At 32.1% G+C, this 223,748-nt stretch overlaps 22 protein-coding genes, 1 long non-coding RNA gene and 1 other non-coding gene across 44 annotated transcripts; 3 read left to right on the top strand and 21 right to left on the bottom strand.

Moving 5' to 3' along the window:
• Window positions 1-5,639: 5,639 nt before the first annotated feature.
• On the bottom strand, window positions 5,640-7,175 carry LOC105761651 (uncharacterized). Its single transcript, XM_012579518.2, has one exon. The coding sequence runs from the start codon at window positions 7,097-7,099 to the stop codon at window positions 5,684-5,686; it is 1,416 nt and encodes a 471-aa protein (XP_012434972.1). The 5' UTR covers window positions 7,100-7,175; the 3' UTR covers window positions 5,640-5,683.
• Window positions 7,176-8,620: 1,445 nt separating this feature from the next.
• Window positions 8,621-8,692, bottom strand: TRNAE-UUC (transfer RNA glutamic acid (anticodon UUC)). The gene has a single exon. It is a non-coding gene; the product is annotated as a tRNA-Glu (tRNA).
• Window positions 8,693-10,445: 1,753 nt separating this feature from the next.
• On the top strand, window positions 10,446-20,633 carry LOC105761652 (uncharacterized). The gene is made up of 18 exons (XM_012579519.2): window positions 10,446-11,062; window positions 11,805-12,348; window positions 13,222-13,455; window positions 14,330-14,421; window positions 15,111-15,321; window positions 15,846-16,027; window positions 16,171-16,398; window positions 16,612-16,793; window positions 17,314-17,407; window positions 17,486-17,542; window positions 17,641-17,775; window positions 18,218-18,286; window positions 18,387-18,500; window positions 18,938-19,099; window positions 19,201-19,329; window positions 19,409-19,510; window positions 19,784-19,863; window positions 19,966-20,633. The coding sequence occupies exons 1-18, from the start codon at window positions 10,517-10,519 to the stop codon at window positions 20,342-20,344; spliced, it is 3,540 nt and encodes a 1,179-aa protein (XP_012434973.1). The 5' UTR covers window positions 10,446-10,516; the 3' UTR covers window positions 20,345-20,633.
• A 1,363-nt stretch (window positions 20,634-21,996) lies between these two features.
• LOC105761657 (agamous-like MADS-box protein AGL18) lies at window positions 21,997-26,687 on the bottom strand. The gene is made up of 8 exons (XM_052624606.1): window positions 26,358-26,687; window positions 25,336-25,420; window positions 25,137-25,201; window positions 24,655-24,754; window positions 23,906-23,947; window positions 23,747-23,788; window positions 22,801-23,036; window positions 21,997-22,084 (listed from the first exon to the last, which is right to left on the bottom strand). Exons 1-8 carry the CDS (start codon window positions 26,537-26,539, stop codon window positions 21,997-21,999), a joined length of 840 nt encoding a protein of 279 aa, XP_052480566.1. The 5' UTR covers window positions 26,540-26,687.
• A 1,449-nt stretch (window positions 26,688-28,136) lies between these two features.
• On the bottom strand, window positions 28,137-31,243 carry LOC105761655 (putative disease resistance protein At3g14460). Of its 2 annotated transcripts, XR_008190850.1 has the most exons (3): window positions 28,835-31,243; window positions 28,639-28,712; window positions 28,137-28,448 (listed from the first exon to the last, which is right to left on the bottom strand). XR_008190850.1 is itself a non-coding variant. In XM_052623506.1 (2 exons), exon 1 carries the CDS (start codon window positions 30,743-30,745, stop codon window positions 28,877-28,879), a length of 1,869 nt encoding a protein of 622 aa, XP_052479466.1. In that variant the 5' UTR covers window positions 30,746-31,243; the 3' UTR covers window positions 28,137-28,712; window positions 28,835-28,876. The 2 variants fall into 2 exon arrangements, 1 of the variants encoding a protein (XP_052479466.1); XM_052623506.1 differs by having other exon boundaries at window positions 28,137-28,712.
• Window positions 31,244-34,843: 3,600 nt separating this feature from the next.
• On the bottom strand, window positions 34,844-35,509 carry LOC128034977 (uncharacterized). The gene has a single exon (XM_052624605.1). It carries the CDS (start codon window positions 35,507-35,509, stop codon window positions 34,844-34,846), a length of 666 nt encoding a protein of 221 aa, XP_052480565.1.
• Window positions 35,510-35,701: 192 nt separating this feature from the next.
• Window positions 35,702-38,363, bottom strand: LOC128032046 (putative disease resistance RPP13-like protein 1). The gene has a single exon (XM_052623505.1). The coding sequence runs from the start codon at window positions 38,121-38,123 to the stop codon at window positions 36,072-36,074; it is 2,052 nt and encodes a 683-aa protein (XP_052479465.1). The 5' UTR covers window positions 38,124-38,363; the 3' UTR covers window positions 35,702-36,071.
• An 8,264-nt stretch (window positions 38,364-46,627) lies between these two features.
• Window positions 46,628-54,051, bottom strand: LOC105761654 (disease resistance protein RGA2-like). 4 transcript variants are annotated; one of them, XM_052623491.1, is made up of 5 exons: window positions 49,537-54,051; window positions 49,337-49,413; window positions 48,877-49,134; window positions 48,397-48,576; window positions 48,015-48,220 (listed from the first exon to the last, which is right to left on the bottom strand). In XM_052623491.1, the coding sequence occupies exon 1, from the start codon at window positions 53,819-53,821 to the stop codon at window positions 49,586-49,588; it is 4,236 nt and encodes a 1,411-aa protein (XP_052479451.1). In that variant the 5' UTR covers window positions 53,822-54,051; the 3' UTR covers window positions 48,015-48,220; window positions 48,397-48,576; window positions 48,877-49,134; window positions 49,337-49,413; window positions 49,537-49,585. The 4 variants fall into 4 exon arrangements, with proteins under 4 accessions (XP_052479450.1, XP_052479451.1, XP_052479449.1 ...); XM_052623489.1 differs by having other exon boundaries at window positions 48,877-49,055; XM_052623490.1 differs by lacking the exons at window positions 48,015-48,220; window positions 48,397-48,576 and adding an exon at window positions 46,628-46,704 and having other exon boundaries at window positions 48,877-49,055.
• A 1,637-nt stretch (window positions 54,052-55,688) lies between these two features.
• LOC105761661 (uncharacterized) lies at window positions 55,689-61,451 on the bottom strand. Of its 6 annotated transcripts, none has more exons than XR_008190856.1 (6): window positions 61,094-61,451; window positions 60,410-60,508; window positions 58,786-60,259; window positions 57,902-57,983; window positions 55,804-56,175; window positions 55,689-55,728 (listed from the first exon to the last, which is right to left on the bottom strand). It is a non-coding gene; the product is annotated as an uncharacterized LOC105761661 (long non-coding RNA). The 6 variants fall into 6 exon arrangements; XR_008190855.1 differs by having other exon boundaries at window positions 58,786-59,627; window positions 60,214-60,505; window positions 61,094-61,450; XR_008190853.1 differs by having other exon boundaries at window positions 60,393-60,505; window positions 61,094-61,450.
• A 3,870-nt stretch (window positions 61,452-65,321) lies between these two features.
• On the bottom strand, window positions 65,322-71,115 carry LOC105761659 (putative disease resistance RPP13-like protein 1). 3 transcript variants are annotated; one of them, XM_052623504.1, is made up of 3 exons: window positions 66,633-71,115; window positions 65,973-66,509; window positions 65,322-65,814 (listed from the first exon to the last, which is right to left on the bottom strand). In XM_052623504.1, exon 1 carries the CDS (start codon window positions 70,926-70,928, stop codon window positions 68,070-68,072), a length of 2,859 nt encoding a protein of 952 aa, XP_052479464.1. In that variant the 5' UTR covers window positions 70,929-71,115; the 3' UTR covers window positions 65,322-65,814; window positions 65,973-66,509; window positions 66,633-68,069. The 3 variants fall into 3 exon arrangements, with proteins under 3 accessions (XP_052479464.1, XP_052479463.1, XP_052479462.1); XM_052623503.1 differs by having other exon boundaries at window positions 65,322-66,151; window positions 66,433-66,509; XM_052623502.1 differs by having other exon boundaries at window positions 65,322-66,509.
• Window positions 65,322-140,721, bottom strand: LOC128034697 (putative disease resistance RPP13-like protein 1). Of its 5 annotated transcripts, XM_052623499.1 has the most exons (6): window positions 136,162-140,721; window positions 135,966-136,039; window positions 106,957-107,027; window positions 76,967-77,075; window positions 76,490-76,673; window positions 65,322-65,494 (listed from the first exon to the last, which is right to left on the bottom strand). In XM_052623499.1, the coding sequence occupies exon 1, from the start codon at window positions 140,560-140,562 to the stop codon at window positions 137,176-137,178; it is 3,387 nt and encodes a 1,128-aa protein (XP_052479459.1). In that variant the 5' UTR covers window positions 140,563-140,721; the 3' UTR covers window positions 65,322-65,494; window positions 76,490-76,673; window positions 76,967-77,075; window positions 106,957-107,027; window positions 135,966-136,039; window positions 136,162-137,175. The 5 variants fall into 5 exon arrangements, with proteins under 5 accessions (XP_052479459.1, XP_052479460.1, XP_052479458.1 ...); XM_052623500.1 differs by lacking the exon at window positions 65,322-65,494 and having other exon boundaries at window positions 76,114-76,808; XM_052623498.1 differs by lacking the exon at window positions 65,322-65,494 and having other exon boundaries at window positions 76,114-76,673.
• On the bottom strand, window positions 79,726-81,598 carry LOC128034974 (putative disease resistance RPP13-like protein 1). Its single transcript, XM_052624588.1, has one exon. The coding sequence runs from the start codon at window positions 81,532-81,534 to the stop codon at window positions 79,726-79,728; it is 1,809 nt and encodes a 602-aa protein (XP_052480548.1). The 5' UTR covers window positions 81,535-81,598.
• Window positions 93,552-111,861, bottom strand: LOC105761653 (putative disease resistance RPP13-like protein 1). 5 transcript variants are annotated; one of them, XM_052623496.1, is made up of 4 exons: window positions 109,704-111,861; window positions 94,240-97,929; window positions 94,043-94,116; window positions 93,552-93,914 (listed from the first exon to the last, which is right to left on the bottom strand). In XM_052623496.1, exons 1-2 carry the CDS (start codon window positions 111,793-111,795, stop codon window positions 96,263-96,265), a joined length of 3,759 nt encoding a protein of 1,252 aa, XP_052479456.1. In that variant the 5' UTR covers window positions 111,796-111,861; the 3' UTR covers window positions 93,552-93,914; window positions 94,043-94,116; window positions 94,240-96,262. The 5 variants fall into 5 exon arrangements, with proteins under 5 accessions (XP_052479456.1, XP_052479453.1, XP_052479452.1 ...); XM_052623493.1 differs by lacking the exon at window positions 109,704-111,861 and having other exon boundaries at window positions 94,240-94,932; window positions 95,999-100,227; XM_052623492.1 differs by lacking the exon at window positions 109,704-111,861 and having other exon boundaries at window positions 94,240-100,227.
• LOC105761660 (uncharacterized) lies at window positions 118,277-130,787 on the bottom strand. The gene is made up of 6 exons (XM_052624573.1): window positions 129,921-130,787; window positions 127,469-127,510; window positions 126,619-126,776; window positions 124,092-124,143; window positions 123,979-124,007; window positions 118,277-119,168 (listed from the first exon to the last, which is right to left on the bottom strand). Exons 1-6 carry the CDS (start codon window positions 130,785-130,787, stop codon window positions 118,277-118,279), a joined length of 2,040 nt encoding a protein of 679 aa, XP_052480533.1.
• LOC128034698 (putative disease resistance RPP13-like protein 1) lies at window positions 131,021-132,381 on the bottom strand. The gene has a single exon (XM_052623507.1). It carries the CDS (start codon window positions 132,368-132,370, stop codon window positions 131,021-131,023), a length of 1,350 nt encoding a protein of 449 aa, XP_052479467.1. The 5' UTR covers window positions 132,371-132,381.
• Window positions 140,722-148,118: 7,397 nt separating the features above from the next.
• Window positions 148,119-149,179, bottom strand: LOC105801396 (putative disease resistance RPP13-like protein 1). Its single transcript, XM_052624554.1, has 4 exons — window positions 149,129-149,179; window positions 148,867-149,064; window positions 148,560-148,782; window positions 148,119-148,390 (listed from the first exon to the last, which is right to left on the bottom strand). Exons 1-4 carry the CDS (start codon window positions 149,177-149,179, stop codon window positions 148,119-148,121), a joined length of 744 nt encoding a protein of 247 aa, XP_052480514.1.
• Window positions 149,180-150,943: 1,764 nt separating this feature from the next.
• On the bottom strand, window positions 150,944-151,580 carry LOC105761663 (uncharacterized). The gene has a single exon (XM_012579537.2). It carries the CDS (start codon window positions 151,512-151,514, stop codon window positions 151,200-151,202), a length of 315 nt encoding a protein of 104 aa, XP_012434991.1. The 5' UTR covers window positions 151,515-151,580; the 3' UTR covers window positions 150,944-151,199.
• Window positions 151,581-154,106: 2,526 nt separating this feature from the next.
• LOC105761662 (uncharacterized) lies at window positions 154,107-154,757 on the bottom strand. The gene has a single exon (XM_012579536.2). The coding sequence runs from the start codon at window positions 154,683-154,685 to the stop codon at window positions 154,371-154,373; it is 315 nt and encodes a 104-aa protein (XP_012434990.1). The 5' UTR covers window positions 154,686-154,757; the 3' UTR covers window positions 154,107-154,370.
• Window positions 154,758-157,504: 2,747 nt separating this feature from the next.
• LOC105761664 (transcription factor bHLH48) lies at window positions 157,505-162,293 on the bottom strand. The gene is given in 8 exon segments (XM_012579538.2): window positions 157,505-157,922; window positions 158,409-158,500; window positions 158,502-158,569; window positions 159,173-159,244; window positions 159,762-159,830; window positions 161,138-161,203; window positions 161,286-161,414; window positions 161,499-162,293. Coding segments are annotated over 8 exon segments (1,020 nt in total). The 5' UTR covers window positions 161,985-162,293; the 3' UTR covers window positions 157,505-157,884.
• Window positions 162,294-175,420: 13,127 nt separating this feature from the next.
• On the top strand, window positions 175,421-177,910 carry LOC105761665 (protein POLYCHOME). Its single transcript, XM_012579539.2, has 3 exons — window positions 175,421-175,565; window positions 175,678-176,066; window positions 177,088-177,910. Exons 2-3 carry the CDS (start codon window positions 175,680-175,682, stop codon window positions 177,472-177,474), a joined length of 774 nt encoding a protein of 257 aa, XP_012434993.1. The 5' UTR covers window positions 175,421-175,565; window positions 175,678-175,679; the 3' UTR covers window positions 177,475-177,910.
• A 1,817-nt stretch (window positions 177,911-179,727) lies between these two features.
• On the bottom strand, window positions 179,728-181,727 carry LOC105761668 (60S ribosomal protein L6-1). Its single transcript, XM_012579541.2, has 4 exons — window positions 181,406-181,727; window positions 181,215-181,321; window positions 180,125-180,306; window positions 179,728-180,034 (listed from the first exon to the last, which is right to left on the bottom strand). The coding sequence occupies exons 1-4, from the start codon at window positions 181,660-181,662 to the stop codon at window positions 179,879-179,881; spliced, it is 702 nt and encodes a 233-aa protein (XP_012434995.1). The 5' UTR covers window positions 181,663-181,727; the 3' UTR covers window positions 179,728-179,878.
• A 413-nt stretch (window positions 181,728-182,140) lies between these two features.
• On the bottom strand, window positions 182,141-184,961 carry LOC105761667 (squamosa promoter-binding-like protein 14). Its single transcript, XM_012579540.2, has 3 exons — window positions 184,476-184,961; window positions 183,103-183,242; window positions 182,141-183,012 (listed from the first exon to the last, which is right to left on the bottom strand). Exons 1-3 carry the CDS (start codon window positions 184,838-184,840, stop codon window positions 182,474-182,476), a joined length of 1,044 nt encoding a protein of 347 aa, XP_012434994.1. The 5' UTR covers window positions 184,841-184,961; the 3' UTR covers window positions 182,141-182,473.
• A 2,307-nt stretch (window positions 184,962-187,268) lies between these two features.
• LOC105761669 (uncharacterized) lies at window positions 187,269-189,885 on the bottom strand. 2 transcript variants are annotated; one of them, XM_052622974.1, is made up of 3 exons: window positions 189,543-189,885; window positions 189,136-189,254; window positions 187,269-188,201 (listed from the first exon to the last, which is right to left on the bottom strand). In XM_052622974.1, exon 3 carries the CDS (start codon window positions 188,148-188,150, stop codon window positions 187,809-187,811), a length of 342 nt encoding a protein of 113 aa, XP_052478934.1. In that variant the 5' UTR covers window positions 188,151-188,201; window positions 189,136-189,254; window positions 189,543-189,885; the 3' UTR covers window positions 187,269-187,808. The 2 variants fall into 2 exon arrangements, with proteins under 2 accessions (XP_052478934.1, XP_012434996.1); XM_012579542.2 differs by lacking the exon at window positions 189,136-189,254 and having other exon boundaries at window positions 189,543-189,884.
• Window positions 189,886-202,226: 12,341 nt separating this feature from the next.
• Window positions 202,227-205,087, top strand: LOC105761670 (transcription factor MYB92). Its single transcript, XM_052624553.1, has 4 exons — window positions 202,227-202,254; window positions 202,862-203,096; window positions 204,446-205,006; window positions 205,084-205,087. Exons 1-4 carry the CDS (start codon window positions 202,227-202,229, stop codon window positions 205,085-205,087), a joined length of 828 nt encoding a protein of 275 aa, XP_052480513.1.
• The last annotated feature ends 18,661 nt before the right edge of the window (window positions 205,088-223,748 follow it).

Below are 223,748 nucleotides of genomic sequence, written 5' to 3'. Positions count from 1 at the left end.
ACTTCTAATATAGGAACATATATAGGGCCAAAACTTTTTTCAAGTGAAAAATTTGTATAAATTTTAATTATAAACTATTTGTTAGTTATTTTTTAAGTAGTTTTCATATACATTTTTATGTATAAGTGTCACGGAGCTAGATCTTTGTCTCGCGATCTATGCGGTCTTAGGCAATCCGTTCGTTCAAACTCACCTAAGTCGACTTTTACTCAAGTGAGACTTCCATAATAACCCTCAATACACCAATTTGTAGGCGGAAGTGATTTATGCCAAAAGTATCTTATAAAAAAGCAGAAAGAGCACACACAAGGTGTTTGCATTATTTCTTTGGCTTTATGTTGTTTATTTGTAGCTTCTTTTGGCAATCGCTTCATTCATCTGATTGGTGCTTAGAGAATTCTAAAGGAATCCTCACTTTTGGAGTAAAAGTTGACTTAGCGAATTTGGGCGAACAGATGCCAAATGCATGAATGCAAGACAAAATATCTAGCCCGTGACATAAGGGTGAAGATAAAAAGACTTGAGTAGCCTTGCTTCCAAAAAAAGGGTAAATTATTCATTTAACCCCTTCAAATTTTATGAAATTATACAAGTTAATTAGTGATAAAATTACGTTTTCTCCCGTCAAATTATGATTCATCTCCCATGCTTAAAAGTAATTTCTATTTATAAATTAGATTTTTTAAGAGTTAGTATGGAAAATAAATGTTGCAAAAATATTAAATACATGTAAATGCCAAAATCCTAAATTTCTCCCACTCTTTGCTCTTTATTGTCTTGCACCAACCAGACAATTTCTTCTTTTAAACGACAAAAAACTCTTCCACATATATTATTTCAATATATATAGTGGCCAATATATATATTGTTATTTTGCTAAGAATTCTTATAAAATTCAGATTCTACTTCACATGAATTTATTTTTATGATCATGGAACAATATCTTTTTAATCTAAAATATTTAGTATATATTAAAAACAATAATTTTATTCTAAAAAACTTAATATGTTTACATTTTTTATTTCTAAAAATGGCTGTGTTTAGGGCTAATTTTTTTAGATAAGTTTTGGAAGTATTGTTTATTGAGCGGATGATGAACCCTTAATAATGGTTTATATTTCTTTGAGTCGAGCTTAGGTTTTTGTTTTCGACTTTGATGAGAATTGAGATAAGGTTTATAGAGTAAGAACACTTCATCGAGCCAAAACTACTTACCAAGGGACAAACATGTCATGTGTCGATGGGTTTCAAACCATCGACTTATAACATATAGGTCATTGTCGGGGAGAGGTGGTATCACTTGATCTAAAATGGTCTGATTTGATGAATCGTTTCACCTTATGAACCTCACCTCGGCTCATGCTTTCATCGATTTTAGGAGACAAAACCCTAACTCAATTTAGGAACAATATTGATCATTGTTAGGGGTTAAACGACCAAAGATGAAGACAAAGGCCCAAATGGTAGATTTTTCATTTAATCCCTTAATTTTTATATGAATCATGTTCAAAACCTATGAACTTCCATAACCTGCACTTAATTTCAACAAAACTTTATTTTAAAGCTTCTAAAATATCAAAATTAAGAGAAAAGGCTAAATTTAGCTTACCAATTAAACTTGAAGCTTTAAAATCCCAATTTTTCCCTTTTCTTTTCTTTCCCTTTTTCTTCCCCTGTTTTCGTTTTGTTCTCTGTTTCTTTTCTGTTCTTCTTTTGTTTCTTTTTCTTTTTATTCTTTTTCTATTAACTTTCAAAATTTCAACTTAAATCTAAGAGTATTTCACTCTAGGATTCCAAAAACATTAAATTTTGAAGAAAAGAGACTAATTTGACTTACCAAATTAAGCTTGAAACTTCAAAACCCCAATTTCCCTTTTCTTTCTTTCCTTCTTTCCTTCTCTGTTTCGTTTTAAGCTTTCTGTTTCTTTCTTATTTCTTTTCTATTTCATATATATATATATATATTATTCTAAATATCTATTAAATATTTAATCATATATTCACATTTGTACTCCATCAATGCCATACAATTGTCACTACTTAATTTGTTTATCAAATAAAAATCTCATAATATAATTATTTAATTAATAATTATCTTTTACTTAATTTCTAAGTAAATAAATATAATACACTTGTATCTTATGTTTACCATACACTTGGCAAAATCATAATTTATTATTAAATATCTTTTAATTTAATAATAACTAATAATAAATATCTTATACTTAATTAATAAGCAAATTAAATCTATAAACTAAAAATATGTACATATTTTAATTAAACATGTATTATTTTATCACCATCCATTTGTCAAAATCATAACTTATTTATCATATAAAAATCTTATAATATAGTTATTTTGAATTAATTTAATATAATTTATAACTTAACAAAAATCTTAGATTTTTGTTTTAATGTTTGCCGCCTCATATTCCAAATATGGCTTAATTCTCATTTTGATCCTTTATACTTTCTTTTAATCTATAATTAAACTTTTACCCTTTACTCTATTTAATCTTTGTTCTTAATTATTCTTAATTAGACTAAATTCACCTAATTAATACCTAATTAAGTACTCAACTGAACTCATAATTACTTCTAATAATTATTTATGACTCGGTTTACTAAGATGGAGGTCCGATAATGTACTTTTTGGTGCCCACGTATTTTGGATCATTACATTTGGCCGTTCAAGAATGAGAAAAAATTGATTTAATCTTTTAAAAGTTATAAAGATATAAGTTATTAAAATGGTGAAATTTCACTTTTACTATCACAAAAAAAAACACAACTTTATTTCAACATCCTCAAAAATTTTACGACTCCCCCTTATTGCAGTTCAATTTAAAAGAAATAATTTCATTTATAAAACCATAAAACTTTAAAATACTAATTTTATTCCAATCTGATATTATTTAATTCTTGTTAACTGTAGAAGAATTAACTTTGATCTATTTAATAATAAAGAGAACAATTCAATAAATCTGTACAATGTGCATTTACCATAATTTGTATCATCCATTTTCATATATAAAATGAAAATAATAATAAATTATTAAAGTCAAATAAGTTTAGTTTATTAATTTAATTGATTCAAAGGAACAATAAAGGCATTACTTAGTGGGAATTCCAACATTAACTGCCACCGTTGCATACACTACACGTTGACGGTGTTATAATAAAGTCTACTTTTTTATTTAAATAATTAAATGAAATGCACCTTTATTTATTTATTATTTATTGTACATATTTATTTAAAGAAGGGGCGCCTAAATTTTGCTTTTGGTATGCACTTACTTGCCTAATTGTGACCAAATTAAAAGCAGAAGAGGATTTTCCATTGAGATCTTTTTAAATTTGTATATTTGTGATGTATTTGTACATTATGATTATATATTAATATATTAAATATTTATATTATATTTATATATATTTAACCTAAAATTAAAAAATCAAAATTTAATGGTTGAATTACATTTTAAATATCTGAAAATGCAATAGTTTTTTCTTCATTAAACTAAAGCAAAATAAATAAATGTGGGTAAGCATTTCAAGAAAATCTGTGCAGACTTGTGTCCTTAAAATAAGCAAAAATAAAATTTCGCGTGTTGATATAATGGTGAGGGCGTTCATCGCCCTAAGTTGGCCTAAGTTTAAGTCGTGCTAGTTGTATTGATGTTAAGACTTTGTCCTTTTTTTTGTAATTCACCAAAAAATATTTAGATAAAAGTATTAACTAAAACTTATTCATGCAAAAAAAAAAATGGAACTACTTTGTCTATTTTATAAGTAGAAGGGACAAAATACAATTTAACTTCTAATATAGGAACATATATAGGGCCAAAACTTTTTTTTCAAGTGAAAAAATTTGTATAAATTTTTAATTATAAACTATTTGTTAGTTATTTTTTTAAGTAGTTTTCATGTCTGTTTTATGTATAAGTGTCACGGAGCTAGATCTTTCGTCTCGCGATCTATGCGGTCTTAGGCAATCCGTTCGTTCAAACTCACCTAAGTCAGCTTTTACTCAAGTGAGACTTCCATAATAACCCCTCCAATACACCAATTTGTAGAGCGGAAGTGATTTATGCCAAAAGTATCTTATAAAAAAAAACAGAAAGAGCACACACAAGGTGTTTGCATTATTTCTTTGGCTTTATGTTGTTTATTTGTAGCTTCTTTTGGCACAATCGCTTCCGCTATACAGATTGGTGCCTTAGAGGAATTCTAAAGGAATCCTCACTTTTGGGAGTAAAAGTTGACTTAGGCGAATTTGGAGCGAACAGATCGCCCAAGACTGCATGAATCGCAAGACAAAATATCTAGCCCCGTGACATAAGGGTGAAGATAAAAAGACTTGAGTAGCCTTGCTTCCAAAAAAAAGGGTAAATTATTCATTTAACCCCCTTCAAATTTTATGAAATTATACAAGTTAATTAGTGATAAAATTACGTTTTCTCCCGTCAAATTATGATTCATCTCCCATGCTTAAAAGTAATTTCTATTTATAAATTAGATTTTTTAAGAGTTAGTATGGAAAATAAATGTTGCAAAAATATTAAATACATGTAAATGCCAAAATCCTAAATTTCTCCCACTCTTTGCTCTTTATTGTCTTGCACCAACCAGACAATTTCTTCTTTTAAACGACAAAAAACTCTTCCACATATATTATTTCAATATATATAGTGGCCAATATATATATTGTTATTTTGCTAAGAATTCTTATAAAATTCAGATTCTACTTCACATGAATTTATTTTTATGATCATGGAACAATATCTTTTTAATCTAAAATATTTAGTATATATTAAAAAACAATAATTTTTATTCTAAAAAAACTTAATATGTTTACATTTTTTTTATTTCTAAAAAATGGCTGTGTTTAGGGGCTAATTTTTTTTAGATAAGTTTTGGAAGTATTGTTTATTGAGCAGATGACTGAACCCTTAATAATGGTTTATATTTCTTTGAGTCGAGCTTAGGTTTTTGTTTTCTGACTTTGATGAGAATTCGAGATAAGGTTTATAGAGTAAGAACACTTCATCAGGCCAAAACTACTTACCAAGGGGACAAACATGTCATGTGTCTGATGGGTTTCAAACCATCGACTTATAACATATAGGTCATTGTCAGGGAGAGGTGGTATCACTTGATCTAAAAATGGTCTGATTTGATGAATCAGTTTCACCTTATGAACCTCACCTCAGGCTCATGCTTTCATCGATTTTAGGAGACAAAACCCTAACTCAATTTAGGAACAATATTGATCATTGTTAGGGGTTCGTACGACCAAAGATGAAGACAAAGGCCCAAATGGTAGATTTTTCATTTAATCCCTTAATTTTTTATGAAGTTACATGATATAATTGTAAAATTACACTTTAATCCCTTCAATAATTTACAATTCATTTTTGACCCTTTAAAATAATTTTTTGACTTCGTCCCTGAGACTAACTACCTGATAAGACTAACTACCAGATAGACAATATTTTCAAGACTTCATTTGAAGGAATCGACTCAAATAGTTAATTTTTTTTATGTTAATCAAAATTGATGATGAATGTGGAATATTAATAAACATTCTATACCCTTATATATTTAATTTTTAATTTTAAATGTGTATGTGAACACAAATATTAAATATAAATTATAAATATTTGAAAAATAAATAATGTACTAATTAACAATCCCTATAAACAGAAGAATCTGCTTCACATAAACATATTAGATTCGTAATCATGGAACTACTATCACGATTACCATTACCACGTTGGATTATTGAATAACCTTCAACTGAGTCAGAACTCAACCCACTGAGTGAACCCGCTTCTTGAAATGACTCGGTCAATGTTGTCAACTCTACATTCTTCATTATATAGCCATTGCCGACAAGTTGACTGAAAATTCCCGACTCAGATACCGGGTTCTTATTCTTATGCTGCCGTATTGTAGCTCTAACAACCTGAGTCAACATTGCATTGGCTAACCTCCGTGTTCCCCTAACTCCACCCATCAAAATCGCCGAGTTTACCCGACAATGAGACTGAGTTTTCTCCGAGTTACTTTTACTGTTGTTGCTGCAGCTGCTAAATAAATAAATGGACTCGGAACTCCGACTCCTAACACGGCCGAGCGGATCACTGAGTAACAGTAAACTCTTAACATCTAATAACATTACATAATTGAAATTTCGCCTCAATTTTCCTAATAACATTGGATAACAAGCCCATCTTCTTAAACTTAGTGGAATATAATCCAAAAACCCACCCAACGAGTTCTCAGGATCCAACTCATTCACATCAAACCCCACAACTGAGCCATAAATCAACCGAGTTGACTCACTTTCATCTTCATTTGAACTACTATAATTCCCTCTCCCCTTCTTTCCCCAAATCGGTTCTCCCATATCTTTCTTCCCAGATTTCCAAAACTGGGTCGAGTTGAAACGAAAGACTGAGTCACGGGAACTCGTAGTATTCAACTCGTTGTAATATCGAATGAGTTTCGAGAATGACTCGTTCTCTTCATGAATCAAAAAGCTGAATTTAGAAGATAATAAAGAAGACCCAAAAAGGAAAACAATGTCAGCTCTTGAAGTGATACCGGATCTATGTAAGACTCTTAAGAAAAGCTTGAGTTCATCTTCGGCTATATCTTCAACAACATGGCAAATGATAAGCTCGTCCATGGCGGTTGTTCCACGTCTATACAAAGTACCCATCCCATGTAAAGCGAACGAAGAAGAAGACGAAATGACATTGGGTTTTTTCTTGAGTACATGCAGAGGTTTAAAATCCCACATAGAAGAAGAGGAAGGTTCAAGAGTTGAGAGAGTGAAGAAGAGAAGAGTGAGGGAAACTAAAATAGCGCACATGGAAATGGTGAATCGAGCTTTGGTGAAAAGGAGATTGGGATTTGTTCTTTTAATGAATCTTGATGATGATGTTTTATTATTGGTGGTGGTATTATTAATGGAGTTGCCGATAATTTTGTTGTGGATGGCTTCGGGGAAGAAGACGAGAAGAAAACCCATTGCCTTGTTTTCATTGTTTCCGCCGTTGACGGTGTTTGTGACGGCAGCTCCGGCGGAACACATGGCTATTTCTTCCCCCCTTGACCCTTCCTTTTTTAAAGAGTCTGCTTTTTTAGGTCTCTGCTCACGAAGGACGTTTCATCACTTTCTGTTGAAGGGGAACGCTGTGCTTCTATTTAATTGTCTTACAAACTATCTAGGGTAAATTGCATAAATAGTCCCCAATATATTGTAAACAGTGAAATGTGACCTTTGGGTGAATATGGCTTAGGCTGAGCAACGATTTGAAAAAATTATTGGAATTGTACTTCACTTGACCTGTGTACATCTCTAATAACAAGTCATAATTTCACTTAATTTAGTGGATAATTAAAGGATTAATATGTCATTCGGCATTTGAACTTACTTTTAATATTTAATTTGGTATATAAATTTTCTTTTGTCTCAATTTAATTTTTAAGTTTGGCTTTAATGTTAAATTTGATACATAAGTCAAATGGTATCATGTGGCCCAAATATTTGACACGTGTACTACGATACTTTAAAATAACGTAGATAATTGGGATAAAAAACTTAAGTACTAAATTAAAATTAAAAATTAAAACCAAACTCAAGTGCTTAACTGAAAAAATTTAAGTATCAATTTGGAAAAACACATACCAATTTGAATATTGAAGCGAAACTTAAGCATTAATTTTGGACAGAAAAATCAAATTACCAAACTAAACACTACAGCCAAAATAAGGTACCAAATCGTATATTAACCCATAATTAAATTTCTCATTGAATATAAAAGGTTAAATTCTACTATTAGTCACTCTACTTTATGGGAATTGTAGATTTAGTCTCTAATATTTAATTTGATTAAATTTAATCCATTTACTTTTCAAATTAGTCAAATTTGGTCCCTATACTTTTTCTAGTTTTGAACTTTTACTCTTGAATAAAAATTAATAGTTAATTTTGGTTGGTTAAATTTAATTACTAGTATTATATTATGCGTAGATTTGTATACTCGATCCATATTCCCCAATTGAATTATTCTAAGTCCCCATACTTTTTAATTTTAAAATTTCAGTCTCGATGCAAATAACAATTGTTAATCTATTAACTATATTTTTAATGAGTAATATGTGGAAATAATAAATTGACATGGTATTACACATATGATAATATGTTCGGTGCATCAATTTTAGAAATAACAAAACTTGGCCAAATGAATTTAACAACTATCATTTTGCGATGATTGAAAATTTAAAATTTGAAAAGTATAGGAACTAAAATCAACCAAATTAAAGTATAGTGATTAAATTCACAGATTTTGCAAAGTAAATTAAAGTATATGGATTAAATTCACAACTAAAATTTTGAAAAGTGTAAGGACTAAAACTAATCAAATTAAATTATATGGATCAAATTCACAACTTTTGCAAAGCGCAAGGACTAATAATAAATTTTAACAAATTTAAAATGAAATAAACAAAATTTATTTCCATCACTGGGGATTAAATCCATAACTTTCGTAAAAGTGCAAGGACTAGTAGCATAATTTAATCAATGTAAAATGAAATAAACAAAATATAATTCCATTGCCGGGAATTGAACCCGGGTCTCCTGGGTGAAAGCCAGATATCCTAACCACTGGACGACAATGGATTTGTTGGTGGGTTGTATACATATTTTAATATCAATAATTTCAAAAGAAAAGAAATCCAATTAATTGCAATAAACGTACAAATCGTAACCGCGTGTACGGAGTAGTGACTGAACGGCATTGTCCTAAGAGTCTAAAACTGCAAGGACAAGCCTTACCATTGGATTCTAACACCATAAATCAATTATCTTACCTTACTCTAATTATATCTCTGTCCCCACGTAATCCCCTCTCATTAAACACACTATTTATAGGGCCTTGGGACCTATGCCAAAACATAATTTTCACTAAAATATTTAATAATATTTATAATTCGTGAGTAATCGATGACAATAGAGTGAGGCGGGGCAAATGTTGCTAAATTTACTGGCACTCTATAGTTGGCATGCTCTATTTCACAATCTGTCTTGCTCTACTATGGATGTATAATCTTAACCCATAGACGTTGAATGCATCTATCCTCGTCCCATCCTACTTCACTTCAATTTAATTTTTGCTACTCATGTTTAATTTCTTAATTTTTTTAAATTCAAGTAAATATTTAATCATATTTTTTTAAAAAAAATTAAGCATAAAACATATGAACTTTTTTTTATAAGACATTATTATATTTTTACCATTCCAATAATTATATATACAATGATAAAATGATAATTTCATATGGTGCAGTGGGGCAAGAGAAAACAAGTAATTATTATAACCGTTCTATACCTTTGTCCAAAAAAATCCAACCCGCCGTACCCTACATTAACATTTTTTTAAAAAGAAAATCCACTTTAAGGAGCAGTTCAGGTTTTGCCATTAATAATTATTTCATATTCATATTTCAAACCTTGCAAATTAATCACGACTCATGAGGCTCCTTGCCTTTTTAATAAAATAATAATAATCTTTATGTATCAATAAAGTTATTATTTATTTTTTGTCATTAATTATATGTTTAGTTATTTATTTTTAATTTAATTTAATTTATTGTTTTATTTAATTTTCATACAATGTTTTATTATCCAAGTAGAGTTATAAACTTGATGATTTGAGAAAAAAATCTACATATTGAATTTTTATTGGCTGCTTTAGTAATTCACTATCAATACTAACACCAATTATCATAATAAAATGGTTAATGTATCGAGAGGTTCTCGTATTATAAGGACTTGATCAAATTAGTCCCTCTATTATTAAGTAAATCGATTAATTCTCTATACTATTAAATAGAATCAAATAAGGCCAAATTGTAAAGAAGTTAACATTTACTATTTAGAAAATATCATTCACTATTTAACAAATTTAACATTTTCAAAGTTTTAATGGTTTAGTAAATGAAATCTTTTGTTTGGAATTGAACTACAATTAAAAGAAAAATAATTTTCACTACATATTTTATACAACAATTATTAACTTTGTTACAATTTGGACTTATTTAAAAATTTTTATAGTATAGAGATTAAATTGATCTATTTAATTATAAAGAGACTAATTTGATCCATCACTATAATATAGGGACCTCCCAAGTACATTAACTATGATCAAACAAATTGATTGTTGAATTACCACATTGGATATTTTTAAAACACAGGTACCACATTAGAAAATTTATGAAAGTATAGGTACCAAATGTAACATTTTCACAATGTTAATATTTTAGAGATTAAATTAGAATATTTCAAAGTTCAGGGAAATTTTAAAATATTAGATTATAGTCTGAGGACATCTATGCAATAACTTATTTTTGGGAAAAACAGGAAAAACCCTGTTAAACCCTTCTTCACCATCACCCCCCTGTTAAACCCTAAATCCGCCCCCAAAATCTGAACGAAATCGCCACCATGAAGAAAAAACAGACCCCAAATTCCCCGTTAGACGATAAAGAAACCCCGAAGGAATTCGACAACGAAAACGAAATCCCTTTGAAAGATGGGTCCGATATCTGTCAGCAACTCATGGATCGTTATTCAAAATCATCAGCCCCACAGCACCGCCACCTAATCGCCACTGCTGCCGCCATGCGTTCCATCCTTTCATCTGAGTCGCTTCCTTTATCTCCGCCGGCTTACTTTGCTGCCTCCATTTCTGCCCTCGATGATGATTCAGCAGCCACCCTTGATTCGACAGCTATCGGTGCGCTTCTGACGTTCTTGTCGCTTGTGGTTCCGGCGGTGCCGAAAGGAGGGATTGCCAGTGGGAAGGCAAAGGAGGCGGTGGAAGTTGTGGTGACAGTATTGGGGAAGGAGGGATTGGGAGTTGCGAGTTTGAGAAGTGGGGTGAAGTGTTTGGGGTTGTTGCTTGTCGGGTTTTCTGATTTGCAGGATTGGCACTCGGTTCAGTTTGGTCTAGAGTCATTGCTTGGATTCGCCATTGATAAACGACCCAAGGTATCGAGGCATTGTTTACTTCTTCTTGTTGTTTTCTTAAGCTTAAGTGACCTTTTGGATATGATACTCAAGAATATAATAATGCATGGTTTTATTTTTATACCGGTCTATTGTGTTTAAAATTCAATCTTTTACAACCATTGCATATTTATTTTATTGCTCAGTCTGTATATCTGATGAATGTTATGGTCTGTTTGCATTATGTCCTGTTATTGTCCTCAGCATCATTTTATTGTTTTCTGGTCTTCAATGAATAATCATGCTTTAGAAGGAAAGCTTCTAAATTCACATATGGGATTTGACAAGAGGTAGTTCCTGTCAATTAATGCTATGAACCAAGGGTTCAAGCAACTAGCTTTTCCATTTGTGTTGGAGATTGTATGTTCTTGCATTAGTGCACTATGTTACTCGAGTGTCAGATATGCATGTTTCTGGCACTGGTATGGATAGATTAACCTAAGTTTTTCTATGCATTTAGAGGATCCTTGGAGGTTATATCCCCATATCTAAATGTCAAGAGAAGTGAAGAGCCGAAGTGTGTAATTGTGTAAAGTGCATTCAGAGCAACACACATCTCCAATCCAGTGTACTTGAGACTGACCCTTAAATTAATACTGAAATTGAATAAACCCTTAAAAGAACTACTCTTTGTGGAATAAAGCTAGCACCTTGCTAGCCATAGTTATTAAATGGGGGAAAAAAGTAAAGTAATTTGATAAGTTGATTTAATATTGTGTTGCAGGTTCGGAGATGTGCTCAAGAATATCTTGAGAAGTTTTTTAAGTCTTTCCAGTCCTCAGATGTTATGAAGGAGGCAAGTAAATTGGTACTTTCCTTGCTAAAAAGGCATATGCGTGTTGCACTGACCTTAAACACCATAAAAAGTGCAGATGATTCTAAGGATGAAACATTATCGAATCCTGAACATTTGGAGGTCCTTCATATGTTAAATGTGCTGAAGCTTACTGTTCCATATCTCTCTGCCACAATCCGTTTGAAAATTTTATCAGAACTATGTAAACTTACTAGTTCTGAGTTCTCTATTCTTACACGGAACATTCATAAAACCATTGAAGTATTTTTTGGGAGCTCAAATGCTGAAGCGATTATACCAGTGACGGAGAACATTATAGTTTCTCTTTCTTCTTATGTCTCTGGGGAGAAGAATCCTGTTGACACTCTTATATCTGCCGCAACTTTGTTAAAATGTGCTGTAGATAAACTTTATGCTGTAGACTCAAACTCCTGGACGAAGCACACTCCTTTAGTTTGTGATTCGTTAGCAGGTATTTTTTTGATATGTTTATTTTGACATGTTTATTTATTTATTATTGTTATTATTTGACAAGTGTATTTATTATTATTTTCGCTGATATGAAGATATTGGAGAATTATTATTGTCTTCACAATTAGTAATGGACTTTGGCATCAGTAAACTTTGTTTTGCTTGTCTGACAAGCAATTGTTAGGTATAGTGGATTATCATTGCCTTCTGTTCTGTCTTTCCTGTAAACAGCACTAGAATATAGTTGATTGGAACTGCTTTTTTGAATGAACAATTTCATTACTGCTTGTGATGAATCTGTGGAGATTTATGTATAGTGTTGTTGTTTGTAATATCAGCTCCTGAACTCATTAATGTAAATTGGTTTTTCTACCATGCACAATTGCTCACGGAGTTCAAACTTTTTTTAGATATGGAAGTTCTTGGACTTAAGATTTTTAATTGTAACATTCCTAGAAAATCATCTGTGCCAATTTTCCTACATGTCATTGCTTTTCTGCTACATATTAAAACTCATCTTAAAAGTTCCGGAATATTTTGACATGTTGTTCACTAGGTTGATGTTTTACAATTACTACCCTTATTCCGTGTCTAATATAGCCAAGTTTCAATTAAAGCATTAATTCTTAGCAATTTACCATATTATAGCACATGCATTCTTAGTTGATTGATCTAGGTGCAATAAAGAAATAAATTTCTTTCTGTGGATGTTTAGTTTTGTTTCTCATGTGAGGTGTAGAGTTTTTCTCTATCCTTTAATGCAGTGGAATACGCATTGTTACTGCTAATTTTAATGCTTTCTATGGATATTTTGATAGCAAACTTGAAATTTAAAAGTTCTTGTTCTTCTGATAATGTTGTAGTTTTGATGTAGCTCTTTTGTCTTCTGAGGCTAGCGTGGCATCACATGCATCAGATATTATGAAGGAGTTGATTAGCCACCATATAGATCTGAAGTCTCTTTCATCCGATAACAATGGCCTTGGTAGTGAGGAAGCCGATGCAATAAAATCTATATGTTCAATCTTTGAGAATACCCTAAGTTCAAGTGATGGAATTCCAAACGAGCATGTTTTGGCTGTCTTGACTGTTTTGTTTCAGAAACTTGGTATGCTGGATTATTATTTTTTATTTGCTGCATATGAGTCACAACTGTTTTTTCATTGCTATGTCCTTGAACTGCTATAAGGAAGAGCTTGGCTGCGTTGTGTCTTTACTACTATTGTTCATCTCATATATCTCCTGAGTTATTATTGCTAATCATATTAAACATGTGATTAGGAGGAATCTTCTCGAGATAAATGTGCTAAAGGCATAATGGTCTGGTGTGTTTTATGCGTCCTTATGTTTTGGGACTGTTTTAGGTGAGTGTTTACATTAGCTAGTACTTCAAATTGAGATGGCTCAGCACCCTTAACCTTTATCACCAAAATTAATGGGCACAAACGTGATAATTGGCTTGCAGTGAAAAAATGTTGCAGGCATGGTATATTAAATAATTAGAGATGATATGGTCAACTGCTTGAACTGATTGAGTTAAAACCCCCTTAGGAGGAAGCATAGTTAAAAAGGCAAGGGAAACAAATCTGAGAATTATTTAATTCAAAATTGGTGGTCTTCGTTTTTAAGTTAGTATATAGCCTAATACAGGCACACTTTGTGAACCCTAAAGTAGAAACCCCTCAGTAATAGTAAGAGCTTAAATTACATAAATTACCTTTTAGAAATAAGCCTAATTTATAAAAAAGATATTGTATCAATGATAAAAAATAAAAACAAATGAGCAGCAATCTGACAAGTTTGATCTCTGGTGTACTATGGAGAGACTTATAGTTTCGTCAAGAACCTAGGACTGAAGAATCTGTGGAATCGTAGTTGGGACCTATATGTTTGTTAGGCTTGTATTCTTCATACTCAGACAAAAATATGCACGTTTATTGTGCATCAATTTCTGCTTAATTTTGTGATTCAATTGATTGTAGGAGAATCCTCATATATATTTATGAAGGGCATTGTACATAAACTTGCTGACTTAATGAATCGCACTAGTGGGAACACATCTAACACAAACCATGTAAGTCTTCACTCAACCATTTTTGCTTGTTCCCTTTTTGAGAAGTATTGTGGTTTTAAATTTATCAAAATGCTGTTTGTGTTATGATGTTTTACTGAATTTAAGTTATTATTTCATCAAGTTCTTTGTTTCTCTACTAAAATTTACTCTTGCATGCTCCTGTTGATATATCTTCCTTGTACTTTTTGATACATTGTTCATCTGACATGTACTTGAATAAACTCGCAAAGAGTGGCTAAGGTTTAGTAAAATGAAGAGATTGCTAATTCAAAAATATAGATGATAAGTGTAAAAATTGAGTAATTGGTCTGGAACAATGAAGGCTTTGTTGTTTTTCTTGTCTTTTATTTATGTTCTGGCAAACTTGTTCTGTTTAGTTGGCATGATTGGCATTATAAGATGGTCAAGTAAGATGAAGCCTGCATATTCCTCTCTTTCTGCACGATTAATTTTAATACCAATTTTTAATGCATTTAGTTTGAAAAGTATGCTATGTTTGCCACATTTTATACGTCCATGTTGCATCCAAATAATTTATCTGATTATGGTTTAACATCATGACAACAAAATGTCATATTATGTTTTACTAATCCTATGTTTAAGGTTCACTACTTCAGCTTGTGATTGCTGTATCTTCCATGGTGATCACTGGAAAACTACTGATATCCTTTTTCTGTTATAATTTGCAGCTTCAGAATTGTGTAGGATCAGTGGTTACTGTTATCGGGCCAGAGAGGATGCTGACTCTTTTGCCTATAACCCTTGCTGTTGATAACTTAATGCATTCAAACATGTGGTTGGTACCCATATTGAAAGACTATGTCGTTGGAGCATCTCTTAGCTATTATATGGAGCATATAGTGCCACTTGCAAAATCCTTTCAGCAAGCAAGTTGTAAAGGTATTTTTCTTACTCTGAAATTTTCTTCACATCATGATTATGACTAGATTTAATAGTTGAAAGATAATGACGCACATAAAATGGCACCTTGAAAGGTTTTAGGTTAAATTGTTGTGAATCTATCAGATTATTATTCTTTCTGGGTATTTTGTAGGCCAAGGATTCAGTCAACATTATGATCCTGAGGTTAGAGAGCTTATTTAGGGATTAGGACCTGTCATTCTTATTATTTTAATGAATGCTGAAATTTTATATCTCATTATCATTTCTAGTCAGTAGTTGCAAAACTGTTAGCTGTGCGAAGCGACTTAAATATTGTTTCACTTTATTTGGCTTCTCTAAGTGGCTCCATTGTTTTTAATTTTGCATTATGGCTTAACATCCTGTTGGCTGATTTAAAATGTTGGAGCCATCTAGCTTAACATTCGGTGCTTTTACTCTGTGTGTTTAGTCCTAAGAGTTTTTGCCATTTTCTAATATTTTTCTGTTTTGACTTTTGTCTTTTCCTTTTCCACTTTATTCAGTAAAAAAGTCTGTAATTCGTCAAGATCTGCAAGCTCACGGTCATAGCCTCTGGGGATTACTACCTGCCTTTTGTCATTATCCTATTGATACGCACAAGAGGTTTAAAGCTTTGGCTGCACTTTTAATTGATATTCTTAAGGAGGACTCGCTTATGCATGAAAATATTGCTTTTGCCATACAGGTAACTTTTGTTTTGTTTTCATTGTTGTTACCATTAGTTTTGTAATTCCTAGAACCTTACGTTGATCCTTTTTCCAAATAACTTTTGTCGGTTGTTTTCTTTTCTCTTGTATAATATCTATAGTGGTGTTATTTTTTCTGTAGATTCTTGTCAACCAAAACAAAAATATACTTAGATCTGGGGAGGATGCTGATGAATCAAACAATACTGTAATGGGAGACTCTAAATTAGAGCTCAGAATTCCAGCCACTTATTCAAAGAAAACTGCAACCAAAAATATCAAGGCATTATCATCATGTGCTCCGGAGATTCTTCAGGCTCTGACTGATGTATTTATTCATTCCATTCCAGCAAAGCGTTTATATCTTAAGGTAAACATTCTCATTCTTTCATCTTAGTGTCTGGTTTGAAATTTGATAGACTTATTCAAATTACTTTGATGAAATGAAAAGTTCTTCCTTGACAGAACAAATTGTCCGACTTTGATATATAAAACACGCATATTCGCTTACTGGTAATATGAAACACCTATTGATGTCTTCTTAATGTAAAACACCAAATTTCTTCTGATCATGTGTTGTCAGGATGCCATTGGATGCTTGGCTTCAATAACAGACTTTTCTATTACCAAAAGGATTTTTGTGTCATTGGTTGAGAAGCTGCAGTCCATTGATGGTGAAGGTGAATTTGTAAAGCAAGCTGGTAATGCAGATGAGGTGGTGGAAAAAGAAAAAAACATTAATACTATGGGTAAAGATGCAAGCAGGTATGTTCCAGACTTCACTTCTGGAATTTAAAATTCAATTTATTGTTATTACTTACTTTATTACAAATTTTGATTTTGGTGGGCAAAACACCGCCCCACCCTGCCTTGTTGCCATCTCTAAGCAGCTGGCTATTTCAGTTGTCATTATTAGCCATCTTCACTTTAATGTGAAGTTGACATAAAATGTGCTTGTTTACTTTGTTTTTTCTTTTAAAGTACTTGTTTACTTTGTTACTTTGTTTATTTAATGGTCATGTATGGCACCTTGTAGGCAGATCAGCCTATATTGTAGCTGTTTGCCCTCCCTTGCTAGAGTTCTTTTTTATCTGCTCCATTTGCATCGAACGATATGCATATTTGCTATAAGCTAAGAGGAAATGTTTTGGGAGTGTTGAATGGGTGAATCTAGTTGACTTTTGTTGGATTGACAAAATAATGAGAGCTGAAAATCTCATTTTCTGTGGAGAGCAATAGAGATTGACCATGGTGCTAAGACTTTCTTTTTTTTTTTTTAACACAGGTGTATCATAATGGAGCTGGCATCTTCTCTTATTTCAGGGGCAGAAGAGGACCTTATTGATTTTATCTATGTCTTAATAAAGCAAACTTTTCAGGTATATAATATTCCCATTTCTCTTATTGTGTTATTTTACTAAATTAGCCTTAAAATGCTCACTAACCTCCTTTTTTAGGAAACAAATGAGATCGGTCATCATGAAGCATATTATGCTTTAAGCAGAATTTTGGAGGTGTGGTTCCAATAGTATATTTGGTTCATCATTTTTTTAATAATTTTCATCCTATGTTATGGGATATAACTTTCCTGTTTTCTCATATGATAATGTAGGAGCATGCTTGGTTTTGTTCTTCTAAATCGGAGGAGTTGATTGATCTATTACTTGGCCTAAAATCTCCTGCTAATATTCCATCTCTTAGAAACCGGCTTGATTGCTTCAACACGCTAATGGTTCATACCTTGAAGGTTAACTCTCATCTAAGTTCATCCTGTTTAAGAATTGTAGATTCCTTTTCTATTGTGCTGTTTGATTGTAACGCATGCTTTTAAATTAAGGTGACAGTCTACATCATTAATGTGGTCAAACAGATTTTGGTATTATTGTGGATTTATCCCTCCGCAAATTTGTTTTAAACAAACCAGTTTCATCTTTAGTTGCTGTTGCTGTAATGGAGAATCGAGCCTTTAGCGACGCATTGATGCCTAACACGATGGAAATAGCATCTGAACTTAATTTGTATCTTGTGAAGTTATGCAAATTTTATCTTTTCATCTAGCTTGTTTAAAACATATATGCTGGCAGCAAGTTGCTGACTGGCTTTTGTACATATGGGGGATGATACCGTGCCCTCTCTTAAGAATTAGATGTGATGCCAACTGAATTTTTAACTGTAAAAAATTCTTGCAGGTGAGCTCATTGGAGGAAAATACGAAGCCATTCCTTATTCTTAATGAGATTATAGTCACATTGAAGGATGTAAGAGCCGCCTAAGAAGTTCAATTATTTACTGTTTTTCTCCTCGTACTTCATGGGGTAATGCAGTTCATTGCGTTTTTAATCTGAACTTAATATGCAGGGAAAGGAAGAAACAAGGAAAACAACTTACGATATATTACTAAAGATGAGTTCTACCTTAAGAAAGTCATCAGATCTCGAATCTGATCCACCCTATCACAAACTGATTAGCATGGTGAGGAATTCGTAATTATTTTTTTAATGTGTTAAGACTTCATTACCCTGACATTAAGTTTTGTAAAGAGTTATGTCATAAATCTATATAATGAATCATTTAAGATTGTCTAGAAGTTGTAGTCTTGAAGCAGTAGCTTTTTCAGGTAATCGAGTTTTAGAGTGCTATGAGAATTCCAGGATAAAAGTAGGGAAGTTAGAAACTATCCCTAGAGGCCAAAATGTTGATGTCTAACCCTTTGAGTTGGACATATATTTGTTGTTTTTTAAGTTCATCATTTATGTTTAGGACATACGTGACTGTCTAAATTTTATGCTGCTTTTAACTTGTCCCAAATTCCTTCGATAGTTGCATTTGTAAACAATTACTGTCAACTTGTTGCCCCAACAGATGATTATCAGTGATGCTAATGACCAAATATGTTGCTTACTTTTCAGATTATGGGATATCTTTCTGGTTCATCACCTCACATTAAGAGTGGAGCAGTGGCTGCCCTGTCTGTTCTCGTATATGATGATCCTGAGATATGTATCTCAGTGCCTGATCTTGTTTCTTCTATTTTATCCTTGTTGCAAACCAAAGCTGTGGAAGTTATAAAAGTGAGTTTCTGTTGTGCCAACATATGATTTTGTCTTTCATTTTGTCTCACTGAAAAATATTTTGCTTCTCATTAATGAGGTTTTTTGTATGCCGTTGACAGGCTGTTTTGGGTTTTGTAAAAGTCTTGGTTTCCACCTTGCAAGCTAAAGACCTGCAGAATTTTCTTTCCGACATTATCAATGGAGTTCTCAAGTGGTCATCTATCTCGAGAAATCATTTCAGATCAAAGGTAGATAGATATTCACTTTATATAAAAACTGACATATAGAGCTGCAGACTTTTCATCCTGTGCATTCATGTTTCGACAGGTCACTATAATATTGGAAATTTTGACAAGAAAGTGTGGTATTGCTGCTGTTCAATCTGTTGCTCCGGAAAAGCACAAGGGTTTTCTGAATACCGTTATAGAGGTATTCATTTCTTATTCTTAGTCATCCTAGTTTTATTTCGGTTTAAGAAAATTGAAATGTATTCATGTTGAGGAATATCTTGAACATTCCCCTAAGAATTTCGGTAGTAGGGGAAATTAGCTTCATTTTTCATGGCAAGGCTTTGTATCCTTCTCTTTCTCTCATTTCCTTCCCTCGTTCATGCCAACATACTCGATATTGGTTCCTGATTCGAATATGCTATCTAAAATCCATTTGCTCCTAAGAATAATGTGTAATGTTATATTATTGCAGAACCGACGTGGCAAAACGACTTCTGAAGAAACTGACGTCAATGATGCAGACAAAGTACCCGTGGGTTCATCAACCGAAGGGTCTGATCTCTTTCTGCTGCAGCTTTTATTATTATTATTATTATTTATTGGTAGCTTGCATTTGAATGTTATACCAATTAATTACTTGTTGAATCTTACTAGGTCTCGAAAGAGGAGAGATAAGGGATTCGGTGCTTTTAAAAGTAAAAACGACATGATCGAACACCGAAAGAGAAAAAGGGACAAAAGGGATGGTGGCAGCAAGCACGCCGAATCAAGTGAACATGTTGGCCATGGTGGTGGAATGAAAATGGCTAAAAGAGCTAAGCACTTTGGAAAACCAATGAACGGTCATTCAGAAGGAAATGGTAAAAAGAAGAATTTCGACAAAGGGTCCAGCACCGGCAGAGGTCAGAAGAGAAAGATAAATCAGGCAACTACGAGCCAAAAGGGTGTGGCAGCTGGTGATAAACGACATTCTTTCAAGGTACAAACTCGACCCAAGAAATTTAGAGGGGTAAATAAGAAAGGTGACAAGTAAAAATATACACCCTGGCTTGGTTCAGCAAAGCTGGACAAGATTTTGTACTCTCTTATTTATATGAAGGTTGAGTGATTCAGTAATCTATCCAAATCTGATCTCATTTTTTATTAATCGAGCTTTAACCCTAGTAAGCAACCATTTAGTATGCCAAGGGTAAAATTGTCATTTTAGACCTTTCAGTTTTTGTGAAATTACAAGTTGGTATATGGTAAAAATGTTTTTTGGCCTCCCAAAAAATTTGTAATTTATTTCTAGACCTATATAGCAAATTTCCAATTTTGCCTTCGGTTCTACTTTTAATGACATTATTAGTTGTACTTGTTGACATTGCGGTGATGAGGTGGATTTTTTTATTTTTAAATTAATAATCAATTTACGGTTAAATTTAGTAGATTTTTTTAAAAAAAAGAAGAAGAAATTTTACAATAGTAACTAATTTTATCGATTTGGAACTATTAATAATATTAAAAATATAAAATTGAATTATGTCAAATGTAATTAAATTTTAAATCTCAGGAAGATAGAGGACTAAATCACAAATATACATGCCTGATTTCCATTCTGAGCATGCATGTACTAATTTTGTATTATTTATTGGTGATTAATTCTCAATGTAAATGAATTTTCTTCAAAATTCAAATGCTCAAAAAAATAAAAATACTCGTATAAACTAATTAATTGAAGGGTTGGTCAATAATTTTCTTTTAAAATTTTCACTATTATTAATTCTAGTAAAATTTTCATCTTGCTTTAAAAAAAGTTTACAACAATATTATATCAATGGTTAAAATGTGCTTCCAAGTTTTATATATTTTAAATTTAAATTTTTACTTTTAGGTTTCAATTTTAAAAATACAAATACTTACAATTCTTTTTCGGTTAAATTCATATTTATTATATTATTAAGTAACTTTTTATTTCAAAATATCATACTAGCACATGAATTTAATGGTGTTAATAGTTTAATTTGGAATTTTAAATTCAAAATATAAAAGAAATAAACTTTTAGAAGTAACAAAATTAAATTCAAAGGTAAGAGTTTAAGGATTTGGAGCATATTTTAATATACATAATTGACGTATTTGTACATGATGTTTATTTATTATTTTATTAATATATCATTTAGTTATTTTTCTTTCATAAAAAATTTACTTATATTTTTCGCACTATTCTTATTTTATTTCATGGCACTGTATTATTTGCATGTAAAATAGATTAAGTGGCAATAATGTAAGAATTGGATTAAAATATTTTCGATTGAACTTGTTGAATCCCTAAATTGATGATAATTTAAAATTTAAAAGAAAATAATCATAAATAGAAAAATCAAGAAAAAATATATTAACAAAATTCAAAGATGAATAAATACAAATATAATGAAAAGTTTTCAAAACTCACCTTTAGTTATATCATATGTAATCAGTTGGATCTATCAAAGTTTACGTATTTAATTTAACCAAATGGATGGATTAATCTAGGTCGATTTTAACAATCAAGGTGAAATTTTGAGAATATTAGATATGTGGAATCAGAGCATTGATATGTAATTTAATTGCCTAAAAAGAAAATTGAGGGATATTTTGATATTTGCAAAAGAGCTTAAATTTACCAAAATAAGTGTTGATACAAAATAAATTAACAAATAAAAATCACTCTGAAGCCACTTGGCTTCCTGAATCATTGGTCGTGGATTCAATCTCTGTTGCTTTTCTTTTACGTCTGACGTTTGACGTTAACCTGATAAATTAACAATGCATATTAGTAAGTCTCTTCACTCTGACTCAAGTAAATATTTGATATAGATATGTAAAATAGTTTATAAAATTTTGCATGTATTTGAAAGATCATATCTTTTATACTCGTCAAGGTGAAACTAAGAGACATAATTTAAATAGTTAACTCGCACCCACTTTTAAAGGTGGATTCTTGAGGTTTTAGCTAAAGTTAAAAAAAGCTTGAGTTCAATTTAACAACTAGGACTCGAAGCTTGACTCAAGTTAGATCGAGTTTCAGTTTTAATGTAGAGCTTGATTTTGATATAAAAATTTACTTAAGTATGTTATATTAGATTCATTTACCAAATAAAATGAAAAAAAGGTCAAATTCTATTATTAATTCTTACACTATGTATAAGTCGTGGATTTAGTTTATGTATTTTAAATTGGTTATTTTTAGTCACTATACTTTTCAAAATTTAAAACTTCAATCTTCATCAAACAACAACCGTTAAATTTATTAAGTTAAATTATACCATTTTCAAAAATATGATATAAAAATATATTATCATATTATATTGTTATTTTCATATAATACTCATAAAAAAGTCACATTATTTTAGTTAATGAATTTAACTGCTATCATTTGAGTCAAGATTGAAATATCAAATTTGAAAAGCATAAAGACTAAAAACGATCAAATTGACGACCAAATTAAAGTACATGAACTAAACTTACAACTTACGCGTAATATAAGGAGTAATAGTGAAATTTGACCAAAAGAAACCATGAAATGAAACATGCATACATACATACCCTAAGTGCAAGGAAGTGTCTGAGAGATGGTTGTCATCATCTGATGCACTATTATTATCATCAGCCTTTGAATTATTTGGTGAATGATCAAGTCTTCTTTCCAGCAATGGATTCAATTCTATTATACTCGAGCTCCTTTTTTGTCTCATTTCCTCAACCTTAAAACCACATTCAATAATCAACAAAATGCAATATTACAAACTCCAAAATCTTAATATTATATATAAGCTAAACTACGCGGCTAATCACCCAATTATCGGTAAGTTTATTTTTTGATTACCCAATTATAAAAAGTTACAAAATTGTCATGATTTTGTCCTTTTTGTCATCCGTTATTAAATGGCTAATGGAAAGATTACGTGGCAGGTTTTAAAATTGGCACTATAACAATTTTAACCCTCAACATTTATACATTGTGTCAATTTAGTCCTGACTCTAAAAAGTTTATCTCTCAACATTTACATGTAGTGTGCAATTTTGCTTTTTTTTTTGTGTGACCTTTTAACAGCTTAAAAAGCTAAAAAAATAAATTTATCAGCTAAATTTTATCGAAAATATATTAAATTAACACTCAATGTCACAAAGAAAAGCAAAAGCTGTAAAAAAAGACTAAATTATAGAATGTGTAAATGTTGAGGGTTACATTTTTGGAATGAAGACTAAATTGATACAGTATAAATGTTAAGAGTTAAAATTACTATTATACCAATTTTACCATCAAATTACCTTTCTGTCAGTGATTTAACTGTTGGTGACAAAAAAATTGAATAATTGGGTGATTAACAATATAGTTTACTCTTATATATATATATATGTAAATACATGTGTGTATGTGTGTAGCAGTTGATTATACGTATGACCTACTTACCTGTTTGCGTAGATCTTCATTCTCCATTATAGTCTTCTGTTCCTGAAAATATACAAATATTAAACCGGAAATCATTAGTATTAAATGTTAATTACAATTATTTGATTGCTACACATATATGATTCCTTATTCTCTTTCAAATAGGGATATAAAATGTACCTGTAATCGAGATCTTTTAAGCTGCTCCATTAGAATTTGCTCCTACAACAATAAAACTTCAGTTTCTAGTGCTCACAATTAGGCTCCTAATGAAATTAATTTAAGTTTGTGTTTGTAGGAGTGTTACTAAATATACTAAAATTATGTTTGTTTGGAGTTAATATTGATTAAAATTAGAGATAATTTATGGATGAAAATATTAATTTATTTTAAATGATGAAGCATAGCAGCTTTAATAATGTTGAGGGATTGGACCGGCGCGTCCGAGGATGATACTTCAAAGATTTCCCTCGGAGGAACTGATCTGTAGCCAAGTGGTACCATATACCCTAACATTTGACCTAAATTCAATAAGTTAGGGGTTCAAATCTCACCAAGGGTGAGATGTTCAAGTCGTCTATTGGTGGGTGGTTGTACGTCCATGTACGGTGAAGGCGTCCCTCTTCATGAACCATAAAGGCTCTTCGTAAAGTGGGGGGCAAAACCCTCTCCTGAGGGACAAAACCTTCCGTTGTTGAGAGATTGGATCGATATCCCTAAAGACGATTTTTCGAAGACTTCTCTTGGAGAAGCCAATCCCCCTCAACAAATAAATTACTCTACACAACCCTATTCCGTCTTTTAAAATTATTATTTTGTCCCTTGGGATATCCATTAATCTTTTCTGTATTTCTAATATACATGCTAGATATATAATATGAGAAGATTATATATATAAATAAGATTTGTAGTAATATTAATGCCAGTACCTTTTGTTGCTCAACTGATGCTATGCCTTCGTTTAATTGATTCTCCAGCTGTTTTAATTCTTTGAAACTCAAATCATCTAGTTCTTTTCCATTAAGCCTCCTGCAAATCACACCTCAAATTTTTCCTAATCAAATACTTTTCTAACTCATTAGTTATTATTTGTAATTTCTTTCATTTTCCTTACCATTTTTTTATTGCCAATGCTTAGTTGAAATGACAAAATTAAGGTTTTGAAGAGAATGGTATCCTAATGATTTATTTTGAATTATTTAAACTATTTTTTATAGATTTTATATAAATACATAAATGAAAAGACAAAAAACAAACTCATAATATTAATTATTTATTATCTTTTAAATAAAAACCCTTTTTTAAAGTTATTTTTCAACTAAATTGATCTTTAGTTAAACTCGTGGCTTCAACTCAGCTAGATAACTATATATGGTAAAACTAACAAACAATGAAATTGAAATTGACATACATGTATGCTGTGTGTAGCCTTAAATACTCCTGTTTCATGGTGTTCACCTCAATTCCTTGCAACTGCTGTTTTTTTAACAAAAAAAGAAAAACACGCACACACGATATTAGAAATGTAATTATTATTATCGATCGAGTCTTAATTCAATTGGCACTGATATTATTATTTATGCAAAGAGGATATCAATATATATATACACCTCAACTTGTTGCTCATCAAAAGGGTGTTCTTGAGAATGATCTTCTTCCATTCCTTTGTTGTACCTTGAAAGAGTGTGTTCCATGCTACATCCATAAAATGCCATGTTTAAAAAAATAACAATAAATTAAAAATAAAATTCTAACTCATTAGTAGGGTTTAGGCTTTTTTTTTGACCTAAATTAATTGGACTTGAGCCGATCAAATTTATGACAAGTTATTCTTAGTTTATCGTAATTATTTATGTATCATTTTGTTTTGATATGAGTATGTGTTGTTGTGTTTTAGTATATAGTTTCGTAATCATTTTTAAAAATATTATATATATGATATACTTGCAAATATTTCTTAATTATAATATGTAAATATAAATTTTAAAATTATTAATTAAGTTCAATAATTTAATGAATAGTTATATATTATTTTTAAAAGCAATTATATAAAAAGTAGTTAAGAAAGAAAAGGAAATATTAAAATCCTTTATAGGAATTAATATTCAGCGATACAAGCATATAATATTAATTGAAATGAGTCAAAACTCAATGAAATTTTAATTGAAGTGAAACTTAAACTATTTTATTCTAGTTCAATATCGAGACGATTCGTAACGATTGATATAACCAGATGTCGAAACTTCGACTACCATGCTACAAAGCGAAAATAAAATAATGAAAACCAATCAAATTACAACTCAACTTACTTTCATGCTTAAAAAACAAAACAAGACAAAAAAAAAACAATTCTAAAAATAATCATCCAAGAAAATAAATATATATAAGTTTTATAGACAGTTACAAACTAATATACACTCATATAAGTCGATATTAACTAAAACAAATCAAAACACAATAAAATAAACTTAAACTACTTTATATTAATTAAATATTGAGACGATAGCCAATTATTAAGAAAAGAAAAATAATGGAAATCAATCAAATTATAGGTCAACTTACTTTCATGCTTACAAAAAAAATTGCTAAAATTAAAAATTGAAAAAAACCCAGATTTCGATTATTAAAATACCTAGTGCTGGACCATTGGTAGACCTTGCCGGTGCTTGAAAAAATAATAACCCCAACCTCTGCATCACATAAAATGGACAATTCTTTAGCTTTCTTCAACAACCCATTTCGCCTCTTTGAAAACGTCACTTGCCTGCTATTCAAATTTTCAATCTTTTTTATTTCAATTTTCCCTCTACCCATCTGGAAATTTTCTTCTTTCCTCTACTTTTTCCCGGAAATTTTTAAAAGAAAAGATAAACCCTAGATATTTTTTTTCTTAAATTTTGAAAAAACCAAAGGTTTTATAACAACAAACAGATCAAAGAAAAGAAGGCAAAAATTTAGGGGATTGTAAAAGGATTCTTATTTTAAGAGAAAAGAAAATAAGTAAGTAATGTTTATATATAACAATTGTTTTCTTAAATGGAAATGGAAAATGATATGGAAAAGAAAATATGTGACCAAAATTAGGGTGAAATCTTGAAAGGTGACAGATTTGATACTATATCTAGCAATTATCCAACTATGGAAACTCTATTTATTATAGCTTTAGTTTTTTTTTCTTTCTATTTTCTTAATTTCTCTACCTTTTACTCTGCTGTTTTTGGCATTTCAACTCAAAATGGATTTTATTTTGCTTTGGGTTTCTTTTTTTAAATATAAAAAGTGGTTTTTAATTATTTATATATTATTAATGTGTTTTAACAATTTTTGTTAGTGAATATTGATGTTTTTTTTGTGAATTACAATAGGAGGGCAAAGCCCAATTAATAACACGACTAGAGCAATTCGAATTTAAGCCACACTTGAGACGTTGAACACAAGTATTTTACGAGGACATATAACACATGTTTTTTTTTTTAAATTCATGGCTAAAATAATAATAAAAAAAACCTCTTTATTTTATTGTATTCAAATAAAAAAAACCATGGTTTTAGTCGTACCGGCCGGTGCCGCCGTTCTACTGTTATAGCACAACAAGCAACACCCTTTTTCATACTAATGAAAATTTTGGTTTGTACAGTTTGTATTGGCCGGAACATAGTACACCTGCTGCTGCATGAATAATGTTAAAAAATATAAACTTTTAACTATTTTCTATTAGACTAAATATTTAATTGAAATGTATTGACCAATAAAAAAATATTACACTAGAAAGTAAAGTTTAACATTTAAAATTTTTTTAGAGCATACTTTTTCATTTAAAATATAAAATTAAAATATAATAAAAAAACTCACTCACCTCGTTATCATAGAAAAATATTCACTTGCCCTTCACTTTTTTTATTGAAAAACCCCTCATCCTTCGATTTAATTTTTCTTCTTAATTTTGAATTTATTGAATGATGAGTTTTTACTTGTGGAGTTTATTAATCAATGTTTTATATAATTGATGAATAGTTTTATATTAAAATTTATTTATAATAATTTATTTGATATTTTTATATTTATTTATATAAATATATTAAATATTTTAAAAAATATCGATAAATTCAAAATGGTACATAAAATAGACTAGTACCAATACATACCGATTCTCGTAGAAAAGTGGTGCCTACACCAATGTGGCAATGGCTACCTTGAAAGCAAGTATGTGGGTGGCTATAATGTTTGATGCTTTGTTTTCTTTGAATATTTTGCTTTGATGCTTTTGATCTGTGCTGATCTTTGAGTGTAACCATTAGGATATATATGGCTATCTGAATTTTTATGATTTGCTATGCATTGATTGTGGTTGTTTTATTAATAAATTTATGTTTTGGATTGAGGAAAAAAAAAGAAATTCGGAACACAAAAATGAAAGTAGAGAAAGTGAACACAATAATATACGTGATTCGGGAATATTCCTTACATCCACGGGCAGAACCAAAAACGAAATTCACTACTAAAAATTGAAGATTACAATGGAATTACATCATAAAAATAAAATACCTTGCCAATAACTATCCACAAACTTTGAATGGATTCATGGTCTGAGAAATTCGGAAAACTAAGATGGACATCTTTGAGATTGGACAGAACAATATTTTGGGAACTCTGTCGTCTTACATGTGTTAAATAGAGCTCTCTAATGCCATGTTGTAACGTTTACTGTATCCCTCCATTAATCCTGGAAGAATCAAACTATCACGTAAAAGACTTGTTCTTCTGAAAAACCATTAGTTAATAGTACTACGAAATGTCAAATATTTTTAACTAAAATCCCATTCTCATATACCAAAATAGCTTAGAAATTAGAAGATGCAAATGAAAATAGAAAATTCAATTTGCTGAATAAATGTTGCAAAGAATTGACTAACCGCTTTACTAAATCAAATAAGCTGAAGCAGATGAGTTGAAGTTCACAATTTTTCGCCAATTTAGCCTTCAATACCTGCAAAAATTGAATACAAAATATATAAGACTCATTTCTGTTATCATGTTGTTCATGAGGTCAATCAGATATATAAAAAATAAAGCTATGAAATTTATAAATGTTTAAAATGCGTTTCACACCTGTGGTTTGAGTGTGGAGAAATCGATACCAGATTTTGCTGCTTAAATTTCAATACCTATGACTGTTTTATAATCAATTTGAACAAAAGGTATGTGGGAAATTTTGGACCACTCTAGTCCATTACCCCTACTGCACCCTTCTTCTAGCAACGGGCAACGCTGACTTTCAAGACGCTCAAGCGAGAGAAGCATATCTTTTTCTGGAAGAGAGGCGAGCTTAGGACAACAATAGATGCCCAATTGTTGAAGAGAGGTGAGGTGTTGTAAGCCCTTAGAGCACATGAATTCCAAATTTTCAAATCTACCGATGCTGATTTCGGTGAGAGAAGGAGGCAGCATCATTCCTATCGCTTCTTCTGGAAATGACACCACACGCGAGCATCCTTCACCGCTGATGTGGAGTTTTTGAAGAGATGTGAGTCTGTTAAATCCCCATTGAACAAGTGATGTATAAATTTTGGGTGCGTTTGAGATTGTAAGTGATGTGAGGTTGGTAGGGAAACCCTCTTCTGGAAAGGATATGTCAGCCGAACACTTCCACACCGATAATGCTCGAACGGAGGTGAAGTTGTTGATGCACTTGGGAAGGGCTCTAAAATTTTCACAATCCACAATTGAGAGAACTCTGAGATTTGTGGTGGGCAACCCACTTTCTTCAAATGAAACCAGATTTGGACACGTAGATAATTTAATATCCTGAAGATGGCTGAGCTTGTCTAATCCCCGCGGTAATGATTTAAATTTTCCAGCATCCGAAATACGAATGCTTTCGAGATCAGTGGTTTCAAGGAAGTCTTGGGCTATGCATTCCAACACTGGGCAAACCTCAATATTGAGATATTTAAGCATTACAGGTAACTTGGCGTTTAAAAATACGCTACTTAGCTTTGGACAATGGAAAATATAGAGACTTTGAAGCCGATTGCATATATCGCCCCTTGATGATAACCATATTAGAGATGGACAGTAGCCTATTGCCAAGTACTCAAGCAGACAAGTGTTGCTACTCATACTCTTATTATTATTTTCTTTTTCATCAACCAAATACTGCAAATTCATGCAATTCAGAATACACAGCTCTTTTAAAGCAGGAGGAAAGTTACTCTCTGCAAAACAAACCAAGCCTGGACAGTTTTCAAGTTGTATTCTTGTAATCAATGGGAAAGCATGTAAGGCTTCTGGTAGTCTATTGAGCCTTTCACAATCTCTTATAAACAGAGATTCAACACTTGGAATCTTGTCAAGTTGCAATCTCTCCTCCTCTGTTTCCAAAGAGACCAACTGGGGACAACCCGCAATCTTAATAAAACGATGCCCGCCTAATCTTAACCCAATTTGCGATAAAGATCCCAACTCCTTCCAACCAGAGATGTCGAATGTTTCGGAGTTTGCAAATCTCAACATTATCCTCTCTGCTGAAATATTAAAATTTGAAATATTTGAAACAGACACATCTTTCAAGGAGGTAACCTTCTGTACAGACAAAGAACCTTCATCCACCAATTCTTCACACCCTTCAACCCTTAATTCACACAGCAAGGGAAAACTTGAAATTGAAACTACCAGTCTCTTACACTCATAGATTTCAAGTGTCTGCAAGGATTGAAGGATGGTTGGCAACCTTCCCAGCAATAAAGGACATTTTCTGATTGAAAGAAAACGAAGGCTGGGGAATTTCGATACTTGCTCATCATCTTCACATAGGTCCCACTCCTCCCAATTCAGCATATTGCCAAAACGCAGAGACTCTAATGATGCAAAAGCATTTGATTGATTTTCTCCAAACAACTCAGCACCAATCTTGTGTACTTGATCCAAACCACTAATTGAAAGATCTTTTAACAACAACAACCTTCCAATCGATGGTAGAGATTTGCAATTTTTACAGTCGTGAAGCTCCAATGACAACATATTCTTGAAGGAAGGATCTGCAATCCAAGTAGAGAATTTTGCACCACCATAATTCTGAATGACGAGTTGCTCAAGCTTTTTTGGAGGTCGAAGAGAGTCCAACACCCATTCTTCAACTTCTTTATTCCTTGAAGCCTTTTCAAACTTTTCACTCCAATGCAATACCAATCGATGAATCCCCTGCTTCTCATTTAACTTGGCTTCCCCTGCATCTTCACCATTAACATTCTCCAACCCAGAAAGATGGAAATCACCTTCGAGGTTTGACAAATATTTCAAATATCTAATATGACAATCATCACCTTCCGCTATGATAAAATCAGATAACCTTTTGTTGGTGCAAAGAGGCAGCAACAGACTGTTTTGGTCTTGCTTGGATAGCAAGCCTCGAGCCTTGCTGAAGAAACAAACTCAGAAAACAATGCAGAAAATGAAACTAGCTAGTGAAGAACAAAAAATAGAGAAAGATTGAATGAAAGTGAGCTGATATTTTTCATTAACATTCAAACAAGGCTTTAAGCCATTACATATATTAGTCAACAAGTAAAACAAACAAGTAATCACCTAATCAATTACCTAACACCACTAATTTGCATTGAAACGTACAAGATTAGCTTGTACAACTTGCATTGCTGATTTTTCAATCAATCAATACCAAAACATTTACCTACTTAGTTCAACATGAACTAAATTACAAAATAATCAAAAAACAACCAAAATCACCAAGTGGATCGGCAACATTAAGCTTCAGTTCCTGCAGACCAAGGCTCGAATGCCTGCAACGTATTCTTCTGCATGGCCACCTTTGCATGGGAAGCTGGTTGCATGGAAACTAACTTTAACACTCCTCCTTAGTTTCTATGCTGGTTACGCCTAGCTTCCCTTTTAATTTCATAAACCTTGACACATTGAGTGCCTTGGTAAAAATGTCTGCAATTTGCTCCTCCGAATTGCAATGAACCAGCTCGATTTCACGAGCTTGTTCCATCTCCCTTATAACATGTAATTTGATATTGAAGTGCTTGGTTCTGCCATGGAAGATGGGATTCTTTGCAATTGCAACAATGATTTGTTGTCACAATAAATCTCTTTGCTTCATCTTGGTTTTGGTTTAAATCACCAAGATTTTCTAAGCCATATGGCTTGATTCACGCGAATCTGCAAGACAACATATTCAACCTTCTGCATTGTTGATTGTGCTACCGGACTTTGTTTCTTTGAACTCCAGCAAAACATGCACGAGCCAAGACTAAATGAGTATCCGGATGTGCTTCTCATGTCATCACTCGATCCACCCAATCACTATCGACATATCCTACTAACTTCATGTTTTCAACCCTTTTGAACATTACACCATGATTAGTGGTGCCTTTGATGTATCTTAGCACCCTTTTTGCTGCTTGAAAGTGCAGATCTTTGCAGCAATTCATGTATCTGGAAAGCACACTAACTGCAAACATAATGTCGGGCCTTGTTGCAGTCAAATACAATAGACTACCAATGAGACTCTTGTACATAGTCTCACAAACCCCAGTTCACCGATTTCATACCTTGATAGCTTCATTCCAACGACCATTGGTGTGCTTGTTGGCTTGCAATTCTTCATTGAGAACTTGTTTAAGACCTTCATAGCAAAAGAACTCTGGCTGAGAAAGATTCCAGTTGAATTTTGTCTTACTTCCATTCCTAGAAAGTAATTCATTTTGCATAGATCAGACATCTCAAACATTTTCATCATTTTCTTCTTGAAATCATGCAGCATATTTTTGTCTCCTCCAGTTACTAACATATCATCAACATAGAGTGACAAGATAAGCTGAGTCTCAGCTTGATTTTTCTTCACATACAAAGTTGGTTCACTGGCACTTCTTTCGAATTCCAAACTGAGCAAGTAGGAATCGATTCGAGCATACCAGGCTCGAGGAGCTTGTTTCAGGCCATACAAGGCCTTTTTTAACCTGTAGACCATGTGTTCTTTACCAGTGACTACAAACCCTTGAGGCTGCTCGATGTAGATTTCTTCTTCCAGGAAACCATTGAGAAATGCAGACTTAACATCAAGCTGATGAATGGTCCACTGATTTTGAGCAGCCAAAGCAACTATCATTCTGACAGTGTCAAGTCTGGCTACTGGTGCAAAGGTCTCCAAGTAGTCCAAACCATACCTTTGGCTAAAACCTTTGACAACAAGCCTAACTTTCAGCTTGTTAAGACTGCCATCTGCATTTTGTTTAGCTCGATAGACCCACTTCACTCCAATGGCCTTCTTTCCAGCAGGCTTATCAACCAACTCCCATGTTTGGTTCTTCTGTATCATGTTGATTTCATCAACCATAGCCTGCTTCCAGCCTTCATCAGACTCGGCCTCTTCAAAAGCTGGTTGGTTACGCTATAGCAATCTGTGCTCTTTCATAAATTTCATCCAAGGGCCTTGTTCCTCTCACAGGCACATCATCAACATCCATTTCAGGTCCTAGCTGCTCAAACTCAGCTTGATTAGGCACCAGGTCTTCTGAAACTACTTCTGGTTCATTTTTCTCCCAATTCCAGCAGGCTTTTTCATCAAAGATGACATCTCTACTCACCTGAACTTTGTTTGTCAAGGGATCCAGAACCCTGTAGCCCTTCTTGAATGAGTTATAGCCTATTAGAACACCTGGTTGAGCCCTTTCAGAGAGCTTGTCTCTCTTTGCTGCTGGTATTTGTGCATAGCACAGGCAACCAAACACCTTCAGGTGTGCCAAAGAAGGCTTGAAACCGAACCAAGCCTCGAAAGGTGTCTTGGATGCAAGGACTTTGGTAGGGAGCCTATTCGAAGGTAAGCAAGGTGTTCTTGCCTCATTTCACATGGTCTTGGCGCGTTTCTTCTCAAGCAGAAGACATCTTGCCATATCCATCGACTTACATTCTTTCTTTCGGCTACCCCATTCTGCGAGGTGTGTAGACATTTGTAAGTGGTGTTTGATACGGCATCATTGCAAATGGCTTGAAATCGAATCAAGTGTACTCGGTGCCATTATGCATCCTTATTGATTTGACTTGCAACTTTGTTTCATCTCTTGACAGCTTTTAAACTTCACAAACACTTGAGCTACCTCGGACTTGTGTTTGAAAGAAAATCCAGCAAAACCTTGTAAAATCATCAATGAATAGGATGAAATACCTATTATTCTTGAGTGATTCGATCCTCATAGGTCCACATACATCAGAGTGCACCAGCTGTAATTTTTCAGTGGCTCTCCATGCTGAGTTTGCTGGGAATGGTAATCTTGCCTGTTTTCCTATCTGGCACACTTCACACACATCATCATGCTCCACTGAATTGGTGAAGTTCTCTGCCAGGCCTTCTTTGGCCATTTGAGCCATTGATCTGAAGTTGGCATGCCCGAGCCTTTGATGCCAGAGCTTGGAATCATCTGTAGAGGCTGTGTATGCTGACTTTGAGTCATTGACCAATGGACCTCAAAGCATTTATCAATCATTGTGGTCGTCATAAGGCTTGATCCACTTGGATCGGCTATGTGGCGATGTTTATCCTGAACACAATGAATAGCCTTTCTCAAGCGGTTGAGCAATGCTAAGGAGATTTCTGTCAATCTCGGTACCAATGAGAACATTTGAAATGACTTTGTTGCTGGAGGAGTACATATCGAGACTTCTCCTCTTCCTTGACTTTTATAAACTGACCATTTCCAACCTTAACCTTAGTTTTACGACTTACATCCAAGGTTTTGAACAAAGATGCATCTGGTGACATGTGGTTGGTGCGACCACCGTCCGATAGCCACCCTTTGAGCATTTCTTCTCGGCTGACTAAGTAAGAAACAAAGACACGCTCTTCTTGGTCATTCTTGTCCTCACTACTCGAGCTTCAACCTTTGGTTGTTGAAATTGGCTCTGCCTTGGCTTGGTTTTGCTTTTGCAAACCCTCTCAACATGGCCTTTCTTCTTGCAGTATTGACATCACGCATCCGCCTAAACCAAGATCTATCTTCGGATGTCGGTGTCTTTTACAATATCTGCGAGGTGATCATTACTCCTTGCGACATCGGGCTTAGGCACCTTTTCCAAGGCTTTTGCCTCTTGGAGCATTGGTGCTCAAGGCCTCTCTTGTCTTGGCTTGAAATGCACCTTCTGGTGTTCTTCAGCTCTGCTAGCTCTCCTTTGTTCCTGAGCATAGAAGGTGTTGATAAGCTCAGTCAAAGAGATGCTAGCAAGGTCTCTTGAGTCCTCTAAGGAGGATATCTTTGCCTCATATCTCTCAGGCAAAGTGGAGAGGACTTTCTCCACTATTCTTGCCTCATCAAAGTGCTCACCAAGGAGCCTTATGCTGTTAACCACTGCCATGATTCTATCTGCATACTGCTTCACTGTTTCTTCTTCCCTCATCTTCAGATTCTCGAAATCCCTTCTTAAATTCAACAGCTGCTGTTGCCTTGTCCTTTCAGTGCCTTGAAACTCCTCCTTAAGCTTATCCCATGCCTGTTTTGGAGTCTCACAGGCCATAATTCTGGTGAAGATGACATCTGACACACAGTTTTGGATGCAAGACATGGCTTTGTGCCTTTTGGTCCTTTCATCGGCATGTTGCCTGATCTGAGCTACTGTGGGATTGGCCCTCAGTGGTGCTGGCTCAGCATCTGTGTTGACAACTTCCCACAGATCAAAGGCCTGCAGGTAAGTCTTCATCTTTACCAGCCATATGTGGAAGCCTTCCCCATTGAAGACTGGTGGGGCTGCTGGTGAAAATCCTGAAGAAGCCATCAGGTTCCTTGATTTGAAGCAACGGGTCCACTAAGACAAAAGCTCTAGATACCAATTGTTGGTGCAAAGAGGTAGCAACAGACTGTTTTGGTCTTGCTTGGATAGCAAGCCTCGAGCCTTGCTGAAGAAACAAACTCAGAAAACAATGCAGAAAATGAAACTAGCTAGTGAAGAACAAAAAATAGAGAAAGATTGAATGAAAGTGAGCTGATATTTTTCATTAACATTCAAACAAGGCTTTAAGCCATTACATATATTAGTCAACAAGTAAAACAAACAAGTAATCACCTAATCAATTACCTAACACCACTAATTTGCATTGAAACTTACAAGATTAGCTTGTACAACTTGCATTGCTGATTTTTCAATCAATCAATACCAAAACATTTACCTACTTAGTTCAACATGAACTAAATTACAAAATAATCAAAAAACAACCAAAATCACCAAGTGGATCGGCAACATTAAGCTTCAGTTCCTGCAGACCAAGGCTCGAATGCCTGCAACGTATTCTTCTGCATGGCCACCTTTGCATGGGAAGCTGGTTGCATGGAAACTAACTTTAACACCTTTGAAGATTTGTTAGCTTATCAATTCTAAAAGGAATCCTTTCTATTGAGTTCGCACCTCTGATATCAAGATAATGCAAGTTGACAAGATTTTCCATCTTTGAAGGTAACCTTTGAAGCTGCCGACACCGTCTCAATAATAAAGTTTCCAAATGATAAAGAGTGCACAAAGAATCAGGTAGGCATTCGATAAGGGTGTTGGAAAAATTTAAGTAGCGAAGATGTTTTGAATTTTCAAAAACATCAGGCAACTCAGTGATCCAATACCCACTCAAAGAAAGCATCCTTAAGTAGCCAAGTCTTGGTAACAAATCAACCAAAACAAAATTAGTTAAAAAAGGCAGCGGATAATCACTAGCAAACTTGAAGGGTAAAAAAGTACGTAAAGAATTCACTTGATCAAATGCTTCAAACTTCTTCGCTGTGTCATATGTTCCAACAATATAAGAAGAATGTCGAGTGCGATTTGAGAACTTCCATTTCTTATCACCCTCTAATTTTGAGCATATTTCCCCTGCAACTACTTGAGCTAAATCATTGATAAGGTCATGCATTACGAATCGGGACTTATCTTTACTGGATGTCAGAAAAAATGACCTCGACACTAGATCTTGAAAATATTGATTTCCGAGATCTTTAATTTGAGGCATAGCTTTTTGTTGCAAGAGACCTTCTGCTCTCCACAACAAGATAATTTCTTCTTCCTCAAATGCATATTCTTTAGGAAGTATGGAGCAATATGCAAAACATCGTTTCAAGTATGACGGAAGATGATGGTAGCTTAATCGCAAAGCTGGAATTATGCCACACTGCTCTTCTGGTAAGTTCCATATCTCACTCTCATATATTCTTTCCCATTTTCCAGGATACGTAACAGTGCGAAGCAAGCTTCCAATGGCCTTTGCAGCCAAAGGTAAGCCATTGCACCTTCTAACAATTTTCTCTCCAATTTCTTTAAACTGGAGATATCCATCGAAATTTCTTGCTTTTAATGCATGCTGTGCAAATATGGATAAACAATCATCTTCCGGTAGTTTATCCAAATGAAAAGCTTTGAGCGGATCCACAATAGATGAAACAATTTGAAGACGAGTGGTTACAATGATATGGGTCCCTGCTCCAAACGGAGACCGTAAGATGGTCCAATCATTATAATTCTCGTTCCAAATGTCATCTAAAACAAGCAAGAATCTTTTCCCAAACAACTTCTCCTTCAACTTAACTTGAAGTAAATCCAAGTTACTGTAATCACATGACTCAGAAGTGATGGACTGTAAAATTGCCTTTGTTATAGCAATTGCATCAAAATTATCAGAAACGCATACCCAGGCCTTGTGGTGAAAACACTGGTTGATGGTGGCATCATTGTAAACAAGCTGAGCAAGAGTTGTTTTACCCATCCCTCCCATGCCCACGATGGAAAGGACTGAAACTCCATTGGAGTTATCACCTTTGAGAAACTCAATCATTTCTGTCTTCTCCTTGTGTCTGCCAACATACTCCACAACTCCATCCAGTACGGAAGTTGATTGCAGCCTAGGTTGCTTTCCCTTGGAGGTTGGAGCTTGAGACAAGATCTCACTCAACCCCAAACTACTTCTTCGAGTAGTCAAACTATTCAGTCTAGCAGTGATCTCTTTCACCTTCGGAATCATGGAATTCTTAAACAGGAAAAAAGTGGGAGTGAAATTACTACTGGTACAGCAGGTAGGAATGAGTTTCCGTACCTTGCTAGTGCTGGCTTCAGCTTGCGATTTCTTGAGCTTGAGACGTAACTCTTCATAAGCGAACTCATCCAAGATGTCATCCACATCGTATGCCAAGTCCTGGAGATCCTCCAACCATTTCTTCACGCCCTCGTTCTTGATCTGCTTCTCCTCTGCATCGTCCAACACTGCTTGGATATCGGGCAATATGGACTGCCACTGCTTGAGCTGTGGGCGGAGTTGCTTATGATCAGCAACGAAGTTGAGCGCAGAGTCGAGCAACTTGCCCCCCAACAGCTCCAGAAACACAGACAGAGCAGCCTCTCCAATGACAGACATGGTGAAATTGTGAGAAGGAAGCAGAAGAGAGAAATGAAGAAGCCAAATGGAAGTTCAGGAACGGAGTGGAGATTGTGTATAATCAGTGAAAGTTGAAAAAATCAGAGGAGGAGGCAGTGAGCTGATAGTCTGATAAATAAAATAAAGCCCAATTGGCTTTTTGGGCAGTGAAACGAATAAAGAAGGCGGAAAAGACAATGGCTGAGCCACCCACCCACATTGTTTATGAATTTTGATGCTTTTCTCTTGCTTTTCTCCATTATCCCAATTTCCAAGTAAATGAATGTTCAGTTCCATGGCAATGGCATCCAATGCCCATATTTGTACTTTAATTAACAGCCAATATAGCAAGCACATGTCAGTCTTTGTTTTTGGGAATGAAAAAAAAAATTCATCCCATTTTTTTTAAAATTTCCAAAATTTCATCCCTTTTTAATTGAATATTTTCTTTTATTTTGTTGGTGAATTTTTTTATTAGAATTTAAATATATCTTTTAATGTTACATTATAATATTATATATTTAATTTTATTTTATATAAATTACATTCTATACATATATGATAAAGTAGAAAATGAGTTGGACTTAGCCATTTTAATTTTAGAGTCCAAGCATGGCTCATTTTAAACAAGTTTAATTTTTTTGTCTAAACTTATATTTCAAGCCTCATTCTTTTTATCTAAACCCTTTTATATTTTAAGCTCATTTAGAACGAGTCTATCTACAAAAGAAAAGCTTGTGAAAAGCGCATAATTAATAATTAGAAATTGTCACGCATGTAAAAATATAATATATTATATATAAATTTAAATTTTAAAATAATATTTAGTATATAAATTTTATATTTTGAGAAATAATAATATTTTAAAAAGATGGATAAATTTTTTCCTAATAATTAGAAATTAGTGAATAATAATGAGTAGTTTAGTTTTTGAAGGAAAAAGAAAGAAATAGTTTTAATTGAGAAAATGATTTTTAAGAAGTTAGTTTAAGAGTAGTGAAATAATTTATTTTATTTTATAAAATGTTGAAATGATATAATCATCTCTATATTTAACAAAATAATAACATTAGTTTTTCATGCTTTTACCAATTGAGTTTGTGTTGCTCGATTTGATGTACCAAATTTAATAAGACATTTTATCATAGTATAAATAATTATCTTGTAATTATATGTATTCAAATGAACTTAATTTTTAAATCCGTCACCAATCTTTATATTTTTCTCTCTTATAATTATATTTTTACATAATGTTTTTATAATATATGATATGATCATAAATTAAACCCTTAATTATAGTTATTAAGCTTTCATTTTTCCACTAAAGTCAATAAATTAATTTTTATTGGGAAACATTTTTATATTAGTTAATCATGAGAAAACATTTTTATGTGAAAGTGTGTTTAACTAATTATATTATAGAAAAGTATATTTGATAATAGGCTCAATTTACATGTTTATTGTGCTTAAATTTGACAAATTCTTTAATGAGATATCATTAATTTTAGGTTTATTATTTGATTTTTGATTAGGTGAAAAAGGCAAACTTAAAAAGTAAAAAAGAGTCGGAAATGCAAGTTGTCGCAAAAGTTTTAGGCCATGATCTATCTTTTTCTTCCTTTTGGTATAATAACGTGACTCAAACTCAAACTACACATACGATAGCAATTCAATTGCTTTCTTTTCTTCTCTATTTCTAATTCTGTTCTTTCTTTCTCTTGCACAATATTGTGCCGCCACGCCACCCTCCCCTTTTTTTTCCTTTCTTTTATTTGTTTATTTCTTTTATTTAATATTTGTTGAACCCTTTAAACTAGTATGCTTAATTTCATGAGTAATTAAACTTCCCATCTAGCTTTTAAGTCAAGAGTCAATTTGGGAGAGAGTTGTACTATTCGAAATCGTACTTTAAAACTTTTATTTCAGTATTTGTTATTTCTCTGATTTAGGAGATACATATTATCGTCTCATAAAGTTGTTTTGGCACCAAATGAGTTCATTGCTTTGGTTTAATAAAGAATCAATACTATTGATTATCGTATTCGATCTACCGAAAAATAATTTGGCGTGTCCAATTAAGTGGTTGATGTAAATAGTACTTAAACAAATAACTAGATGGATGGTGAGGATGAGTAAAAACTTTTAATATCATCCATATCTTTTATAGGTGGTGTAGTACTCTGTAATATACACTTAATGGTTTGTCCTATATGAGTGTGTAGGCGGGCCGCTTCTATGAGATCTTTGGCAATTTTTAGAGCACTCATAAAAACCAGGCACGCGCATAACCTATTAGCGCTCTATAGTAAATCATGTCTCATTTGTTAAAAATTCTGGTTCACAGTCCAAATGACAATATGATTATTGCAATATATTGAAACACTCACTTAAAATTATAACTTAAATCTTTGAAATATGTGGGAGATTATTGGAAGTTTTCATGTATTTCAAAGAACTACAAAAATCTCACATTGCTAAAAAAAGATCTTGAGTCATTATTTATAAGTCATTATACTTCTTTGAACTTAATAAGTACCAAATTGAGAGTATAGACTCGTGCACATTTGAGCCTTTTTGTTTTTGGACTTATTTTTTATTGAAGTTTTGAAAGTCAAAGAAAAGTGAACTTGTAACACTTATATTTAGTCACGCTAAATATAATTTAATCGATTGAAGCTATTTTTAATTAAGTCCAAATTCATTGAACCTTTTTCAAACTAGTTTTAGCTAATTCAATCAACCTACCTTTGCTATATTAAGCCAATCAAATCCCTATAAATACCATGCATGGTAGTTTTAAAAGTTACCCATTAGCTTTCAAGTTCTCATCTAAATTTCTTCTGTATTCTCTTTAGAAAAACCTTCCTCCTACAATCTCAATTGAGTGTTTAATTGGTCGGCTCTTTAGAAAAGCCTTCAAGGATAATGATATTCACGCCCCAAGTCGTGATTCTAATTTTCTAAACCTCCGATTTCTTAAGAGAAAGTCAAGGGCAACAACCAGTCAAATTTTAAGTTCAATTAAATGAATTCACAAACTTATAGAGTTTATTGTTATTATTTTAATTAGTATCAAAAGTTTTCAATTCAAGCTTGAATTATAATCGAGCTTGAATTATAAGTCAAATTTTAATTTTGTTATTCAAGCTTTATCTCAAATCAAGCTCAAGCTTTAAAAGTGAAATTTGATTGAGCTTGAGCTAAATTTTGAGTATCGAATTTTAAGTTAACTCAAAATTTTCAAGTTAAGCTTTGACTTGATTACACGGTTAGTGTAAATCGTACAAATGTAAAGTATAATATAATTATATAAATTTTGATACTATAATAATTTCAATTTTAAAATTTTAACACAACTATGGTCTAAAATGCTCCGTTATCAAGAAGCTTAGAAATTAGAAGATGCAGAGGAAAACAGAGCATTCAATTTGCTAAATAAATGTTGCAGAGAATTAAGCTATAGCAAATCAGTTGAATATATACACGTTAGAGGTGCTCATGGGCCGGGCCGGGCCCATAAAAAATTTCAGCCCGGATCCTAGGCCCGGGCCCGGCCCGAAATATGGGCCTAAGATTTTGCCTAGGCCCGGCCCGGGAAAAAAATCATAAGCCCGGGCCCGGCCCGGCCCATTTTTATTTTAAAAATTTTAAAAAATTAAAAAAGTATTTTAAAATATTTTAAAATATTTTAAAATTAAAAAATTAAAAATTATTTTAAAATTATTTTAAAATTAGTAAAAATTAAAAAAGTATTTTAAAATATTTTAAAATTTAAAAAATTAAAAAGTATGTAAAAATATTTTAAAATTAAAAAATAAATATATTTAATATATCGGGCGGGCAGGGCCGAAAAAGTGGTGCCGAGGTCTGCCCGCTTTCTAAACGGGCCTCGTTTTTTTGCCCAAGCCCATATTTCGGGCCTATATTTTTACCCAAACCCTCCCATATTACGGCCCGCCCGGCCCATGAGCACCTGTAATACACGTACATATTTTTATAATTTATTTATATAAATATATACATACTTATATATTTTTTATATTTTATAATTTTCATATACATACATACATACATACATACATACATACATACATACATACATACATACATACATATCTTTTAGCATTTTTTATAATTTTATTCATTTTCTTTATTGTTATTATTATTTATTTATTTATTTATTTACGTGTTCGTTATTATTTTAAAGGAACGTTTTAGTTCTATTCGTTTATTTACTTGTTATTGTATATATAATTGATTCATCTTTTATTTATTTATTTATTTATTTTTTGCTCGTAGTATTTTTACTTGCATTATCATAATTGTTATTACATCACATATAATTTTTTATCCAAATTCAAAAAGAAAATTGTAAATTAAGGCAACATTTCACGTTTGGAAATTCGAGAAAACGTGTTCGAACGTGCTGGATTTCGATTTCTCGTTTAACCAAATAGCCAAATATCCTTGTAAAATTTCAAAGTATGGGTTTTGGAAACCATAAGGTGATCTTGGTTTCGAGGGTTTAAAGTATCGTATCCTAACGTGCTGGATGTGATATTCTTTCGGAACAAGAGAATCCTAAATTTCAGCCCATATTATTCGAAAATTTTTAGGATTGTATTTTTAAAACTTTCAAAGTTTTCAATCTTCGACACTAAGACACTAATTAATCAACTAGGTACCAATTTTGGGCGTTGCGAGGGTGCTAATCCCTCCTTGTACGTAACTGGCTCCCGAACTTGTTTTTTCTGAATTTCGCAGACCAAAAGCATTGTTTTAATCAATCCAAACTGTTTATTAAAAACAAACGTTTTACTAGGTGACCCGATCACACCTCATCAAAAAAGATTTGTGGTGACTCCTATATTCGTTTTCATTTTCAAAATCCAAGTCGACTCCGTCTTGTCAAAAAAAATGGTGTCAACAATTAGGTGCAAAAACAAACTTAGAAAGTAAAAAGGAGTTGAAAATGCAAGTCGTTGTAAAAGTTTTGGGCCATGAGCTTTTTTTTTTGGGTACAATAACATGACAAAACCCGAACAACAAACATGACTAATGTGACTCAAACCCAAAACACCTGGGACACTGAATACCCTTGACCATTAGGCCATCATATAGGGTTCGAAAAAGAAAGAGAGTACTTTTAATTTTTTATTAGGATAATATTTTAATTTTCTAGTATTTTATTTTTTGATATATTTTTAGATAACAATCTAATATTGGATTAGATTAAAGAATTTAAGTAGGATTAGGTATATTCTAAAAGGGACAGCAATTCAATTGCTTTCTTTTCTTCTCTGTTTCTAATTCTGTTCTTTCTTTCTCTTGCACAATATTGTGCCGCCACGCCACCCTCCCTTTTTTTTTCCTTTCTTTTATTTGTTTATTTGTTGAACCCTTTAAACTAGTATGCTTAATTTCATGAGTAATTAAACTTCCCATCTAGCTTTTAAGTCAAGAGTCAATTTGGGAGAGAGTCGTACCATTCGAAATTGTACTTCAAAACCTTTATTTCAGTATTTGTTATTTCTCTGGTTTAGGAGACCGTCTCATAAAGTTTTTTTGGCACCAAATGAGTTAATTGCTTTGGTTTTAATAAAGAATTAATACTATCGATTATCATATTCAATCTACCAAAAAACACATTGGCGTGTCCAATTAAGTGGTTGATATAAATAGTACTTAAACAAATAACTACATGGATGGTGAGGATGAGTAAAAACTTTTAATATCATCCATATCTTTTATAGGTGGTGTATTGCTCTGTAGTATACACTTAATGGGTTGGCCTGTATGAGTGTGTAGTGGGGCCGCTTCTATGAGATCTTTGGTAATCTTTAGAGTACTCATAAAAACTAGACACGCGCATGACCTATTAGCACACAATCGCATTGAAGAATGAATCATAAATATAATGTGGTAAGTGAGAAAGTTAATTTGGAAATTAAATAATTAGTTCAAAAACTTATTTCATCAATTATTTAAGTAAATCATATCTCATTTGTTAAAAATTTTGGTTCACAGTCCAAATGACAATATGATTATTGCAGTATATTGAAACTCTCACTTAAAATTATAACTGAAATCTTTGAAATATGTGGGAGATTATTGGAAGTTTTCATGTATTTCAAAGAACTGCAAAAATCTCACATTGCTAAAAAAAGATCTTGTGTCATTATTTATAAGTCATTATACTTCTCTGAACTTAATAAGAACCAAATTGAGAGAGTAGACTCGTCTACATTCAAGCCTTTTTGTTTTTGGACTTATATTTTATTGAAGTTTTGAGAGTCAAAGAAAAGCGAACTTGTAACACCTATATTTAGTCACGCTAAATATAATTTAATCGATTGAAGCTATATTTAATTAAGTCCAAATTCATTGAACCATTTTCAAACTAGTTTTAGCTAATTCAATCAACTTACCTTTGCTATATTAAGCCAATGAAATCCCTATAAGTACCATGCATGGCAGTTTTCAAAGTTCCTCATTAGCTTTCACATTCTCATCTAAATTTCTTCTGTATTCTCTTCAGAAAAACCTTTCTCCTACAATCTCAATTGAGTGTTTTCATTGGTCGGCTCTTTAGAAAAGCCTTCAAGGATAATGATATTCACGCCTCAAGGCATGATTCTAAGTTTCTAAACCTCCGATTTCTTAAGAGAACGTCAAGGGCAACAACCAATCAAATTTTAAGTTCAATTAAATGAATTCACAAACTTATAGAGCTTATTATTATTATTTTAATTAGTATCAAAAGTTTTTAATTCAAGCTTGAATTATATGTCAAATTTTAATTTTGTTATTCAAGATTTATCTCAAATCAAGCTCAAGCTTTAAAAGTGAAATTTGATTGAGCTTGAGCTAAATTTTGAGTATCGAATTTTAAGTTAGCTCAAAATTTTCAAGTTAAGCTTTGACTTGATTACACGGTTAGTGTAAATCATACAAATGTAAAGTATAATATAATTATATAAATTTTGATACTATAATAATTTCAATTTTAAAATTTTAACACAACTATGGTCTAAAATGTCCCGTTATCAAGAAGCTTAGAAATTAGAAGACGCAGATGAAAACAGAGCATTCAATTTGCTAAATAAATGTTGCAGAGAATTAAGCTATAGCAAATCAGTTGAATATAGCTTTCAGTGCCTGCAAAATTAAATACAAAATATATACAAAATGTTACTTTTTAGTTGATGTTTTGTTGCTTAGTTAAATTAGAACTAAGTTAGTAACATACTTGATAGATTTGATAAATCAGCTTAACCAAGTGTGGAAGCAAAGTTTTTTAAGTTTCAAGACTTTGTTAGTGGAGGTAATATTTTCATCTTTTGACAAGCTGATTGCTTGATATATGTAATGGTTTTAGTTCTCAATGAATGATGATGAATCTTTCAGCAAATTCTTCTCCTTCTTTTGGTTTTTTATCAAGCATTCTGTTTATATAGCTTAAGCTTAGCTCCTTTGTTTGTTCAGCAAGATATCGAAGCTTAGTTTCAGCTAAAATTTCTTATTCTGTTTTCTATGTTCCTACACAACTACAACCGTATCATAATATTTCAGCTAATCTATGCCTTGCACGAAATCTTAAAAAACCTCCAATGGCAGTCAAGGAAGAGTCCAACATGGGAAGTTAATAGAATCTTCAGCTAATCATCATTTTATTCCAAAAGAAGTAACCTTTCACTTTCAGCAATCAATTAATAAGCATTTGCATATCAAATTTATATTTTTATTCTATTAAATATTTTTTAAAAAGAATTTCCATGTCATGCCTATCTATATCGTGTTGTACTTGTATTGTGTCTGAGCTTTTTTTTGGCCCTGTTTTTGAAGAATCATGTTGGTGCTTCCTAATCTTTTAAGTAATGGGTGGAGACAGAAAAATATAAGTGGAGTAGTAAATTGGAAGAAGCCATGTTAGCCGGACCAGTTTTTTTTTTTTTCTTTATTCACTCATATTTTAACATTTTGAAAATATTTCTTTAATGGCTTGGATTATATGGAATTCATTTTACAAGTAGTTGAGCTTTTTTTAATGGGAAGCAACCATGGTGGTTGGTTCCGCACCATGGTTTCAGCTGTACCTGCCAGTGTCACTGTTCCAGTGATACAGCACAACAATAAGGAATACCTCTTTTCCACATCGGTGAAAATTTCAGACTGTTCTGTTTACATTGGCTCATTTAAAACAATTCAAGTTGCACCGGCCGAAACATGATGCATCGGCTGTTACATGAATAATTTAAAAAATATAATTTTTTTAATACCTAGCAATAATAATTAACTAGAGACCAACATTTGTTTTTTCAATCTCGAAATGTCAAAAACAATACTATATACAAAACATCCTTTTGTCAACTTATATTAAAAGCATTAGAAAAAGAACTTACCACTCCATTCCTTTGTCAACATCTGTCGACCAACGAAGTTGTGCTGTTTGTTGTGCGTATAAGCAGGTATTCTCCTCTTTGGATACCCACCATTCAAGATTTATCACCCAAAGGTACGTACACCTCCCCAGTGGTACCATTTTGCCTTTTATCTGCCACCAATTTCATGGTTCCCAAAGCTGAATGAAAGGACGAGGCTAAATAAATAACATATTTGACTCCTCAACCACAACTATGCACCAAGCACCAAAATATGCTCCAACACAGGAAAGGAATCGATCTACTCCCTATACTGCCATTTTTTTATCATTTCACAAAATAAATAGCGAAATGTCAAATATTTGAAGTAATGGGTGGAGATATAGAAAAATTGAAATGGAGTCTTAACTTGGAAGAGGCCATGTTGGCTGGACCTGTTTTTTTTTTTTTTTCTCCACTCATATTTTAACATTTTACAAATATTTCTTTAATGGCTTAGATTATATGAAATTTATTTTACAAAGAGATGAATTTTTTTAATGAGAAGCAACCATGGTGATCTGTTCCGCACCATGGTTTCAGTCGTACCGATCGGTGCCACCATTTTAGTGCTATAGCGCATCCAGCAACACCCTCTTCCGTATCGGTGAAAAATTCAATCTGTACCATTCACATTGGTTCGTTTCAGTCAATTTCAACCACACTGATTGAGACATGGTGCACCAGCTGCTATATGAATAATATTAAAAAATGTAAAACTTTTAACTAATTTTTATTAGACTAATGACTTAATTTGAATGTATTGACCAATAAAAATATTACACTAAAAAGTAAAGTTTAACATTTAAATTTTGTTCTGGAACATATTTTTACATTAAAAATTTAAAATTAAAATATAATAAAAAATCCACTCACTTCATTATCATAGAAAAATCTTCGCCCATCCTTCAACTTCTTTTATTGAAAAAATCCTTCTTTTTCTTGTTATTTTTAATTTATTAAATGATGAGTTTTTATTTGTAGAGTTTATTAATCAATATTTTATATAATTTATGAATATTTTACATTTGAAATTTATTCAGTATCATTTATTTGGTATTTGTTTATTTATTTATATAGATATAAAATATCGATAAATTCAAAACGATATATCGAAATAAACTGATACCTGTTTATACCAATTCCGGTAGAAAAGTGGCGCATCTACCAGTGTGGTGCAGACTACCTTGAAAGCAATTATGTGGCAGACTTGTTTGAAAGAAAATGAGTAAAAGCGTGTTGAAATATTATTTCGTGTGGCTGTAATATTTGATGCTTTGTTTTCTTTTGAGTATTTTGGTTTGATGCTTTTGATTTGTGTTGATATTTGAGTGTAATCATTGAGATGTATATGGCTATCTCATTTTTTTTTATGATTTGTTTTGTATTTACTGTAGTTGTTTTATTAATAAAATTATGTTTTGGATTCATAAAAAAAAATTAAGAAATTCAAAACACAAAAACGAAAGTAGAGAAAGTGAACACAATGATTTACGTGGTTCGGAATATTTCCTACATCCACGGGCAAAACCAAAAATGAAATTCACTACTAAAAAATGAAGATTACAATAGAATTACATAATAAAATAAAATAACTCACCACAATAACTATCCACAAACTTTGAGCAATCTTCTAAATAAGCATCAACTATAAACTTTCCACAAACTGAAAAATACCTGGCAATAATAAATAACAAGTGGCCAACAATCTCAAAATGTCAAAAACAATAATTTATTTAAAACATCCTAACCTTTTATCAATCATCAATGGAGACCTAAGATAGGTTGATGATTTGCGTAGATAGAAATAGATGATGCTAAAAGCATTACAAATAAAAAAAAAAAAAACTTACCACTCCATTCCTTTTGTCAACATCTGTCGACCAACGAAGTTGTGCTGTTGTTGTGCCCATAAGCAGGTATTGCCCTCTTTGGATGCCCACCATTCCAGGGTTTATCACCCAAAGGTATGTACACCTCCTCAGTGGTACCTTTTGGCCTTTTATCTGCCACCAATTTCATGGTTCCCAAAGCTGAATGAAAGTATAAGGCTAAATAAGTAGCATATTTGGCTCCTCAACTACAACTTTGTACCAAGCACCAAAATATGATCCAGCACATATTCTCCATATAACCTATACTTGCCCTATCATAAACATTGATAACATCACAGTTGAAGCCTTTCAAAGCAGGGGAAATTCATATAAAGATTGGTAGAAAATATGCCAATCTACCGGACCGGAAAGCTGAAAAGCAACATTAAAAGAGAGCTGCAATAAAACTAGTTCCAAACTGCTGCAGTATATATATCATTTGATTCATTTAACTCATACCTCAAAGTCAAAAGCAAGAGAGTCGATATATAGTGAGTCACTTAGTCACTGCTATTTTTGGGAACACTGAGGCTGGAAGTGAAAACCCCAAATTGCAGCTCAGTGAACTCTGTTGTGTTTATGTTAAATTGAGCTCTTTAATGCCATGTTGTAACGTGTACCGCATCCCTCCATTCATCCTGCAAGGATCAATACCATGTCTACAGTGATGACGAAATCTGTTGGCACTGATATCCTTATGCAATAACAGAAATCTATCTACAAAGATCAACAAACTATCACGTAAAAGACTTGTTCTTCTGAAACACCATTGGTTAATAGTACAACGAAATCTCAAATACTTTTAACTAAAATCCCATTCCCATATCCCAATTTCATAGCAACTGCTTAGAAATTAGAAGATGCAGATGAAAACAGAACATTCAATTTGCTGAATAAATGATGCAGAGAATTGACTAACCGCTTTACAACATCAAATAAGCTGAAGCAAACCAGTTGAAGGTCTCCTCTATTTTTCGCCAGTTTAGCCTTCAATGCCTGCAAAAAAGTAAATACAAAATATATAACACCGATTTCTATTATCGTGTTGTTCATGAGGACAATCAGATATATATAAAGAAAAGGTATGAAATTGATAAATGTTTAAAATGCGTTTCGCACCTGTGGTTTGAGTGTGGAGAAATCGATGCTAGATTTTGCTGCTTAAATTTCAATGTAATTCCCTCGGGTTGACTATTTCACCATCAATTTGAGCAAAAGGTATGTGGGCAATCTTGGACCACTCTCGTCCTTTACCCCTACTGCACCCTTTTTCTAGCAACGGGCAATCATGAATTGATAGACGCTCAAGCGAGAGAAGCATATCTTTTTCCGGAAGAGATTTGAGCTTAGGACAATCATCGACTCGCAATTTTTGAAGAGAGGTCAGGTATTGAAAGCCCTTGGAGCACATGAATTCCAAATTCTCAAAATTGTCAATGGAAATAGATGTGAGAGAAGGAGGCAGCGTCATTCCTATCCCTTCTTCTGGAAACGACACCACATTTGAGCATCCTTCACCGTTGATTTTGAGTTTCTGAAGAGAGGTGAGTCTGTTAAATCCCCATTGAACAAGTGATGTATAAATTTTGGGTGCGTTTGAGATTGCAAGTGATGTGAGGTTGGCAGGGAAACCCTCTTCTGGAAAGAAGTCAACCGAACAATAAGACACCTTTAATTCTCGAAGGGAGGTGAAGTTGTTGATCCACTTGGGAAGGACTCCAAAATTTTCACAATCCTCAATTGCGAAAACTCTGAGATTTGTGGTGGGCAACCCACTTTCTTCAAATGAAACCAGATTTGGACACCAACATAATTGAATCTCCTGAAGATGGCTGAGCTTGTCCAATCCCCGCGATAATGATTTAATTTTTCCAGCACCATTAATACGAATGATTTCGAGATCAGTGGTTTCAAGGAAGTCTTGGGCTATGCATTCCAACACTGGACAATCCCAAATTAATAGCTGTTTAAGCATTACGGGTAACTTGGCGTTTAAAAATAACCTACTTAGCTTTGAACAACGGTAAATATTAAGACGTTGAAGCCGATTGCATATATCGCCCCTTGATGATAACCATATTAGAGATGGACAGCACCTTATTTCCAAACGCTCAAGAAGACAAGTGTTGCTACTCATACTCTTATTATTATTTTCTTTTTCATCAACCAAATATTGCAAATTCCTGCAATTCCGAATCCACAGCTCTTTTAAAGCAGGCGGAAAGTTACTCTCTGCAAAACAAACCAAGCCTGGACATTTTTGAAGTTGCATTCTTGTAATCAATGGGAAAGCATGTAAGGCTTCTGGTAGTCTGAGCCTTTCACAATTATATATTAGAAGAGATTCAACACCTGGAATCTTGTCAAGTTGCAATCTCTCCTCTGTTTCCAAACAGACCAATTGGGGACAACCCGCAATCGTAATAAAACGATGCCCGACTAATCTTAACCCAATTTGCGATAAAGATCCCAGCTCCTTCCAACCAGATATCTTGAATGTTTCGGAGTTTGCAAATCTCAACATTATCCTCTCTGCTGAAATATTAAAATTTGAAATATTTGAAACAAACACATCTTTCAAGGAGGTAACCTTCTGTACAGACAAAGAACCTTCATCCACCAATTCTTCACACCCTTCAACCCATATTTTACGCAGCAAGGGAAAACAAGAAATTGAAACTACCAGTCTCTTACACTCATAGATTTCAAGTGTCTGCAAGGATTGAAGGATGGTTGGCAACCTTCCCAACAATAGAGGACATCTTTTAATTGAAAGCTTACGAAGGCTGGGAAATTTCGAAACTTGCTCATCGTCTTCACATAGGTTCCACTCCTCCCAATTCAGCATATTGTCAAAACACAGAGACTCTAGTGATGCAAAAGCATTTGATTGATTTTCTCCAAACAACTCAGCACCAATCTTGTGTACTTGATCCAAACCACTAATTGAAAGATCTTTTAACCACAACAACCTTCCAATCGATGGTAGAGATTTGCAATTTTTACAATTGCGAAGCTCCAATGACAACATATTTTCGAAGGAAGAATCTGCAATCCAAGTAGAGAATTTCGCACCACCATAATTCTGAATGACGAGTTGCTCAAGCTTTTTTGGAGGACGAAGAGAGTCCAACACCCATTCTTCAACTTCTTTATTCCTTGAAGCCTTTTCAAATTTTTCACTCCAATGCAATACCAATCGACGAATTCCCCGCTTCTCATTTAACTTGGTTTCCCCTGCATCTTCACCATTAACATTCTCCAACCCAGAAAGACGGAAATCACCTTTGAGGTTTGACAAATATTTCAAACCTCTAATATAACAACCATCACCTTCCCCTATTATAAAATCAGTTAACCTTTGAAGTTTCGTTAGCTTATCAATTCTAAAAGGAATCCTTTCTATTGAGTCCGCACCTCTGATATCAAGATAATGCAAGTTGACAAGATTTCCCATCTTTGAAGGTAACCTTTGAAGCCAGTAACACCCTCTTAATAATAAAGTTTCCAAATGGTAAAGAGTGCACAAAGAATCAGGTAAGCATTTGATATGGGTGTTGGAAAAATTTAAGTAGCGAAGATGTTTTAAATTTTCAAAAACATCAGGCAACTCAGTGATCCAATACCCACTCAAAGAAAGCATCCTTAAGTAGCCAAGTCTTGGTAGCAAATCAACCAAAACAACATTAGTTAAAAAAGGCCCCCGATAATCACTAGAAAACATTAAGGGTAAAAAAGTACGTAAAGAATTCACTTGATCAAATGCTTCAAACTTCTTCACTGTGTCATATGTTCCAGCAATATAAGAAGAATGTCGAGTGCGATTTGAGAACTTCCATTTCTTATCACCCTCTAATTTTGAGCATATTTCCCCTGCAACTACTTGAGCTAAATCATTGATTAGGTCATGCATTACGAATCGGGACTTATCTTTACTGGATGTCTGAAAAAATGACCTGGACACTAGATCTTGAAAATATTGATTTCCGAGATCTTTAATTTGAGGCATAGCTTTTTGTTGCAAGAGACCTTCTGCTCCCCATAACAAGATAATTTCTTCTTCCTCAAATTCATAACCTTTAGGAAGTATGGAGCAATATGCAAAACATCGTTTCAAGTATGACGGAAGATGATGGTAGCTTAATCGCAAAGCTGGAATTATGCCACACTGCTCTTCTGGTAAGTTCCATATCTCACTCTCGTATATTCTTTCCCATCCTGCATAGTCTTTAACTGTGCGTAGCAAGCTTCCGATGGCTTTTGCAGCCAAAGGTAAGCCACTGCACCTTCTAACAATTTTCTCCCCAATTTCTTTAAACTGGAGATCTCTATCGAAATTTCTTTCTTTTAATGCATGCTGTGTAAATATGGATAAACAATCATCATCCGAGAGTTTATCCAAATGAAAAGCTTTGAGCGGATCCACAATAGATGAAACAATTTGAAGACGAGTGGTTACAATGATATGGGTCCCTGCTCCAAACGGAGACCGTAAGATGGTCCAATCATTATAATTCTCGTTCCAAATGTCATCTAAAACAAGCAAGAATCTTTTCCCAGACAACTTCTCCTTCAACTTAACTTGAAGTAAATTCAAGTCATTCTCGTCACGAGAGTCAGGATCGATGGATTTTAAAATTGTCCTGGTTATATTAACTGCGTTAAATTTATCAGAAACGCATACCCAGGCCTTGTGGTGAAAAGACTGGTTGATGGTGGCATCATTGTAAACAAGCTGAGCAAGAGTTGTTTTACCCATCCCTCCCATGCCGACGATGGAAAGGACTGAAACTCCGTTGGAGTTATCACCTTTGAGAAACTCAATCATTTCTGTCTTCTCCTTGTGTCTGCCAACATAATCCACAACTCCATCCAGTACGGAAGTTGGTTGCAGCCTAGGTTGCTTTCCCTTGGGGGTTGGAGCTTGAGACAAGATCTCACTCAACCCCAAACTACTTCTTCGAGTAGTCAAACTATTCAGTCTAGCAGTGATCTCTTTCACCTTTGGAATCATGGAATTCTGAAACAGGAAAGAAGTGGGAGGGAAAATACTACGAATAATCCTTTCAGGAATGAATTTCCGTATCTTACTAGGTCTGGCTTGAGCTTGAGTGTCTTGGAGATTGAGGCGTAACTCTTCATAAGCGAACTCGTCCAAGATGTCATCCACATCGTATGCCAAGTCCTGGAGATCCTCCAACCATTTCTTCACACCCATGTTCTTGATCTGCTTCCCCTCTGCATCGTCCAACACTGCTTGGATATCAGGCAATATGGACTGCCACTGCTTGAGCTGCTGGTGGAGTTGGTAGTGATCAGCAACAAAGTTGAGTGCAGAGTCAAGCGATTTGCCCACCAACAGGTCCAGGAACCCAGAAAGAGCAGCCTCTCCAATGACAGACATGGTGGAATTGTGAGAAATAAGGGGACAAGAGAAATGAGCAAAGCCAAAATGGAAAGTCAGGGAACAAAAAAGAAAGAAAGGGAAATGGAATCTGCAAAATTAGAGAAAGTTGAAGAAATTGGCACAGTATCCTTGAAGCATGTCATTTAATAATTCAGACTCTGAAGCAATGAGTTGGAAGTCTTTTCGTGTTAATGGGGAAGGAAAAATGGAAATGATGGGACCTTTGCATTTGAATTTTGATGCTCTTCTTTTCTCTTGCTTTTGGTCATTATCCTAAATATGTAATTTAATTAAACATCAAAATATTATATTTCTCACAACTATATCGCCAAAATATAGCAAACACCAAGACCATATTTGGTTCGCTGTAATAGAATAGAGGCGTAATGGAATAGAGACGTAATAGGTAATTCTTTTGTTTGGTTGAGTGGAATGGAATAGAGGCATAATGGTATTCTTGTGTTTGGTTGAATGGAATAGAGGTGTAATAGCATAAGGAAAAAAGCTAAAATGACTAGAATACCCTTAACAGAATTTTTGTAAGTAAATGATTATTGTTATTGTTATTAAATTTTAATAAGATTATTAATATAAATAATAAATAATTTAATCATATTTTAACATGGTTGTTATTAAATATAATTTAATAAAATATATAATTTAATAAAATTGTTAATAAATATTCTTATATGAATTTACTAAAATCATAATATATAATATTATAAAATATAATTTAAAATAATTATTAGTAAATATCATTTAATAATAATATATAATTTAATAAAATTCTTATTTTTATATGAATTTACTAAAATCATAATATATAATACTATAAAATATAATTTAAAATAATTATTAGTAAATATAATTTAATAATAATATATAATTTAATAAAATTCTTATTCTTATATGAATTTATTAAAATCATAATATATAATACTATAAAATATAATTTAAATAATTATTATTAAATATAATTTATAATCTACTTTATTATTTTTAAACTGCAATACATATTTAATGTGGTAAAATATCATTTGTGGAACAAATAATTTAATTATTCTACAATAAAAAATATTAGCAGAATAAATAACTTTAGAATTATATTTTGCATAAACATAATTTTCACATATTAACAAACTGTTAAATGAAATTCATGAAATTCTATATCACAATCCATATGTTATACAGTTTTGCCACATCAAAAAGTTAAAACATTGTAATAACATATCATCCCAAATATTACAAACAGAAAAAGTTACGAAAATGTCATCAACAAAACCATAATTTTTAATGGTCAGCAAGAATTCTTCTGACCCATTCCAACCGTACATTCAGAAGGTAAACTAAAGAAAACGAGCATTTGAGTTGGATGATCTGTAATTTTACTCAATGCTCGAAACCGCTCATCCACAGTTAAACCTTCTATTTCACATAAGGTTGGATATAAATTTGTAGCTTTTTCTTGGATGGTATGGAATTCTTCTGACCTTTGTTGAACTACCACATCAGAGGCAATACTCCTACTGATTTGTTCGCCAATGGCCCGCATGTTATCAGTCAATAAAGTGGCAGCTTCATTAACTGAAGAAGAAAAATGACCACTTGCATCAGAATTATTTTTTTTCCTCTTTGAAGATGAAGAACCCCTTTGGTTTCTATCTGGTTGCGGCTCCGTAGCAGAAACATCCATGTCCTCCAAAGAGACATTATCATCGCAGTCATAGTATTCGTTTCTTTCTTCATTAATATCTGCAGTAGGTACATCCTTAGCATTTATTTCTTCAAGAACGTCGGTATTGTTTGAGCGTCTTTCCCGATCGCCGATCTTTTATGATATATGGCGATCGGTTGGTCGTAGTAAGGAAACTACGATGTCCGAACTGACCGGCTTCTTTATGACTCTATAAAAAAGAGGAAATCATATTAGTTATAAGTTTGGTAAAAATAAGATAATAAAGACTTGAACTCATTCTTACCTTTAAATAAGAGTCCCAAACCGCATCCTCAGCAACAACGACCTGCCTATGGTCGTCCCAACCAAAACCGCTATTGTTTTGGCCATTAAACATGTCATACACGATTGACCAATCCCTTTTTAGTAACCTAATCCTTGACTCGATATTAGGTCTAGCCTTCAACATTGCATTAGGTAAAGTCTTTTCTAACATTTTTTCCAACTCGTTTAAGTAACCGGCTTTGAACCCCGTATCAGTGTTAAATGTTCCAACATTGTGCAAGTCCACCATGCAGGAAACCAATGCTGCAGCTTCTTCTGAAACCCATTTTCTTTTGGTTCCTCGAGATGATTGGGAAGGAACATTTGATTCTGAAACACCTGACATAATTATCTTAAGAAAAAAAATTAAAATTAAGTTTAATATCATGAATCAAAAGGTGAACACTTTATAAAATTAAAATTGAGTTCAATATCATGAATCAAAAACTCAACACTGTATAAAATTATAACACATGATGAATGAAAAGAAATCAAACTATAATTCAACAAGTTTAGTACAATACAAAAAACACAAAAACACCACCAAAGTTCCATCCTCCATAAATCTAACTAATTTCTAGATGCTTGCCATTCATCAAACATTTGGTTGGCTAGTTCCATCTCCAAGTAGCCCAAGCATCCGATGGATGAATATTGACGATATGAGGTTTATCGTCATCTACCACATCACTAGGTAATCCTTCTCCCACCTCCGCTTCAATAGGATCAATACTCATATAGGTTCGAATAAAATTATGGAGCAAACAACATGCATTAATGATTCTATTGTGCACCCTTACAGGATAGAATGATGGACTCCTAAGTATTCCCCATCTAAGTTTTAATAACCCAAAGCATCTTTCAATAACATTACGTCTTTGAGGCATGTTTCATATTAAAAATTCTTGCAGTACTTGGTCGATAACCCCGACGCCACTCATTCAAATGATATCATTGTCCTCTAAAAGGTGCAAGAAATCCCTCACAATTTGTGTATCCAGCATCAACTAGATAATAACAACCTATTAAAAAAATTTAAAAATGATTAATTCCCCAAAAAAAATTGATCTTAATGAATAATTCAAAGTCCTCTAACTATCCACTTTACCATGAGGAACTTTTAGTCCATGTCTCCTACTAATGGCATCTCGAAGAACTCGCCCATCAGCAACAGAACCTTCCCAACCAGGAAGAACATAAACAAATTGTATTTTAGGTGTACAAACACCTAGAACATTTGTTGCTATGTCACCTTTTCGCGTTCGATATCTAGGTTTATCAACCCTTGGAACCCTAATCTTGATGTGGGTTCCATCAAGAGAACCTAAGCAATTCTATATGACATGTTATAAAACCTTGAGTTAGGATACTAAATTTAAATCTAAATCAACTAAATTATGTACAAGCTATATATAAAACTCAGTCCAATACCTTAAACCATTTCCACCTTCTGTCTGAAGAATTAGCTGTAATTGGCTCCGCTTTTTAAATAACACATCTTGTAAGCGTATGACAGCATTTAAAACACTATGAAATGATCTGCTAACAGTTTCCCCGGACCTATTGAAGTGATGCTTGATAACTCGATTTTTAAGGTGATAGGAAATGATATGTAAAAACATTGCTACTTGCTCATCAACAAGCATGTGCCTTGACGACTTCAATCCCCCTAACGTTTGTAATATCTCACATAGTTTGAAAAAGGAAAATCTATTCATCCTAACTTGTTCAATACAGGTCTCATCACTAGCATATACAAGCCTTTTCACATAATCCCGTTGTGCATAAAAATCTAAAATATAGGACCTAATCATTGGTCTATAAGTATGTAGGCTATTGATGGCACCCAATGTAAGTAAAAACCAACTCGCAATTTTACATATTTCCAACCATATTGTCAATGCAATTCCAATTCTTTTACGCCTCACACTTTGTGCAATTAAAGGCAGACGAGCCATTACTGCAAGATATTAATGTGTTCCATATTGTCAAATCGTAGTAAAATGGTCACATTTCTCCAATCATAATTTCAATAACAGTAAACTAAAATTAAATAATTTAATTGCCAAAGAACTTACAGTGATTGTGTGAAAAGAAGACGCTGAATTGTAGGTGGAGGAAGCAATCAAACAAGCCGCTTCAATAGGAAGCAATATCACACTATCAAAGAAAAATGAACAATACTAGTTTAAAATCTTAACCGTATTTTTTGACAACAATGTTACAAATTTAACATTAACAAACCACATTTTTCTTTAAAGAATTTTTAGAAGCACTTTCAATCATAATAACAATGAATACTTGTTTTCTTTAAACAATTTTTACAAGCACTTTCAATCATAATAACAATGAATATTTGTTTTTAATCAAGTTGTTTACTTGATTATATCTAATGATCAAATTTTAATATATCCAATAATTGTTTTTTAATCAAGTTGTTTACTTGATTATATCTAATGATCCAATTTTAATATGTTATAAATATTTGTTTTTAATCAAGTTGTTTACTTGATTATATCTAATGATCCAATTTTTATTTTATTTTATTTACTCATGATTGGATTAGGTTTAATTTATAATGGTTGAAAAGTCGATATATATGTAATATTATTAAAATAATATTTTTAATTTTGTTGGATATAAAAATATTTTTAATTAATGCGTTGTATATGAATATACACATTTAATTAATGTGTTGTATATGAATATACATTAGTGCAAGAAATCCTATAATTTCGTACAGGTCTCGTAATTGCTCGATTAAAATTTTCGAACTACCTCAACTTAAGAAATTCGATCCCAAATTCAAATTTTTCAATACCAATAAAAATCAACTTATTACATCACCACTTGCAAAATATAATTATAAAAACATTACTATGGAGTAAGCCATAAAAAAAAACAGTCCAATTTACTGGAATTGCAACTATAAAAAACCTCTTGAATTGCAACTATAAAATACCTCTTGAATTGCAACTAGAGCTTCAGCTTGCCAACGATTTATGTCTGGAGCAAATCGGTAGCTAACAGTCCAATACGTACAAAAGTTCACATAGAACATCAATTTATTGGAACAACAGTGGTCAGATACACCAGGCGCAAGAAATTTAACAAGGGTGCTAATATACAAAAGAATTTACACTTCTAAGCATTAGAAATCAAATTAAAATCAACTAGTATTAAAATAATTATCACAATATTTGTAAAATTTATAATTATAACAAGTGGCAAATTATTATTTTGTCAATTAAAGGAGCACAATCCTTAACTGTCAGCCTCCTGGTCACTAAAGGAACACCAAGGTACCTAATAGGCAGCCTTCCCATGTTAATCCCAATAATTCTAAGAATATCCTCCATTTCCTCTCAAGAATCCCAGAAGCAAAAATTTCAGTCTTTGCAGGGTTAGGCTTTAAACTAGAAAAACAAATTTAGCATCACATCAGGTAAGTGCTTTGTAAGTCATTTAACCAAAATCCTAGTGATACACTCACAAAAAAGCAGAGCAGTATGAGATTGGCCGAAACTTCCTCATATGACCAGGATTTTTAACCTTGGGAACTAATACAATTGTGGTTGTATTAAAAGCAGGCAACAACTTAGAGTAATTAAAAAAACAACACTGCTCTAATCACATCAGCGCCTACGATATGCCATGCAACTTTGAAAAAATCCCAGGCCAATGTTTGCATAGTTGGGTGTTGTGAAGGTTCCGGCAATGCGGTTAGATGCAAAACTCCACATGCTGATAGGATGAACACAGATGATTACATAGACAACATCATTCTTGTAGCAGACACAGAACCTAAATAATTACAACATGTCATATAAAATAGCGCAGTTACCAAAAGGCAACCTAGGCACTTGAGGTAGACATACTTCAGGAAGCATTTCCATGTTTGGTATGCAGCTAATGTTTGTTTACCAATCTAGCAGTCCATTTTGAATTAACCCTACCATTAATACACATGTATATTACACACTAAAAGTCAAAAGGAGAAGAGTAATAAGATTTCCTCATGTATATATTACACACTAAAACCATGTCGGATATATGCTTATATCAAAGCACTCACACAAAGTAACATAGAAGAAGGTTACTTGACATAAATAGAATGTCCTAAAAACCCTCTGATTGATGCAAACTTACCTCTTTTCAACTTTCAAGGTATTGACACTAGGTTTATGAAAATTTCCCTTGACAGACGATTTGATTTCAATTTCAACATATTCCAAGCCAAGACAAGCTAAAATAAGTTATCATACAATTTCGTTTCATATCAATGTTATAAATAAATACCCTATCCTTAAGAATGACAAAGCATCTTAAATCAGAAAATTTCATTCTAAAACTGCTATTGATAATTTATATATAAAAGAGCCAAAATCACCTAGAAGTTGAATCACTAGTAGATATAAGGAAGAAAATGAAAGTACCTAGAAAAGAAAGCACAAACATAAATCCCAGAAAGAAACAAAAATTGAAACGAAAAGAAAAGGTAAACAATTCGGAAACAAACCAGCAATGAACTGAAACAAAACTTAACCAATTAGAGGGTATGATCTTTACAATTAAAAGCATCTTACAGAGCATCGGGAAGAAGAAGACGAAGAGTTCTCCTTGTCTCTTTTCTATACGCTTTTAACTGTATTTTCCCCGACTCTGGGATTTTTTTGATTTGTCTGCTGAAATTGAAAAAAAAGGATCAAGAATCAAGCATGTTGGTCATGGGAACAAATTTAATAACACTAATCTATTTGAGAGAATTGTTAAAACCCCTTACATTCCAAAAAAGGATTAACTAAATCTTCTTCCAGTTCACATTGAACAATCTGTTCCAATTCACATTCATCATTCAATATCTCAAACCTATTTTCAGAACCAGAAATAACAGCTTTCCCTTTACCCTTCGAAGATTTCCTCTTAACCATACTTGAAGCACTCCCCTGTAACTCATTCGCAGCCATTACAACTTCTAATTTTTTATCAAATGAATTAAAGTTTCATTTTAGGAATATATTAAATCTTTGATCACGAAAATTGGGATTCATGATTCAATTCAACTAGTTTAAGCCCTAGTTTTCAGAAACCTTAGATGCCAATTTTTAACGATAGTTACATGATTCAACTAATTTGATGAATCAAGTCTTACTAAAACCTCATTTTAAAGGTGAATGCATGATTCAATTTCTAGAAATGTTGAATCTTTCATCATAGACATAAAAGGGAAAACACGTTGAAAGAAAAATGTTAGGGCAGACAATGTTTACCTTGATTGAATTGGAAAGGTTTTCTTGAGGGTTTCTTTGGAGATACTTGTTGGGATTTGAAGAACAGAAGTCTATTTTTGGACTTCCCTACTCACTGCATTTGAAGAACAGAATGGTGCGTTTGGTTCGACAAAACAATCAAATGAAAGTGAACCGGGAGCGGTGGAGGTCACTTTGCTGGCAGCTTCTATTTGATGTTGGGAGGGAGAGTTCTGGAGGTGGATTTTGGCTTGGGAAGATGAGGGTAAAACAGGGCATAGAAATTCTAAGAATGCTAAACGGAAGCTAAACTGAACTTTGGGCAGGGAATAGAAATTGGTGAGTAAGGAGGAATACGTACGCAATGTAATAGGCGCGTAATGGGCATTAGAGCGAACCAAATGCTGGAATAAGTGGGGCCCACCGATTCGGCGCGTAATGGTATACCCATTACGTCGAACCAAACAAAGTGCAATACTCAAAATTTTTGAATCACAAATATTTACAGTATTTAGCATATAGAAAACAAAATTCTGAAATTAAATAATAATTTTTATGATTTTACAATTTTAATAGTTTATATCTTTATAAAATTTAAAAGATTAAATTAGATTTTTATCATATTTAAGGGAGTAAAGTGTAATTTTATATTTATTAATTTAAAATTTTAAAATATTTAAAGAGCTTAAATGAAAAATTTTTTATTTTAGAGGACCATGCCAACCCCTAGCTACGCCCGAGATTGATTGTAGCTATATTGTTAATTGATTTACTATTTTACTATTTATACTATTATTTAAGCTTATGACTAGTTGATGTCACGAGTTAATCAAGTACCAACTTGGTTAAAGAAAATATGAAAATGTCACTCTAGTCTTTTATTATAAAAAATAAAATATGTGCATATAATGGGATTTTGAACCCATATCAATTACATTAATAAAATTATTAATTTACCACTCAACTAAAACTTTAATATTTTTATACATTTTTATTTTATTGTGCACACTTTATTGTTAATTAATTTCAAACATTATGCTTTAATTATTTATTGTATGTTATATTCAAACGCACACTTATATTCTAAATATATGATTCCCAAACATACGTGTGTGATAAGTATACTAATTGTAACCTATCTTACTAATTGTTGTACTAATTTATGATTTGCTTTCTTACTAGCTAGATCTGTTAGCCAAACTCAAATTACCTTCCTTTTAGATCAATTAATTGACTTAAACCTAACTCAATTACATTTCTTTCTAGAGTGATTAACCAAAATAATCGACCGAACCAATTAAACGAGATTGTTTCTATTATTATATTTATGAAATCATGATCGTTTAGTTATTGGTATTTTTGTTGGGGTTAGGTTAATTTAATTTTCAATATTTCTAAACTAAAATTTACATCTAGATTTGATGATGATTGCTTGTCCACAGTTCATGGGTTTCAATTATACCAACCTATTCAATCTTCTTTTTCCCTAATGCATGTGAGATCTCTTTTCTTTTCCTTAGCAAAGTATTTAGGGTCTCTCTTTTGGTCAAAGTAATCTTTAAATTTAATAAAATAATTTAAAACCCTAATCACTTCTCCATAATTGATGGAACTTACAAGTATAATTAACAAAAAAAATACTGTTATAAATAATTTATGTCTCACCAATTATAACTATAGAATCAACTTAGTATAGAATACAAAAAGACTAAAATCTAATTAAATACAAACAAATAACATTAAGAGTGAAATATAGGAAAGAACCCACACATGATATTTACGTATTATGAAACTCAAACTTGGGCTCTCGAGTCCCAACAAATCTCATTGGCTCATAAGCAAATATTTTAATGTATAACTAAATTCATTACTGAATCAGTACTCTAGAAATTAGTTATTCTTAAGTTGAAAGATTTGTATGTATAACAAATTTATATAGTTTTAGAGAAGAAGATGGAAGATGGCCAAATAGAAAGGACCATTGGAAGGATGATAGTGAAGTTCCAGTTCCTACTCAGTTTCTGGTATTAAAGATGATGGACAATGTGGAAGGGAAACTATTGAACAGGTCATATTGAAGAAATAGTAGGGTGATTATAACCAAAGTGTATTAAGGGTCGGACCTTGGCTTTTGAATTTTGATGAAATCTCTCTGCCATTTCTGAAATTCCAATTTTCCTTTAAGGAAAACGATGACGACGATGCCAATCTAATTCCCATTCAATTAAACCCTGATCTCGATCACAATGCCATCTACTGCCCATATATCAAGTTATTATTTCCATTCACTTTAAAGCCTGTTGTAGTTTTGGTTCAATTTAATATTGCCATTAAACATCATGATTAATTGACACAATATAGCAACCACACACATGTCCTACTTTCTTTTGGGGTTGAAAACATCACTGTAAATGCAAAAGGAGAGAAGGTGAAGCCTTTCAAATTCTCCACATGCGAAATGGTGCTGACATGTCAGATGGGCTGATGTGGCATACTATGTTAGAAAAATTATAAAAATATTTTAAAATTAATAAAACATATATATACATTTAGAATAAATCTGGACAATGGTTATCCAAATTCAAATGAATTTGGACAAAACAAATATAGCCTTTATACCAAAGCAATTAGTTTTATATTAGAGGTATTAGAGTTTAGGTTCTATTTTGTTAATCTACTTATACATGTTATCTAATATGTTAATTTTGTCTCAAATTCAAAAATAATTGGTGCTCAAAATGATTCAAACCTAAGATGACATAAGTTTGAGATGACCCTATTTGAAAAACTTAAATGGTGGTAATCCAAAATGGCTCAAACATGAAACAACTTAAACCCAAAATTGACCCGAACCATAATGACTCTCTATTTATAGCAGTAACAGAAAGGCAAAATAGTAAATATGAAAGGGAAAAAGAGTAAAAATCGTAGGGTTACCATTTCCGTGCAATAGTAAAAAATATATTTTGTTGCCAAAATTTTCGCAACCGTCAAAAATCGAAAAATGTTTTAAAGAAATTATTTTTTGAAAAATAATATTGATTAAAATTAGAGATAAATTATGGATGAAAATATTGAATTATTTCAAATGATGAAGAGCAACTTTAATAATGTAGAGGGACTGGGTCGGTGTACCGAGGATGATACTTCGAAGGCTACTCTCAGAAGAGTCGATCTGTAGCTCAAGTGGTACCATATACCTCAACAATTGACCTATATTCAATAGGTTAAGGGTTCGAATCTCATCAAGGGTGAGACTCTCATGTCGCCTCTTAGTGGTGATTGCAAGTCCACATACGGTCAAGGCACCCCTTTTTGTGAGTAGTACATGGCTCTCCACGGAGTGGGGGACAAAACCCTCTCACAGGGGATAATACCTTCTGTTGTTGAGACACTGGATCGGCATCCTCAAAGACGGCACTTCAAAAACTTCTCTCGAATAAGCCGTCCCCATTAACAAATAAATAATTACTCTACACAACCGTATTCTATCTTTTAAAATTATTATTTTGTCCCTTAAGATATCCATTAATCTTTTTATGTATTTCTAATATACATGCTATATATATAGTAAAATGATATATATATATAATCTACACTAAATATGAGAAGATTATAAATATAATAATCTATAATTACTAATGAAAATTTTGGTTTGTACCGCTCACATTGGTCAAACATGGTACACCTACTATCACTGATTAATAATGTTAAAAATATAAATATTTTAACTATTTTCTATTAGACTAAATATTTAATTGAAATGTATTGACCAATAAAAAAATATTACACTAGAAAGTAAAATTTAACATTTAAAATTTTTTTGGAGCATACTTTTCATGTAAAATATAAAAATTAAAATATAATAGAAAAAACCCACTCACCTCATTATCATACAGCTTTTCTTATTGAAAAACCCCACATCCTTCAATTTCTTTTTTCTTCTTAATTTTGAATTTTTGAATGATGAGTTTTGTATTTACTGTGGTTGTTTTATTAATAAAATTATGTTTTGGATTGAGAAAAAATTAAGAAATTCAAAACACAAAAACGAAAGTAGAGAAAGTGAACACAATAATTTATGTGATTCGAATATTTCCTACATCCACGGATAGAACCAAAATAAAATTCACTACTAAAAATGGAGATTACAAAGGAATTACATAATAAAATAAAATAACTCACCACAATAACTATCCACAAACTTTGAGCAATCTTCTAAATAAGCATCAACTATACACTTTCCACAAATTGAAAAATACTGGCAATAATAAATAACAAGTGACCAACAATCTCAAAATGTCAAAAACAATACTTTATTTCAAACATCCTAACCTCTTATCAATCATCAATGGAGGCCTAAGATAAGTTGATTTGTGTAGATAGAAATAGATGATGCTAAAAGCATTACAAAAAAAAAAACTTACCACTCCATTCCTTTTGTCAACATCTGTTGACCAACGACGTTGTGCTGTTGTTGTGCCCATAAGCAGGTATTGCCCTCTTTGGATGCCCACCATTCAAGGGTTTAACACCCAAAGATACGTACACCTCCCCAGTGGTACCATTTGGCCTTTTATCTGCCACCAATTTCATGGTTCCCAAAGTTGAAAGAAAGTACAAGGCTAAATAAATAGCATATTTGGCTCCTCAACTACAACTTTGTACCAAGCACCAAAATATGATCCAACACCGGAAAGGAATGTCAGAAGAACAAATTCTCCATATAACCTATACTTGCCCTATCATAAACATTAATAACATCACAGTTGAAGCCCTTCAAAGCAGGGGAAATTCATATAAAGATTGGTAGAAAATATGCCAATCTACTGGACCGAAAAGCTGAAAAACAACATTAAAAGAGAGTGGATATATATCATTTGATTCATTTAACTCATACCTCAAAGTCAAAAGCAAGAGAGTCGATATATAGTGAGTCACTTAGTCACTGCTATTTTTGGGAACACTCAGGCTGGAAGTGAAAACCCCAAATTGCACCTCAGTGAACTCTGTTGTGTTTATGTTAAATTGAGCTCTCTAATGCCATGTTGTAACGTGTACTGTATCCCTCCATTCATCCTGAAAGGATCAATACCATGTCTACAGTGATGACGAAATCTGTTGGCACTGATATCCTTATGCAATAACAGAAATCTATCCACAAAGATCAACAAACTACCACGTAAAAGACTTGTTCTTCTGAAACACCATTGGTTAATAGTACAATGAAATCTCAAATATTTTTAACTAAAATCCCATTCCCATATACCAATTTCATAGCAACTGCTTAGAAATTAGAAGATGCAGATGAAAACAGAACATTCAATTTGCAGAATAAATGTTGCAGAGATTTGACAAACCGCTTTACTAAATCAAATAAGCTGAAGCAGACCAGTTGAAGGTCTCCTCTATGTTTCGCCAGTTTAGCCTTCAATGCCTGCAAAAAGTAAATACAAAATATATAACACCGATTTCTATTATCGTGTTGTTGATGAGGACAGTCAGATATATATAAAGAAAAGGTAATGAAATTGATAAATGTTTAAAATGCGTTTCGCACCTGTGGTTTGAGTGTGGAGAAATCGATGCTAGATTTTGCTGCTTAAATTTCAATATAATTCCCTCGGGTTGACTATTTCACCATCAATTCGAACATAAGGTATGTGGGCAATCTTGGACCACTCTCGTCCTTTACCCCTACTGCACCCTTTTTCTAGCAACGGGCAATCATAAATAGATAGACGCTCAAGCGAGAGAAGCATATCTTTTTCCGGAAGAGATGTGAGCTTAGGACAATCATCGATTCGCAATTTTTGAAGAGAGGTCAGGTATTGAAAGCCCTTGGAGCACATGAATTCCAAATTCTCAAAAATTTCAATGGAAATAGATGTGAGAGAAGAAGGCAGCGTCATTCCTATCCCTTCTTCTGGAAACGACACCACATTTGAGCATCCTTCACCGCTGATGTTGAGTTGCTGAAGAGAGGTGAGTCTGTTAAATCCCCATTGAACAAGTGATGTATAAATTTTGGGTGCGTTTGAGATTGCAAGTGATGTGAGGTTGGCAGGGAAACCCTCTTCTGGAAAGGATATGTCAGCCGAACAATAAGACACCTTTAATTCTCGAAGGGAGGTGAAGTTGTTGATGCACTTGGGAAGGACTCCAAAATTTTCACAATTCTTAATTGCGAAAACTCTGAGATTTGTGGTGGGCAACCCACTTTCTTCAAATGAAACCAGATTTGGACACAATTTTAATCGAATCTCTTGAAGATGGCTGAGCTTGTCTAATCCCCGCGGTAATGATTTAAATTTTCCAGCACCCGAAATACGAATGCTTTCGAGATCAGTGGTTTCAAGGAAGTCTTGGGATATGCATTCCAACACTGGACAATCCCGAATAAATAGCTTTTTAAGCATTACGGGTAACTTGGCGTTTAAAAATAACCTACTTAGCTTTGAACACTCCATAATTTGGAGATGTTGAAGCCGATTGCATATATCGCCCCTTGATGATAACCATATTAGAGATGGACAGTAGGTTATTTGCAAGCGCTCAAGAAGACAAGTGTTGCTACTCATACTCATACTCTTATTATTATTTTCTTTTTCATCAACCAAATATTGCAAATTCTCGCAATTCCCAATCCACAGCTCTTTAAAGCAGGAGGAAAGTTACTCTCTGCAAAAGAAACCAAGCGTGGACAGCTTTCAAGTTGCATGGTTGTAATGAATGGGAAAGCATGTAAGGCTTCTGGTAGTCTATTGAGCCTTTCACAATTATTTATTACCAGAGATTCAACACCCGGAATCTTATCAAGTTGCAATCTCTCCTCTCTGTTTCCAAAGAGACCAATTGCGGACAATTCTCAATCGTGATGAAACGATGCCCGCCTAATCTTAACCCAATTTCCGATAAAGATCCCAACTCTTTCCAACCAGGGATGTAGAATGTTTCGGAGTTTGCAAATCTCAACATTATCCTCTCTGCTGAAATATTAACATTTGAAATATTTGACAAACACATCTTTCAAGGAGGTAACCTTCTGTACAGACAAAGAACCTTCATCCACCAATTCTTCACACCCTCCAACCGATAATTCACACAGCAAGGGAAAACTTGAAATTGAAACTACCAGTCTCTTACACTCGTAGATTTCAATTGTCTGCAAGGATTGAAGGATGGTTGGCAACCTTCCCAGCAATAGAGGACATTCTCTGACTGAAAGAAAACGAAGGCTGGGGAATTTCGATACTTGCTCATCATCTTCACATAGGTCCCACTCCTCCCAATTCAGCATATTGTCAAAACGCAGAGACTCTAATGATGCAAAAGCATTTGATTGATTTTCTCCAAACAGCTCAGCACCAATCTTGTGTACTTGATCCAAACGACTAATTGAAAGATCTTTTAACAACAACAACCTTCCAATCGATGGTAGAGATTTGCAGTTTTTACAGTCGTGAAGCTTCAATGACAACATATTTTTGAAGGAAGGATCTGCAATCCAAGTAGAGAATTTTGTACCACCATAATTCTCAATGACGAGTTGCTCAAGCTTTTTTGGAGGACAAAGAGAGTCCAACACCCGTTCTTCAACTTCTTTATTCCTTGAAGCATTTTCAAACTTTTTCCTCCAATGCAATACCAGTCGATCAATCCCCTGCTTCTCATATAACTTGCTTTCCCCTGCATCTTCACCATTAACATTCTCCAACCCAGAAAGACGGAAATCACCTTCGAGGTTTGACAAATATTTCAAATATCTAATATGACAACCATCACCTTCCGCTATGATAAAATCAGATAACCTTTGAAGATTCTTTAGCTTATCAATTCTAAAAGGAATCCTTTCTATTGAGTTCGCACCTCTGATATCAAGATAATGCAAGTTGACAAGATTTCCCATCTTTGAAGGTAACCTTTGAAGCTTGTAACACCACCTTAATAATAAGGTTTCTAAATGGTAAAGAGTGCACAAAGAATCTGGTAGGCATTCGATTTCTGTGCCCGAAAAATTTAAGTAACGAAGATGTTTTAAATTTTCAAAAACATCAGGCAACTCAGTGATGGCATACCCACTCAAAGAAAGCACCCTTAAGTAGCCAAGTCTTGGCAATAAATCAACCAAAACAACATTAGTTAAATAATGCCGCCAATAATCACTAGAAAACGTTAAGGGTAAAAAAGTACGTAAAGAATTCACTTGATCAAATGCTTCAAACTTCTTCACTGTGTCATATGTTCCAACAATATAAGAAGAATGTCGAGTGCAATGTGAGAACTTCCATTTCTTATCACCCTCTAATTTTGAGCATATTTCCCCTGCAACTACTTGAGCTAAATCATTGATAAGGTCATGCATTACGAATCGGGACTTATCTTTACTGGATGTCTCAAAAAATGACCTGGACACTAGATCTTGAAAATATTGATTTCCGAGATCTTTAATTTGAGGCATAGCTTTTTGTTGCAAGAGACCTTCTGCTCTCCATAACAAGATAATTTCTTCTTCCTCAAATTCATAATCTTTAGGAAGTATGGAGCAATATGCAAAACATCGTTTCAAGTCTGACGGAAGATGATGGTAGCTTAATCGCAAAGCTGGAATTATGCCACACTGCTCTTCTGGTAAGTTCCATATCTCACTCTCATATATTCTTTCCCATCCTGCATAGTCTTTAACTGTGCGTAGCAAGCTTCCAATGGCTTTTGCAGCCAAAGGTAAGCCATTGCACCTTCTAACAATTTTCTCTCCAATTTCTTTAAACTGGAGATGTCCATCGAAATTTCTTGCTTTTAATGCATGCTGTGTAAATATGGATAAACAATCATCATCCGATAGTTTATCCAAATGAAAAGCTTTGAGCGGATCCACAATAGATGAAACAATTCGAAGACGAGTGGTTACAATGATATGGGTCCCTGTTCCAAACGGAGACCGTAAGATGGTCCAATCATCATAATTCTCGTTCCAAATGTCATCTAAAACAAGCAAGAATCTTTTCCCAGACAACTTCTCCTTCAACTTAACTTGAAGTAAATTCAAGTCATTCTCGTCACGAGAGTCAGGATCGATGGATTTTAAAATTGTCCTGGTTATATTAACTGCGTCAAAATGATCAGAAACGCATACCCAGGCCTTGTGGTGAAAAGACTGGTTGATGGTGGCATCATTGTAAACAAGCTGAGCAAGAGTTGTTTTACCCATCCCTCCCATGCCGACGATGGAAAGGACTGAAACTCCGTTGGAGTTATCACCTTCGAGAAACTCAATCATTTCTGTCTTCTCCTTGTGTCTGCCAACATACTCCACAACTCCATCCAGTACGGAAGTTGGTTGCAGCCTAGGTTGCTTTCCCTTGGAGGTTGGAGCTTGAGACAAGATCTCACTCAACCCCAAACTACTTCTTCGAGTAGTCAAACTATTCAGTCTAGCAGTGATCTCTTTCACCTTCGGAATCATGGAATTCTTAAACAGGAAAGAAGTGGGACTGAAATTACTACTGGTACAGCAGGTAGGAATGAGTTTCCGTACCTTGCTAGTGCTGGCTAGAGCTTGCGATTTGTTGAGCTTGAGACGTAACTCTTCATAAGCGAACTCATCCAAGATGTCATCCACATCGTAAGCCAAGTCCTGGAGATCCTCCAACCATTTCTTCACACCCATATTCTTGATCTGCTTCTCCTCTGCATCGTCCAACACTGCTTGGATATCAGGCAATATGGACTGCCACTGCTTGAGCTGCTGGTGGAGTTGGTTGTGATTAGCAACAAATTTGAGTGCAGAGTCGAGCGATTTGCCCAACAACAGGTCCAGGAACCCAGAAAGAGCAGCCTCTCCAATGACAGACATGGTGGAATTATGAGAAAGAAGATGAAGAGAGAAATGAACAAAGCCAAAATGGAAAGTCAGGGAACAAAAAAAAGAAAGAAAGGGAAATGGAATCTGCAAAATTAGAGAAAGTTGAAGAAGTTGGCACTATTTTTTAAGCATCCAATAATTCAGACTACGAGTTGGGAAGGCAGTGGATTGTGAAAAAGAGGGACCCCAAGTGGTTGTTGATCGGGAAAAGACAACGAAAGTGGAAATTTTTCATCTATTTTAATCATTAAATTTATATATTTTTTAAATCACTTTAAAATATATAGAAAACTTTTATACAAGATCAGTTAAAAACATTAATTTTTTATTTATTTTGAGGTGATATAATAAAAAAATACAAATTTAACAGATAAGTATTTTTCATAAAGTTAGATAGCTAAATCTTTATGTATTTTTTTACGAGACCAAAGTGAATTAAAGGGTTTGTAACTCTAAAATAGATGTACGTTCTTATAGCTTCATGCACTATTAGTTAGAATGCATCCAACACAAATCTTAAGATTGAATTAAATTCTGGAAAAATACTAATACAAATAAAAATATTAAAATTTAGAATAAAAATATTGATGTGACATTAAATTATTAAAACGGATACAAATGTCATTGTATCTCAATTTTATACTATCATTCCTCCAAAATAATTATATTTTTACATCATGTTTTTATAATATATGATGTGATCATAAATTAAACTCTTAATTATAGTGATTAATGTTCCATTTTGCAACTAAAATCAATAAAAATGAAATTAATAAATTGTATTTTTATTGGAAAACATCTTTATATTAATTAATTATGAGAAAACCTTTTTATGGAGAAGTGTGTTTATACTAATTATATTATAGAAAAGTATGTTTGATAATAGGCCCAATTGATATATTTATTGGGCTTAATTTTAATAAGTTCTTTAATAAGATGTGATTAATTTTAGATTTATTATTTGATTTTTGATTCGGTATAAAATAAACTCAAAAAGTGAAAAAGAGTCGAAATACGAGTTATCGTAAAAGTTTTGGATTGAAGAACTAGATGGACCATGATCTATCTTTTGAAAACTTTATTTTGGGAATTTATTAGTAAGAAATAACAGTACTTTTATTTTTTATTAGGATAATGTTTTAATATTTTAGTATTATTTAGATAACCCTAGATTAAAGAGTTTAAGTAGGATGAGGCATTTTGAGTTTTAATAATATTTTTATGTATATTATACTTTTTTGTTTTGGGCAGAAATCGATTGCAAATGGAATTTCTTTTCTTCTATATTTCTAATTATGTTCTTTCTTTTCTATTGTAAAATATTTCGCCGCCACGCCACCTTCCCATTTTTTCCCTTATTTGTTTGTTTCTTTTATTTAATTCTTGTTGAATTATTAGATGTATGTAAATTTCAGGTAAAACCGAATTAATTTGGTTAACGGACTGAATTCAATTAATCAAACGGTTAATCGAATTAATTCAGTCAGAAATTAATTAATAATTTTTTGAAAGTTTAGTTAACGGTTAATTAGATAATTATTGAAGTGAACAAAGACAAAATGGAAACCCAGGGACTATAATAGAAAGAAAGAGAGATGGATTCTGTGTAATTAGTGAAAGTTGAAGAAGTTGGCACAAAGGTTTTTTTTAGCATCCAATAATTCAGGCTATCACTTGGAAGACATTGGATTATGATAAAGAAGATGGACCCCAAGTGGCTGTTGATGGGAAAAGACAATGAAAGTGGAAATTAAAGAGGTCCCAGTCCATTAAATTATTGCACCCTCCCATTTTTTCTGTCCCCGCAGTTAATTTGTATAGCTTTTCTTTTAGGCATAATGATCACTCCTAATTTGCATAAAAAATAATTTTAACTCTTAAATTTATTTTACTACCAAACCACTCTAAAATAGACCCACATACATGTGAATTATCATCTAGAAGATACATCAACATCTAATTGATTTTGAATTTTTTTAAAATTTATTTTTAACAATAAATTTTAATTTTAAAAAAGTTTTGTAGTTTTTTATTTTTAAAATTTTTAAAAAATAATTAAGTGAACGTTAGTAAAGTTAAAAAGTTACAAATTTAAGGGCTAAAAATAAAAATTTAAATAGAGAACTAAAATAATTTTTTTAGTTGAAAAGTTAAATAAACTATTATGTCTTTCTTTTATTGGACCAAAATGAATTAAAGTGTCTGTAATTCTGAAATGGATGGACTTAGTATTTGGATACATTATTATTTTTACTGGAGATCAGGAATAGATGGATTTTTCATGGGCCCATTTAACTGATAGGTTTTATTACCACTTTAGCAACTTTGGTGATTTAGTCAGTTACTCGAGATTCGTAATTATTTTATTTATTGATGCTAGCAATGTACAGTGGTCAAATAGGATCATTTCTTCTTAAAACCTTTTATTTTTTTCATCATGTGGGAGTTTGAATTAATTCTCATTTATCTACTTCTATCCATGATGGGGAAGAAACGTCTATACTCGGCTACAAAATTTATTTTGTACACTGCAGGCGGTTCGGTTTTTCTATTAATAGAAGTTTTGTGTCCCGGTTTATACGGTTCTAATGAACCAACATTAAATTTTGAAATATTAAATAATCAATCATATCCTATATTGAATTTCTTATTACTTTTGCTCTCAAATCGTTGATTATATACTCTTACATACATGGTACTATATAAAAAAATTCAATAAATAAAAAATGAATAAAATTATTAAATATTAAAATAATATAATATAAATATTTAAAAAAATTAAAAATAATATGGACATGGCTAAAATAGGTTTGGATTAATATTTTGTAAATATAGGCAGGCTTGAGCAACATTTTAGGATCAAATTTCGGGCTGGGTCGGGCTTAGATAAACATAAAGTATATTAATATCATATTTAGACCCAACCAGCCCATGAATATATCTAGTAACAGGGACCTTTGTTTTTGAATTTTGTCATAGCTTTTGTCCATTGTCCCTATTTCCAAGTAAAATGAACGTTGAGCTCCATGTCAATGGCATCAAAATAATTATTTCCATTAACATCAAAAATTTCCATGTCATGCCTATCTATATCGTGTTGTGCATGTATTGTGTGTGAGCTTTTTTTTCGCCCTGTTTTTGAAGAATCATGTTGGTGCTTCCTAGTATTTTAAGTAATGGGTGGAGACAGAAAAATTGAAGTGGAGTAGTAACTTGGAAGAAGCCATGTTAGTTGGACCAGTTTTTTTTCTTTAATGGCTTGGATTATATGGAATTCATTTTACAAAGAGTTGAGCTTTTATTAATGGGAAGCAACCATGGTGGTTGGTTCCGCACCATGGTTTCAGTTGTACCTGCCAGTGCCACTGTTCCAGTGATACAGCACAATAACAAGGAATACATTTTTCCACATCAGTGAAAATTTCAGTCTGTTCTATTTACATTGGCTCATCTCCATCAATTCAAGTTGCACCGGCCGAAACATGATGCATCGGCTGTTACATGAATAATTTAAAAAATGTAATTTTTTAATACCTAGCAATAATAATTAACTAGAGACCAACATTTGTTTTTACAATCTCGAAATGTCAAAAACAATACTCTATACAAAACATCATCAATGGAGGACTAAGACAGGTTCATGATTTGTGTAGATAGAAATAGATTATACTAAAAGCATTAGAAAAAGAACTTACCACTCCATTCCTTTTGTCAACATCTGTCGATCAACGAAGTTGTGCTGTTGTTGTGCTCATAAGCAGGTATTCTCCTCTTTGGATACCCACCATTCAAGGTTTATCACCCAAAGGTACGTACACCTCCCCAGTGGTACCATTTGGCCTTTTATCTGTCACCAATTTCATGGTTCCCAAAGCTGAATGAAAATACAAGGCTAAATAAATAACATATTTGACTCCTCAACCACAACTATGTACCAAGCACCAAAATATGCTCCAACACAGGAAAGGAATCGATCTACTCCCTATACTGCCATTTTTTTTATCGTTTCACAAAAGAAATAGTGAAATGTCAAATATTTGAAGTAATGGGTGGAGATATAGAAAAATTGAAATGGAGTCTTAACTTGGAAGAGGCCATGTTGGCTAGACCTCTTTTTTTTTTTTTCAATCATATTTTAACGTTTTACAAATATTTCTTTAATGGCTTGGATAATATGCAATTTATTTTACAAAGAGTTGAGTTTTTTTAATGAGAAGCAACCATGGTGATCTGTTCCACACCATGGTTTTAATCGTACCGATCGGTGCCACCATTTTAGTGCTATAGCGCATCCAACAACACCCTCTTTCGTATCGGTAAAAAATCCAGTCCGTACCGTTCGCACTGGTTCATTTCGGTCAATTTCAATAACACCGACTGGAACATGGTGCACCAGCTGCTATATGAATAATATTAAAAAATATAAAACTTTTAGCTATTTTCTATTAGACTAATAACTTAATTCGAATGTATTGACCAATAAAAAAAATATCACACTAAAAAGTAAAGTTTAACATTTAAATTTTGTTATGGAATATATTTTATATTAAAAAATAAAAATAAAATATAATAAAAAACTCACTCACTTTATTATCATAGAAAATCTTCGCTCATCCTTCAACTTCTTTTATTGAAAAAATCCTTCTTTTTCTTGTTATTTTTAATTTATTGAATGATGAGTTTTTATTTGTAGAGTTTATTAATCAATATTTTATATAATTGATGAATATTTTACATTTGAAATTTATTCAGAATCATTTATTTAGTATTTGTATATTTATTTATATAGATATAAAATATCGATAAATTCGAAACCATATATCAAAATAAACTAATACCAATATGTATCAATTCTAGTAGAAAAGTGGTGCATCTACCAGTATGGTGTTGACTACCTTGAAAGCAATTTTGCGGCAGAGTTGTTTGAAAAGAAATGAGTAAAAGCATGTTGAGATATTATTTTGAGTGGCTGTAATATTTGATGCTTTGTTTTCTTTTGAGTATTTTAGTTTGATGCTTTTAATTTGTGTTGATATTTGAGTGTAATCATTGAGATATATATATGGCTATCTCATTTTTTTTATGATTTGTTTTGTATTTACTGTGGTTGTTTTATTAATAAAATTATGTTTTGGATTGAGGAAAAAATTAAGAAATTCAAAACACAAAACGAAAGTAGAGAAAGTGAACACAATAATTTACGTGATTCGGAATATTTCCTACATCCACGGGTAGAACCAAAAATAAAATTCACTACTAAAAAATAGAGATTACAATGGAATTACATAATAAAATAAAATAACTCACCACAATAACTATCCACAAACTTTGAGCAATCTTCTAAATAAGCATCAACTATACACTTTCCACAAATTGAAAAATACTGGCAATAATAAATAACAAGTGGCCAACAATCACAAAATGTCAAAAACAATACTTTATTTCAAACATCCTAACCTCTTATCAATCATCAATGCAGGCCTAAGATAAGTTGATGATTTGTGTAGATAGAAATAGATGATGCTAAAAGCATTACAAAAAAAAAAAAAAACTTACCACTCCATTCCTTTTGTCAACATCTGTTGACCAACGACGTTGTGCTGTTGTTGTGCCCATAAGCAGGTATTGCCCTCTTTGGATGCCCACCATTCAAGGGTTTAACACCCAAAGATACGTACACCTCCCCAGTGGTACCATTTGGCCTTTTATCTGCCACCAATTTCATGGTTCCCAAAGCTGAAAGAAAGTACAAGGTTAAATAAATAGCATATTTGGCTCCTCAACTACAACTTTGTACCAAGCACCAAAATATGATCCAACACCGGAAAGGAATGTCAGAAGAACAAATTCTCCATATAACCTATACTTGCCCTATCAAAAACATTAATAACATCACAGTTGAAGCCCTTCAAAGCAGGGGAAATTCATATAAAGATTGGTAGAAAATATGCCAATCTACTGGACCGAAAAGCTGAAAAACAACATTAAAAGAGAGTGGATATATATCATTTGATTCATTTAACTCATACCTCAAAGTCAAAAGCAAGAGAGTCGATATATAGTGAGTCACTTAGTCACTGCTATTTTTGGGAACACTCAGGCTGGAAGTGAAAACCCCAAATTGCAGCTCAGTGAACTCTGTTGTGTTTATGTTAAATTGAGCTCTCTAATGCCATGTTGTAACGTGTACTGTATCCCTCCATTCATCCTGCAAGGATCAATACCATGTCTACAGTGATGACGAAATCTGTTGGCACTGATATCCTTATGCAATAACAGAAATCTATCCACAAAGATCAACAAACTATCACGTAAAAGACTTGTTCTTCTGAAACACCATTGGTTAATAGTACAATGAAATCTCAAATATTTTTAACTAAAATCCCATTCCCATATACCAATTTCATAGCAACTGCTTAGAAATTAGAAGATGCAGATGAAAACAGAACATTCAATTTGCAGAATAAATGTTGCAGAGATTTGACTAACCGCTTTACTAAATCAAATAAGCTGAAGCAGACCAGTTGAAGGTCTCCTCTATGTTTCGCCAGTTTAGCCTTCAATGCCTGCAAAAAGTAAATACAAAATATATAACACCGATTTCTATTATCGTGTTGTTGATGAGGACAGTCAGATATATATAAAGAAAAGGTAATGAAATTGATAAATGTTTAAAATGCGTTTCGCACCTATGGTTTGAGTGTGGAGAAATCGATGCTAGATTTTGCTGCTTAAATTTCAATATAATTCCCTCGGGTTGACTATTTCACCATCAATTCGAACATAAGGTATGTGGGCAATCTTGGACCACTCTCGTCCTTTACCCCTACTGCACCCTTTTTCTAGCAACGGGCAATCATAAATAGATAGAGGCTCAAGCGAGAGAAGCATATCTTTTTCCGAAAGAGATGTGAGCTTAGGACAATCATCGATTCGCAATTTTTGAAGAGAGGTCAGGTATTGAAAGCCCTTGGAGCACATGAATTCCAAATTCTCAAAATTTTTAATGGAAATAGATGTGAGAGAAGGAGGCAGCGTCATTCCTATCCCTTCTTCTGGAAACGACACCACATTTGAGCATCCTTCACCGCTGATGTTGAGTTGCTGAAGAGAGGTGAGTCTGTTAAATCCCCATTGAACAAGTGATGTATAAATTTTGGGTGCGTTTGAGATTGCAAGTGATGTGAGGTTGGCAGGGAAACCGTCTTCTGGAAAGGATATGTCAGCCGAACAATAAGACACCTTTAATTCTCGAAGGGAGGTGAAGTTGTTGATGCACTTGGGAAGGACTCCAAAATTTTCACAATTCTTAATTGCGAAAACTCTGAGATTTGTGGTGGGCAACCCACTTTCTTCAAATGAAACCAGATTTGGACACAATTTTAATCGAATCTCTTGAAGATGGCTGAGCTTGTCTAATCCCCGCGGTAATGATTTAAATTTTCCAGCACCCGAAATACGAATGCTTTCGAGATCAGTGGTTTCAAGGAAGTCTTGGGATATGCATTCCAACACTGGACAATCCCGAATAAATAGCTTTTTAAGCATTACGGGTAACTTGGCGTTTAAAAATAACCTACTTAGCTTTGAACACTCCATAATTTGGAGATGTTGAAGCCGATTGCATATATCGCCCCTTGATGATAACCATATTAGAGATGGACAGTAGGTTATTTACAAGCGCTCAAGAAGACAAGTGTTGCTACTCATACTCATACTCTTATTATTATTTTCTTTTTCATCAACCAAATATTGCAAATTCTCGCAATTCCCAATCCACAGCTCTTTTAAAGCAGGAGGAAAGTTACTCTCTGCAAAAGAAACCAAGCGTGGACAGCTTTCAAGTTGCATGGTTGTAATGAATGGGAAAGCATGTAAGGCTTCTGGTAGTCTATTGAGCCTTTCACAATTATTTATTACCAGAGATTCAACACCCGGAATCTTATCAAGTTGCAATCTCTCCTCTTCTGTTTCCAAAGAGACCAATTGCGGACAATTCTCAATCGTGATGAAACGATGCCCGCCTAATCTTAACCCAATTTCCGATAAAGATCCCAACTCTTTCCAACCAGGGATGTAGAATGTTTCGGAGTTTGCAAATCTCAACATTATCCTCTCTGCTGAAATATTAACATTTGAAATATTTGAAACAAACACATCTTTCAAGGAGGTAACCTTCTGTACAGACAAAGAACCTTCATCCACCAATTCTTCACACCCTCCAACCGATAATTCACACAGCAAGGGAAAACTTGAAATTGAAACTACCAGTCTCTTACACTCGTAGATTTCAATTGTCTGCAAGGATTGAAGGATGGTTGGCAACCTTCCCAGCAATAGAGGACATTCTCTGACTGAAAGAAAACGAAGGCTGGGGAATTTCGATACTTGCTCATCATCTTCACATAGGTCCCACTCCTCCCAATTCAGCATATTGTCAAAACGCAGAGACTCTAATGATGCAAAAGCATTTGATTGATTTTCTCCAAACAGCTCAGCACCAATCTTGTGTACTTGATCCAAACGACTAATTGAAAGATCTTTTAACAACAACAACCTTCCAATCGATGGTAGAGATTTGCAGTTTTTACAGTCGTGAAGCTTCAATGACAACATATTTTTGAAGGAAGGATCTGCAATCCAAGTAGAGAATTTTGTACCACCATAATTCTCAATGACGAGTTGCTCAAGCTTTTTTGGAGGACAAAGAGAGTCCAACACCCGTTCTTCAACTTCTTTATTCCTTGAAGCATTTTCAAACTTTTTCCTCCAATGCAATACCAGTCGATCAATCCCTGCTTCTCATATAACTTGCTTTCCCTGCATCTTCACCATTAACATTCTCCAACCCAGAAAGACGGAAATCACCTTCGAGGTTTGACAAATATTTCAAATATCTAATATGACAACCATCACCTTCCGCTATGATAAAATCAGATAACCTTTGAAGATTCTTTAGCTTATCAATTCTAAAAGGAATCCTTTCTATTGAGTTCGCACCTCTGATATCAAGATAATGCAAGTTGACAAGATTTCCCATCTTTGAAGGTAACCTTTGAAGCTTGTAACACCACCTTAATAATAAGGTTTCTAAATGGTAAAGAGTGCACAAAGAATCTGGTAGGCATTCGATTTCTGTGCCCGAAAAATTTAAGTAACGAAGATGTTTTAAATTTTCAAAAACATCAGGCAACTCAGTGATGGCATACCCACTCAAAGAAAGCACCCTTAAGTAGCCAAGTCTTGGCAATAAATCAACCAAAACAACATTAGTTAAATAATGCCGCCAATAATCACTAGAAAACGTTAAGGGTAAAAAAGTACGTAAAGAATTCACTTGATCAAATGCTTCAAACTTCTTCACTGTGTCATATGTTCCAACAATATAAGAAGAATGTCGAGTGCGATTTGAGAACTTCCATTTCTTATCACCCTCTAATTTTGAGCATATTTCCCCTGCAACTACTTGAGCTAAATCATTGATAAGGTCATGCATTACGAATCGGGACTTATCTTTACTGGATGTCTGAAAAAATGACCTGGACACTAGATCTTGAAAATATTGATTTCCGAGATCTTTAATTTGAGGCATAGCTTTTTGTTGCAAGAGACCTTCTGCTCTCCATAACAAGATAATTTCTTCTTCCTCAAATTCATAATCTTTAGGAAGTATGGAGCAATATGCAAAACATCGTTTCAAGTATGACGGAAGATGATGGTAGCTTAATCGCAAAGCTGGAATTATGCCACACTGCTCTTCTGGTAAGTTCCATATCTCACTCTCATATATTCTTTCCCATTTTCCATGATATTCAACAGTGCGAAGCAAGCTTCCAATGGCTTTTGCAGCCAAAGGTAAGCCATTGCACCTTCTAACAATTTTCTCTCCAATTTCTTTAAACTGGAGATGTCCATCGAAATTTCTTGCTTTTAATGCATGCTGTGTAAATATGGATAAACAATCATCATCCGATAGTTTATCCAAATGAAAAGCTTTGAGCGGATCCACAATAGATGAAACAATTCGAAGACGAGTGGTTACAATGATATGGGTCCCTGTTCCAAACGGAGACCGTAAGATGGTCCAATCATCATAATTCTCGTTCCAAATGTCATCTAAAACAAGCAAGAATCTTTTCCCAGACAACTTCTCCTTCAACTTAACTTGAAGTAAATTCAAGTCATTCTCGTCACGAGAGTCAGGATCGATGGATTTTAAAATTGTCCTGGTTATATTAACTGCGTCAAAATGATCAGAAACGCATACCCAGGCCTTGTGGTGAAAAGACTGGTTGATGGTGGCATCATTGTAAACAAGCTGAGCAAGAGTTGTTTTACCCATCCCTCCCATGCCGACGATGGAAAGGACTGAAACTCCGTTGGAGTTATCACCTTCGAGAAACTCAATCATTTCTGTCTTCTCCTTGTGTCTGCCAACATACTCCACAACTCCATCCAGTACGGAAGTTGGTTGCAGCCTAGGTTGCTTTCCCTTGGAGGTTGGAGCTTGAGACAAGATCTCACTCAACCCCAAACTACTTCTTCGAGTAGTCAAACTATTCAGTCTAGCAGTGATCTCTTTCACCTTCGGAATCATGGAATTCTTAAACAGGAAAGAAGTGGGACTGAAATTACTACTGGAACAGCAGGTAGGAATGAGTTTCCGTACCTTGCTAGTGCTGGCTAGAGCTTGCGATTTGTTGAGCTTGAGACGTAACTCTTCATAAGCGAACTCATCCAAGATGTCATCCACATCGTAAGCCAAGTCCTGGAGATCCTCCAACCATTTCTTCACACCCATGTTCTTGATCTGCTTCTCCTCTGCATCGTCCAACACTGCTTGGATATCAGGCAATATGGACTGCCACTGCTTGAGCTGCTGGTGGAGTTGGTTGTGATTAGCAACAAATTTGAGTGCAGAGTCGAGCGATTTGCCCAACAACAGGTCCAGGAACCCAGAAAGAGCAGCCTCTCCAATGACAGACATGGTGGAATTATGAGAAAGAAGATGAAGAGAGAAATGAACAAAGCCAAAATGGAAAGTCAGGGAACAAAAAAAAAGAAAGAAAGGGAAATGGAATCTGCAAAATTAGAGAACGTTGAAGAAGTTGGCACTATTTTTTAAGCATCCAATAATTCAGACTACGAGTTGGGAAGGCAGTGGATTGTGAAAAAGAGGGACCCCAAGTGGTTGTTGATGGGGAAAAGACAACGGAAGTGGAAATTAAAGAGGTCAATTTAATTTTTCTTCTATTTTAATCATTAAATTTATATATATTTTTTAAATCATTTCAAAATATATAGAAAACTTAAAGTATATACAATATCAGATAAAAACATTAATTTTTTATTTATTTTGAGGTGATATAATAAAAAAATATAAATTTAAAAGCTAATTATTTTTCATAAAGTTAGATAGCTAAATCTTTATGTATTTCTTTTACGAGACCAAAGTAGATTAAAGTGTCTGTAACTCTAAAATGGATGTACCTTCTTATAGCTTCATGCACTGTTAGTTAGAATGCATCCAACACAAATCTTAAGATTAAATTAAATTTTGGAAAAATACTAATACAAATAAAAATATTAAAATTCAGAATAAAAATATTGATGTGAAATTAAATTATTAAAATGAATACAAATGTCATTGTATCTCAATTTTATACTATCATTCCTCCAAAATAATTATATTTTTACATCATGTTTTTATAATATATGATGTGATCATAAATTAAACTCTTAATTATAGTGATTAATGTTCCATTTTTTAACTAAAATCAATAAAAATGAAATTTAATAAATTGTATTTTTATTGGAAAACATCTTTATATTAATTAATTATGAGAAAACCTTTTTCTATGGAGAAGTGTGTTTATACTAATTATATTATAGAAAAGTATGTTTGATAATAGGCCTAATTGATATATTTATTGGGCTTAATTTTGATAAGTTCTTTAATAAGATGTGGTGAATTTTTGATTTATTATTTGATTTCTGATTCGGTATAAAATAAACTTAAAAAGTGAAAAAGAGTCTGAAATACGAGTTATCGTAAAAGTTTTGGATTGAATAACTAGATGGACCATGATCTATCTTTTGAAAACTTTATTTTGGGAATTTATTTGTAAGAAATAACAGTTTGTAAATTTCTTTCTTTTATTTCTTTTATTTAATTCTTGTTAAATTATTAGGGGTGTGTAAATTTCGGGTAAAATCGAATTAATTCGGTTAACCGACTGAATTCGATTAATCAAACGGTTAATCGAATTAATTCAGTTAGGAGTCAATTAATATTTTTTTGAAAGTTTAGTTAACTGTTAATTAGATAATTATTGAACTGAACAAAGACAAAATCGAAACCCAGGGACCAAAATAGAAAGAAAGAGAGATGGATTCTGTGTAATTAGTGAAAGTTGAAGAAGTTGGCACAAAGGTTTTTTTTAGCATCCAATAATTCAGGCTATCACTTGGAAGACATTGGATTATGGTAAAGAAGGTGGACCCCAAGTGGTTGTTGCTGGGAAAAGACAATGAAAGTGGAAATTAAAGAGGTCCGAGTCCATGAAATTATTGCACCCTCCCATTTTTTCCGTCCCCCCAGTTATTTGTATAGCTTTTCTTTTTAGGCATAATGATCGCTCCTAATTTGCATAAAAAATAATTTTAACTCTTAAATTTATCTTACTATCAAACCACTCTAAAATAGACCCGACATACATGTGAACGTTAAATTTAAAATAGCTTTTAAATTTTAATTTTAAAATAGTTTTATAGTTTTTATTTTAAAATTTAAAAATTAATTAAGTGAACGTTAATAAAGTAAAAAAGTTACAAATTTAAGGGCTAAAAATAAAAATTTAAATAGAGAACTAAAATGATTTTTTTAAAGTTAAAAAAGTCAAATAAACTGTTATGTCTTTCTTTTATTGGACCAAAATGAATTAAAGTGTCTGTAATTCTGAAATGGATGGACTTAGTATTTAGATGCATTATCATTTTTAGAGGAGATCGGGAATAGATGGACTTTTTATGGGTCCATTTAATTGATAGGTTTTATTACCACTTTAGCAACTTTGGCGATTTAGTCAGTTACTCGAGATTCGCAATTATTTTATTTCTTGATGCTAACAATGTGCAGTGGTCAAATAGGATCATTTCTTCTTAAGACCTTTTATTTTTTTCATCATGTGGGAGTTTGAATTAATTCTCATTTATCTACTTCTATCCATGATGGGGAAGAAACGTCTATACTCGGCTACAAATTTTATTTTGTACACTGCAGGCGGTTCCGTTTTTCTATTAATAGGAGTTTTGCGTCCCAGTTTATACGGTTCTAATGAACCAACATTAAATTTTGATATATTAAATAATCAATCATATCCTGTCATACCGGAAATAATATTTTATATTGAATTTCTTATTACTTTTACTGTCAAATCGTTGATTATACTCTTACATATATGGTACTATATAAAAAATTTCAATAAATAAAAAATATATAAAATTATTAAATATTAAAATAATATAAGACAAATATTTTTTAAAAAAATTAAAAAAATATGGACAGAGCTAATATGGATTTGGATTAATCTTTTATAAATATAGGCAAGCTTGAGCAATATTTTGGGCTCAAATTTCAGGCTTAGATAAATATAAAGTATCATGAATATATCACCTTTGTTTTTGAATTTTGTCATACCTTTTGTCCATTGTCTCGATTTCCATGCCAATGGCATCAAAATAATTATTTCCATTAACATCAAAAATGAATCGTGTTGTACATGTATTGTATGTGAGCTTTTTTTTTTTTAAATTCAAGTCATTCTCGTCACGAGAGTCAGGATCGATGGATTTTAAAATTGTCCTGGTTATATTAACTGCGTCAAAATTATCAGAAACACATACCCAGGTCTTGTGGTGAAAAGACTGGTTGATGGTGGCATCATTGTAAACAAGCTGAGCAAGAGTTGTTTTACCCATCCCTCCCATGCCGACGAATGAAAGGACTGAAACTCCGTTGGAGTTATCACCTTTGAGAAACTCAATCTTTTCTGTCTTCTCCTTGTGTCTGCCAACATACTCCACAACTCCATCCAGTACGGAAGTTGGTTGCAGCCTGGGTTGCTTTCCCTTGGAGGTTGGAGCTTGAGACAAGATCTCACTCAACCCCAAACTACTTCTTCTTGTAGTCAAACTATTCAGTGTATCAGTGATGTCTTTCACCTTCGTGATCATGGAATTCTTAAACTGAAAAGAAGTGGGAGGGAAAATACTACGAATAATCCTTTCAGGAATGAATTTCCGTATCTTACTAGGTCTGGCTTGAGCTTGAGTGTCTTGGAGATTGAGGCGTAACTCTTCATAAGCGAACTCGTCCAAGATGTCATCCACATCGTAAGCCAAGTCCTGGAGATCCTCCAACCATTTCTTCACACCCATGTTCTTGATCTGCTTCTCCTCTGCATCGTCCAACACTGCTTGGATATCAGGCAATATGGACTGCCACTGCTTGAGCTGCTGGTGGAGTTGGTTGTGATTAGCAACAAATTTGAGTGCAGAGTCGAGCGATTTGCCCACCAACACGTCCAGGAACCCAGAAAGAGCAGCCTCTCCAATGACAGACATGGTGGAATTATGAGAAAGAAGATGAAGAGAAATGAACAAAGCCAAAATGGAAAGTCAGGGAACAAAAAAGAAAGAAAGGGAAATGGATCTGCAAAATTAGAGAAAGTTGAAGAAGTTGGCACTATTTTTTAAGCATCCAATAATTCAGACTACGAGTTGGGAAGGCAGTGGACTGTGAAAAAGAGGGACCCCAAGTGGTTGTTGATGCGGAAAAGACAACGAAAGTGGAAATTAAAGAGGTCCAGGAATCCCGAAAGAAAGGGAAATGGAATCTGCAAAATTAGAGAAAGTTGAAGAAATTGGCACAATATCCTTGAAGCATGTAATATAATAATTCAGACTATGAGGCAATGAGTTGGAAGTCACTGGGTACAGATAAAGAAGCTGATTTTCGTGTTAATGGGAAAGGAAAAATGGAAATGATGGGACCTTTGCTTTGAGTTTTGATGCTCTTCTTTTCTCTTGCTTTTGGTCATTATCCTAAATTGACCTTCACCGTATATGTAATTTAATTAAACATCAAAATATTATATTTCTCACAACTTTATCGCCAAAACATAGCAAACACCAATACTCTAAATTTTTGAATCACAAATATTTACAGTATTTAGCATATAGAAAAAAAAATCCGAAATTAAATGAAAATTTTTACGATTTTACAATTTTAATACTCTATATTTTTATAAAATTTAATAGATTAAATCAGATTTTTATCATTTTTAGGAGAGTAAAGTGTAATTTTATACTTACTAATTTAAAATTTTAAAATATTTAAAGAGCCTAAATGAAAAATTTTTCATTTTAGAGGACCATGCCAACCCCCTAGCTACGCCCGAGATTGATTGTAGCTATATTGTTAATTGACTTACTATTTTACCATTTATACAATTATTTAAGCTTATGACTAGTTGATGTCACGAGTTAATTGGGTACCAACTTGGTTAAAGAAAATATGAAATTGTCACTCTAGTCTTTTTATTATAAAAATAAAATAAAAATAAGTGCATATAATGGGATTTTGAACCCATACCAATTACATTAATAAAATTATTAATTTACCACTCAACTAAAACTTTAACATTTTTTATATATTTTAGTTTTATTGTGCAAACTTTATTGTTAATTAATTTCAAACCTTATGCTTTAATTATTTATTGCATGTTATATTCAAACGCACACTTATATTCTAAATATATGATTCCCGAACATACATGTGTGATAAGTATACTAATTGTAACCTATCTTCCTAATTGTTGTACTAATTTATTATTTGCTTTCTTACTAGATCTGTTAGCCAAACTCAAATTACCTTCCTTTTAGATCAATTAATTGACTTAAACCTAACTCAATTACATTTCTTTCTAGAGTGATTAACTAAAATAATCAACCGAACCGATTAAATGAGATTGTTTCTATTATTATATTTATGAAATCATGATGGTTTAGTTATTGGTATTTTTTGTTGGGGTTAGCTTAATTTAATTTTCAATTTTTCTAAACTAAAATTTACATCTAGATTTGATGATGATTGCTTGTCCACAGTCCATGGGTTTCAATTATACCAACCTATTCAATCTTCTTTTTTCCCTAATGCATGTGAGGTCTCTTTTTCTTTTCCTTAGCAAAGTATTTAGGGTCTCTCTTTTTTTTGTCAAAGTAATCTTTATCTTTAATAAAATAATTTAAAAACCCTAATCACTTTCCCATAATTGATGGAACTTACAAGTATATAATTAAAAAAAAAGAAAATACAATATCTGACCAACTATAACTAGAATCAACTTAGTATAGAATACAAAAATACTAAAATCTAATCAAATACAAACAAATAACATTAAGAGTGAAATATAGGAAAGAACCCACACATGATATTTACATATTATGAAACTCAAACTTGGGCTCTCGAGGCCCAACTTTGCCAACACCAACAAACCTCATTGGCTCATAAGTAAATATTTTAATGTATAACAAATTCATTATTGAATTAGTACTCTAGAAATTAGTTATTCTTAAGTTGAAAGATTTGTATGTATAACAAATTTATATAGTTTTAAAGAAGAAGATGGAAGACGGCCAAATAGAAAGGACCATTGCAAGGATGATAGTGAAGTTCCAGTTCCTACTCAATTTCTGGTATTAAAGATGATAGACAATGTGGAAGGGAAACTATTGAACAGGTCATGTTGAAGAAATATTAGGGTGATTAACTTTCACTCCGGTATAACCAAAGTGTATTAAGGGTGAGACCTTGGCTTTTGAATTTTGATGAAATCTCTCTGCCATTTCTGAAATTCCAATTTTACTTTAAGGAAAACGATGACGACGATGCCAATCTAAGTCCTAATCAATTAAACCCTGATCTAGATCATGTTAAACTATAAGCAAAACAACAGAGAAGCTAAGAAGAATAATATTTTCACTTATTGAATATGCAGACTTTGCATGCATTTATATACAGGTGTAGAGTAACTGACGTAACTAAATAACTGCTGACTACCTAATATCAGCTTAACAAACTAACAGCTTTTGCAGTTATAAACTAACAACTGTATTACTCTTAACATTCCCCTAATTAGTTCATTTCTGAATTTTAAGTTCATCGAGTGACAAGACTCCAAGCGCATGTCGAAATGAAGAAAACAGCTTAGGAGTAATTGGTTTAGTTAGAACGTCAGCAATCTGTTGATCGGATGGTATGAAATTGACTTGTAAAAGCCCTGCAAAGATTTTTTCCCCAACAAAGTGATGATCTATTTCAACATGCTTCATCCTGGCATGCTGTGTGGGATTCTCCGCTACAGACACTGCAGAAGAATTATTGCACCAAACCACCGGTAACTTGGATGACGAGATGCCCACTTTAGTTAGCAGTTGTTGAAGCCACAGAAGCTCAGAAACGCAATTTGCTAGGTTACGATATTCTGCTTCAGCAGATGACCTTGATACAACTGGCTGCTTCTTTGAACTCCAAGCAATCGGATTGGGACCTAGGAACACCACATACCTTGAAGTTGATCGTCGATCTTCAACAGATGAGGCTCAGTCCGCATCAGAATCACATATCAGTTCTGGCTGACCTGGTGTAAGCCATAGTCCATAATCTATTGTGCCAGCTAGATACCTTAAGACTCGTTTGATGGCCCTCCAATGAGTTTCACTTGGGGAGTTCATGAACTGACTTAGTTTATTAACACTGAATGACAGATCAGGTCGTGTGATACATACATATTGCAGCATTCCTACAACACTTCTATACAAGTGAGCATCAGTCAACTGAGGACTGCCATCCGATGCCAGTAACTTTGGGGTGCTTACCATGGGTGTTGGTGTGGGAGTCGCCCCGACCATTCCAGTTTTTTGAAGTAGTTCAGCAACATACTTCTTTTGGCTAAGAAGTACTCCCTGTGTAGTGCGCTTGACATCAATTCCCAAGAAAAAGTTAAGCTCTCCCATATCCTTGAGGGCAAATTTATTATGAAGATGAAGTATTACAGCTGCTATTTCTTGATTCGAACTGCCTGTGAGAACAATGTCATCAACATAGACCATTAGTAGTATATACTTTCCTGTAGAACCTCGAATAAACAGAGACGAGTCAGCTTTGGATGCTCGAAAATCAAGCTGATCAACAAGATACTGCTTCAGAGTTTGAAACCATGCACGGGGAGCTTGTCGCAGACCATAGAGAGCTTTGTGTAGCTTACAAACGAGCTTCTGACCAGAGGCATCACAAACTTCAAAACCAGGGGGTTGTTCCATGTACAACTCTTCAGTAAGCTCCCCATTAAGGAAATTATTATTAATGTTGACTTGTCTCAACGACCACCCTTTCATAACAGCAAGAGTAAGAATAGTACGAATAGTGGATGCTCGAACCACCGAACTGAACGTGTCACGAAAATCAAGTCCTGCATGTTGAGAGAAGCCTTTTGCTACCAGCCGAGCTTTGTACCTATCTACCGATCCATCGGCCTTCTTTTTTTATCTTAAACAACCATTTGCATCCGACTGTCCTCCGATTGTTTAGTAGTGAGCAGAGTGTCCAAGTGTTATTGCGAGTCAACGCCTGTAACTCATCACAAACGGCTGTCTGCCAACACTTAAATGCCATTACAGTATGAATATCAGAAGGAACCTCAAATGACACAGACAAAAGATTATTAGTAATACCAGGAACAAGCAACAAGGATCTCATGTACAATGGTCGAGATCGAGTAATTAGTGACGATTGCCCCGTAGACAGAACAGGAAGAGCTGAACCATTGCCAACAAAACCTTACCTGGTCCTTTGTACGATCCACTGTCACCAAGTGCAGGAGCTGAATTTGTAAGATGATATGTGGCACCTGAGTCCGGGTACCAGGAGTTATCAGCCACTGTATCAGGAGTGGCCACATAAGCCTGAGATTGTGTTACGCCAGAGGGAGGCATGCTGACCTATTGAGAAGGGCTACCAACAAACGAGTTAGGCCAGATAGACGAAGGATGAGTTGGAAAACACCAACCTGGTGGACACCACTAAACATTTTGCTGAGGAGGTGGTGACCAAGGTACTGTTGTGGGACTGGAACTGACCATACAAAAGTTTGCTTGAGGGGGAGGTCGATAGTTATTACTTTTGTAGGAGGAGTCAAAACGATGATAGCATCGGTCGACTAGATGCCCAGGTTTTCCACATAACTGGCATTGAATCTTTGAGCTAGAGAAACGCCCTCGACCACGCCCCCGAGAAGTAGAAGATGGTCTATAAGCAGGTATTGAACCATTATCAACAATAGTAGGCTCTGGACTTTGATGAGACACCGTGTTTGCCGAGCTTGAGATATTACAATTCACAACCTGCTGCCGAGTTTCAGTATCAAGAAGCATGGACGTGACTCCTTGAACTGTGTAAGGCACCTGACTTGCTGTAACAATGGAGGTAACAGATTCGTATTCAACAGAAAGACCATTGAGAATTGCTGTAACATGCTCGCGCTCGCTGATAACTTCACCGCAACTGGCCAAAATATCACAGCAGCTTTTAACTTTCATCAAGAACTCCTTCATACTCAAATCACCTTTGCGTTGAGAGTGCAGGGACCTTTGGTAGAACATCAATTTGGAGGTAGTTTGACTGCCATATAAAGCAAGAACAGCATTCCAGATCTTAGCATTGGTGTCTATACCAATGAGATAAAGAAGAACAGTTTGACTAATCGAAGACAACAACCACGATGCAAGCGCACTGTCTTGCTGTTCAAAACGCTCAAACTCTGGATTTGCCTGAAGACCACCATTACCATTAGAAATAAACTGATCAGGAGGAGGTTGCTGCGAGTCCAAGAAACCTTGAAGCTTATGTGCTTTTAGTGCCAAAAGTACCTGTTGCCTCCACAACAAATAGGTATTATCATCAAGAAGAACACTGATCTTCTTTGTAGAAAACAATCTATTGTCAACAACGCCATCAGTAGCAGCGCAATCCATTCCAACGAAACTAGAAACGCACAGTAGATAGACGAGAAAGACGACCCAGGAACAGCCTTAATCTGATACCATGTTAAACTATAAGCAAAACAACAGAGAAGCTAAGAAAAATAATATTTTTCACTTATTGAATATGCAGACTTTGGATGCATTTATATACAGGTGTAGAGTAACTGATGTAACCAAATAACTGCTGACTAACTAATATCAGCTTAACAAACTAACAGCTTTTGCAGTTACAAACTGTTACAAGCTAACAACTGTATTACTCTTAACAGATCACAATGCCATCTAATGCCCATATATCAAGTTATTATTTCCATTCACTTTAAAGCCTATTGTAGTTTTGGTTCAATTTAATATTGCCATTAAACATCATGATTAATTGACACAATATAGGAATCACACACATGCCCTACTTTCTCTTTGGGCTGAAAACATCACTGTAAATACAAAAAGAGAGAAGGTGAAGCCTTTCAAATTCTCTACATGGCAAATGGTGCTGACATGTCAGATGGGCTGATGTGGCATACTATGTTAGAAAACTTATAAAAATATTTTAAAATTAATAAAATATATATACATCTACAATGAATCTGTACAAATGGTTATCCAAATTCAAATTAATTTGGACAAAAGAATATAGCCTTTATACCAAAGCAATTAGTTTTATATTAGAGGTATTAGGGTTTAGGTCCTATTTTGTTAGTCTACTTATACATGTTATCTAATATGTTAATTTTGTCTCAAATTCGAAAATAATTGGTGCTTAAAATGATTCAAACCCAAGATGACATAAATTTGAGATGACCCTATTTGAAAAACTTAAATAGTCGTAATCCAAAATGGCTAAAACATGAAACAACTTAAACCCAAAATTGACCCGAACCATAATGACTCTCTATTTATAGCAGTAACAGAAAGGCAAAATAGTAAATATGCAAGGGCAAAAGAGTAAAAATCGTAGGGTTACCATTTCCGTGCAACAGTAAAAAATATATTTTGTTGCCAAAATTTTCGCAACCGTCAAAAATTGAAAAATGTTTTAAAGAAATTATTTTCTGAAAAATAATATTGATTAAAATTAGAGATAAATTATGGACGAAAATATTGAATTATTTCAAATGATGAAGAGCAACTTTAATAATGTAGAGGGACTGGATCAGTGTACCGAGGATGATACTTCGAAGGCTACTCTCAGAAGAGTCGATCTGTAGCTCAAGTGGTACCATATACCTCAACCATTGACCTATATTCAATAGGTTAAGGGTTTGAATCTCATCAAGGGTGAGACTCACATGTCGCCTCTTAGTGGTGATTGCAAGTCCACATACGGTCAAGGCACCCCTTTTTGTGAGTAGTACATGGCTCTCCACGGAGTGGGGGACAAAACCCTCTCACAGGGGATAATACCTTCTGTTGTTGAGAGACTGGATCGACATCCTCAAAGACGACACTTCAAAAACTTCTCTCGAATAAGCCGTCCCCATTAACAAATAAATAATTACTCTACACAACCCTATTCTATCTTTTAAAATTATTATTTTGTATACATGCTATATATACATGCTATAATCTTTTTATGTATTTCTAATATACATGCTATATATATAGTAAAATGATATATATATATATCCATTAATCTTTTTATGTATTTCTAATATACATGCTATATATATAGTAAAATGATATATATAATCTACACTAAATATGAGAAGATTATAAATATAATAATCTATAATTACTAATGAAAATTTTGGTTTGTACCGTTCGCATTGGCCGGAACATGGTACACCTGCTACTGCTGCATGAATAATGTTAAAAAATATAAAAATTTTAATTATTTTCTATTAGACTAAATATTTAATTGAAATGTATTGACCAATAAAAAAATATTACACTAGAAAGTAAAATTTAACATTTAAAATTTTTTTGGAGCATACTTTTCATTTAAAATATAAAATTAAAATATAATAGAAAAAACCCACTCACCTTATTATCATACAGCTTTTCTTATTGAAAAACCCCACATCCTTCAATTTCTTTTTTTCTTCTTAATTTTGAATTTTTGAATGATGAGTTTTACTTGTGGAGTTTATTAATCAATATTTTATGTAATTGATGAATAGTTTTATATTATAAATTTATTTATAATAGTTTATTTGACATTTGTATATTTATTTATATAAATATATTAAACATTTTAGAAAATATCAATAAATTCAAAATGGTATATAAAATAGACCAGTACCAATACATACCAGTTCTCATAGAAAAGTGGTGCTTCCACCAATGTGGTAATGGCTACCTTGAAAGCAACTATGTGGCATAGTTATTTGCAAAGAAATGGGTTAAAGCATGTTGAATTAGTATTGTGCTGATATTTGAGTGTAACCATTGGGATATATATGGCTATCTGAATTTTTATGATTTGCTATGCATTGATTGTGGTTGTTTTATTAATAAATTTATGTTTTGGATTGAAAAAAAAATAAAAAATTCGAAACACAAAAAAGAAAGTAGAGAAGGTAAACACAATGATATACGTGGTTCGGGAATATTCCATACATCGGCAGAACTAAAAACGAAATTGACTACTAAAAATTAGAGATTACAATGAAATTACATCATACAATAAAATACCTCGCCAATAACTATCCACAAACTTTGAATGGATTCATGGTCTGAGAAATTCGGAAAACTAAGATGGACATCTTTGAGATTGGACAGAACAATATTTTGGGAACTCTGTCGTCTTACATGTGTTAAATTGAGATTTCTAATGCCATGTTGTAATGTGTACTGTATCCCTCCATTAATCCTGGAAGGATCAAACTATCACGTAAAAGACTTGTTCTTCTGAAAAACCATTGGTTAATAGTACTGCAAAATGTCAAATATTTTTAACTAAAATCCCATTCTCATATACCAAAATAGCTTAGAAATTAGAAGATGCAAATGAAAACAGAACATTCAATTTGCTGAATAAATGTTGCAGAGAATTGACTAACCGCTTTACTAAATCAAATAAGCTGAAGCAGATGAGTTGAAGTTCACTATTTTTCGCCAATTTAGCCTTCAATGCCTGCAAAAATTGAATACAATATATCTAAGACTCATTTCTGTTACCATGTATTTCATGAGGACAATCAGATATATATAAAAAAAAGTTATGAAATTTATAAATGTTTAAAATGCGGTTTCACACCTGTGGTTTGAGTGTAGAGAAATCGATACCAGATTTTGCTGCTTAAATTTCAAAACCTCGGGATGACTGTTTCAATATCAATTAGAACACAAGGTATGCGGGAAATCTTGGACCACTCTCGTCCTTTACCCCTACTGCACCCTTCTAGCAACGGGCAACGGTGAATATCAAGACGCTCAAGCGAGAGAAGCATATCTTTTTCTGGAAGAGAGGCGAGCTTAGGACAATCATAGATGCCCAATTGTTGAAGAGAGGTGAGGTGTTGTAAGCCCTTGGAGCACATGAATTCCAAATTTTCAAATCTACGGATACTGATATTGGTGAGAGAAGGAGGCAGCATCATTCCCATCGCTTCTTCTGGAAATGACACCACACGTGAGCATCCTTCACCGCTGATGTTGAGTTGCTGAAGAGAGGTGAGTCTGTTAAATCCCCATTCAACAAGTGATGTATAAATTCTGGGTGCGTTTGAGATTTCAAGTGATGTGAGTTTGGCAGGAAAACCCTCTTCTGGAAAGGATACGTCAGCCGAACACTTGTTGGAACAATGGCAGCAGCAAGGAGGAAGAAACAAAAACAATTTACTTGCTCACAAACGTGCAGCAAGGAAGCAATCTGCCTTACAACTGATATGCTTAATTTTTCAATAAGAAAAACAATACATTTATAGCTAACTACATCAGTTATTACTACCTAATACCACTAAGTAGCCTAGTAACTTTAAAAACATTGCTTGTACACATGGATAAGCTGACTTATCAGCTCAACCAACCCATCAAAACATCAACATCAAAGTTCATTCTCAACCAAACTAAATTACATTGCAACTAAAACAGAAAATATGTTGCTGCAACATGCACAAATGCTGCAACATGCATACAAGCAGTATGCATTCAACAGAATCATCATAGTACCATGCATTTTAACAAAAACATAATAGCAGCATGGTTGGCCATTTTCAACACTCCTCCTTGGACTCCATGCTGCAAATACCAGTCATTCATCAAGTTTTTTGAACTTGGCAGCTCTTAGATGCTTTGATTCAAGCTGACCAATTCATTTTCAACCTTGGCCTCATTCACAAACAACAAATCTGACTTACACACTTGACTATCCCAGTCTTTTGTGTCAAAGATTTGTTCACCAAATGGAGTCTTCTCCTCCTTCACAGCCTTGGTTGACAACACATCTTGCCTTGTTTCTTTGCTTCTTCTTGCACAAACAGTTCGTGAGTATAGTTTGCTTGCCTTCATTCTGCCATTTTGGCTTGCAATTCGACAGGCTCACACTTTGCTTACTGTCTTCAATAGGCTTGCAACTATTCAACACACATTGAGCTTCCACATGTTGCTGAACTCACACCTTTGACAGACTCACATCTTTGCATATTGTCTTCAACAGGTGTCTTCAACAGGCTCGCACTTTGCTAAGCTTGCAGCTTTGACATCTTGCTAAGCTTGCACATTTGGAAAGCTCACACCTTTCCTTGAAACTCCTCCTTTAGCTTATTCAAGCTTGTTTGGAGGTCTCATAAGTTTGAGCCGATGTTGAGCAGGGGAAGCAAAATCAATGGTCCCTTAAGACTTAGGCTCATGATACCATTTGTTGGAACAATGGCAGCAGCAAGGAGGAAGAAACAAAAACAATTTACTTGCTCACAAACGTGCAGCAAGGAAGCAATCTGCCTTACAACTGATATGCTTAATTTTTCAATAAGAAAAACAATACATTTATAGCCAACTACATCAGTTATTACTACCTAATACCACTAAGTAGCCTAGTAACTTTAAAAACATTGCTTGTACACATGGATAAGCTGACTTATCAGCTCAACCAACCCATCAAAACATCAACATCAAAGTTCATTCTCAACCAAACTAAATTAAATTGCAACTAAAACAGAAAATATGTTGCTGCAACATGCACAAATGCTGCAACATGCATACAAGCAGTATGCATTCAACAGAATCATCATAGTACCATGCATTTTAACAAAACATAATAGCAGCATGGTTGGCCATTTTCAACAACACTCCCACACCGATAATTCTTGAAGGGAGGTGAAGTTGTTGATGCACTTGGGAAGGGCTCTAAAATTTTCACAAACCATAATTGAGAGAACTCTGAGATTTGTGGTGGGCAACCCACTTTCTTCAAATGAAACCAGATTTGGACACAAATTTAATTGAATCTCCTGAAGATGGCTGAGCTTGTCTAATCCCCGCGGTAATGATTTAAAATTTCCAGTACCCCAAATACGAATGCTTTCGAGATCAGTGGTTTCAAGGAAGTCTTGGGCTATGCATTCCAACACTGGACACTCCCCAATAAATAGCTGTTTAAGCATTACGGGTAACTTGGCGTTTAAAAATAACCTACTTAGCTTTGAACAACTTTCAATTTCGAGATGTTGAAGCCGATTGCATATATCGCCCCTTGATGATAACCATATTAGAGATGGACAGTTGCTTATTTCCAAGCGCTCAAGAAGACAAGTGTTGCTACTCATACTCTTATTATTATTTTCTTTTTCATCAACCAAATATTGCAAATTCACGCAATTCCCAATCCTCAGCTCTTTTAAAGCAGGAGGAAAGTTACTCTCTGCAAAACAAACCAAGCCTGGACAGATTTCAAGTTGTATTCTTGTAATCAAAGGGAAAGCATGTAAGGCTTCTGGCAGTTTATTGAGCCTTTCACAATTATCTATTATCAGAGAATCAACACCTGGAATCTTGTCAAGTTGCAATCCCTCCTCCTCTGTTTCCAAAGAGACCAACTGGGGACAACCCGCAATCCAAATAAAACGATGCCCGACTAATCTTAACCCAATTTGCGATAAAGATCCCAACTCCTTCCAATCAGAGATGTAGAATGTTTCGGAGTTTCCAAATCTCAACATTATCTTCTCTGCTGAAATATTAAAATTTGAAATATTTGAAAGAGACACATCTTTCAAGGAGGTAACCTTCTGTACAGACAAAGAACCTCCATCCACCAATTCTTCACACCCTTTAACCCTTAATTTACACAGCAAGGGAAAACTTGAAATTGAAGCTACCAACCTTGAGCACTCAGAGATTACAAGTTTCTTCAAGGATTGAAGGATGGTTGGCAACCTTCCCAACAATACAGGACATCTTTTAATTGAAAGCTTACGAAGGCTTGGAAATTTCGATACTTGCTCATCATCTTCACATAGGTCCCACTCCTCCCAATTCAGCATATTGTCAAAACACAGAGACTCTAATGATGCAAAAGCATTTGATTGATTTTCTCCATACAACTCAGCACCAATCTTGTGTACTTGATCCAAACCACTAATTGAAAGATCTTTTAACAACAACAGCCTTCCAATCGATGGTAGAGATTTGCAATTTTTACAATTGCGAAGCTCCAATGACAACATATTTTCGAAGGAAGAATCTGCAATCCAAGTGGAGAATTTTGCACCACCATAATTCTCAATGACGAGTTGCTCAAGCTTTTTTGGAGGACGAAGAGAGTCCAACACCCATTCTTCAACTTCCTTATTCCTTGAAGCCTTTTCAAAATTTTCACTCCAATGCAATACCAATCGCTGAATCCCCTGCTTCTCATTTAACTTGGCTTCCCCTGCATCTTCACCATTAACATTCTCCAACCCAGAAAGACGGAAATCACCTTTGAGGTTTGACAAATATTTCAAACCTCTAATATAACAACCATCACCTTCCCCTATTATAAAATCAGTTAACCTTTGAAGTTTCGTTAGCTTATCAATTCTAAAAGGAATCCTTTCTATTGAGTCCGCGCCTCTGATATCAAGATAATGCAAGTTGACAAGATTTTCCATCTTTGAAGGTAACCTTTGAAGCTCCCGACACCGTCTCAATAATAAAGTTTCCAAATGATAAAGAGTGCACAAAGAGTCATGTAGCCATTTGATATGGGTGTAAGAAAAATTTAAGTACCGAAGATGTTTTAAATTTTCAAAAACATCAGGCAACTCAGTGATGGTATACCTACTCAAAGAAAGCACCCTTAAGTAGCCTAGTCTTGGCAACAAATCAACCAAAACAACATTAGTTAAATAAGGCCCCGGATAATAATTACTAGAAAACATTAAGGGTAAAAAAGTACGTAAAGATTTCACTTGATCAAATGCTTCAAACTTCTTCACTGTGTCATATCTTCCAGCAATATAAGAAGAATGTCGAGTGCGATTTGAGAACTTCCATTTCTTATCACCCTCTAATTTTGAGCATATTTCCCCTGCAACTACTTGAGCTAAATCATTGATAAGGTCATGCATTACGAATCGGGACTTATCTTTACCGGATGTCTGAAAAAATGACCTCGACACTAGATCTTGAAAATATTGATTTCCGAGATCTTTAATTTGAGGCATAACTTTTTGTTGCAAGAGACCTTCTGCTCTCCATAACAAGATAATTTCTTCTTCCTCAAATTCATAATCTTTAGGAAGTATGGAGCAATATGCAAAACATCGTTTCAAGTACGACGGAAGATGATGGTAGCTTAATCGCAAAGCTGGAATTATGCCACACTGCTCTTCTGGTAAGTTCCATATCTCACTCTCATATATCCTTTCCCATTTTCCATGATATTCAACCGTGCGAAGCAAGCTTCCAATGGCTTTTGCAGCCAAAGGTAAGCCATTGCACCTTCTAACAATTTTCTCTCCAATTTCTTTAAACTGGAGATGTCCATCGAAATTTCTTGCTTTTAATGCATGCTGTGTAAATATGGATAAACAATCATCATCCGATAGTTTATCCAAATGAAAAGCTTTGAGCGGATCCACAATAGATGAAACAATTTGAAGACGAGTGGTTACAATGATATGGGTCCCTGCTCCAAACGGAGACCGTAAGATGGTCCAATCATTATAATTCTCGTTCCAAATGTCATCTAAAACAAGCAAGAATCTTTTCCCAGACAATTTCTCCTTCAACTTAACTTGAAGTAAATCCAAGTTACTGTAATCACATGACTCAGAAGTGATGGACTGTAAAATTGCCTTTGTTATAGCAATTGCATCAAAATTATCAGAAACGCATACCCAGGCCCTGTGGTGAAAAGACTGGTTGATGGTGGCATCATTGTAAACAAGCTGGGCAAGAGTTGTTTTACCCATCCCTCCGATGCCGACGATGGAAAGGACTGAAACTCCGTTGGAGTTATCACCTTTGAGAAACTCAATCATTTCTGTCTTCTCCTTGTGTCTGCCAACATACTCCACAACTCCATCCAGTACGGAAGTTGGTTGCAGCCTAGGTTGCTTTCCCTTGGAGGTTGGAGCTTGAGACAAGATCTCACTCAACCCCAAACTACTTCTTCGAGTAGTCAAACTATTCAGTCTAGCAGTGATCTCTTTCACCTTCGGAATCATGGAATTCTTAAACAGGAAAGAAGTGGGAGCGAAACTAGTACCAGTAAAGCAGGTAGGAATGAGTTTCCGTACCTTGCTAGTGCTGGCTTGAGCTTGCGATTTCTTGAGCTTCAGACGTAACTCTTCATAAGCGAACTCATCCAAGATGTCATCCACGTCGTAAGCCAAGTCCTGGAGATCCTCCAACCATTTCTTCACACCCATGTTCTTGATCTGCTTCTCCTCTGCATCGTCCAACACTGCTTGGATATCAGGCAATATGGACTGCCACTGCTTGAGCTGCTGGTGGAGTTGGTTGTGATTAGCAACAAATTTGAGTGCAGAGTCGAGCGAGTTGCTCAACAACAGGTCCAGGAACCCAGAAAGAGCAGCCTCTCCAATGACAGACATGGTGGAATTATGAGGAAGAAGACGAGGAGAGAAATGAACAAAGCCAAAATGGAAAGTCAGGGAACAAAAAAGGAAAGAAAGGGAAATGGAATCTGCAAAATTAGAGAAAGTTGAAGAAGTAGGCACTATTTTTTAAGCATCCAATAATTCAGACTATGAGTTGGGAAGGCAGTGGAATGTGAAAAAGGATCTCAAGTGGTTGTTGATGATGGGGAAAAGACAACGAAAGTGGAAATTAAAGAGGTCCCAGTCCATGAAATTATTGCACCCTCTCATTTCTTATCTCCCTGCAATTATTTGAATAGCTTTTCTTTAATTTTTCATCTATTTTAATCATTCAATTTGTATTTATTTTTATTAAATCACTTCAAAATAAATATAAAACTTAAAGTGTATACAATCTTAGCAAAGTTAAAAATATTAAAATTTTTATTTATTTTGAGATAATTTGACAAGAAAACATAAGTTCAAAAGCTAATTCTTTTTGTAAAGTTAGATAACCAAATCTTTATGTATTTCTTTTATGAGACTAAAGTGGATTAAAGTGTTTGCAACTCTAAAATGGATGGAGCTACTTATGACTTCGTGCACTATTTGTTAGAATGCATCAAACACAAATCTTAAGATTAAATTAAATTCTGAAAAAAATACTAATACAAATAAAAATATTAAAATTTAGGATAAAAATATTGATGTGACATTAAATTATTAAAATAGATTCCAATTTTATACTATCATTCCTCCAAAATAATTATATTTTTACATCATGTTTTTATAATATATGATGTGATCATAAATTAAACCCTTAATTATAGTGATTAATGTTCCATTTTTGGGAAACACTTCTATATTAATTAATTATGAGAAAAACTTTTTATGGAGAAGTGTGTTTATACTAATTATATTATAGAAAAGTATGTTTGATAATAGACCTAATTGATATCTTTATTGGGCCTAATTTTGATAAATTAATTAATGAGATGTGATTAATTTTGGATTTATTATTTGATTTTTGATTCGTGTAAAAATAAACTCAAAAATGAAAAGAGTCGAAAATACGAGTTATTATAAAAGTTTTGGATTGAAGAACTAGTTGGACCATGATCTACCTTTTGAGAACTTTATTTTGGGAATTTATTTGTAAGAAATAACAGTATTTTTTTATTAGGATAATATTTTAATATTTTAGTATTTTTAGATAACTCCTAGATTAAAGAGTTTAAGTAGGACGAGGCATTTTGAGTTTTAATATTTTTTTAATGTAAATTATACCTTTTGGTTTTGGGCAGAAATCGATTGCAAATGGAATTTCTTTTCTTCTATATTTCTAATTATGTTCTTTCTTTTCTCTTGTAAAATATTTCGCCGCCACGCCACCTTCCCATTTTTTCCTTATTTGTTTATTTCTTTTATTTAATTCTTGTTGAATTATTAGGGGTGTGTAAATTTCGGATAAAATCAAATTAATTCAGTTAATCAAACGGTTAATCAAATTAATTCAGTCAGAAATCAATTAATAATTTTTTGAAAATTTAGTTAACAGTTAATTAGATAATTATTGAACTGAACAAAGACAAAATGAAAACCCAGGGACCAAAATAGAAAGAAAGAGAGATGGATTCTGTGTAATTAGTGAAAGCTGAAGAAGTTGGCACAAAGGTTTTTTTTAGCACCAACAATTCAGGCTATCACTTGGAAGACATTGGATTATGATAAAGAAGATGGACCCCAAGTGGTTGTTGCTGGGAAAAGACTAGAGGTGTCCATGGGCCGGGCCGGGCCGGGCCCAACAAAAAATTTCAACCCGCTTCCTAGGCCCGGCCCGAAATATGGGCCTGAGATTTTGCCCAGGCCCGGCCCGAGAAAAAAATATGGAACCCGAGCCCGGCCCGGCCCGGCCCATTTTTTAATTAAAATTAAAATTATATTTTTATTAAAATTAAAACTAATTGTTATTAAAATTAATTGTTATCAAAATTAATTATTATTAAAATTGTATCAAATTATATATTTTTTGTACCAATCAACATTTTGTAAAATCTAACATTTTGTTAGTAAAATTATTAATTGTATTAATTGTTACTAAAATTATCAAATTATATCAAATTATTAATTATTAATTGTTACTAACATTTTGTTAGTAAAATTATTAATTGTTAATTGTATTAATTATTAGTAAAATTATCAAATTACATCAAATTATTAATTGTTAATTGTATTAATTGTTGTAACAAAATCTAAAATTTTGTAACTTAAAATAAAACTAAAACTAGTATATTTTAAAAATAAAAAATATATATTTAATATATTTTCGGGCGGGCGGGCAGGCAGGGCGGGACAAAAATCTTGCCGAGGCCTGCCCGCTTTCTAAACGGGCCTCGTTTTTTGCCCAAGCCCATATTTCGGCCTATATTTTACCCAAACCTCCCATATTTCGGGCGGGCCGTCGGGCCGGGCCAGGCCGCCCGGCCCATGGACAGGTCTAGAAAAGACAATGAAAGTGGAAATTAAAGAGGTCCCAGTCCATGAAATTATTGCACCCTCCCATTTTTTCCGTCCCCCAGTTATTTGTATAGCTTTTCTTTTTAGGCATAATGATCACTCCTAATTTGCATAAAAAATAATTTTAACTCTTAAATTTATCTCACTAACAAATCACTCTAAAATAGACCCGACATACATGTGAATTATCATCTAGAAGATACATCAACATCTAATTAATTTTAAAATTTTTTAAAAAATTATTTTTAACAATAAATTTAAATTTTTAAAATAGTTTTATAGTTTTTATTTTTAAAATTTAAAAATTAATTAAGTGAACGTTAATAAAGTTAAAAAAGTTACAAGTTTAAGGGCTAAAAAATAAAATTTAAATAGAGAACTAAAATGATTTTTTTAAAGTTAAAAAGTCAAATAAACTATTATGTCTTTCTTTTATTGGACCAAAATGAATTAACGTGTCTGCAATTCTGAAATGGATGGACTTAGTATTTGGATGCATTATTATTTTTACTGGAGATCGGGAATAGATGGCCTTTCTATGGGCCCATTTAACTGATAGGTTTTATTACCACTTTAACAACTTTGGCGATTTAGTCAGTTACTCGAGATTCGCGATTATTTTATTTCTTGATGCTAGCAATCTACAGTGGTCAAATAGGATCATTTCTTCTTAAGACCTTTTATTTTTTTTCATCATGTGGGAGTTTGAATTAATTCTCATTTATCTACTTCTATCCATGATGGGGAAGAAATGTCTATACTCGGCTACAAAATTTATTTTGTACACTGTAGGCAGTTCCATTTTTCTATTAATAGGAGTTTTGCATCCCAGTTTATACGGTTCTAATGAACCAACATTAAATTTTGAAATATTAAATAATCAATCATATCCTATCGCACTGAAATAATATTCTATATTGAATTTCTTATTACTTTTGCTATCAAGTTGTTGATTATACTCTTACATACATGGTACTATATAAAAATTTCAATAAATAAAAATGAATAAAATTATTAAATATTAAAATAATATAATATAAATATTTTTAAAAAATTAAAAATAATATGGACAGGGCTAAAATGGGTTTGGATTAATATTTTGTAAATATAGGAGGGCTTGAGTAACATTTTAGGACCAAATTTCGGGCTTAGATAAACATAAAGTATATTAATATCATATTTAGATCCAACCAACTCATAAATATATCTAGTAACAGGGACCTCTGTTTTTGAATTTTGTCGTAGCTTTTGTCCATTGTCCCTATTTCCAAGTAAAATGAACGTTGAGCTCCATGCCAATGGCATCAAAATAATTATTTCCATTAACATCAAAAATTTCCATGTCATGCCTATCTATATCGTGTTGTACATGTATTGTGTGTGAGCTTTTTTTTCGCCCTGTTTTTGAAGAATCATGTTGGTGCTTCCTAGTATTTTAAGTAATGGGTGGAGACAGAAAAATTGAAGTGGAGTAGTAACTTGGAAGAAGCCATATTAGCTGGTCCAGTTTTTTTTCTTTACTCACTTATATTTTAACATTTTGAAAATATTTCTTTAATGGCTTGGATTATATGGAATTCATTTTACAAAGAGTTGAGCTTTTATTAATGGGAAGCAACCATGGTGCTTGGTTCCGCACCATGGTTTCAGTTGTACCTGTCAGTGCCACTGTTCCAGTGTTACAGCACAACAACAAGGAATACATTTTTCCACATCGGTGAAAATTTCAGTCTGTTCTGTTTACATTGGCTCATTTCGATCAATTCAAGTTGCACCGACCGAAACATGATGCATTGGCTGTTACATGAATAATTTAAAAAATGTAAGTTTTTAATACCTAGCAATAATAATTAACTAGAGACCAACATTTGTTTTTTCAATCTCGAAATGTCAAAAACAATACTCTATACAAAACATCCTAGCCTCTTATCAATCATCAATGGGGACCTAAGACAGGTTCATGATTTGTGTAGATAGAAATAGATTACACTAAAAGCATTAGAAAAAGAACTTATCACTCCATTCCTTTTGTCAACATCTGTCGACCAAAGAAGTGCTGTTGTTGTGCCCATAAGCAGGTATTCTCCTCTTTGGATACCCACCATTCAAGGTTTTTCACCCAAAGGTACGTACACCTCCCCAGTGGTACCATTTGGCCTTTTTTATCTGCCACCAATTTCATGGTTCCCAAAGCTGAATGAAAGTACAAGGCTAAATAAATAACATATTTGACTCCTCAACCACAACTATGTACCAAGCACCAAAATATGCTCCAACATAGGAATTGAATCGACTTACTCCCTATACTGCCATTTTTTTTTATCCTTTCACAAAATAAATAGTGAAATGTCAAATATTTGAGGTAATGGGTGGAGATATAGAAAAATTGAAATGGAGACTTAACTTGGAAGAGGCCATGTTGGCTGGACCTGTTTTTTTTTTTTCAATCATATTTTAACATTTTACAAATATTTCTTTAATGGCTTGGATTATATGAAATTTGTTTTTACAAAGAGTTGAGTTTTTTTAATGAGAAGCAACCATGGTGATCTGTTCCGCACCATGGTTTCAGTCGTACCGATTGGTGACACCATTTTAGTGCTATAGCGCATCCAGCAACACCCTCTTTCATATCGGTGAAAAATTCAGTCCATACCGTTCGCACTGGTTCGTTTCAGTCAATTTCAATCACACCGGCTGGAACATGGTACACCAGCTGCTATATGAATAATATTAAAAAAATATAAAACTTTTAACTATTTTCTATTAGACTAATAACTTAATTCGAATGTATTGACCAATAAAAAAAATATTACACTAAAAAGTAAAGTTTAATATTTAAATTTTGTTCTGGAATATATTTTTACATTAAAATGCAAAAATTAAAATATAATAAAAATCCACTCACTTCATTATCATAGAAAATCTTAGCTCATCCTTCAACTTCTTTTATTGAAAAAATCCTTCTTTTTCTTGTTATTTTTAATTTATTGAATGATGAGTTTTTATTTGTAGAGTTTATTAATCAATATTTTATATAATTGATGAATATTTTACATTGGAAATGTATTCAGAATCATTTATTTGGTATTTGTATATTTATTTATATAGATATAAAATATCGATAAATTCAAAACCATATATCAAAATAGACTAATACCAGTATGTACCAATTCCAGTAGAAAAGTGGTACATTTACCGGTTTGGTGTTGACTACCTTGAAAGCAATTATGTGGCAGAGTTGTTTGAAAGGAAATGAGTAAAAGCGTGTTGAGATATTATTTTAGGTGGCTGAAATGTTTGATACTTTGTTTTCTTTTGAGTATTTTGGTTTGATGCTTTTGATTTGTGTTGATATTTGAGTGTAATCATTGAGATATATATGATTATCTCTTTTTTTTTTTATGATTTGTTTTGTATTTACTGTAGTTATTTTATTAATAAAATTATGTTTCGAGTTGAGAAAAAAACTAAGAAATTCAAAACACAAAAATAAAAGTAGAGAAAGTGAACACAATAATTTACGTGGTTCGGAATATTTCCTACATCCACAGGTAAAACCAAAATAAAATTCACTATTAAAAATAGAGATTACAATGGAATTACATAATAAAATAAAATAACTCACCACAATAACTATCCACAAACTTTGAGCAATCTTCTAAATAAGCATCAACTATACACTTTTCACAAATTGAAAAATACCTGGCAATAATAAATAACAAGTGGCCAACAATCACAAAATGTCAAAAACAATACTTTATTTAAAACATCCTAACCTCTTATCAATCATCAATGGAGACCTAAGATAGGTTGATGATTTGCGTAGATAGAAATAGATGATGCTAAAAGCATTACAAAAAAAAAACTTACCACTCCATTCCTTTTGTCAACATCTGTCGACCAACGACGTTGTGCTGTTGTTGTGCCCATAAGCAGGTATTGCCCTCTTTGGATGCCCTCCATTCAAGGGTTTATCACCCAAAGATACGTACACCTCCCCAGTGGTACCATTTGGCCTTTTATCTGCCACCATATTTGGCTCCTCAACTACAACTTTGTACCAAGCACCAAAATATGATCCAACACAGGAAAGGAATGTCAGAAGAACAAATTCTCCATATAACCTATACTTGTCCTATCATAAACATTGATAACATCACAGTTGAAGCCTTTCAAAGCAGGGAAATTCATATAAAGATTGGTAGAAAATATGCCAATCTACCGGACCGGAAAGCTGAAAAGCAACATTAAAAGAGAGCTGCAATGAAACTAGTTCCAAACTGCTGCAGTATATATATCATTTGGTTCATTTAACTCATACCTCAAAGCCAAAAGCAAGAGTCGATATATAGTGAGTCACTTAGTCACTGCTATTTTTGGGAACACTCAGGCTGGAAGTGAAAACCCCATATTGCAGCTCAGTGAACTCTGTTGTGTTTATGTTAAATTGAGCTCTCTAATGCCATGTTGTAACGTGTACTGTATCCCTCCATTCATCCTGCAAGGATCAATACCATGTCTACAGTGATGACGAAATCTGTTGGCACTGATATCCTTATGCAATAACAGAAATCTATTCACAAAGATCAACAAACTATCACGTAGAAGACTTGTTCTTCTGAAACACCATTGGTTAATAGTACAATGAAATCTCAAATACTCTTAAATAAAATCCCATTCCCATATACCAATTTCATAGCAACTGCTTAGAAATTAGAAGATGCAGATGAAAACAGAACATTCAATTTGCTGAATAAATGTTGCAGAGAATTGACTAACCGCTTTATTAAATCAAATAAGCTGAAGCAGACCAGTTGAAGGTCTCCTCTATTTTTTGCCAGTTTAGTCTTCAATGCCTGCAAAAAGTAAATACAAAATATATAACACTGATTTTCATTATCGTGTTGTTCATGAGGACAATCAGATATATATAAAGAAAAGGTATGAAATTGATAAATGTTTAAAATGCGTTTCACACCTGTGGTTTGACTGTAGAGAAATCGATGTTAGATTTTGCTGCTTAAATTTCAATTTAATTCCCTCGGGATGACTGTTTTAAAATCAATTTGAACATAAGGTATGTGGGCAATCTTGGACCACTCTCGTCCTTTTCCCCTACTGCACCCTTCTTCTACCAACGGGCAATTGGAAATATATAGCCACTCTAGCGAGAGAAGCATATCTTTTTCCGGAAGAGATGTGAGCTTAGGACAATCACAGATTCGCAATTCTTGAAGAGAGGTCAGGTATTGAAAGCCCTTGGAGCACATGAATTCCAAATTCTCAAAATTTTCAATGGAAATAGATGTGAGAGAAGGAGGCAGCCTCATTCCTATCCCTTCTTCTGGAAACGACACCACATTTGAGCGTCCTTCACCGCTGATTTTGAGTTTTTGAAGAAATGTGAGTCTGTTAAATCCCCATTCAACAAGTGATGTATAAATTTTGGGTGCGTTTGAGATTGCAAGTGATGTGAGGTTGGTAGGGAAACCCTCTTCTGGAAAGGATATGTCAGCCGAACACTCCCACACCTTTAATTCTCGAAGGGAGGTGAAGTTGTTGATGCACTTGGGAAGGGCACTAAAATTTTCACAATCCTCAATTGAGAGAACTCTGAGATTTGTGGTGGGCAACCCACTTTCTTCAAATGAAACCATATTCGGACACCCAGATAATTGAATCTCCTGAAGATGGTTGAGCTTGTCTAATCCCCGCGGTAATGCTTTAATTTTTTCAGCACCACGAATGCCAATGCTTTCGAGATCAATGGTTTCAAGGAAGTCTTGGGCTATGCATTCCAACACTGGACAATCCCGAATAAATAGCTGTTTAAGCATTACGGGTAACTTGGCGTTTAAAAATAACCTACTTAGCTTTGGACAATGGAAAATATTGAGACGTTGAAGCCGATTGCATATATAGCCCCTTGATGAAAACCATATTAGAGATGGACAGTAGCTTATTTCCAAGCGCTCAAGAAGACAAGTGTTGCTCCTCATACTCTTATTATTATTTTCTTTTTCATCAACCAAATATTGCAAATTCACGCAAGTCCAAATCCTCAGCTCTTTTAAAGCAGGAGGAAAGTTACTCTCTGCAAAACAAACCAAGCCTGGACAGTTTTGAAGTTGTATTCTTGTAATCAATGGGAAGGCATGTAAGGCTTCTGGTAGTCTGAGCCTTTCACAATTATATATTAGAAGAGATTCAACACCTGGAATCTTGTCAAGTTGCAATCTCTCCTCTGTTTCCAAAGAGACCAATTCGGGACAACCCGCAATCGTAATAAAACGATGCCCGACTAATCTGAACCCAATTTGCGATAAAGATCCCAACTCCTTCCAACCAGAGATGTAGAATGTTTCGGAGTTTGCAAATCTCAACATTATCCTCTCTGCTGAAATATTAAAATTTGAAATATTTGAAACAGACACACCTTTCAAGGAGGTAACCTTCTGTACAGACAAAGAACCTTCATCCACCAATTCTTCACACCCTTCAACCCTTAATTCACACAGCAAGGGAAAACTTGAAATTGTAACTACCAGTCTCTTACACTCATAGATTTCAAGTGTCTGCAAGGATTGAAGGATGGTTGGCAACCTTCCCAGCAATAGAGGACATTTTCCGATTTTAAGAAAACGAAGACTGGGGAATTTCGATACTTGCTCATCATCTTCACATAGGTCCCACTCCTCCCAATTCAGCATATTGTCAAAACACAAAGACTCTAATGATGCAAAAGCATTTGATTGATTTTCTCCAAACAACTCAGCACCAATCTTGTGTATTTGATCCAAACCACTAATTGAAAGATCTTTTAACAACAACAACCTTCCAATCGATGGTAGAGATTTGCAATTTTTACAATTGCGAAGCTCCAATGACAACATATTTTCGAAGGAAGAATCTGCAATCCAAGTAGAGAATTTTGCACCACCATAATTCTGAATGACGAGTTTCTTAAGCTTTTTTGGAGGACGAAGAGAGTCCAACACCCATTCTTCAACTTCTTTATTCCTTGAAGCCTTTTCAAACTTTTCACTCCAATGAAATACCAATCGATGAATCCCCTGCTTCTCATTTAACTTGGCTTCCCCTGCATCTTCACCATTAACATTCTCCAACCCAGAAAGACGGAAATGACCTCTGAGGTTTGACAAATATTTCAAACCTCTAATATAACTACCATCACCTTCCCCTATTATAAAATCAGTTAACCTTTGAAGTTTCGTTAGCTTATCATTTCTAAAAGGAATCCTTTCTATTAAGTAGGCACCTCTGATTCCAAGATAATGCAAGTTGACAAGATTTTCCATCTTTGAAGGTAACCTTTGAAGCTTCGAACACCGTCTCAATAATAAAGTTTCCAAATGGTAAAGAGCGCACAAAGAATCAGGTAAGCATTTGATGTCAGTGTCAGAAAAATTTAAGTAGCGAAGCTGTTTTAAATTTTCAAAAACATCAGGCAACTCAGTGATTTTATACCCACTCAAAGAAAGCATCCTTAAGTAGCCAAGTCTTGGTAACAAATCAACCAAAACAACATTAGTTAAATAATGCCGCCAATAATCACTAGAAAACGTTAAGGGTAAAAAAGTACGTAAAGAATTCACTTGATCAAATGCTTCAAACTTCTTCACTGTGTCATATCTTCCAGCAATATAAGAAGAATGTCGAGTGCGATTTGAGAACTTCCATTTCTTATCACCCTCTAATTTTGAGCATATTTCCCCTGCAACTACTTGAGCTAAATCATTGATAAGGTCATGCATTACGAATCGGGACTTATCTTTACTGGATGCCTGAAAAAATGACCTCGACACTAGATCTTGAAAATATTGATTTCCGAGATCTTTAATTTGAGGCATAGCTTTTTGTTGCAAGAGACCTTCTGCTCTCCATAACAAGATAATTTCTTCTTCCCCAAATTCATAATCTTTAGGAAGTATGGAGCAATATGCAAAACACCGTTTCAAGTATGACGGAAGATGATGGTAGCTTAACCGCAAAGCTGGAATTATGCCACACTGCTCTTCTGGTAAGTTCCATATCTCACTCTCATATATTCTTTCCCATTTTCCATGATATTTAACCGTGCGAAGCAAGCTTCCAATGGCTTTTGCAGCCAAAGGTAAGCCATTGCACCTTCTAACAATTTTCTCTCCAATTTCTTTAAACTGGAGATGTCCATTAAAATTTCTGGCTTTTAATGCATGCTGTGTACATATGGATAAACAATCATCATCCGATAATTTATCCAAATGAAAAGCTTTGAGCGGATCCACAATAGATGAAACAATTTGAAGACGAGTGGTTACAATGATACTGGTCCCTGGTCCAAACGGAGACCGTAAGATGGTCCAATCATTATAACTCTCGTTCCAAATGTCATCTAAAACAAGCAAGAATCTTTTCCCACACAACTTCTCCTTCAACTTAACTTGAAGTAAATTCAAGTCATCCTCGTCACGAGAGTCAGGATCGATGGATTTTAAAATTGTCCTGGTTATATTAACTGCGTCAAAATGATCAGAAACGCATACCCAGGCCTTGTGGTGAAAAGACTGGTTGATGGTGGCATCATTGTAAACAAGCTGAGCAAGAGTTGTTTTACCCATCCCTCCCATGCCGACGATGGAAAGGACTGAAACTCCGTTGGAGTTATCACCTTTGAGAAACTCAATCATTTCTGTCTTCTCCTTGTGTCTGCCAACATAATCCACAACTCCATCCAGTACGGAAGTTGGTTGCAGCCTAGGTTGCTTTCCCTTGGAGGTTGGAGCTTGAGACAAGATCTCACTCAACCCCAAACTACTTCTTCGAGTAGTCAAACTATTCAGTCTAGCAGTGATCTCTTTCACCTTTGGAATCATGGAATTCTGAAACAGGAAAGAAGTGGGAGGGAAAATACTACGAATAATCCTTTCAGGAATGAATTTCCGTATCTTACTAGGTCTGGCTTGAGCTTGAGTGTCTTGGAGATTGAGGCGTAACTTTTCATAAGCGAACTCGTCCAAGATGTCATCCACATCGTATGCCAAGTCCTGGAGATCCTCCAACCATTTCTTCACAGCCATGTTCTTGATCTGCTTCCCCTCTGCATCGTCCAACACTGCTTGGATATCAGGCAATATGGACTGCCACTGCTTGAGCTGCTGGTGGAGTTGGTAGTGATCAGCAACAAAGTTGAGTGCAGAGTCAAGCGATTTGCCCACCAACAGGTCCAGGAACCCAGAAAGAGCAGCCTCTCCAATGACAGACATGGTGGAATTGTGAGAAATAAGGTGACAAGAGAAATGAGCAAAGCCAAAATGGAAAGTCAGGGAACAAAAAAGAAATGAGTTGGAAGTCTTTTGGTGTTAATGGGGAAGGAAAAATGGAAATGATGGGACCTTTGCTTTTGAATTTTGATGCTCTTCTTTTCTCTTGCTTTTGGTCATTTTCCTAAATTGACCTTCACCGTATATGTAATTTAATTAAACATCAAAATATTATATTTCTCACAACTTTATCGCCAAAATATAGCAAACACCAATACTCAAAATTTTTGAATCCCAAATATTTACAGTATTTAGCATATAGAAAACAAAATTCCGAAATTAAATAATAATTTTTATGATTTTACCATTTTAATAGTTTATATCTTTATAAAATTTAAAAGATTAAATCAGATTTTATCATATTTAGGGAGTAAAGTGTAATTTTATATTTACTAATTTAAAATTTTAAAATATTCAAAGAGCTTAAATGAAAAATTTTTATTTTAGAGGACCATGCCAACCCCTAGCTACACCGAGATTGATTGTAGCTATATTGTTAATTGATTTACTATTTTACTATTTATACTATTATTTAAGCTTATGACTAGTTGATGTCACGAGTTAATAAAGTACCAACTTGGTTAAAGAAAATATGAAAATGTCACTCTAGTCTTTTATTAAAAATAAAAATAAAAATATGTGCATATAATGAGATTTTGAACCCATATCAATTACATTAATAGAATTATTAATTTACCACTCAACTAAAACTTTAATATTTTTATACATTTTAATTTTATTGTGCACACTTTATTGTTAATTAATTTCAAACATTATGCTTTAATTATTTATTGTATGTTATATTCAAACGCACACTTATATTCTAAATATATGATTCTCAAATATACATGTGTGATAAGTATACTAATTGTAACCTATCTTACTAATTGTTGTACTAATTTATGATTTGCTTTCTTACTAGCTAGATCTGTTAGCCAAACTCAAATTACCTTCCTTTTAGATCAATTAATTGACTTAAACCTAACTCAATTACATTTCTTTCTAGAGTGATTAACCAAAATAATCGACCGAACCGATTAAACGAGATTGTTTCTATTATTATATTTATGAAATCGTGATCGTTTAGTTATTGGTATTTTTTGTTGGGGTTAGCTTAATTTAATTTTCAATTTTTCTAAACTAAAATTTACATCTAGATTTGATGATGATTGCTTGTCCACAGTCCATGGGTTTCAATTATACCAACCTATTCAATCTTCTTTTTTCCCTAATGCATGTGAGGTCTCTTTTTCTTTTCCTTAGCAAAGTATTTAGGGTCTCTCTTTTTTTTCAAAGTAATCTTTATCTTTAATAAAATAATTTAAAAACCCTAATCACTTTCCCATAATTGATGGAACTTACAAGTATAATTAACAAAAAAAAAAATACAATTACAAATACTTTATGTCTGGCCAACTAGCTAGAATCAACTTAGTATATAATACAAAAAGATTAAAATCTAATCAAATACAAACAAATAACATTACGAGTGAAATATAGGAAAGAACTCACACATGATATTTACATATTATGAAACTCAAATTTGGGCACTCGAGGCCCAACTTTGCCAACACCAACAAACCTCATTGGCTCATAAGTAAATATTTTAATGTATAGCTAATTCATTACTGAATCAGTACTCTAGAAATTAGTTATTCTTGAGTTGAAAGATTAGTATGTATGACAAATTTATATAGTTTTAGAGAAGAAGATGGAAGATGGCCAAATAGAAAGGACCATTGCAAGGATGATAGTGAAGTTCCAGTTCCTACTCAATTTCTGGTATTAAAGATGATAGACAATGTGGAAGGGAAACTATTGAACAGGTCATATTGAAGAAATAGCAGGGTGATTATAACCAAAGTGTATTAAGGGTGGGACCTTGGCTTTTGAATTTTGATGAAATCTCTCTGCCATTTCTGAAATTCCAATTTTCCTTTAAGGAAAACGATGACGACGATGCCAATCTAATTCCCATTCAATTAAACCCTGATCTCGATCACAATGCCATCTAATGCCCATATATCAATTTATTATTTCCATTCACTTTAAAGCCTATTGTAGTTTTGGTTCAATTTAATATTGCCATTAAACATCATGATTAATTGACACAATTAATATAGCAACCACACACATGTCCTACTTTCTTTTTGGGTTGAAAACATCACTGTAAATGCAAAAGGAGAGAAGGTGAAGCCTTTCAAATTCTCCACATGCCAAATGGTGCTGACATGTCAGATGGGCTGATGTGGCATACTATGTTAGAAAAATTATAAAAATATTTTAAAATTAATAAAACATATAAATACATCTAGAATGAATTTATCCAAATTCAAATGAATTTGGACAAAAGAATATAGCCTTTATACCAAAGCAATTAGTTTTATATTAGAGGTATTAGAGTTTAGGTTCTATTTTGTTAATCTACTCATACATGTTATCTATTATGTTAATTTTGTCTCAAATTCGAAAATAATTGGTGCTTAAAATGATTCAAACCCAAGATGACATAAATTTGAGATGACCTTATTTGAAAAACTTGAATGGCAAACTCAAATGGTCATAACCCAAAATAGCTCAAACATGAAACAACTTAAACCCAAAATTGACCCGAACCATAATGACTCTCTATTTATAGCATTAACAAAAAGGAAAAATAGTAAATATGCAAGGGCAAAAGAGTAAAAACCGTAGGGTTGCCCCTTCCGCGCAACAGTAAAATATATATTTTGTTGCCAAATTTTTTGCAACCGTCAAAAATTGAAAAATATTTTAAAGAAATTATTTTCTGGAAAATAATATTGATTAAAATTAGAGATAAATTATGGATGAAAATATTGAATTATTTCAAATGATGAAGAGCAACTTTAATAATGTAGAGGGACTGGATTGGTGTACCGAGGATGATGCTTTGAAGGCTACTCTCAGAAGAGTCGATCTGTAGCTCAAGTGGTACCATACACCTCAACAATTGACCTATATTCAATAGATTAAGGGTTTGAATCTCATCAAGGGTGAGACTCTCATGTCGCCTCTTAGTGGTGATCACAAGTCCACATACGGTTAAGGCACCCCTTTTTGTGAGTAGTACATGGCTCTCCACGGAGTGGGGGACAAAACCCTCTCACAGGGGACAATACCTTCTGTTGTTGAGAGACTGGATCGGCATCCCCAAAGACGACACTTCAAAGACTTCTCTCGAATAAGCCGTCCCCATTAACAAATAAATAATTACTCTACACAACCGTATTCTATCTTTTAAAATTATTATTTTGTCCCTTAAGATATCCATTAATCTTTTTATGTATTTCTAATATACATGCTATATATATAGTAAAATGATATATATAATCTACACTAAATATGAGAAGATTATAAATATAATAATCTATAATTATTATTTATTTATGCCTTTTTCCAACTACGTCGCTCTGATTTTTTTTTAATTTCTTTTTCATTTTTGATCAGTCCTATTTTATGCAAATTCAGATGTGTATATGAAGATATAAATTCATATATTATTTATCAGTCACATTCAAATTCAATTAACATAAACTTGAAGATTCATTTCTAACTCATTAGTTATTATTTGTAATTTCCTCTTCATTTTCTTTCCCATTTTCGATTGTGTAACACGCATGTATCTGGATGAAAAACAGCTTAGTTGAAATGACAAAGTTAAGACTTTGAAGATATGAGTATCCTAATAATTTATTTTGGATTTAAACTATCTTTTTATAGATTTTATATAAACACATAAATAAAAAGACAAAAAGCAAACTCATAATATTATTTGTACCTTTTAAATAGAAGCCACTTTTTTAAGTTATTTTTAACTAAATTGATCTTTAGTTAAACTTGTGACTCCAACTCAATTAGATAATTAAATATAGTATAAATAACAAAAAATGGAATTGAAATTGACATACACGTATGTTGTGTGTAGCCTTAAATACTCCTCTTTCATGGTGTTCACCTCAATTCAGGGGCGGAGCTTTAAAAAAAATCAGAGGAGGTTGAAATAAAGTTGTATATTTTTACGATGCAAAAATGAAATTTTCCTATTTTAATAACTTATATCTTTATAATTTTTAAAGGATTATATCATTTTTTTCTCATTCTTGAGGGGGTCAAAGTATAATTTTGCCACATACTAATTTAAAAAATTTTAAATTATAAAAGAACTAAAGGTGAAATTTTCCAATTTAGGGGGGATCGGGCCCCCTGCCAGCCCCCTTGGCTCCACCCCTGCCTCAATTCCTTGCAACTTCTGCTTATTTAACAAAAAAAAAATTAGAAATGTAATTATTATTGTCGACTGAGTCTTAACTCAGTTGGTATCAACAATATTAAAAAAAATTTTGGAACATGCTTTTTCATTTAAGATATAAATTAAAATATAATAAAAAAAACTCACTCACCTCATTATCATAGAAAAATCTTCACTCGCCTTTCAACTTTTTTTTTATTGAAAAAACCCCTCATCCTTCGACTTCTTTTTTACTTCTTAATTTTGAATTTATTGAATGATGAATTTTTATTTGTGAAGTTTATTAATCAATATTTTATATAATTGATAAATATTTTATATTTAAATTTTATTTATATATTAAATATTTTAAAAATATCGATAACTTCGAAATAGTACATGAAATAAACTAGTACTAATACGTACCGATTTTCATAGAAAAGTGGTGCATCCACCAATGTGGTAATGGCTACCTTGAAAGCAACTATGTGGCATACTTGTTTGCAAATAAATGGGTTAAACCATGCTGAGTTAGTATTGTGGGTAGCTATACACATAAAATAAAATAAAATACCTCGCCAATAATTATCCCCAAACTTGGAGCAATTTTCTAAATGCACATCAGCTATACACTTTCCGCGTTTTGAGAAATACCTGGCAATAATAAATAACAAGTGACCAACAATCTCAAAATGTCAAAAACAATACTTTATTTAAAGCATCCTAGCCTCTTATCAATCATCAATGGAGACCTAAGACAGATTCAAGATTTGTTTAGATAGAAATAGTTGATACTAAAAGCATTAGAAACCAAACTTACCACGTTGTGCGGTTGTTGTGCCCATGAGCTGGTATTGCCCTCTTTGGATGCCCACCATTCAAGGGTTTATCACCCAAAGGTACGTACACCTCCCCAGTGGTACTATTTGGCCTTTTATCTGCCACCAATTTCATGGTTCCCAAAGCTGAACGAAAGTACAAGGCTAAATAAATAACATATTTGGCTCCTCGACTACAACTATATACCAAGCACCAAAATATGCTCCAACACAGGCAAGGAATGTCAGAACAACAAATTCTCCATATAACCTATACTTACCCTATCATAAACATTGATAACATCACAGTTGAAGCCTTTCAAAGCAGGGGAAATTCATAAAAAGATTGACAGAAAATATGCCTATCTACCCGACCGGAAAGCTGAAAAGCAACATTAAAAAAGAGCTGCAATGAAACTAGTTCCAAACTTCTACGTATATATATCATTTGATTCATTTAACTCGTACCACAAAGTCAAAAGCAAAAGAGTCGAGATATAGTGAGTCACTTAGTCACTGCTATTTTTGGCTAGAAAATAAAGTATTTTGTACCTCTAAGTAAAAGCGAAATAAATAAAGTCACATAGTCAATCACTTACACAGTGAGTTTGTTTTTGTCGCTCAATCCACATGACCAAAGAAGCAATTCCTCATCCAAGTGAATTGATGCAGCCTTTGAATTGGTTCATGATCTGAGAAATTCGAAAAACTAAGGACATCTTTGAGATTGGACAGAACAATATTTTGGGAACTCTGCTGTCTTACATGTGTTAAATTGAGCTCTCTAATGCCATGTTGTAACGTGTCCTGTATCCCTGCATTAATCCTGGAAGGATCAAACTATCACGTAAAAGACTTGTTCTTAAAAACCATTGGTTAATAGTACTACGAAATGTCAAATATTTTGAACTAAAATCCCATTCTCATATACCGAAATAGCTTAGAAATTAGAAGATGCAAATGAAAACAGAACATCTAATTTGCTGAATAAATGTTGCAGAGAATTGACTAACCGCTTTACTAAATAAATAAGCTGAAGCAGATGAGTTGAATTTGAAGCCGATTGCATACATCGCCCCTTGATGATAACCATATTAGAGATGGACAGCTTCTTATTACTAAGTGCTTAAGAAAACAAGTGTTGCTACTCATACTCTTATTATTATTTTCTTTTTCATCAACCAAATATTGCAAATTCACGCAATTCTCAATACTCAGCTCTTTTAAAGCAGGAGGAAAGTTACTCTCTGCAAAACAAACCAAGCCTGGACACTTTTCAAGTTCTATTGTCGTAATGAATGGGAAAATGGGAAAGCATGTAAGACGTTCGGTAGTCTATTGAGCCTTTCACAAGCCCTTATCTCCAGAGATTCAACACCTGGAATCTTGTCAAGTTGCAATATCTCCTCCTCCGTTTCCAAAGAGACCAATTGCAGACAATTCCTAATCGCGATGAAAGATGCCCAACTATGCTTAACCCATTTTGCGATGAAGATCCCAACTCCTTCCAACCATAGATGTTCAATGTTTCAGAGTTTGCAAATCTCAACATTATCCTCTCTGCTGAAATATTAAACTTTGAAATATTTGAAAGATACACGTATTTCAAAGAGGTAACCTTCTGTACAGACAAAGAACCTTCATCCACCAATTCTTCACACCCTTTATCGCTTAATTCACACAGCAAGGGAAAACTTGAAATTGAAACTAGCAGTCTCTTACACTCATAGATTTCAAGTCTCTGCAAGGATTGAAGGATGGTTGGCAACCTTCCCAACAATAGAGGACATTCTCTGATTGAAAGAAAACGAAGGCTGGGGAATTTCGATACTTGCCCATCATCTTCAGATAGGTCCCACTCCTCCCAATTCAGCATATTGCCAAAACGCAGAAACTCTAATGATGCAAAAGCATTTGATTGATTTTCTCCAAACAACTCAGCACCAATCTTGTGTACTTGACCCAAACCGCTAATTGAAAGATCTTTTAACAACAACAACCTTCCAATCGATGGTAGAGATTTGCAATTTTTACAGTTGTGAAGCTCCAATGACAACATATTCTTGAAGGAAGAATCTGCAATCCAAGTAGAGAATTTTGCACCACCATAATTCTGAATGACGAGTTGTTCAAGCTTTTTCGAAGGATGAAGCGAGTCTAACACCCATTCTTCAACTTTTTTTTTTCCTTGTATCTTTAGATAATGCAAGTTGACAAGATTTCCCATCTTTGAAGGTAGCCTTTGAAGCCTGGAACAATTTTTTTATAATAAAGTTTCCAAATGGTAGAGAGTGCACAAAAAATCGGGAAGGCATATGATAGGGGTCTGAGAAAAATTTAAGTAGCGAAGATGTTTTAAATTTTCAAAAACATCAGGCAACTCAGTGATCCAACTCAAAGCTACCACCCTTAAGTAGCCAAGTCTTGACAACAGATCAACCAAAACAACATTAGTTAAAAAAGGCACCCAGAATGACATCTTTAAATTTCCAAAATTTCATCCCATTTTAATTCTTTTTAAAATGTATATTATTTTTAATTGAATATTTTATTTTATTTTGTTGGTGAATTTTTTATTAAAATTTAAATATATCTTTTAATGTTACATTATAATATTATATATTTAATTTAATTTAATTTTATATAAATTACATTCTATACATATATGATAGAGTAGAAAATGATTTGGGCTTAGCCATTTTAATTTTGGAGCCCAAGCATGGCTCATTTTAAATAAGCTTAATTTTTTTTGTCTAAACTTATATTTCAAGCCTAGTTCTTTTATCTAAACCCTTTCATATTTTAAGCTCATTTAGAATGAGTCTATCTACAAAAGAAAAGCTTGTGAAAACCGCATAATTAGTAATTAGAAATTGTCACACATGTAAAAATATAATATATTATATATAAATTTAAATTTTAAAATAATATTTTATATATAAATTTTATATTTTGAGAAATAATAATATTTTAAAAAGATGGATAGAATTTTTTCTAATAATTAGAAATTAGTGAATAATAATGAGTAGTTTAGTTTTGAGAAAAAAAAAGAAATAGTTTTAATTGAGAAAATGAATTTATAAGAAATGTTGAAATGATGTAATCATCTCTATATTTAACAAAATAATAACATTAGATTTTTCATGCTTTTACCAATTGACTTTGTGTCACTCGATTTGATGTATCAAATTTAATTAGACATTTTATCATAGCATAAATAATTATCTTGTAATTATATGTATTTAAATTAACTTAGTTTTTAAATCCGTCACCAATCTTTATATTTTTCTCTCTTGTAATTATATTTTTACATAATTTTTTATAATATATGATATGATCATAAATTAAACCCTTAATTATAGTTATTAAGCTTGCATTTTTCCGTTAAAGTCAAGAAATTAATTTTTATTGGGAAACATTTTTATATTAGTTAATTATGAGAAATCATTTTATGTGAAAGTGTGTTAAACTAATTATATTATAGAAAAGTATATTTAATGATAGGCTCAATTTACATGTTTATTGTGCTTAAATTTGATAAATTCTTTAATGAGATATCACTAATTTTGGGTTTATTATTTGATTTTTGATTAGGTGCAAAAGCAAACTTAGAAAGTAAAAAAGTCAGAAATGCAAGTTGTCGTAAAAGTTTTGGGACATGATCTGTCCTTTTTTTGGTACAATAACATGACAAAACCCGAATAACAAACACGACTAACGTGCCTCAAACCCAAATCATATCTGGGATAGTGAACAACCTTAATCACAAAGCCATTATATAGGGTTCGGAAAAGAAAGAGAGTAGTTTTAATTTTTGGTTAGGATAATATTTTAATTTTCTAGTATTTTATCTTTTGATATATTTTTAGATAACACTTTAATGTTGGATTAGATTAAAGAATTTAAGTAGGATTAGGCATTTTGAGATTTATATATAGTCTAAAAGGGACAGCAATTCAATTGCTTTCTTTTCTTCTCCCTTTCTAATTCTGTTCTTTCTCTTGCACAATATTGTGCCGCCACGCCACCCTCCCCCCCTTTTTTTTCCCTTTCTTTTATTTGTTTATTTCTTTTATTTAATTTTTGTTGAACCCTCTACACTAGTATGCTTAATTTCATGAGTAATTAAAATTCCCATCTAGCTTTAAGTCAAGACTCAATTTGGGAGAGAGTCGTAAGATTCGAAATCGTACTTTAAAACCTTCATTTCAGTATTTGTTATTTTTCTGGTTTAGGAGATAGATACTATCGTCTCATAAGGTTGTTTTGGCACCAAATGAGTTCATTCCTTTGGTTTTAATAAAGAATCAATACTATCGATTGCCGTATTCGATCTACCAAAAAAACACATTGACGTGTCCAATTAAGTGGTTGATTTAAACAATACTTAAACAAATAACTACACGGATGGTGAGGACGAGTAAAAACTTTTAATATCATCCATATCTTTTATAGGTGGTGTATTGCTATGTAGTATACACTTAATGGGTTGGCCTATATGAGTGTGTAGAGAGGCCGCTTCTATGAGATCTTTGGCAATCTTTAGAGCACTCATAAAAACTAGGCACGTGCATGACCTATTAGCACACAATCGCATTGAAGAATGAATCATAAATATAATGTGATAAGTGAAAAAGTTAATTTGGAAATTAAATAATTAGTTCAAAAACTTATTTCATCAATTATTAAAGTAAATCATGTCTCATTTGTTAAAAATTCTGGTTCACAGTACAAATGACAATATGATTATTGCAATATATTGAAACACTCACTTATAAATTAAATCTTTGAAATATGTGGGAAATTATTGGAAGTTTTCATTTATTTCAAAGAACTACAAAAATCTCACATTGCTAAAAAAGATCTTGAGTCATTATTTATTAAGTCATTATACTTCTTTGAACTTAATAAGAATCAAATTGAGAGAGTAGACTCGTGCACATTCGAGCCTTTTTGTTTTGGACTTATTTTTATTGAAGTTTTGAGAGTTAAAGAAAAGTTAACTTGTAACACCTATATTTAATCATGCTAAATATAATTTAATCGATTGAAGCTATTTTTAATTAAGTCCAAATTCATTGAACTATTTTCAAACTAGTTTTAGCTAATTGAATCAACTTACCTTTGCTATATTAAGCCAATGAAATCCCTATAAATACCATGCATGGCAGTTTTCAAAGTTACTCATTAGCTTTCATCTTCTCATCTAAATTTCTTCTATATTCTCTTTAGAAAACCTTCCTCCTACAATCTCAATTGAGTGTTTAATTGGTCGGCTCTTTAGAAAAGCCTTCAAAGATAATGATATTCACGCTCATGATTCTAATTTTCTAAACCTCCGATTTCTTAAGAGAACATCAAGAGCAACAACCAGTCAAATTTTAAGCTCAATTAAATGAATTCACAAACTTATAGAGTTTATTATTATTATTTTAATTAGTATCAAAAGTTCTCAATTCAAGCTTGAATTATAAGTCAAATTTTAATTTTGTTATTCAAGCTTTATCTCAAATCAAGCTCAAGCTTTAAAAGTGAAATTTGATTGAACTTGAGTTAAATTTTGAGTATCGAATTTTAAATTAGCTCAAAATTTTCAAGTTAAGCTTTTGACTTGATTACATGGTTAGTGTAAATCTTACAAATGTAAAGTATAATATAATTATATAAATTTTGATACTATAATAATTTCAATTTTAAAATTTTAACACAACTATGGTCTAGAATGTCCCATTATCAAGAAGCTTAAAAATTAGAAGATGCAGATGAAAACAGAGCATTCAATTTGCTGAATAAATGTTGCAGAGAATTAAGTAACCGCTTTATTAAATCAAATAAGCTATAGCAAATCAGTTGAATTTAGCTTTCAGTGCCTGCAAAATTAAATACAAAATATATACGACTGATTGCTATTATCATCTTGTTCCTGAGGACAGTCAGATACATGGAACTAAAACAGCCAATGTTTAAAACGGTTTCATACCTTGATACAACATAAGGTATGTGGGAAATCGTGGACCACTCTCGTCCTTTACCCCTAAAAGTGGACATAATTAAAAAGGAAAACTTGTCTGTGATAGAAAATGAGGGGCTTTAATTAAATTACAACCAACCAGGATGAACTCTGTTTCTGGATTGAACTATTGGAATTGGTAATCAGTGACTTATTCACTAAGAACTAACTATTCTGTCACCTTATATTCTTCCTATAATTTCAGGTTTAATCCTGTTGAATTATACATTCAGTCCACTGCAATATGAACCCGTGAAAACCACACTAAATGAAACTGATTGTTTAAGGATCCCATTCATATGATGCAGCACTGCAATGGGTGATTAAACTGACTGTTTAATCCTGTTTCTGTACACTACGCTTCTTCAAAATCATGCCTAGCCGAACTCTCTGACATTGTGGACCGCAAGCGCACTCAAGGACATATTGTTCTTCCCATCTTTTACCATGTTGATCCCTCTGAGGTTCAGCATCTTAGTGGGAGTATCAAGACATACTTTGATGACCATGAATCAAAGAGGCCTGTTGATGAAGTGAAGCGATGGAAAACTGCCTTTGTTGAAGTCTGTAAATTAATTGGGTGGCATATAGGTGGAAAATTCGACAAGCATCTATATAGTTTCTTTTCATTTTCTTATATATTTAACTTTCTTTTTTTTTTTTGGTTTATTTGCTAAGCTTGAATTCGAGTACATTAAAGATATTGTTGAATATGTTATAAAAAGAAGATGACAAATAGCGAGTCTAAAAGTGCTTCTTAAGAATTTGTTGGAATAGATGATCAATGAAGGATGATTTTGAGGCCAACTAAGGAAGAAGACAACTTTCCACATTTTGGAAAAGACCTAGCCATAATAAATAACATATGAGCAACATTTTCTCAATCTCAAAATGTAAAAAGCAATACTGTAATATCCTTTGAAGTTTGTTCGAAGAACATTAGAATGCTAATCATTAGAGTTTCAACTTAAGATTGAGCACAAAAAATATTGAAAAGTTTCAGGTACTAGGTGTATTTTGAAAGAGTTGCTCCTATGGCATTTTCTCACCATTCTTTTTCTTCCATGGATCCAAATGCCTGTAAAAGAAAAACAAGGAATAAAAAAGCATATCTACAACTCCAACAGAAGAGGGGAATACCGGAAGAACAACCTCTACTTACCCTATCATAAACACTGATAACATCACTGTTGAAGCCTTCCAAAGCAGGGAATCTTCATGTAAAGAATGATTGAAAACCCGCTGTGACACATTTAGCTTTGAAGCTTCAGATAGCTAGCCTGTCAAAATGATCAAATAACATATCACAACTACCATACATGTGGTCTGAGCATGAGAAAATGAGGGATGCTCTGAAAATTTGGTGATGATCCATCCCATCCATAATCACAACGATTGCGCTCAACCGATGCATCAAGAAGAGAAGTGCACACATAAAAGTACAAATACCGAGGAAAGCCAACTAAACATCCTTCAATAGTACAATGAAATGTCAAATGTTTTTAACTAAATCCCATTCCCATATACATAAGGCATAACAATTGCAGTTGAGCGATTGCTCCAAGCCCATGCCATATAGTACAAAGCAAAGGATCCTTAAGGACGAGGACGATATAAGAGTTAATCAAACATATACGCAAAAAAAAGCTTAGAAATCAAAAGCTGCCGATGAAAACAGAACATTCAAATTGCTTAATAAATGTTGCCGATGAAAAATATATGAATATACGCATAAATTTAGTATTGCCATTAAATATCATGAGCACTGCACAAATTTAAAGAAAAAAAATTCTCTACATTTCCATTTTATTTGACATATCTAGATTTGTAATTTGAAACTTTGTTCTTATTCACTTGAATTAAAATTTGATCTAATCTGATTTTATCATTAAAAAGAGCCAACAGCCTAAATCTTAATTGAGACGAATAAAAGCCTAATCATGTGGTTTTGTGAGAAACTAACACTAGGGTAATCTAAAATTAAACGCCTGATGATCTCTCGACTCTTTTAGCTTCTTGCTAGGGAATTAGATTACTCTCACACACTAACACACACATTTCCCCTAAGGTAGCTACGCTAGTTTTCTTGACTTCCCCTCTTAATCACAGCTCTCATTTCTAGTGATTTTATCCCTACAGATTGATCGACCAATCATGCTAAATCGCTAAATAAAATATCATGCTGGCTGTGTGAAAAGAAAATATAACAAGAGAACACAATGTGGTTCGGGAATATTATTCCTTAGAACAACAGGCAGAACCAAGAATGAAAATTACATCATAAAATAAAATACCTCACCATAATAACCATTCACAAACTTTGAGCAAGGTTCTAAAAGGTCATCGACGGTAGACTTTGCAACTCTGGTACCATTTGGCTTTTAACCCCCCATCAAATTTTGTGGTTCTCAAAGCTGAGTGAATGTAGAAGGCTAAATAAATAACATATTTGGCTCCTTCACTTCTTTTTATGAAGGTTTCCTTGAAGTGCCCTATAAGAGTATGATAATGCTAATCATTAGAGTCTCGGTTTATAGATTAAACAAAAAATGAAAAGTTTCAAGTAGCATTGGTATTATGAAAGGGTTAATTCAAGGCCATTTTCTCACCAATTTTTCTACCTTGATTCCACACAATCCACATGATCAAAAATGTAAATTCTCATCAAGTGAATTGATGCAGCTCAAAAGTAGCCTTCTAATGATTTCGTTGTGTTAATGCCTAAATTGAGCTCTCTAATGCCATGCCGTGGTGTGTAGTGTATCCTTCCTGTAAGGATCAATACCATGTTCATAGTGGTTATGAAATCTGTTGACACTGATATCCTTATATCAATACCATGTTCATAGTGGTTATGAAATCTGTTGACACTGATATCCTTACTCAATAACCACGAAGATCTATAAACTATTACGTAAATACTTGTTCTTCTAGAACACCTTTGGGTAATATTTGACATAGATATGTAAAACAGTTTATAAAATTTTGCATGTATTTAAAAGATCATATCTTTTATACTCGTCAAGGTGAAACTAAGAAACATGATTTAAATAGTTCACTCGCACTCACTTTTAAAGGTGGATTCTTGAGGTTTTAGCTAAAGTTAAAAAAAGCTTGAGTTCAATTTAACAACTAGGACTCGAAGCTTGACTCAAGTTAGATCAAGTTTCAGTTTCAATGTAGAGCTCGATTTTGATATAAAAATTTACTTAAGTTCGTTATATTAGATTCGTTTACCAAATAAAATGAAAAAAAAGGGTCAAATTCTATTATTAATTCTTACACTATGTATAAGTCATGGATTTAGTTTATGTATTTTAATTTGGTTATTTTAGTCACTATACTTTTTAAAATTTAAAATTTCAATCTTCATCAAACAGTAACTATTAAATTTATTAAGTTAAACTATACTATTTTAAAAATATGATATAAAAATTATATTATCATATTAACTTGTTATTTTCATATAATACTCATAAAAGGTCACATTATTTTAGTTAATGAATTTAACTACTATCGTTTGAGTCAATATTGAAATATCAAATTTGAAAAGCATAAAGACTAAAACGATCAAATTGACGACCAAATTAAAGTACATGAACTAAACTTACAACTTATGCGTAATATAAGGACTAATAGTGAAATTTGACCAAAAGAAAACATGAAATGAAACATGCATACATACGTACCCTAAGTGCAAGGAAGTGTCTGAGAGATGGTTGTCATCATCTGATGCACTATTATTATCATCAGCCTTTGAATTATTTGGTGAATGTTCAAGTCTTCTTTCCAGCAATGGATTCAATTCTAGTATATTCGAGCTCCTTTTTTGTCTCAATTCCTCAACCTTAAAACCACATTCAATAATCAACAAAATACAATATTACACACTCCAAAATCTTAATATTATATATAAGCTAAACTACACTACTAATCACCCAATTATCGGTAAGTTTATTTTTTGATTACCCAATTATAAAAAGTTACAAAATTGTCATGATTTTGTCCTTTTTGTCATCCGTTATTAAATGGCTAATGGCTAATGGAAAGATTACGTGGCAGGTTTTAAAATTGGCATTATAGCGATTTTAACCCTCAACATTTATACATTGTGTCGATTTAGTCTTGACTCTAAAAAGTTTATCTCTCAACATTTACATGTAGTGTAATTTAGTGTTTTTTACAATTTTTTTGTGTGACCTTTTAACAGCTTAAAAGCTAAAAAATAAATTTATCCAGCTCAATTTTATCAAAATATATTAAATTAACACTCAATGTCACAAAAAAAGCAAAACTGCAAAAAGACTAAATTATAGAATGTGTAAATGTTGAGAGTTAAATTTTTAGAATGAAGACTAAATTGACACAGTAGAAATGTTGAGAGTTAAAATTGCTATTATACTAATTTTAAAAGCCATTAAATTATCTTTCTGTTAGTGATTTAACTGTTGGTGACAAATAGTTTACTCTTATATATATATATATGTAAATACATGTGTGCATGTGTGTAGCAGTTGATTATACGTTTGACCTACGTACCTGTTTGCGTAGATCTTCATTCTCCATTATAGTCTTCTGTTCCTGAAAATATACAAATATTAAACCAGAAATCATTAGCATTAAATGTTAATTACAATTATTTCAAAAGTAAAATGTACCTGTAATCTAGATCTTTTAAGCTGCTCCATTAGAATTTACTCCTACAACAATAAAACTTCAGTTTCTAGAGCTCACAATTAGGCTCCTAATGAAATTATTTTAAGTTTGTGTTTGTAGGAGAGTTACTAAATATACTTAAATTATGTTTGTTTGGAGTTAATATTGATTAAAATTAGAGATAATTTATGGACGAAAATATTAATTTATTTCAAATGATGAAGCATAGCAACTTTAATAATGTTGAGGGATTGGATCGGCGCATCCGAGAATGATACTTTGAAGATTTCTCTCGGAAGAACTGATCTGTAGTCAAGTGGTACCATATACCTCAACAATTGACCTATATTCAATAAGTTAGGGGTTCGAATCTCACCAAGGGCAAGACGCTCAAGTCGCCTATTGGTGGGTGGTTGTACATCCATGTACGGTTAAAAACTAATATATATAAGTTTTATAGACCGTTACAAACTAATATACACTCATATAAGTCGATATTAACTAAAACAGATCAAAACACAATGAAATTTTAACTGAAACGAAACTTAAACTACTTTATATTAATTCAATATTGAGAGGATAGCCAATTATTAAGAAAAGAAAAATAATGGAAATTAATCAAATTATAGGTCAACTTACTTTCATGCTTACAAAAAAAAATTGCTAAAATTAAAAATTGAAAAAACCCAGATTTCGATTATTAAAAATCATCTATAATATATATAAGTATTATACTATATGATATACCTAGTGCTGGACCATTGATAGACCTTGCCGGTGCTTGAAAAAATAATAACCCCAACCTCTGCATCACATAAAATGGACAATTCTTTAGCTTTCTTCAACAACCCATTTCGCCTCTTTGAAAACGTTACTTGCCTGCTATTCAAATTTTCTATCTTTTTTATTTCAATTTTCCCTCTACCCATCTCAAAATTTTCTTCATTCCTTTACTTTTCCCGGAAATTTTTAAAAGAAAAGATAAACCCCAGATATTTTTTTTCTTAAATTTTGAAAAAAACCAAAGGTTTTTATAACAACAAACAGATCAAAGAAAATAAGGCAAAAATTTAGGGATTGTAAAAGGATTCTTTTTAAGAGAAAAGAAAATAAGTAAGTAATGTTTATATATAACAATTGTTTTCTTAAATGGAAATGGAAATGGAAAATGATATGGAAAAAGAAGATATGTGACCAAAATTAGGGTGAAATCTTGAAAGGTGACAGATTTGATACTATATCTAGCATTTATCCAACTATGGAAACTCTATTTATTATAGCTTTAGTTTCTTTTTCTTTTTCTTTCTATTTTCTTAATTTCTCTACCTTTTTACTCTGCTGTTTTTGGCACTTCAACTCAAAATGGATTTTATTTTTGCTTTGGGTTTCTTTTTCAAATATAAAAAGTGGTTTTTAATTATTTATAGATTATTAATGTGTTTTAACAATTTTTGTTAGTGAATATTGATTTTTTTTTTTTGTGAATTACAATAGGAGGGCAAAGCCCTAATAACAACACGACTAGAGCGATTCGAATTTAGGCCACACCTGAGACGTTGAACACAAGTATTTCACGAGGACATATAACACATGTTTTTTAAATTCATGGCTAAAATAATAATAAAAACCTCTTTATTTTATTGTATTCAAATAATAAAAAAAACCATGGTTTTAGTCGTATCGGCCGGTGCCGCCGTTCTACTATTATAGCGCAACAAGCATCACCCTTTTCCATCCTAATGAAAATTTTGGTTTGTACCATTCACATTGACCAGAACACGGTACACCTGCTGCATAAATAATGTTAAAAAATATAAAACTTTTAACTATTTTCTATTAGACTAAATATTTAATTGAAATGTATTGACCAATAAAAAATATTACACTAGAAAGTAAAGTTTAACCTTTAAAACTTTTTAGAGCATACTTTTTCTTTTAAAATATAAAATTAAAATTAATAAAAAAAACTCACTCACCTCGTTATCATAGAAAAATATTCACTCGTCCTTCAGCTTTTTTTATTGAAAAACCCCTCATCCTTCGATTTCTTTTTTTCTTCTTAATTTTGAATTTATTGAATGATGAGTTTTACTTGTGGAGTTTATTAATCAATATTTTATATAATTGATGAATAGTTTTATATTAAAAATTTATTTATAATAATTTATTTGATATTTGTATATTTATTTATATAAATATATTAAATATTTTTAAAAATATCGATAAATTCAAAATGGTACATAAAATAGACTAGTACCAATCCATACCGATTCTCATAGAAAAGAGGTTTTCTGCTTAAAATATTTGAAACACACAAACTTTTAAAGGAGGTAACCTTCTGTACCGACAAAGAACCTTCATCCACCAATTCTTCACACCCTTCAACCCATATTTTACGCAGCAAGGGAAAACAAGAAATTGAAACTACCAGTCTCTTACAGTTGTAGATTTCAAGCGTCCGCAAGGATTGAAGGATGGTTGGCAACCTTCCCAGCAATAGAGGACATTTTCTGATTGAAAGAAAACGAAGGCTGGGGAATTTCGATACTTGCTCATCATCTTCACATAGGTCCCACTCCTCCCAATTCAGCATATTGCCAAAACGCAGAGACTCTAATGATGCAAAAGTATTTGATTGATTTTCTCCAAACATCTCAGCACCAATCTTGTGTACTTGATCCAAACCACTAATTGAAAGATCTTTTAACAACAACAACCTTCCAATCGATGGTAGAGATTTGCAATTTTTACAGTCGTGAAGCTCCAATGACAACATATTTTTGAAGGAAGGATCTGCAATCCAAGTAGAGAATTTTGCACCACCATAATTCTCAATGACGAGTTGCTCAAGCTTTTTTGGAGGACAAAGAGAGTCCAACACCCATTCTTCAACTTCTTTATTCCTTGAAGCATTTTCAAACTTTTTCCTCCAATGCAATACCAGTCGATCAATCCCCTGCTTCTCATATAACTTGCTTTCCCCTGCATCTTCACCATTAACATTCTCCAACCCAGAAAGACGGAAATCACCTTCGAGGTTTGACAAATATTTCAAACCTCTAATATAACTACCATCACCTTCCCCTATTATAAAATCAGTTAAACTTTGAAGATTCGTTAGCTTATCAATTCTAAAAGGAATCCTTTCTATTGAGTTCGCACCTCTGATATCAAGATAATGCAAGTTGACAAGATTTCCCATCTTTGAAGGTAACCTTTGAAGCTTGTAACACCACCTTAATAATAAGGTTTCTAAATGGTAAAGAGTGCACAAAGAATCTGGTAGGCATTTGATTTTTGTGCTCGAAAAATTTAAGTAGCGAAGATGTTTTAAATTTTCAAAAACATCAGGCAACTCAGTGATTATATACCCACTCAAAGAAAGCATCCTTAGGTAGCCAAGTCTTGGTAACAAATCATCCAAAACAACATTAGTTAAAAAAGGGGCCCGATATCACACATTATGGGTAAAAAAGTACGTAGAGAATTCACTTGATCAAATGCTTCAAACTTCTTCACTGTGTCATATGTTCCAACAATATAAGAAGAATGTCGAGTGCGATTTGAGAACTTCCATTTCTTATCACCCTCTAATTTTGAGCATATTTCCCCTGCAACTACTTGAGCTAAATCATTGATAAGGTCATGCATTACGAATCGGGACTTATCTTTACTGGATGTTTGAAAGAATCGGGACTTATCTTTACTGGATGTCTGAAAAAATGACCTGGACACTAGATCTTGAAAATATTGATTTCCGAGATCTTTAATTTGAGGCATAGCTTTTTGTTGCAAGAGACCTTCTGCTCTCCATAACAAGATAATTTCTTCTTCCTCAAATTCATAGTCTTTAGGAAGTATGGAGCAATAAGCAAAACATCGTTTCAAGTATGACGGAAGATGATGGTAGCTTAACCGCAAAGCTGGAATTATGCCACACTGCTCTTCTGGTAAGTTCCATATCTCACTCTCATATATTCTTTCCCATTTTCCATGATATTTAACCGTGCGAAGCAAGCTTCCAATGGCTTTTGCAGCCAAAGGTAAGCCATTGCACCTTCTAACAATTTTCTCTCCAATTTCTTTAAACTGGAGATGTCCATCAAAATTTCTTGCTTTTAATGCATGCTGTGTAAATATGGATAAACAATCATCATCCGATAGTTTATCCAAATGAAAAGCTTTGAGCGGATCCACAATAGATGAAACAATTTGAAGACGAGTGGTTACAATGATATGGGTCCCTGCTCCAAACGGAGACCGTAAGATGGTCCAATCATTATAATTCTCGTTCCAAATGTCATCTAAAACAAGCAAGAATCTTTTCCCAGACAACTTCTCCTTCAACTTAACTTGAAGTAAATTCAAGTCATTCTCGTCACGAGAGTCAGGATCGATGGATTTTAAAATTGTCCTGGTTATATTAACTGCGTCAAAATTATCAGAAACGCATACCCAGGCTTTGTGGTGAAAAGACTGGTTGATGGTGGCATCATTGTAAACAAGCTGAGCAAGAGTTGTTTTACCCATCCCTCCCATGCCGACGATGGAAAGGACTGAAACTCCGTTGGAGTTATCACCTTTGAGAAACTCAATCATTTCTGTCTTCTCCTTGTGTCTGCCAACATACTCCACAACTCCATCCAGTACGGAAGTTGGTTGCAGCCTAGGTTGCTTTCCCTTGGAGGTTGGAGCTTGAGACAAGATCTCACTCAACCCCAAACTACTTCTTCGAGTAGTCAAACTATTCAGTCTAGCAGTGATCTCTTTCACCTTCGGAATCATGGAATTCGTAAACAGGAAAGAAGTGGGAGCGAAACTAGTACCAGTAAAGCAGGTAGGAATGAGTTTCCGTACCTTGCTAGTGCTGGCTTGAGCTCTTCATAAGCGAACTCATCCAAGATGTCATCCACATCGTAAGCCAAGTCCTGGAGATCCTCCAACCATTTCTTCACACCCATGTTCTTGATCTGCTTCTCCTCTGCATCGTCCAACACTGCTTGGATATCAGGCAATATGGACTGCCACTGCTTGAGCTGCTGGTGGAGTTGCTTATGATCAGCAACAAAGTTGAGCGCAGAGTCGAGCGATTTGCCCACCAACAAGTCCAGGAACCCAGAAAGAGCAGCCTCTCCAATGACAGACATGGTGGAATTATGAGAAAGAAGATGAAGAGAGAAATGAACAAGCCAAAATGGAAAGTCAGGGAACAAAAAAAGAAAGAAAGGGAAATGGAATCTGCAAAATTAGTGAAGTTGAAGAATTTGGCACTATTTTTTATACATCCAATAATTCAGACTATGAGTTGGGAAGTAGAGGGGCTCGGGTAAAAATATAGGCCTGAAATATGAATTTGAGTAGAAAAATAAGGTCCGTTTAGAAAACGGGTCGAGTCTCAGGTACTACTTTTTTTTTAGACCCGGCATAGTCTGAATATAATAAATATATATTTTTTATTTTTAAAAATATTTTTTTAATTTTTTTAAAAATTTTAGTGTTTATTAAAAAATAGACCAGACCCGAGCTTAAGAATTTTTTCCCAAACCAGGTTTAGACAAAATTTTAAGCTCATATTTCAGGCTGGTGGGCTTGAGCTTAAGACACGGACTAAAATTTTTTTATAGGTCCGACCTGACGCGGCCCATAAGCACCTCTATTGGGAAGGCAGTGGAATGTGAAAAAGGATCCCAAGTGGTTGTTGATGGGGAAAAGACAACGAAAGTGGAAATTAGAGAGGTCTCAGTCCATGAAATTATTGCACCCTCTCGTTTATCATCTCCCTGCAATTATTTGAATAGTTTTTCTTTAATTTTTCATCTATTTTAATCATTAAATTTGTATTTATTTTTGTTAAATCACTTCAAAATAAATTTTATACTATCATTCCTCCAAAATAATTATATTTTTACATCATGTTTTTATAATATATGATGTGATCATAAATTAAACCCTTAATTATAGTGATTAATGTTCCATTTTGGAAAACATTTTATATTAATTAATTATAAGAAAACCTTTTTATGGAGAAGTGTGTTTATACTAATTATATTATAGAAAAGTATGTTTGATAATAGGCCTTGATATCTTTATTGGGCTTAATTTTAATAAATTCTTTAATGAGATGTGATTAATTTTAGATTTATTATTTAATTTTGATTCGGTGTAAAAATAATCTCAAAAAATAAAAAAGAGTCGGAAATACGAATTATCATAAAAAATAATAATACGAATTATCGTTGTGGAAATTTGCTTAAATAAAAACAAAATATACATTTGAATCTTCAACTCCAGGTAAGAAAATGCGCAAGCAGTGACCTCATGTCAGTCACATCCTTATTTGATTTTCAACTCCCTCAAAAGGCATGAGGAAAATCTAGCGTGGGGTACCTTGTCCCATCAAAATTTTTAACTTCTTTAAAAATTATAATATAATAATAGTCAATTTACTTTTTAACTCCCAAAAATAAAGTGTTCAAATCTGGCCCTTAAATTGTTTGGAGTAAACACAAGTTTATTAAACTATTAATAAATTTATATTTTGGTCACTTAATTTTAAAAAATTATAAAAAAATTATTGAATTATTCAAAAAATTTTATTTAAGTCACTGAACTATTTAAAAGTTTTTATCTAAGTCACTACTTTGTTATGTTTTTTTCCTAAAAAAATTAAGCCAGTGAACTCCAAGTAACGATTCAACAAATACCCATCAACAAGTACAATAATACACCTTAGGTCCAAGTTAATTAGATGGTCAATGTTGTAGATCGAAGAAGAAAGTTGTTAAAATTTTTGTTAGTGAATATTGATTTTTTTTTTTGTGAATTACAATAGGAGGGCAAAGCCCTAATAACAACACGACTAGAGCGATTCGAATTTAGGCCACACCTGAGACGTTGAACACAAGTATTTCACGAGGACATATAACACATGTTTTTTAAATTCATGGCTAAAATAATAATAAAAACCTCTTTATTTTATTGTATTCAAATAATAATAAAAAACCACGGTTTTAGTCGTACCGGCCGGTGCCGCCGTTCTACTGTTATAGTGCAACAAGCAACACCCTTTTCCATACTAATGAAAATTTTGGTTTGTACCGTTCGCATTGGCCGGAACATAGTACACCTGCTGCTGCATGAATAATGTTAAAAAATATAAAACTTTTAACTATTTTCTATTAGACTAAATATTTAATTGAAATTGACCAATAAAAAAATTATTACACTAGAAAGTGAAGTTTAACATTTAAAATTTTTTTTGGAGCATACTTTTTCATTTAAGATATAAAAATTAAAATATAATAAAAAACTCACTCACCTCGTTATCATAGAAAAATCTTCACTCGCCCTTCAGTTTTTTTTATTGAAAAACCCCTCATCCTTTGATTTCTTTTTTCTACTTAATTTTAAATTTATTGAATAATGAGTTTTTACTTGTGGAGTTTATTAATCAATATTTTATATAATTGATGAATAGTTTTATATTAGAAATTCATTTATAATAATTTATTTGATATTTGTATATTTATTTATATAAATATATTAAATATTTTAAAAAATATCGATAAATTCAAACTGATACATAAAATAGACTAATACCAATACATACCGGTTCTCATAGAAAAGTGGTACTTATACCAATGTGGTAATGACTACCTTGAAAGCAAGTATGTGGGTGGCTATAATGTTTGATGCTTTGTTTTCTTTGAATATTTTGCTTTGATGCTTTTGATCTGTGCTGATCTTTGAGTGTTACTATTGGGATATATATGGCTATCTGAATTTTTATGATTTGCTATGCATTGATTGTGGTTGTTTTATTAATAAATTTATGTTTTGGATTGAGAAAAAGAAAAAGAAATTCGAAACACAAAAAAGAAAATAGAGAAAGTGAACACAATAATATACGTGGTTCGGGAATATTCCCTACATCCAAGGGCAGAACCAAAAAACGAAATTCACTACTAAAAATTGGAGATTACAATGGAATTACATCATAAAAAATAAAATACCTTGCCAATAACTATCCACAAACTTTGAATGGATTCATAGTCTGAGAAATTCGGTAAGCTAAGATGGACATCTTTGAGATTGGACAGAACAATATTTTAGGAACTCTGTTATCTTACATGTGTTAAATTGAGCTCTCTAATGCCATGTTGTAACGTGTACTGTATCCTTCCATTAATCCTGGAAGGATCAAACTATCACGTAAAAGACTTGTTCTTCTGAAAAACCATTGGTTAATAGTACTACGAAATGTCAAATATTTTTAACTAAAATCCCATTCTCATATACCAAAATAGGTTAGAAATTAGAAGATGCAAATGAAAACAGACCATTCAATTTGCTGAATAAATGTTGCAGAGAATTGACTAACCGCTTTACTAAATCAAATAAGCTGAAGCAGATGAGTTGAAGCTCACTATTTCTCGCCAATTTAGCCTTCAATGCCTGCAAAAATTGAATACAAAATATATAAGACTTGTTTCTGTTATCATGTTGTTCATGAGGTCAATCAGATATATAAAAAATAAAGCTATGAAATTTATAAATGTTTAAAATGCGTTTCACACCTGTGGTTTGAGTGTGGAGAAATCGATACCAGATTTTGCTGCTTAACTTTCAATTTAATTCCCTCGGGATGACTGTTTTAAAATCAATTTTAACAAAAGGTATGTGGGAAATCTTGGACCACTCTCGTCCTTTACCCCTACTGCACCCTTCTTCTAGCAACGGGCAACGCCAAATAAATAGACGCTCAAGCGAGAGAAGCATATCTTTTTCTGGAAGAGAGGCGAGCTTAGGACAATCATAGATGCCCAATTGTTGAAGAGAGGTGAGGTGTTGTAAGCCCTTGGAGCACATGAATTCCAAATTTTCAAATCTATGGATGCTGATATCGGTGAGAGAAGGAGGCAGCATCACTCCTATCGCTTCTTCTGGAAATGACACCACACGTGAGCATCCTTCACCGCTGATGTTGAGTTTTTGAAGAGAGGTGAGTCTATAAAATCCCCATTGAACAAGTGATGTATAAATTTCGGGTGCGTTTGAGATTGCAAGTGATGTGAGGTTGGCAGGGAAACCCTCTTCTGGAAAGGAATCAGCCGAACAATAAGACACTTTTAATTCTCGAAGAGAGGTGAAGTTGTTGATGCACTTGGGAAGGACTCCAAAATTTCCACAATTCTCAATTGCGAAAACTCTGAGATTTGTGGTGGGCAACACACTTTCTTCAAATGAAACCATATTCGGACACAAATTTATTCGAATCTCCTGAAGATGGCTGAGCTTGTCTAATCCCCGCGGTAATGATTTACTTTTTTCAGCATCATCAATGACAATGCTTTCGAGATCAGTGGTTTCAAGGAAGTCTTGGGCTATGCATTCCAACACTGGACAATCATGAATAAATAGCTTTTTAAGCATTACGGGTAACTTGGCGTTTAAAAATAACCTACCTAGCTTTGAACAATGGAAAATATCGAGACATTGAAGCCGATTGCATATATCGCCCCTTGATGATAACCATATTAGAGATGGACAGTTGATTATTTGCAAGCGCTCAAGAAGACAAGTGTTGCTACTCATACTCTTATTATTATTTTCTTTTTATATTGCAAATTCACGCAATTCCCAATCCTCAGCTCTTTTAAAGCAGGAGAAAAGTTACTCTCTTCAAAACAAACCAAGCCTGGACAGTTTTCAAGTTGTATTCTTCTAATGAATGGGAAAGCACGTAAGGCTTGTGGTAGTCTATTGAGCCTTTCACAAAAATTTATATACAGAGAACCTGGAATCTTGTCAAGTTGCAATCTCTCCTCCTCTGTTTCCAAAGAGACCAATTGCGGACAATTCGAAATCCCGATGAAACGATGCCCGATTAATCTTAACCCAATTTGCGATAAAGATCCCAGCTCCTTCCAACCAGAGATCTCGAATGTTTCGGAGTTTGCAAATCTCAACATTATCCTCTCTGCTGAAATATTAAAATTTGAAATTTTTGAAACAGACACAACTTTCAAGGAGGTAACCTTCTGTACAGACAAAGAACCTTCATCCACCAATTCTTCACACCCTTGAACCCTTAATTCACACAGCAAGGGAAAACTTGAAATTGAAACTACCAGTCTCTGACACTCATAGATTTCAAGTGTCTGCAAGGATTGAAGGATGGTTGGCAACCTTCCCAACAATACAGGACATCTTACAATTGAAAGCTTACGAAGGCTGGGGAATTTCGATACTTGCTCATCATCTTCACATAGGTCCCACTCCTCCCAATTCACCATGTTGTCAAAACGCAGAGACTCTAATGATGCAAAAGCATTTGATTGATTTTCTCCAAACAACTCAGCACCAATCTTGTGTACTTGATCCAAACCACTAATTGAAAGATCTTTTAACAACAACAACCTTCCAATCGATGGTAGAGATTTGCAATTTTTACAATTGCGAAGCTCCAATGACAACATATTTTTGAAGGAAGGATCTGCAATCCAAGTAGAGAATTTTGCACCACCATAATTCTCAATGACGAGTTGCTCAAGCTTTTTTGGAGGACAAAGAGAGTCCAACACCCATTCTTCAACTTCTTTATTCCTTGAAGCCATTTCAAACTTTTCACTCCAATGCAATACCAATCGATGAATCCCCTGCTTCTCATTTAACTTGGCTTCCCCTGCATCTTCACCATTAACATTCTCCAACCCAGAAAGACGGAAATCACCTTTGAGGTTTGACAAATATTTCAAACCTCTAATATAACTACCATCACCTTCCCCTATTATAAAATCAGTTAACCTTTGAAGTTTCGTTAGCTTATCAATTCTAAAAGGAATCCTTTCTATTGACTTCGCACCTCTGATATCAAGATAATGCAAGTTGACAAGATTTTCCATCTTTGAAGGTAAACTTTGAAGCATGAAACAGCAATTTAATAATAAAGTTTCCAAATGGTAAAGAGTGCACAAAGAATCAGGTAAGCATTTGATACGGGTGCCGGAAAAATTTAAGTAGCGAAGATGTTTAAAATTTTCAAAAACATCAGGCAACTCAGTGATCCAATACCCACTCAAAGAAAGCATCCTTAAGCAGCCAAGTCTTGGTAACAAATCATCCAAAACAACATTAGTTAAAAAAGGCACCCGATAATCACTAGAAAACTTTAAGGGTAGAAAAGTACGTAAAGAAGTCACTTGATCAAATGCTTCAAACTTCTTCACTGTGTCATAATCACTGACAAGATAAGAAGAATGTCGAGTGCGATTTGAGAACTTCCATTTCTTATCACCCTCTAATTTTGAGCATATTTCCCCTGCAACTACTTGAGCTAAATCATTGATAAGGTCATGCATTACGAATCGGGACTTATCTTTACTGGATGCCTGAAAAAATGACCTCGACACTAGATCTTGAAAATATTGATTTCCGAGATCTTTAATTTGAGGCATAGCTTTTTGTTGCAAGAGACCTTCTGCTCTCCATAACAAGATAATTTCTTCTTCCCCAAATTCATAATCTTTAGGAAGTATGGAGCAATATGCAAAACACCGTTTCAAGTATGACGGAAGATGATGGTAGCTTAACCGCAAAGCTGGAATTATGCCACACTGCTCTTCTGGTAAGTTCCATATCTCACTCTCATATATTCTTTCCCATTTTCCATGATATTTAACCGTGCGAAGCAAGCTTCCAATGGCTTTTGCAGCCAAAGGTAAGCCATTGCACCTTCTAACAATTTTCTCTCCAATTTCTTTAAACTGGAGATGTCCATCGAAATTTCTTGCTTTTAATGCATGCTGTGTAAATATGGATAAACAATCATCATCCGATAGTTTATCCAAATGAAAAGCTTTGAGCGGATCCACAATAGATGAAACCATTTGAAGACGAGTGGTTACAATGATATGGGTCCCTGCTCCAAACGGAGACCGTAAGATGGTCCAATCATTATAATTCTCGTTCCAAATGTCATCTAAAACAAGCAAGAATCTTTTCCCAGACAACTTCTTCTTCAACTTAACTTGAAGTAAATCCAAGTTACTGTAATCAATTGACTTAGAAGTGATGGACTCTAAAATTGCCTTTGTTATAGCAATTGCATCAAAATTATCAGAAACGCATACCCAGGCCCTGAGATCAAAAGACTCGTTGATGGTGGCCTCATTGTAAACAAGCTGAGCAAGAGTTGTTTTACCCATCCCTCCCATGCCGACGATGGAAAGGACTGAAACTCCGTTGGAGTTATCACCTTTGAGAAACTCAATCATTTCTGTCTTCTCCTTGTGCCTGCCAACATACTCCACAACTCCATCCAGTACGGAAGTTGGTTGCAGCCTCGGTTGCTTTCCCTTGGAGGTTACAGCTTGAGACAAAATCTCACTCAACCCCAAACTACTTCTTCGAGTAGTCAAACAAGTCAGTCTATCAGTGATCTCTTTCACCTTGGGAATCATGGAATTCTTAAACTGGAAAGAAGTGGGAGTGAAAATACTACGAATGAGTTTCTGTATCTTACTAGGTCTGGCTTGAGCTTGAGTGTCTTGGAGATTGAGGCGTAACTCTTCATAAGCGAACTCGTCCAAGATGTCATCCACATCGTAAGCCAAGTCCTGGAGATCCTCCAACCATTTCTTCACACCCATGTTCTTGATCTGCTTCTCCTCTGCATCGTCCAACACTGCTTGGATATCAGGCAATATGGACTGCCACTGCTTGAGCTGCTGGGGGAGTTGGTCGTGATCAGCAACAAAGTTGAGTGCAGAGTCAAGCGATTTGCCCACCAACAAGTCCAAGAACCCAGAAAGAGCAGCCTCTCCAATGACAGACATGGTGGAATTATGAGAAAGAAGATGAAGAGAGAAATAAACAAAGCCAAAATGGAAAGTCAGGGAACAAAAAAGAAAGAAAGGGAAATGGAATCTGCGAAAGTAGAGAAAGTTGAGGAAATTGGCACAATATCCTTGAAGCATGTAAGAATTCAGACTATTTGGCAATGAGTTGGAAGTCGTTGAGTACAGATAAAGAAGCTGCTTTGCGTTTTAATGGGAAAGGAAAAATGGAAATGATGGGACCTTTGGTTTTGAATTTTGATGCTCTTCTTTTCTCTTGCTTCTGGTCATTATCCCAAAATATAGCAAACACCAGTACTGTAAATTTTTTAATCACAAATATTTGCAGTATTTAGCATATATAGATTTGTAAATTCTTGGTCTAATTCACTGAATCAAAACTCTACTGAAATTCAAGACAGATTGTAGTTGTATTGTTAGTTCACTTACTATTTTACCATTTATACTATTATTTTAAACTTTTAATTAAGTTGATATTAAGAGTTAAGGTTTAAGTTTGACTTGATTCGTTTTTAAATTTATAATATTTCATATTATGTTATATTTATATATTTTATAATTTAAAACATATCAAAAAATAAATTTATATTAAATATATAATAATACTTTAATATAAATATTAAAATAATGTAATATAAATATATTTTTTAAAATTTAAAAAATAATATAAACATACCTAAAATAAACTTAAATTAATCTTGAATAAATATGGAGGAGTTGATATGGACCGGCTGATGGCATTGATTTTAAGCATCCAATAATGAGTTGGAACGCATTGGATTGTAATAAAGAAGGACCCCAAGTGGTTGTTGATGGGAAAAAGGACAATGGAAGTGGAAATTAAATAGGTCTCAGTCCATGAAATTATTGTATCCTCTCATTTCTTATCTCCATGCAATTAGTTATATAGTTTTTTTAGGCATAATGGTGAATGAATTTTTGTTAACTTTTTTTTTTGTGACATATATTTAGATTGTTACCTAGAAGATTAGTCGGCATTTAAATTTAAAAAAAGTTAATTAAATATTGGTATCTCATTTATGTGTGTGCAACTTTAACAAAATTAAAAAGGGTTAATTTTTCCATTCATTTTAGAGGGTTTTGACAAAAAAACACATGTTTAAGGACTAAAAAGATAATTTTAGATGAAAGACTAAAATGACTATTTTTGTAAAATTGGAAGGTCATATGAATCGTTATGTGGGACCAAAGTGGGTTAAAGTGTTTGCAACTCTAAAATAGATGGACCTACTAGTGTTACAAGTCGTAGATCAAAGCTTGTGATCATTGCGTACAAAATAATTTATAGAGGTCAATTTATTAAATGGGGCACATTTGACCCACATGAACTGGTTTGATTCGTAGAACCCATGAAAAAACTAATCTACTTAAAGTCTTGGCAACCCAGTGAAACACACCACTAAAACTAAAGTTACCAGGATAAATAGTGTAAATCCTAAAAAGATAATATTGTGTAGAGTTTAAATCTATTAGAATTCTCAATTGTAGATAGGTTTTAATCTCGTCGATATAACTCAGTCTGTATCGTTCGATTTCAAGAGCTCAACTATAAATAGAGTCCCCTTCATTTGTAATCACTCCATCCACTTCATATCTATTTGAACATAAGGTATGTAGGCAATCTTGGACCACTCTCATCCTTTACCCCTACTGCACCCTTCTTCTAGCAACGGGCAACGCTGAATAGATAGACGCTCAAGCGAGAGAAGCATATCATTTTTCGGAATAGATGTGAGCTTAGGACAATCATAGATTCGCAATTCTTGAAGAGAGGTCAGGTATTCAAAGCCCTTGGAGCACATGAATTCCAAATTCTCAAAATTTTTAATGGAAATAAATGTGATAGAAATATGCAGTGTCATTCCTATCCTTCTTCTGGAAACGACACCATATTGGAGCATCCTTCACCACTGATGTTAAGTTGCTGAAGAGAGGTGAGTATGTTGAGGTTGGTAGGGAAACCCTCTTCTGGAAAAGAGTCAGCCGAACAATAAGACACATTTAATTCTCGAAGAGAGGTGAAGTTGTTTATGCACTTAGGAAGGAGTCGGATAATAATTACTAGAAAACATTAAGGGTAGAAAAGTACGTAAATAGTTTATTTGATAAAATGCTTCAAATTTCTTCATTGTTTCATATGTATTCACAATATAAGAAGAATGTCGAATGCGATTTGAGAACTTTGTTGGAACAATGGCAGCAGCATTGAACAAATTTTCAAAACAGAAACGATGAAGATCGAAGCAAAAAGAATAGCAAAACAAAACAACAAATAAAACTTGAATGCACAGCAAAATTTGTAACTGAACAACTTGTTGTTTTTATTCAAAATTTGAAAACATATATATTGGAGTTACAATTTAACATAGTTGACAGTTACCTAATGATATAACTGCTCCCACTTAAACTAAACTAATACAAGCTTAAGTCAAATACAAAGATAAGCTGACATGCTAGCTTTTACATCAAAATCCAATCACAAACTTAATCCTACTGACTTTGGAAGCTAGTTAAAACTGAACTAAGCAAAATTACATGACAACAAAATGACCAAATCAGATTACTTCATTCGATCCAATTTCATCCTTGCACACCAAGCAATGCTGCTGAGCTCGATGGCCAACCATGCTGCTGGTTTCATGTTGCTTTGCAGTCCAGCTTTCAACACTCCTCATTGGAATGTAAGCAATACATACCAATTCCACTTCTCAATGCCTCAAATCGAACAGCTCCTAAGGGCTTAGTTAGCATGTCAGCCAATTGTGCCCCTGAACTACAATGAACAAGGCTGACTTCTTTTGTTTGTTCAGCCTCTCGAACAAAATGCAACTTAATTTTAAAATGTTTAGTTTTATCATGGAACACAGGGTTCTTAGCTATAGCAACTGCTGACTGATTGTTCACCCAAATTTTGGTTGCTTCAGCTTGAGTTTCATTAAGGTCTTGAAGCAATTTCCTAAGCCAAATTGCCTGATTAACAGCTGCTGTAGCTGCAATATACTCTGCTTAAGCTGTTGACTGAGCAATAGTTTGTTGCTTCTTTGAACTCCAGTAAAACATACCCGATCCAAGTGTGAAGAAGTATCTAGAGGTACTCTTCATGTCATCAAGGGATCTTGCTCAGTCACTGTCTGAGTATCCTTCTAATTTCAGTTCTTTTCCACTTTTAAACATTACACCAAAGTTGGCAGTGCCTTTAATGTATCTAAGGACCCTCTTTGCATCCTTCAAATGAGCCTCATTATAGCAGTGCATGAACCTCGATAGCAAACTGACACTAAACATGATGTCTGGTCTGATTGCAGTTAAATACAGCAAGCAACCCACTAGGCTTCGATAGTGCCTCTCATCAACCCTTTCTAGATCACCACTGCTAGTCAATTTTTCATCTTGAGCCACTGGTGTACTGACTGTTTTACAGTTTTACATGCAAAATTTACTAAGGATCTTCAAAGCATATGTTTGTTGGATGATGAATATACCTCGATCAAATTGATGAACTTCCATGCCAAGGAAGTATGTCATGATCCCCAAATCAGTCATCTCGAACACTTGCTGTATTTGAACCTTGAACTTATCAATGAGCTCAACTTTGCTCCCTGTCACTAACAAATCATCCACATACAAGGAGACAATCAGCAAAGTTTCTAGGTCTGACTTCTTAACATAAAGGGTTGGTTCATTAAGACTCTTCACAAATCCAAGTTTAGACAGGTAAGTGTCAACTCTGTCATACCAGGCCCTTGGAGCCTGTTTCAGACTATAAAGGGCATTTTTCAATCTGTATACCTCATCTTCATGTCCAGCAACTTTGAAACCATCTGGTTGCTCAATGAATATCTCCTCCTTGAGAAAGCTATTCAAAAATGCTGATTTCACATCTAATTGATGAACCCTCCAATGTTTCTGAATAGCTAAGGCAAACAGGAGCTTGATCGTGTCCAGTCTTGCTACTGGAGCAAATGTCTCCAAGAAGTCAACACCATATTGCTGACTGTAGCCCTTCACCACAAGCTTGGCCTTGTGCTTGTTCAGAGAGCCATCAGCATTGTACTTGGCTCTATACACCCACTTAACACGTATGACCTTCTTGTGTTCTGGTCTGTTCACTAACGCCCATGTCTGATTCTTGTCAATCATTTCCAACTTAGCCTCCATAGCTTTCATCCAATTTCTATCTTTGACAGCCTCCTCAAAATCTGAAGGCTCAATCACAGCAACACTGCACCTTTGATAGACATCAGCTAAGATCCTGGTGCCCCTCACTGGTGTATCGTCAATAGCATCATCATTTGGTCTTTCTTCTGTAGGCTCAGCAACCAAGTCCATCAGATCCATTTCAGACATGCCTGATCTAACACCATTCCAGTTCCACACCTTTTCTTCATCAAACTTCACATCTCTGCTGACTAGAACCTTCTTTGCTGTAGGATCATACACTCTATAACCTTTTTTGTTGCTGCTATAGCCAACAAAGATTCCTGGAGTAGCCCTGCTCTCGAGCTTAGTTCTCTTCTCCACTGGAATAAGATCATAACACACAGCCAAACACTTTCAAGTGTGTTACCACTGGTTTGACTCAATGCCAAGCCTCAAAAGGTGTTTTATCCTTGATCGCCGAGTTGGCGACCTATTGAGCAGTATATCTTGAGGTGTTGATCGCTCACCAAAATCGACTTGGAAGCTTGCTTTGAAACAACAGACACCTGGCTATGTTCAGCACAGTTCTACTTTTCCTTTTACAAACTCCATTCTGTTAAGGAGTATAAACTGTTGTAAGCTGATGATGAATCCTAGCACTGTTACAAAGCTTTTGAAATTTTTCACTCACATATTCTGAGCCATTATCAGTCCTTAAAGCTCTAATTTTGTAGCCTAACTGATTTTCAGCATATGCCTTGAATTTGCAGAAGACCTCAAATACCTCTGACTTCTACTTCAAGAAGTAGACCCAACACAACCTTGTTAAATTATCTATAAACAGGACAAAATACCTGTTGCCACTGATTGAAGGTGTTCTCATAGTGCCACAAATATCAGAGTGCACCAATTCGAGCTTATTTTGAGCTCTTCAAGCACTATCAGCAGGAAAAGGCAATCTAGCCTGCTTACCAAGCTGACAAATCTCACAAACAGCCTCATTAACTTTAATTTTTGAAATGTCATCAACTAGTTTTAATCTATATAACAGATCAAGGGATCTGAAATTGGCATGGTCTAATCTCCTATGCCACAAGTCAGTGCTATCAGCAATGCTGGTGTATGCATTTCTTTCCATTTGGCTAACATCCAGCATGAAGCACCTATCAACCATAGAGACTGTAACTAGCTCCTGACCATGCATGTCTTGAACAATAAAGCAACCATCATTAAAGACCAATATATAGCCCTTTTCAACTAATTGGCCTACACTAAGCAAGTTCTGGTCTAAGTCAGGCACAAAAAGCACATAAGTGATTAGCTTATTACCTGAACTAGTGTTTACCAGCACATTGCCCTTGCCCTTAGCCTCAATCAGCTTACCATCTCCAATTCTGATTTTTGAGTGAAAGCTTCTGTCCAGGTCCTTAAACAGCTTCACATCTACTGCCATATAGTGTGAGCAGCCATTGTCTAGTAGCCAACCACTGTTGGCCTTTGTTGTGCCAACAAAATAGGTTGCTGTAAACACATGCTCCTCTTGAGCTTGCAAATCCTCAACAGGTCGAGCTTGTTGCTGAGTAGCCTCCTTTAGTTTGCCCTTGCACACCTTTTCCACATGGCCAAACTGCTTGCACTTTCTGCATTGGATGTCTGGCCTAAACCAACAGTATTTTTCTGAGTGTGTTGTCTTCTTGCAGTGAACACATGGTGGAAACACCCTTTTTGCTTCATCTCTTCCTGATTTGGCCCTCCTATTGTGCCAAGGCTTTTTACCTTTTGCACCCACACTCGAGCCTTCACTGGCCTTTGCCTGGAAAGCAGCTTCAGGATTCTCCTCCTGCCTATTTGCCCTCCTTTGCTCAAGTGCATACAGGGAGTTTATCAGCTCAGACAATGAAATGGCTGACAAGTCCCTCGAGTCCTCAAGTGAAAAGATTTTTTACTCAAATTTCTCAGGGAGAGTTGTGATGACCTTTTCAACAACTCTACTCTCTGTGAAGTCCACTCCCAGGAGCCTTATGCTGTTGACAATGGCCATTATTCTGTCTGAGTACTACTTGATGGTCAGAGACTCCTTCATCCTCAAATTCTCAAAGTCTCTCCTGAGGTTGATCACCTGTTGTTGCCTTGTTTTGTCAATCCACATGAACTCCTTCTTCAGCTTCTCCCATGCCTGCTTAGGTGAATCACAGGCCATAATGTGAGTGAATATCACATTAGACACTCCATTTTGCAGACAGGCCATAGCCTTATGCTTATTGGCTCGCTCCTCAGCATGCTGCCTCATTTGAATAATGATGGGATTGGCTCTCAATGGAAGTGGTTTAGCATCATTCTCGATTACACTCTAGAGATCGTGTGCCTGGAGGTAAGTCTTCATTTTGACTATCCAAATGTGATAGTCTTCTCCAGTGAACACTGGTGGTGGTGGTGGAATGAAACTCATTTTGCTAGACTGAGTTTAAATGCTTCGACCTTTCCTAATTTTAAGCTTATGGTTTTGGTTTGAACACAACAGAATGCAAAGGCCCCTCAAATATTCGGGCTCATGATACCATTTGTTGGAACAATGGCAGCAGCATTGAACAAATTTCCAAAATAGGAACGATGAAGATCGAAGCAAAAAGAATAGCAAAGCAAAACAGCAAATGAAACTTGAATGCACAGCAAAATTTGTAACTGAACAACTTGTTGTTTTTATTCAAAATTTGAAAACATATATATTGGAGTTACAATTTAACATAGTTGACAGTTACCTAATGATATAACTGCTTCCACTTAAACTAAACTAATACAAGCTTAAGTCAAATACAAAGATAAGCTGACATACCAACTTTTACATCAAAATTCAATCACAAACTTAATCCTACTGACTTTGGAAGCTAGTTAAAACTGAACTAAGCAAAATTACATGACAACAAAATGACCAAATTAGATTAGTTCATTCGGTCCAATTTTATCCTTGCACACTAAGCAATGCTACTGAGCTCGATGGCTAACCATGCTGTTGGTTTCATGTTGCTTTGCAGTCCAGCTTTCAACAAACTTCTATTGCTCATCACCTTCCAATTTGAAGCATGTATCTCCTGCAACTACTTGAGCAAAATTATTAATAAGGTCATGCATTACGAATCGGGACTTATCTTTACTAGATATAAAAAAAATGACCTCAATACTAAATCCTGAAAATATTGATTTCCAAGATTTTTAATTTGAGGCATAGCTTTTTGTTGCAAGAAACCTGCTCTCCATAACAAGATATTTATTCTTTCTCAAATTCATAACCTTTAGGAAGTATGGAGTGATATGCAAAGCATCATTTCAAATGTGAAGGAAGGTGATGGTAGCTTAAACGCAAAGCTGGAATTATGCCACACAGTTCTTCTGGTAAGTCCCATATCTCACTCACATATATTCTTTCCCATTCTCCATGATCTTTAACCGTACGTAGTAAGCTTCTGATGGCTTTTGCAGCCAAAGGTAAGCCATTGCACCTTCTAACAATTTTATCTTCAATTGTTTATCCATTCTCGATGTAATTTAACAATGCGTAGCAAGCTTCCAATGGCTTTTGCAGCCAAAGGTAAGCCTTTGCACCTTCTAACAATTTTCTCTCCAATTTCTTTAAACCGGAGATGTCCATCGAAATTTCTTACTTTTAATGCATGTTGTGTAAATATGGATAAACAATCTTCGTTCGATAGTTGATCCAAATGAAAAGCTTTGAGTGGATCCATAATAGATGAAACAGTTTGAAGACGAGTGGTTACAATGATATTGGTCCCTGCTCCAAACGGAGACAGTAAGATGGTCCAATCATAATAATTCTCGTTCCAAATGTTATCTAAAACAAGCAAGAATCTTTTCCCAAACAATTTCTCCTTCAACTTAATTTGAAGTAAATCCAAGTTAATGTAATCACATGACTCAGAAGTGATGGACTGTAAAATTGCCTCTTTTCCAAACTCCATTGGAGTTATCACCTTTGAGCAACGCAATCATTTCTGTCTTCTCCTTGTGTCTACCAACATACTCCATAACTCCATCCAATACAGAAGTTGGTTGCAGCCTGGGTTGCTTTCCCTTTGAGGTTAGAGCTTGAGATAAGATCTCACTCAACCCCAAACTACTCATTCGAGTAGTCAAACTATTCAGTCTAGCAGTGATCTCTTTGACCTTGGGAATCATGAAATTCTTAAATGGAAAAAAAGTGAGAGTGAAACTAGTACCAATATAGTAGGTAGGAATGAGTTTCCGTACCTTGCTAGTGCTAGCTTGCGCTTGAGTCTTTCGGTGCTTGAGACGTAACTCTTCATAAGCAAACTTGTCCAAGATGTCATCAATATCGTAAGCCAAGTCCTGGAGATCCTCCAACCATTTTTTCACTCCATTGTTATTGATCTGCTTCTCCTCTACATCGTCCAAAACTGCTTGGATATCGGGCAATATGGACTCCCACTATTTGAGCTACCGACAGAGTTGCTTATGATCAGCAACAAAGTTGAGTGTAGAGTCGAGCAACTTGCCTCTCCAAGAGCTCTAGAAACACAGCAGCCTTTCCAATGACAGACATGGTGGAATTTGTTGGAACATTTTCAAATATTTATAATGTTCCAATAACTATAAATGAGTGGGTATAATTAATTAAAAGATTTTATTTTTTGATTTTTTGAAAAAATTATAACTATTTAAATAATATTATTTGAATAGTTATAATATTAAATGAATAATTATGTGTTTATTTTAAAGGCATTATTATTCAAAAAGACAACTACTGGTAAAAGATGTTTCTACGAAGAGACATAAAAATTTCTATAAATAAGAATAAGATTTTATTTGGAAAACACACCAACAAATTCTAATATTCTTTCTTTCCTTACTTCATTTTCTAATATTATTAGATTATTCTATAAAATATTACTGCAGAAATCTTTTGTAGAAATTGAGTTTTTGTTATACATTGCTCAGTGCGTAGTGAACTATTTTCGGCAATACAAAATGCAAATAGTCATTGGCTTAATTGTATCCTCGAGATTAATTTGCTTGGAACTCATTTGCACACCGAAGATAGGTGGAGGCGAATATAACCTTAAAGATAGTGATTTGATACACGCCTTGGAACTTTATTCTATTTTTTTTTGTTCAAGTTCCATTCGTATGTTTGATATTTTTCTCACCGGAGATTTGAACTAACAGAATTATAAGAAAGAAGATGAAGAGAGAACTGAACAAAGCGAAAATGGAAACCCAAGGACCAAAATAGAAAGAAAGATGGATTCTGTGTAATTAGTGAAAGTTGAAGAAGTTGGCACAATATTTTTTAAGCATCCAACAATTCAGACTATCACTTGGCAGGCATTGGATTATGATAAAGAAGATGGACCCCAATTGCTGGGAAAAGACAATGAAAGTGGAAATTAAAGAGGTCCCACTCCATGAAATTATTAAGAGGTCCCAGTCCATGAAATTATTGCACCCTCCCAAATGGTTGTTGATGGGAAAAGACAATGAAACTGGAAATTAAAGAGGTACCAGTCCATGAAATTATTGCTCCCATTTTTTCTGTCCCTGCAGTTATATATATAGCTTTTCTTTTAGGCATAATGATCATTCCTAATTTGCATAAAAAATAATTTTAACTATTAAATTTATTTTTTTATCAAATCATTTCAAAATAATTTTAACTATTAAATTTATTTTTTTATCAAATCAATACAGGGTCAATACACCCAATTTATTCCCAAATTCTTCTGAACATCCATTGAAACTCGATAAGTAAATATCAGATTGTGATCCCAAACAAGCCAATGACTTCATCATCATCACAGAAAGCGTAAATTCAATTAAAAAAACCTTTGAACAACACATTTATCAACAGAAAATAGAACCTACTGAAAGGACCAGCAAGTTAACCACTAAACTAGCTACAGCACAATTCTTCTAAGATCTTCCATATTTATAGAGATAGAATTAGGGCACTAGCATATCAATACATTGCAAATAAACCCAACTTATTTTCTAATTCCTCTGATCATTAGATTATGATCAGAAACAAGCTAATGACTTCATCATCATCGAAAGTAAATCCAACTAAAAAAACCCATCAAATTTTAACAACTACAAACCCTTCAACCGTTCCAAAAAGAACCCAATTTTTGTTTAAATTGCAAATTTTGTCGACAGCAAAGAACTGAAATTTTCTTAGAACCTACTCAAAAGGACCAGAAAGTTAAGCACTAAACTAGCTACTACACAATTTTCTAAGATATTCAATATTTATAAGGATAACTTTAGTGCCGATAAACCTAATTTATTTTCAAATTCTTTTGAAAATCCATTGAAACTCGATAAGTAAATATTAGATTACGATCCCAAATAAGCCAAACGACTTCATCATCATCATCATCATCGAAAAGGTAAATCAAATTTAAAAAACCCATAAAATTTCAACAGCTACAAGCCCTTCAACTGTTGAAAAAAAAAAGGAATCCATCTTTTTATTCGAACTACACATTTTATCAACAGAAAACCAAAAGCGTTCACAAAGATCCGTACCCCCTACAGATCCGGATTGAAGTTTGTTTCACAACATCTCAGTCAGAAGAAGATGACGACTCCTCGGCGGCGAGTTTTTCAAGGGCTTTTTGATGTGCCCAAGTCTCGATAGTGAGATCGGGCTTGGCGTTGAGACCGACACCTAGGATAACGATGGTGAGGAAGCTCGTGACGTAGCAAGGCAACTCCCAATCTTCCCATTTACGGGATTGACCTGGTGGTGGTGGTGTCCTATTGAAGAGGTAACCATTGGGCCGTTCTTGGTGACCCGGCGTCGTCCACCGGCTTGGACCGTCGTGGGAGGAGAAGGACCGGAAGAAAAGTCGACGGCGGAGCATGTTGGTCAAAGCCATCGTGGAGGCCTAGCCTTGAAAGATCAAGGATAAATTTGGGGGACTCGTTTTAGGGATTTTATTTGGTTAGTTATTTACTTAGCTTCCTCATAGTGAGAAATGCTCTCTACACGACATCGTTTAGAGTTTGGCCTAAGCCAAAATAAAAATGTAAATGCTCCATTTATTATTAAATGAATGAATTAAATTTATGTAATATTCAAAATATGAAAAAAATCAAAATTCAACAGATTTACATAGCTATATTTTTAAAAATTTTATTATCCTGAAATATTTTGATTTATATAATAAATAATATTTTTCATGTCACTTTTAAAATAATAAATGTTAACTATATTTAAGTGATTATTTTAATAGTATCGATGAAATTAATCCATTTAATAATAAATGGTATACCCACTCAAAGGTAAAAAAGAATGTAAATGTAAAGAATTTACATGATCAAATGCTTCAAACTTCTTCACTTGTTGACAATATAAGAAGGATGTTGAGTACGATTTTGCAACTAATTGAGCTAGGTCACGCCTTATGAATCGGGATTTTACTTTGCTATATATTCGAAAGTATTGAGCTCCAATATCTTTGCTTCATAGTTTAGCTTCTTCTTTTTCTGTCTTCCATAACAAAATCATTTATTCTTTTTTAAATTCATAATCTTTTAAGAAAGCATCGCAAACACTGCCAAAACTTCATGTGCAGATTGGCACTCAAACAGTATATAGATCTAGTTTGGGTTATTGATACTATCGAATTGGATCGGCCGAGGGAGTATAGCACGGTCCTTAGCACCATGGTGTTAGAGCATAACCTAACTGATAGAATCACTTAAACTGAAAACCAATATGTTTGGTCCGATAGCTATCCTCAAACCAACAAAGGGATGGGGTAACAAGGAAGAAAGTAGGTGGTAGTGCGGAATGAGGAGATGATCGTTTTCATTTCATTGATTGAACCTATATCCGAACAAGAATACAAGGATGGAAAATCCTCTGCAACGTATTCCCCTACTCCTAAATTCTCAATCACAATTCTATCAAGTAAAGTAGTCTTTTCCTCCGTACCATACATGTCAAACACAAGTATGTTCAAAATTCTCTGAGATTTCCATTTATTTAAAGGATCATATTCTTATTCCCATGCCACATATAGGATGGATACGAGTACTCCAAAAACCGAAGAATCGAAGCTATCACAATCCTATCGGTCAATAATCCTTCATTATACTAACTACTAAATGCTCAACACTAATGTATGGCCCTTCACATATAACAATAACATAAATCATTCCTTTTTTTTTTCTCCTTTGTACCATAAGCTTCATTGATAAAAACCAAGTAGAATACAACTTACATATTGCCTCAATAAACTAAATAGTAATAATACCTAAAAAGAGATCCCATCCCAACAGCCGTAAGGGGTCAACTGATAACCCGTCTTTCCCTAATACTGTCCTTGCGTAACTTCTAACATTCGGAACCTTTACGGATATGCCATATTCATTTACTCCATAATACTACCTCTAGTCAAATGTGGGTTCTTAATTTACTAAAGAACTGATATTTTCTTCAAACCTATTGAAAGGACCAACAAGTTAAGCACTAGAGTGAACTAGCTAGAGAACAGTTTTTCTAAGATATTCCATGTCTGTAATGATAGCATTAGGGCATAAGCATATCAATAAACCCAATTTATTCCCAAATTCTTCTGAACATCCATTGAAACTCAATAAGTAAATATTAGATTATGCATAAAAACAAGCTAATGACTTCATCATAGTCATCGAAAGCATAAATCAAATTAAAAAACCCATAATATTTCAACAACTACAAACCCTTTGAACAACACATTTATCAACAGAAAATACAACCTACCAAAAGGACCAGCAAGTTAAGCACAAAACTAACTACAACACAATTCTTCTAAGATATTCCATATTTATAGGGATAGCTTTAGGGCACTAGCATATCAACGTATTGCAAATAAACCCAACTTATTTTCAAATTCTTCTGAACATCAATCGAAACTTGATAAGTAAATATCAGATTATGAACAGAAACAAGCTAATGAATTCATTATCGTCATTGAAAGCATAAATCCAATTAAAAACACATAAAATTTCAACAACTACAAGCCCTTTGAACAATACATTTATCAACAGAAAATAGAACCTACCGAAAGGACCAGCAAGTTAAACACTAAATTAACTACAGACAATTCTTCTAAGATATTCCATTTTTGTAAGGATAGCATTAAGGCACTAGCATATCAATACATTGCAAATAAACCCAACTTATTTTCAAATTCTTCTGAACATTAGATTATGATCAGAAACAAGCCAATGATTTCTTCATCATCGAATGCGTAACTCCAACTAAAAAAAGCCATAAAAATTTAACTACAGATCCTTCACCCGTTACAAAAAAAAAAAATACCCCAATTTTTGTTTAAACAGCACATTTTATAAACAGCAAAGAACTGAGATTTTCTTAGAAACTATCCAAAAGGACCAGAAAGTTAAGCCCTAAACTAACTACTGTACCATTTTTCTATGAAATTCCATATTTATAAGGATAATTTTAGGGCAATGGCATATCAATACAGGATCAATAAACCTAATTTATTTTCAAAATCTTTTGAACATCCATTGAAACTCGATAAGTAAATATTAGACAACGATCCCAATAAGCCAACGACTTCATCATCATCATCGAAAACGTAAAATTAAAAACCCATAAAATTTCAACAACTACAAGCGTTAAAAAAAAAAAAAGAACCCGTCTTTTTATTCGAACTACACATTGAAATCAAAAGCGTTCGCAAAGATCCGTACCCCAGATCCCTTTGCTTCAAAACATCTCAGTCAGAAGAAGATGACGGCGACTCGGCGGCGAGTTTTTCAAGGGCTTTTTGATGTGCCCAAGTCTCGATAGTGAGATCGGGCTTGGCGTTGAGACCAACACCGAGGATGACGATGGTGAGGAAGCTCGTGACGTAGCAAGGCAACTCCCAATCTTCCCATTTACGGGATTGGCCTGGAGGTGGTGGGGTCCTGTTGAAGAGGTAACCATTGGGTCGTTCCTGGTGACCGGGCGTCGTCCACCGGCTTGGACCTTCATGGGAGGAGAAAGCCCGGGAGAAGAGTCGGCGGCGGAGCATGGTGGTCAAGGCCATCGTGGTAGTGGTGGTGGTGGCTTAGCCTTGAAAGATCAAGGGTGAATTTGGGGATTCTTTGGGGGGTTTTATTTGGTTAGTTATTAGATTCCTGATAGTGAGAAATCACTTAATACGACATCGTTCAAAGCTGGGATTAAACAAAATAAATAAGAGTTAACTACACTCGAAGTCACTAAACTATTAGCAAGTTTACGTTTTAATCAATTAATTTTAAAAAGTTACAAAATAGTCACTAAACTATTCGAAAATTTTAATTTAAGTCAATGGGTTGTTAAGTTTTCTTTAAAGTAAGACTAGCGAGCTCCAAACAACGATTCTACGATAGGTATGATGCATCAGTATCCATCGACGAGTAGAAAAACATATCTTATATCCAAGTTGTTTGATGGTTAGTGTCGGAAATTGGAGAAAAAAATTGCTTGAATTTTGATTCGCGGATTTTGATGTTCAAATATATTTCATGAAAAAAATTTTGAATTTTAGAATAGAAGAGGAATGAGAGTTTTCGATTGATGCATGCAGTGCGAACAGAGAATGTCATATAAGAACGATTTTAACAGTATAATAACTTAAATAAAAACTTTTAAATAATTTAGTGATAAAAAATAAATATGTATTCTTTATTGAAAATAGGATCAACAGTTTGAATTAATTTTAGATTTGATAAAATATTTTCTATATTTTATATTTATAAAAATAAGAAGGAAAATTATATATATAATTCTAATTTTAATGCACAGCAAAGTTGTAATAATAAGATACTCCAAAATCGTAGATTGAAATTCTTATTCTAATAAGCATTCATTTATAATAATCATATATATATATATATATATATATATATATATATATATATATATATATATATTTCTTAACACCCTATTATTTTTATTTTATATAAATTTTAATGGATTATGTTGGATTAATACATCATTTGACTCTTGAGTTTGACTTTAATATTCAATTTGGTACGTGAGTTTTTTTTCTCAATTCGATGCCCGAGTTTAGTTTTAAAATTCAATTTAGTATCCAAACCAAACAATATTTGACACATGTTCTTTAGTGAAAAGCATATATACTTAATTGGGACAAAAAGAAACTCAATTTCCAATTTGAATATTGAAACCAAACTCAAGTGCTTAATTGTGACAAAAAAAAAAACTCAAATACTGTTGATGTAGGGATCAAACAAGGCGGGGGAGAAGGTGAGGACGGGTGATTTACCTCGCTCAAAGCAAGATGAGAGCCAACGAAGTTGATGGGCAAAGGCAATGAAGTTAGGATCGAGAGATAAAGTTGAAAAAGGGGATGTCTTAGGAGAGAGTAGAAGAGAATGGAAGGAGAGAGAATTGTCTCATTTTCTGTCAAAACTGTTGGCTTTTATACCATTAGCTGTAGTCTCAAGTTTTTAATAGTGGTTTAGAGGCAAGTGGCCAAATGGTCCGCCACTATAGGCGTAGGTAGGGTGGCAATTGGACATACTTTCAATCATTTCAAATGGTACATGATAGTTGGAATTAGATATGGCAATTAGTGAGTAGAATTCACACAAGTATTAAGTCAAGTGTTCTCAAAAGGATGTTCTAAAAGGGTAAGTAGGACCTTTATGATGTCATGATGAGGAGTGTATCAGAGGGGTTGTTCCCGAGAAGTAAAGGTATAATAAGTATAAATTTAAATACTAAAGTTAAACCCATGTACCAAATTAAACATTAAAACTAAACTCAAGTATCATATAATATATTAACCTTATTATATTTTCTTTTTGTTTTGATTTTTTTCCTTATTAGCTCAAAACCAGTACAAGAGATTTGGGACTATAGATGCCAACAAAATTATATAATTCTCTATTCTTTATAATTTTCAAGTTTGTTGAGTAAGTCTTAGGGCCAATTTGGATGGATAGTACGTTTATTTGCAGTTAGTGTAAAAATAGTGGCAACGGTGAGATTAGATATTATTGCATGAGATAAAAAGAAAGCTAAACACACCGTACTAGAGGTAAATGCCCATCTAAAGGGACCCTTAGTTCAATTGATATCATTATCATTACAACAATCAAGAAAATGTGGATTGAAATACGCTAAAAAGTATTTTCTTTTTGATTGTTAATAGAGATAGGCATTGTAATTTTCTTCCTCGTGTGATTTGTTGATAAAATAACTTAGCAACATAAAACAAAAGGATTTAATATTTTTATTTAAACCCTCTAGACAAAATTACGATGAGGAGTTGTGATATTGTTGCTGAAACTTGGATATCTAAATGAATATGTTTAGATTTAATTGTTAATTCGGATTTTAAATTTTTGGGTTATTTTAAATCACGTCAATTTTAAATTTGATTATCTCATAATCAAGTCATTTTAAGTTTAAATTGTTTTGAATTTGAAAATTCAACTTTGATGCTTAAATTTTTTAAGTCTAATCACTTTAAGTTTGAAATATTTTAAGTATATTAGGTTTAAATTATCTTCGTACAAATAAAAGCGAGTTTAAATCTGACTAGTTAAATACGAAAGTTCTCTATTCTTTATGACGTGGGAATACAAATGATTTTAAAACTTCGAGGTTTTTTTTTTTTTTTTTTACCATTGCATGCTTACAAATTAGGAGAGATGCAATAGCCAAAACTCGAATCCTGAATCTTGAAATGTTACTCTTTTAAGGCTCTTAAAGAAAATAATCCGACTAATCCGAACCCGAACTGATTCAAATGGACACTAAATTAAAATCAGTTCACAACATTGCAAAAACACAGCAACATCCAAAGGATAAAAAGAAAACAAGAGACTAATTAAAGATGACAACAAATAATAGAAACAAAAGAAGCCAAGACTTCATATAATAGTTTGAATCATCATAGTTTGTTCTATGATTTTACAATATGAATCAATCAACCTCAAACCGAGTATTTTGATTGAATGACTCCGAGTTAGTATATAACATATATATATATAATGACAGCATACTGAGATTTCATGTCTCCAGTCCTTAGAAATCGAAGGTTTCCATCTGAAGTCGGCTAAATAGAACACATGGAAACCAAAAGATATATATATATATGGTGAGGCCTCTCCTCTACTTCCCTGCTAATTTCTGATATATATATATAATATATATACAATACTAGCTATCATTAGAACTTTTTTTTTTTTTTTTGGATAAATCTAACCATTTTGAGCTTCTTTCGGACTTCATAGCTCCATTTTCAATTGATTTGAGTGCAACGACACTGTACAAAATTGGGATATAGAGTTAGTATTGTTTTCCGTGTACATGGCATGAAATAAATGGTAAAAGTATCATAGAAGCCCTTGTATTAAGAGTCAGATTGCATTTTACCCCCTCAAGAATGGACAAATTAGTAATTGTATGCTAGTTCAAAAAGAATATAAGTCATTTCTGTTAAAAATTCCATCCATTTGTATTGTTAAAACCTGACATGACTGACGGAATAATTAGACAGTGATACATGACAAGCCACGTGTAAGTCATTCTGACGTACTGGAATCAATTTTTAACTGTAAAAATGGATGACAGAAGGACCAGTTTGCACTTTGATTTAACATACAAGGGCTAATCTGCCCATTTTTTGAGTTGAGGGAGCAAAATGCAATTCGGCTCCTAGAACAAAAGCTTCCATGGTACTTTACTACTTTTACCAAAATAAACTTATCAACAAGTCAGGTTGACTCATTAAGGGTATCGAGAAAATTACCTGAGTTTGCAGAGGAATCATAGCTTAAAAGCAAGTTCTCCGGAGTTAAGTAATTATTGCAGACTTCTTCTCTCCCCCAAACAGGTTGCTGAAAGTTGAATCTCGGGCCACATCATAGGCATAACCATGCCAGAAAAGTTACTGTCCATAAAAAATCCACTCTACACATAACGAAAGATGATCAAACATGTTAGTGCCTTTAAGAAGAGAAACTCAACAGACAACCCGAAAATACGACATCCTATAGATGCTTATACACAACATAACCTGTTATACAGTCAACTGACAGACTTCCTTTTATCATACAGTTTAATGAGTAGTTCTTTAAGATACTGAGGAGGAACCCCCTGGAAGAAGCCATGGACTAAAGTGTAAACCCATTTAGGCTTTAACCATCTATATACCAAGTTCATAAACAAGAAATCCAGAATGAAAGAGAATTTTACAAGAAATTTCCACCATATAAGTGCTTTTGCAAAGGCTAAATGCTTTGCAGCTAAGTTAGACTCGAGTGTGAGTGTTGGACTCAGTTATGCGCCTGACACAGATAAGGTTTTCCATGTATTTGGAGGGTCTTTGAAGGATTATATCTCTATACTTATACCCGAATGTGTCAGACACAGGTATTTCATGTAAAATGAAGAGCTAGAGCAACATAGCTTTGCAGAGCTATTTTTGTCGTGTGAACTGGGAGAATCACGAAAAGAGCTTTCAATTCTGAACTATAGGCTCAACAGATACGAAAAAAGGTGCCTTATACTTACTTCTGCCGTGAATACACTATCAAAGTTGAAATCAACTCTTGGGTTCACTGCAGCGAGTCTCATTGATAAGAACTGCAACCAAAGAAACATGAAAACCAGAATAAGACCAAGGGGATGGAAATGCATCTAAACTGCAGCATAAAACATAAAAAGAAACATGCCAATCTACTGTGATCTTTTCTTAATTTAGCAAATTTTTCCAGTTACGGTTCAGAGGCCATGCAAATGCTTCCACTTATCCAGTAAAGGAAGTTCATAAGAAGAACCAAAGACAAATCATAGCAAGGTGGACTAGAAATTTGTCTTGGCAAATATTTAAGACAATTAATCTCAGGCCAAATTCACATCTATAGTCATTTGAAAGTGATTTTGGAACAAATAGACGCTACAAATTTTAAAAACTATATGATAAAAAAATTACCAAAGATTTTGGGTAGCAATAGGGGGGCATCAAGTGGCTTTCACTACACTTATTAGCCCACTTGCAATGCTTCAGAACATATCAAGAATTCATGATTTCTTTTAACAAGTTCAAACCGAACGGTACATGAGAAAAACTAAAGTGATGCTCAAGATGCACAATCCTCACCTCCACTTGACGTTGTAGGGACTGCACATGGTTGATGATTTCATCCAAAACTAACGCTGTGCCCGAAATCTGCAGCACATGGTATTTTTTTAAGATCATAAAAAGGCTTCAATATAATTGAATTCATATGATCCTACAAAGAAAACTACGAGGCTTTCCAGAGCAGTAAACTTCTAGAGCCTAATTGAACACAAAAGCATAGTTACCAAAGCTCTTGATAGTGGTAAGTTATAAAATATATTGGTAACATGTCACTATAAGGGCATCCACCTAGAATCTGGTTGTTCGAAAAGTTAAAAACTTTCATGATGGTGATATAAGTTTAACTTGGCTGCGTATAAGTAGTATCATCATAAAATAAGTTCCAGATTGTTTCCACGAAACAAAAACATAAAGCTAACCAGAAGCAAAAGATTTCCAATCTCACAATGGAAGACTAAGTGTATCAACGAATAAAAATTCATTAATATCAACCATTCGTTCATTTTCAACAGTTAGGCATCTCAAATCCATTCAAATTATAGGTCATCTAATTTACACTGAATTTGTGGTCACATCTTCAAGAAAATGACTTACACCCATTTGTTGAAAACATATTGTGAACAATTAAGAAAACATAAACGAAGATTATGTTTTGAACAATTAAACTAATTTCTCATGCACCATCACATCATGTCCCCATGTAGTTAGGCAAGCATTTGGCATACAGAAAAGGCATTTTCTTTTGTGATCCTTTTTCTTGCTATCCCATAAGAGTATGGATGCCGAACTTGTAAGAGAAGTTAGCAACTATTCTACATCAATGAAAAGTGGGGACCCCAAAAAGACATTTAATCTAACAAGCCACTAGACAAAGTCCATAGGGGCACTTGATGATAAATGTCCAGCTAGCATTCCACATGAATAAAAAAATTCTCTCCCTTTATCGTCGAAGGCTAGAATCGTCATTTTAGCAACAAACATCCTTTCCACCGATGTATTCAACATCCAAAACATCAATTCAAAAGATTAGATTAGCTTCTTTTCATTTACTACCTTCACTAAAACAGCAACTACTATCTCGGTTTGTAAATGAAAAAGACGATGTTAACCTCAAAAGGGACTCCTAACAAACTCACCCAACAACGGAAGAAAGGTCTAGAACATTAAAATTATCAAAGAGCCGTGCCCATAGCAAAAAGTAACTCTCTTTTCTGTGCAAAAAGGTGACGAAGTACAAAAACCGTTACTAAAGAAATATAATCAAAAGATGTAATCCACTAATCCTACTTTTTTGTGGTACCCATTTAGACAAATATTCTTAATTTAATCACACAATCATAATCATAATCAAATCATTAATCATTAATGAACTAAATAATCCAAATTGAACTGACCTTATTGCATCCTGGTACCAACTCCTGTAGGAGCTTCATACGTGCATTAATCTTCTCTCTCCTTGCCTAAAAACAAAGATTATATTAGCTTAATTAAAACAAATAAGCAGATTAATTAAGGAATCATTATGGAAAATTAGGAAATTACTCTCTCAGCTAAGCTATGGCTATCCGTTGCTTGTCCCCGGCGAGCTCTAACGTGAACGTAAGGCAGCTTCTCGGTGTCGTCGGAGCTCTCTTTCACCGTTGTTTTGCTTTTCTTCGTCTGCCCTTTCACCTAAAAAGCTCGAAAAAAAAACAAATTTATCAGCTAATTGGATCGAAATTGAAACACCCAGAAACCCAATATAAAAAATTTCACCTTTTCTCGGTCTTTTCTCTTGATACCCCGGTTCTCCACCGTTGGATCGGAAATTAACGGCTGAGACGAGTCGGTCTCAGCCGGTTCACTCTTGACTGCCTTCTGGAGATTTGCACTTGAAATGTTCGACGTCGCTTCAGGCGAGTCGCTCTTGTTATTACCTTCGCCGGCGAACACGGAGAACCTGGCTGCTCGTTCAATTAGCCCACCATTAGAAGGGAAATGAAACCCGCCTTTGAAATCTTCAACGTTCGGAGCTGGAGCGGCAATGAGCTTAGCCGAATCCGGAGAGTGAATAAGCTGAACAGCTTGGGGAGCAGGGAGTTCAAGCAAAGCCGTGAAGGAACTGGCATTGTCGGTCGCCGGAGCCGACATCAAACAGTGGATTTCGTCGGTAAATTGTAGCGATTCAAGTGCCGCTACTTCCTCCCTTTCCAACGCCGTTTTATTAGATCTGGTCTCCAATGTCCCCGCGTTTGACTCCATAGCAGAAAAACGAAGAACAAACCCAAAATCCAAATTCTGAAAAAAACCCAATTCAATTCTTTTAAAATAAAAAACACCCACACCTTTAATTCACCCCAATTTCAACTCTTAACAACTTCAAATATTTTTTTTACAAGCTTTGATTTAGTTCTTCAATGGCGGTCAGCTCAAGCTAATAGAAAACTTGTTAATTGTTATTGAGAGATATTAATTTCACAGCCATTTGAAGTAGAAAGAAAGCAACGTAGCTGGGTTTGTCTGGTTTAATAATAAACAGGGATTTTTTTTTTCAAATAAATAAATTTGTTTTTATTTCTAATTTTAGAGAGGATTGAAAGAGAAAGACGAAAGTGGGACTCTCAGTCTCGAACTAAATTATTAAAATTGTACTGCCCCAACTGTACAGTTCGTTGAGAGTGAAAGAAAGTTTTATTGGGTACGGTTCGATTTAATTTTATGATAACATAAGGAACGGTTCGACTTAATTTTATGATAAATAATTATGGTATGATATGAAATAATAACAACAAATATATATTAGTATTTTGAACGTTATATATGTAAATTATTAATGCGTCAAAAATTATTTAAATATAAAATATTTTATTTATATAAATTTAAGCTCGAATCAGGCTTGACTCATTGAATCGTACTATTCAAATAATAACATACTAAAATATATATACATACTAATCATATGTGTGATGTGGTGGTTGCTCGCCGCATTTCTTAACTATGTAGTCGGGAGTTCAATCCTTACTCATAAAAATAGAACAAATTTCATGACTAGTCGTTTATCATTTCGAAGAATCGCAACAAAAGGAGCCAAGATTGTTTGCACAGATGCGTAATGGCGAAATTCGAACTCGTACGTTTAGCATAATAGGTATGGGTGCAAATATGGTAGCATAATACGTTTAACATAATTAGGGGTTAGATTGCATTTTGCCTTTTTTTTTTTACTTAAATTGGTAATTTTGTCATTGGATATTAGACCAAAGAGTAGATCGGTCCTTTCTATTAAAAATTTTATCTATTTTTAATCAGTTTGCTCTTTGATCTAACATACAGGGGTAATTTGCCTTTTTTTTTTAAAAAGAGATAAAATGTAATTTAACTCCTAATACAATGGTAGAGGTGCTCATGGGCCGAGTTGGGTTGGGTTCGGGTCGGGTCTAAACATGATATTAATATACTTTACGTTTGTCTAAGCTCGGCCTCACCCAAAACATGGGTCTAAAGTTTTGTCCAAATCACTCATTTTTGCAACAAACTAACCCAAACCCATTTTATACCCGCCCATATTATTTTTTAAATTTTTAAAAATATTTATATTATATTATATTGTTTTATTATTTAATAAATTTATACATTTTTTACTTATTAAAATTTTTTATATAGTCATTTTAATATTATTTTAATGTTTACATTAGATTAGTTTTACATATTTAGTATAGGTTTATTGTTTAATGTGTTCTAAACAACATAATATGAAGTATTATAAACTTAAAAATAGGGCGGGTCAAACTTGGGGGCCCTGAATATTCAAGCCCGAGTCCAACCCATATTTTAAATAAGACTTTTTTTTTTTTGCTCTGACTCATTTTTCAAGCTTAATATTTTTGTCCAAACCTTTTCAAATTTTTGACGAGCCTTCGAACCTGAACGGACAACCTAACCCACGAACAAGTCTATACAAAAACCTCTATAATACTTTTAGTTATTAAAATTAACATAATTAAATACAAAATTTTATAAGTTTAACTTACTGTTACACTTAAAAAAAAAACTCTTGTTACATAAATATACATATATATTTATATAACTTTTATTTGGCTTTAAAATTTTAGTGCTTTAATATTTTTTTCTTAATTTCTAAAACATAGAATTAAAATTGTAAAGATGATCATCATTCAGTGATGACATGCATGGCAATGTTTATATATAGTATTTATGTTTTATACATATTATATGTATATCAACAATGTATCAATTTTATATATTCACTAAAATAAAATGCATTAATATGTAATTTTAAAGGTAGTTAGATCCATAAAACCAAATGCTAATATATTTATTCATGTTTAATTAAACATTAAATAAATACTAAAATTAAAAGTTTAATGAACAAAATTAAAAATATATATTAATGTAATTTACTTAAAAATCAATTATATAATTTCAAAACAATTTATCCTTTTACATTCACTTATCAACAATCCATCCACCAATGTTTAAAAATAAATATTGGTGATTTAACGGTTCAAACCAGTAATTTTTAATTTAAATATGTATTTAAAATAGTTAAATACGTAAAATTTAATAAAATAAAAAAATTAAAAATTGATAGATCGGTACAATCATCGATTTTTGTCTTAATTTATTTTATTAGTTTCAAACAATTTGCTTAAAAATCGATTAAATTTTTTTACAAACCGGTATATCGATTGGTCTTTAATCCGACCAATCTAGTTTGATTTCAACAACACTATTATTCGCCACTAAAATAGGGGCAAAATTAGAGGGTTGGTAGGGGCCCGCCCCCTTAAAATAAATTAGTAAAGATAAAATTACACATTAGTTCTCCTAAAAATATAAAAATTTCATTTAAAGATATAGGTTATTAAAATAGTAAAATTATATTTTTACTATCGTAAAAATTACAATTTAATTTCGGCTTTCTAAAAAAGTTTTCTAATTTCGCCATTGCATAGAAACCCAAAATAAAAATAATAGTCTCTAAATTAATGTCATGGTTTTTAAAACTAAATTAGTGGTCAAATCAATCAAGCCATCCGTTTACAATGCAATTGATGTTCAACCGTTTGGCTCAACCAATTTTTATCCTAATTCAGAATGATTTACGATTTAACCAATTCAACTTTTTTGTTTAGACTAATATATGACCGATTCTTAATCTAATCGGTTCGATAAATATAACATTTAGTAACACTAATATTAATAAAATAATATAATCAAATATATTATCTTTTAAAACAAGAAAAAACATTATATTAAATGTAAAAAAAAAATTGAAGTCAAATGCAAGAATCCCAATGAAGGCTATGAAGCAATAAATAATATATACTATAAGGAAGGCATTATTTTTTAAGGGAAAGTTTTAATATTGTACATTATAAAAATAATAATAAATATAACTGTTTATAAATAAAAATGAAACCGATGTGGGGAACCGGTAGGACGAGCCGTGGGGCTTAAGACACTGGATCGGTCCCATAGGGCGGGGACCGCCCACAAACCAACCCCGACACTGTTTTTTATGACCCATCATTTTCTTTGCATTTATTTTTAACCATTTATCATTACTTTTTAAACCGGATTGGTGGTTGACCGGTTAGATCACTGGTTCACTAGCCTGATTGGCCCAATTAAAAATTATTAAAAAATTAGTTCGACAAGTTTTTAATTAGTTCAACTAATTCATATCGGTTCTCAGTCTAATCGATTTAAAGTCACTTTCAAACCAATTTCTCAATCAATTTTCGATCCAACTTGTTTGACCAACTAGTCCGACTCAAACAACACTGTCATTTATCACTATACTAACTCCGAGAATATTTAAAATATATGAATCCAATATCATATATATATATGGGGATCAAATTTTAAATACATTTTTATGTATTAAGTAGACAACTTGAATCTTCTAGCCAAAAAAATGGTCTTCTTAAATCTAACACGTTCGTGCTCCGCATCACATTCAAGTTGGCATTTAACGCCGATTTATCATTAAATTAATGGAACGACCTGATTGGTATGAAATATATGCTTTGAAGAATCAATTAAAATGTTTTAAAATTTAAGGACTAACCAATAAGCGTTGGGTGCAATAATAAAGCACATTACACTCCCTAGAAAAAAGCTCAAGTTTAAGTCTTGAGAATATCATTGTTGAGAGGGCAACCACGAACCCGGAGAGAATCATATTCAAGAACCATATGACAATCCTTGAATTTAATCAATAATTATAATATTATTTAAGTACTTTACTGAGTTGGTAGCCTAGTTAAGAGTGATGCAAACTCAGTTATGAAATTACAAAAACACTCTTTTTAAATTATAAATAATATTATTATAATGATAATTTTGTCTTTTCATATTTTTACATCATCTTTAAATAAAACAATTAAATATGGCAAAGGTCTCTCTCCTACCTTAATCGGTGGCCGAGGGTTCGACCATCGTCTTGGGTATGGAGCAGTTTTAAATCTTTTAACCAGCATCTACCCCTTAATGGGCTTACAAAACGCGAATGATTAGTTACTAGGCTTGCTCCGACAGATACATTAAGAAATTAAAAAATATATTTTATTAAAATACAAACTTATTACTACTCCACTTATATTAAATATTGAATAATTTTTTAATATAAAATATTTTCTTAATAGATATGAAAAAAACCTAATTTTATTATTTAATCTTCTTACACCATTTAAAAATTCAAATTCAAATTTTAAATATTAAATAACAGCAAATGTTACTATTTAAGTAAAAAAATATAATAAATACAATTATTTTATTATTTATTTGTAACTTTTTCCTTTTATGATGATTGTGGTTGAGGTAGTTTATTATGTAGCATTTGAAGTTAGGCCACGAGTCGCTTTTAACATATCAAAGCAAAACAACAATAATAAGGGATTAAAAATATGCACATAAAATTTAAGTCCATCAAATTAAATTTATTTATTTATTTCTTTTATCCTAATTATATTTAAAATGTTTTTATATATAATTTTTTTTATATAAATTAACAATTGATTTTATTTTAACATATTATTTTGTATTGATATACAAATTTTTATAATTAAAGGAAAGGAGTGAATGGCTCTAGTATTGAAAGTTAGACCACATTGATAAAAATCCTTTTGAAAAAAATACTGAGAAAGGAAAAACATAAACATCTCAGACACAAGCCTCATCATTAGGCATCAGCCACCTGACCTTCACGACTTGGTGCGCTAGATCTAAAACCAACGGTAGAAATAGTGAGTCGAACGTAGACAAAAAATAAGTCGATACGAACTAAAGCTAGCCAAGCATTATTGGGCTTGAGAATACGAGTTACTATGAACTCGAGAAAACACGAGCCTCTATTGACTCAAAGGGGTTTATTATTCCGAAAAAGACTCCTTTAAACTAGAAAAAATAGTCGAATTTGGTGAACAGAAAAGAGTATGCAATGAAGGTTGCTGGTCAGGCAACCATTACACTGATGAAAAAAGGAAAAGGAAAAAATAGATGAAAAGGCATGAGGAAGAGAAAATTGGAAAAAGGGAGGTGGGTGTCAGTCAAAGGAGGTCACAAATGGTAGGGAGGCAATAAGGAATCCGACCAACACAACCACTAATGAAAGGAAGAGGAGACAAAAGAATGGGAAATGGAAGCAAAAAAAAAAAAAAAAAGGAAGAAGAGAGGGAGAGAGGTGGAAAGGAATGGCTACTGATTACTGATAGACTAGACGGTCGATTGTCAAAAATTATTGGAAATAGGGGATCAGATAAATTTTAATTTTTTAAATATTGAGAAAAAACGCCTGTGTATTTTTTCTATAGAAAAAAATCGATGTGAAATATGATTCTCAATTTCAAATCAACTATACAATCAAACAATGAGAAAAAGGAAGGAATTTGTATAAAACGTGGTTGGGTTTGGTCTATTATGAATCCCACTTAGGTGGAGTACTATGCTTAGGTCGTTTTGTTTGTAATGTTTGTCTAATTTTTTATATACGATTTATTTATACATAAATTAAAAATATTTTTATGTATTTTCATAATCATACCCAAATTATTAAAATATTACTCATACAAAATTATAAAATGTATAAACTTACTTTAATTTTACAATAATGTAAGTCGATCACTATTATATTTAAACTTTTCTTAGTAATTAAATACATAAATTCATGTGTTATTATTTATATTATTATAACATTTTCTTAGCGATTTTCTTATAAAGTTAAATTTTACAATTCTTACAAAATTCTCTTGTTTATGGGAAACTCATTTTAAGAAGCTCATTTAAAAAATTTCAAAGTGATCTGAAAAACAAAAAAAAACCTTCAATTTTCTTGAATCAAGATTCAATTATTGTGAAAATATTTGAAACATAACTTTTCCTTTAAGAAATTATAAGTACCAACAATAATTATAATCAATATATTTGAATCCCTACAATCGAATCGTTTATTACAATGCATAACCATATTAATAAAAACCTTGACTCGAGTCTTAAATATTGAAGCTCAAGCACAACTTATTCTCCACACAAGCTTAAATTTTTATCCAAACATATTTTAGAGGTTGATATTTTTGTCTAAACTCTCTAAATATCGAATGAATAGACGAATAACCCGACGCTTTTAAAAAGACGTAATAATGAAGAAAAGAAATTACAAAAGGTGAGAGTTGCTAAAAGAGTTAAAAAGTTTGACTGAATATCAATTACACGATGGATTGGTGGTTGACATATAGTATCGTTATCTATGGCCACCATGAATGGCTGAAGACAATAGTCCATTGTTGGTGGGGGGCTCTCCCCTTTCCCACTTATCTTTTTTAACCTTTATTCATACCTTCATTGTAGAATACCTCTCAAAGGTAGGGTCCCCTCATATGGCATCTTTATAGCCCACATGCCTTCCAAAACTTCCCCATATATACCTATACCATTATTATTAGGTATGGTGAAAAGTAAGAATGGTAACTTTTAAATCGTTTGTTTGATGTATTTTGAACTGATTAATTTTGTATAGGTAGATATATTTTTGAAAACTAGATACGAGATGAGGTGGGGTGGAATGGATGTTGTTTTGGGCAGTGGATATGAGTGGTTATGGTAATTATTTGTTCGTTTTGTTTTGCTGAATAGAATTATTATTTTACCTTTAAAAGTGTAAAAACGTGTTATAGAAACACCCTGATATTTTATATTTATTTTTTTGAATAAAAATTATATTTAAATATTTGCTTACATTTAAAAAGATTTAAAATATTAGAAATAATTAGTAAAAATCAAATTCAGGTAGGCGGGACGAGACAATAATGGATATATATTCAACATTCATAGAGATTCTGTTTGTTTTGAAGATTAGACATCTAAAGTGGAAAGTGTAAGTGGTGTGGAGGGGTGAGGTATTTAGCAACATCCGTCTCTATCCCGTTCCATTACCCTCGCTTGTAAAAAAGAACACATTTATACATATAGCTATTAAAAGGGTAAGATTGTAAAATTGTGTTGTAGAAAAATAATCCTTGTATTTTATGTTTATTTTTTTAAAAAGATTAAAAATATTAGAAATAATTAACAAAAAACAAATTAAGATGGGATGAGACGGTGCAAAACCGGAATTGATGTATCCAACATCCATAAAAGTGCTAGTTATTTTCAATATTATATATTCATAATAAAACAAAATATGTCAACTACGAAGCGTGATGGACTTGACAACATCCACCTCTACCCCATTCTATTGCCATTCTTAATAAAAGGTAATTCAAACCAATAATTAAATTAATTAAACTTTTAATCGGAAGTACAACCAGTTCGACCACCAATGTGTTTGATTTTTTAACATTGCCCACACAATGATTCAAGTGTAGATATCCATTAAAGGAACCTAACACCTTAGGGGTACCACTAAACTAAACAATGACCTTACCTTTAGGGTTCAACTAGCAAATTTGTGCCCTCTACATTTAGCTATCACCATTAAAGCAATTAGGTTTTGTTGTTTTTTTCACCATTAAAATGATAGACCAATCAACAATAGGCAACATTTGCAGAGCATCAGTCAGTTTGCAGCAACTTTCATGGTACAAAATCCCCCCACCTCATCAATGGACTCCAATTGTGGCCAAGTCCCCATACATCTCTTTAACTTCATGTTTCAACTTCATTTGTGCTTCATATGATCTTTTACTCTCTCTCTCTCTATATATGGATTGCATGATTTTTCACCTAAAATCATTTAGGGTTTTATCTTATTTTGTTCTATAAAAGTGTAGTATAAAGATAAGGGATGGGATTGTAAATGTTTGATTTGAATTAGAAAAAATAATTTGAGTGCGGGACAAATTATGCTTTGGGCCTTTCTAATATATTCAAATTCGGATTTAGTCCTAGTGTTTTTATTTGAGATAATTAAGATCCTCTATTATTCAAACTATTGTACATTGTTAGCTATTTTTGTTAAAATACGATTTTTTTTCTTAATAACACCTAAAAATATATTTATATCAACATTATGAGTTAAAAGGTGTTTTTTTTTTTGTACAGATCTAAATATTGATATTATAGAAGTAAAAGGATCAAATCAAAGACGGAATGTAATTAGGGTCAGGAAGCCTTGGCCCCCCAAAATTTGGAAACTTTGTCATTAGCTCTCTTAAATTTTTGAAAATTTTGTATTAGGCCCCTTTAAAGTTTTTAGAATTTATTATTATGCCCCAAAATTTTTAGAAACTCGCGTTAAGCCCCTCAAAATTTTAATTTTTTTAATTAAAACCTCACTAAATTTCTTTGAATACTTGATTAGCCCTAAAATTAATGTCAAGATCCACCACATGAACAAACTATACTAAATTAAAGTAGATTAAATTCCAAATTTAATTATAATTAACACACCAAAACTATAATTTAACGCCTTAAAAATGACTGCATGAACCAACTCGGTTAAATCAACAGCAATGAAGCTCATATCGTGTTCAAGTCTTAGACTTATTTTTCCTTTCATTAAGCATCGTTACCATGATAAAATAACAATATTATTATAACATCGAATTGTGACTGTAAAATAATAATATTTTTTGGGGAGGAGAAACTTGACAAACAAGAAAAGGGTTAAACAAGAAGTTGTACAAACACACAACAATGATGAGAAGAGGGATATTTGTAAAGACAGATTGAAACCCTAATAATCAATTCAGTTGGTACTCTCACTGACATGCTGGGTTAGGCCCTAAATTAGCCTAAGATGTGAAATTTCACGTTGGTCCAAAAATGAAAAAGAGCAATTATCTATGCAAAATTTGTGTAACACCATAGATCCCTATATGATTTGTGGTTCATGGCATAGCTTAGCTTTTATAATTGAAGGCTAATTACAAGGACCTATGACGCATTAAATGATTTGTGAGGGGCTCGGTTTCAGTTCATTATTTTTCTTTTCCAACTGGCTGCTCTTATTGATCTGATGTGACTTGACTCTTATATTTGGCCCATTTTGGTTTTAGACCCCTTCAAAAGTTGAATTATCGATTCGATAAATTCGATTTTTCCGAATTTGGATGTAAACTTGTTAATTAAGTGAATTAGATTAGTTTTGGATTGAATCGGTTTAGATCAGGTCAGTTTAAGTTTTAAAATTAAGATCATTTTGGGTTTAGATTATTTTAAGTTCATGTTGTTTCAGGTTTGAGCTATTCAAGTTTGAGGCTTCAATTTCGTGTCGGACTATTATTGTTTGGATTTTTTTGGACTTTTTTCAGTTCAGTTTCAAGTTACTTTTTCATAGTGATGTTTGAACTAGACCAGATCGGATCAGCTTGTCAAACTGGTTGGATTGAGAATTAGTCGGGACAGTAGCGTAGAGAATGGTATTAGACCGGTTGAACCGCAAACTGATGTGGACTAATTGAACCAGCTTCCTATTTTTATTTTCTTTCTTTTTATGAATTTTAATGATTTTTATTGGATCGTCAAACTAATGGTCCCACCAATTTTAAGTCATTTTGGGGTTCGATTCATATAAAGTTTAAGTTAGCTTTGGGTTTGGGTTGGAAGAGTTTTGAAATTTTGAATTATTTCGAGTTCTAATCACTTCAATTTTTAATTACTTATTTTAGCTATTTCGGATTTAGATTAAAAATTCAAATTATTTTAAACTTAAATAAATTTTAAATTCATGATAATTTTTTATAATCAAATCGGGTTATATCGGGTTTCAGCTCATATTGATGAGGTTGGATTTTTATGAACAGTGAAGCCTTCACTTTGTTGAATGATTGGAAAACATGATTAGCAAGCTGTATTATTTCATGTCCAAATTTTGGGGAGCCAAACATATCATGTCTACTGACATAAGAGCTACTTCTATTATTATTTTATTTAAAAAATCTTAATATTTTGAAATAATTATACAAAAATTAAAAATATATATTTTAAAACTAAAAATGTCTCTAATTTTCTATAGTAATATTTATTTTATTAAAATATCAAAATTTATATAAATATAACATTATTGATACAATAAAATATATAATTTGGCAATAAAAAAGGGTTTTTTACTATTTAAAATTATTTATAGCAAAATTCAAAGATTTATTTGTGTCGGGTATAAGTTTATCATCATATCTATGGGCTACACTAAAGGCCCATGGGGCTTGATGGTGCTTTCAAGGGCTTTTTTCTTTTTCAACAATAAGAGTTTTTTAGGAGTAAACTACCTTTGGTCACCCAACTTTTAGCATGTTTTCATTTTAGTCACCCAAAATAAAATCTTTGTAATTTCGTTACTCAAATTTTAGGGTGCTTTCTTTTTAGTGACCCAACCATTAAATATTTAACAATAGTTAACTTGTACCCGCTACATCATGTTCATACTCTCATTTTGATCACCCCAAAATATCATTTTTATAATATTGATCGGGTAAAAAACATTAAGGATTAAAGTGAAAAAAGGTAGAAATTAAAATAATAATGACTTTAAAATGGTCAAATTGTACTTGTTTATCCCATTGCTGAAAGTTCTAATTTTTTTAATATTGAAAATTTAAAATTCGAACATCAAAATCAATTAAATAAGTTATAGAAATTTTTTATGCATTGATAATATTAACCGATTTGTTACTATAATATTGAAATTAATTAAATTAGTTAATTTGGTCTTATTTTAAATCTTAAAATTTTATTTTATGTTTCAAAATTAAAATAAACTCAAATAAATCATTTTTAATAATTGTAATTAAAACCCAAAATTTTCGGCAATGTGATAAATAAGTACAATTTGAAAATTTTTATTACATTATTTTAGTTCCCACAAAATTTTCACTTTAATCCTTAACTCTTTTACCCAATCAGTGCTTTAAAAAGGATTTTTTTTGGGTGACCAAAATGAAAGTGAGAACATGATGTTGCGTATATAGTTAACCGTCGTTAAAGATTTAACGGTTCAATGATTAAATTGAAAACGCCTTAAAAATTGAGTGACGAATTTGTAAGCTTTGATTTTGGGTGATCAAAATGAAAGTGCTCTAAAAGTTAAGTAAGTTTACCTTTTTTTTTAATAAAAAATAATAGTAACTTAGTAATTATAAAAAAAGGAAAAGAATACAAATACCATATTGAATTTTAGTTATATTGATCGCTTTATATATACATATCACGAATTAATTGAATAAAACTCAAATTTTAATATATATTTTGGAGAAATAAATCAAAATTTAATATACTTTTAATTGTATAAAAGTGAAATTTTAATATTTATGCTACATTTAATTCTATTTTTAAATTGATGTCACGGGTCAACCAATACAATTAAAAATTCGACAAAAACTCTTATATTAAAAATATAAGATATTTCTTTATCTTTTATATTTTTTATAAAGATTATAAAAAATTTAAACCTGAAATAAAACTGCACTTAATGAAATTTGAATATAATAAATTATTATTTAAAAATATTTTCTCTATTTTAATCAATATTTATAAATACTTTTTACATAATTTTTCACCCACGTTGTAGAGTTATCATGATCTAATATAATAAATAAGTTTATTCTATAATTGAGATATAAAATCCAAAAGTAGGTGTTATTCAAATGTTAATTGCTGTTATTTGTTACTCTGTACTATTATTTAGGTTCTTAATTGAGTTTGTGTCACCTCAACTGAGTCATTAACTCAACAAGGAAAATTACAAAATGTCTTTCATAATTAAAATAACTTATATTATTCAAAGGTAATTTAAATTTTTTTATTTTAGGCTTACATAATATATTGGACCTATCTAATATATTAGGCTTACAATATATTATTAATAAATTCAATTAATCAGTTAAGTAGTTAATTACTCGCTTTAGACCGAATTAATTAATAACTAAAATTTGAAAAACTTTAACGATCCCTAACTAAATTAGATTTGATGGTGACCAATTAACTAAACTAATTCGTTTTAGTTGATTAATTTCGTTAAAAATTTACACACCAAAATGTTTTTACTTATAGCTGAGTAAACAGTACAAATTGAATTGCACCAACCACTCAAAATCAAACTTATCTAAAATAGAGTTCTAAGGAAATTTAAACTCTTTATTATCTATATTCTTAGAATTCAAATTAACTTGGTAAATTACAAGTTACTGGAGTGCTTACTTGGGTTTCCTTTGGATAGGCGGTGAGATTAAAAACAGCAGTAACCAGGGGCAAAATTAGAAAAAGAGTTTAGAGGTTAAAATTAAATTATAATTTGTAGGATAGTAAAAATGCAATATCACCATTTTAATAGTCTATATCTTTATAATTTTTAAAGGATCAAATCGAATTTTTATATTTTAAGGGGACCAAAGTTTAATTTTACTTTTACTAAATTAAAATTTTAAATAAATTAAAAGGCCTAAATGAAAAAATTTTCATTTTGAGGGGCCGGGGTCCTTGCTAGCCCCCTAGTTTCTCCCCTAGTTTCGCCCTTAGCGGTAGTAGTGAATTTAATTACTATAGTGGTGAGATGAAAATTGAAAATGATCATTAAAGACATTAGACTAAAAATAATATATAAGAAAATTTTGAAATTATCTAATATTTATTAAATTATTAAAAATATATTATATTATAATTTCATTAATAAAATAACATCATGTATAATTTATTTTTATTTTTATTATTGATGCAATTATGAATGATTCATTTAATTAATAATATATTATGTTATGTATTTGTATAACTATTTTATTATTTTATTTTATAATAATTTCAAATTATTTATTGAGTCAAATTTAAACTTAAGAAATTTAAAAGTTAAGGCTATAGTTTTATTTAAAATGAAAAATAAATTAATAATCCTTATATATATATTTCAGGAAAAATCTTTATCTTTTAAAATGATTTTCCTAAAATCTATATTTTTAAATTATATATTTATTCATATAGTTACTTATATAAATTTATTTTATTTTTTCAAATTAAAAAAATGGTAATCAGTATGTATAAAAAAAAGGAAAGGGACTAAAACTAATAAGGATTAAATATAAAATTTCAGCATAATAGAAGGACTAAACCCAGAATAAACATATTTGTTTACATTTAAGCGCCTAAACGTAAAATTTGAAAATCAAATGACTCGCACGTGCTAAAAAGTTATTGCTGAAATCACAAATCAGTCCCTCAGTCCCGAGCTCCTTTCTTTGCCTATAATGCCGCCCATTTTTCATTTTGAAAAATTTGCCAAAATTCACAGTCTTCAAAGAGCCAAAAGTTTTTTTTTTTTTAATCTTTTGCTGCCTCAAAGAGACCCTTCATCACCGTTAAAACCCTTTCAAGCAAACCCCCATTTCTTCGAAGGTAAGTAGTTCATTACAAATTGGAACTAACCCAATCCAAATTTTCAATCATTTTCTTCTTTTTTTCTCCATTTTCTTGGGAAGTTTTAGATACCCATTTGCTTGTTTTTCAGCAATGGCGGAGTCAAGAGATAGACTCGGGAGAGCCGTTGATATAGCGGAAGTCTTCGCTCGAAGACGGTCTGGGCCTTTGGGGATTCTCTCAGATGAATCGATGGATCTTTTAGGCTCTCCCGTTCGACAATCAGTCACGCGTAGGTCAATGGGTGTTGTTGGTGTTACTACTTCGACGGGGCGTGGTGTAGGGCTCCGACGAGGTGGCAGTTTTGGGACTCCGAGAATCGGTATTCGACGTAGCCGGAATCTTTATCGATCGACCGGAAGAGAGAATGCTTCGGTGACACCGAGTCCTTTGGGCCGTGGAAGAGGTCGTGGTACGGCTAGTGTGTTACCTTCTTGGTACCCAAGAACTCCTCTTAGAGATATCACTGCTGTTGTAAGGGTAATAATCGCTTTTTTCTTCTTTATTTATTGGCTTTTGATCTGTTTCTTTAAGTTTTGTTTGTTTAATTGCTCTGTTTTGTTTTGGTAATGATAGATTCTTGAAATTATGATCCATTTTTGGTGCTTAAAATTTTGTTCATTCATGAACGAATACTTAAAAATTTAAGGCAGTGTGTTTGTTTTTGGTATTACTATGAAAAATTGCTTATTCTGGGTTTGAATGAACTAAATTTACTTTCTTATTTCTGGGTTTTGATTCATTGAAAAAAAAACCCCCCTCCTTTTGTACCCTTTGATTTTTAATCTAATTGTTTTTATTTTTAATCATGGTTGTCAATAATCTATTGATGGGTGTGTTCCATTTTAGCCTTAAACCGGTATCAAGTAGTTTTGGTCAAAACATTAGTGTGTTTGGGATTGTTTTGGTCAACATCAGTCTCAATCAGTCCGTATTAGCTCGTATAAATTTAAATTAAGTTATTGAGTTTAATTAATAATTTTATATTTTATATTTATATTTGCATATGAATATGTTATTATATGTAATTAAATTATATTTGCATGCATCTATATATTATATTAAGAAACTAGAAATTAAGCTATATATGTACATAGCTATAAAGTCAAAATGGTATATTGAAACTAGTATATGTATATATACCAATGTTCATGGATCCATACAGTACATGAAAAGTATCACATTGCTTATCTCTTGTGTAATTGAATGTGGTTTATATTTTCAGTTCTTTTGCTAGCTTTTAACGCTTTCATCAACTGTTATTCGTTATACTGTCCTGTTTCATTGTCATCCCATAATTGCATTTGATCTCACCAAATGAAATGTTTGCATTTTAAGTGTCAAAGGCTGAAAATTTCTCGTATTTCTTTTGGTTCAGTTATAAGGGGGAAGCATAATTTAGATTCAGGTTCGTCGGAGTCATACGATTCGATCCTAAAAATAGTTCATGGTATATGCATTTTTGTTTATTTTTCACTGAAATTTATAAGGATGTAACCAGGCCATTGAAAGGAGGAGAGCTCGTTTAGGGGATGGTGAAGGCCAAATAGTAGAGACCCCAATACCACCACATGATGAAACTATTCTTGGTTCAAACATATCATCAGTTGCTCAACTCGAGCACAATTTCTCAACACCAGCTTCAACTACTAGATTGAAGCCTTGTCCTCCATCGGTACGGAATGTATCGAAGATATTGCTCAATGTCACAAACCAGAAACCCGAGGAATCTTCGGAGGAGCTTCTTACACCTCAAAAGAAGCTCTTGAATTCCATTGACACAGTGGAGAAAGCTGTGATGGAAGAACTAAGCAAAATGAAAAAGACTCCAAGTGCTAAAAAAGCCGAACGACAACACAAGGTCCGAACATTAATGTCGATGCGGTGATGATGTTGACGGAAGCTGGCTGATGATCATCCTCTGATGATGATATGTTTGAATAGCATAGATACTTTCTATCATCACTTTGTCTTCGGAAATTTGACATATTCTTGAATGTCTATTACCATATAGGTTCATGAGGGCAATTTTACTTCAATCCTTGCTGAAGGGGTCATTCATGGTTTAAAACCTTGGTAAGCAAGCGACCTTAAGTTTCTTGCTATCCTTCATTCTTTGAAGGGATTAAGGTAGGAATAGGAGGATTCTTGTTTCAACTTTCACAATCCATGTAGATAAAAATACCTTGTTTTTGGGATTTGGTTCACATTTTTCTAGGCTTTCTATATTCATGTTTCTAATGTACTATCAAAGCTTCATTAGAACGGATGGCTTCTATATGCTTTATGGTTTTAATTGGTGCAATGCTTTTGCCTTTTGGATATGATATGGCTATTTTTGCTTCTGCATAATATGATACTAAGCTTTGTGATGGTTTTTGATGGGATTAAGTTTGACTCGGGTCAATTTGAGTTTTTATAATTTTGGATACTTTGAACTTGGGTTGTTGGATCATTCGGTTTTACCAATTGGGGTTTTTGGGTAGTGACATCTTGGGTATATGTTATTTTGAGTTATTTATTTGAATCATTTCAAGTTTGATTATTTTGTATTTGGGTTACTTCAAGTTTAGATAGGGTGTGTTTTGGTTGTGGACTTTTATAGTCAAAATGGGATAGTTTTGAGTTTTCGAGTTTGAATATTTTTTGATAAATCAAATGAAATAGAATTAATATATTATTAATAAAAATAATTAGAAAATTGAAATAGAGGATTTTAAAAATCTTTTGGAGTTGAGCTAGGTGGATTTGATTTAAAATTGTCTTAAATTAAAATTTGAAAATTTTAATAAAACCCCTAACTTACCTAGTTTATAATATAATAAACAGAAAAAGCTAGAATAGAAAATTTGAATTTAAATTGTCATGTTTTATAAAAATAAAAATAAAATAAAAATAAAATAAAGGCTTATTGCATCAATTAATCTTTATAGTATCTCAATTTTTTTCCACTTCGATTTTTAATTCCTTTTTAAAAAACTTAGATTAGGACTTAATATTTTTGTTGTTTAACGGTTTAATCCTTTTGTTGTTTATCGGTTTAGTCCTTTTGTTTGAAGTGAAAAAAGCTCTCGGTTGAGACTTCCAGCTACTCATTATCTGTTATGTGATGATGTCATCTGAATAATTTAAAAATTAAAATTCATAAACGTTAGGGCCCAACCGGGTTCGAACCTGTGACCTCTTGATCTGCAGTCAAATGCTCTACCACTGAGCTATTTGTTTGTATCCTCACCTATTAATTTATTTGTATATTATATAATATCATATTATTAAATTTTAAAAATAATAAAATATTATTATATATTCATCTATAGCTAGTTAGCTACTATCTTCTCCAAATTAGTTTAAATTTAATTATTTCAATTACTTAAAATAATTAAATTTTAAATTATAAATAAATATATTTTCTTTTACAAGTTTTAATTTTCTTTTCAGAAGTATCTTTGTTTAACCAATTTTTCTTTTAATAAAACTAGTTGCTAGACAGTGAATTTTTTGTTTTTTTTCCGTTTTAAACTGTTTCCTATTTCATATTATACATTTTTAAAAGAAAAAAATTGTATTGTATTGAATTTTCAGTAATAACAATAGTGTAAATTTTAATCTTTCTATGTTATTTGAATTTTTTTATTTTAATTACTTATTTTCTTTTAAAACAAAAAACTCGAGTTACAGAGTAAGTTGAATATGAATATGTATAATAACAATTCTATGTTTTAAAATTTGATGATGTAACGAAATTTTATTGATACCTAAAACCTTAATTTTTAATATGACGCTAATATAAATTATTCTCAAAGATTAAATTATGAAAACATCAAATATCTATAAAATTACATTAATAATTATCTTATAAAAAATTTATTTAACTTTACCGTAAATGATGCATTAACCCAAAAATAAATTAGAAGATTAGAATTTAAAATTTGATTTATATAAATTCCAAGAAAGTTATGCATTTATTATGTACAAATTAATGAAATTAGTTATGAATATATATTTAAAAATAAACCAAATATAAAGCATATTTAGTTTTTTTAATACCAATTCTACATTTTGCATATTGGTAACTTTCAAACAATACAACGAAAACAGGACAAAGATTCAATCAAACTATGAACAAAAACACAAATTCAAGTAATAAAATTAGGGTTTTTTGCATTATCAACCAAAAATAATATCACAAAATTTAGGTTTTGTTTTTTCCCATGTAGTATTTTTTAAATAAATCCATTGATAGTCTAAAAAAACCAAAGTAAAAGCACTTAAACTAACTGCAAAATTTTCCTCTAGAAGACGAGTTCATGTGGTTTCATGCCGGATTTGAGTGAAAACCTAGCGGCGAGGTAGGCTTTCAATTCCGGGACTCCCTCGATCGACTTTATTAAAAAGGCATCGACGGCCTTCTGATCTTCTTTCTTATCTTCGGGTAGTTTCTTCTTGTCCTGTAATAGACGGATAACAGGGGAATCGAATTAGATAAATCCGACTAATACGGCTTAAACTATATTATAAATGCAAAACAAGAAACCGACCTCTTTCTCAGCTTCGAAAAACTCTCCCTCGGTTTTCTTCTTCTTGTTTTCTACTTCCTTGGCAAAGTACTTGTCATCGAACTTGTCTAGGTTAACCCCGGAGATGTCGATCTTGGTGGAAGTGGCAATGACGTAGGATTGGTTCACACGCCGTAGAGGAACACCGTTAATCTTGAATGGTCCTGCAATGAAAGGGAATTCCCCAAATTTAAAACAAAGGACTAGAATGAAGAATGATAGATATTCAACATAAAAAACCAAGTTGAAGAACCAGCAAAGAAATAGCAATAATCTAGCAACACTACGCTAGGAGAGCCAAATTCGGATCCCATGTCGGGAAACAAATACAATACACACAAAATCATCAAGTCAGTTCCTCGGGTTATGATTTCAGGTTATAATACACATCTATGTTAGTTGCATTGTAGTGCAAGTATTGAATATAAGTATGTTTTCATCTTTTCTATGTCTCTCCATATATATAAAGGTCCGGGTCATATTGCAAACCTATATTATGTGTAGATAGATATTCAACAAAAACAATGAGAACCGAGTTCACAAACCAGCCAAGAAATAACTAGCCACACTAAGCTAAAAGAGACAAATTTGGATACCATGTTGGAAAACAAATATAATGCACACAAAATAATCAAGTACGCCGCTCGGGTTATGATTTTGGGTTAAAATACACATCTATGTTAGTTGCACTAGTATTGAATATAAGTATGTTAGTATCTTTTCTAAGTTTCTCCATATATATAAAGGGTCTTGGTCATATCCGATAACCAATATGTCTAGATAAGTGCCGGAAATGAGTGTCGGACACGACATACTTCAAGAAAAATGTAATAACACCATTGCCATACAGCAACTTTGCATTTGAATTACACAAATATTACATTAATTAATTAATTTTTTAAACAATGAACTGCAATTGCTTTAAAATTACACTTAACACTCACTAATTCCATTTCATAAAAAAAAATCCCAAACCAAAATTCAATAAACCAAGAACAATATCACAATCAAACAAGTGATAGCAGTAAAAAAATTCCAAAAAAAAAAGCTAAAAAACTGAAAAAAAAAATACCAGTAACCAAAAGGAGCCCAGAGGTGAGTTGCTTCAAGAAAACAACTCTCTTCCCCATAAATCTCCCAGCCAACAAAATCAACACCGTTCCTGGAGTAATGCTAGCCCTAAAAAAATAAAACCCAACATTCAAAAACATATCTTTGGAGATCTACAAATTTTTTAAAAATAACATTTAAATAAAAAAAAACCTGAGCTTGGTGGGCTTGGGCTTGCGCTTATTAAGAAGCGGTTTCTTGACATCGTCGGCGGGGTAAAACTTAGGAGGCTTCTCGACGGCGGTGGCGGGTTTGGGATTGGGTTCGTGGCGGGGGAAAACGCCGCCGTTTTTGGCCTTGATTGCCCAAAGGCCACGCTTGTGGTACATTTTAGACCTTGAGTACTTACCCACACCGCGAATTAGATCTGGGTTTCGGGTCTTGATTGGGGTTTTCCTTTTGGCCGCCATTTTAGATGTAAAACCCTTTCGCAGTGCTCTGGTTCTGGTCTTTTAAATGGCGTATGATAATTTAACAATGGAGTTAATATATTGGAATTTCTAAATCTAGGGTTTTAGGGAGGTCAAGTTTTGAGTGTTAATGGGCTTTAGGATTTTGGGTTTTTTGAAGACATTGATTTTAAGAAGGCTTTAATAAAAAAATCCATTAATAATTGGGAAAACTGCATCTCACCTCAATAATTATTAATGAATTTACGTTTTAATTATACAACTTCAAAAAAGTACAAAATAATCTCTAAGTTTTTCGAAAATTTTCATTTAAGTCAAGTGAAGTACACATGGACTGCTACACAGGTTATCATGCCAACACCGTTAAAAAAAATAATATTTTAGTCTGCACTTCCTTTAAAAAAGGTAATTCGACACTTTTGAAAAATTAATGGCCAAATTTAACACTGCTTAAAATATTGATGACCAAAATAAAAAATAAAATAAAACAGACAAAAGATATAAACATTGATGATTAAATTTATAATTATACATTTTTCTTTAAAATCGAGCCAACCCGATGATACCTTTATGTCCAAGTAATAACATTTTTTACGATAATCCAAGGGATAACATTGATCATAGATAAATACCAAAACATCGTCTAGTACTGCCTGACTTAATGATTCAGGCAACAGCAATGGCAAATACAGGGGATAGTTCGGGTTTATTCAGTTAAAACATAAAATCGGATGCTCGGAAAAGTACGAATACAACATAAGAACTGGCACGAAAACAGGACAACAAGATGGGAAAGGGAAACGGGACGAACTTAGAGTGACCAGTGAATATACTGTGCCGATGTGTCATACGATCTGGAGTGTTGCTCAAGTTCCATGTGTTGCACGCTGTTTTGCTGAGGCAACTCGAGCCTGCCGAAATGTTGAGCATCAGCAGGCTCCGAGGTTTGCAAATACGGGTTTACGAATGTGTCATGCGGCATTGGTTCGGTGTTCATCATGTCGTTAACACCAAGAGCCGAAGCTCGGTTTTTGGAGCCCCATGGTTGATTTGACAGAAGAGAGAGAGCACAGCTCGAGTCACTAACTCCCGTGAAGCATTCTCCTTGAGAAGTTGCGGTCCCGGAAAAACCGGTCCCTCCTAGTGAACCTTGAAGGAAAAGATCACCCGAAGAAGGATTCTCCATGTTTTTTGGCCATGGATGATGATGTTGAAGTGACTTTTCCGGAGCTGTGTTTTGATTTCCAGGTATGCGGTCCAACGATCTCATTGTTGGCCATGCATCTTTTCCGGAAACCCTTGAATAAGCCGTGAAATCCAAGATAAAGCTTCTACCTCGACCATTGCTTTCTGCATCATAGTTGTTGAATCCGGACAACATATCAATTACACACGTAATCGGAACTGCAAGTCAGAAAAGTTCAAAAACTGTGAACTAACCGATAACAGATGAAGATAGCCTGCTGTAATGAGAGGGAAATAATGATCCAGGCGATGGTTTTCTGCGACGCTCGTTGTGACCAGCTAGCCGTCTACGGCAACTCCGTTTCGCTTTGTCGAATTCAGGAAGCTGGTGAAACCTAAATTAGAGATTAGAACAAAAGATGTTAATGTTATTACACACACAAAAAGATTCCGAATTTCTTTCATTGGAAACCAAACCCGGCAAGAACTCATAATATTCGACATGAGTATAAGGATTGGAAACCAAACCTAAAGGGAGTAGTAGGGTTAGCCCATAACTGAAATTAGGGTTCTCGATAAATACTCAAATGATTATGAGGATATGATCCTCTAACGATCCAACACCCATGCATAAACAAGCTCTAAAAAATTCTAGACCTTAGAACAATAGACACGCACTTATGTTACTCTGACTCGGACTTGATCCTATCGAAAACTTGGGTTTTATATCAAAAAGCATTGAACAAAATGGGAAACTATAATCAATGCTAAAAACCAAATAATTTAACCAAAACTTGCACTCATAGAAGCTTCAATAAACATCTCTACGATGTATCAATGCAAAGAGTAAAAGACTACTAGCTCCCATGGAACTAATAAACCAATAATCACGATAAAATCCATGTTACTCGGATTCAAGTATAAGTCTCGAATATGTATAAAACAAATGTATGTGCTTCAAAACATGATAAAAAAGCTCTTGAGGGAACTTCCGATACTTTCGGAAAAAGTTTTCGAAGTTCTGTTTATCAGGCAGCTGGCCAAACCCTCCAACAATAGTACCTTCCGTGAACCCTTTAGGGCTCTCAGCCGAGACGGAAGGCAAAACCCCACCGGCGACAATACCAACAATTGGTGGGAGTTTGACTATCTGCCTGGTAAGCGTTACTTCAAAAACTTTTCCCGAATTAGTGTGTATATATATAAGACTACGGTATGTCTGAAGTTTTTTTTTAAATTCTTCCATGTAATTAGAGGTATTGAACAGAGAATTTGAACAGGACTAATAAGTAGCAGAAAATAAAAGAGCTATCGAGTAAACTTCCGATTAATTTGGGAGAATTCTTCAAAATGACATCCCTCTTCGGGCAGTCGACTCAACCCCAACAATAGTCCCCTTCGTGAACCCTTCAAGGCTCTCAGTCGAGGTGGGAGACAAAACCTGACGACAATACCAACTATTGATGGGAGTTTGAGCGATTGTTCGACAAAGCACTTCAAAAATTTCTTCCAAATTGGAAGTCGATTTGATTGAAATACAAATAAAAAGAACTTTAATCCACTGCAACTCAAAACACTAATCAAATCAATACAAATATTAAAAAAATAGGGAAGTAAAAAGGTGAAACCTGCTACACTGCTGACAAAACCTTTGTTCAATACCAGCAACAATGGCTTTAGGTGATTTTGAATGAGTAACACAAACTTTATGCCTTGCATAATAAGCCTTAACATCACTCAGATCCACTTCACACCCTTCTACTTGACACCTCGGTGGTCGACCACCGTGAATCATCCCACCGACCCTAGGTTTCTTACAACCCAGAGGTGGTTGTGTCGGTGGTGATTGAGTCTTCATAGTTGCAGGGCCACCGTTGACAGCGGCGGAGGAATCATTGAAGTAGATATTTCGACCCAACTTCAAGGCGTTGTTGTTGAGTGAATCAATGGAAGAACCACCTGAGTCAGACAAAGAACTCGAACCCATTTCCATGAGTGACTCAGTGGTGCTCTTTCATGGGTTTTATCTTCTTTATGTTATCTCAAAACTGTAAACAGAAACACACGCTCTTACCCAATTTCAGAAAAGGTAACCAAAAATGGGGATTCTTTTGTTTTTTCCTATGAGAATAGAAATAAGGGTAAATTCCACTAGTAGTTTACTTAACTACGAAAAATTATAAAATCGTCATTAACTATTTAGTTTTATCTTTTCTGATCGCCACTCGGCTAACTATGATAACTTTTATAGTAACTTTAATTTTTAATATTTATAAATTATGTCAATTCAGTGTTAAGTCTAAAAAATTAACTTTCAAAATTTAAACATTGTGCAACCTTTTCTTTTTTTTTCCTTTTTTTGCAGTTTTGCTTTTCTTTTATTGTGTGTGTGATATTGATGTTTAATTCTAAAAGAATGAGAAAAGATGAAAATTGTTATTTTGGATTCTCGGATGTTTTCATATTTTGTTTACTTTCATTCAAATTTAGTGCTAAATTTGTTTTTTAGCTTTTAGGTAAAGAGTTACAAAGAAAAATAAAATTACAAAAAATCAAATTGCACAATGTGTAAATGTTAATTTTTTAGAATTAAGACTAAATTGATAAAATATATAAATGTTAAGGGTTAAATTTACTATTATACCAATTTAAAAGCCCGTTAGGAACTAAAAAACTAATATTAAATAATTAAGTGATCATTTTGTAACTTTTTATAGTCGAATAATTAAAAAAAATGTTAATGATTAAGGGATTACTTTGTAACTTTTTTTTAATTAGAGGATAAAAATTTCTACATTACTAATATAATTTACACAAATAAATTAAGGGTTGATTAAAAAAGAGAGAGAGAGAGAGAGAGGGAGAGAAAATATTAAAAATTTGTGGAAAAGGAGAGAGAGAATATGAATTTGCTTTGTGAGTTGACACTAAAAGTGCCAGCAATGAGAGGTGTGTATAGTGAAGAACTTCAGCTTTCAACTGTCATCTAAATAATATAATCCCCAACTCCCCCACCAAAGATTTTGGAAATGATGCTGATTTGACAGGTAAAATTTTTAATTAAGATTTATATTATCAGTTTGTTGTTTACTTTATTTGAAATTAAATAGTAAATTGATCATTTTATTAAAATTTTTTTCTATTTTTATCGCTAAAAATTGATATATTTGATAGAATAATCGACGATTACTATCTCATTCTGATGTAAAGTGACTAGTTTCTAACAATAGAAATGAATGAAACTTTTAACGAGAGGATAAATTTACTCTTTAATCTAATATACGATGACTAATTTGTCTAATTTTTGAATAGAAAGGATAAAATGCAATCCAACTTCTAGTACAAGACAAGGTTTTAATGATACTTTTACCAGATTTGACATTGTTGGTAAAGATTAAAACTTTAAATTTTGAGTAAACTCAAGTTCAGTAATCAACATGTTTGAGTTTTGACTTTACATTATATTTGTGATTATATTATATTTATATTTATATATTTAAAAAAATTGAAAATGATTTAAATTAAAATTAATTAAATTTTAAAATAATCTCAATTTCAAATGGTTTAAATTATAATGGTTAGATTTGAAATGAGAAATTTGTGTTAAAAGAACTTAATTAAATTATTAAATTAACCAATAGAGTAAAACAACTTAAATTCAATTATTAATTTGTAAGAACAGCTAAAATCAACATTTGTCCACTTAATCTAAGGATAAAAATGTTTAAATTTAATTATTAATTTGTGAATTTGGACTTGTCTATGAGTCAATTCAAGTAAAAAATTTAAGTTTGTTTTTTAGGTTTGGGTCCGGCTTGAAAAATGGATTTAAAATTTTGCCTAAACCCGACCCGAATAAAAATATTAAAACCCGAGTCCAACCCACATTAAAATTTTTTATAAAAAATATAATACGTCAAATACACTAAAATATTAAAATAAATATTTTTCAACAAAATAGAAAAAATTTAAAAATATATACTTAAATAACATTAAGTTAATAGCAACTTAAAAGAAAATATTTTTAAAATAGTAACAAAATTAATAATAAAACAAGAGTTATACAATATCTAAATAATAATAATAAAATAATAACAATATAATAGTGAAATAACAGTAAAACAATGAAAATAATAAAAACAATAACAATATTTTTTTTCCTACAAATTCAAGCCAGGTCAAACCTAGCCCAAACAAAAAAAAAATTACCCAAAGCCCAATCCATTTTAAAAACGAATTTTATTTTTTTGTCCAAACCTATTTTTCGACTCACATTTTTGCCCAAACACTCTCACTTTTTTTGTAGACCTTCAGGTTGGACGAAATGGCCATCAACAAGTCTAAAAAATTCTTTACTTTAATAATAATATTAGTTTAATCGATCAAAATCCACTATAAATAACAATTAAAATATCGAAATCTAAAAAAGAAAAATTAAATATAAGCAAAAGTATTCCATAAATTTTCAACAATAATACATAAAGCTCACCATCCATATTGCTAGAAACATGCAAAATGAACCAACATAATTAGCCATATGTATGATACATAATAAAGATGATATGCAATTTCTACGAAAGACAACCTCGCTAACTCAATTCGATTCGAAAAAAATGTTGGCATCAGCAACTCACAAGAAGGTCATCGACGCATACGAGTGCTTTCACTCCATCAGTTTTCTTCCTCCAAACCCTAAATCACACTGTAGAAGCCCTTTCTCATTGTATGGAAAGGAACAAAAACTGTGCCAAAACACACACGTTCTCGGTTTTTTGTATAATAGAAAACATTAGTAACATCATCAAATCGAAAAACCCCGAAGTTGAATTCCGAGACTACACAAACGAATCAAATGTGACAAAATGGAAAAAACGGAATCCATACACGAGCAAGCAAACAAGCATTACTTTTAGTACGAAAAAATAAGGTAAAAGACACGGTGACGGTTATTCAAAACCTCGTCATTTGCACTCAACAATAGCTTCGGCGGCCCGTTGAGGTTTGTTTTTGCGCCTGCTACCATTTTGTCGATACCCCACAGGTTTAATCGAATCATCGGTGCTTAACTTTGTCGTAATCCCATTTTCTTTCGCCTGCATTGACCTTTTCCGTTTCCGTCCGTTCTCCGTGACAGCTTGATTTTTCTTCTCCTTGATTGGAACCGAACCTTTTACATCGCCACTATCTTCTTCTGTCTTCTCCACTTTGAGTTCCTCGATGATTTCATCGTCACCACTCTCGGGATCTTCATGAGACGAAACAACAACAGCCTGCTTCTTTACTTTTCCTCTACCCCTTCTCATTGTACAAATTAATCACTTTCCAAAGCAATTTCAAACAAATTAACAAGGTTTCTGCAATTATAAAGAAACAAAAACATCGATTCAGTAAAAAGATATCAACATTCATACGATTGCGCGAAATACATATCATACCAACAATAAATTTGAGTAAACTATCAGTTGAATTACAAAAAAATTAAATAGAAAGGCAGTCACTTAGAGTCTAAATTGATCTCTGAACTTAAAAATCTTCTGAGTCCTTCAAGTATCAGTATTATATCAATCAAGTCCTTAAATCAAATTATAAACACTTGTGCACTTACTATATCGGCAACTCGAAATCTAAAGGGTTAGAAAGAACAATGCTCCTAAGATTTAAGAAGGCTACAAAAGGCATCAAATCCAATTCGTCAATACAGTAAATACACATGTGTTTTAAATATATTTCACGTCATATTTGAGCTGCATTTAACGCTTAAGCTAATGACTAAGCCAACGGAAAAACTTGATCAATACCAGGGGCGAAGGGAGGGGGGCAGGCAGGGGCCATGGCCCTCCCTAAAATGAAAAATTGCAGCTTTAGACCACCAAAATTCATAAAATCCTAAGTTAATATATGGTAAAATTATAGTTTGACCCCCAAAAATGCTAGAATTTCGATTTAATCCTTTTGAAAACCATAAAGATATAAGCCAATACAATGATGAAATTATATTTCAACTCTCATAACAATATACGCAAAAAAATTTCTTGCTTCGGCCCTAGTTGATATGATATAGACCAGCTTAAAATCCGGACCATAGTTCAAGTACTTCTAGAGAGATTAACCCTAAACTAAATGAAAAACATTCATGTAATCATTCCATCATTACAAACAAAATCATCCACCTCTTCTTAGCTTATCTTGCAAAAGATATAACAGAAGAAACTGTATGCGTATGTATGTGTCTATGCATATATACATATATATAAAGTTCCCATTTCTAAGAAACTTTGAAGAACTCACCTAAAACAGAAGAGAAAATCCTAAATGATTCATCCAACAACAGATTTTGCCCCTTTTGAAATCAATAAGAAATGAAAATTTCCTGGATTTGGAATCCTCTTTCTATTTCCCTACATTTTCTGGGAAAAAAATAATCAAAAGCATAAGAAAGAGAGTAAAGCAACCTAATTTCAAACTGTATTTAACCCAACAATAAATCCATGTAATCTTCAATTTTCAGTAACTAACTAACAAAAGATTGAGTAAAGCAAAAGCTTTATTGATTTTTTTCAATTAAGTCCATAGAGATTTCAAATCTATAACCCAAAATAGCTATATATATTCTTCATTGACTATAATTACACCACCAAACACAGCTTTAACTTCACATAAAGCAAGTACAACATAAATGAAATGATGAAGCTCACCTTGAAATATAGATCAATGATCTGCATCTTTGAAACAAATCCCATTGTATAAATCAATGAAGCTACTAAATCCCCAATAAAAAAAGTTGGGTTTTTGCTCTTTCTTTCAATGGATTCTTTTTTCAAATGTGAAGGCCATTAAAGGACAAAACGGAAGCTTCTCTTTTTTTCTTTTTTTTTAAACTATGATCTGAATGAGAAACAGAGGGGGGAAAACCCAGATCAGATCATGTGGTGTAAGTTAAAAAAGATGAACAATTAGGAAATTTTTTTGGAGAAAAAATAAAATAAAATCAGCGGCTTTTTTGCTTTGCTTACTGTTTAAGAAGAAATTTATGAATCTTGTGTTCACCCATTTTTATTAGATCATTTTATCTCAAGCTGACAGTGGGTGTGGGTTTGGGTGGGTTTGACTTACACGTGTCCGGTGATTTCAGCTTAACTTTAGTGTTTGCACACTGTATTTTCATCCGTTGGATTGGGATTCTGTGAGCTTGGGGTTGGTTTTTGAATAATACACAACAATAGGGTAAATAAAAATCGATTCGATTTAAAAAAATAAAAGTTAGAAAATAGATTAGAATAATTTGATATAAATCAAGTTATTCTAGTCAACTTGAATAAATAATTCGAGTTTGAGTCTAGTTAAATTTTACAATTCAAATAACAAATTAATGTAAATATTATTTTGGTCCCTGTCAATTTTGAAAATGAATAAATCGATCTCTTTCTCAACAAAATTACAAAGATTCAAAAATTTATAAAAATTTCAAAATTTATATTTGTTTATATTTTATAAAATATGAAAAAATCTAAAAAATATATAAAGAATGTTAAAGTTTTAAATTTTTCTAAAATAATAATTTTGTTGACCTAAATAAGTTAATTAATGATTTAAGTTTATCATAATAAAATATTTTTTATTTTGCTTTGAATTTTTTTAAATATATATAGTTTCAAATTTATGTGCTCTAATATAGAATTAGTTATACTCTAACAACATTTTAATTTGACATATTTTAATTTTTTTTAAATTTAACTTGAACAATTTCCCTTGATTCGACTTAATTCAGTTTGAAAAATTTTCAAATCAATTTAGAATAATAAAATAGGACTCGTCAACTCGATTAACTCAAAGTCTTTTCATTCGACTCGATTTAATCGAACACTCACCCTTATGGAAAATGATCATTTTTTTTCTGTAAATGTGCTTGATAGGAAAGAGAAAAAATGAAAAAAAAAATTCTTTTCATCTATTGCTCGATAGAGTTGAAAAATGAAATGAAATAAAATAAAACATTTGAAAAATGAATAATTTTGAACTAATATGTAATTTTTTCTCATTTTCTCTTCTCTCAGTCATTCCAAGTTGGAATGATTGATTTTTATGCGTTATGATAAAAAATGATTATTCCTCATACTTTATTTCCTCTTATTTTTCTTCTCAACCAAAGATACTCAAATTTCATTCTCCACTTTTCCACCTAACCAAAGATACTCTTGGTGATCGTTTGAATTATAGATTCATGAGTTACCAAGAATTTTTTTACGATTCATGAAAACCTTTTTAAGGTTCGTGATTATAATAATATCATTTTAAAATTGAAATTGAAATTTCTCCTTAAGAATGCAACGTGGATTATCATTGCATCCATATTCAAATATAAATTTAAATTTGAGTGTAGGTATCACATAAAAGTATGTATTGGACTGAATATATATATATATATATATATATATATATATATATATATATAAAATCTTTTAGGATTATTAAAATTGGTAAAAGCACATTTGCAGTTTCTCACAATTTCAATATTGAACAAATTAGTCCCTCTATAAAAATAGAGCAATTTAATTTCTATCAATTTAAAAGTAAGCAACTAATTAAGGACATGTGTTAATGTTTTCCATCAATTGTATATAAATTTTAATCGTGAATGTTTATATATTCTATGTAACTATTGATAGAATCGATAAATGTTTATATATTCTATGTACAATTGATTTCGGATATTTTAAAAAATTGATTTATTAAATATTAAAATCGAAAGAAATTAAATTCAAAATATAAATACATTAATGAAATTTGACGTCATAAAACTTTAAAAAAAAAACTGTAACATGATTCAATGAATTATTGTTGAATTATATAATCCAAACTCTTCATTTACATGCACAGCTCTTTACATCTCCTTCTTAAAGCAAAGAAAACACTATTAATTTCTCGAGAAAAGAATGCCCAAAATCAAAGATCCAATCCTAAAAAAAACCAAACAAAGAAATGATGAACAAACTGATCAAAACGAAGCTAGTTCTGGGTAGGATTCGAAACACTAGTTGGTGCTTCCCTTAAACTTGGCTCCACAGCTTTCTTGGGCTCTTCAATGGCGCCACCATTGATGAACTTGCTTTGAGTTTTACCAGTAGGAAATGAAGAAGAAGAAGACAATACCATCTTTCTTGAAATCTGATACAATATTTCTCCATGGCAGGTGAGACTCAATGAAGAACATATTAAGAATATGTGCAATATAATTAAAGCATGGAAAGCTATTGAATTCATTAGAATTGCAGAGAAGGAGAAGAGGAAGAAAGATTATAGTGAATTAAAGAGAGAAAATGAATGATTCAAAAGGATCTGGAAAACTTTGGAGTTGGTTTGTTTTTAAGGGTCAAGAACATGCATGCGTGCTCTTTTTGCACGTGGTTTGCCCATAAGCCCTCCACTAGCATATCATGTATATACATAATTTAACTTAAACAAAATAAATAGAATATGATGATATGAATGAAATTTTTAAATTCCATATATTACAAATAATTAGTATGTGAAATTATATATAGGTTGTATATATCTTTTTTAAGAGAGGGTCGAATTTAAATTATACTTTTTTATGATTAGTAAAAATTAAAATTTATCATTTTAATAGTTTATACATTTATAATTTTTAAATGATTAAATCAAATAACGTTTTGAGGGCTAAAGTGTAATTTTATCATTACTAATTTAAAATTTTAGAAATTATTAAGAAGTCTTTTTAAGGGGCTAGGGCCCCTGCTAGAGGTGCTCATGGGCCGGGCGGCCCGGGAAATATGGGAGGGTTCGGGTAAAAATATAGGCCTGAAATATGGGCTTGGGCAAAACAACGAGGCCCGTTTAGAAAACAGGCTGGGCCTCGAGCATCACTTTTTTGGCCCAATCTCGGCCCGAATATAATAAATATTTTTATTTTTTTATTTTTAAAATATTTTTAAAATATTTTTTTTAAAATTTTTTATTTTAAAATATTTTTTAAAATTTTTTAATTTTAAAATATTTTTAAAATACTTTTTTTAAATTTTTTAAAATAAATTTTTGGTGTTTATTAAAAAATGGGCCAGGCCGGGCCGGGCTCATGAATTTTTCCCGGGTTGAGCCTAGACAAAATTTTAGGCCCATATTTTGGGCCGAGTCGAAATTTTTTTATGGGCCCGGCCCAAACCCAGCGCATGAGCACCTCTAGCCCCTGCCAACCCTTCTGACTTCACCACTGATTAGGAATGACTTGGTAGCACGCGAAGAATTATTAGAGTTGAAACTTGTGATTTGAAACGCTTTTCAATACTTAAGTCAGTAAAGATTCAAAGGAGACAAAGGCTTGAGGGATATAATAGAATGATACTAATAAAGATGACCTTTGTAACTATTATATCTTCCTCTTTATAGTCGAACTTTACCTTCATTCTTTTTACTACTCCGTGAGTCGCTTTCCGACCCAAAAATACTTGATCATAATCCTTTTGTAAATTTTTTTTGATAATATCAAATGACATTCATTTCATAAAGGTGAAATGTAGAACAGTAGAAGTGTACATATTCTTATTTAGAGCCAACTTTCCCATGCAAAATAGAGTTTCATAACTATGCATAGATCAAACTTAAAGTGTTATACTAAATTTAAGAGTGATTTTTGTTCGGTTTTGCAAGATTTTCTGAATCATATAATTCAATTTAGTTTGGTTTGATTCTCAATTTTTTGTATTATTATTATTATTATTATTATTATTATTATTTACTTGAAGAAAGATCATCAAAAGAAAAGATTCAAAAACAAGAGAGATTAAAGAAAAAGAAAAAATAGTATTATCGTGACCAAAAAACACTAACAGTAGTCATGCTATCAACCTTATTCCAATCTTATGTTTTATTTGGTATGTAAATAACATGGATTCAAATTCTGTCGTCCTCTTGATATCTCCAGTTGTAATGATAAAGAAAAGAAAAAGTTTTAGCTATCTAAATACTATGGGTAAATACATAATTAATCATCAAATTTTATTAAGTTTTCATTTTAATCACAGAAATAATTTTTTTTCAAATATAGCACTATTATTAGATAGTTTTCTTGTTTTAGTCTCTCAACTTCAATAATTTTCATTTTGGTCACTCACTGTTAATTGGGCTAACACAATGCTATTATACAGTCAATTTTAGTCACCCAACTTTAATAAATTTATTATTGTGGTCACTCATTTTCTATTCTTTTAGAATTAAATTTATTTTTCAAAAGAAAAGAAAAAAAGATTTTTTATAGTGGATTGAGCTATTCATAAAACCTAGGCAATTCCTATAAAAATACAGATTTTCTCAGTAAAAGCCCAAGTATTTCCTATGAAAACTTAGGATTTTCTTTGTAAAAGCACATGTAATTCTCTACAAAAAAAGTTTATCTCTTTTATTAGAAAAAATAAAGGAATTTAAAAATTAAAATGATTTTCCTCTAAAATTAGTTTTTCCCATTTTACTGAAAATTAAAATTAATTTTAAAAGGAAAAAAGTAAAGGAAATTAAAAACATAAAATGTTTTTTAAATCCCAAGTGTTTCCCATTTTATTAAAAAATAAAATTAATTCTAAAAAATAAGTAACTAAAATAAAAATTTATTAAAGTCGGTGACTAAAAAACTATCTAAAGACGGTGCTATATTTAAGATTTTTTTATCTTAGTGACTGAAATAAAATTTACTAAAATTAAATAACTAATTATATAATTTACATAAATATTAATTTAAATGGTATGTATATTACATACTTTTGAAGATTATAAAATCATGAGGATTTAAGTAAATCAGTGTGAAACAAAATCTATACCCATTTCAATTTTCAAGAACTCACTTTATAAGCCAATGAAAGATGTTTTTGTTAACTCGAGTTTAAGGATCGGATCGAATGGATTTGGATCAGATTTAAGCATAATTAATATTAATATACTTTTTATTTGCTTAAACTCGTTAGGCTCAAAATATGAGTCTAAAATTTTATGTAAATTTACCCGTATTTATAAATTACTAACTTAAGCTCATTTTAGACTCACTCATATATTTTTTTATTTTTAAAATCACATTTATATTATTTTTAAGTTAATATATTTTTATTTATTAAAATTTTATATATAGGCAACTTAATATTTCTTTTAATATGTTTAAATCATAATATTAAATATTATTATATATTTATGTCTCATTTGGTTACTATTGTAATAACACGAGAAAAATAGTTTATTTATAAAGCATGTATTATAATAGTTAGATGTAAATAAAAATATGTTCAATACTGATTTACAATTGAAATTAGATAGATAGGTAATAACTCTTGTAAAAAATAAGACCGCTTTAACACAGGTGAAAAATTTTCCTTCTCTGTGCTACAAAAAATCGTAGGAGTGGCTAAATATTATCAATTGCTTTAGTTTAATACTAACTCATATGATAAAATGTGTGAAAAATAATACTCCTACCAAATGTATTTATGCGTTGTAAATTACATAATATAAAAAAATAACATAATATAATACATTAGAAACTTAGAAAATAGATCGAGCCAGGCTCAAGTCTTTAATGCTTGAGCCTAAGTCCGCCTTGCATATTAAAACGGACCTATTTTTTTTTATCCAAGACCATTTTCAAGTTTAATATTTTTAATCAAACCTTCTTAAATTTCAAGTAAGTTTTTAGGCTTGAGTGGATAACTCGACTCTAGATTGAATGACCCTATAGTTACCAATGTAAAAGCTTTCTCATAAAGCTCAAAGGTTTAAATTTGCCCCTAGTTGGTTTTTTAAATTAACAAATAAGAGTTGTTCCTAAATACGGATTGTTTTGATCAATTTCGAATATCAAAATTTTTTAATATAATTATTTTTCATAGAAGTTGTTCTAAACAAAAGTGGTTTATCGTGACGCTTTTCTTGAAAATAATGTTTTAAACAACGATACTTATTTTGAATATTAATTGTTCTCAAATAACAACTATATTGAATAACAATTTTTCTGAACTAGAGCCCTATTTTAAAACCGGCCAACGAAGAAATTGATGATTGGTCTATTCCATCTAGCCAAGTTATTGGAACCTTTATGTAAAATCAAATAAATCAAAATTTTAACTTCAATATCACTTCTAACTAGGAGCAAAGCTATAAAAAAATTTTAAGGGCGAACGAAATTTTATTATTTTAATAGTTTATATCTTTATAATTTTAATGATTAAATTAAATTTTTATAATTTTAGGGAACCAAAGTATAATTTTACCTTTATTAATTTAAAATTTTAAAAATTTTAAAGGGCTTAAATAATAATTTTCTATTTTAGGGTTACCCTAGATTCCCTATGCTTCTAACAAAACACAAGAGAAACTTCATATAATCACTTTCTTCCTTAATTAAAAATATGGGTGACTAACTTATTTTTTATCTTCCTCCTTTATTAGTACACCTAATTAATTAGAAGTATAATGTGAACTTAAAAGGATTTGAATTTTTTTATATAATTTGGATTATATAAATAATAAAAATAAAAATAATTTTACCGTTTTATAGATTCACATGTTAAAGTTACTATACTCTTTAATACAAAAAAATTATTGCTAAATTAATTTTAAATAATAAAATATTAGCAAATATAAAAACCTAAGTATAGTTTTCACTAATCAAATTTCCCTTTCTTTAGTTACAACACTTCACATCCACTAATGACTTATACGGATCTTTCTTTTCCTTTCTCCAATAAATAGTTATTTATTCCAATATCAAAAAGTATTCACGATTTATTATTACAACATTTCACTTTCTACTAACATATTTCCTTTCTTTTGATGATATTTTATATTTATTAGATTATTAGTGAAAAATAAAATTATATTTAAAAATTAAAATAAAAATAAATTATGCGTGTATTTAGTTCTTTTTATATAAAAGATATAAAAGATAAAAACATCCTCAAACTAATATAATTTACTTTGTAAGGTGAATGTATCTAAGTTATTACAGATTTAAGTAATGACGGAGCTGGGGAGTGGCAGGGCCCAGCCCCTCTTAAAATTTTATATTTAGGCCCTTTATAATTTATAAAATTTTAAATTAGTAATGGTAAAATTTTACTTCAGCCCTATAAAATGATGGAAATTTGATTTAATCTTTTAAAAATTATAAAGATATAGACTATTAAAATGGTGAAATTACATTTTTACTATCGTAAAAATATACAATTTAATTCAGCCCCCCAAACAAAATTTCTAGCTCCGCCACTGGATTTAAGTTAATATCCGATTGACTCGTTATATCAACTAAATGAAGCACTCAATGTATTATATAAATATAAATTTTAATAAATTTAATTAGATAAAATTTAACATATTCGTATATTGATATTATATATATTATTTTTCATATCATATTTTCATGTTGGGTTTTAGTTAATAATTTGAATTATATAAAAATGAGATATCATATCATATTTTAGTATATTAAAATAATTCTTCACTGATAATTATTTATTATAACAGCAATAAATAATAAATACTTTTAACCGGTTTACCCAATTTAATAATTTTAAAAGAAAATAGGAGAAAAAAGGAAGGAGAAGAATTGCGGCACTTGCTTTTAGATCATTGCAATTTTTGCTCTTGATAATTATTAACTATCTAATTTAATTTTTTAACCTCTTAATTGATGAAAAATTACATTATAATGTCTTCAAAAATAATAATTCAAATTAAGTATTTTATAAAAAGAATTTAAATTTTACCGCTTGAAATTTTATAACTTTTGTGATAGCCCTTTAAGAAAAATTTATAACTTTATCCCAAACCTATACAATGGGGAAATTATCACTTTAGTTTATGAATATGAAGTCACATCATCAATATCAACTATGAAGTCATACTAAAGACAGTAATACATTGAAAAGAAAAGAAAATCTAAAATATTTTCTAAAACATCAGAAACTTCTATAAAATATAAAAAAATTAAAACTTATTTTTTTAAAATATAATATATATTTGAAATTGTAGCTATGCAAAAAAAATTTATTAAAATCATAAAATTCTAAACCATGCCTATATTTCCAATGACAAACTTTTAAAAAGATTGATGATATTTTGAAATTATTAATTCTTTTTTAGATTATAAACATGCATAAAATATAAAAAGAATTGAAAATGTTCAAGAAAAAACTTTAAAATTTTTAAAAATAAAAAGATTCTAAAAACATCTAAAAATTATTTTATGAAATTATAATAATGCAAAAATTATAAAAACTTAAAATATTCTTTAAAAAATCAATAATTAAGTAAGTAAAATGACTATATAATTAAACAAAAAAAATCGTCTATTGAGTCTTAGCTTGATTGATATGGGCATTGTTGTCAATGTAGGAGAACGAGAGTTCGAGTACTCTAAAACTCGTTATCCTCTTATTTATGGATTGAAAACGAACTATGGGTAGTTTTGAGTCTTATCTAGATTGACATGAGCATTATTACTAATGCAGAAGGACGTAGGTTCAAAACCTATAACGAGATTAATAGGAAAAAGGAAAGTATAAAAGAGTAGCGACTAAAACTTATTTTAATAATCTAATGTTTTAAACATATTTATTAATATATAATAAAAAAATGAGAGAAATATGGGCACCAAAATCTCTTTGCACCACGAAAGATCACAAAAGCCTTATCTTATCCAAGTATAGCGTGGAAGGTTCTCTAATATGTTTATTATGTTTAAATTTCTTACCAAATTATAGAGTTAGCCTTAGAGGTAATCATGGTCTTTGACTAAGGACTTCTACTTCTAACCTTGTTTTTAGAAGGTTTTTTTTTCTTTAAGCTTCTACCAACTATTGTGTTTTCAACATCACTTTAATAGTCATTGTTTTATATATTTTTAATTATACGATCAAAATAGAAATTTCTCGATAATTAGATGATTAACGATGTAGTTTATCTCGAATATATTTGAAGAATAATGATTTAATAATCCACGTTGTTGTAGTTTACTGAGTTAATCGTGGGTGACTTAAATAATCAATTTCAAATAATCGAATTATCAAATCGTAACTTTTCAAATTGAATAACTAAATTATAAATTTAATGATATTTGAGTGACTATATATATAATTTATCCAAAATTTACCCAAAATTTACCCTTTGTTCTTTTCTTAACAATTGAAGCATGTATCGATAAAAAGTGTTTTTAAAATGTTCGAGAGACGTCAATTGAATTATACATAAGATAATAATTTTTTAAATTTAAATTTACCTGATATTAATCTCAATTTTAATTTTTATTTTAATATTTTATAATTTTAAAATATTGTTGACATGACCTTGTCAATATAAGATGCACGTGGATTACCACGTGGGCTAACACACAAATATTGTTAAAATTAATATTTTGTTAATATTTTTGTTAAAAATGATTTTACTCTTTTAAATGTACTTAAAGGTTAAGTTTAGCTCAAAAATAATAAGAGTCAAATCGATAAAAACGTAAGTATTAAGGATTAAATTTATGATTATGCCATTGTTAAACCGCTAAAAGATTATAATTTTGTATGTCTAATTGTTCTGTTTTAAGTTATAACAATCTTAGTAGAATCAATAGTTATAAGCATTGAAATGAATAATTAATTCAGCTTGGACTAATTAATCAAAATAAATCTAAAATATCTAAAATGTAAACGAATAAAGCATTTGATAAATAGTTCAATTTTTATTTATTTATATTTATTTATCTAAGCTAAATAAATGGACATAAATAAAATTTTAAAACTTATTTATTAAAATATTATATTTAAAATTTTAATGGAATTAATTTTGAATTTGATTTTTAGACTGAATTTTTCTACTCTTTATAGAAGTTGAAAAAGTAAATGAAGTCCAAAAAGATGGAAGAGAGAAATAGTTGTTGTAATCTTTGCTGCAGTTGGTTTAATGACATGTGTAAAGCTTAATCTTAGATAGTTGTAATTAGTTGTTAATCGATTGAGTCTTAATTCGGTTGGTATTGATATTGATGTGGGTCCGAGTGCGTTGAAGCGCATTATCCTCCTATTTATGAATTGGGGAGGAACTATAAATAGTCCCTTATAAAAACATAAAACAATGATTTGATTATTGAAATATTTAGGTTGTAAATAAATACAACGGTCGACTAATAATTTATGAACAACTCAATTTATGTTCATTCATGAATAATATTTCGAGGCTCGTTTATTAAACAAATTGAATAAGAATAAAGCTTGTTTATGCTTGTGTAATGTTCATTTCATAAATTATTTAAAGCTTGTTCATTATTCGATTGGTATATATTAATGAAATTATTATTTTTTGTGTGCCTATTTTATTTATTTATGGTATAATTATTACTATTTATATTTTATATCTAAAATTAAGATATATGTTTATTGTTCATGAACATGTTTATTTAACATAAAAAACAAATATGTACACACGTAATTTTAAAATGAACACAAACGCAACTTTGAGATTCTTAACGAGCACAAATAAACTGAACACAAACAAACTTAAAAATAAACAAATGAACATGAACAAAAACTCGTTTGCTAACGTTTGATTCATTTACAACCCCAGAAATGTCACGAACATCAAAAGTTAACATTTAAATATATTAAAAGTCACATTTAAAATATAACGAGTATGGTTTCCACCCACGCTTCACGTTGGGTTAAGTATTTGTTTCTTGACTAAATCAGAGTAAAAATTTAAAGGTTACAATTTGCTCAAAGTTCTTGTACTCTTCGTATATTTGAAAATTAATCCCCATACTTTTATTTTCAAGAATTTAATCCTCTACTTTTTGAATTTAGGTTCATTTGTTAACACTGTTAAAATTATTGTGTTGAATTTGCTGGCGTGGCCTTTTGAATTTAAAAAGAAAAACAATAACATTGCAACGAAGCTGAGTTTAATAAAGAATTCTTAAAAGAATCACACCACCATTTTAATTAGAACAAAGTATTTAAACTGACTAATGGCGTTATAAAAATTAAAGTAAATTACATCAAAATCAAAATTAAAGTAAATAGATTAAATCTTAAATTTGAGCGAAATATAGAAATTAAATTGAAATTTAACCGTTTTATAATATTAAAAAGTAGAGGGATTGGAATTGAATTCACTCATCATATTCTCATAAGAACAATATACAGGTGTCAATTGTGGAAGACCTTAGGCTATTGATTAAGCTTTTAACTACATTTAAATTTAAAAAAAAGAAGTTGGATTCCTTATTAAAACCAGGGATACAATTTAATGAGCAATACTTCTCTTGTATCTTCTCCTCCTCCTTTTGTCCTTCAATTTCCTAAACTATACTTCACATATTAAAAGTACTTTATGGTTAATATAGTATGTAAGGGTTATACAACCTCTCTAATACTAAATCCCACTTTTGAAGATATGTCGATGTTAAGAAATAGATAAATAAACACATAAGAATTTACGTGAAAAATTCTCAAATTGGAGGAAAATCGTGATTATTGTGAAAGATAAAGAGAAAATTGTTATAACACAAAGACTATTCTCTCGACCCAAAGCTCCAAAGTAAATATTTAACTATACCCGTCAAACACTCCAATTTTTTTTTCTGAAAAATCTAAATACAATGCTTAACACTTGAATTTATCTAATTTTAAACCAAATACTCGAGCTCCTTATATAAACTTGAAAACAAGATTAACAGTAGAGGGCTGGCAGGAGCTCCACCCCCTAAATTGGAATTTTAAATTTTGACCTCTCAAATATATAAGTTATTAAAATGGTAGAATTATATTTTAACTCTCATAAAACTATACAATTTAATTCTGGCTCTCGAAAATTTTTTCCAACTTCCTACTTGAAATCCCTTTACCTTTATAAGATATGTAAATTTTCCTTATTTTCTTTCTTCCAACATTTTCAATCTAACCTCAAATATCTTGGGCTTCATTAATAATTAATTTTATTTAAGGCTAATAGACTTTGATGCAATGTTATTCAAAATGTAGTGGCTACAAGTGATGCAATCAACAACAGTTAAGGTAGTGTGTAATTTTCTTAGTATCAGTCAAATAACTTGCATGCAATCAATGTGTGGTATCCAATCTTAAGCAAATTGGTGAACCATATAAAACTGAACTTTGCTACAACTTTTTTTAATGTCTACTTCAATCATGTCATGCAATCTAGTGATTAGCAAGTCCATCATATACCTTACTTGCTACCATGAAACTCTGGTTTACGTTTTACGTTAATTTTTTTTTCTTGAAATTTCTCTAAATAATATCATTTTGGAACTTAGAAAGTGTAATTTAACTTATCATTGTATTCAACATTTGTTAGTACGTGAATATAAAGGATTTATTATGATGGAAAGTAACATTTCCGTAAAAAGATAAAATCTATCACAGATTATTTATACATTTCCCTTATATTTATAACATATTTTTTTCACTACAAAATCATAAAAATTATTTATTTTTAAATTCATTTCGAATACTACCGAATTATTGAGATAATTTTAAAAATTACCGTAAGATTGCGGATTGAGTCTTAGCTCAATTAGCATAGGCATTGTTGCTAATGCAGGAGGATGTGAATTCGAGTTCGTTAAAGCAGATTGTCTTACTATTTATATAGGTTGAGAAGGGACTATAGATAGTTTTTAATAATATATTCTTATTAATCACATTCTTAGGACCACATCACATAGAAATAAAACTAAAATCTCCTCATGGAAGAAATGTCAAATGCCTATAAATATTATAACCATATTAACTATAAACACTAAAAGAACATACACACACATCCACTATATAAAGAAGCCCCCCACTTTCTCACAATTCCAACACTTGAACTACATCCCATCATTATTCTCTTCTCCCATAATCCAATTCAAAGGTTTGAAGAGCTTTCAACCAATGTAAATGAGCAACATTTTTTGTGATGATCATATCATATGATAGCTTTTTGTGTTTTGCAGGGATGAAGGGCAACGATAAAAATGGCCTGAAAAAAGGGCCATGGACACCTGAGGAAGACAGGATTCTTGTAGATTACATTCAGAAACATGGTCATAGCAAATGGAAATCAGTACCAGCTTTAGCTGGTTTAAACAGGTGTGGAAAAAGTTGCAGGCTTCGATGGACTAATTATTTGAGACCTAATATTAAGAGAGGCAATTTTTCTAGTGAAGAAGAGCAACTCATCATTGATCTTCATGCACTTATGGGCAACAAGTAACCTCTCTTTACTTATTACCTTTTTGGGTCAAATTTTATTATTAGTCTCGTATTTTATGTGAGTTGTGAGTTTAGTCCCTAAGCTCCAATTTGGTTTAGTCTTTGAATATATAGTTCTTCCTCAAATGGTAGTTGTTGAATTCAGTAATTTAATGGCTACAATTTGGGTAAGGATTGAAATTTTAAAATTAGAAAAGTACAAGGACTAAAAATGATCAAATTAGAATTTAAGGATTAAATTTAGAAACCACACATAGTATAAGAACTAATTACATAATATAACCTTCACACCTTTTATACTTATCTATCCATTATCCCTGCATGCGTGTATAATATGGTTAATTGCACTAAACATTCTTAAATTATCTCTACATTTTAAATTGATCTCTAAACTTCAAAATATTTTAATTTAGTCCTTAAAATATTAGTATTGTATCCAGGGTAAATCTAGAAATTCTTTTAGGGTCAAATTTTAATTATAAATTTTGAGAAGTCAAAATATAAATTTATCATTTATTAAAGGACTAATGTTTTTTCATTGTTTATGAGGGAACTAAACAGACAATATTCCATTTTGGGGCTCTTGCCTAAGTCACCCCTAATTGTATATTTAGATCCTTACACCTAATAATAGGCCAGGTCACTCAGTCCAACCCGAACGCTCACCTGAAAAGTGGGAGAGTAGACTCGTTTTTTAAATGGGTCGAGTTTTGGGTAAGTTTTCTTTGGCCCAGGCTCGACCCGACCCAAATTTGTAAAAAAAAAACTGTTATTTTTTGTTGTTGTTTTGTCACTGTTTTGATGTCGTTTCGCTATTATATTGTAACTATTTTGTTGTTATTGTTTGGATATTATATAACTCTGGTTTTATTGTTAATTTTGGTACTATTTTAAAAGTATTTGCTTTCTAAGTTGCATCTATGTCGGTGTTATTTAAGTATAAATAATTTTTCTGATTTATTTTCAATTGTTGGGAATCATTTATTTTAATGGATTTGATATATTATAATTTTTAAATTTATTTTTATATAAAAATAAAAATATAAAAAAATTTTAATATGAGCGAGCCGAACCTAGAAAACGGACCTAAAATTCTATTGAGGCTTGACCCGACCCAATTCATTATTACATCTACTTACAGCTATCCATCAATTTAGACCTTAAATATTATTCTAAATCTAATGTGAAATATATTTAAAACATAAACACATTTATAGTTATTACATCATATTCAAATTGTTGATGCGTATATTTGAGTTGATGTTACGTCTGACGCAAAGTTACATTAATACGATATTCATATTTTAAATATGTTATTTATATGATTTTTTTTTTAACATTTAAAGGTGGTCTGCAATAGCAAGACATCTCCCTGGAAGAACAGATAACGAGGTTAAAAATCTATGGAACTCACGTTTGAAGAGGAAGCTTATACAAATGGGGATCGATCCAATAACTCACGAACCATTAACTGATCCCAGGTTACACCAGTTGCTTGCTGCTGCTAGCTTTAGTAACCTCATTAACAATCCATTAGACATCGTCAATGCCCTTATGTTACAATCAGATGCTGTTGCAACACTTGCTAAATCACTCCATTTGTCTCATAACATGCTTCAAGCTCTAGCTAGTACCCCTACAACAATGGCTTCTCAAGACCCAACAAAAGCTTGTTCCACTAGCAATGAATATCAATTTGGTTCTTCTTCGTCATCACTGCCTGTTAATGTTCCAAATTTGGATACTACTCCTCAGCCTATTCCTCCGATGGCTCCTAGACCGACTATTGTAGATGATCACCATGAAACCAACAACATCACTAACCCTTCTTCAACTACCTTGCAAGAATGGGATGATTTTATGGATGGTGGTGAAGCAAGTGAACCTTATTGGAGGGATATTATAGAGTATGTATATACAACCTTTTTTTTGTTGTCGTTGTTCTTTTTTGGCTTTAATGCACACCGCTTACTGTTTCTTTCAGGTGAAGATTTGGAAGTATCGTTATGAGTTTAGTAGGGTTTCAACCCTTGACTTATAGTATATAGGTCATTATGGGGGAGGTATGGTACAAGGCTAGATCGGGCTTAAGTATAATATTAATACACTTCATGCTTATCTAAGCCCGGTTTGACTAGAAATATGAGTCTAAAATTTTACTATAAGCCAAAAATCGTCGTGCGCCTGGTAGGGTTCAAACCTTTGATTTATAGCATATGCTGGGTCAGATTTAAGCATGACATTAATACACTTTGTACTTACTTAAAAAGGACATAATTTTTTGTTCAAGCTCATTTTTCGAGCCTAATGTTTTTACCTAAAACCTTTTAAATTTAAGACGAATCCTTAAGCTTAAACAGATAATCTAACCCATAAACAAATCTGCTATTGAACTACGTACTTCCAAAACTTCTCCTGAAACATTATCGAGAGTTCAACGAATAATAATTCAAAGACTCTCGACAAAAATACATTTTTTTTTCGTTTATTTATTTATGATCCATAACATTTTTTTTCTTGAATTGCAGCCAGGCATCATCACAGTCATGGCCTATCTCCTAGTTAAGTGGAGCTGTGGGATTGAATAAATACATACGTATGTATAAATAAATAAAGATCAAGAGTTTGGTCTAATAACTTGTCCAAAACCTAGCATCATCAGTTAAGAATTGGTGTTCCATTAGATGTAAATAGGAGGAATACGTTCGAATTTTGATTTTCATCCACGTACTATACTCAACTTACACATATAATCCATATATTTTAATTTCTTATAATTTGATCCTTCTATTATTATGCTTTAGTCCAAATCAATTAAAAAATTCCTTAAATTAATTGATGTGATTTTTTTAAAAATTCAAAATCTTGTATGTCATTTAAAAAATGGAATTATATTAATAAATAATTATATATTTATGTTAATGTGTGGTTTAAAATAATCATCCCATCCTCATGGTTTGGATTTTTTTTAAATCACATCAACGGAGGTAATAATTCGGACTAAAGCATAACAATAATAATAGAAAGATTAAATTATAAAAATTAAAGTATAGAGATTAAAACCTCAATTTGAGTATAATATAAAGATAAAAATCATAATTTATGTATAAGAAGCAGTTAGTTTGTGTAATATCAACTCGGATTTATATATATATATATTAGATTGTGGGATACTTACATGTGAGTGAAAATAATTTGATGTAAAATTTTATGTAAGAATCGAATAAAGCGGAAAAGCTTAAGAGTTAAATTTTACAGTATTTTAGGTTTAAATCTCGTTATGTTTGAGTTTTTATTTATTTTAGAGTTAACTGTACTATACATTCTTAAATTATGATACTTTCATTTTAAATTGGTCCCTAAATTTTAAAACATTCTAATTACATCCCTTGATTGAGCAGATTCTTTAAGTAATGGAAGAACATTATTAATATAACCTTGATAGTTTGAAATGTGATTAAAATGTTTTATAAAGTTTAAGGATTGTAGTGTAATTAGCTCTTTATATTATACAGAAATATAAAATATAAAGAAGTATAAAATACTCTTCTTTAATCAATTTTCAACTTGATTGGACTTTTTGAGGTACTACTTCTTTCCTTTTATCCAACTAGAGATTTAGGGAATTTGCTTCATGACAGCTAACCTTAGACATTAATTCTTATTGATGAGTTAATTATGAGAGTCATGAGGGGTTTTCCATTAAAAACTAAAAATATATACATAAAGGGGTGAACTAATGTAATCATTTTTGTTTGATTCGGATTACATTTTAGTCACTTATGTTATCATTTTGTGACGAAGTAGTCACTCTACTGTTATAAGCTCCGTTACCTCCCTAACGGCAATCCTATATGGCAATTCAAATGGGTTTTAAATGCCAACTTGGATGTTCAACTAGGATGTGAATAGTTTTTCAGTCAAAATGGAAAAGAAAACTAAAAGAAAAAGGAGACAAACAGTTTTTCTTTTCCAATTCAAGGTGTAATTAATTTAAAATATCTAATTAATTAAATTTATTTAATTAAAGACATATTCTCGTCCCAATTAGACATTTAAGTTGGCATTTAAAACCCATTTGGACTACCACGTAGGATTGTCATTAGGGAAGTAACGGAGCTTAACAACAACTAACCACTTCGTAACAAAATAATAACGTAAGTTACTAAAATGTAACATTCCAAACATAAGCGACCAAAAAGTAATTTGATGCAAACAAAAATGACTATTTTTATAGTTTACCCTCAATACATGAATATAAAATTATAAGGAAAGTTATCATTAATGTGATCTGAATTTGAGTGATAATATGAAAAAATGAATAATATATTTAATATTTTAAAGATAATTTTATTTTATTTTAGTTTATAATATAATTTACAGGAGAGGAAATTACATTAACAAGGTTTGAACTTTAATTGTTGAGTTGTCGACAAAAGATTTTAACTGCTACTCTTTTATACTGCTTTTTTTTATTAATCTCGTTATAGGTTTTGATCACATCTACTATTTTTGACATAATATCTAGAACTACCCGTAGCACTTCCCCACCCCATAAATAGAAGGATAATGCGTTTCATCGCACCCAAACCTACATCCTCCTACATTGACAGCAATGCTCATGTCAATCAAGTTAAGATTCAATCGAAACTTTTATACAGTATATAAATAACATTTTTTCATATATATATATGAGATTCAAATATTTTAAGATACTGAAAGATATATAATCTCTAACAATAAATAAAAGCTAATTAGTCATTAAAATTGCTTTAAGAAATAAATATAGATTATGCTAAATGTTTTATAATTTTTTAATTATTTTGTTTGATCAAAATGAAAAAGAAAAAAAGAAAACATATCTTAAAAAACATTTGATCAAAGAGTAAATTAGTTTTTTTTGTTAAAATTTTTATCCATTTCTACTATCAAAAGCTAATGTGGTTGGCGAAATAACCAGACAATTACACATGGTGTGCCGCGTATATCTTATGCCGACGTACAAAGACCCATTTTTAACAGTAAAAATAGATTAAATTTTTACCAAAAGAATCGATTTATTCTTTGACTTAATATACAATGACTATTTTACCTTTTCTTTTTTAATTGAAGAGGTAAAATACAATTTAACTCATAATAAAAATGATCCTTTTGTCGGTTTTGTCATCAATTGCGTCACATTTTCAAGCCGAAAGAGATCAACTCAACACAAGAGAGCCAAATTGTAGTATCATATAAAAATATATAAAATTTGTTGGGCTCCAAAATTTGAAGAAGAAGAGGCCCAATGGCTTTAAGCAAGCCCAAAATTAAAATTGGGCTAAAAGCTCATGTCTAAAGCCTAAATGAAAAAAATATGAAAAATAGGCTCTTGTTAATTAGAGGTAGATCACGCTTCGATATACTTAGAATTACCTATATTCCCTCCCAACTCTTAAATAGGAGTATAATACGCTTCAGCGCACTTAAACCCAGTTGAAGAGCATGCATAATATTAATGTGAAGAAATATTTGAATCAAAATCGACCATAATAACGAACTGAATACTATGATGCATATTGGTTTTCGATTTTCTCAATTCTTTTTTGCTCAATTCTCTTGGGAATGGAGACGGTTGGATCTGCAATTTTCGTAATACCCAAATTTGAATATGAATATGCAAATTTGTTTTAAAATATGACTTCATTTATTATACACAATAGATCACAGTACGAATATAAATTCAAAATAAATAATTATTTATAAGATATTCGAATATGCTAAATATATAAATTTAATAAGTAAAAATTTAAAAAATTTTAAAAAAGGCAAAGTGAATAATAGATTCTAATTACGTTATTTGCAAAAGTAAATTAGATTTTTGAATATTGGATATTTGAAAGCTCACGTTCATTTTAACTCTCGATATGATGTGATAATAATTATAATATTAAGATTCGAATATTATCTAAATCCCAAACAAAAAGTTTTGACCATTTTACCAATAAAGGCCCATTTCTAATTTTATTTACGGAAATGGATCACTTTTTTCATTATTTATCGAAATGGGCCAAAAACACTAAAACGCATCCACGTATGAGCATTTTAGGGGGAAATTCCAGCAAAATGTGTCCCCAAGGGAGCGATTTTTCCATGTCAGCACAAAACAATACGATCAAATATTATGCATGCGTAGGAAAAAATTTCTCGGCCATTGCTAACACGATCAAATATTTTTGAAATTATAAAAGAAATACTAATTTAGAAAAAAATTAAAGGAAATAATTAATTAAAGAGAACTTTGAGAAATTTGAGAGCTTTTTTGAGAAATTTGGAAGAAATGTTTGTATGAAAAAAATAGGAGGGTTTTTTTTTTTACCGTTGGGGGTAAAAAACACAGGCTAAAACGCGTTCCCAAGGGAGCAATTTTGACATGTCGGCGCATTTTGTGCTGACATGGCAAAACCGCTCTATTGGGGACGCATTTTACTGGAATTTCCCCCTAAAACGCTTCTACGTGGATGTGTTTTAATGTTTTCGACCCATTCCATTAAATAATAAAAAAAAGTGGCACATTTTTGTAAATAAATTTAGAAATAGGCCTTTATTGGTAAAATGGTCAATAGTTTTAAAGTACGCAAATATTTAAACTCTAACTATCCATTACCATCGCTAAACATTATGTCCGAGTCTTACCACACGTGGTGATAAAATACTTCTTCAAATCACCAACAACAACGAAATTAAGAATCTTAACTATTGTCAATGTAGCATGAGCATTATTGTCAATGTAGCAAGACGTAGCTTCAAGTGTGCTAAAATGTATTATTCTCCTATTTATAGGTCGAGGAGGGGCTATGGATAGTTATAGACATTATATCAAAAAAGAGCAGATATGATCAGAACCTATAATGAGATTGTTCAAAAAAAATTATGATAAAAATCGAAATAAAACTATAAAATTTTAAATCAAATTATTAATTATAAAATCTGCCTCTAACCTCCAATCATGTCTATTTCCTAGATGGATTTTCAATCAATCATAATAACAGTATCTTGATCATCAAAAATCGATTGTTAATATAAGGTTTGAATGTACCAAAAAAAAAAAAAGGGCAAGACACATTTTCAATTTTTTGATATTAAATAAATTCATCTCTTAAAATTTTTATCAATTATACATAATTTTAATTGATATAATAAATTTAGTCTTCAATGTTTACATATTTTGCATAAATATTGATAGAATGTGTAAATGGTATAAGTGAAGTTGTTAAATCAAGACTAAATTGACAAAATGTACAAACTTTCATGGCTAACTTTATTATTATACCAATAAAAAACATCTACAATTGATGAAAAGCTCAAGGGGCAAACCCAGAAAATTCTCTCAAGAAGGGTTGAATTTGAATTAAAATTTTTTTGAAAGAGCTAAAAATGTAAAATTTCACAATTTTCCAATGGATTAAACCATAAAGTTTTCATTTTTGAAGAGGTCGTAAATTCAATTTAAAATTTTAAGTGGGGTCAAATTAGAATTTTACATAGGGGCAAAGCCAAAATTTTTTTGGGGAGGGTCGAAATTAAATTATAATTTTTACGGTAGTAAAAATACAATATTACCATTTTAATAGCCAGTATATTTATAAATTTTAAAGGATTAAATCAAATTTTTATCATTTTAAGAAGGGACCAGAGTGCAATTTTATATTTATTAATATAAACTTTAAAAAATTTTAAAGGGGCCTAAATGAAAATTTTTTCGTTTGGGAGGCCAGAAACCCTACTAGCCCCCTAACTACACCCCCTGATTTTATATTGAAATAATTTAAAACTTTGCAATTTCTGAAGAAACTTAAGAGTCGATTTTCTTTATTTTGTATCCCCCTCTAATCTCACCCCTAGTCGTTGACCTCTGAAATTAATTTTCCGAGAAGGACCACTCTATTTAATGTCGAAATAGAAAGAGATTAAAAGGGGTATTTTTTACCCTAAAAACGCACACAATTGGGTTGCATAAAATATCGGTTCATTCCATGATATTGCCATGAAACTAGTGGCCATGAGCTTCATCTTTTGTCTGTCTGAAAATGAATAAAAGTTATCCAATTATAAGTGGGGAAATTATTCATTACCATCCCTTTTCAAGTAAAAGAGTTGGCCACAAAAAAAGACAAAATGTACTGGAAACGAAGATGACAAAATGAAAGCATGTGATTCTACTACTGCGAAAATGTATGGCCAAAAAATAAATTATAGACAAGTGATGGGGATTGATCTTTGTCTCCCTTTTAAGTGGCTTGTGTTTCCTCAATAGTCAATTTTAGGAAAAAAAAGAAAAGTCGGTATTGTTCTCGGTTGAGGTTTTGTTTTCCTACTCTAACGGGAATACGAAGACGTAAAATTGTTTGAAGAAGTAAAGAGTGAGAGTGTCTCATGGGAACAGACCCATCAGGGGGGAGACCAACTTTCAATTAAAACTAAGAAATTTTATCAAATTAGTTTAGGCAGTTTCTGTTTGAATGGTTTCGTCTGTATTTTTCGGTTATAAGTTGGTTTCGTTGGTTGTTTAGGTTGGTTATCGGTTTTTTTTTTAAGCCGACGTATAATTCATAAAATAAATATAAATTATTTAAGTTTAATAGCCTAAATCGATTAAGACCAAAGTGATCGGCCTCAAGTTGGTTCAGGTACGTCGATTTTTGAGATCTAATTCGATCGAGTTGATTTTTATAAATTACATTTTGTTAAATCGATTTACTAGGAAAACTGATTGAACCGGTCGGAAAACCGAATGGTTGCCCCTGGCGCAATACATCCTCAAACTATGACTCTCATTTCAAATTGATCCTTAAATTTCAAATAATTTTAATTACATCTCCACACCTTCGAGATTATATCTATTGGGTCATTTATCTATTACTAAAATCGTTAATTTAATTGTTAAATGACACGTTAGATCTTATATGACATGATTTAAAATGAAAATTTTAAGAAAATGAATATTGTAAAATGGGTTTTTAAAGATCTTAATTTTAAGGGTTTCAAATTTTTACAAAAGTTTTATCGTTTACTATCTTCTTCTTTTTCCAGTTTTGCTTTATTTGTAGTTTTACTCTTAAAAGTTATGCGATATCATTCTAATTTTTTAAAATTTTCATTTTAAATTTTGCTATATAAGATTTTAATGCGTCTTTTAAAGGTTAAATTAATGACTTTAATAACGAAAGAACTTGATTGATATGTTATTAATAGTTTAGAGATTTATTAAAATGTTTTGAACTTTGAGGACTAATTTAAAATAAAAAAACTTAATTTAGAAATGTTTGGTGCAATTAACCCTATAAATAATTAAGAATCTGTATATCAACATTTTTAGGGTTAATGAATCTGAATGTTCTAATTGTGCTCTAAAATACGTATATGCGTGGTATATGTGGATAATAGTTTATTTCTTACGTGGCAACACCATTTTGTCACTTGACGAGTTTATTTCGGGTGGGTTTGGATGGGCGATTGGGTACGGTGTGGTGCGTTTAGTTTACTTTTTGTCTCACGCTACAGTATCGCTACAGTATTTAATCTCACCGCCACCACTATTTTTACACTAACCGCAGGTAAACGCACCGCCAATCCAAACTTACCTTTAGTTTGAGTTATCAGTTGAGTTAAATTTGAATTTCATAATATTTTATTTAAATAATAATGAACTTAATTAAATATTTAATTTTAATATATTTTTATATGATAAAATTTTAATTTTAATTTTAATTTTATTATACAAAAGGAATTCAAGTGTCAACATATTTAATCGAATTCGAATTCAAGTTTAAATACAAAAATTAATAAATAATTTAATTAATATTAAACTTAAGTAGCTCGATTCAATCTCGAGCCAAACTTAGAACTTATAATTTAATATCCCATGGAATTCTCGAATTTTGAGCTGAGCTCTTGCGATTACTCATATTCAATTGGATTACACCCTTAACTTTTACCCAACATTGTCCTATCGCTTTAATTTCAGTATGTGGTACGGTTTAATAATGATGTTGGTCCCTCTAAAGTGTCAATTTTAAAGATTTTCTTTTTATTTTATTTTGACATTTTTTTTCTTTTTCTTTATAATGTTTTCAATAAGTTCAAATTGATAATACGGAAAACTAACTGTCGGTGATTAACCAATTTATATCTATAAGCAATGTCGGAATCTGAAATTTTTTTAGGGACGGAATTAAATTGTATATTTTACTATAATAAAATTGTAATTTCACCATCTTAATATCTTATATCTTTGTGATTTTTAAAAGGTTAAATCAAATTTTATCATTTTGAGGGGCCAAAGTGTAATTTTACCATTACTAATTTAAAATTTATAAATTATAAAGGGCCTAAATTAAAATTTTACCATTTTAGGGGTTATAAACTAATTGAATGTTTAAAGCTATTCTAAAATAAATTTTATATCTATCACTTTGACTACAACGACTATATATGGTATCGATTTGGATGCACTCATGTAAAAATATATTAACTTGGAAATTTTAACATATTAAAAGGACTAAAATCACAATTAAACTATTCAAAATCTTGTGTTCGTGATTTAAGGATATCATTGTTGAGTTTGTTTTGTTAGAAAAATGTTTGTGTTTACATTTTATTTTGTAGAATACAAATGAAAGGTGAATTTATATATTATAAACAAATAGTTAAATTATTATTAAGAAGATAATATGAATACGATATAAATATATGAGAAATTTAAATTTAATATAATTGAATTATTAATATATTAATATTTATATAAATATGAAACCTAGAAATTGAATTGAGATATGATAAAATATATAAATGTTGATATGGGTTATCGAATGGGAGGAGAAGATGATGAAGAGGAGTGACAGTTCACATGTAATAAGTGGAGAGTAGGTACTAAGAGAGAGGTACCGTGAAAGAAGAGGAAAAGAAGGGAAGGGAGAAGGAGGATGCTCTAGGGTTGTTGTCTAAAAGTTGTTAGGGGGAGGAGTCGATCCCTGATCCCTCGTGCTCTCTGGTTCATATGATAGATCATTGTTTGTGCTCTAGTGCTACGTGGTGATTCATATAGTGTACTGCACAAATATCTGAGTTGATCATGCGTCAATGTCGTTACTAGCTAGTTGTCATCAATGTGTACCATCTGATACATCTATTTTTATAGTCATATGAGAGGATTATGTCCAGGTGAGCCTACAAAAAAATTCATAATGAATTATTTTTAAGTTAACTCATTAAGGATTAGCGAAGGATCATCTACATGTTGTCCTTCACAAAAGGCCTCAACTCAGGCCTAGTCCTGAGGGTCGTCTAGAGGTGCGACCGTCCAGGGCTCAAGGCTGAAAGGGGCTCAAAATATTGTTTTTCAAATTTTAAGAGGACCAAAATTTTAATGGTAAAAAGAAAAATTTACCAACTTTTAAGGGACTCAAAAAAAAAGCTTTTAAGGGCCCAAAATTTTTTTATCAACTTTTAAGGACCCTAAAAAAAATCTTTCTCTAACTTTTAAGTATCCTAAAACTTCATTTTATCATTTTGCCTAAAGTCCCAAAAATGTCAAGAACGAACTTATCTCAACTCCTCACGGATTTGCAAAACGCCACACACACATATATATATATATATTATCTGACAGCTTGCCACAACTCATATTTTGATAGAGGTGGAACATTTGTATAATGGTGCAACCACGGAAATTACCAAGATTAAGCCAACAACTAGAGATCAATCAATGAAGAATTTTGTCAAGATAAAATATAATGATATCACGTACAAGATTGGACTTTTAACATAAAAAAAATTCACACAAAAATTTCCTTTTAGATAGACTTTTATTTTCAATGTGACTTGTTTAGTTTTCTTTTATAATATTTAATTTTACCGTTATTATTATTTTTACAATAATTACAAATAGACGTATTATTCATAGAGGTGATCATGGGTTGGGTCAGGCCGGACTCATACAAAACTTTAGGCCCATTTTTTAGGTTTGGACTTGACTCGGCCCGAAATATGGGCCTAAAATTTTGTCTAAGTCCGGCCCGAGAGAAAATTGCTAAGCCCGAGCCTAGCTCGACTCATATTAAATATATATATTTAATATATATAATATATATTTGATTAAAAATAAAATATATATATTTAATATATAATTCGGGTCAGGCCCGGGTCAAAAAAGTTTTACCTGAGCCCAACCAGTTTTCTAAACGTGCCTTATTTTGTTGCCCAAAATCATATTTCGGGTCTATATTTTAACTCGAACCCTCCTAATTTTCGAGTTAGCTGTCGGGCCGGGCCGGAAAGCCCAACCCATGATCACCTCTCATTATTCATTTAAAAGTGTCCGATGAAATATTTACCTAACAGCTTACGTGGAAATGAAAATTACACATTCCAATTTGAAGAGGGAAAAAAAAAAACTCAAAGAGATTGTTCATAAGCTGCCCATGATGAGTAATTGGTCGTTTAAATGGTCTGACAAAATTTGACACGTATTTGTCTAATACAATGATTGTCTGACGTGACGACTAAGCAGTTGCAATCGTGGCGCTTTAGTTTGGGCGGGTTCATCGAGGCGGCACAGTTTATTAGCATTTATTGTGGGTGGAAAGCGGAAACATATTGGCTTTCAGATTTAAGTTAGAAATATACAAATTCTTTGTGCGAAGGTCTTTTACATTAATAATACGAAATAAAAAAAAAAAAGGTTAATAATTAATTACGAAAATAGTATGGGGCATTTGTTATAGCGTTTCGCCTGTTGCTTGATATATTGGCAGTAATAAATTGAAATGTGATAAATTAAAATATTCAGGGACTATCAACGTTATATCAATAAAATCTTTCATTACTTAGATCATTAATTTAACTGTTAATTTGGTCACTCAATTATTTTAAATTTTTAGATGTTTTATTAATTAAATAATTGTATGATATTTTATAAATTTTGGTAATCAAATTAATTTGTATTTTTAATTATTCAAACAAATTAAATCGGATTTAATTTAAATTCAAATCCTATTTAAACAACATGCAATAAATATGTATAGACTTTGATGCGAATGCGTGTTGGAATCGCAACTATTTTGTTCTTCGCATCATTTATGTGATTCATAATTGTCTTTCCACTTCAAGTGGTTGTTTATGAGAAAGAAATAGAAGTGTTTGCTTCTTAGATTGAAATTCCTGTGGATGAATTTGGTTTGTTTTATATAAATTTAAAAATTAAAAAAGACGAAGAATCAAATCGAAAGTTAAAATGACTTTTTTTTATATAAAATTGGCGAACAAAATATGTTATTATGCCTCATCGATATTATTAGTTCGGATATTGTTAAAAATATTTATTTTTGATTTGTGATATTTCTAGATTTAACACTGACTTTATTAATATAATAATTCAAAATTAGTATTTGTTAAATTTAATTCAGCACTTAACTTTTCATTTTATCAAACAATATCTTGTGTTGTTAATATAAATTTTTCATAATCGTAAAAAAAAAATTTAATTAATCATCTTAAATGATATTTTTCAACTATGAAATAATTATATATAGATATATATATATAAATGAACCACATGTGATAGTCTCATGGTCAAGAGTGTTTACCATCTTAAGTATGACTTGGATTTGAGTCGCGTTTGTTGTTCAGACTTTACCATGTTATTATAATTCACCATATATATATATATATGTTCAGAGGAAATTTTAAAAGAAAAATATTTCATCTATAGATTTTTCTTTGAGTTGAATAAAATAATACATCAAACATATATATTGTGTAAAATGAGGAGCGAATTATTTACATAAGTATAAAATTAATTTTACATATTTTTATAATTTTTATCTGATTTAAATTTTAATAATTCAACCGTTGAATTTATCGATATAATTGTATTCAATATGCATATAAATTTTAAACCGATCGATATCTCTATCATTCGACCTAAAATATTATTTATATTAATATATATTACATAAAAAATAAGTAAAAACATTGTTATTATAATAAATAATTCAACAAATCTAATGTTTACATATTTGGAAAATAATTAAAGAGAAGACCCTTTTTCTGTTTTCTTGTGGGAAGAGAATTTCTTCACTAGTAGATAAATAAAAGGTCCCTTTAGCTTAGGGAAAAGGGAAATTAAATTAAAGTTTGGTAAGAGTAAGACATGTACTACTCATTAAACACAATTCTCTTATGAAGAAAGTGAGGAACAATTTAATAATATAGACAATTTAATCACAAATTTAGCAAGTTTTAATGCATTAATCCTATTTTAGTCTCTGATTTTTTTTTTTTAATTTTGTCACTTCTATTGGATTAATTGTCATTTTTAGTCACGCTGCTATTAAAATGCATTGGCTACTGAACAGAATGTTGATGTGGTAGTCTTTTTTATTAGAATAATAGCAAATTTAGCCCTTAACACTTTACACATCCTATCAAGTTGGTCCTAATTCTAAAAAAGTTCAACAAATTTAGCCCACAATGCATATTTTGTCAATTCAGTCCAAACTCAAAAATATATATTATTTGTTATAAAGACACTAATATATATATATATATATAGATATATATAGATATATAATTACCTGGTTTGGCTTTGATTGGAGATGAAATAGTTTATTTGATCAAAAACAATTCCATAAAAGCAGTTGTGGCTAATATATTTTATGGTATGTGTTGGAAAAATTCTCAAGCATGTTGTATAATATTTTTATATATTTTTAATATTTTATATTTTTATGTATTTTTTATGATAAATTATATATATTTTAAAGTTTTAAACTTATAAAATTTTTGAATTTTGATTAAATTGACAAAATGTGCAAACATTGAGGGTTAAAATTGTTGGATTTTTTTTAGAATTAGGACCAACTTAACAGAATTTGTAAAGTGTTCAGGGCTAAAATTTATTATTATACCAATCAAAAGACAATTGCATCAATATTTTGTTCAATGACCAAGGCATTTTAATAGTGGAGTGACTAAAAATGACAATTCATCTAACGTAACTGACTAAATTAACAAAAAGAATTCGGCGACCAAAGTAGGAACACATTAAAACTTAGGTGACTATCTGAGTAGTTTACCCTTTAAATTATTTAGAATTATTATTAAGAAAAATTTTTTAAGTATCAAATTGATATTTTAGTTATAGTTTAGGGGCTAAATTGATTATTAACCTTTTATATTAACACGCCACGCAATCCTCTTAATGGAACTGAACGAACGAGTGGCAGCAATATAACATCTTGATAACTTTAGTGACAATTATGTAACTTTTAAAAGTTGAATAATTGAAATGCAATTTTAATCAAAAGTTAGGAACAATTGGTATGTATGCCGGTCCTAGTGAAGGTGAAGAGAGTACATACGGGTGTGTAGGGTAAGACTGTTGGCTTAAGTTAGTGTTGTTCTTGCTTTTATTCGATTTTATTGCTTTGGTTTGTTATCTTGGTATTTTTAGGCTATTATGTAAAAAAAAAAAAAAAGAGAGAGTAAATTTAAGGTTCTAAAATAAAATTTTACCAAGTTCGAGTTTTATAGTCTGTAAATACTATGCGTAAAGTAAGTTACGAAATTAACTTATTCGAACTTGAATGAGGTGCTTTCAAAGAAAATGAAATGGAGCCAAACTGGCATCAATTGCATTGACAAGGTCGAGGATATGAAATTTTAATGGCTCGAGTACAAGTCTCACTATTTGTAAACGATGTGTGGGTATTCTTTAGATTTATTCTGATCTAAATTGGAAGATATTTCAGTTATCAACCCGTGAATGTTTTTGAAAATTCAGTCTGTGATATTTTTTAATAATTTATTTTTGTGATTATGGAAATTTAAATTGAATTTAGACCCCAAAGTGTGTTTATTTAATTTATACCCTTTGTTTAATTTTAATTATTTTTTTTCCAATGTGCTTGCCAGATTTGCTATATAGAAAACCCAACTAAGTAAATATAAATTGTGCTTTATGTCGTTAAAACTTAATTAATGGCTAATGAACAAAAAAGATAGACAAATTTTTTTTGCCAGAAAGACATAAATAAGTAATTGCTATTATAATTATTATTACATTCATTTGATCAAGCTTTCACGCGAGCTTTAATAATTGTTTGTCAAGTCGTTTTAATTAGAAAATATATTGTAATCCCAAAATAAGACTATATAAAAATATTAGGGTAAATATTACCTAGGGTCATTAAGCTGTTAGTAAGTTTATGTGTTGGTCACTCAATTTTAAAAAAAATTTAAAATAATCACTGAACTACTCGAAAATTTTCATTTCAATCACGGGGTTGTTAAAATCGCTGTCGTATGACCTTCTTTGTTCGCAAATCAAAAACTCTCTTACTCTTGTCTTTTACAATTCAATTTTTATTTATGAAACAACTTTGAACGTCATGAATTCTCGAACTAGAATCCAAACGACTTTCTTTTTCGGTTCTTTGGTCCAACATTGACCATTAAATAGACTTGGATTTAAGATATATGTTCTATTCGTCAATGGGTATTGGTCCACCGTACTAATCGTCGAATTATCACTTGAAGCTCACTATTCAAACTTTTTTAAAAACAAAACTTAAAAACTAAGTGAACTAAATAAAAACTTTCGAATAGTTCAAAAACTTAAATGAAAACTTTCGAATAATTCAGTGACCATTTTGTAACTTTTTAAAGTTGAGCGACCAATATGTGAACTAACAAATAGTTTAGTGACTTTAGATGTAATTTTAGCATATTATTTTATAAATAACATATTTTAACATAAAAATAACATTTAAAATTTAGAAAATAAATAATCAAACTTTCAAAGTCCAACAACAGCTATAAAAATCAAACCCATTAAGTACAAGCCTAAAATCGATCCTAAACCCATAAAAATAAATTTTGTAATTAAAAGTTAGATAAAAAATTAATTAAAATGGTCCAATGCAACCCTATTTTATAAAATATTTTTAATATATATTTATGGGTTCGTCAATTGAGTCTTAATTCGATTGGCATGAATTTTATTATCAATACAGAATGACATGGGTTCAAGTGAGCTGAAACGTATTATCCTCCTATTTATGGGTTAGGGAGGGGCTACAGGTAATTTTAAGTATTGTGTTGAAAAAAAAAGACATGATAAAAACTTATAATTAAAGTATTAAAAAAAACATACGGATGAGGAGCTCATTTAATATTTATTTTAAAGAAAATGTTTTATAAATGATCTTATATACCTAATATGATATTTTAAAAAATAAAAAAATTTAATATTTATCTATACTTATTCTAAGTGTTTTATTGAGTTGATGTCGTAGATCAACCGGATACCAACTCAATTATGAAACTATTAAAATATCCTCTTAGATGCAAATTAAATTATATTTTTATGAGGTTTTTTATATAATAAATCAATAAAAATTTAATCACAATGAGATTTAAACTTAGAACATCATGCATGATAAACAATTAATTTTGTCATTGTAACCAAAACATAATAATTTTTTACGAGAATTTTCAATAAGTATATTGCCTTAATATATTATTTGCTACCCGAGTTTACCATTTTGTCAATCGATACTCGTATTTCAAAAATATATATATATTTTTGTACTCAAAGCTAACAATATTATTGCTTTTAGCGTTTAATTTGGGTTTGAAGATCGATTTGATGAAAGTTAATTGTTAATATTATTTACTAATTATGAATTTTCATTAAATCAACTTTAAAACCTGAATTAAATTCTAGATAGTTAACACCATTACCCTAAAGTACTAAAATGTATAAAATTTATATTAAATTTATCAAATACATGTAACAGACTAGATAAATGAAAACATAAATACCATATTAGAAAAAAAATTAAATTTAAGGACCAAATTATGTATTAAATCTAATATACATAATTATTTTGATTTATGTCGTGGATGTATAACAGATTTAGTATTCAAAATCAGTGTCACAGTGAAGTGCCAAAATTATGTAAGACAACGATGGTACAAAATAATATTCCATGAATTGTAAATTAAAAATAAAAACATCGATGAACACGTGGGAAGCCGACCATGTGATCGGCATTTAAACACGTAAATTAGAAAATGACGTGAACCAAATTTAATTTAATTTTTCAATTGGTGCTCTTTGAAAAAAACTTAACGTAATTTATATTAAATAAAAATATTAATTAATAATTCGATTATGATATAATTACGATATGATTAAAAATAAGTTTATAAAAAAGTTGATATAAAAATTTAAAATGATTTTGGTTGAAGGAGTAAAAATTATAATGTTTTGTATCCAAATCAGGTTGGTTGGTATTGTATCGATACTGATTGTACCGATCGATACGTGTCATTCCAGTCTTCAATCGATATCAAGTAGTTTAGGTATTGTTTCAATTAAGATTTTGGTACATTTCGACTTGTTCCAACCAATACTAGCTTGCATTGGTGTGTACCAGTCTGTACTCGTCGGTACTAGATTTATGGTAGACCCTTAATGCGGTGAAAAAAAATATGTAAAATATATATTTATTAAAATTTTACAGAACGATCAATTGATGTCTTGGTTACAATAGCAAAGTTAATTGTTTGTCATGTATGGTGTTCTATGTTCAAATCTCATTAAAATAAAAATTTTATTGATTTATTATATAATAAAAAGACAAAAACACCATCGTAAAAACATAACTTAATTTATATGTAAGAGGGTATTTTAATAATTTTATAACTAAGTTTGTACCGATTGACCCTTGATACAAATTCAATAAAACACTTGAAAAGTATTTTATCGATGTTTTAATTAAAAAATTGAAGTAATTTATATTAAAGAAAATATTAATTTTGAAGTCCCGATTTAAAAATATGGAGGACTTTTGATAATTTCGAGGTTATATATTTAAATTTAATCTTACGTGGGTTTGATTTAAATTTATAATTGAACGATATCGATAGGTTTCTCTATTATTAAATCGATCAATTATTTAATTTAGTATCTGCAGATTAGAAATAGCAAATAATACATATATTATCATTTTAATTTTGCTAGACGTGGGTTCGAGTGTGCTGAAGTGCATTATCCTCTTATTTATGGGTTGAGGAGGGACCATAAGTAGTTCTAAACATTTTATAAAAAAAAAAACAGATGTAATTGGAACCTGTAATAAGATTATTAAAAAAATATTAAACACGTATTTTTTCTATGATATTAATTATTAAATATAAAATTAAATATTAATATTTTTATCCGAGTTTAGAGAATCAACGTTGAATACAAGTTTTATTCAACATCTAATTTTAAGTAGTCAATAATGATGTCTATGTCAAAGCATGGGGCTTTCATGGTTAAAGAAAAGGTTGACAAATTTCAATTTTGGTACAATGGGATTAATACGTTTGAAAATATAAAGTGAACATAAGTTAGGTAAAGAAGGATGAAACGTACCACTAATAATATTTAATTATTTTCTTTTTCTAAAAAGCCTTGTTTGGATTTTTATTCGAAGTAAAATAAAATAGAACTGCCAACAAAGCCAATCAATAATAATTACGTTGAGATATTTTCAAATTTACAAAATAAGGTATTATCTCCATACTCAATTTGTACATAATATCAACCTCGAATGTTGGCTTAGAGGTGTTAGGTGTTTATAAATAGTGAAATTCTACTTTTAATCCTTAAATATTTTAAAATAATTGAAATATATATATATATATATATATATATATAAAATAATGCAATGATAAAATTATAATTTAGTCCTCATAAAAATATATAATTTAATTTTACTATGCTCTCAAAAAAATTCTAGCATCAACCTGTTTGTGAATCGATTATAAATACACCCCCAAATTATATAGGAAAAATGTGATATTGAAACTTGAATCCAAAATCTAATGACATGGAATTCTAAATCTTAAATCCCTAACCTTAAACTCGGAATCTTAAACCCAAGCCATGAATATTAAATTTAAACCCCAAGTTTGAATCTTGAACTCAAAATTTTGGGTTCAAGGTTCGGAATAAAAAAATTACTAAAATTATGTATAAATGACATGAAAAAATTGTTGAAATGTAGATTGGAAATGGGTCATGTATAATGTGGTGGGAAAGGTCGAATTTTGGTAACTTTTTTATCATGAACCCTGAATCCTAAAGAAATTATTTTATGGACCCTTCCTGCCACATTACCCATGGTCCTTTTCCAATTATTTAATGACAAAATTTCCCATGTCATTTATACACAATTTTGGTAATTTTTTTATCATGAACCCTAAACGTCGAACCTTGAATTCTAAATCCTAAGTCCCGAACCCTGAATCTTGAACCCAAATTATGAATCTCAGACCCAAACCCTGAATCTAATTTTGGGGTTTGAGATAAAAAAGTATCAAAATTATGTATCAATGACATGAAAAAAATTATTGAAATATCATTAATTAATTAAAATGAACTATAAATAATCTGATAAGAAAGGGTCATAAAATAAATTCTTTGTAATAATCACTAGTTGATGTACATTATATGTTTTTGGAATTATTATTTTACCATAAATTTTTTATATTTTTAACACTTCCATAATTTGGTGACTAGGATTTTATAATTAATAAGTTTGCTATAAAAAGTTA

Source organism: Gossypium raimondii, chromosome 11, assembly GCF_025698545.1.
Source record: "Gossypium raimondii isolate GPD5lz chromosome 11, ASM2569854v1, whole genome shotgun sequence".
In the NCBI taxonomy this organism is placed as follows: domain Eukaryota; kingdom Viridiplantae; phylum Streptophyta; class Magnoliopsida; order Malvales; family Malvaceae; genus Gossypium; species Gossypium raimondii.
The sequence above is the reverse complement of the archived record's forward strand: the minus strand, read 5'-3'. Positions and strand labels throughout refer to the sequence as shown.

Excerpts from the sequence above, each read along its gene's own strand:
- LOC105761651 (XM_012579518.2), bottom strand. The coding sequence starts at position 7,099 with ATGTGTTCCGCCGGAGCTGCCGTCACAAACACCGTCAACGGCGGAAAC.
- LOC105761652 (XM_012579519.2), top strand. The coding sequence starts at position 10,517 with ATGAAGAAAAAACAGACCCCAAATTCCCCGTTAGACGATAAAGAAACC. Across the intron at positions 12,349-13,221 it reads AGTTTGTGATTCGTTAGCAG|CTCTTTTGTCTTCTGAGGCT; the intron begins GTATTTTTTTGA and ends GTTTTGATGTAG. Across the intron at positions 19,100-19,200 it reads AAGCTGTGGAAGTTATAAAA|GCTGTTTTGGGTTTTGTAAA; the intron begins GTGAGTTTCTGT and ends TGCCGTTGACAG.
- LOC105761657 (XM_052624606.1), bottom strand. The coding sequence starts at position 26,539 with ATGGGTAGAGGGAAAATTGAAATAAAAAAGATTGAAAATTTGAATAGC. Across the intron at positions 23,948-24,654 it reads CATCAGTTGAGCAACAAAAG|GAGCAAATTCTAATGGAGCA; the intron begins GTACTGGCATTA and ends TTATTGTTGTAG. Across the intron at positions 23,037-23,746 it reads ATGAAGATCTACGCAAACAG|GTTGAGGAAATGAGACAAAA; the intron begins GTAAGTAGGTCA and ends TGTGGTTTTAAG.
- LOC105761655 (XM_052623506.1), bottom strand. The coding sequence starts at position 30,745 with ATGTTGTCATTGGAGCTTCACGACTGTAAAAATTGCAAATCTCTACCA.
- LOC128034977 (XM_052624605.1), bottom strand. The coding sequence starts at position 35,509 with ATGGCTTCTTCAGGATTTTCACCAGCAGCCCCACCAGTCTTCAATGGG.
- LOC128032046 (XM_052623505.1), bottom strand. The coding sequence starts at position 38,123 with ATGTCTGTCATTGGAGAGGCTGCTCTGTCTGTGTTTCTGGAGCTGTTG.
- LOC105761654 (XM_052623490.1), bottom strand. The coding sequence starts at position 53,821 with ATGTCTGTCATTGGAGAGGCTGCTCTTTCTGGGTTCCTGGACCTGTTG.
- LOC105761659 (XM_052623502.1), bottom strand. The coding sequence starts at position 70,928 with ATGTCTGTCATTGGAGAGGCTGCTCTTTCTGGGTTCCTGGACCTGTTG.
- LOC128034974 (XM_052624588.1), bottom strand. The coding sequence starts at position 81,534 with ATGATTCCGAAGGTGAAAGAGATCACTGCTAGACTGAATAGTTTGACT.
- LOC105761653 (XM_052623492.1), bottom strand. The coding sequence starts at position 100,024 with ATGTCTGTCATTGGAGAGGCTGCTCTTTCTGGGTTCCTGGACCTGTTG.
- LOC105761660 (XM_052624573.1), bottom strand. The coding sequence starts at position 130,787 with ATGGGAAATCTTGTCAACTTGCATTATCTTGATATCAGAGGTGCGAAC. Across the intron at positions 126,777-127,468 it reads ATGAAGATCTACGCAAACAG|GTTGAGGAATTGAGACAAAA; the intron begins GTACGTAGGTCA and ends TGTGGTTTTAAG. Across the intron at positions 124,008-124,091 it reads TTATCAGTGTTTATGATAGG|GCATTTGGATCCATGGAAGA; the intron begins GTAAGTAGAGGT and ends TTTCTTTTACAG.
- LOC128034698 (XM_052623507.1), bottom strand. The coding sequence starts at position 132,370 with ATGATTCCGAAGGTGAAAGAGATCACTGCTAGACTGAATAGTTTGACT.
- LOC128034697 (XM_052623499.1), bottom strand. The coding sequence starts at position 140,562 with ATGCTTCAAGGATATTGTGCCAATTTCCTCAACTTTCTCTACTTTCGC.
- LOC105801396 (XM_052624554.1), bottom strand. The coding sequence starts at position 149,179 with ATGTCTGTCATTGGAAAGGCTGCTGTGTTTCTAGAGCTCTTGGAGAGG. Across the intron at positions 148,783-148,866 it reads CGCAAGCTAGCACTAGCAAG|GTCAAAGAGATCACTGCTAG; the intron begins GTACGGAAACTC and ends ATGATTCCCAAG. Across the intron at positions 148,391-148,559 it reads CAATGGAGTTTGGAAAAGAG|GGACCAATATCATTGTAACC; the intron begins GCAATTTTACAG and ends CGTTTGGAGCAG.
- LOC105761663 (XM_012579537.2), bottom strand. The coding sequence starts at position 151,514 with ATGGCTTTGACCAACATGCTCCGCCGTCGACTTTTCTTCCGGTCCTTC.
- LOC105761662 (XM_012579536.2), bottom strand. The coding sequence starts at position 154,685 with ATGGCCTTGACCACCATGCTCCGCCGCCGACTCTTCTCCCGGGCTTTC.
- LOC105761665 (XM_012579539.2), top strand. The coding sequence starts at position 175,680 with ATGGCGGAGTCAAGAGATAGACTCGGGAGAGCCGTTGATATAGCGGAA. Across the intron at positions 176,067-177,087 it reads ATATCACTGCTGTTGTAAGG|GCCATTGAAAGGAGGAGAGC; the intron begins GTAATAATCGCT and ends GGATGTAACCAG.
- LOC105761668 (XM_012579541.2), bottom strand. The coding sequence starts at position 181,662 with ATGGCGGCCAAAAGGAAAACCCCAATCAAGACCCGAAACCCAGATCTA. Across the intron at positions 180,307-181,214 it reads TGGGCTCCTTTTGGTTACTG|GACCATTCAAGATTAACGGT; the intron begins GTATTTTTTTTT and ends CTTTCATTGCAG. Across the intron at positions 180,035-180,124 it reads TTTTCGAAGCTGAGAAAGAG|GACAAGAAGAAACTACCCGA; the intron begins GTCGGTTTCTTG and ends CGTCTATTACAG.
- LOC105761667 (XM_012579540.2), bottom strand. The coding sequence starts at position 184,840 with ATGGAAATGGGTTCGAGTTCTTTGTCTGACTCAGGTGGTTCTTCCATT. Across the intron at positions 183,243-184,475 it reads TTTTGTCAGCAGTGTAGCAG|GTTTCACCAGCTTCCTGAAT; the intron begins GTTTCACCTTTT and ends TCTCTAATTTAG. Across the intron at positions 183,013-183,102 it reads GCTATCTTCATCTGTTATCG|AAAGCAATGGTCGAGGTAGA; the intron begins GTTAGTTCACAG and ends ACTATGATGCAG.
- LOC105761669 (XM_052622974.1), bottom strand. The coding sequence starts at position 188,150 with ATGAGAAGGGGTAGAGGAAAAGTAAAGAAGCAGGCTGTTGTTGTTTCG.
- LOC105761670 (XM_052624553.1), top strand. The coding sequence starts at position 202,227 with ATGGAAAGTAACATTTCCGTAAAAAGAT. Across the intron at positions 202,255-202,861 it reads TAACATTTCCGTAAAAAGAT|ATGGCCTGAAAAAAGGGCCA; the intron begins AAAATCTATCAC and ends GCAACGATAAAA. Across the intron at positions 203,097-204,445 it reads CATGCACTTATGGGCAACAA|GTGGTCTGCAATAGCAAGAC; the intron begins GTAACCTCTCTT and ends TAACATTTAAAG.